This window comes from Caretta caretta, chromosome 13 (genome assembly GCF_965140235.1).
Source record: "Caretta caretta isolate rCarCar2 chromosome 13, rCarCar1.hap1, whole genome shotgun sequence".
NCBI classification, from domain to species: Eukaryota; Metazoa; Chordata; order Testudines; family Cheloniidae; genus Caretta; species Caretta caretta.
The window spans coordinates 16,978,150-17,221,942 of NC_134218.1; the positions used below are offsets into that span (position 1 = coordinate 16,978,150).

General features: G+C 43.4%; 4 protein-coding genes and 1 long non-coding RNA gene across 10 annotated transcripts; 3 read left to right on the top strand and 2 right to left on the bottom strand.

The window, feature by feature from the left end:
- The first annotated feature begins 21,451 nt into the window (after positions 1-21,451).
- Positions 21,452-68,149, top strand: LOC125622396 (opsin-5-like). Of its 3 annotated transcripts, XM_048820444.2 has the most exons (8): positions 21,452-21,875; positions 30,400-30,566; positions 34,097-34,226; positions 45,450-45,537; positions 50,167-50,329; positions 52,442-52,569; positions 62,253-62,581; positions 65,960-68,149. In XM_048820444.2, exons 4-8 carry the CDS (start codon positions 45,450-45,452, stop codon positions 66,536-66,538), a joined length of 1,287 nt encoding a protein of 428 aa, XP_048676401.2. In that variant the 5' UTR covers positions 21,452-21,875; positions 30,400-30,566; positions 34,097-34,226; the 3' UTR covers positions 66,539-68,149. The 3 variants fall into 3 exon arrangements, with proteins under 3 accessions (XP_048676401.2, XP_048676400.2, XP_048676402.2); XM_048820443.2 differs by lacking the exon at positions 34,097-34,226; XM_048820445.2 differs by lacking the exons at positions 30,400-30,566; positions 34,097-34,226.
- Positions 68,150-82,450: 14,301 nt separating this feature from the next.
- LOC125622397 (myb/SANT-like DNA-binding domain-containing protein 7) lies at positions 82,451-85,765 on the top strand. Its single transcript, XM_048820447.2, has 3 exons — positions 82,451-82,492; positions 83,211-84,486; positions 85,076-85,765. The coding sequence occupies exons 2-3, from the start codon at positions 83,903-83,905 to the stop codon at positions 85,131-85,133; spliced, it is 642 nt and encodes a 213-aa protein (XP_048676404.2). The 5' UTR covers positions 82,451-82,492; positions 83,211-83,902; the 3' UTR covers positions 85,134-85,765.
- Positions 85,766-99,707: 13,942 nt separating this feature from the next.
- SLC9A8 (solute carrier family 9 member A8) lies at positions 99,708-143,955 on the bottom strand. Of its 2 annotated transcripts, none has more exons than XM_048819803.2 (16): positions 143,741-143,955; positions 142,308-142,486; positions 138,950-139,030; positions 126,162-126,220; positions 120,928-121,011; positions 118,659-118,760; positions 117,910-117,944; positions 115,688-115,831; positions 114,089-114,227; positions 111,303-111,408; positions 109,192-109,308; positions 107,743-107,825; positions 105,361-105,472; positions 104,662-104,882; positions 102,731-102,877; positions 99,708-101,364 (listed from the first exon to the last, which is right to left on the bottom strand). In XM_048819803.2, exons 1-16 carry the CDS (start codon positions 143,932-143,934, stop codon positions 101,257-101,259), a joined length of 1,911 nt encoding a protein of 636 aa, XP_048675760.2. In that variant the 5' UTR covers positions 143,935-143,955; the 3' UTR covers positions 99,708-101,256. The 2 variants fall into 2 exon arrangements, with proteins under 2 accessions (XP_048675760.2, XP_048675761.1); XM_048819804.2 differs by lacking the exon at positions 143,741-143,955 and adding an exon at positions 143,212-143,615.
- A 958-nt stretch (positions 143,956-144,913) lies between these two features.
- LOC125622148 (uncharacterized) lies at positions 144,914-167,915 on the bottom strand. Its single transcript, XR_007352659.2, has 4 exons — positions 167,742-167,915; positions 164,384-164,590; positions 152,687-152,825; positions 144,914-148,046 (listed from the first exon to the last, which is right to left on the bottom strand). It is a non-coding gene; the product is annotated as an uncharacterized LOC125622148 (long non-coding RNA).
- B4GALT5 (beta-1,4-galactosyltransferase 5) lies at positions 162,264-242,911 on the top strand. Of its 3 annotated transcripts, XM_048819713.2 has the most exons (10): positions 198,230-198,408; positions 198,589-198,672; positions 221,670-221,804; positions 230,605-230,718; positions 231,974-232,098; positions 233,090-233,206; positions 233,802-233,989; positions 234,403-234,525; positions 235,438-235,539; positions 239,766-242,911. In XM_048819713.2, the coding sequence occupies exons 2-10, from the start codon at positions 198,666-198,668 to the stop codon at positions 239,911-239,913; spliced, it is 1,059 nt and encodes a 352-aa protein (XP_048675670.1). In that variant the 5' UTR covers positions 198,230-198,408; positions 198,589-198,665; the 3' UTR covers positions 239,914-242,911. The 3 variants fall into 3 exon arrangements, with proteins under 3 accessions (XP_074974872.1, XP_048675667.1, XP_048675670.1); XM_075118771.1 differs by lacking the exons at positions 198,230-198,408; positions 198,589-198,672 and adding an exon at positions 162,264-162,309; XM_048819710.2 differs by lacking the exons at positions 198,230-198,408; positions 198,589-198,672 and adding an exon at positions 177,262-177,558.
- The last annotated feature ends 882 nt before the right edge of the window (positions 242,912-243,793 follow it).

Genomic DNA, 243,793 nt, shown 5'->3' on the forward strand with positions numbered 1-243,793 from the left:
GGTCCGGGATTCTAGTCCCAGATCCTTCCACCCATGTATTTGTGTATTTTATAAGTACAGCTGGCCAAAAAATTTCCTATAATTTCTTTCCCACAAGAAAATAAAAATGCTGATTTGTTGAAATCAAAACTTTCTGTGCAAACATGTTGATTTTGACAAAAATTTCATTTAGAAAAGAAACCAAGTGTTTCAATAATGTTGAAACATTCCATTTTGACCTTACTACAATGGAAGGTTTTTATTTTTCATATGGAAATGACTGTTTTATGTTAAATTATATTACAATTTTAAAAAAAATCAAAGTTTGAATGTTTTTAATTTACCCAAAATGTTTTTTTTAAATGTCATGTTCTGGGATATTTCTTGGGTTTGCTCTGATTTGGAACTAAAAAATTTGGAGATGTCAAAATTTCCCATGGAATGGAGATTTTGAGTTTTCACCAGCTCTCTTTACACAGTAATGGCGTATTGGGTTGCAACACAACATCCTCCTCCATGTCTGAAAGGAAGTTCCCTGTACGTGTTTCCCCTCCATTAATGTTAATGGGAGTTACGTGTGCCTATTGAGGGGAGAATAGCCCTTAATAAGCAATTACATGAATTGCTTTTTTTTAAAACTGAAGGTTTAGCTGACAGATACAAATAGGGAGCTTCCAATATTTCCAGGACTCTCAATTTTATTCCAAATCTTAGCATATTTGGTGATTTTCTTAAAGCCCCAGCTCCTGGCTTCATGGGGTTGTGGAAAATCTCAGTTTTCATTAAAAAAATTTTTTTTTAGCTCTCATAGTTGTGGAGAAAAGCTTGAAAAAGGGACCCAAGTGAATACTAAAGGCTCAGAAGTCAATTGAAAAAAAAAATGTATGAGCCTTAAGCCAAACTCATGATTTTTGAATGCTTGGGACTGGTAATGTTGGCCAAAGTTTTTAACTGCATCTGAACTGGAACTCGGAAATAGGCCCCTCTCCAGTTTTGGCTCTAACCCATAACCATAACAAAATTCAAAAGGATGGGGTTTGGATTCAAAGAAATGAATCAGAACTCCCTCCCTGTGAAAATTGGAAGGAGGTTCTGATTTTGGTTGTCTCTCATCAGAGTGGAGTTGCTTTAACTCCACAAAGATGTTGCTTCAATACGTGTATACTCAGGAAATTATAGACCAGCGAGTTTGACCTCAATTGTAGGTAGGATCCTAGCGACATTAATAAGGGATGAGATCACAAAACATCAAGAGAAATATGAGTTGATTAAAAACCAGCCAGCTGGGCTTCATCACAGATAAATCTTGTCAAACAAATGTGATGGGGAATTTTTTTTTTAAGGCGATAATGCACTGAGCAGAGGCAAGCGGGAAGTGATGGGCACAGATTTCAGTAAGACATTTGACACAGGGAGGCACAGTAGACTAATAGATAAGATTAGTATGTACGGAATGTGCCTGGGAGATGGAGGGAAAAATATTACTTTGCTGTGCTATAGAACCAATCATGAGAAGATTTCAGAACACTGCCCCAGCAATTAATGTAATCTCATCACTCTCTGTGGTAATTGAATATTATTTCTGTTTACAGATGGGGAAACGGAGGCATGGAGAGCTTATGCAACTTGCCCAAGGCAACACAACAGTGCTATGAATAAAACTGCCTAGATCCTTCCATCCAAAGATCTCACAACACCTAGTAAAAATTATCTAGTTTGTGATGGTAGGTGTCACTTTTATTCCTCGTCTTCCAAGGTGTCTTTCGTAGCATGTGTTCAGACTTGGGAAGACATCCTGTGTACTACTTTTTGGTCATGCAAGAATCTGGGTAAAGGACGATGTGTGAGTAGGAGAGTTTGCTCTCTGCCATGGTAACTGATGGGAGTTTGCTTCTTGGGAACCGGGCATTGTTGTCAGTCAGGCTGATATTCCTGAAAAAAGGGATTGCCTGCATGCTGTTTTTGACCACCTCTGTTCCAAGACTGGAAAATATGTGTAAATAAAAAAAGTTACCCACATTCCTCATCACTGATTTCTCCTCCACTGGAAAATCAACCTGCAAGGCCCTGAATATTTTCTACTGCTTGACAGTGAGGCTACAATATCATAATTTTATAGATGGGGAAACTGGGATGTAAAGCGATCAATAGAGCCAAGAATAAAATGCAGGATAGAGCTATGGCTCATTCCCCCCTGATTTAAAAACTAGACCACGCTGTTCCAGAGCTCTGAATAGAGCACTGGGGGCAGATCCAATGCAATCTTTACTTTGAGTTTGTTAACCCAAATTAAGAAATCAATCTCTCTCTTTTTTCAGTGTAGACATACCCTAAAAGTTGGGTACATTAAGTGCTTGATTGCTGCTGACTTGCTTTCATCAGTATTGTTAAGAAACTGTAACTGCTCTGCAATTCCCTTCTTTAGAAAGGGGTTCAAGCTTCAAAGTGGGAATCCAAATCTAAATGTAAATTTCAAACACCCAGACTCAGAGGTGGTTGAGATTCAAGACTTTGGTTTGGGCCCATCTGTGGAAGTTTAGAAGTTTTCCTAGTTCCTAAGAATCTGACCTCTCAGAGGACTTGGGGCTCAGTCCTTCTCCCGTTGGAGTCAATGTGACAGGTGCAAGCCCTTGGGAAAATATCGTTTACCCCCTTCATAATGTTATGGGTCTGTCTTCTTCTAGGCCTAATATTTTTTCTGCTTTATTTTCTAAATGTAATGGTCTAGTGGGTGCCAGATGTGTCCATGTACCAATCCTGGATTGGCCATTGACCTGTTTAGTGACTTCTGAACCGATCTGTGCCTATCTACCATACAGTGTTCATAGCGCATGTTGATGATGGAAAGTGCTTTAGAAAGGATCTACCGCCTGCCTCAGCCAGCTTGCTAGCCTATCTCCCATCTGTAAAAGTATAAAACAGTCCAAAAGCTGACTCTTCCCTACCCGTGGCGGTCAATTCCACATTATTTTTATTTAATGGATCAATTCTCTATTTTCCATTGTATTTACTGATAATGTATTTGTAGATTTTTTTTTTTTTTTATTTTTAGTGAGGTCTTCCCCAGGTTGGCATCCAGGGGTTCTTTCTCCATCACTACTTATCCTTTTAACACATCACTGCTTATTTTTTTATAGATATTTGCCCATAAAATACTTGATATTTTAAAAAGCTGTCAGCCTATTGCTTACTCTGATCTATAAATCCCTGTGGAACTGTGCTTGTTACTGGAGCTCTTTTCATTGATTAACTTGAATGAATCTCAGCTGGATGCCTGCCAAGTATTTCTTTAATATTTCCCACTTGCCTGTGGCAGATCCTATTGAAAAGTCACAGGGCTGGTAAAGAGGGAGCCGCAGGGAAAGGACAGGAATCCTTATCTGAGCTGATCCAAACATGTAACCTAATGGAGGTTTGGTCTGAGGGATGGATTAGGGTTCTAACAGCTAGTTCTACAGTGACTTATCCAGTCCTGATATGCAGGAGTGACATACTATTCTGGAAATTATCCTGGGGTAACAGAAAGACTCATACTAACAAACTAGGGAATCCGGTAACTGCTAGTCTGTTCCCAGCTCTGTCCCCAACCTTGAGCAAGTCATTTCACTGACCTTTAGCTCATAGTTTCCTGATCTGTAAGTGGGTATAAGGACTGATCTCCTCCTTTGTAAAGCGGTAACAGTTCTCTGGTTGAAGAGTGCTATATATCAGCATTATATGTGTTCTAGCACTAATAGAGAGAGTGAGATTTTTCACTGAAATAAGTCTTCCTCTGAGGGGCTTGAAGGCTTCACAAACATTAATTAAGCCTCAGTCTGAGGTAAAGAAATCGCATGAGCAGTGTTTAATGGTTGGAGAAATGGAGACAGAGAGAGATTGTCACTTGCCAGAAGTCACACAGAAGTTTAGAGGCAGAGCTTGCACTAGAAGTAAGGTGTCCCAGTTCACAACGCCCTTGTTCATGTGTGCAAAGATATCCTGAGCATGCTGCACAATAGGCAGCAAAACACAGGTCTCTTTCAAAGGGCAGGAAGAAATGTCTGTGTCAAATGAAAATGAATTAACAGCACAGGTGGAGGTTCACAAGGAAAAAGGATTTATCAAATAGTTCTACAGAGGTGATAAACATTAGGGGGAGCCTAATGGAGCAGAACTTTTAAGGGAAAAACTATGAAAAAGAGAAACCAATTTCAAGGTAATGCTTTTTATATTTATATAGCTTCTGAAATGAAACCTCGATTTTGGCTTTGGTTGATAGGTAGTTTTGCCCACCTGGCCGATCCTCTGCAGACTTCTGTGCTTGGAAAACTAAGAAGCTGTTTGCTGTTCTTGGAGGCAGCTTGTTTTAATGAAGTAGTGTTGTCTAGAAGTTAGAGAAGGCGACTGAGAGCCAGGAATTGTTGTGAACTAAACTCACCTCTGCCACTGTTTCACAGTATGACTTTGGGTAAATCATTAACCTATCTGCCAGCCAGATTTTCAGTGTATGTGCATACAACTGCATGTTTAATGTGTACAGGCATTTTTTGCACACACTATCCCATTAAACAGCCAGTTGGATATGTAAGTGACTATTTGCATGTGCAGTTGCAATAGTTATGCATGAAAATGTATGGACATTTTTGCATATGTAAAACATTGGCAAAGTGTGTGTGCATCTCTTTCTAATGACTAGTCCACTATAAGTTAACAGGTTACTACTACCACCCCCCAAAGGCTTTAATGCATTAGCTCATATAATAGAGATTTATGCTGCAATGCTGAAGCCTAAATTCAAGCTGTGCTGATGACCCACATAGGCAATACTGAAAGTCCTTATAATGGTGAAAATAGCCCTTAGCTACCTACGTTACAGTGGGGTTCCATTCATTAATGCCTTTATGGTGTGGTGACATGCTATATATGTGCTAAGTGTCGTTACTACTGGCCCTGCAAGTAGGTGCGATTATCTTTTATCACTACTGGGCCTGAACCCCCCCACAACATTATATTATCCCAACAGGTAGTCTAAACATAGGCTTTCTCCAGTATCCCAGCATCTGCCTGCAGGGAGGAGATAGTCGGCTGCATGTGGTACCCAGCCTTTTGCTGCCTAGAGATATTGTCAGTATCAGAGACAGCTGTTTGGCCCACACTCCACATCATTAATCCTGGTTACCCTGGAAATAGTTCCCTCCTGATTGTCTCCGTGCTTCCTTGTATGCCGAATACACCACTGGCTAATTTTTCATTTGCCTGCAGGACAACCCTCCTTTCAGCTCAGACAATACAGACTCAGTCGTGTAGCTCTGGGCACGCAGCGCTGCTGCCGCCTTGTATTGCTCATGACTCCCCCCTCCCCGCACAGCTGTCTGTCTGAGCCTGTCAGGATGCAGTGCTATTTCTAGTCACTTGCACATTCATGACACAACCTTCCCGTTTGTGTAACAGGTCTTGAGTTTCCATCTCCTGCCAAAGGCCCCCCTGGATCTTGTGTTCCCACAAGCATTTGCACCACCTCACCCCACTTCCCAGAGCCTCTAGCATCACAGGTGAGTGACTGTGGGGACTGAGGCCTTGTCTACACTACTGGGAGCTCTAATTCCTCCTCTCCCGCCTCCTCCACACCTGTTGGGAAGCTGCAAGGGGGAAATCATATCTCACACATTGTGAAGGGCAAGACCTACCCCCCCGCCGAGAGTCTCCATCTTCTCCCACTGACACAGACAGATGACTCAGACCCATCTTTAGAGCGAATAGCTTTGCTCTCATGTTCTTTTCAATAAAAAATCCCCAGAGCTCTTTCACTAGAGGAGTCCCGGGTCCCTGTACTTTGTCACATTGTTTTGCCGCTCTCATCTTGATTATTGATGAGAACAGTTTGTAGTACATGATGCTTTATTCAGCAGGAATAAGCTAGGTTTACATGACAGCGTGAGCGGGGAGTAAGCGTCCCTGTCCCCTTAGCATGGGATTGGCAGTATGCTCCCCCTGCTTCGTCCACGCAGCCTGGCACCGATTCATGGTTCTGCAGACAATTCTCTCATTTGCATATAAACAAATTTTGTTCTTTCAGGCTTCACTACCTCATAGGCTTGCAATTTGCTTTTACGCTTATGCCATGGAACATGTTCCCACTCTGTGGCTGTCAATTACTCTCTGTGTAAGCTAAACCTTGTTTCTCCTGCAGGGTCCCCTAATGACCCGTTTTAAACCTCTATCGCTGAGTGAGTTGTGTGCTCTGATAAATAAACTGATGATGATAATAGCTTTCTATCCAGGGTCTTAAAACACATTGCAAGCAATGCATTAAGCCTCCAACACCCACTGTGATGCAGGTTGTCATCAACCCATTTTACTGATGAGGAAATCAAGAGTCTGAGAAAATCATAACTAGAGATGGCAAATCCTAGCCCGTCTCCTGCCGCTGCAGAGTTATTTTCTGCAGGACATTTAGCTGTGCTTTGGGCAGTTGAGTTTTGAGTGGCTATGCCATCTCTTTACAATCCTTGTTATTTCCTTTTTGTCCCATGCCGGGGGCTGCTCTAAGTTACTGCAACCTGTCTGGGCTGCTTATGGACCATGTTGCGGCCCAGAATCTGTTGCATCAAGCGTTATGAATATTCCCTTTCCCATCCCTGGCTCTGCATCAGCCTCAGGAATGCTCCTTACAGTGGGGCTTGCAAGAGGGAGCAATGTAAAGAGACAGTATTGGCCCTATGCTGCTCCTCCTCCAGGGAAGTTCTTCACCCACCTCTTGTGACTCATTTGTTATCCCCCATAAGCCACTAGAGCCAGCATCACCCATTAGTCCCTTTAATCTTTCTTCATAACTTCGCTCCTCCAGACCCATAAGCATGTTCGGCTTAACTTGCTCAATGTCACTTGCCCAATGGAATCAGAAGCAAAGACAGGACTAGAACCCAGGAGTTCAGGCTCCCAGACTAACCATTAAATATCACTTCCTCTAAACATAAAATTACAGCATGCTTGCTTAAAAAAAATCACCCCTCACATTAGTCCTTGTTATATTTTACAGCCAGTTTTATGTATGTACATAAAAAGACAATGAGTGATTTACTGATCCTTCAGTATTTGAACAGGGTATTGTTGTAAATTACTACAAGTTTATCCCAATTATACATTTTATATGAGAGAGCATTCTCACAATCTTTGCAGCAAAGCCAAGTTCTTGTAGCCACAGGAGAGATTTTTATTTATGGATAAGTTCATAATGAGACCAAAAATGTGCCCTGTCTTTGCAAGACATCAAACTGGGATTTTTTTTCTATTGTTTTCACTGGAGTTAAGATTCTTGATCAGCATTCCTGGTCTAGAAGTGTTCTGTGCTGTATGGGGCTGGTACTTGAAGGGAATTATTGTGTAGACTTTTTCCTCTACTCAGGCTTTATAGTATACTGTACCTTCCCTTCCTCACTATTTTCACAGGCAAACGGTTCCCCTTTTCCCTTCTCATTCTCTGGTGTCTGAGAAGTGAGATGGGAAAGAACCCTCAGCACATTTGATTGAAGCTCAATGATTTAAGGGGTAGCCATATTTCCAAATGTGGGAAATTTAAGTTGCAGCTACAAAATGTGCACACCCCTTCAGCAAAAGCACATGTGACTCTGGAGATGCATATTTGTTTTAAAGACTCTTCTGAAAAATTATCCATAAGAGATGTTAAAGTACTAATTTGTGCAATCACAGTCATTGTGGGTACAAATGATGCACATGTGCAGTTACAAAATCTGGACCTCAGTATTCAGGGTATTTAAAAGATGTAGCCTTTGTTTAGAGGTTAAGGGTAGAATGAAGAATTTTCAGCCCTGAGTTTTATTCTGGGGTTAAGTATTTTACCAGTGGCCCTGAGTCAGTGGTATAGACAGGATTAGAACTCAGTAGTACCTAGTTCCCAGCTCTCTATTTAAGCTGCTGCTTTCCTTGGAGAACTAAGGTGTTCCTTAATGTTTCCTTCTGAGCATTTTACTGATTAGACGTTTGAAGACCATGTCCTAATCTTTCACTTGTCCATTAATCTAGAAGGCACCAGGAATGGCAAGAGTTAATTTCAAGCCCTCCCACTCAAAAAATGTGCTGGTATTTTGACAGTTTTCTAATGGAAATAAATGAGTTTCCTTTTTTAAAGTCAAACATCTGATCAGCTGAGTCTCTAGTCATGTGAAGTACTAAGCTGTGTAGACTCAAATTTATTCTTCATGTGGAGGGTTGTACAAGTATCCCTGGATCTCTGAAAAATCCAGCTGTACTTGCAGAATGTAAGACTGAGGGCTGGGTGGTTTTTTTGATTTTTTTTTTTTTTTTTTTTACAAGGAAATCATGTCAGACACACATGGTTTTACTTAAGTTGCAAGTTTGGGGCTTAGAACATGCCTTTCATTCATCCACAGAGTACTGAGGAAAATCTATTGTGCTGTATAATAATTGTCTGAAAGGACCATTGTCTTGGAACAAGACAGGGTTTGATATTCTCGAGCTAATTTTTGCTTTGGGTATTGAGAATTTCAATTGACATTCAAAGATCACAAAGTATGTATACACCTGTGCAAAGTATGTCCATGATTCTAAACCCAGGCCAAGGAAAGCTATTGTCTAATGTTTAGGGCAGGAAATTGCGATTCAAGGCCCTGTTCTGTTCTCTATTCTTCACTGACCTTTTGTTCATTAATTTCGCCATCTGTAGAATGGTAATACTAACTTACTGAGAGAGCTGAAAATTAGTTAATGCTTGTACAGCTCTGTGTAAGCACTAGGTAATACTCATCTTTAAATATATTAGTGGTATAAGTAGGTCAAGCACCCCTATAACATACTTCAGCTACTCTCATATGTAGTATCCTCAGGATGTAGACAGGGAAATAGAGCTTGAGCAAGATTAACTTACTCAAGGTCACAGATTCAGAATTCAGGAGTTTCTGGCTCTGAGTTTTGTGATAAGGCCACTATGCCACATGACCCTTTATCTGGGGAGAATGTCACAGACAGCTATACATTAAGGCAACAAAAGACCTTATGTCCTGCACACATTTGTCCATTACTGCATGAAAAAGCCCATTCAGATAAATAAATGCACAGGCCTATTTACAGAATAAAGTAATAGGAGGCTGCAATTTTTCCACATTGTTTCCCTAAGGTTAACAAAAAAGAAGCTACCATAAAACTTAAAACTGGTAAAATTTAGGAGAAAAACTGTTCTTGAAGGAGACTGAAGACTCAAGACTTTTCATGAACAAAGATGCACTCTGCATTTTCACACTGCAACCAAATACATTCCCACCAGCCAAAAGTACATAAAACTACAGAGACGTGATTACAATGTGCATCCATCCTAGTAGGCCGGGTGCAGGCTACAATAATTCTGCAGGCTATTTGTGTTATGCTGGGAAAGACCAGTTACACTCAAAATTAAAGCCCGGTAGGGGTGAACAAGCCTGTAGCAACCAAAGAGATCATTAGTGATTAATCAAATACTGTTACTCATCACTAATAAACCATTACGTAAATTCCCCACAGACATGGGAAATCTATAGATATCAAGCTAATCTCAGCCAACCTGATCAGCCACAATGTACAACCTTTTCTGACTTGTAGTGAATCAATGCTTTTAACAGTGACTAAAGTGCTTGCAAAGGAGTACCAGATAGCCTCATCTAATTTAAAAATAAAACATGTGTACAACCAAACCCCTGAAATCCAATAAATTCACAAATTACCTCCCAGCCATAACACTATAAAACCCCTTAATGCAATTCTGGGATCCTCACCTCCTCCTGTCTTACACTAAAAATAAAATAAAATAAAAAGAACAAATCCAATAATAAACTGGGAAGAGGGGTCAGTAACACATGGAAGTCGAATAGCATTTTTATACAGCTAAAATGGCTTGCAGATGTGTGCAATACATGCACAGATCTCTCAGTTCAGGAGCTAGAAGCAGGGAACTCTGCCTTGCTCATTTAAGCAGCCCAGGTAGATTGAAGTGACTAATTAATTCACTCTCTGAATGACAAAACCCATAAAGGTATGAGTTAGGGCTACAGTTTATTATAAAATCCTCTGCCAGAAGGCTGCTAACGTGATTTTATAATGAAACTTAGTTTGAGAGAAAGGATCAGCTCCAGAAATGGACTCTGCCCATAAGAATTTTTTTCATCTAGGGGACTGGATGGGTCCAAGGAATTGGTAACAGCCAGTGGAGTATCTGATCTTAAGACCACCAAGACACCTGTAGCCCAGGTCAGTTTATCACCAAAGTGTTACCATCTGGCAACTGTTTGGTGACCTTTATCCACACATCACCAAAAATACCATCATAAGTGATAGTAGGTGGCAGTTTCTAGTTGCAGCAGACAGGCTGAAAATTAAAGTTATAGACAGTTAGCTACCTTCTCCCTAGGAAACCCAGACAGGGAACCTTGCACATCTGCTGTACCTGTTCTGGGAAATGACTAGAGGCCTTTAATCTCTAGGGCTGCATAGTACACTCTATTCACTGCCAACCCGAACCCGCACCCCCACCACTTGCAGCAAAGCAGAGCATAATATAGCCTGAGCTCCCCCTACAGCTGTTCTGGCCCTGCAGTCATTTGCACCTTCTCAACACTCAACTCTCTAGCCAGCTTACTTTTAATCCTAGCCTTCCAGGGTAACAAAGTCCATCAAACAGTACTCCCATCGCCTCAAGCCAAGTCTTTTGCCCAGGTCTGGACTCAGTAGTCCTTTTACCTCTGCTCTCTGGAGTCCTCACTGGAAAAGGTGGTGTGACCGGTGGGGGAACCCCTTCTCCCTCTCTTCTACATTGCATCCCAGAAAGCCTCTATTAAGCTGGTAAGGTCTATCTATTCAGCCCCTCTGTATCCTTCTGGAGCTTTTTCCTACCTCAGCCATCTATAGGTCTCCCTAACAGCTCCTTTCTGGGCTCACCACATAGCAACATTCCTCACCCCCCACCCCAAGGAGTCAAGCTTCACCCTTCCTTCAGGGCTGTAGTTTGCAGGATTCCCCCTGAAGTGCTCCAAAGAATCCAGAACTAAAGATATAGACTTAAACCACTTCTGCCCTCACTGGATTTGAGCTTTAATACTTCCTGAGACCCTGCTTCTGAACTGAACACCAGCTCCCCAGGGCTGCCTCCCTGGAGTCATGCTCCTCTTTCAACACCCCTGCCCCAGAACTAACTAACTAACTCCCTCCCTTTCCATCCTATCCCATCGCTCTTCTTAATTATCCTCTTTCCTGATTTCTACTATTCAGAGTAGCTAGGGAAAAAAGACCAATAGCAGCTTCTCCTCTATCTCCTTTCTCTTGTATCTTTTCACTAACTGAACTTTCTCATGCCTTTAAGGAAAACCTGACACCTTGCCAGGTGGATCTACTTACCACCACTCCTGATGCCCTCAGGTGGGGATTATCAGGCTCCTTTTAACCCTTTTAGTATCAGTGGGGGGTTTGCAGCCCAGCATGGGCTGTCAAAACAGCTTTTTTCAAAGGTGGCTGATTTTGATCTCCAGCACCTTTCTCCAGTATTAAATTCCCTGGGCCAAAGTCAGACCAGGCTTAAGGTGCAACTTCACTTTTGTAATCAAAGAAGATACACCCTCTTATCTCGGGTCTCAATTTGGCCCTAAGAATTTACTGGAAGACTGTAGAGAATTATTTATGGAAATGAATTAATCAAGTAACCAACCTCAACCAGAACACAGGGTGACCAGATCCTCAGCAGGTGTAAATCAGTGTAGCTCCATTGTATTCAGTGGAGTGGTGCCAATTTACACCAGCTAAGGATCTGACCCAGGGTGTCCATGTTCTGACAAGAGAGGAGTGTGACTGGTAAGAATCATTCTCCCACTTTACCATTGTTATTGCTGGATGCTGAGGGTAAAGCATTTGAACCTTTGTTTGATGCTGGACACAAGCTCCCCACACAGGAACTTTCACTCACTGCTTCACTAAAGTATCCAGCAGGGCATCTCTCCCCAACACATATAGTGGGCACTGCAGTGCACTACACTGCAAATTTCTTGTTTTGCATTCTGTTCAGTGGAAATGTTCCATAACTCTAGTTACAGCTGATCTAGATGCAGATCAGATGTTCACACCTGTGACAATTTGACTGCAAAATTGTGAGGAACCAGTTCTACAGCTGTGTCCTAAAGAAAACAACATGAGGTCATATTCTGATTTCCTTATTCATGTTGGGTCACACACTACTCCAGTGATTCCACTGACTTCAAGGGGAGAATTTGTGAAATAAGATTAGAATCTGACCTGTAGGAGCAAGGAAGACAACTGTTCATATCCTTCTCTTAGAGATCATTGCACAAATAGGAGTGTATGGGGATCTCTGAGGACAGAGTTTATCCTTCATGTTATTTCTTACTAAGGAATTCTAACTATTTACATTTTTTTTAAACAAAACAAGCTTAGATTCATTCATAGATTCATAGGCCAGAAGGGACCATTGTGGTCATCTAGTTTGATTTCTTGTATAACACAAGCCAGAGAACTTCCCCAAAATAATTCCTAGAGTAGATCTTTTAGAAATATATTCAATCTGGATTTTAAAATGGTCAGTGATGGAGACTCACCATGACCCTTGGTCAATTGTTCCAATGGTTAAGCACTGTTAAAAATGTATGCCTTATTTCCAGGCTGAACTCATCTAGCTTCAACTTCCAGCCATTGGATTATGGTATACCTTTCTCTGCTAGACTGAAGAGCCCATTATTTAATATTTGTCCCCCATTTAGGTTCTTGTATACAGTAATCGAATCACCCCTTGACCTTCTCTTTTTTAAGTTAAATAGATTGAGCTCCTGGAATCTATCACTATAAGGCATGTTTTCCAATCCTTTAATCAGTCTCATGGCTTTTCAATGAACTCTCTCCAATTTATCAACTTCCTTCTTGAAATGTGGGCACCATAACTGGACACAGTATTCCAGCAGTGGTCACACCAGTGCCAAATACAGAGGTAAAATAACCTCTCTAAACCTACTGGAGCTTCCCTTGTTTATTTATGCCAGGATTGCATTAGCTGTTTTGGCAACAGCATCACATTGGGAACTCATGTTTAGCTGATTACCCACCCTGATTCCAAAATCTTTTCCCAGGATAGAGTCCCCTAACTTGTGAGCATGGCTGACATTCTTTGTTCCCAGATATATATATTTACATTTTGCCATATTAAACCAGATATTGTTCGCTTGTGCCCAGTTTACCAAGCACTCTACATCACTCTGAATCTGTCTTCATTATTTGCCACTCCTGCAATTTGTGTGTCATCTGTAAACTTTATCAGTGATGATTTTATGTTTTCTACCAGTTCATTGATAAAAATGTTAAAATGTGTAGTGCCAAGATCTGATCCCTGTGGGACCCCACTGAAGCAGACCTGCTAGATGATGATTCCCTGTTACAGTTACATTTTGAGACCTATCAGTTAGCCAGTTTGTAATCCATTTAATGTGTGACATGTTAATTTTATATTGTTCTAGTTTTTTAATCAAAACATCATGCAGTACAAGTGAAATGCCTTTCAGAAGTCTAAGTATGCTGCATTAACACTATTACCTTTATTGACCAAACTTGCAATTGCATCAAAAAAAGAACCTCTGTTCCTGTTTCAGTATTTCTATTACTGTGAATGATCTCTTGCTGTCTCAGTGAACCCTGCCTCTGGAAACTTCCCAGAAGATGATCCAGTGTGATAATGCAGAATAGGACTCCAAGTTTGTAGCTGACATTTAAATACCTGGGGCAGGCAAGGAATTTTCAACATTATTGGAAAGTTAATTCTATTTTTAAAACAAACAAGTCCATATGCATTTTTGCTTAAAGGGACACTGTTAATTTAAAAACCATGGTCCAGATCTTCAGCTAGTGTAAATCAGCGTATCTCCAATTAACTTAGTGGAGTGATGCCAATTTATACCAGGGTTTGGTCTCATGTGTTGTACACAAACATATTTCTTGAAATATTACTAATAACACTTTACATTGTTAAACATTCAAGAAGTTTAAAAGTCCAGGGTACCAGTTGCTAATCTGTGCTTTTTGTTTTGTTTTTACATCTCCCTCAGCTTGGACAATGAAAAGCAAAAAAGTCACTTTCACTTTTTTTGTAATCTATTTAACCTTCAGGTCTCAGTGCTGCAGTGTTTGGGTCTCAATTCTCTATGGGCAAGCTTATTCTTAAAAAACCCTGATTTCACTGGAAATTTTTAAAAATGTGAAAATGTTCCTTTTGGTTTTCAGTTTAATAAAATATCATTTTAATTCAAATTTTAATTTTGGATTGAAATTAAGTTGGCACTGTCCCTTTAAATTAATGTTTACCAAATTAATAGGACTTTACAGCAACTTTGAAAGCCCCTCTTTATACACACGCACACACACACAAATAGTCTCTCCTTTGCTGTACACAGCATCACTAATCTATGAAGGTGGATGGTAGCTCTCAGTATGATTGTCAATCATGTGTTTACATTATATTTGACACAATTATTTTCATTGTGATTTACTCATCTTCATAATTAGACGTAAGGATTAGAAGATCTTGTATATTGCATTGGAGTCTTCTTTTAATGAGTCTTTGCAGTTGAATTGTCTCTCAGACACCTGCTTCGCAGTAGGGCTAAAAACTGAATTAACTCTCCGTCACACCAATCAGGTATTTGCTTCTGTCATTTCCACCTGAATCCTCTTAGGCTCCTGCCATTGGGGAGCTCTCTGTGTTTGACAGAGGGCATCCTTCAACTAATCAACGTTCAACAGTTTCTTAACTGTCAGCCCTATGTAGTTACTTCTTTAAGAATCCATGAGACTCAGCAGCAGCCTGCTTCCCACCTCTCAGTGAGTGGGCAGCTGTAGATAGACACCTCCAAGCATCTCAGTGACCATTCCATGTCCTTATAATAACCTGAGCTGTGGTGATCTAATAAATAACACTTCACACTGGCAGGATTTTCTAATGGTTAGAAAAGGGGACTAGGAATACAGAGACTGGGTTTATTTATGACTCTGCTGCTAACTCACTGAGCGACCTTGGGCAAGTCACGTCACTACGCCGTGCCTCAGTTTGCCTATTTCTAGAACAGGGATAATGATACTGGGACTGGGTGTATAAACCCCATACTGACAGAGAAGGGGCTTGGGAGGCTCTGTGTGCTAAAGTATCCATGCCCCTCTGGCCCTGCCTATCATGCATGGTAGGGAGGAGGCTCTAAAAGGAGTAAGCTGCAGAACACATTGGGGGAAGCCCTGAGAAGAGAATGGCTAGAGTAGAACTCCCGGAACATCAACCCTCATGCCAGAAACCTTCCAACTCTGCAAGGTGTCCAGCAAACCCAAGGGTAAGCCTGGCTCAGCTACCCACCCACCTGAAGTAAGGTGGTGCCTCAGACATTTTTGTTATTGGCCCCAGGAGGGGCTTTGTTTGTGTTGACCTGAATTTTTGCTTCCCCCCACCCCACACATCTAGAAGTAAAGTAAGCTAGCTCATGAGAGTGGGGCCAGTACCAGCACTAAGAGACCTGGAGGATTCTGGGATGTCTGTAGAACTCAGCCCTGGCAGCCTCCCCAGTAGCTCTCTGCTAGCATAGCTCCATCAGAACTGTGCTGCCAGGGTCACCTGATGGCCATAGCTTCCCCTAGAATCCTGGGGGTAGGAAAGGATAGTTGGAATAATACATTCTTGGGCTGTATTAATTTTTTCAAATATCTTCCATTGTGATGGAGTCGGGGAGACTATGTGCATTCTCCCAATCCTGCCTTCAGCCAGCTCCCTTCTGCCCCTTCCCACCCTAGCTCCTCTGCCTTTCCCCATGTGGACAATGGACCACATGGAAATCCCTCTGTAGGGTCTGAGGAGAGGGCAGTGAATGGTGCCTAAGGGGCACCTGAACCACCCTGTCATGTGGAAGGGTTGACATCTCCATGTGGAGGAGCCTTCCACACATGAATATCAGGGGATGATGTGGTCCTAGATCACACTGCCTTCCTCATATTAAAGCACGTGCTACTAAGCCCATAGTTCTAAACCTTTTTTTGCCTGCCACATCAAAATGCAATTAATGGGACCCAGGAAGCAAACCTAATTCTCCCATGTAGACCCCTTGCTACAAGTTTACTGGGCCAGCCCTTGATTGGTGTCCTTTAAGGGTCTTCTATAAGTCCAAGGTATTGTCCTCTTATCTGGGATGTTCAGAGCCCATTTGTTCAGGAACTGACTTCCCCACTGCCCTGCCATTCTATTAAAAGGTTAAGCAAAAAGCTGTTATTTCAGCTGGGAGATTTACAAGGTGAGAATAAACAATACACAGTTGTTCTGGGGCTGTGAAAGGTGACAGCATTCAGAATTCTCCTTTTTCCAACCGAACACTTGAAAGAAACATCTGGTAGATGTAAAGATAAGGACAAGGTGAGACAATCTCTCTCCATGCCACTTCTCTTTGTCAGTGTTCTATAGGCCTACAGCCAAGTGTCCCCTTGCCATAATGCCAAGATGGGGCACTGAGATATTATTATCCCATGTGGCATTGGCTCTCAGAAGTGAGAGGAGGGTGACAGGAAGAAGTCATCTTCATCAATGACATCTTTGTGCTGGGGGAAACTGGTTTCTTTGCTATCATGGACAAGATGGTTTCTGGGACCAACTATTTTTTCTGGATCAAGTACACAGACATCTGAGCTCAGAGCAAGAGGAATTCTGACTCTGCAGTCATGATGGGTGAGTCTGCAAAGATTTCGTGTATGGGCTCAATTTGAGTAAACAACCTAAAGTTGCTCTGCACCACTGGGGCTCCCCAATGACCCTGTAAATCTCTCTTCCAGCATAAATCTTTTCTGTATCTAGGGATGCTGACATGGCCCTCTTTACCATGTAATGACCTCAGTGATGAATGGATTTTATCTTCACAATACCCATGAGGTAGGGATGTATTAGCCCCATGAGGAAGTGAGGCACAGGTGTGTGGCAAACCAAGCTGGCACAGGGAAGCAATGAGAGCCAGGAATTGATATCTGATCTCCCAAGTACCAGGCCACTTTCCTACCTGTCCATGCATAAGCGCTGGCTCCACGGGACTTGCTTTTTCTGGTTAAACCTGTTTCCAAATGAGTAGTGTTGGCATTAGCTCCTGGGGTTGGTAGTTGTATTGAAAGAAATGGAGAGTCCTGCCCAGAAATGTCTCCCAACATCTACATAAGTGCCAAGAGGCTGATTAATTCCTGTCAGCCTCATCTTTTTCATTCAGTAACCTCCACCACCCTAGCCTGGATTTTGCTGGCCAGAGGCAATCACCTGTAGCGAAAACTTGTGTTATTTCACAGAAAGTGCCTTTTTTACAATCAGCTTTTGTACTCAATTCAAGCTAAATCAGTTTAGTACACTTCAACCACAGGAGACTTGGAAAACATATAGATAGGCCCAGTATTGTCTGTTGTTGCCACTTGCTGCCTCTGTGAGTGTGACTTACTTGATAATAGCTTCATTATCAAATTTGCCACCCACAGTATCAACCCTGTACAGGCATGAACAGCTATTAATGTTGACAAGGCTGATATCTGTGCAGCTCCTTTCTCTGTGGCTTGCCCAAGTTCCAGCTCTCCAGATTCCAGCACACGCATCTGCCTACTTCTTATACATGTGACCACAGCATCCCCCTCATGAAACAGTTCTGTTGGTTCACCATTCATTTCAGGATCCAGTTCAAAATTGCCCCCCCCCCCATATTTTTGTTTTCAAACTGAGACACAGACTAGTTCATGTCTCAGAGAAATTCAGCAGAAGAATCAAGAATGGATTCCAAGAATCCTCACTTCCAGGCTCTGCTCGAACCTTTTAACTACTTTTTAAAAACATGTAACTAGTCAAGAGCAAAAATACCCTCTCATAAGTAGCTGCTGGACAACTAATTTAGAGCCTGATTTTAAAGCAATATGGAGGCACAAAATGTATGTGCAAAGCCACTTAGCCCATAGTAAAATTGAGCATCTGGCCAAAGTGGGGTATAAAACCATTGGCTTTGCCTGCAAGTGTCTGTAGCATATGAGGAGATATAAAACTTCAGCTACAGAAAGACAGTGAGGAAACAAGCCTAACCTTTTCTCAAAGATCTGAAATCTGATCCCACCTCATATACGTGTTGCCGTTGACTTGAAAGGGAGCAACTTACAACTTTGCCACTAAGTGGCTTAACAATAAGGTTAATGTCTGGATTTGATATGGGAGTGGAGTTCTCCAAATTGTATGTTCCCAGTCTCAAACTGTAACCTGCTTGGTGAGTGCTTTCTTGTTTACACTGTCCCAGTTGGCACCCAAAGATGCTCATACTGGGACAGTTTGCACTGTGGATGTGTGACATGCTGCTGCATCTTAGAATAAATATGGCCTCATCTAGTGTTAGCTTTGTAACATTTCCAACATCCCAGGATACTTTTCCATCAATGGAGGATTGTTCCTCCTGGGACTTGTAGTTAATTGCTCAGCTCATCTTTTGTTTACTTAGAAGCTTAAAAAAGCCTTTGGCACACAAGCCAACAAAGGCTATAGCTGTGTCTCTGACGTACACAGTACTGTATTAATGAGGATGGCTCAAGTCTATTTGGGAGGGTTTGCCTACTTAGGAACTACACAGTTAGTACAATCGCATTTGCTCTAATCCCTCAGACAGAGACAAACACCTACAAGATCTCTATCAAGCATTCTTTAATCTACAATACCCAGCTGCTGAAGTGAAAAAAACAGATTGACAGAGCCAGAAGAGTACCCAGAAGTCACCTACTACAGGACAGGCCCAACAAAGAAAATAACAGAACGCCACTAGCTGTCACCTTCAGCCCCCAACTAAAACCTCTCCAGCACATCAAAGATCTACAACCTATCCTGAAAAATGGTTCCTCACTCTCACAGATCTTGGGAAACAGACCAGTCCTCACTTACAGACAGCCCCCCAACCTGAAGCAAATACTCTCCAGCAACCACATACCACACAACAAAAACACTAACCCAGGAACCTAGCCTTGCAACAAAGCCTGATGCCAACTCTGTCCTCATATTTATTCAAGTGACACATCAGAGGACCTAATCACATTACCCACGCCGTCAGGGGCTCATTCACCTGCACATCTACCGATGTGATATATGCCATCATGTGCCAGCAATGCCCCTCTGCCATGTACATTGGCCAAACCAGACAGTCTCTATGCAAAAGAATAAATGGACACAAATCTGACATCAGGAATCATAGCATTCAAAAACCGGTAGGAGAACACTTCAACCTCTCTGGCCACTCAGTAAAAGACTTAAGGGTGGCAATTTTGCAACAGAAAAGCTTCAAAAACAAACTCCAAAGAGAAACTGCTGAGCTTGAATTAATATGCAAACTAGATACCATTAACTTGGGTTTGAATAGAGACTGGGAATGGCTGTGTCATTACACATATTGAATCTATTTCCCCATGTTAAGTATCCTCACACCTTCTTGTCAACTGTCTAAATGGACCATCTTGATTATCACTGCAAAAGTGTTTTTTCTCCTACTGATAATAGCTCATCTTAATTAATTAGCCTCTTACAGTTTTTATAGAAACTTCCACCTTCTCTGTATATATCTATCTATCGTCTTACTATATGTTCCATTCTATGCATCTGATGAAGTGGGCTGTAGCCCATGAAAGCTTATGCTCAAATAAATTTGTTAGTCTCTAAGGTGCCACAAGTACTCCTGTTTTTTTTCCAGTTAGCTGAATTCCTTAAAAAAAAGGTCCTAATTAAAAGTTCAGTTATTTGCTTTTATGTGGTGGGAAACAGAATGTAAAAAGAATGTAATAGTCTACAATTTAAACACAAAAAGCTAGAAAATACTCAGATAAAGTTGCCTATAACTATTGGCCTAAATCTTCAGGAAAAAATATACATGCAATTACCCACGGGCACACACACAGAGACACACACACAAAGATACCTTAGCAGGTTGTTAACAGATAATTTCTGTAATTCAGACTCCGCATTTTAGGATAGTCTTGTGGGTCAGGCATTGGACTGGGACTCAGATGATCTGTATTCAGTTTCCAGCTCTGCCACAGATTTCCTGAGTGACCTTGGGCAAGTCACTTTATCACTCTGTGCCTCAGTTCCCCATCTGTAAAATAGGGATAATATTTCCTTTCTCACACCTTTTGTCACATTAAATCATAGGCTCTTTGGGTATACAATGGGTATGAAGAAATGCCTAGCACAATGGGGTCCCAAACTTGGCGATGGCCTGTAAGGGTATCATCACGCTGCAATAAAATACCTGCGGTTGGCCTGGGTCAGCTGACTTAGGCTGGGCTACAGGCTATAAAATTGCATCATAGACATTCGGACTCCAGGGCCCTCCCACATGGTGGGGTCTCAGAGCCTGGGCTGCAGCTTGGCTGAAGGTATACACTGCTATTTTATAGCTTTAATCCCACAAGCCAAAGTCTGGTGACCCTGGCCAGCTGCAGATGTTTTACCTAGGGAGGTGGTGGAATCTCCTTCCTTAGATATTTTTAAGGTCAGGCTTGACAAAGCCCTGGCTGGGATGATTTAGTTGGGGATTGGTCCTGCTTTGAGCAGGGGGTTGGACTAGATGACCTCCTGAGGTCCCTTCCAACCCTGATATTCTATGATTCTATGATACTGCATTGTGTTTCTGGAGTACAACTAATAAAATCTATGAGATTATAATAGCCTGTGTTTCTATTTATCATGTTGTTTAGGGCATAAAAATATCTTCTCATAAGAGGACTGTTTCTGAGCTATGTCTAGCATGCTGTGCAGTTAACTGGATTTTGAGTACCTTTGGAAGTGCGTTTAAGAATCCAAATCTCACTTAGCTGGCAACACTGACATTGTCTGGAGCTTTGAAAATGAACAGCAGGATTTTTGAAATGGCTCCCATATCTAATTGGCAAGCAAAGAAAAGATCTTCATGTGGAGAGGAGGCCCAGTAGCGTGCGGGTAAGTGATAGTCGTGCCTAGGGATGTGCCAAGCAGGGATGGGCCAACTGCTTTGAACGAAAACCAGAAACTGGCCCTAATCTCAGCCCGCAGCAGCGAGGGACACTTCATTCACCCTGTTGAAGAGTTTCCCCATTAGGATTCTTTGAAAGTCCCGTGGGAGGCAGAACGGTGGGTTGGAGCGCCCGAGGGAGGGGGGATCCAGTTCCCAATTTGCATCCTTGACTAATGCAGAATCCCAAATAACCTGGAGGGCAGGGGGCTGGAATGGTTAGAGCGGGGGAAGGGGGGCTGGGCGTCAAGACTCCAGGGGTCTATTGCCAGCTCTGCCAAGGCTCACGTCAGCGCTCCGTGCCTCAGTTTCCCCCTCTCCAATAGCACGTTTGCGGTGGGGGCGGAGGGTGGTAAAGTGCTGCGGGAGCCTGGGCGGGAAGGTGCTACCCGAGGCACCACCCCTTCTTCCTGGCTCCGTGCCTGGGGTGCTCAGGCAGAGAGCTGCCTTTCCCGGCGAGAGGAGGGGCCACCCACAAAGCCCCGCTGCCTGCAGAGGGACAGAGTCCAGCCCCTCAGCCCCACGCTGCCCAGCTCCGGGGCCGCTCCGCGCTGCGCCCCCTTCCCCAGCCCCTGCCTGCGGCTCCCCGGGCGGGCGGCGGAGGGACAGCGGCTGGGCTCGCACACCGCGCGGGAGCCGGCGGCGGCTGCGGGCGCTGTCCGCGGGCTGCGGGTGCTGATGGCCCTGGCCGCGGGGAAGGGGCTCAGCGGGGCCCCGTGAGCCCGCGCGGACCCCGCGCCCCAATTCAGCCGCTGCCATGGGCGCCGCCGGAGCGGGCAAAAGTTTGGCGCTGGGGAGGACGGGGCTGCCCGGCGGAGGGGCAGGGCGAGGCGCGGAGTAGCCCACGCGGGAAAGGTAAGGGGGGCCCCAGGCTGGCGCGGCGGCTGTGGGATACACCTTCCCCCCAGCGGGGCTGCGGCGGTGGGGGGGCGCGTCTGAGACACCCCCAAGTCGGGACTGTGCGCATGAGATTCCCCTCCCCCAGCTGGGGCTGTGTGTGTGTGAGGGAGAGACCCCCCCAACTGGGGCTGGGCGGTGTGTGTGTGTCAGAGGAAACCCCCGCCAAGGAGAGACTGTGTGTGTGTCATAGACCCCCCCCTCCCCCGACTGGGGCTGTGCGTGAGACCCCTTTCCCCCAGATGGGGCTGTGTGTGTGAGAGAGAGAGACCCCCCAACTGGGGCTGGGCGGTGTGTGTGTGTCAGAGGAAACCCCCGCCAAGGAGAGACTGTGTGTGTGTCATAGACCCCCCCCTCCCCCGACTGGGGCTGTGCGAGAGACCCCTTTCCCCCGGATGGGGCTGTGTGTGTGAGAGAGAGAGACCCCCCAACTGGGGCTGGGCGGTGTGTGTGTGTCAGAGGAAACCCCCGCCAAGGAGAGACTGTGTGTGTGTGTCATAGACCCCCCCCTCCCCCGACTGGGGCTGTGCGAGAGACCCCTTTCCCCCAGATGGGGCTGTGTGTGTGTGAGAGAGAGAGAGACCCCCCAACTGGGGCTGTGTGTGGTGTGTCAGAGACCCCCCCCCTCCCCGTAGAGGTTCTGTGCGTGTGTCATAGATTCCCCCGTCTGGGACTGTGCGTAAGACCCCTTTCCCCCAGCTGCGGCTGGGTGTGTTTGGGTGTGTCAGGGACACCTCCCCACCCCAAACTGGGGCTGCGTGTGTGAGAGAAAGAAAGCGAGCACCCAACCCCCCCTCCCCCCCGCCAACCTGGGGCTTCCCCTGTGGCCTCATGTTCCCCAGAGCATCTTTTGTTGTGGGAGTGAGCGCGAGCGAGTGCCCGAGCAGGGACATGGGTGGGTGCGTCCCCCCGAGGGCAGGAGCTGCAGGGGTCTTAGAGCTCTGACTGCACCAGATGGAGACAAGACTTGACTTATCCCTAGGGGGTGGGGAAGAGGGGTAACCCCACTTTAGGAGATGTTAAGCTATGTAACAATTGATTTGTTGGTGGGGGGGTGTGTGAAATCCTTTCTCTCCACCACCCCGGTTCCCTGCTCTAAATGTCCAATAACCTTCCAGCCAGGGGGCTATTTTTCCCCATCTGGGTGCAGTTCTGTGGTTTGTTAAGGATGTCGGCGGACTTCCTAGCTGTACAGCCCGGTGCTGTGGCTTGGCTTTCCCCGTTTACTAGGAACCTCGCAAATCAATCCTTCCTGTTCACTACTGAAAGATAAACTGGAGCTCAGTAGGGTCTCACCTGCAGCAGGTCCCCTTACCCCTGCAGGAAAGACTCTGGACTTGTGGCAGATTGGAAGGGCGGGGGAAAGCAGCTGTGAAAGGCTAAGACTAGTGAGGAAGAGATCAGACCCTACAGTATACAACGAAACATAGGGTCTTTCGAAACAGACCAAGGGGTGCAGCAGATCAGCTGTGAATTCCAACTCACGGTCTGTTTCCTACCGGACACCCTGACGCTGGATCTGGGCACGGGGTGCTGCCCTCTCTCTTTATCCCATGTGCCAGCGTTTTGTTCCCTCTGTGAGCGCAAGAAAAGAGTCTGGAGCACGGAACCTCTGGGCTTCCTACGAATGCACCTGCAGCAACGGCTGCTTGGAAAACTCTATCTCTGAAATCTGATTAACTCGAGGGAAAGGAGCTTTCACAGACCTTCTCTTCCCAGAACTGGGCTGAGCAATGGAGCGTAAATCGAATTCAACAGCTGCTTTGCAAGTCCAAAGAGTAGGTGGCTAAGCAGTTTTATTTTAAAAGGAGCAGTTCTGTGGTCAGGTAGGAAGGGGTAAGGGACTCTACTCCCCACTCCCCAAAGGAGGTAAAGAATATTTAGGGTTACTCAACTATAGTTCTGTTCTGTTCAATATCTTCATTAATGATTTGGATAATGGCATAGACTTTGCAGATGATACCAAACTGGGAGGGGGTTGCAAGTGCTTTGGAGGATAGGATTAAATTTAAAATGATCTGGACAAACTGGAGAAATGGTCTGAAGTAAACAGGATCAAATTCAATAAGGACAAATGCAGAGTACGCCACTTAAGAAGGAACAATCAGTTGCACGCATACAAAACAGGAAATGGCTGCCTAGGAAGGAGTACTGCTGAAAGGAATCTGGGGGGGGGGGGTGTCCTAGTGGATCACAAGCTAAATATGAGTCAACAGTGTGAAACTATTGCAAAAAAATCAAACATCATTCTGGGATGTATTAGCAGGAGTGTTGTAAGCAAGACACAAGAAATAATTTTTCTGCTCTACTCTGCACTGATTAGGCCTCAGCTGGAGTATTGTGTCCAGTTCTGGGCACCACATTTCAGGAAAGATGTGGAGAAATTAGAGAAAGTCCAGAGAAGAGCAACAAAAATGATTAAAGGTCTAGAAAACATTACCTATGTGGAAAGATTGGAAAAAATTGGGTTTGTTTAGTCTGGAGAAAAGAAGACTGAGGGGGGACATGATCACAGTTTTCAAGTACATAAAAGGTTGTTACAAGGAGGAGGGAGAAAAATTGTTCTCTTTAACATCTGAGGATAGGACAAGAAGCAATGGGCTTAAATTGCAGCAAGGGTGGTTTAGGTGGACATTAGGGAAAAATTCCTGTCAGAATAGTTAAACACTGGAATAAATTGCCTAGAGAGGTTGTGGGATCTCTATCCTTGGAGATTTTTAAGAGCAGGTTAGACAAATACCTGTCAGGGATGGTCTAAATAGTCCTGCAGCCTGGCTCAAGTGCATGGGACTGGACTAGAAGACCTCTCTAGATCCCTTCCAATCCTGTGATTCTATGAAATGATTTGCCTAGCACTAAATAAAAAGGTGTTTCCAATTATGTTAACGAAGCTACAGAAGGGCTGCATTCTGTGAGCCAGATTCACTGGAGCTGGCTCAGGGAAGTATAAATGCACCTCCCTATTCCAGTGAAGGTTCTTGCTCTTACTCTAAGGGAGGCAGGTGATGTTTCCTACTGTGGGAAGGAGCTTTACTGAGAGCTGCATAGGAGTGCTGCCTGTTGATACCTTGAATCAGTGCACTCCCTGAATATCCTACCCACTCCCCTTTCTACACTGATGCATACCTTCATCCCCATCATAGAAGAAGGGAGAGTGCAGGCATCTGGCACATCTGCAACCTCCTCCCCTACTAGATTCTCTTTCACCTACATCAGATTTCACTGAGGGTGAATTTGGCCCATGTTCCCACAGCATGACCCATGGCTGCACCATTCTGCAGTCTCCTAAGGCAGTGCCTTGGAAATACATTAACAGCACCCCAGTTCTTCTCATGGAACTTCACCGTTAGTCCCCTTATAGCACAATACCAGTCCAATTTGCTTTCCTATAGCAATACACAGCCCAGATCTTATTATTTCCATGGGATTCACCACCAGAAGTTCTTCAAGCAGTTTGGCCTCTCTGCTAGCTGCTGTAAGGTCCATAAAGTTGCTAGGTCCTCAAAGGCTGCTTTTGGCAGGAAGTAACTAGATTGAGCTGTGCTAGTTGAAGGCCACAGACAGGCCCAAATGTTCAGAACTGTGCATGCTTAATTGCACAAACAAAACTGAATGTATATTTGCATACACAAGGGCTGTAACTTAACAAGCAGCCAATTAGACATCAAACTTTCCCATTGTGTGTGCATTTACTTCAGTGCATACACAGGCAAGTCACATATGCAAATACATACATCTAAATATATGACTTTGGGAGGTTCCTTGCATTTTCTATCTGTTATGCTTTTGAGAAAATAGAAGAGTCACTTTCTCATGAAATTCCAAAGAGGAATTTAAAGTTGATTAATAAAACATAGTAGGGGGGAAAATAAACCATTACCTTACGTTTCCAGCATTAGCACAGTCAGACTGTGGATCTTATAACTTGGGGGTCTAATAAGTTTAGCCTTAGCATCAATTAAAATGCTTAGATGCAAAAGGAAGTGAGGGGTGAACTCCTAAGGACATTCATCATACAAAGTACAGTGAGATTGGGTTGTCATTAGCTGTGAAATTAAATACTGTGAAGTAGCTTTTTCATTCTGACAATTCTGAAAACACCTTAAAAAGCAGTGTTTTCATTTCAGTTCTCATGCTCCTTTCTGTGCATTCAAGTCAGAAGGAGAGCCCAGCTGGGTGCCATTGTGCTGTAAGAGAGCTCCTGCAATTTGGAAATTCATTAAAGGTGATGTGAAGAGGTGGGAAAACTTAGGGTATGTCTACACTATGAAATTAGGTCGAATTTATAGAAGTCGTTTTTTTAGAAATCGTTTTTATATATTCGATTGTGTATGTCCCCACAGAAAATGCTCTAAGTGCATTAAGTGCATTAACTCGGCGGAGTGCTTCCACCTTACCGAGGCAAGCGTCGACTTCCAGAGTGTTGCACTGTGGGTAGCTATCCCACAATTCTCGCAGTCTCCACTGCCCATTGGAATTCTGGGTTGAGATCCTAGTGCCTGATGGGGTAAAAAACATTGTCGCAGGTGGTTCTGGGTACATGTAATCAGGCCCTCCCTCCCTCCCGCTGTGAAAGCAACGGCAGACAATCGTTTCGCGCCTTTTTTCCTGAGTTACTTGTGTAGACGCCATACCACGGCAAGCATGGAACCCGCTCAGCTCACGGTCACCGTATGTCTCCTGGGTGCTGGCAGACGCGGTACTGCATTGCTACACAGCAGCAGCAACCCATTGCCTTGTGGCAGCAGACGGTGCAATTGGACTGGTAGCCATCATCGTCATGTCCGAGGTGCTCCTGGTCGCCTCTGTGAGGTCGATCAGGAGTGCCTGGGCAGACATGGGCGCAGGGACTAAATTTGGAGTGACTCAACCAGGTCATTCTCTTTAGTCCTGCAGTCAGTCCTATTGAACCATCTTATGGTGAGCAGGCATGAGATGTGGATGGCTTGCAGTCCTGCGCCCTCTGCTGCCAGCCAAAGATGTAAAAGATAGAGGGAGTGGATCAAAACAAGAAATAGACAAGAAATAGACTAGATTTGTTTTGTACTCATTTGCTTCCCCCCTCCCCCTGTCTAGGGGACTCATTCCTCTAGGTCACACTGCAGTCACTCACAGAGAAGGTGCAGCGAGGTAAATCTAGCCATGTATCAATCAGAGGCCAGACAAACCTGCTTGTTCCAATAAGAACAATTATTTAGGTGCACCATTTCTTATTGGAACCCTCCGTGAAGTCCTGCCTGAAATACTCCTTGATGTAAAGCCACCCCCTTTGTTGATTTGAATTCCCTGTAAGCCAACCCTGTAAGCCATGTTGTCAGTTGCCCCTCCCTCTGTCAGAGCAATGGCAGACAATCGTTCCGCGCCTTTTTTCTGTGCGGACGCCATACCACGGCAAGCATGGAGCCCGCTCGGCTCACTTTGGCAATTAGGAGCACATTAAACACTACACGTATTATCCAGCAGTATATGCAGCACCAGAACCTGGCAAAGCGATGCCGAAAGAGTAGGTGACGTCAGCGCGGTGACGTGAGTGATGAGGACATGGACACAGACTTCTCTGAAAGCATGGGCCCTGCCAATGCAGGCATCATGGTGCTTATGGGGCAGGTTCATGCGGTGGAACGCTGATTCTGGGCTCGGGAAACAAGCACAGACTGTGGGACCGCATAGTATTGCAGGTCTGGGACGATTCCCAGTGGCTGCGAAACTTTCGCATGCGTAAGGGCACTTTCATGGAACTTTGTGACTTGCTTTCCCCTGCCCTGACATGCATGAATACCCAGATGAGAGCAGCCCCCACAGTTGAGAAGCGAGTGGCAATAGCCCTGTGGAAGCTTGCAATGCCAGACAGCTACCGGTCAGTTGGGAATCAATTTGAGTGGGCAAATCTACTGTGGGGGCTGCTGTGATGCAAGTAGCCCACACAATCAAAGATCTGCTGATATCAAGGGTAGTGACCCTGGGAAATATGCAGGTCATAATGGATGGCTTTGCTGCAATGGGATTCCCTAACTGTGGTGGGGCCATAGACGGAACCCATATCCCTATCTTGGCACCAGAGCACCAAGCTGGTGAGTACATAAACTGCAAGGGGTACTTTTCAATAGTGCTGCAAGCTCTGGTGGATCACAAGGGACGTTTCACCAACATCAACGTGGGATGGCCGGGAAAGGTACATAACGCTCGCATCTTCAGGAACTCTGGTCTGTTTCAAAAGCTGCAGGAAGGGACTTTATTCCCAGACCAGAAAATAACCGTTGGGGATGTTGAAATGCCTATAGTTATCCTTGGGGACCCAGCCTACCCCTTAATGCCATGGTTCATGAAGCCATGCACAGGCAGCCTGGACAGTAGTCAGGAGCTGTTCAGCTACAGGCTGAGCAAGTGCAGAATGGTGGTAGAATGTGCATTTGGACGTTTAAAAGCACGCCGGCGCAGTTTATTGACTCGGTTAGACCTCAGCGAAACCAATATTCCCACTGTTATTACTGCTTGCTGTGTGCTCCACAATATCTGTGAGAGTAAGGGGGAGACATTTATGGCGGGGTGGGAGGTTGAGGCAAATCGCCTGGCCACTGGTTATGCGCAGCCAGACACCAGGGCGGTTAGAAGAGCACAGGAGGGCTCTCCTCATACAGCGATCAGATCCCGTACCTCCCGTTCAGTCCATGCTGGAGCTCTTTTGCGATTCTGGGACTCCATCATGCTCACCTCTGCTGATGAGCTCTGCATGGTCACCTGCAGCTTGCCACGCTGGCCAAACAGGAAATTGAAATTCAAAAGTTCGCGGGCCTTTTCCTGTCTACCTGGCCGGTCCATCTGAGTTGAGAGTGCTGTCCAGAGCGGTCACAATGGAGCACTCTGGGATAGCTCCCGGAGGCCAATACCGTCTAATTGTGTCCACAGTATCCCAAATTCGACCCGGCAAGGCCGATTTAAGCGCTAATCCACTTGTCAGGGGTGGAGTAAGGAAATCGATTTTAAGAGCCCTTTAAGTCGAAAAAAAGGGCTTCATGGTGTGGACGGTGCAGGTTTACATCGATTTAATGCTACTAAATTCGACCTAAACTCCTAGTGTAGACCAGGGCTTAGCCTTATGCCCTTCTCTGCTTCTTTGTGATAGAAAAGGTTAATCCCAGAGGTTTTTCCATTTTTTTTTCTGCTTGCTTTTTACATTAAAAAGCACCTGTCTAGGCTGACAGACTATAATGACTCAAGCACTAGTGAACTGGTGACATCACAAGATCCAAGAGAGTAATAGCTGTACTATTAAGTGTCTTTTGAAGAGGCTGCTTAAAGCGGTTTTTTTTAATAACATTTTTAATACTACTTATCATTAATTGATAATTAACATTTTTGGCTAAAGGAAGCCTTTGTTAAAGATCCAGAATCCTCACCCCTTCAATTAAGGTACTAGAGCAATAAACCACTGAGATCTCCCAGTGGTTCTCCAGCAAAACGAAGGAACACCAGACCTGCTAATTTTTTTAAGGCAAGAAAACAAATAGTATTTTAAAAGCCTCTCTTTCTCCATCATAAAGAAATACAAACCCAATTTGTTTCAGTTCTTTGCAGTCATGGCACAGGAGGGAAGGGATTTGAGGGCAGCATATGAGGGCTGCATGGGGCAGATGGAAGAGGCTTGGGAAACATTTCCCTTCCTCATTGGAGAGGATTTTGTGTGTTCATTGCCACAATTCCATTGCAACAAGACTGGCTTCTTCAGTGGAAACTCAGATAAATGAGCCAACTGCACACACTCAATAAAAGGATAAAATTCAGGTGGAGTTGAATCTCTGAGTGAAGAAAACTTGGTGCAAAAACAATTGCTGCATTCGCAGGTAGCTCAGATCTCAAAGTCAATACCTTGTCTATGTCAAAAATGAAATTTCATTTTTAAAAGAGACCCAGAAACCCTGGTTAAATACAATGAGCCAGATTCTCTCCTGTTATGCTGGTGCAGCCCCAATCACCTCCCTGGGGGTTTCATTGGCATAACTCAGATTATTTGTCTCTGTCATCCAACAAGCTTCATTTACTAACACATTTACACGCTCCAGCAAAAGGGGTGGGGGGAAAGCTATGAAGGTTTTTTTGTTTACTCTCCTTAAACAAAACAAAAAACAGACACCGCAAGCCAGGTCCTTGAACGCACTAGGATGTAACTGGCCAAAAGAGCAGCAACTACACAGGAGGGTTGTAGCAGGAAAGGGGTGTGGCTGAGGTTTATGTGGGACCCTTGGGGCAATTGGCAGCCAGAAAAAAAAAATCCTACAGCAGTTTTCAGGCTGCTTTTAGTTATGCGGGAAGCCTGGTACAGCCCAGAACAACCCAGGATTGTGGGTGCATAAATGTGATTTAAAGCCACCTTTGCACTCAATTTCTTGATCTATCCTGGGTGCTCCTTGGCTGGAACTCATGCTGTGGACGTGGATTAAATAGCCCCATCTATTCAAATCTCACTATCACTCACAATTTACAGGAGGAAAAAAGTCTCTCAAGCTGTAAATCTGCAGATCACACCCATCTGACCTGGAAATTAACAAGAGGAAGCTTGCTGGATTTCTAGTTTCCATCAGTCTTACAGAGGACACAGCGAGGGGACTGTCATTCTCACTATAAATCAATGCAGAAAAACCTGTGAGAAAGGTAAGGGGCACTTAGCATGATATACATGTGGAAGGAGTGAGGAGTGGATTGATTCTCTTGGTTATTTAGCACATGCTAAGAACAAGTAGGCAGTTTCATGGAGTTAACATTGGTTGCGTTAATTTCCTGTGCAGATCTCATTCTTCTTTTAATCCGAAAACACAGCACATAGTGACTTTTTGCATTCTGTTCCTTAGGATGTACTCAGTGTATATAGGTAATTATGCTAAGTGAACAATTACCTAAGGAGGGTCAGGGAGTTTCCACTCTGCCCAGAACAACTCTGAAACCTGGTTGGAGGCCTCACAGACTTATAATAACCCTCTCCTGGATGTATTCTGCTGTTGAGGAAACACCTGTGACAGATACATTTTCCACTGCATTACAAGTAGTTAGGAAAGCTTCAGAAGAACAGGGAGGGGGAACAGAATAAATCTAACACTTGCGAATTACAAATGCTTTAAAAACCAACAGTCATGCAAATGAGTATATTCAAACAAAGATGCACTGGATTATCAGTAGGAACTATTATATTCCCAAAATAATAACTGCAGAACAAACAGTAACACTCATTAAACAAGACAATACAAGAGAAGCAGGATGATATTAGCTATTAGTCCATGTAAGGGTAAAGCACATACTAATAAGGCAGTATTTTTCTTTAAGTAGAACTTATGGTATTTGGTGTTGCTTCTTTGACACTAGCTCTATGTTCTTCACAACAGAAGACCTCCAGGATGCAAATTTTAATTGATTTTCTTCTTTCATATTTTTACTGCCAGTTTATTAACACAGAATGAAATTTTAAGCCTCAGTGTCAAAAGTGCACTCTTCTAAGTGCACATCAGAAACCCTTTGTGGTTGCATACCTAATTTGTACATGCAATTGTCCTCACAAATTGGGGTATTTTTTTATGTGCAGAGAGGCAATTATGTGCATGACTGAGCAAATTAACATGACTATACATGCACATGTCTTTTTCCACGCATAACTGTAGTATACATGCACGTGTAAAAGAGAGACTCACCAGCCAGCACACCACCTTGTTGCTGGGCATGGTGTAACATGTTCTCCTTTGGCACACCCCTCTGATAGCCACTCCAGCCCTGCAGTAGTTGGACTTTTCCCCTGACTCAGCCCTCCAAGCAGGTCACTTATAATCCCCCCATTCTGGGATAACACTGTCCAAACTAAAAGGAACAAATAAATTCTTCCATGCTTTCTTTGCCCCATCCTTGGCAAACTCTCCACCATCATCAGGCTCTACAGTTCCCCCTCCTCCTTCAGGAGGTTGCCTCCCTAGGCTGTCTCCCTGGAGGCCTGGCACTTCCTGAGCTGCTGGCCATAAGGACTTCTTCCCTGGAGACTCTTCCCCTAATCGGGATCAACTCCAGTTTGCAGCCCAAAGCATCTGCTTGTAGGTTAGCCTTCTCTCTGTCTTACTTCAGGCATCTCCTACAGCTCTCTCCCAAACCCCAGGAGGATTAGCTTTGTCAATCTTTTGTGCAAATACTCTCACCTTCTCAGCAGGGTCCAACATTACCCAAGGCTACCTGATCAGGATCAGCTGGGAGAATAGTTGATCTTCACAGGTAAGGCTGAACCTGACTCCCCTTAAAGGATCAGTCTGCCTGTGACAATACGGTTTTGAAAATCAACAGCTAAAGTGTAGAAGCTGCATTGGAGGATTTTAGCAGGGGCTTAAATTTTCCCTGTGAAATGCAGAAGATCTTACTATAATTCAGATGATCTGGCCTGGCCTCTTAATTTTTCACACTTTCTTCTGTAAACACAGTTGATTTCACCTACAGAAGTGAGCATGAACCTCTTCTGTGCACACAGGAAGCCATGTGTGCCTTCAAACTGGCCAACCAGCTAAGAGTTTTACTTGATTCACAAACTAATTATTATTTTTATTAGTAGTAGTACAGTAGTGTCTAGGAGCCCCAGTCATGGACCAGAACCTCATTGTGCTAGGTGCCGGATAAACACAGAACAAAAAGATGTAGGGTTTGGGTGCATGAAATCAGAACCCAGCTTGACGCTGGACAAAAATTTGTTCCAATGCGTGACCAGAATGTGTGCACTAGCCACACCATCTCTTTGACTCTCAAGTTAGCCACCATCATTGTACTTAATAGATTTGCTATTCTGTAGGGAGGTGGCTCAGTCCAGCAGATACAGCACAGAGCTGGGAAGCAGAAGGCTAGTGTCTATATTGGGGTCTAGTCTTTTCTTTCCATTACTGCATAAAAACAGCCCCAATCACCTGTAAATATTTCTTTTTCTTTCACAACGAAAGCCTTGTTTCACAGAAGTTTGACATCATTGTCTGAGATGATCAGCTGTAGCTGGAGTTTGGCTGGAATAGAACAATTTGACTGGATAGCTTTTTTGTAGTGCAAAACCTGAACAAATATGCTCAGGTCATCATCCTGCTGTTCACACACGCCCTCACTGTATCTCATAATTGGACACATTATACTGTACAACCTCATTCATGAGGCTGGGACATTTCTAAATAGGATGTTCAGTTCTTATTTCTCATTATCAAACAAAGAGCAGGGAAGAAGACTAAAGGCGAATGAATGTGACAGGTTTTAAGAGGCTCTTCAGACTCAATAGGATGACTAGCAGGGGGTTGTGCTTAATTTAAGATCATATTCACACTTGTGCGGCCTAACCACTAATCAGGACTAAAGGACTCCTGAGGATCTGAGAGTTTGCCAGCAGCACAACAGTTTGGCTATGGCTGTTGTCAAAGGAGCTAATAACTGGCTTGTTGTTCCCTGTGATGAAGATGCCATGTGTTTGTCCTGCAGAACAAGGTGTTATACATAACAAGTGCAGTGGCCAAGTTTGCATGTCTCAGCTGCTGTATTGGTCTCTCTCCTGCTTTGTTCATTAACAGTCATTAGAACCTAAAACAGTATTCTGTGCAGATACAGCAGCTCAGTAGGGGATTTCAGTGGGAAATGCTTTTACTGAAATATGTGTTAACATTTTTTTTGCTTCTTTTATTGAGCTTTACAGTAGAGACCCAAATATCTATATTCAGCAGAGCTGTGCTCAGCACCTGACCTGGTGTGGGGTAGAAAGGCAGCTCCCCTATTCCAGCCTGGTGGGGATGAGGTGAGGGGGAAGGGGACCGGTTGCAGCCTAACTTACAGCAAAATAAAATCGTGCCCTTGTTGTGCCTCTGGGTCACACAGATCCTCTGAACTTGGGGCAGGGAAACAACTGGAAGGAGCTGGTTTTATTAATGTCACCCAGGGGTTCCTGCTGCATCCCTTATCTTTCTAGTTAGGGGAGCTCTTTGTTCCCTTGGCACTGTTGAAGGTGTTTCCAAGGGACAAATCCTGCCCCTTCCTCTCCCTGGATGCAGAGGTTCTCCCAGACACAGTGGAGCTGGTGTGGATCTGCTGCATGAAAGGGAGGAGGATGGAACCTGGAGTGCCCACATAGGGGCAAGGTGGGCTGGAGGAAGGCTAGAGGATTTGTCAGCTCCGTGTGCTCTGGTCTTCCACAGGGGCCCAGGAGCTGCTACCCTGAAGCGTGGGGTCAATGATTGCTTCCTTGGCATCGGAAAAGGGTTTGACCTGAAGCAAGGAGTAGATAAACACCCATTGCAATGGAGTAGTTTTCAGGTGGAAAGAAAGGTACCTTTCCCTATCCTGGCCCTGAGAGCCCTGCTTTCAGTGGGCACTGGGCAGACCTCCCTGTGTTATGGGATATTAGGCAAGCAACCGTCCTTTCCCCAAATATATCCCAGTGGGCACACTCCTCCTTCCACATCTCCTTTTGCCAAATCCTAGCCATCCTTTGGGAGTCAAAGATCCTTCCCAAGATCTCCCCTGCACCTGCTTGCCTTTAATGTTCTTTTCTCGATTTATGTCTGCTAAAGCTTTAATCCAGGGATTAAACATCTGCATCATCCCCAGGGTGCTGAGAGCTCCCAGGCAGACACAGACTATGCAGGTTTATTTGCATTTCCCAATAATGGACAAAGGCACCTTTCTCCATTGCTGACTGAACTGGGGCCCCTATTCCTTAGGTGTCTGTGTGTGTCTTGCCAGACAGCGAGATTCCAGTCTCCTGTGGCAATCTTAGCAGCATTCAAAACAATCTGATGAATATTTAGTGAAAAAAAACACAAAGAAAAGGAGATGAAACCTCCCTTTACCCAGATTTGCTGGTGACCTACCCTCATGTGAAATTTAATCCGTGTTCAAATCCAAATTGTCATCTGGATTGGCTACATTTAATCCTGCCTGAGAGTGGGGGAAGGAGGAGAGGACCTCTTGAAGTCCTTTCCTGTTCTATATTTGTATGGTTCTTTCTCAGTGCAAAATCAGCAAACTGCGGCCACTAGGAGCTGTGAGCAGCCGGAGCTGTAGATGCTCAGGTAAACAAAGTGTCTTGCAGCCTGCCAGGGCTTTACCCTGAACAAGCCACTAACCAAGTTTGAGAACCCCATGTATACAGAGACCTCAGCCTGCTTAGCACCATGGCAGATGCACCATTAAAACTCCTTTTAACCTTTTATTAAAGATACAGAAAAGAAGGAAAAATAGTCAAAGCATTTGAAATGTAAAATATTAAATAAAGTTTTCATTCTAACAACGTTCCTTGTTCCCTTTCCTTCAGTGGGAGAGAGTCCTTAGAAGGGAAACCCCGCTGTGTTTAATAGTCTCTTAGACAGTATCCACGATGGTAATAACTATCCTTCTGGGGAAAAGAGAAGAAGTTAGTTGAGGTGGGCTGGAGATGTTACTGCTGTTGTCATTAATGCCCAATCTTAGAAGGAAAAGCCCCCTTGTGTGACAGTCTCTTAGATGGTATCAGAGATAGCAATAACTGTCATCCCACATGGTGTTTGGGATTCAGCGGTAGCTGGTAGGGATGGTGATGTCATTTGGATCTCGCTGTCTCTGGCCCATTCTGGTCAGAACACCTCTCAGGATCAGGATGAAGACAACCCTTGGTGCTAGGAAATGGTGCGGGTGGCAGCCATAGTTGGTGAAGCCTGCTCCAGTTGCCTCCAGCTCTTCTTCTTTTTGTCCTTTCCCTACAAAACCTCTTTCTTTTATGGAACCAAAAGGGAGCGATGGGTGGAATAGCCCATCCCTTCATTATTTTGTTCACCAATTAGGCCTAATATCCAAGACACCAATTTTGGTTGATTAACTTCTGGCTCCACAGCTCCTGTTTTTAACGAGTATAATGTCAATATAGTCCTTGAATCAAGTCAGCTTGGCCTTTTTGTTTAGACTAATTCAATTATTCTGACTTCTTTTCATACCTTTTCCCATCACCATTTGTTTTTCTCAGATTGAGACTCATGAGTCACAAGTGTCTCTTTAATATGTCTCCTGCAGCTCTTTCCAAAACATGATATTAAAAACACTCTGTGTGATTTAATTATTAACCAATCTAAGTTATTAACCAATCTGGATGCTTTTACTATGTTAACCAATTGTAGTTGATAAAATAATACTTGGTCAGTCATTTTGCTGTGAGCATATATACACTAAATATTTCCTGTCATACTGATTAAATATGACTATATCATACTATAGTAAATGAAACAATGACTTCACACGACTGTGGCTCTTTTGAATAATGTTGATCACTAATTTGGCCCCTGAACCACTGAGGTCTGGTTATTGCTATTCTAGGTTATTGTAATGTTATAAACTTTTACATAATTTTGACAGTTGAGCTTACAATTTGGGTAAATTCGTAGGCCCAGTTGTCACAGCATAACTCACCCTAACTAACATGGCCAGCATTCGATCTAATTTCTCCAGGCAGCTCCCCCATTTTCATAGTACTTGAACATTAATCCAATGGGAGTAATTTGATCATGAAAGCATTTTTATTGGCTGGCTAAAGCATAACCTCCACCCTAATCTCCAGTCCAACCTAAAAAGCCTTTGAAATGTTCCCAGTTGACTCCCCTTTGTGATGACTGGTGGAGAAAGCTACCCGAATTATAAAAACCCTGTGACTTGTGTGCAAAACCAACCCAATGTCTTGAGAAAGTCATGAACCAGGCCAAACTGATTACAGTCCACAGTGAAGTGGTGTACAGGGACCAGTAAATCAGGGAATGACGATCTATTGGCAGGATCTATTGGCAGCTTAACACCAAATTAGTGCCTTAAAATAGATTTACACTCAAAGCCAATTTAGTTGCTACTTGAAGTAGTTAGGTTCATCTGTCTGAGTGCAGTTTTGGATGGGAGTCTGGCTTTTTTACCCATGTATAAATAACAATTTGTGGTTGCTCCATTTGTGCGATCTAATGTCATCAGTAATCCATGAAAAGAAATACTGTACCCCACAGAGCTATTAGCCCAACAGTTATCCTCTAGGTAGTCTTGTGTCTTAAATGAAATGCTGCAGATAAAAGCCTGTTAGCAATTTCATGGCATCCCAGTTAGCAGTGTAGTCTAGTGGACTAAGCACAGGACTGGCAGTCAGGAATTTGTAACCGTGAATTCCAGTCTGATATTGACTGCTTTTGTAGTCTTGGGCAAGTCACGCCACTGCTCTGTGGCTCAGTTTCCCCATCTGTAAAATGGAGGTAATACTACTTATCTTGCTTGCAGAATCGCAGAAGTTGAAGGTGGAATAGATCCAACCCATATCCCTGAGAGCAATGCATGATTGTTCCCTACAGTATATTTATATTTCTTTGTCTAGTCCAGCTTTAAAATTCTAAGCACTGGGGTTTCCACTCCTTCCCCTTGGAGACAATACCATGCTTGACACAACTCACTGTCAAGAAGTTTTTCCTGATATTCAGTTCACATTTCTCCTTTCTCAGTTCCAGCCCATTAGTCCAGGTTATACCCCCATGGGGCCTCCTAAATAATTCAAGATCCAAAAAGAGACAGGGAGCCAAATTTTTATCATTTTCACACCTGCTGTCACCTTACTGAGACATTTAAATCCTGCACGTGGAAACTCAGTTCAGCATTTAAATGTCCTTTCGACCAGAGCATTCAAACCCAGTGTCTGGATATTCTATTGCATCCCACATCTCTGAAAATAGGGCCCAGCTAATCAATGCAATGAAGAGACACAGAAAAGCTGTTGCCAGGTTGAATGAGCTGCAAGGATGAAGCTCTCCAGCACACTCTCACTTTCTCTCTCTTTGGAGATAGCTATTACTGTGTATTCAATATTCTCTCACATCACTGGGGGATGGACTAGTCATGCATCTAGGATAGCACTATCTGTCAAATGGATCTCATAAGTGATTTCTCAGTACACTGCTTAGGACCCGCTCTTCTGAGCTGCTCTGCCTGGGGGGAAAGGGGGGGGGGACACAACGACACCTGGGGGGGGGTGTACGTACACACACTGCTGGCTGTCCAGTTACCTCTAGTATGCACTAGTTCTGGGACAGCCTTTATAGGAGAACTCACCTAATACACCTTCAGCACATATCACCTCTGGCTTCATACTTCATCGCAGGGTGGGAGCTCCTCATTCCACCGACAGTTTGTGCTGGTGTCATTTGGCCTGCCCAGCACATGGGGAGCCCTCTCTTCACATTGTCTTCAGCTGAATTCCTTTTAGAACACCTGTGGTTCTATTATTCATTGGCATGGCTCCTATTTATTAGGGGCTCATATGGTACACATGTGGAGGGCAGAGAGCAAGGAACAGAAATAATGCAGGTATTAAATATCCCAGAAGCAGGCTAGCAGCCATTAAAACATAATTATCTCATTATTTTCTCCCCTTCCTCCCCTGTTTTTTTTTAAATAAGTAAAATATTTTTCCATTTATTTGTTATCAGCAGAGGGAGTGAATATTCTGAAAAGCGTCAAACGTTCCACTTTACTACCCCCTATTAACTTTCTAAGCACCTTGGAACCTTTGGTTCAGCTGCATGAAATAACATAATAATTAAATAAATAATTAGACCAATAAAACATGATGACTTAGGCATCCTAAGAAAGTGAACATAACTTTTTTTTAAAAATACACCCATATCAGCAAGCTTACTGTCTATCCTGCCAGGATTTTAAATGAGGAAGTACTTGGAATAAACAAACAAATTACCAACCAGAAACAGCCATGAAATGTGGGGACAGAAGGTGATTCAACAGTTCCTCAAAAACAGATGTGTCTGCCTCATCTTCTTTCTAGTGCCATTTCAGATATCACATGGCAATGGAAAATTAGAAAAGGTCCCGCTGGTGTGTGAATGGTTTCGGAAGTTTCACACCACATCATCAAATGAAGAACTGCGGCCAGATCCTCAGCAGGTATAAAATTGGTGTCACTCTATTGACTTCAGTAGCGCAATGCTGATTTACACCTGCTAAGGATCAGGCCCCTGGTGTATAGTGCAAGAAACAAGAAGACTTTTTTTAAAAAAAGTGTGGGCTCCAAGGATATAAAATAGACAATTCCTTTAATTAAACTCCTTTTGACTGTAAAATCAAAGTCCTGTTATGGAGCAGGAATCTCCATGAAGCAGTTTGTGCAATCATTTGGGTACAGAAATGGTTTAAAATAAACCCCACAACTAGTATTTGGGTTGTCAGGAGCAAATCCTGTAGCCTTTCATGGCCTGGGAATTTGCTGTTACCCACAGGATAGCAGTTAGTTGAATTGCATGAGAAAGAATAATCATTAAAAAACACCTTAAGCCTGATGTATCAATACTGGCACTTGGTGCACCTTCAAGATGCAGCCATACATCCTTGGCTGCAGAAGGTTTTTTAAATGTATGAAGCATCATCTCTTTCCAAAAAGCATTTATTGGAATCCAGCCTCTTTGCACTTGAGGTGCTGCAACTCATGGAAGGGGTAGCAAATGGCAGAGTGTCCACATACGGTGACCCAACCCTCGGTGGACTGTAAGATAGGAGGCCATATGGAAAATGCCTTTAGCAGCTAGAATCAAGCAGCATGGCTGTGTGTGCGATTATCCTGATGAGGACATATTTTACTGAATGCTCACTGGTTACTTCTTTACAAATCATTACAGGATCTCGGGATTTGAAGGCGTATCACTGTAGTGGGGGTGAGGTGGAGTCGCACCAGCAGAGGGTGGGCACTAAAAAGCACAACACCCCATAAAACTTCTTTGTGAGCATTAGGAATGCACCTACAAGCTACATCTCTTTGTGGTATGCTCAATTATGCCCTCTCCCTCATGCCAGTCATACTTTATGGTCTGGTAAGATGGAGGAAGATGGGACCATGGCCCCTTTGAGGCACCACAGGGTGCTCTCCATGGGAGCAGGGAGGGAGCAGTCCCTGAGCTCCTCAAAGCAACAGAACTTCAATTGTGCCTACTTCTGAGATGCACTCTGTAAGGTGGGACAGACTCCTTGTATCCTTCTCCTGCACCACTGTGCATCTGTGTGAAGGGACAAGCACAATTTAGCCCTGTATATATTAGATATATAGTCTCAGATTTTCTACACTGATGCATGCATGTGTGCTGACGTTTGCAGGTGTAAATCGGGGTACACAAGTATATGCTCCACATATTGTGTGCCTGAAAATCTGGCCCACAGTGATGAGAGCTTCTTGGTGTCTGGGTTTCAGAGGTGATGAGCAATCTCTGCTCCTATTGAAATCCACTGGAACTGTTGGTGCAAAACACTTGTGAAAATCAGGCCCTGATGCTGTTTTCCCAGCTCTGTCATTCCCTCTCTGGGTGGCCTCAGCCAAGTAGGTCTCTTTTTTTCAAAGGTAAAGACAGGAGTGAATCATTTCAGAATAAAATGGCATCATTTGTTTGTTACTGCAGCATGTAATCTGGTGATAGAGATGGGTGAAAGCAAGACAGGTCAGTGCTGGAGGGTACCTTCACCAAGTGAACCTTTAAGAGGGACTTGAAGGAGGCAGCAAGGTTGCAGGCTACGTGGGGTCATGGCAGATGCTGCAGGCACAGGCCAGAAGCGAATAAAGATGGGGAGGTATTGTGTTCTTTATTGGCATCCCATTGTCCTAAATGAAAAATAAAAATTAAGGCCCATTTGTTGCAAGAGAAGAATTATGATAATTTGTTTCCTGTGGGAAAAGTCTTGCTTTTCTAAAACTTGGGGCCACACCCTCAACTGGGTAAATTGGCCTAGCTGTGGATAGCTGTAGAGCTAGACTGATTCACGTCACATTGAGATCTGGCCTTGGATTTCTAGGTAAACTGAGTTAATGAACAAACAGCAGCTTTGATGGGGCAGAACATTCTGTTCTACTTTGTACAGGTTCTTGTACTACACCCATCACAAAAGTGCTTGAAGAGAGTTGTCAAGGTTCCTTCCCCACTCTGAACTCTAGGGTGGAGATGTGGGGACCTGCATGAAAACCCCATAAGCTTATTTTTACCAGCTTAGGTTAAAAACTTCCCCAAGGTACAAACTATGTTCCTTTTTCCCTTGGACTTTATTGCTGCCACCACCAAGCGTCTATCAGATATATAACCAGGAAAGAGCCTGCTTGGAAACGTCTTTCCCCCCAAAATCCTCCCCAACCCTACACCCCCTTTCCTGGGGAAGGCTTGATAACAATCCTCACCAATTTGCATAGGTGAACACAGACCCAAACCCTTGGATCTTAAGAACAATGAAAAAGCAATCAGGTTCTTAAAAGAAGAATTTTAATTGAAGAAAAAAAAGTAAAAGAATCACCTCTGTAAAATCAGGATGGTAAATACCTTACAGGGTAATCAGATTCAAAACAGAGAATCCCTCTAGGCAAAACATTAAGTTACAAAAAGACACAAAACCAGGAATATCCATTCCATTCAGCACAGCTATTTTATCAGCCATTTAAACAAAACAGAATCTAACGCATATCTAGCTAGATTACTTACTAAGTTCTAAGACTCCATTCCTGTTCTGTTCCCGGCAAAAGCATCACACACACAGAGAGAGCCTTTGTTTCTCCCCCCTCCAGCTTTGAAAATATCTTGTCTCCTCATTGGTCATTTTGGTCAGGTGCCAGCGAGGTTATCCTAGCTTCTTACAGGTGAAAGGGTTTTTCCTTTGGCCAGGAGGGATTTTAAAGGTGTTTACCCTTCCCTTTATATTTATGACAAGAGTAATCAAGCAACATCAACAAAATAAGTTTTATACAATGCTTATGGAGACTTAACCAGAGACCACATTATTAAATTGCCTTCAGCGCTTTAGCTGTTTGCCTTTCAATCCAGGACACACTCTTTAACTGAATACAAAGTTGATTGTTTGGCTGGAGGGAGGACGTGGGTGAAACTGGAGGACAAACGTTGTGTAATCCTTGTTGTTCGGGGGAAGTATCTACAGACCCACATAGTCCATGAGGCTAACAACCTTTAATATGCCATCAGCTTAATAGAAACAAACCCCAAACCCCACAGTAAGACAACTGCTCACAGGTAAGGGCCTGATCCAAAGCCCAGTGCAATCAATGGAACGACTCCTACTGGTTTCAGTGGGGTTTGGATCAAACCTTAAACCTACCTCTTCCTCTGGGTCTTCCTGAGCATCTTGGGTGAAATCTTGACTCCTTTGACTTAAATGGAGCAGGAGTTAACCCCTTCTTTTATGCTTAGAGTGTAAACTGCTGAAGGCAGGGCCTGTCTTTGGTTTTGTCCTGCACAGGGCTGAGTACATTATCAGTCCTTAGCAAATAACGTTTACCCAGGGGAGCTCAGACCAGATCAGCAGCTGGCCTTCAACAAGGACCTTCCTCATGCTAACTCCAAGGGTGGCCCACCATCTTTGACAGAACTGGCTAGTATGTACTAGCTGTAAGTGAATCTGAAAAAGGTTTGGTGGTTCAGCTCAGAGGAGCATCCAATAGTCCTGAATGTCTTTGCAGTGGGAATCTCCCAGGAACAGGCTTTCTTGCATGTTTCACAGTGCACCTGGGTTTGTCTGGGTTGTATATAATGAAAACTGTATTTCTGCTCGGTTCTTGGATGAAACCAGGAAGCTCAGGAACAGGAAAGTTTAAAAGAAGGGAATTGGATGATTCTGGGCCTAGGCAATGGGTTGGGGAGCCTTTCGAAACAGAGGAATCAGTTTGAATCCAGCTCAAGTCAATAGTGACAGAAAGTGGTTACTGCCTGATTAGAACGTTAGAATGGCCATACTGGGTCGGACCAATGATCCACCTAGCCCAGCATCCCGTCTTCCAACAGTAGCCAATGCCAGGTGCTTCAGAAAGCATGAACAAAACCGGGCAATTATCACGTTATCCATCCCTTGTCGTCCACTCCCAGCTTCTGGCAATTAGAGGCTCAGGGACACCCAGAGCATGGGATTGTGTCCCTGACCATCTTGGCTAATAGCCATTGATGGATCTATCCTCCACGAACTTAGCTAATTCTTTTTTTGAACCCTGTTAAAGTCTTGGCCTTCACAACGTCTCCTGGCAACAAGTTCCACAGGTTGACTGTGTGTTGTGTGAAGTAGTACTTCCTTTTGTTTGTTTTAAACCAGCAGCCTATTAATTTCATTGGATGAACCCTGGTTCTTGTGTTATGTGAAGGGGGTAAATAACACTTCCTTATTATAGGAAGGGGGTAAATAACACTTCTTATTAACTTTCTCTACACCATTCATAGTTTTATAGACCTTTATCATATCCCCCCTTAGTGGTCTCTTTTCTGAGCTGAAAAGTCCCAGTCTTATTAAGCACTCCTCATATGGAAGCAGTTCCATACCCCTAATTATTTTGTTTCCCTTCTGTGTACTTTTTCCAATTCTAATATATCTTTTTTGAGATGGGGCAACCAGATCTGCACACAGTATTCAAGGTGTGGCTGTATCCATGGATTTATATAGTGGCATTATATTTTCTGTCCTATTATCTATCCCTTTCCTAATGGTTCCTAACGTTTGTTAGCTGTTTTGACTGCCACTGCAAAGTGAGCCTATGTTTTCAGACAACTAACAATGTTGCTCAGTGGCATGTGTGGTTGCAGTCCAGTCTCCAGCGTTGTCCACACGACAAATACCACAACATTGCAGTGGGCACTGATTACCCTGGTATCCCCTAAGTCCCCTGGGAGGCAGCAATCTGGTATGAAGTGGAGTAGGAGGCAGGATAGGGTGATGTGACCAGGAGGTCATACATTCCTACATTTCCATAGGGGCCTTCATACCAAAATACCCCACATTTTATAGAAACAGCTCCAGTGAAATGCAGCCACTTATAGGCCAGGTTATCACAGTGCACAACCGTGAGGGCAGGAAAATTTTGGACAAGGATACGAGAGCAAACCTTTGTTGGTAAGTGCAATAGAATCTGGGGAGTACAGTTCCAGCTGGCTGGCCTCACTTTTGCAGATACGATTTGTGCCAGCAAAAAGTATGGGCTCAAAATTTGCACCCACAATGTTTGAGTCTGCTATTTTGCACCAGCAATTCATAAGTATTGGTGTGTGGGTAACTAATTACCTGCTCCATGCCCACAAGAGCTAATATTTGCACTTGCACCTAACTGTAGATGCACAATTACATTTGCGTGGGTGCAAATATGCCTCCTGGAATTACACTCCCACCCTTTTTTGCAGGTGGTTGTTGTATTCACAGATAAGGCAGGTAGCTCTTAGCCCTTTAGTGGCCATGCACAATAGACAGAACCTTGGGCTTGACATTCTCCCTGAAAGAGTTGTGTATAATAAATTTATTGGCTTCTCATTTCATAGAGATAAGATGGGTGAGGTAATATCTTTTATTGGACCAACTTCTGCTGGTGCAAGAGACAAGCTTTAGAGCTTACACAAAGCTCCTTTTCAGGTCTGGCTTCTCAGTTTATCTCAGATGGACGAACCGCTGAAAATTGGTACTGAAAACTGCACAATGGGCCCCCAATATTATAACTCCTCTGCTTATGGAATTTCAGGAAATAAACAGGGAAGGGAGAGTGAGAAGCAGAAGGTGCCAAAGGAAACAGCAGTTTTCTCTTTCCCAGGGTTTAGGTGCTATATTTCTCCAACTGTGGCAGATAAATCTATCCATCAGAAAGACATTGATTTGTATTTTATGTATACCATAACCAACCTCTTGCCTGTGTGGGCAGAAAGTCATAACCAGCCACTCAGGGCCATGTTTTCAGCACAACCACTTTTGTATGAGCAACTGATTGGCCTAACAAAAGTGATTCTGGGGGTGTTTTGCATGTGCAAATGGCTATCAGTGTGCAGAGACCAGGCAGATAGGTGGAAATTAGGGTTTTGCACATGCAAAGAAGTGGCCATGCATATTTGGAGGCTGCCTTGGGCTTGGCTGAAAACCTAGCCCTTCAATTTTATTTCTACTCGTCACCTTGCATGTATAGTCTATTGCGATCTTCATGAGTTTAACACATGCAACAAATGGATGTCAGGCCCTAATGTATCCCACTGGCAGATGAGAAAGATGCTTGATATAAAACCACTTCGCTAAAATAGGGCAAAACTCCCATTGACTTAAATGGGGCCAGGTTTCACCCAGGGGGAGGAACATGGCAACTGAATCAGCGAGCGGCCTTTTTGTCATGTGAAATATCCAAGTCAGATGCTTTTAAAAAGTATTAACTTGCAGCTAGTCAGTGTAATTTGTAATTAACTATACCATGCTCTGAGTGAGATGACCAGCAGCTATGCAGTCCAGCCTGATCCTATCATCCGCCCACTGCACAGCCAGTTAGCTGAGCACCACACTCTGTATTAACTGCACCACTCCCTTTATTCACAGCATCCATGCAATGTGCATGCAGTTTCCAGCCACTGACTTTTGTCTATCCACAGCCTGAGGAAGACCTCATGCCAAAAATGTGTCTTTCCAACAGCCATGCTCCCCTAGGAAGAGGGAAAACTGAACATTCCTTAATTAACCAAAATTCACCTCCCCTTACATTTGCATTCTGTTTTGCAGATGGGAAATGCCTCTGATTCCTCAGCGTTCACGTCCACCTTATCAGAGAGAGAAGACCTGATTTTCGGCACACTCTATTTGCTCTTTGGTAAGGAAAGACTTCTTCTTATGCAGGTGATCTCACACCCATCTCCATCAAGGATGGCATGGCACAAGCTACTGACATGTCTGTCACAGGGAGATTCAGGCACCTTGCATTCACGTCCACTAATAGTTTATTACTTCCAGAAAAGTGTTCCATATCCCTTGGGTCCATCTGCGCTCACTCCACTCACACTCTCCTCCATCACAGACGAGTGGCATGAGCACAGGACTTTCTGGGTTCTACTCCTGAAACCAATTTCCTCTGGGTCCTTGGGTAAACCACATCAGTGCTCCGGGCCTCAGTTTCTCCATGTGCAAAATGTGGCTAATAATACATATCTCCCTCACAAAGGCTTGTGAGGATGTATTCATGTTTTAAAATGCTTTGAAGTTGAAGAGTGATATATAACGCCCTGATACAACTCTTACTGCAGCCAGCCATTGCGAACAGGATCAGGCCTCAGATACTTAGCATTATTATTAGCTTCAAGCATGCAAAATGCATTAAGCTCAAGGAGTGTGCACACCTCTGAGCTGCTCTTCACTATCAGCAGGAGGCACTGGTGACATCTGAAAGCCAATAAGCGAAACTGAGGTGTAAAGACATGCTTTGACAAGGCCTAATCTTGGCTAAAGTGAGCAATGCCATAGATTCCCATGGGGCTGCTGCTGCTCACATGAGTAAGACAAGCAGTGTTTTGTCTGTAAAAATAACAGTGAGGAAAGTAAGGAGAAAAGCTGGCCAGCAAAATTCCAGTAAAACAATGTTTTGGCAGAATTTGTCAATTCCGCAAAATCAAAATGTTCTGTGGAGATGGTTCGATTTGGCCAAAGTGCCAATGGGATTCAGCTGGGGTTTCTGTAAGAAGCCTGCCTGGTTCCCTGCCAGCTTGTCCTCCTGGTTGTTGGGCAGCTATGTGGTGCACCATTGGAGAGCCTGAATTTCCAGGGCGTGTGGCTCTGGGGCAGGCCGCCCCTGCAGACTGCCTTGGGGATGGGAACTTCAGGGCTTGCAGGGTCTGTGACTGCAGGGCAGCTCACCAGGTGGACCACCCTGAGGCTGGGGCTCCACTCGCTTTTGAAGAGAATGTTGGAATTTTTTATTTAGTTCCTCACTGAAACAAAACCAGATGTCAAAATACTGAAATCCTCTGGGAAAGAAATTAGCTCTCTTCGCCCAGCTCTAGGAATGAGTGTGAGCTGTGAGTGAAGCCCTGTGGTACACACTGTGGTGTGTGGAGAGGTGAATAAATCCTGAAAGAAAATGAAGGATAATCTGCAAACGAATGCTGGGCTTCCCCAGCACTCATAGAGCCAGATCCTGTTCTCAGGGAGGGATAGTTCACTGATTTGAGCATTGGTCTGCTAAACCCAGGGTTGTGAGTTCAATCCTTGAGGGGACCATTTGGGATCTGGGGCAAAAATTGGGGATTGGTCCTACTTTGAGCAGGGGGTTGGACTTGATGACCTCCTGAGGTCCCTGCCAACCCTGATATTCTATGAAAAAGTGGAATAACTCCATTGCAGCCAGTAGAATTACCAGTTTAACTGAAAGCAGGATTTCACACACTGTCCCACACAGCTGCCTTCTCAATGACTTGACCATTTCAGGTTTCAATAGCTAGCAAGGTAAATTAATCAGCGTGTCTTCTGTCTGTGGCTAGGAGATGCTTAATGATGCACCGAACAAAGGATCTCTGCTGTCAGGGAGAGAAGGATTAATGGCTTGGATGCCTCTGGAAAAAAGAGTTTGTGACATAAAGTGATCACCCAGGGTGTCCGATCGGGCACGGGCTCCCGACCTAGACATGGATCACCCAGGCCCTACATCTCAAAGACCACTTGCTAGGTCAGAATTTTGTCCCCTGACCAACAAGCCTGCCTTGTGCCGTTCCTCTGTACCCTTCCCACAGCTTAAACCCAGGCTGGTCAAGTCCTTGTATTTTCATTCTTGTGTGTTTAGATGGCAGTTTATTCTAAAGCCAAAAGATTCCCAACAGCAGCGTTGCCAGCGCTCAAGATTTAATCACAAGTCTTGTGACATCTGGTGTTTCTCACAGAGCCCAGCCATGTGCAGTCATGTGATTACATGCAAATCGCCCCTTTCAACAAAGTCTCTGGCTCTTGTGGTGGACGAAAAGCTTGAAAATGTGACCCAACTGCCCCCGGAAGGCTCAACAGCCATAAGGCAAAAGAAAAACAACCTAGCTTGTTCGGGTTGTTTAAACCTCCTGATTTTTAGGGGCCCAACTCATGAGCGTTGAATGCTTGAGGTTAGCAACACTGCAGTAGCTGATTCCCAGTCAAAGCGAGGGAGGGAAGGACCAGTCTGCCCACACCCCTGCCTGGGATGCTGCATTTCACATCCTAATTTTCCTCCATCCCACTCCACCCAAATGTGGTGATCTTCCACTTTTACTATCAGAGAAAACTCACTTCAGAAACCAGGAACCAATCGCAAAGTAAAGTCATAGGAAATCTTACCTGAACGTATGCTGAAGAAATGGATCCCATGTCATTTTAAACAGCCTGAGCTCATACATTCATGGGAGCCTTTGGCCCACTCTGTGTCCCATGTGTCGACCTCTGTAAGATGAGAGGTGTGCAAGCAATGCACAGTAATGCACACAAAAGAGTGCACGTACAACACACAGGTACACATGCAACCGCACCAGGAGTACACAGAAACACAAACACACGACTACAAAAATGACCATACACACACACAAGGAGACGTGTGCACCCCAGAGCACTCAAACACACACACACGCATATGGAAACAGACACACAAACAAACACACCAGTTTACATAATGAAGTGGCAGACATGGAAAAAACCAGTCTGCTTCATGCCATTCTGAGCTAGCTGGAGGAGGTAAGACTGAGAAAGTTAGCAGCTCTTGCATGCAGCTAAGAAAGATCCTAGAAGATAATAAAGCTAGTAGAATACAGCTAATGAAGAGGCGAGGGAAGGAGTCAAAATAGCTTTGTGGAGGAGTCCTTTAGCAGTGCTGGAAACAAGGATATGCATTTGCAAACTATTTCCCCTTAAGTGACCCATAAAAAGCATTCAAAAACTATGTATCTGAGAGCAAGTCTCCCCTGCAGGAGTCCTACTTATTGAGGAGAACATGTTTATATTAGCCATTATACAGCTTTGGCATGTAATTGTAAGCATAATATTTCATTTACAAGCTAATCCACTGGGAATTAATTCCAGTCCCACATAACCTGCCCCTTGAGTAGCTAGGTTCCCCTTTGCACATACACAGGAAAATTATTTTAGTGTTACTTAACAGACGAAGAAAACCCTGGGTATGAACATTTATTTACCACTGTTGTTTTAAATACATCCCAAGAAAACAAATGGCTTTTTCCTGTTGGTTAGGCTGGATTTACCCTAATCTTCATAATGTCCTTCTTGTTTATGTTGCAAACACAATATTGTACAGCACAGATTCACTAGAGATATTGCCAGGAAGAAATTAAAAGCGGAACATACTCAGCTTCTTGGCATCACCATCATAACAACACTGTCACAAAGCTCACACTCTATCCAACTAGAAGGGGTTGGAGGCACCCTGTCTTCAGCCACAGGAATTCAGCTCTGCCTGGACTCTGTTCCCAGAGTCTGTTTCACTGACATTCTGCCTGCTGCCCCATCCCCAAAAGCATCTAACAATTACAGTCCCATTTAAAGTTGCTCTAAAAGTGCTCAGGCAGCCTCCTGCCTTTGGGTGTCTAACGGTTGTTATTCACTGTGCCAGCTGAAGACACTCTTTTTGCCAAGTACAGCAAGTCCTGGAAGCAGATCATATACCAGGAGGTGACCAGCTTTGAAAAGCCTGAAGACACTTCCGCCTTTTGTATAGAGGGACAATGATATTTCCAGGAGAGCTTGGAGAGTTGCCTGGCTCTTGCCCTATATCTGGTTACCTAGAGCTCCTTAAAGCAAACTGAAAGGGCAGTTACCAAGTTATTAGAATGGCCATGACTATGCAGAAGAGACAAGGTAATGTTAGTGTGGAAGGAGCATGCCCAGTGTGAACTATATCATTCCAAGAGCCAGAACAAACAGATTGGACCGAGTGCTTGAGCAGTCCATATAAAACCCTGCTTCTTGTCTCCAGCCAGCCTACCTGCCAAACGCTTACTACCATTGCACAAGGTGCTGATGTAGCAGAGGTACAAAGCCAGGTACTTTATTGATCATGTCTGTCCTGGCTGAGTATTCCCCACATACTCACTACACTCCATATTCCTGCACCAGCACGCAGTGGACTCTGGGTAAAAGCTGAGAAGCAGTTTTCTCCTTGGATGTTTCAAAGTCCTGGTTGGCAATTAAGAAGGGATGTGACCCACAGCATTATAGGGCCCCACAGATTCTAAAGTGGGAAATGTGTGTGAGAGATCCTTGTCTGTTCTTCCCTTTACACATTCATACATGCAGTGAGTGGCATCTCTGCACATACACGACTGCCAAATAAACACAACCCATCAGTGTTTGAGGATAGTAGGTGACTAGCAAGTGAGACCTGCACACGTGCCCTCCTTGTCCCTATGTCATGCACTGCACTGCTGCTAGTGAGCTTGGGTATCCTATACTGGGTATGTCTCTCTCTGCCTTTTCTCAGGCATAGTCTCTCTCTGTGGAAATTCCCTGCTCTTGCTGGTGGCCTATCGGAAGAGATCCATGTTGAAGCCTGCTGAATTCTTCATTGCGAACCTGGCTATCAGTGACCTGGGCATGACGATGACCCTCTTCCCTTTGGCCACGCCATCCTTCTTTGCACACAGGTAGCTCATTTGCATAGCATTGCATTTAACGGGCACTTCTGCGGGTGTCAGTTTGCAAATCCTGCCTTGACCTGGAGAAGGAATGAAGACTAGGGGCCAAAGTCTGAGCTCAATCACACCGATGTAAATTTGAAATAACCCCATTGAAGGCAAGGGACTTACACCAGTGTAATTGGGAGCAGAGTTGGGCCCCAGATCTCTCCTAATAGAAATTCATACCCTGCACTGGGAACAGGGATCATTCCCAAGGGAGTGAGCCAAATATAATCAGATATGAGCCACCTCAGCAGGAAGAGCCATCCCTCGCCTCCCCTCAGCAACTCCTCCCCACCCAAGACATAGGCTAGTGCTGCTGGCCCTTCTATGGCTACTACATATGCTCCTCTCAGAGATAGTGGCTCCAATTAGTCCCCTGCACTGGCTCATGCTGCTCCCTTGTTCAGCCTCCTCTGGTTTGCCGTACAGTGCACCTTCCTTCCCCACAGCTCAGCAAGAGGTACGAGCCCAGCCATGAATCTGACCAATGCCTGGTGTTGCAGGTTGGAGTCTATCTGAATCCATGTGGCGTTGTGGAAATGTATCCCCATGGGGCAGTAGGGAGAGTCACAAACGTGGTCCAAAGAAACCACATGTGGCTCATCAGCTGTAGGTCCCCTGCTCTAGAGCCTTGCAACCCTGCAGGACCTGACCATAAGTGCCAGGTTCGGTTGAGGTATGAAAACAACCTGACCCTCTCAGCCTCGGGTTGGGTCATCTCTGCTCACTGTTCTGCTGGCCGGGGGGTAGGCGAGGTGGCTGCATGCCCCACTCCTGCTGGGTGTCACCACCTCGCTGCTCTCTGTGTGTGCTGCAGAGCGAGCATGCTGACAAGTGGCAGCCCATCTCTCTGCGGCACACACAGCACAGTGTGGTACCAGCAGCACACACAGCCGCCAGCCCGACCCCACAGCCAGGAGGCAGCCAGAGACAGATCGTGGCCATGGGGCGTAGAGCGCAGGGAGCCCCCACCAGGCCCAGGCCACCCCTCAAGGACCAGGTGGCGGATGCCAACACAGGTTCAGGGCAAAGTGTTGGATTCAGGCGGAATCATTTCCAGAACTGACCTGACATCCTCCCGTTGGGTTGGGGTCGGCTGTGCTCAGGTCAGATTTGGGGCCAGGTCGGGCTTTAAAATTAGCCCCCAGCAGACCTCTACTCTGGCTCCACCCCATGGCCGGGGGCTGGTGGGACTTGTACAGTATGTACCAGTAGGTGCTGCAGCATATTAAAAATGAGCTTTGCTAAGATAAAAGCTTTTAGCCACGTGCAGCATCCTTTCAAAACTGACTTATCACCTTTCTGTTCTGAGGGAGGTAGCATGGACCAGTGGTTAGGACACGGGACTGGGAGTCAAGAGACCTGAGACTATTCCCAGCTCTGCCACTGACCTGCTGTGTGAACTGGGGCAAGTCACTTTGCCTCTCTGGGCATCAATTCCCCCATCTGTAAAATGGGGCTATTGATATTAACCATCCTCTGTAAAGATCTTTGAGGTCTGTGGCTGAAAAGTGCTATGTCAGTGCTAAACATTATTACTACTTCCTTAAAACTGACACTCAGGCAGTAATGTGCAAAGAGTGAAACTGTTTCAGTTAAATATACAGAAGACTCTGGAGCCAGATTTTTAAAAAAGCAATACATGCAGCTTGTGTGTCAACTGCATGCGGGACTAGCTAATCATGGTTATTTGCATTCCCAATGACTCAATTTGTGCTCACAGCCACGGTAATTACGTGTACCGTAGGGGCACACCCACATGCACAACTCCTTTGACAATCAGGCCCTAGGTATTTATTTCCCCATTCTGTTGCATCCACCAGCACAGCCTCCTAGAGCCCAGCTCTACCGCTTAGGTAGTTTTGCTTTCTGTGTCAAACCATGAGCTGGAGTGGTACCAAACTTCTGTAAGAGGGCGTCTGGTTTGACTGGTGTCTGGTCATACCCATGTGACTTCATGAACTGCATAAAGCAACTCAGACAAGTTCCCTCTCAACAGAATCACAAACCTTGCGAGCTCCGCACTTGATGTAAACGTGAAGGTTTCAATTTTACCTGATGACTTTTCCCTTCCAGATGGCTGTTTAACCATGCGATGTGCACATTCTATGCATTCTCTGGCATGTTCTTTGGCCTGTGCAGTCTTACCAGCCTGACAGTGCTAAGCACGGTTTGCTGCCTGAAGGTCTGTTATCCAGCATATGGTAGGTGCTGGGATGTGTAACCCATGTTACTCTCTCCACTTCTGCCCTCCTGGCTATTACTTCCAGTAACCCCACTCCATCTTCCCCATTCTTTCACAACTTAGGTTAGTCATAAATCTCTTGGCAACAGCCCCTGATAAGCTCTCCATTACAGAACATATTCATAAACATTTTAAATTACTCTCATTAACCCAAACAATAATACCATAACTACTTGTTTTTCCTCTTCTAATTTGCATATGTAAATTAATCACCATCCCATTTACTGTTTGGCGCCATACAATCAATACAGCAGGTCCTTGGAAGTGTGGGTGGGCGCAAGTTAAATGTATTATTTCACAGCCCCTAAGCAAATAGGGAGATGTATTAAAGCTCCAGTGTCCTTGCCATGTACCAACTGTACCCACGACGGGGTGTCAGTTGAGTGATCACTGCTTCCAGAGATCTATGGACCAGCAGTTACTTTCCAAAAGCCATTTCCTAGGGGTGCCAGTGTGGTTGTTGCCCCTTTGCCCATACTGTTCTGTGTGGCTTTTGGTTTTAAGGATTTCATGGATCGTCTCAGGGGCTGGCAATTTCACACCAGTCTGAGTGCTGGGCTGCAGATAAAGACAGTTATGCTGCATGTGTGAGCTCCTACCTCAGTGTTAAATACATTTGGCATGACGGACTCTGTTCTTGCACAGTGGAAATGCTGCACATCTGATTTAGGAAGTTCCCTGTTTTATGGCTCTTGGTCTAAGGGTTATTCAGATATAATCACCATCTTTTAGTTGAATGTTAGCCATATGGCTGGTGTTGTGCAAGACAGAAATAAAAAGAAAACCATAGCCCGGCCCCCATAATTGTTCGCAGTCAAGGCAGGGTTTATCCAAACTGATCCTAATGACTAGGGCCCTACCAAATTGACGGCCATGAAAAATGCATCATGGACCATGAAACCTGGTCTTTTATGTGCTTTTACCCTGTACTCTACAGATGTCACAGGGGAGACCAGCATTTCTGAAACTGGGGGTCCTGACCCAAAAGGGGGTTGCAAGGGGGTTGCAAGGTTATTTTAGGGGGGGGAGTCGCAGTATTGCCACCTACTTCTGAGCTGCCTTCAGAGCTGGGTGACCGGAGAGCAGAGGCTTTTGGCCGGGCACTTAGCTTTGAAGGCAGCGCCCTGCCAGCAGCAGTGCAGAAGTAAGGGTGGCGATACCGTACCATGGCACCCTTACTTCTGCGCTGCTGCTTCGGAGCTGGATGGTCAGAGAGCGACGGCCCAGCAGCCGCCGCTCTCCAGCCACCCAGCTCTGAAAGCAGCACCGCTGCCAGCAGCAGCACAGAAGGAAAGGTGGCAGTACTGAACCCCTCCCCCCCCCCCCCGCCCACAACACTCCTTTTTGGGTCAGGACTCCTACAATTACAACACCCTGACATTTCAGATTTCAGCTGAAATCATGACATTTAAGATTTTAAAAGTCCTGTGGCCGTGAAATTGACCAAAATGGACCATGAATTTGGTAGGGCCCTACTTCCGACAGATTACACTGCAGAGATAGCAAAACAAAAATGTATTCTAGGCCCAGATTTTTAGGACTGTACCTGCACAAGTTTGCATGAATTTGCACACCTAATCTGTGCACACAATTATTGTGACTGGACATGTAAATGCTTATTGCCATTTTGGAGGATGATTATTAGCTGTGGACCCAAATTAGGTGCCCAGATGAGCACTCATAATTCTGAACGTCTGGGCCTTCCTTTCCCCCCCCCCAATAGAGTGAACTCATAGACCTTTTGTCTCATGTATTCCAATGTGAAACATGGAGGTTAGCTTTCTTGGAGCTTTCCTACTTTGGAGAGTGCCTCCACTTAAAAGAGAGGGAGTTAGCAACAGAACATTTTCCATGAAGGGCCCTCAGTCTGAAACGGCTCGGGTCAATTGACCTTCAGGGCACAATACAGGGCATATGCATTTATTGAGAGCCCAGTTCCAATGCGTTATTTACATGGAGTAGTACCTGACTGATCTGATGAAGTGAGCTGTAGCTCACGAAAGCTCATGCTCAAATAAATTGGTTAGTCTCTAAGGTGCCACAAGTCCTGATCTGATGAAGTGAGCTGTAGCTCACGAAAGCTCATGCTCAAATAAATTGGTTAGTCTCTAAGGTGCCACAAGTACTCCTTTTCTTTTTGCGAATACAGACTAACACGGCTGTTCCTCTGAAACCTGACTCCAAGTGGTCTCTCAGAAATCAGTGGAAGCACATGCAGTGTCAGAGACTAGCCCATGTGAGTAAGGCTGGCAGAATCAGGCCTCAAAACATGTTAGAAGATAGGGACTTGTTAGGGGCTAAGATGGGTGAGAGGGTGGGAAGTTTGGGGGGCTGCTGGGATCATTAACTGTTCATTTGCAGTTGACTGTTAGAAAGGCTATTTTCCACAGAGGGAAAGATTCATGCTACAGCATCTGCCCAGGAACCAGCACTGCTCCTACATACAGCCAGGGCAACGAGCCCTGGGGCACCAATAAAAAGACAGCCGAATGCTGCAAAAACTACTTGAATCTTTTCTGGCAAAGTGGTGTGCTTTAGCTAATGCCAAGGAAACAGCTTCCATGTCAGGGCCAGGAAACACTAGGGAGTCAGAGCTGTTTTCATAATCACATGAGTGAGAAGCCTGGGAGACTTCCCACCCACAAATTAAGGTTGGATGGGAGATGGAGTCATTGTGGGTAACATCCACCCTCCGCACTACTTAAACCCCACAGTGGGGTCACTTATGGGGGCCTCAGGAAGACCAGTTGCCTATGGGAGCCTTTGAATCCTCTGTGTGCTATGGAGAGGGGCTCCCTGCCTGCTCCAGACAGGCCAGTGCAGTGGGCAGTTGAGGAAGGCTGAAGGATGAGCCACTGGATCCACAACTGCACAAATGCAGGGGCCAGGAACATCCCACCCCCAATGGGAGGGTTTGAGACGGGCTCTAGAACAGCCAACGAGAGTTAGCGGCTGCACAGAGGCTGCAGGTTGGGCTGACTTCCATTCAGCCTTTGGGCAGGGAGGGGTGAGTTTCACAATGTAGGACAATAACTTGCCCAGGCTTCATCCCAGTGGGAACATTACTCCCCGAGGGTTGTATTTTAAGTACATTGCATCATGAAGCATAATCTGAGAAAACTAGAGCCTATATCTTTACACATAGGCACACAGTAGTGAGCGTATGCCAGACTCATGCAGGTGTGGCATGAAACTCTGTCTCTAATCGGTTCTGGAGACAATTAAGACAGGCTGATTAGAACACCTGCAGCCAATCAAGAAGCTGCTAGAATCAATTAAGGCAGACTAATCAGGGCACCTGGGTTTAAAAAGGACCTCACTTCAGTTTGTGGTGCGTGTGAGGAGCTAGGAGCAGGAGGCACTAGGAGCTGAAAGTGAGAACGTGTAGTGTTGGAGGACTGAGGAGTACAAGCATTATCAGACACCAGGAGGAAGGTCCTGTGGTGAGGATAAAGAAGGTGTTGGGGGGAGGCCATGGGGAAGTAGCCCAGGGAGTTGTAGCTGTCACACAGTTGTTCCAGGAGGCACTCTAGACAGCTGCATTCCACAGGGCCCTGGGCTGGAACCCGGAGCCGAGGGCGGGCCCGGGTTCCCCCCAAACCTCCCAACTCCTGGTCAGACACAGGAGGAGTCGACCTGGACTGTGGGTTCACAAAAACGGCCAAACTGAGGGCTGCCATGAAGCTCCGAGGCGAGCAAATCCACCAATAAGTGCAAGACCCACCAAGGTAGAGGAGGAACTTTATCACAATATATAACACTGGGAAACAATTAACACTGTGGGGCCAAATTTGCCATGGGGCAACTCCCTCTTGCAGCACAATTTTCACCTGCATTATTTTTGCCTGGACATTAGTTGTAGATGCTAATCTGAGTACTTGCAACACACCAAATTTGGGTGTGAATCAGGCAGTTAAAGAGACATGTACTTAGACTTGCACCTGCTGTTCATTGTCTGGGTACAAACTGCACCCACAAAAGAAGAGCTGAGGGCCAGACACCTCTCTGTAAATGTACCCCATGTTTTTATATTGTCCTGGAGGGATTACTTGCATTTTCTCATTTAGACTGCTGAACTTGCCAACCAACGTATCTTCACAGAATTTGGATTACAAGCAAATATAAATATAATAGAAACCAACAATATTAACTTGATTTGCAGACAAATTCTCCAAGACAAGTTCTCCAATAAATTCCCCCTGCAGCAGCCCAGGATGGATACTGAGTGGGAAGGACCCAAGTAGCTGGATTTCAGTCACTCGTTGCAGTGGCATCCATCTTCTGGCTGAGTTTGGTAGATTGGTGATTTATACACACACTAACGTCTTTCTGAAGTGGTGTGCCTGGGGAAGGGAAGTCCTGGTGAGCCTACAACGCAGCATCTCAAAGGAGGCCATGATGCTGGGTAATTAGGGCCTGATCTTGCACCATTGTAGTCAATGGGAGTTCTGACATTGACTCCAGTAAGCAGGCTAGAGCCCTTTGGGGAGCTGTATGCTTAGCAGAATGTGCCATGTACCTTGTAGGAATCCAGATAATACAGCTAAGTGACTAAACTGACGTCCTGCTTGGTAACAACTAAGTACCTGAAGAACAGACGGGGGTAGTAAGCTTCTGCAGCCCCTGAGCCTTAAACCACCAGTGGCAGCTGCCTTTGCCCCACTCGGGAGCACATACCTCCAGACAGGTTGGAAATGTGCCTTCTGTTCTAGCAGACATGTTTGGCATTTCACCTCTCAATCTTTTTCTTTTCTACACTCGCTCATCCCAGCCACACAGTGGGAGGAAGCAGCACCAAAAGAAGAGAAGCAAATTTTAAATTCTGCAGGAAAAAAACAAAACAAACAAAAAACCCACAAAACCTCCTATAGAACTTTGCTTGGCAAATGCCACTAGCGGCCACATTCTCTGACTTGAGTGGCACAAGGCACCTGCCAAATTCACACTTTTGCAGACCCCAGTGGTGTGATTGCACATACACAAATACTGACAGGAGGAGTTACCCAATTTCCATGTGCAAAATGCCCATTCACATGCAAGGAAGGTACATCTCATGCTTCTGAAGTCTCACCTTCTGCGATCTCTTTGGAGAACCTAGCCCTTAGTGGTAAGGAAAGTGGTAGCTAGAGCAGGGACGCCTGGGTTCTAGTCCCATTTCTGCCAATGACTCCCTGTGTTACATTGGCAGAAGTTGTTAGAGCTTCTGCCAGCTGTATAATGCAGATAATAAATAGTGACCTACCATTTAGGGATTTGCAATAATTAATTGCTTGTATGTAAAGTACTTTGAAAGAAATGAAGGACACAAGAGAAATGCCACTGTTACTTAGCATATTACTAGATGAAAGTCAGAGCCAAGCTTTCAGCTGATTTCTCATTAATACTTCTGTCAAATTTGTGGTGCCTCCATTCTTCACAATGCAAACTCCTGCTTTGCCGCAGCTGTGTGGGGACACATTGACTTGCTTGCACGCTTTTGCAGATGCATGACTGGCAGCCACAAAGCAGATTGTCCCTACAGGCTAACAGTCCAATTCATAGAGATAGCATTGGAAGGAAGTCACATCAGTTAAAGCAGCCAACTCAAAGCTTATGGGATCACTTTGTATAACTGCAGAAATTATCACAAAAAGTGGGGAAAAAAGATAAAGATTAAATTTGGGCATTAAAAGGCAGCCAGGTACCAGCATCTTTTCCCTCTGTAATTTCTGTTTCTGCTCTCTAGATTATTACTGCACTTGGTTGTGTGGCTTCTCAAACTTATCTTCCTGTAATGCACTTGTGCATTTTCCCCTAGGAAATGTCTAATCTCAGCATATTTTTAATTGCTTAGTTTCAAAGAAAAGTTATTCTAACATATGTCTGAAGATTTAGCTTTTTAAATTAAGCCCTTAGAAGATAAGAGAGTTTAGGATTTAAGGGAGGGGGAGGAAACTCAGAGAAAAACCCAACTCATGTTTCATCAACTGGCTTTTCTGAAGTAAACTCTGATAACACTGATTTAAACTTAAAATAAAAGCTCTGATCTTTCTTCATTTCCAGATGCAAATCCCCCCAGGCGCCTCCCCCGAGCTCTTATTTTCATCAAGGTTTAGGACATCTGTAGCTTACTTAGCATTTCACCTCCAAAATTTTAGGGAATCATAGAAACTGGAGCTGAAAAATTTCCATCAAAGCCATCTTCCCTGGAACCAGTACAGGACAGAACTTGCAGGACTGCCCCTCAGCTTATTCTTCAGCACTCTGGCCCCTATTACTAGCCTTTATATTGTAGGGCACTTGTCATACAGAGATATAGATATATCTAGTGGGCACTATACAGATGGTTAGGTAGTCACAGTTCCTGCGCTAAAGAGCGTACACACTCAATATGCAGTGAACTTACTACACTTTCAAAGCGTAGCATAGAGTATGCTTTAACTGCAGAGCTACTACGCTTGAAGGGTTTGTGTGGTGTGTATGCAGGTCATTTCAATTAACTCAACCCCAAATTAGTGCATAATAAACCCCACTTCCTTCCCCTGTGTAGACAATCCTTAGAAGGCAAGGAGTGAGGGAAAGGGAATATTACAAAGTAGAATTGCCTGGTCCAGTTTTAGCTATTGCCAGTGAAGTAGATCTCACTCTTGCGTATTTCTCCTGTTATTCAGGCGAAACAGGCTTTACCTCAATTTCCCCTGGTTACGTGAATCATTTCACCATGAATTCCATGAGCACCTGCATGGAAGAGGAAGGCCAGGATTTCTAGCTATTACAGTCAGTCAGGGTTTTACCACTCACTGGGGCAAGTCATTCCACCTCCTTCTGGGCCTCGTTTTCCCTGCCTGTCTGATGGGGATAAGAGTACATGTACACTGCTGTGCTTAATTTGTGCCAGGGGTGAGCCACGGCACCTCTGGGCTTGGCTCATCACTTATGAAAGTAAAAAAAAAAAAAATTGTTTGAGCCCCAGCACCTTTTCCATTACAAAGTAAGCCCTGGTGTACTGCCCTGCCCAGTGGCTTGGTGAGGCTTCGTTAGTTACTGTTTGTTAAGTTCTCCAAGGTCCTCAGCTCCATGCAGATTGTTGTTCTCCATTCCAGTGTTTCTCTGCTAAGCCAAGGCTGATTGCTTCAGCTCAGGGGTGCCATGCTGTGCAGTGTTCACAGTGACATCCTCCTGGTTGGACACAGGTCAGACTGGTGAATGGCAGGCTGCATGCCCAGAGTTTGCTACACTGGCAGAGCTCCCTGTAAAAATCATCTCCTCTCACTGAAAGGAACTACAGTGAAGTGGAAAAGGTTCGTTTCCCAGCAACCAACTAATTGACAGCTTATTGTTCTATCGGATATGGAGTTACACCAGGGGTGACTTTAACCCACTGGATATAGGATAATGTGCCTTCATACCGAGAGGACGTCAAGCCTACATTTCCAAAAAGCCACCTGATTTGTACCAGAAGTTGATAGGACTGCTCTGGGATAGCTCTTGTCCTACCTTACAGGATATTCAGAGAGAATGGTGATAGGCAAATCCTTCTCTCCTTCAGACCAAGGACCTGTGGAGTCCCATAAAGCTCAGTCCTCCTTCTCCAACTCTTTCGAGACTTATGGGGAACTATGAAATGCCATGGCCTCAAATGCCAACAGCACAGAGGACAGCATCTATATATCATCACAAATAGCCTCATCTCCCTCTGCCTGGCTGAAGAAGAAACCAAGCACAACACAGTTGATGCTGGGAGAAGACGGAAACACTTTGGAGACCTACCAATTATCACCTTGCCCTGCATCAAAGGTCTCTGCTGAAGATGGTGACATCAGCCCTCCTGGACTCCTTGCTGCTGATGAGCACATGCCACACTGTGACCACAGACATTGTTCTCTTTCGTTTGCGACGAGCCAGAAAATGGCACCTCAGCTTAGCAAAGAGGCTTGCCTGCAGAGATCAAGGCCCTCTTACCCTCCAGGCTGGGCTCCTGCCACTCACTGGATCTAGATATGAAGATTCCAACATCAGGAAAGCATCAGTAACTCCAGAATGCAGCAACCTTCTCCTCAGCAACTCCAACCACCAGGAGCACTTCATTCTCCCCAACTCCTGATGCGCTGCTCACTACCCTGGCTCCCTGTGGAACACGGCATCAAATTCAAGGTCTCAGAGCTAAGCTTTTCAAGGCCTTTGAGGGGATTGTCCTGAGACGTCATAGGGAGAGGCACCCTCTGAATAACACCTCCCTCACAGCTGCTTTTCCTCAGGAAGAAAGAAGCTGCCAGCCTCCAGTGGAGCTTGTGGAAGCAGGGCTTTCCCGGCAACAGTGCCAAGGCTCTGGCACGCCTTACTGGGGAAGACCGTAGGTCTCATGCTTTGAGCCCAGAGAGACAGAATGATGCAATTGTGCATGCAGTGACCATAACTGGGCGCATGTTCATGGTAACTTTATGCCTGTTGAGGCATGTGATTACGGAAAATGCAGGCCTAAGCAACATGAGCCCCAAAGCTCCATATTTTTAGTGTCTACCTTTAACAACTAACTCCGATAGCTAGGACACCCGTCACCTGAGACTCCGACCCAAATTAAAGTCAAGTCAAATGTTAAATACTGTCCTGCGTGCAGTACTGTATGAAAATACCCAATCCAGCCTGTTCTAGGTATATAGACACATGCAAAATCAGCCTTCAGTGCACATGTGTATTGGATTCCCATTCTGATCATTGCCCATGGCAGATACAAGGAAAACACTGCCTTTTGGATTACAGCCAACATTGCTAGAATATTACTTTGGAAGGTGGGGGACATCATCTGCTGCTGATGCATCCATACAGTGACTACTATCAGAACAAATGGAAGTGACTGGTATATACCAAAAGAAGGATATACCCCTTGAGACTGGAGCTGTCCATCAGCACTGACATTAAGGGACACATTCAATTGGCTTCTGAAAGTATTTGCAGGTGCAGCCATGCATGTGTGTAAATACAAAGTTTCATGCGCAGAGATGCAGACTATTTACTGTCCATCAAATAGTGCATTTCCAGAAGCCCTTTGAAAATGCAGTCCTGAGCCCATGTAATGTAAATTGTAAAGCTTTGTCAAAAACCTTGGAGGAGCTGCCAACACTTTCTTACACAATTCCTCTGAAAGTAAAAACTGAGGACAATAGTTATTCAAGTAACACTGCTAACTGAAGCTGAGAAGAGTAGTGGGGTGGGGGAGGGGGAAGATCTCTGCTAAGGGCAGTTGGGTTTGTAAAAAAATCTCATCAGTCCAAAAGAGCATTTGCTACCTGCAGGGAAAGCAGCATGCATCAGGGGACAAGCCCAGAGCTGGGGAGCAGGAGACATGTTCTCTTCTGAGCTCTGCTTCTTGTCTGTGACCTTGGGCAGGTCACTTAGCCTGTCTGTGGTGCCTCAGTTTCACTATCTTTAAATTGGGGGATGAGAACACTGATCTGCCTTTCTAAGTTTGCTCTGCAAAACCAGAACTAAGGAGCGGGGTTTATATGTGGGTCCTATTTCATCTCAATGCCCTACATTTGGGGTTGGCTCAGATAAATAGCTCCAGATTATGGCCCTTTTCTGAAAGCCAACCCCTCAGAACTGAGGGAACTCAGCCCTTTTCTTTGGAAACCTACCAACAGCTGTCATTTCTCTCTTTTGCAGGCAATAAGTTCTCTCCCACACACGCTGGTGTCCTGTTACTGTGTGTCTGGGCATATGCCCTTGTCTTTGCCGTAGCTCCTCTAGCCAACTGGGGCAGTTACGGACCAGAGCCCTACGGGACAGCCTGCTGCCTTAAGTGGAAAGCTTCAACCAGGGAGGCAATGATCTATATTGTGGCCCTCTTCATCTTCTGTTACCTCTTCCCCTGCCTTCTGATCCTCATCTCCTACTCGCTCATCCTTTGGACAGTGAAAGTGTCCCGAAGAGCCGTGAAGCAGCACATGTCACTACAGAGCAAAGCCAACAGCGTACACAGCTTGATTGTAAAGGTAGGGCAATGGGGCTTGTGTGCAGCAGTGAAAGCAAAGGGGCTTTGCTGGGAGATCTCCCACCACACATGGGGAAAGTCTTACTAAGAGGATACAGCATGGACTGGAATGCAGGACCCCTGGGCTCTGCTCCCAGCTCAGCCAGAGATTTCCTCCGTGACCTCAGGCAGGCCAACTCCCCTCTCTGTGCCTCAATTTCCCTGTCTGTAAAATGGGCATAATGATACTCATCCACCTTTGTGGAGCTCCTTAAGATCCTTGCATGCAAAGTGCTAAGTATGATCAATTATTGAAAACAAAAAATAACTGGAAAAAATAATCTGATTTGAGCCCACTAAGCTATTAGGAAAGTTCAGGCTCTGAGCCAGTTTGCTGCAGAATTCAGTAGCTTGAGCCTAGCTTCTAAGACAAGCTAAAACATCATACACTTTGTCTGTATCTCTTCTCAATTCGCCACTTACCAGGGTAGTGCCTGATACATGTCTTGTGGTAGCTGGATGATCTTGCAGGGGAAAGGACTCAATGATCTCTCACTCTTATAGTCTTCTAGTGCAGCTGGAATTCCTGCCCAGCTCATTGGCTGAAGACAGTGTGGCATTACACAGGATTTTCTTTACTGCATCAGGTCACTAGTACTTCAAGTCCAGCATTCCGCCTCTGCCAGTGGCCAGTACCTCATGCTTTAGAGCCGTGGTTCTCAACCTGGCTTATGGCACACAGCTGCAACCCATGTGACATTCACAGGGCCACACAGGTAGTATGCATATTGTGTGGAAGTGGCTCACAATGGTAAATAGGTTGAGCACCACTGCCCTCCTCTCCTCCATGCTGCTGGCCAATTGATCAGATGTGCCTTTCTTTCCTAACACCAGCAGGGATCAGCTGATGCCAGAAGTATGAGCGTTCATTACCCTTTCCTGAGGAATTAATTGCTCTGTCAGCTGAGATGCCCTGAACACTGCCGAGGATATGAAGGCCAGATTCTCAAACAAGCTAGGCATGCACATATATGCCTAATATGCATGCACATGGCTAATTAGTTACATTAGGTCCACAGTTGTCCAGTTTGATTGCACAGCTACAGTAAATGCACACACATTTGAGGCTTGCAGTTGCTGAGTCACTGGAAGATCTGGCCCAAGCATATCTAGGCAAACTCAGTAGAAGACTAAGAATTCTGAAGCCACTTGCTCCTCCCTAGAAATAGGCCCAAACCAAAAGCCAGATGCTATGTCCTCAAATTTTGGGTAAAATTTGGATCTGAACCCTGGCTCCAAATTTTGAAGCTGTGTCCTATTTCTATTCCTCTCCAAAAGGAAAAAAATATGGACACTATTATCCAAATACCCCTTAACACTTTGGCAGTCAAGACGCATAATGGAGGGGTGGGAAAGCGTAGCTAATAAACAACTAACTGAGAACATGAAAATAGGAAGGGAAAAGATGGCTGTTGCCATTTCCCTGCATAGTGACACATGAAAGAAACACACAGGATCATGACTGAAGAAAAAATTCTTATCAGATCAGCAACAAATAATCTTGTCTGAAACTATTCCATCCCTCCCCCACATTCCCCAGGCACAAACCATTAAAACAAAGGGAAGTGCAGGCTGAAAATATGACCCCGCCTCCCTTCCGTATCTCAAAATCTGAGCGTCTCCTGACTATCTAGCAGCAGAATGGACTGTTCCCAGAGCTGCCTTGATTTGTCGGCAAACACATTCTCCTTTTATTACAGAGGAGCTTGGAGCCAGGATGGCAAAGCAACCTTCACCAGTGACAGATGAAGGCAGCTTCCTGGAGGCAATATACAAACATGTTAGGGTCTTGCTCACTCAATTCAACACTGGTTTGTTTGGAATTCTGAGTCAAGCATTTGAACGAGTCCACATGAGTCCATGTTTCTTTGCACCTAAAATAATGAGACTCCTTGAAGGCTTCTGAAAAGTAGAAGTATTTACCAAGCCAGATTAATTCTCCAGGTGTTTATATTTGTGCTGCTAGTAATACATCCCTCCTCCACCTCCTTATTTAAAGCCATCAGATGGATTTGTTTTCATATTAAATTACATTGAAAATAATAAAAAATGCTGCCTTCATGACTCACTGTTCCCCAGTCTACAAGCTAATACTGTAATTTACCAGGGGGTGGGGGAGAAGTCTGTCAGAAGAATTGATACCTTTTTTTAAAGGAAGAAAATTTGATTCTCTAACAGACTCAAATGTGCATGTGGTATTGGAGGAAGGACAGACTTGTGGTGAAACCACTGGACCAACACTCAGCTCCTAGCCCTGCCACTAACTTTTGTTTGTTTACGCCTTTGTTTCTCATCTGTAAAATGCAGGAAATAATGCCCCTTCCTCCTCCCCATTTGTTTGCGGTCTCTCGATAATACATTCTTTGGGATAGGGACCGTCTCTCTGCACAACAGGGCCCTGTTCCAGTTAAGGCTTTTTGGTGCGACTGTAATACAATAATGCTTCTCGATCCCAAAGAGCTTATTATGTTCAGCCTACTTGTGCTTTTTGCTTTCACATCTCATCATGATAAGGAAAGCCTCAGGATTCTTAACCTTTCCCCACCAAGCATCCTATGCAATGATCAGAATGATATGGTTGAAGCAACTAACGTATCTGAGCTGTAACATGCTGACTTGCAATTTAATCATTTACATATGAACCTTCCTGCACGTCCAACCATATCACAGCGTTTTAGATCATGGCTATTTAAATAAACAGAGGAGTAGGGCTCTCAAACTGTGTCCAAAATACCACTCCAACTGACATCCATCCCAACATACAGCTAGGGTTAAGACTTCACAGCAGGAGAAGGCAGACAGGGGATCTCTCACACACACCACCTGGTTTCTTTTCAGCACCACAGTCTCTCTCAGGAGCTATTTCCTTAGGTCTTAGTTAGGTCTCCTGACCACACAAACATATCTAGTGCAGATGGTCTGTTGGCAACTGGGAGGGAATATTGAAAAACAGAGACCCATCTAACTATTGTGCCAGGGGTCCGTGGCATCACTTCTCCCCTGAGACATATTGCTGCTGATGGGATAGCAGCCAAAATGCTCACTGCAAAGCTAGGAGCTGTCTTTATTACTATTCTTCGTACACATGTGTATGCTACAGAGGAGCTGTTGAGGAAAAGTTTGATCTGGAAGGGTTGAGCCAGGTGGCTGACTCTGGCCATTAGGGGCCATCGCTGAACAGTTTGGGGTTAGGTTTAAAGTGTAACCTCCCATCCTCTCAAAGCTTAGGGATGCTTGGCCTTGGGATTTTGGCATAGGCCTGTGTGCACTTCAGGAGGGTTGTGGCGGGGGGGGGGGGACACTATGCTTCATACCATAGTCATTTCCTTTTCTCTTCCAGCTAAGCATTGCTGTGTGCATTGGATTTCTAGCTGCCTGGACCCCATATGCAATTGTTGCCATGTGGGCAGCCTTTGGAGATGCCAACCAGGTGCCAGTTCTGGCCTTTGCACTCTCTGCTGTTTTTGCCAAATCCTCGACGACCTACAACCCTCTGGTCTATCTGCTCTTCAAACCAAACTTCCAGAAGTTCCTCTCCAAAGACCTGTCCCTGCTGCAGGCTATCTGTGCTGTCATCTGCTGCAGCCACCAAAGTGTTGTCACACTCCAGTCTTTCCAGACCAGAGAGGGCAGAACCTCTGCGAGGCTCTCCACAGCCTTCCCTGAGTCCCCTGGGGCTTGCAGGAACTGCAATGACACTTTTGAGTGTTTCAGTAACTATCCCAGGTGCTATAAGCTCACCCAGCAGCCTGACCCTACAGCCAGGCCCAATCCACTGGCAGACGGGCCTGCTTGCCAGCCGGCTCTAAAAAGGACCGTGCAGGTCATGGTGCTTGTTACAAGGAAGAAGTCGGGAATGGGGACTACAAGTGTGGCAGGAAACGTTCTGCCTTCAGATCTTGTGAAAGATCTTATCTGAGCATCCAGAGAGGCCAGGAGCTCCTGAGCAGGGCTAGGTCTCCCCCATCCTAGACAGCAGGGAATATTTTAGCCTCATATAAAAAAAATCTGTTTATATGTCTGGTGGGTCCTAACCTGCAAGACACCCTTTATGCGATACAGAACACTGTACACGAGCCTTCCATTTTTGCTGTTGCAATTTTGGGCCCACAATTTGTCCCTGCAAAAATGGACACTGGTGTCTGAAAATCTGACTATATATTACAGTTATGGATGTTTCCCCTGAAACATGCGCCTCAGGGCCCTTTATCTTTGGTTTTCCATATTCTGGTGCTTCAATGGCCAAGCATGAACTTTATTCTCTTGAGAAGTATTGTCTAGCATGCAGGGCTGGGAGCTAGAAAGTCCTGAGTTCTGATCCCAGCTCGGATACAGATTCCTATAGCCTTTTACAACCAAGTCACTTAATCATGTCAGTATTCCCACTGATCTACCCCACATGGGGGATTGTGAAGATTAAGTAGTTAATGTTTGCAAAGTGCTTTGACTCTAAAGAGACCTCTATAAGCACTAAGTATTATATTAAATCTTGAGACATCACTCTGTGCTTATGTCATATTACCCAATTCTCTCACATTAATGCAAACCACCACCATTAATATAAAATAAAGTCCTGTCCTACAGATAAGGATTTGGGTTGACGATGACCCTATTCAACTAATACAGATTTCGTATGCTGCTCCCCACAATGTGAACAGCGAGACTGCAACTGCATGACATCCGTTTAGGTGGATTTGCAGTGACGCAAGACTGGGCTTTATTGTCCATTTAGCTTTTTAAACAACATGTAGGCAAAACATTCCTAGGGGAGGGGACTGGGGTAGAGGAGAGCAGAGTAGTTATCAAATGGTCTGATCCAAAGCCCATTGAAGTTGATGGAAAAAAATCATGATTACGTGCTGAACTCTGTCACAGGGCAGCTTACAAGGCAGAAAACGATGGAAGCGAGAAGCCCATGCACCAATCTGGTCAGCTCGCATTGTTTCCAGAGCTCCACCCTCTAATGGCAAAACTGAGAGAGTGGGCACAAATATGACACATTTATATATGAACTCCTGCATAAGCACTGCAAGGAATGCAGTTTACTAGAACATTTGGATAAATAAGGGAATCCCAAAACAAGAATATCCTTCTGTGATAGAAAAAAAGACTATGTCCTGGATATATACAAAAGGATCGAACGCCAGAAATGCCATGTCCAAGAGAACCCAGACTGGAGAAAGAGTGGATACATGGAAGACACAAAGAGATGCCCAATATCTTTACTATAGAGTTGGCTATTGGAATTACATATCCCAAACCATAAAACAAACTGGGGAAATGAAAGAAATACAACACCCTCAGGAAAAACATCTTCAGCACATGGAACACTAGCTACCATGTTGTACAATATGCAAAATATATTTCTAAGATCCTGTAGAAACTCTGTGGGTTACCAGGAACACTAATCAAATGAGGAGTGACAGAAAACACACACTGGAAATGGAGCAGACAGCCAGGTAACTCATACACATTCTGGATGCACTGAAACCAATGCATCTTAGAAGAAGTTACTGGCTAAGAAAAATGTCCACCCTAAATACAGGGGGGGGGGGGGGGGGAAGAAAATGCCTGCCCACAGTTGCTCCAGCCTTGCAGTGGTTTGAGTCATCTTGTGACTCAGCCCTCCAGCCAGACCACTTTTCATCCTGCCCCTTCGAGGATAACAAAATCCAACAAAAAATAATTTCATGGCCTCAAGATGAGTCTTTGACCCAAGTCTGGACTCATTAGTATTACCATCACCCCCAGTCTCTGGGGCCTTCAACCAGTTTTTCCAGTGGCTAGTAGGGAAACCCAGGCTTTCCCTCTCTTCTAGGTTCCAAGCCAGGGACCTTGTATTAAGCAGGCAAGGTCTGTCTACTCAGGCCCTCTGCTTCTTTCTACCTCAGCTATCTGCAGGCCCCCCTAATAGCCCCTTCTTAGGCTCATCATGTAGCAACATTGCTCACACCCTACCCCAAGGGCTCAGGCTTCACCTGTCCTTCAGGGCTGTGGTTTGCAGGATTCCCCTTAGAGTTCTCTAAAGGATCCCAAGCCAACCATATAAACTTTTAAACCACCTCTGCCCCCACTGGACTTGAGCTTCATAGAATCATAGAATATCAGGGTTGGAAGGGACCCCAGAAGGTCATCTAGTCCAACCCCCTGCTCAAAGCAGGACCAATTCCCAGTTAAATCCTTCAGTCCTTTAGAAATCCTCCCTGATACTCTGCTTTTCAGCTGAACACCAGCTCCTCAGGGCTGCCTCCCTGGAGTCATATCCCCCTTTTGAAATCCACCATGGGTGCTAACTCCCTCCTATTCCCTCTCCCTTATTTTCTACCAGAGCAATCTCAGAGAGCAAGAGCACACAGGATCCTCTGTGACTGAGCTTTCTATGTCCTTTTAAGGAACACCTGACTCTTCTTCAGGTGGATCTGCTAATTGATCTACTTACCACCCCTACAGGTGCCAGCAGACAGGCTAATTGAGTTCACAGGCTCCTGTTAACCCTCTCAGGACCAGTGTGGGATTTACACTCCATCACAAGGGAAGGTGGGGGAGGGGGAAGATAATACACGTTTTTTAGCAGCAAAGGATCAGATTTTGATGACCCGTAACCCACACTCACATTGAATTGTACCTTACTAACACAATTGGCTATATTGATTTCAGTGGGGCTCATGCAGGGTAAGGATCTACTGAGTGTGAGTATGGGTGGCAAAATTTGGCCCTAAATAAACAGATTCTCCCAGCCACTGGAAAGACAGAGCAGCTCAGACACTAAGAAAATGGCTCACAGTATCTGCACTAATATTCAGCTGGCCAGATGCCGAAAGAACACCCCACTCCCACCCCCAGCCAAAAAAAGTACAGAAACTGCTTCTAGACTAAATTTAACAAACACAATTAAAACAAGACTGCAAAATTCTCCCCCCTCGTTTGACTCTTATTACTTTAATATAGCATTCAGGGCTGGGAGGCATCATTCACAGCATCTATTCCCAAGGTTGCCATTCAGTTCTTGCATCACCTTGGGTAACTCACATCACCGCTCAATGCCTCAGTTTCCCCATTTGTAAGATAGTTTAGCCTCTGTGAAAGCCTGATTATCGCTAAGGTTTCTAAAGTGATTTTAGATCCTCAGATGAAAGGGGCTATTGAAATGCAAAAACATTGTTGATAGGATTCTTATTTTCCAGGATGTTTAAGTATCTACTTCTGTTTCATATTAAGAAATGTAGGATTGTCATAAATCAGAGTAACTCTCAGAGCCAGTGACTGGGTAACAGCTGCTCCAGTCAATTTCACATGGAGGTAGATGGGACACTAACTACTAATAAGAAAATGCAGGAGCAGAATTGCCAGTGCTAACTGTTCAAAAATCCTGAGTCAGGTCCCAGAAATCCAGGAGATTGGCTTAAACATTCTGAGATTTAAATAAAATTTGGGGTACTTTATACTTCCCTCTGGTTGCTGAGCCTCCATGAGGTTTTCAAGCTTTTCTCTGTAACCATAAGTATGAAATAAATAAATAAAATGAAAAGTGAAATGCTGATCTAATCACATGAATCTAGGAGCTGGAGCTTTAAGAAAAACACCAAATATTGTGAAATTGTTGGAAACACTGTGAAGAGTCACCTGGCAGAACAAGGAAAACATTTTGAAAACCCTGAACACCCATTAGACCGCATCATGACAATTGGCCCACGGACAGAGCAGAATTCAAAATGGAAAGAGGTTGTTTTCACAATCTACTTTGAAACCCTCAAGTGAAGGGCATGGTCTCTCTGGGTCTAAGCTGCATTAAGGCCTCTTCACACCTCTCTGGTAGTGCAAATGGGGTTGGAAAGCAACCAGATCTCCTTAGCTGGGGACTCTGCTGGGAGAATCTCTAGCTGGCATAGAACAGATACAGCCAGCTTATACCACCCCATGCCGCCTCCCAGTGTAGGGAGTATGATGGAGGCAGATGGGGGTCTGCTCAGAATGCACTGGGCTCCAGTAATCCCTAGCAGACAGATATGGGCTCCTGGAACCCAGAATAATTTTGAGCAGCTCTGAAATAGTTTGAGGCCAGCATGGAACCGGCCCAAGGTCAGGGAGCTGTGCTGCTCAGAATCCAGCCCTCTATGTTCTCACATAATTTTGTTTACCACTGAAATCATGACGCTCGTCACATAGCTCCTTTCACCACAGGAGCTCACATTACTTTGCAGTCAGCAAGAAATTTAGCCTTCCCACAGTCCTGTGACGTAGGTAAGAATTGTTATACCTATCTGCAAAAGGGTCAGCCAAGAAGTAGAGGTGTCAAGAGACACTGTTAAGGTCACAAAAAGTCAGTAGCGGAGGTGGGAACAAACCCAAGTTCCCTCATGTAGTGATTAGAGCAAGCTGCCTTCCTGGTCACATTTATGAGCTCATCCTAACGGTGATTTTCTACATCAATTTTTCAGTAACATTAGTTAATTAACAAAACTACCCTGCTCCACAATCCATTCAGCAGCACTGCAGGGGAGTGGCATTAGACCATTGATGCATTTAACTGGAATGGTAAATTATTTTCTCTCTAGTGAACTATTGGCAAATACCACCTCACATATACAGTGCTACTGTGATAACGTGTTGCTCTGTATTCTTTCCACAGCACACAATAAATTACTTGTCTTCTATACTCTGTAATCTGATTCTTACCTTTTTCTCATGGATTATTCTCTGCAGATACAGATATTGCTATTCCCTCTGAGCAGTGGAATATTGCTATCTTTTCTTAGCACTAGGTGGACTTCTCAGTAATGCTAATACTTTACGCTTGTGTAGCAGCATCTGTTATTCAGAGAGCACAAACCACTTTACAAAATATTAATTAATTTGAGCATCTTACAAAAGAGAAAAGTATTATCCCCATTTTACATATAGGGAAATTGAGGCATGGGAAGGTTAAGAGACTTGCCCAAGGTCACCCAATCAATCAATGGCAGAGCAGGGAATACAAGTCAGGCATGTGGTCCAAGTACTGTGCCTTCACCAGGACTATAATTCTGGTGCATACTTCTCCTCCCCCAGTTCACAGAGTTTATCCAATAGTGCCTAAAACATCTAGGGCTGAGAATAGCCATAGGATAGAAGAGGAAAGCAAAGCTCAAAATTCCCGGGGAGAGGGAGTTACACTCTGTGCAGGAAACAGGAAGGAGGAAAATCATCCATCAGCTGATAAGATGACACACAGTCCAAAAGGTTCTTCTGTAATTTGATATTGGCTATGGATTGGGGATATAAATTTGTGAGTGTATCATTTCCACTGAGGAAGCTCATCTGCCTCAAGAAAGTGTCTCTCTCCACTGGGCCGATACTGTCCGAACACATGATTTATGAGGAGAGGCTGAGGGAACTGGGATTATTTAGTCTGCAGAAGAGAAGAATGAGGGGGGATTTGATAGCTGCTTTCAACTACCTGAAAGGGGGTTCCAAAGAGGATGGATCTAGACTGTTCTCAATGGTAGCAGATGACAGAACAAGGAGTAATGGTCTCAGGTTGCAGTGGGGGAGATTTAGGTTGGATATTAGGAAAAACTTTTTCACTAGGAGGGTGGTGAAGTACTGGAATGCGTTCACTAGGAGGGTGGTGGAATCTCCTTCCTTTGAGGTTTTTAAGGTCAGGCTTGACAAAGCCCTGGCTGGGATGATTTAGTTGGGGATTGGTCCTGCTTTGAGCAGGGGGTCGGACTAGATGACCTCCTGAGGTCCCTTCCAACCCTGATATTCTATGATTCTATGATCAAATTCCAAATTCTTCCTACTTACATTTTTCCAGCAGTTTCTATTGCACATAGTATCCTCCATGTCCTGTCCTTAGACTATTGCGTAGTGTTGCTATGGATTGTTGAACGGTTGCTGCACTTTAACCCAGAAATGGCTTCACCCCTATGGTGGAGAAAGTGATTGCTGTACATTGACAGTAAATCAGTCAGCAAGGCTTGTAACGGTTCTCTGGGATCCTGCTAGATGAAAGGTGCTTTCTATATGTATGATTATTATCAGCTTCTGCTACATAAATGTAACTAGCATGTGACAGCATGCCAGTCATGTGAATGGTGGCATATGCCTTTGTCCTTCAGTGGTCTCTGCTTAGCCTCTTCTAACTAGTGATTCCCAATGATGTGAGTGGGTTTGTGAACAAGAATGGGGCTCAGCTTTTCAGAACTTAGTGCACATATACTCCTCCCCCTGGTACTGTGATTTCATGTGCATGTGCAAGTGACTGGTTAGACATTAAACTGGCTTTGTACAAATGGAACAGGTCAAGTTCTGAAAATCTGGGCTTTGGTTTCTATTCATGCTCTGCAAAACTTACAATATTTGCAAAAGTTGGGAAAAAAATCAAGGCAGCAAACAAAGACAACAGCCAAAGGGAAACCAAGTTTCAAATGTTTGCTGCTATCTGTGTATCAGTCCAGACAGCGAATCCCACCTGAGCCAGGTCAAGATCAGTCAGTAGTTGCTACCAATGTTCCCTCTAATTTTTGACAGGCCGTGTGCGCAAAAAATTTCTTCTGTGCAAATTTGTGTGCGCACAGTGTTCTGCCATGTGCGCGGGGTTTAGGATCTGTGTGCGCGCGCACACGCACAGCTTACAGGGAATAGTGGTTGCTACAGAAATATGTAGGGCTACTGCTGGGAATGCCTCCCCCACAGTGACAACCCTGCCCATGAGGAAATACCTAACGCTCTCTTTCTCTGTTTAATATTCATTGTCTTGCAAAAATTGTATGTTTTTAAAATAAATTTACTCCTGCAAAACTTGTATTGAAGTCAGTTCAGTTAGCCTGGTATTCACTCTCCTGTATAAAAGACAGCTCTCAACCTTCTGCTGAACTAATGTAACTGCTAATGTAAATCCTCCCGGGCATGAGAATACGGAAATCTCATGGATTACGAGCACTATGTCAAGAAGATGGTTGGGATGGCTCATTCGTTAGTAGTGCTAGCATTGCTGGGAGAGAAATTCTTCTCCAAAATTTCAGCCCTTATCGAAGGGACATATCCTCAGCCAGTTAATTAGCCATTCACCCTGCGCTATTCCCCATAGACACTGAGCCCAGTTCTGACTCACTCACATCCATGTAACTGCAGTGAGACAGTGGGGTGACACCAGAAGAGAATCAAGCCAATTAACATACCATTGAGTATCAAAGGCTCAGACGCTCCAGACAAGGGATCGGCACAATCGGGTCCAAACCACTGGGCAGATCAGTTCAGCATTGTTCCTTCCCATTTATTCTTCTGAGCTTTGTCTAATGCAGTATATGTAATTCCTCAAAAAAGCTGGGAGGCCACCACTTCCCTTGGGAGACCACTCCACAGTCCACTTGATCTCCCCATAAGGAAATATTTCCTCAGGTTCAGGCTAAAATAGTAACATGGAAAGCAAGTCTGGGCCCCTTTCTGGCTGGATGTGAGGAGCTAGCTTGCCTGCGCTAAACGGCCTCACTTAGGCTGCAGCACTATCAGCAAGAGGAGGCCTCTAAAATTGGAGGAGAAGGGCCAATAGGTGGGCAGCACACATTATTATTTATAATTTTTATGAGCTCAGGGCCCCATTGTGCTAGGAGCTGTGCATACACATAGCGAGAGGCAGTCCCTGCCCCCCAGAGTTTACAGTCTAAATGGCAAGACACACAAGAGGTAGGAGGGGAAACAGAGGCACAAAGTGGTGAAGTCCAAGGTTACAGAGCCAGTTAGTGCAGAGCCGGGAACAGAATCCTGCCCTCCCAACTCCCAGTCCAGTGTCCCATGTGCCAGCCTGTGCCACTGGGCTTTAGCATGGTTACATTTTACTGCCAGGTACAGGGCTCCTTTCTCCAGCCTGTCTCTGTTTTAATCAGCTCTCCTAGCAGCCACAAGTCTGGCTCTACAGGACCTTCTGGAGCTGTCAGTGCAATTGCCCTTGCTCAGTGATGCGTGGCCAGTGAAGGGCACCCACTTGGATTTCAGGCAGGGGAACAAACTCCTGAGCTGACAACTTGTTTTTGCTTTTGGGCAAGGCACAAGCATTTCCTGCCGTCTCCAGAACCAACGAGCAGAACAGGCCATCTGGCCTGACAGACCACAACAGGGGATCAGCTGCTCCTGCCAACCCCAGGCCCGCTGCGGTGCCTGTTCAGCTGTGGTTTGCGAGTACTCCCGTGGGCGCCCTGAATCAGGGAACGTTCTGGTTCCCAAACTTTTGGGAGAGAGGAGCACGAATCAGCCGCTACTCCTGCACCTCTGTGCTGTGGGCCCAACCCTGCCAGCCTTACTCACAAAAGCAGTCCCAGTCATGCAATGCCATTCACATACCCACTCAAGCACCTGCCAACATTACCCTCTCAGAAAGGTCACCCGGGGTTATCTAAAAACCAGAGGCTCCTGAAAGCAGCCCCAGAAGGAAGATCTCACCAGGTACCTCTCAGAAGACGCTCTGGCAAACCACACTGAGGAGGGAGAAGGGAGCTGGATTCCTGAGCCTGCATGGACCTTAACAGCTTTGAGTTCCCACAGGCAGGTTCTGATTTACTGTTACCTCTTCTCTTTGAGCAGAAAATTAACTAAACTCTCCATTTGACCTCAAGGTGCAGCTGCTACCGAGGGCCTGTGACCTGGCCTCAGCTTGCTGCTCTTTCCCTAGGGGATGGTGATGAAAGCTACCTGCGAAGACCCAGCTCTGGGAATTGACCTTGAATTGCGTGTCCTGAACAGACTCCCTTTTCCTTCCGAGCACCATGCTGCAGCCTGGGCCCTGGCGTGAGGTCCTCTGCTCCGTGTCCCTCCCAGCTGTGAACTTCACTCTTGCCCCATGCTTAATTTGTAATGAAAGAGGTGCCGGGACTCAACCAATGAGGTGCTAGGGGTCAAGCAACTTTTTTTACTTTCATAGCTGACGGTTCATAGCCCCGGCACAAAGTAAGCACTGCCCTTGCCCCTATTTTCTCAGTCATTCTTCCCAGTGCTAGTTGAATTCAGAGCTCTGTAGCCCCTCCCTCATCTGGTGGGGCAGGCCTTTTGTTCTGGTGAGCTTAGGTTTTATAGGCCCTGGTTCCCAGGGAACGAGGGGTTAACCTCAGCTGAGCTTCCCCCATCTTAGTGCAGAAACACTGTACATATGGTTGCCCAGGCAGGCTGTCCTTGGAGTGGGGTGGGCATTTTGTCCGGCGTTGTAGGACTGGGCTGAAATTCTGGCTGGAATTGCTCTTGGGCTCCTCTGTTTGTTTCTGCACCCTTATTTTCACATTATTCGTTGAGGAACAGACTTTGCTGCCTCTCTCTGAATTCCACCCTGCAGCACTGCCCACTAACTCATTCCACCAGCCTTCGCAAGCCAAGCTTCCTTGGAGCTGTCGGCAATGCTATTTCAGACACCCCCACTTGTTTCTGCAGCACCCCCAGCCCAGGGGGTGAGAGCTGGCTTCAGCACAGGCTCATGGCTGCAGAAGGCTCTGAATGAAGCACCTCAAGGAGAGGGCTCTGAAATGGGGCATGCATGCGATCATGGCCCGCTGCCCTTTGCTGGGTGCAAAGCATCAGCTCACTTGCTTAGCCCTTCCCTTTATCATTATTAGCGTGTGGCAAGATGCAGAATATTCCTCTCTCTGTGACATGGTCCCTGCTCCGAGGCGTTTACAGTCTGTGCCGACATGGGCCGTGTTCCCCCACGTGCTGGGGTCTGCGTGGTCAGAGTGTGCTCCCAGCTCATTACAGTGGTAGGATTCCCTTACAAGAATGCTACACAGGTCCAGGGTGTTCTTTCTCTTCTGGTGCTTTCCCCCTGCTGCCTGATTCCCATCCTGTGCAATCTCCTCTGGCCAGACGGCACACAGCTGCCCTGTCCGTTTGCACTGCATTCATCTACAGAGCAAGCTTTGCACTCCAAAGGAAACAACTGGTCCCAGCTGTCTCGGACCCACGCAGACTAGAAGATGGGAAGTCCTATTTTCCGGCCTGGGGATAGAAAGGGAATAAACAGCCTGAATACGCTAAAGAGACTCATTTCGTGGCAGACAAGGCAATCAGTTAGAACTCCTCAGCAGTGCAGCAGCACGTTCACCCTTCAAGTCAGAAGCACATGAGGGACCATCCGCATCTCATCTCAGGTTTATAGGTCTAGGTTTAGCTCTCCTTTGAAAAGAGACGTGGCCTTGAGTTACTTCTGAAGAACTGCTACTTCTGTTTGTGTGAATAGGACTTTGTCTCACTGGATAGCTATTAGCTGCCCATCGCTGACCTGCAGGGAGGTACCTCAGAGCTTAGCATGTCCAGGGCAGACCAACAGGGGTTTTGTAATAACCCCAAAGAACAAGGCTGTTGAAATAACTGATCAACACAGGCACTGGCTTGTTGTTAGATCCAGCAGGCTGCAACCCTCCCAAACCTGGAGACATAAGTAGCCGCACATGTTGTTTCTCAATAAAAATTATTAAACTTTTCCTCTCAGCCCAGTGAGCCTCTCCATGAAACCTGCTCAGCCTAGAAATAGAGGCACCGCGACGGTGTTTTTCTGAATTACAACTGCACTCATTCATTGCTCGTTGGGCTTGGGGCCCGTTGCAGCTGGTTATGTTTTCTTGCCATGGCTACTACCAGACAGTGTTGCAAAAATCAAGGCAAAATATCTTTGCAGAGGGAGGTCTGAATCCTCTATTGACACCCCCCACAAACATTCCTGCCCCCTATCTTCTGCCATGCTGAAGGATCCCAAAGCACACACAGTGACAAGCCGATCTGCCAGCCCTATTTCCTCCTCTAGGTGAGATTAGCTCTTGGTTATTTGCTTAGTGCATTTAACCCAGCTGCTGTGCATGCCCAATGTAGGAACGACACTCAGCGCACGCAGCTATGTTCAACTTCTCAACGATATTGACAATCTTAATCCATCTGCTGCTGTCTCAAGGGACACGGTGTCATTTATCTTCTGCCACTCAGTGCTAAAAACAGACTGCGATTTCAGAAGGTTGGAATCCCAGAGTGTAGCAGGAGAGAAATCTCATCTTGAAACAAAACTATCCCTTCAACAGTGGCCCATATTTGTCTTTACTGTCTCATATCAACAGTCGCATAAAGGCACAAGAGTGACCTTTATGTCCCAAGAACATTCATTGGGCACACGGACACAGTTACAGAAGAGCACTGGAAGGGGAGGGATTGGCACCACATGGCCATTTGAGGGGCCTGACAGGGTGTTCACCCCCCACACAAGGCAAAGTAGTTTAATTTAGATAAATTAACTTTATATGCTGCACCTGCAGGAGGCCAGCACTCAATAAAGCCTAATGGCAGATGAAGTTCAGCTGGGAAGGAGAAGGCTGGGCCTGTATAAAGAGAGGAAGCTGTGACCAGAAGGGGGTTGCTGGAGAAATAGCCTGTTGTCATTTCCTGAGAGAAGAGAGGTTTGTTTAGGGCTATAGAACCTAGTGAGATGCAAAAGAGAAGAAATAATTTGTAGTTATTGTCTGGGAGGAGGAAGTTTGGGCTGAGAACCCTAAAGGAGATGGGGGGTGGGTAGAAGGGAAGGAAGAGAGAGTCCAGGGTCTGGGAGCAAGCAAACTGTAGTAGTTAGATGTAGAGCCCCTGTCTGGAATTGAGTAGTGGGTAGGCCTGGGTTCCCCTACCAGCTGCTGGACCTGTGGCCCAGGACCTGGCCTTGGAGCGGAAGACTTTGTCTGGAATGGTATGTGGCCAGCTGATCTAGTGGGACTCTGATACTCAGGAAGGAGAAGTGACTTGGTTGGAGAGCTGAGTCATGAAAAAGGAGCATTGTGAGTCCTGGAGAGTGAGAAGAGACACCTTGTGGGCAGCCATTGCAAGGAGGGCATCAGAGCTGAATGGCACTAATCCCCAGGTGCAGCCACAAGGAAGCACTCCAACAGTGAATGAACCCTGTTAAGGGGGATCCACAGACTTTACTGCTGTTTCTGATCCCAGATGCTAATTTTACATTAGTGTTGTAACCTGAAAGGCTACAGATCCAGCCTTGGAGCATTCTCAGCTTTGGGGATTCCCATCCCTCGTTAATCTAAATCTCTGGGTGAAGGATTAGACTCTGGATCAGTGTTCAGTGACTCATTTATAATGTGACATTTACATTCCCTTGTCTGGCTGAAAAGATTCAATGTGATGCATTTACTGGCATATGCTAGATCTGTCAGCAGCTGATCAAGCTATGGTACTGTGTGTACACGTGTGATGATGAGTCACAGAAACTGGAGACTAGTCCATCCACCTGTCAGTGTAGCTCTGTTTCCCTAGAGCACATCTTGCAGGGTTCTGTCCTAGACAATTAAAACGTCCCATGTGATGGCACTTCTGCTGGAAGAGACCATTCATTTAGCTGGCAGATGTTGCTGTCAGGAAGGTTTTCCTTTGCTTATTTTCATCCTCCCCTTAGCCCCAAGTTATTGCTCCTTCCTCTGCTGCATGTAATTCCTCTTCCTTATTGTTTCCAGCCTTCACATATTTATTATGTGTCCTGCTAGTCTAGTCTTAGACTAGCCTGGCATTTTTTTAAAATTCCAAGGGTGTCAATTTCACTTCCCCTTCTAAAGTCTTTGGTAATAATGTTTGGGCACATGGGTAACCTTAGTCACATGAGTTGTCCCATTGAATGGGGTCACCAGAAAGAGTGAAACTATGCGTTTGCAAGATTGGGGCCCTTAGATTGCACATAGGTAGCACGTCTCCTCCAAGGATCTCAAAGAACTTTACAAAGACAGATGAGTATCCTCCCAGAGCGGAAACTGAGGGACTGTGATACACCCATGTAGGGCTGGGCGGTTCTAGTCTTTGGGGTGACAGGTACTATAGAATTACAGGCTATTATAAAGAGGAGGTAATACCTTTTATTGGACCAACTTTTGTTGGCGAGAGAGACAAGCCCTTGAGCTATACTGAGCTAGTATAACACAGTTTAAATGGCTTCAAGTACAAGCATGCTAATGTCCAATATTCACCTATTTTTAGCAAAAGGGGATAAAGAAGAATTCTTCTTCCTCTCTCTAGAGATAAGGGCTGGTGCTTAAGGTACTGAACTGGGACTTAAGAGATCCGAGCTAAATTCCCAGCTCAGTCATGGACAACGTGTGTGACCTTGGGCTAGTCACTTATTTGTTCTGGACCTCCTTTCCCATCAATATAAAAGAAATAATGTTTCCTTTCTCCTGCCCTTTGTCTGTTTAGAGTGCAGGCTCTTGGGAGCGGGACTGTCTCACTATGTTTGTACAGCACCTAGCACGATTGGGTCTCTATCCTGACTGGGATCTCTAAGTGCTACCGTAAACTAACATAACTGCCCATGTGCTGCCTGCCTAGGGCTCAGCACTGCTGTGGTGCTGATTAACACTGGCTTCTGCACATCTTCCCAAAAATCTGCAGGGTGGAAAAGTCTGAGGGAGACTCAGTTCACCGGTTCCCTATTTTACAGCTTCTACCTGCTTATTAAATATCTGCTGACGAGAACAGAAATCCCTTTTGGCTGACAGACTGGCTTTCCTTCTCTTTGCACTGCAAGTAAGCTGCAGCCACCAGCCTGGTCCTCCGATCTGCCTTGCAGATAACGACCTTGGGTCCAGCTCACACACTCACTGACGGGGGAGGGGGAATGTTGCAGCTAATGATTCCTGATCTGGCTTGAAAGGTGTTTAGGGTGATCTGAGATGAGACTTGACACACAGCCGCAGGAGATGCTCCTGCAGCCAGGCATGGGTGTGGATTACAGGCTCTGTGGTATCTCCTGACTGGGACTCTAGTAACAATGCTAATGCAGGAGACCTGGGGAGGGTAAGCGGTGCCCTTGGAAAGCTGGGCCAGTTGGGCTGCAGGCAATGGAGTCTCGCCCACTTACTTTCCTGGCATTGTGCCAGGAAGGAACTTGACGACCCCCTCCCCCCCGTGTGTTGGGCCACAATCCCCACATTAATACATTTTTAAAGAGCTGTAGCCTTAAATAAATGACAGTGAAGGTCAAGGGGGATGTTTCCAGCAGGAGCTGGGGGGAGTGAGAGACTGAGACTTTTTAACCCTGTGGAGCAGACAAGGGGGAGAGAGATGATCCGGCCAACCAGAAGATGCTGCAGCTTCACGTCGAGGCCTGTCTGCAGCCATGTGCAAGACAGCAGGGGGACAGGAAAATGGCCATCAGAGACGAGCATCACAACCCAGTGGGCTCCCTTTGACATGGGCTTCAGAGCCAACATCCTTGCTGTGCCCAGCTCACTCCCTGCATGCCAATTCCTGGGGCAGCAGGAATGGACATGCCCGGGTATTACCAGGTGCACCAGGTATGGGCAGGCAGGCTCAGCCCAGCAGGATCCAAGTATGGAGGGGCTTAGTGTGGGGGGGGATCCAGGTATGGGTTGAGAGTTCTGTGTGGAGCAATCTGGGTGCAGGTTGCTTGGGGGGGGGGAGGATCAGCGTGTAGGGAGGAGTATGGATGCCCAGGGGCTTCTTGGGGGTTATGGGTGCAGCGGTAATGGGACTTCAGGGGTGGGTGGCTCATTGGGGTGGTCCAGGTGCAGGGGGGGTTCTGGGTGTGGGCGGGTGAGGCTCAGTGGGAGGGTCTGGGTATGAGGGGGTCTGGATGCACAGGGGTTGGGCAGATGGGGGAACAGCTTCCTGTTAGTGTTGCCTTCCCCGGCAGCTGAGGAGCAATGGGTGCAGTAAGCGGCAGGGGCAGTGGGGGAGAAGAGACTTTGCAGAGCTTCCTGCAACCTGGGGAGAAATCTGAGGGTGGATCTGACCAGACCCCAGTTGTCATGCATGGGAAGAGGAAGTCCCATCCTTCCTAGCCCAGACATAACTAGCAGCTGAGCCCAGCACAGGGTAGGAGTCTCCAGTCCTGTCCTCTGCCCCACAGTGATTTACCTGTCTGACAGCTGCCCTGGACACCCAAAACATACTGCTGGGGAGGGTTGCATGACTGCTCTTGTGGTTTCCCTTTGCTTCCCTGTAAGAAAGTCATTTTTGTGCGGGAAAGCAAAGAAATCTATGGGGAACATGAATTCTGCACACGTGCAGTGATGCAGAATTCCCCCAGGTATAATAGCCAATGGGTGGTGCTTTGAATCTGAGAGGTCCTCATTTTGCTTGTGACCTGCCCAACCCAACCACCCACAAGGATCAGGCTGGAACAGCCTCAGGCCCTGCAGGGACTGAAAGAGGAGAAACGATAGGGTCTTTTCAAGCCCCTTTCACTGTACTTTCCTCTGATTTTCCAGCAGAAGCAATTAGGGACCTATTGTTACTGCCCTGCAGTTAGTTTAATTATTTTCTTATCACAATTCTTTGATCTACCCTGCATCTTAATTTAAACCTTAATTTTATGTTGTGCAGCAAAATGATCATTATTAATTTTTACTTCCCTGTGCTGAAGTGCTCACTGATTGTGTCAAACCACTGATCTGGACTTCATACATAATAATTGAGGGAGGGGCATTGCTCAGGCCCCAAAGCTGTTTCCAGCTGCATCACTTCTGGATTTTACTGCAATAAAGATGTGAACAATGCAGGCTCTAAACATTCCCCAGCCTTGGTGTGCTCTGCTCTGGTCAAGGCAGAAGACAGGAGGGAATCTGGCCCTACCCATATTAGCCTGGTTGCATTAGCACAGTGCCTACCTGCCACATCCTGGCTGTGCAGTACCAGTGACAGCCCAGGCTTCAGCATGTATACTTTGCTTTCCACCTTCAAAGCAACATGTTCTCCACGCTTCTTCCTAGAGCTCAAAGGTTAATTAGCTCAGTCCACTTACAAGCTAAAGACTAGATGAGCTCTGTGTTACCAGGTTCTGCTAGCTAATAAAAGATCTTTTTTTCATGTTCTAGCCTTCACGTGCTTCCTTTGAAGATAGCTTGCAGAAGAGCAGGTAAAGTTCAGATTGCTCGCTCTTCAGAGGCTTTACTGTACAATGCAGGTTATGCCTTGTTTTTAAGGAAACAATGGGGGCTTTGTAGTCCTCAGAATAAAACAGCTTCAGCTCAACTTTTGCCTGAAGAAAGGTGGCAATGGCTGCCTTCTTGTGGGATACTCTATTGGACCAGTGACTGGGTCTATTAAATTGTGCAGACTATGAACTGGGGCATTCTGAAAGGAGAAACTCCCAGAGCAAAGTTTACTCAGAAGCCCATTTACACTAAGCTAAACTGGTTCCCATGCGGTGGAACAGTTATCTCTTAGAGGTCACATCCTGTCCTAGAAGCCATTTTACAGCTACTCCTGGACCAAGAGGCTCAGAATAAAAGACCCAGTTTAGGATGTCAGTTTTATTCCTCTTGAATTCTGTGAAAACTGCTCTGTGCTGCTGCAAGGAATTCTGTGAGCACAAGCCAGTGATACTGTTTCCATCAAGTGCTGTTAACTGGTACAATTAACACCCCACTTTAAAAGTTTAGCATTGCATGGAACGCTATCCGTAGCTTTTAATTTGTTTAAAATTGTTTAAAAAGCCACCTCCTGAAAATATGCCACTGCAGCAGAGCTGCTGGAATGTTAATTTCTTTGGACTGCCGGAGAACTTCCATCCATGCTGAGATTAAACATCAAAATATTTATTAACCTGCCTCCCCATTTCTATGCTATTTCAGGTTCTTGTGCTGTGCCCATCACCATGGTACACGGACTTGCCTTCTGATAACTTAATGTGCCAGCTCTTGCCAGACTGGCTCACTCTGAGTGACAAGTAACAGTCATCCCAAAAAGGTATCAAGCCTTTCAGAGAGCTGGAGATCTACTAATTCAATGACATTAGATCCTCTGGATTCCAACATTGCCCACCAGCGTTTAGGGAATAAGCAGCTGGCTATCGTCCCATGAAATGGTCATTTCCTGGAGCATCGCTCTTTCTCAAAGCCCCTCACACACTGAGAGTCTAAATGTGCTGCTTCGATGTGGAGCTACTACAGATCTGCAAATGGTTCTTGGCCCTGGTCTACACTAGGACTTTAGGTTGAATTTAGCAGCGTTAAATCGATGTAAACGTGCACCCGTCCACACAATGAAGCCCTTTATTTCGACTTAAAGGGCTCTTAAAATCAATTTCCTTACTCCACCCCTGACAAGTGGATTAGCGCTTAAATCGACCTTGCCGGCTCGAATTTGGGGTACTGTAGACACAATTCGATGGTATTGGCCTCCGGGAGCTATCCCAGAGTGCTCCATTGTGACCGCTCTGGATAGCACTCTCAACTCAGATGCACTGGCCAGGTAGAGAGGAAAAGAACCGCGAACTTTTGAATCTCATTTCCTGTTTGGCCAGCGTGGCAAGCTGCAGGTGACCATGCAGAGCTCATCAGCACAGGTGACCATGATGGAGTCCCAGAATCGCAAAAGAGCTCCAGCATGGACCGAACGGGAGGTACGGGATCTGATCGCTGTTTGGAGAGAGGAATCCGTGCTATCAGAACTCCGTTCCAGTTTTCGAAATGCCAAAACCTTTGTCAAAATCTCCCAGGGCATGAAGGACAGAGGCCATAACAGGGACCCGAAGCAGTGCCGCGTGAAACTGAAGGAGCTGAGGCAAGCCTACCAGAAAACCAGAGAGGCAAACGGCCGCTCCGGGTCAGAGTCCCAAACATGCCGCTTCTATGATGAGCTGCATGCCATTTTAGGGGGTTCAGCCACCACTACCCCAGCCGTGTTGTTTGACTCCTTCAATGGAGATGGAGGCAATACGGAAGCAGGTTTTGGGGACGAAGAAGATGATGACGATGATGAGGTTGTAGATAGCTCACAGCAAGCAAGCGGAGAAACCGGTTTTCCCCAACAGCAAGGAACTGTTTCTCACCCTGGACCTGGAGCCAGTACCCCCCGAACCCACCCAAGGCTGCCTCCTGGACCCAGCAGGCGGAGAAGGGACCTCTGGTGAGTGTACCTTTTTAAAATACTATACATGGTTTAAAAGCAAGCATGTGAAAGGATTACTTTGCCCTGGCATTCGCAGTTCTCCTAGATGTACTCCTAAAGCCTTTGCAAAAGGTTTCTGGGGAGGGCAGCCTTATTGCGTCCTTCATGGTAGGACAATTTACCACTCCAGGCCAGTAACACGTACTCGGGAATCATTGTAGAACAAAGCATTGCAGTGTATGTTTGCTGGCATTCAAACAACATCCGTTCTTTATCTCTCTGTGTTATCCTCAGGAGAGTGAGATATAATTCATGGTCACCTGGTTGAAATAGAGTGCTTTTCTTCAGGGGACACTCAAAGGAGCCCATTCCTGCTGGGCTGTTTGCCTGTGGCTAAACAGAAATGTTCCCCGCTGTTAGCCACAGGGAGGGGGGAAGGTTGAGGGGGTAGCCACGCAGTGGGGGGAGGCAAAATGCGACCTTGTAATGAAAGCACATATGCTATGTATGTAATGTTAACAGCAAGGATTACCCTGAAAGAGTGTAGCCACTGTTTTATAAAATGTGTCTCTTTAAATACCGCTGTCCCTTTTTTTTCCTCCACCAGCTGCATGTGTTTCAATGATCACAGGATCTTCTCCTTCCCAGAGGCTAGTGAAGCTTAGAAAGAAAAAAAAAAAAACGCACTCGCGATGAAATGTTCTCCGAGCTCATGCTGTCCTCCCACACTGACAGAGCACAGACGAATGCGTGGAGGCAAATAATGTCAGAGTGCAGGAAAGCACAAAATGACCGGGAGGAGAGGTGGCGGGCTGAAGAGAGTAAGTGGCGGGCTGAAGAGAGTAAGTGGCGGGCTGAAGACAGGGCTGAAGCTGAAAGGTGGCGGCAGAGTGATGAGAGGAGGCAGGATTCAATGCTGAGGCTGCTGGAGGACCAAACCAGTATGGTCCAGTGTATGGTTGAGCTGCAGCAAAGGCAGCTGGAGCACAGACTGCCACTGCAGCCCCTCTGTAACCAACCACCCTCCTCCCCAAGTTCCATAGCCTCCACACCCAGACGCCCAAGAACGCGGTGGGGGGGCCTCCGGCCAACCAGCCACTCCACCACAGAGGATTGCCCCCAAAAAAGAAGGCTGGCATTCAATAAATTTTAAAGTTGTAAACTTTTAAAGTGCTGTGCTTAAAGTGCTGTGTGGCATTTTCCTTCCCTCCTCCACCACCCCTCCTGGGCTACCTTGGTAGTCATTCCCCTATTTGCGTGATGAATGAATAAAGAATGCATGAATGTGAAGCAACAATTACTTTATTGCCTCTGCAAGCGGTGATTGAAGGGAGGAGGGGCAGGTGGTTAGCTTGCAGGGAAGTAGAGTGAACCAAGGGACGGGGGGTTTCATCAAGGAGAAACAAACAGAACTTTCACACCGTAGCCTGGCCAGTCATGAAACTGGTTTTCAAAGCTTCTCTGATGCGTACTGTGCCCTCCTGTGCTCTTCTAACCGCCCTGGTGTCTGGCTGCGCGTAACCAGCAGCCAGGCGATTTGCCTCAACCTCCCCCCCCCGCCATAAACGTTTCCCCCTTACTCTCACAGATATTGTGGAGCACACAGCAAGCAGTAATAACAGTGGGAATATTGGTTTCGCTGACATCTAAGCGAGTCAGTAAACTGCGCCAGCGCGCCTTTAAACGTCCAAATGCACATTCTACCACCATTCTGCACTTGCTCAGCCTGTAGTTGAACAGCTCCTGACTACTGTCCAGGCTGCCTGTGTACAGCTTCATGAGCCATGGCATTAAGGGGTAGGCTGGGTCCCCAAGGATACATATTGGCATTTCAACATCCCCAACAGTTATTTTCTGGTCTGGGAATAAAGTCCCTTCCTGCAGCTTTTGAAACAGACCAGAGTTCCTGAAGATGCGAGCGTCATGTACCTTTCCCAGCCATCCCACGTTGATGTTGGTGAAACGTCCCTTGTGATCCACCAGAGCTTGCAGCACTATCGAAAAGTACCCCTTGCGGTTTATGTACTCGGCGGCTTGGTGCTGCGGTGCCAAGATAGGGATATGGGTTCCGTCTATGGCCCCACCACAGTTAGGGAATCCCATTGCAGCAAAGCCATCCACTATGACCTGCACATTTCCCAGGGTCACTACCCTTGATATCAGCAGATCTTTGATTGCGTGGGCTACTTGCATCACAGCAGCCCCCACAGTAGATTTGCTCACTCCAAATTGATTCCCACCTGACCGGTAGCTGTCTGGCGTTGCAAGTTTCCACAGGGCTATAGCCACTCGCTTCTCAACTGTGAGGGCTGCTCTCATCTTGGTATTCATGCGCCTCAGGGCAGGGGAAAGCAAGTCACAAAGTTCCATGAAAATGCCCTTACGCATGCAAAAGTTTCGCAGCCACTGGGAATTGTCCCAGACCTGCAACACTATGTGGTCCCACCAGTCTGTGCTTGTTTCTCGAGCCCAGAATTGGCGTTCCACAGCATGAACCTGCCCCATTAGCACCATGATGCATGCATTGGCAGGGCCCATGCTTTCAGAGAAATCTGTGTCCATGTCCTGATCACTCACGTGACCGCGCTGACGTCGCCTCCTCACCCGGTATCGCTTTGCCAGGTTCCGGTGCTGCATATACTGCTAGATAATGCGTGTGGTGTTTAATGTGCCCCTAATTGCCAAAGTGAGCTGAGCGGCCTCCATGCTTGCCTTGGTATGGCATCCGCACAGAAAAAAGGCATGGAACGATTGTCTGCCGTTGCTCTGACGGAGGGAGGGGCGACTGACGACATGGCTTACAGGGATGGCTTCAGAGAGCTAAAATCAACAAAGGGGGTGTCTTTACATCAAGGAGTATTTCAGGCAGGACTTCACGGAGGGTTCCAATAAGAAATGGTGCACCTAAGTTATTGTTCTTATTGGAACAAGGAGGTTAGCCTGGCCTCTGATTGATACATGGCTAGATTTACCTCGCTGCACCTTCTCTGTGAGTGACTGCAGTGTGACCTAAAGGAATGAGTCCCCTAGACAGGGGAGGAGGCAAATGAGTACAAAACAAATCTGGTCTATATCTTGTTTTGATCCACTCCATCTATCTTTTACATCTTTGGCTGGCAGCAGACGGTGCAGAAGGACTGCATGCCATCCTCATCTCTTGCCTGCCTGGCAGAAGATGGTACAATACGACTGCTAGCAATCCTCATCTCTTGCCTGCCCGGCAGAAGATGGTACAGTACGACTGCTAGCAATCCGTATCGCCTGCCTGCTCACCATAAGACGGTTCAATAGGACTGACTGCAGGACTAAAGAGAATGACCTGGTCTAAATTAAGTCTAAATTAAGTCCCTGCGCCCATGTCTGTCCAGGCGCTCCCAGCCGACGTGGCCAGGAGCACCTCAGACATGACGATGACAGCTACCAGTCGTATTGCACCGTCTGCTGCCACAAGGCAAGGGGTTGCAGCTACTGTGTAGCAAAGCCGTACCGCGTCTGCCAGCACCCAGGAGACATAGGGTGACGGTTACCTGAGCGGGCTCCATGCTTGCCGTGGTATGGCGTCTGCACAGGTAACTCAGGAAAAAAGGCGCGAAACGATTGTCTGCCCTTGCTTTCACGGAGGGAGGGAGGGAACAGGGGCCTGACGATATGTACCCAGAACCACCCGCGACAATGTTTTAGCCCCATCAGGCATTGGGATCTCAACCCAGAATTCCAATGGGCAGCGGAGACTGCGGGAACTGTGGGATAGCTACCCACAGTGCAACGCTCCGGAAGTCGACTCTAGCCTCGGTACTGTGGAAGCACTCCGCCGAGTTAATGCACTTAATGCACTTAGAGCATTTTCTGTGGGGACACACACACTCGAATATATAAAACCAATTTCTAAAAGACCGACTTCTATAAATTCGACCTTATTCCGTAGTGCAGACATACCCTTGGTCATGTCCCTGCTCTAACATCTGTTCTCTTTCCATGCACCAGTACAGCCTGACAGAATTGGAACCATGAAGAAAGTCTAAAGATAACCGCTGTGCAGCTGCAGGAGAATTCAGTGACACAACAACTTCATGTGCCTCAAATTAGGTGTCCTTTCTTCTGTTGTAATAGTGTGGAAAACAATGCCAAAGAGGGCCAACAGGGATGCATGTAAAGATGTTGCTGGTTGTTTTCTCATCTTCGCTGAAGAACCACTTGCTTCCTTTGCTTGGGCAGTTTTGCTAAATCCTGCTGCAAACCCAAGATAAAACTTTCTACAAATGCGCTTTGCCACTGAGGGGGGGATTTTGCATGTGGGATTCCCCTACTGTGTTGTCACTGACCTGAGCCACATGCTCAGTGGCACAGTTGACAGCTGCCAGGAAAACCAGCAGACCTTTGCTATGGCTAAAACACTTTACAAATCCTGAATTTTCTATCTGGGTATTCAGCAACAATGTTATTACTGTAGTGGCCTCTGGACAGGGGCCTGTACAGACTATACACATAGTGCAGCTGTACAAACACATAGTAAGAGATGGGCCCTGCCTGATGTGCTGGCAATCTAAAAAGGAAGGATGATCTCCACTGTCCAGATCGGGGACAGAGGCAAAAGTCAGAGGTGTGTGGCACAGGTAGGAATTGAATTGTGAGGAATTCTTCCAGTGACCTAGCTCCTGCCTCTTGGAGGGGTGGATTAACTACAGCGTTGGAAAAACCCCCTTCCATCACTGTAGCAAGTGTCTACAGTGCTATAGGGGCAGCTGCCCCATAATGTGCCGCTATAACATCTGTCATGTAGACAAGCCCCATCTTCTGTACTCAGACCTCTCTGTTATAGAGTACTAACTCCCAGGCTGCCTTCCTTGGAATCCCTCTTGTAGTTTACCTCTCACTGAAATATAAATATAAGTAAAATATAAACCTGCTTTTTGCCCCTATTCCTAGGCCCTACGTGGTTCTTCTTTGCCCTTTAACTGAGCACTGTCTCCTACAGCTTTCTGACCTGAATCTCTTTCCTAGCAGGTTCCCACTGCCTCCTCTCCCAGGGGACTCAGCAGCTTCTTGCATCCCCTACTTCATGGCCTCCCACAGGGGCCCAACCTGCTTCCTGTATTTCCTTACTTCCTGAGTTCTCTCTGGCCTTTTATGAGGCCTGTGTGTAACCCCATTCGTCCCATCCTCTCAGGCTGGGAGGCAGCAAATTATGAGAACAAGTGGAGCTGGCCCCATTTCTCCTTTAAAGGGGCCAGTCACCCTGTGACAGTATGGGATGAAGAAATCTGAAAGAGGCTGGCACTGTTCCATCACCTACCTTTAACAGCTTTCAGTTTGAAAAGAAGTCAAGGAGACTGTTACAAGTCAAGTGTAATAGGATCTCCACTGTAGCAGCTCACCAGTAATACTAAGGCAATTGATGGGGTTTTTTTTCTGCTTTGAAAAAATTCAGACACCGTTACAGACAGCTGTGATCAAGTGGACAGAGACCTGGGAACAGATCCTCCGCTGGTGTAAATTTGTTAGAGCACTATCATGACAGGGGAATCCACTGAGAGAGCTCTGAGGGCAACCTGCAGCAGCTGAGGATCTGGCCGTTGGCGTCTTTTTTTGACATTGCAATTGTTAGCGTGTGGCTTGTATTACTTGATGATAGGAACAGTCAGGTCATTAAGCATCTACATTCTATTGATGGGAGGAGCAGAACTGGAGTCTTTAGAAATTTGGCTAACAGTGTTTTTTGTTTACAAACAATGTGTTGCCTGATATATTGATTGTATATGCAGTGGCATAGCCCTGTCGGTCCCAGGATATTAGTTAGACAAGGTGGGTGAGGTCATATCTTTTATTGGACTAACTTCTATTGGTAAGACAGACAAGCTTTCAAGCTTCCACAGACCTGTTCTTCAGATCTAGGAAAGGAACGTATCTGTGACACTGAACACCTTTCCTACACCTGAAGTACATGTCTGTGGAAGCTCAAAAGCTTGTCTCTCACCTACAGAAGTTGGTCCGATATTACCTCATCCACCTTGTCTTTCATTTGATTACTTATATTTATGGACTGATTGATTAGAAATACCACTTACACTCTAGTTTTGCAGGGGTCTGCCTTGTGACCAGACCCTGAAGTTTTAGAATTATTACACGGGCTCTGCTGGGCATGAGAGGCAATTATGTTTAGGAAATGTGTTCTGCCCTTGTAATATTCTTGTTAGCACAGTTAACAAAAGCACAAACACTCCAATCCAGCAAAGTAGACAGAGATAATACAGAATGGTCAAGCATCTGAGCATCCGTATACTTACCCACCACTTGCAGAAAAACCTGAAGTGTTGGTTATTATCCTGATCATCCTCACCACCATCGTCATCAGTCTGGTCATTGTCCTGGTGTCTCCCAAGTCACGCAGGCTGGGATACAGCTTCTGAAATGTTATGCTGACTCCCACTATGCCTAATGCATATTCAGTAGCAATTTCCGTCCCTTTTCCATATTTTGTATTTCCTCTCCTAACAATGTTGGTGCCCTTTTCCTTTAGGTGACAAGGCCTTTTACCTCCATGCTTATACATCAATTACCCTGGCATCTGGTCATCGAATGTCTGCTGATTCCCCCCCCAGCTCCCAACTTAAAGTACCTAAAGATGATATAAGCTGGCATCATGTCCCTGTTTGTTAGAGCATTCTGACTAAACTGCTGACAAGTATAATTGGTGCTCTATGATTATTCCTGGTTAGCTGCTTATGCTAAAGCTTCTTGGGCTTTATGACTTGATTAGATAAGCTTATTGCCTTGCCAGCCTTGACGCTTGTAGGCTCATTGTGTTACTGCCTGATGCCTTTCCTAGCAAGCACCTAGATCCATAGGCCACAAATGGAATGTAAATATGAATAACTGCTGTCCTCTAGTGGTGATGGTTTGTCTTCTAAACCCGTGTTTAAACTATACAAAGGCTGTCACTGGTGCAGCCTTGGTTTTGAAAGGGGCTTGGTAGACAGGGAGGCAGAACACCTAGAGGGTTGAATTTTAGGTCAGGGCAACTCGGAAGAAGGTTAATGGGGCTATGATCTTGCCTTGACATACGAAAGCTGGCTTTTTAAAAATGTGGTACAAGATATATCCGTGGAAAACCCCTGCTTCCACCGCAGTGTTTTTCTCAATGTTTTATTGAAGTAGTAGCAGATCAACAGGCCCTGCACTCACTAGTTCAGCATGTTTTGCAATGGGTGCTATGGGGTCCTGGGCCATGACTGAGGGTCCTAGGTGCCACTGCAGAATAAATAAATAATTGCACTATATCCTGGCTGCCTTAAAAGGCCACATCACCAGCTACCTTCTCCTGTGACTGGGCTCAGTAAAAAGGACTCTGGCCCTAAACCAGTACAGAAAATAGGGAAAGCCCCCTCCTTGTTACAGGAAAAGCTGCAAATGACTTTTCTCCTGGATGCTCAAGTTGTTTTCAGAAATGACTTGGGCCTTTGTCAAAGTTTAAATCAATCAGTGTGCCTTACATCAATGGTACTTAAGCCAGTTCCTTACCAACTTAAGTTAAATTAATATAAGGTACTCTTAAATCAGTTTGTGTCCACACAATGGGGTCGCATTGTGTGTGTGTGTGTGTGTGTTTAAACTAAACCAATTTTGAGTTAGACTGATGCGACTTGTGTGTATTGACTTAGTTGCTAGCTAAGAGGGCCAAATGCCAGTTCTGGAACTATTTAGCTTTGGAATAGAGAGCAGTAATGCAAGTTTCCTCACCCAGAGACCTCTAGGCTCTAGAGCAAGGGCTGTCAATAAGCAAACAGTGGGCCAAATCTGGACCACCAGATGCTTTTGAATGGACCCCAAAATCTTTTTACTTTTATTATTATTTTATTAAATCATTGTATTTATTTATTTTTAATTATTTTCTCTGGAGTCTGGACCTTGACTATACCTTGACCAAGAAATTTGGAACTTGACAAAAAACGAGAGTCTACCCTCTAGAGCAGGGGTAGTCACAGTGCTAATTCAGTCACGGTCTACTGCTGGAAAGGGTGTGTATCAGCCCACTAAGAATTGTCTGGAGCTCACCAGCTCATGTCACATGAAATATCAAACCACTGTGAGATGAGGAGTCTAAAAGACAAAAAGCTTTATTTCTAACTAAGCCCCCACCTGGGCCACCTCAGTTTTTCTATATCTTTTCCCAACAACACTTATTCTCAACTTGATGTACAGTTCCAGGACTTAACTAATACAACAAGACTGGATTTCAAGATATTTTAAAGTAGACAAGGAAGGAAGGGAGAATTGTAGAATACATGATACTGACACACACCCCCGCCAACCCCAGGTAAAACTAGGCACAACTTTTGGGCTCAGAGCTAGCAGGGCCATACACCACAGCAGCCCAAATCCAATACACCACATATTTCAAATCTGCCTGGGGAGATGGGCTGCACATGGGGTGAGGACCACCATGCACGTCTGGAAAGCATTGATAGAACAATCCGGCCTGGCAGAGAGATGGACTATTTGGTCTTTTCTATCTCTGATTTCTACCAGCACGGCACAAACTGCAGCTATGCCACACTACTTCAGTTGTATTTAGCACTCGGACACTAGAAGAGTGAACCCTACAGAAGCAGTAATAAATCAAAATAAATCATGAATATTATGAAGCAGAATTACATCACAGTACACATCCTACAGTATTTGAATAAGATACATTACTGCAGTTTTCTGGTTATAACTTTTATTTCAAAATAAATAAATGTCCTATTCAGTTTACAACTCCATGTAGTTTGTATTGCTCAGGCAAACATGTCTGTCTGGATTCTGTACACCCCTTACAAATAACACACATTTACTAAAAAATTCATTGCAATAAGAACCATTTCTCAAAGGCAGGAATCTGATAAAGACTGAAACAGAGACCCCAGTTACAATCATAAGGCAATTTTCAAAAGATATCTGTGCCCAGATTCTCAGAATTGTGGGTTTAATTTGCACATAAGTAGTCCATGATTATGCATGCAAATAAAGTAATTTAAAATCACTTTGGTACAAACTTCTATACAGTGTTAACAAGTCCCTGACTGTCAGCTTCCTTCACCATTTCTGCATTTCTCCACTATCAACTTGAGCAGAAATTGAAATGTATGTTTTCATACATGTCATTTGAGTAAAAGGCCTGAATAATCTGCTGGGAATACAATTGTCACGGCTGGATTTTAAAACTGTGTTTTAGCTATGGAATGTATTTACTGTGACATTAACTGAAATTCAGGATTTGGAGACAATGACCATTGATATAACTTTTGCTTGGATGCAACACCGATGACTTAAAGCTGCGTTAAAAAGTGCTGGAGAAACTTGTTTGCAAAGCCCAGATTCCATTTATCCTTCGACGTATATACAACATTGGAGGTGTTCACATTTCACTGCAAAGTCCGGGGCGGGAGAGAGCTTGGCAGAAAAACTCGTGGCATTTTATAGAGTGTTGCTCAAGAGCTGAAAGATCAATTTTTACATGTTGCACAGCAGAGCTGGCTATTGTTGCAAAAATATGATCAAAAGCAAAGCTTCTGGGTCATGCAACAAAATTACATGAGGGGAAGGCGTAGTTATTTCCTCTGTTGCATTAGTGTCAAAGTTTAAATACAGTAATTAGGGTGTGAACCTTGCTCCATCTCAACTCCTCTGGATCTCTCAAGAGAGTTATAGAGCCAAATAATTAAAATCTGTGTATTTAGATTTGTGTAGATCCTCAGCCACATGGACATGGGTTTAAACACGAGTTCCCATTTATTCTAAAGGGCTTCAAAACTTCTTGTCAGGGTGGTTAAGCACTGGAATAAATTACATAGGGAGGTTGTGGAATCTCTGTCATACAAGATTTTAAAGAGCAGGTTAGACAAACACTTGTCAGGGATGGTCCAGATAATAATTGGTCCTGCATTGAGTACAGGGCACTGGACTAGAAGACCTCTTGAGGTCCTGTGATTCTATGTGGACTCCAATAGAAGAATGTATCTCTCAATTTCCATTAAACTACGAAGTAAATTCTTAAATGTGATAAGCTACTCATTTCAAAGTCAGGGCTGTATAGTTATAGCCTCATTCATGTGGTTACACACTGCAGCATGAACCCTGATACAGCACTGCTATTCCACATATACTATCTTAAATCATGGTAGCCTTTCAAGATCAATTTTTTTTAAAACAGCGTGGATATGTTTTGTGGGCTATTTAATACCCAGGTGTGCACAAGTGTATGGAAACATGGTGTAGTGGAACCCCTAGAATCTGTACAGGACATCTCTAGAAACAGTTTCAAATGATACATAACAGAATGAAACCTAATGCCACCTTGGATTTATTGGTAATACATTACAAAATGGGTGAAAAGACTGTAGGACCATGCTTCAGTTTTGAGCATCTCTTGGTGAGCATATAACTATACGTTTTTCATATACACTAGCTGCTAAGCATAGATAAAACAGGCAGCCTCTGATTCCAACCCAGTAAAAGTTATTTATCTGTAGACTTCATTCAGCTCAATCTAGTATATTGCTTTATCAAGCACTACAGAGGCTAGGGTTGGCAGGGACTGCAAAATAATTTGTAAGACCAGATTTCCTTCTGTGCTTATACTTTACAGCAAAACTCTGACTCTACAAAATCTCATAGTAGTGCAAATAACCTTCCTTTGCCATCTCCCTCCCCACTCTCATTTGAGTTTCAAGACAAAACCCACTGTTTCCTCAGTTGTCCCAACCACCCTGTCCATCAGTGATCTCTGTGAAAAATATTAACCCTTGAAAACTTAAGTAGAGCTTAACTTCTACTAAAAGTTGCTAAACACAAGCAACAAGGGCAACTTCACCTCCAAGAAAGCTGACTAGCAGTGTGCTTTGCTCACCTGCAAAGAAACCCTATGGCTAAAATAGTGCAACTCACGCTAGCCATTTCCTTTAGCAGTTCGAGTGGAAGCTCTGAGCAATGGAAAATGTTTGACACTGAAATACAGTCAAGCCAAAATGTTCATCATGCCTCTTTAAATAAAATGCATGGCAGTGATACAAAGTAAATTCTTGTTCACTCGAGTTGGAACTGTGACAATCCGTTCATCTCCAAGGTAACTGAGACTCCAAATCTATCCAGAAATTTTATATTAATTCACAAGCTTTTGCACTGATATTTCCCATTCTGCACAGCCACCCTAGTCCTTTCCAACTATAATTCAAGATGTTGCTATTGATCTTCCCAGCCTGATTGGTCCTGTCTCCTTCAGACACTGACCTACTACGATGACAGGAGCTGTAGAATTGCTGAGAGATATTATAAAAGTTGATACCTTCTGGTGGTCTCTTGCTAATGCTGCCTGGATCAGAACGTCTAGGGCCTGGTGGCAGGGTGCTGCCAGTGGACAGTTGTTTTGCTCTGGAATCTGCTTTCTACAGTGGTCAAATTCAATGGAGTTATGCCACTGTAATTGACAGGAAAATCTGGCCATAGGTTGACGTGGGATTTTGCAGGGGGAGGTGGACAGGTGATATCACTGTCAACACTTTAGGATTTTTGGTAAAAGCTGTAAGTTTTTGTGTCTTCAGTATGGTGGAGAGGGGGCTTTTTACAGCAGTGGCAGTCTCAATGTCTTCATGTTGCTAGAACGTAATTTCTGGTGGTACATGGAGGAGCAGCAAATCCTAGCTTTTGGCTCAAACTTTTCTGCTGGTACTACAGAATCCTTTATCTACGGATCACGAAACAGGCTTTTCAGAGACACATGCCCAGTTGTAAAGAAGAGCTGTCAGCTGAAAATTGTTAGCCTGCTTGTGTCAAGTTGACAAGAAAGATACTCCCTACATTCAGACACCTGCCCTCATGTACCACCCTTTTAGCAAACACGTTTATAACCCTGACATTATTCCAAGACCTATTGCTCATATTTGTGATAGGAGGACTCAGACTAAATTGGATTGAGCACTAGAAGTAGTCAGGAATAAGGTCAGCAAGTGGCACAAGAACTGACTAGACAACTCACATGTGGATGCTTGGAGAAAGTGAGCGAACACTGGATTTGAGGCAGATCTTAACAGTGCTCTCAAAAGGCAAGAGGACATTCTCTTCATCATTGCACCTTGACAGTCTCCATTTAAACATGATTTCCGCTCCCTTTTCAAATGAAAGATACTCAAAGTTGAGATCCCAGCAGAAGGATGGGGTTGCAGTTGTGGTATCAGACTGGGACTTGGATTCAATTCACTACTCTACCACAGCCACTGTACGGCACTCTGTGCAAGCCACTGATTTCTCTGTATTTTGGTTCCCCTCTGTGAAAAGGGAGCAATAATACAGGCCTTCCTCACATAAGTGTTGTAAAGATAAATCCATTCATGTTTGAGCTGCCCATAGTAGAGTGATCAATGCCACAGAAAAGCCAACACATTTATAAATGAACTTACAAATCAATCATCACCATACAATATCAGAACTGAGTGGTTCTTTCCCTGAATACAAGACAAGACAGGGAAAACCCGGTTACTGCAAAAAGCAAGACTAATGCGTAATGTTCTGAATGGTGCACACAAAGCCTGCTTCAGTGTCTCTGAAGCTCTCAAATATTACCTGAAGTGGCACCTCAGTTCTAGTCCTGCAAAAGTACAAAGAGCTGGGTAGTGGTAGGTCATGGCTGACAAACAGGTCTCTGAAATGATTACAATCCTAAAGGCACAAATGAAGAAAAACCAGAATAAGCTAATGAAACTGAGGCACACAAAGGCTAACTGGCTTGCCTGAGAGTCACACAGTGAGTCTGCAGCAAAGCTAGACTAGAACCCAGGAGTCCTGACTCCCAGTGATGTGCCTTAACCACAAACCCATCCTTTCCTCTCATAGGCAAAAAGAAAAGGAGTACTTGTGACACTTTAGAGACTAACAAATTTATTTGAGTGTGAGCTACAGCTCACTTCATCGGATGCATCCACTGAAGTGAGCTGTAGCTCAAGAAAGCTTATGCGCAAATAAATTTGTTAGTGTCTAAGGTGCCACAAATACTCCTTTTCTTTTTGCAGATACAGACTAACACGGCTGCTACTCTGAAACCTCTCATAGGCAAGTCTTTGATAAATCCATTAAATAAGATCTCATTGTTAAAGCTTTTGCACAGTTGCTTTTTACATTTAAATAAAGTAAATATGCCTTGAAATTAGGAGTTTCAGGCTGCTTTCATTAATTCAGAAATGATCAATTAATTGCATCCATTTAATGTGTATTAAATTATTCTCAGCAAATGTTTCCTAACTTAGATCTAACTGTATTTTCAAAAATTACCAGCAGGGGGCAGGAAATGATCAATTTATCATGATGAAATCTTAACTTCCACAGAAGACTGATATATTAGCATAGAACCTTCATTCAATTTATAGATTGCCTCATCTTTCAGTGAAATAACTAGCTAACTGAGAACAGTGGCTCTAATCTTCAGCTGTTTTATGTTGCATCCACATTACAAAGTGGCTCTAAACCCATCCTAATGACCATAGGGCTTTCAGGGGACTCTCCAGTGGTGCAAGAGGCAACATAGCAGCTCATGTGCCACCCCTTCTCTCCACAGCTAACCTGTGGAGTGTCTACAGAACAAGAGGTATGGCCAAGACTTCCCTGCACCTTGGCAGTCCCTGGGTGCCATAACCGTCCCTTCGGGCTCTTGGCAGGCAACGCATCTTACAGCTGCCTTCAGTGTGCTCTGAGCTATGTCTGGCATAAAGGGAGCACAGAGTGACTTAAAACTACCTTTGCAGCTCTCCTGCCCCATCTGGAGATGCACAGTGCACTACCCAGCTGTAGCCAAGGATTGGTACCATTGTGTTCTCCACCACACAATTCTTAGGAACAGGTACATCAGGACAATAGCTGCTATTTATTACTAGAAAGCGGAAATGATTGACATCTCAATGACACAAAAATATCTCCAAGAACTGACAATTCACCTCAATTACTTAGTTACCATAGTGCATCAAAACAACAGAAACTGCTGTCTACTGCGCAGCAGCACATTGTTTGAATGTGGAAACCTGTCTTTTTTTTTTTTTAAACACAACTTCTACCATTCTCCTGTAAACCAAGAGCATATGAATCTGGCAAAGCGATCCTCATAAACTCAGAACCTCAAAAGGTTCCTAGCCCGGACAGCTTAAACTACTCTTTGTGGGCAAGTGTGACCTCCCGCAAAAAAATATACAAACGGGTGCTCACTCTGGATGGGCACCCGAGGAAATAGCTGTATATAAAGTGGAACTGACATTTTTCTCGCTCTCTTTCACACACACCTAACTAACAGTACTGCAGCTAGGGTTTTCACATCCTAAAAAATGTTTTCAAGCATATACCCCTAACTTTGGACTAGTAACAAAACATCTAATATTAGAGTTTCCTTCAGCCTGGTTAGTATGATTCTTTACAAATCTGTTCTCCTCCGAAACAACAAGCAAGACAACAAGCATGATTCTGCAGTACTCAACACTGGAAACAATCTGAGTTCATTCCCCTTCATGCTCACATTACGCAGCATGTTCCAGTTCTATAAAGTAAGAAGCCAAATTCTGTTCACATACAAGGGTAGGAAATAAAGTGCATTTCATGGTTGATTAGCAGAGACAGGTTCCTTGAGTTGTTACCCCCCAAAAAGTGTTCTTTCCTAGTGAGATTAATTAGTTTGCAAGTGAAAATGCAGAAGTGAGCCTGAAATTAAAATGAGGCGGGCTGGACTATACAAACAACCTTTTAATGGCAGCATCATGCAGATCACACATTGTGCTCTCACCAATGAGGGAGACATTCTCTAACAGTTCTGCTTCAGCATGGGGCATAGCTTGAGGAGGCCCACATATTTAGTAATCCTCTGCTTCAAAGCTAAATTAATCAGATATCAATGCCTAACCCTTAGCATGTCTAATCCACTGTTGTTGGAAAGCTGCCAGCATCGAGTGCCACCACTAGACTTGTTTCAAAGTTGATATGTAGAAAAGGGAACCAAAACAGTCCACTTCCCTATTTGCCTTAATCTGTATTGATTTAAGGGCTGCAGTTATCACTAACAGCGCTCCAAAGTACAGAATTCAGAGGAACAGCCGTGTTAGTCTGTATTCGCAAAAAGAAAAGGAGGACTTGTGGCACCTTAGAGACTAACCAATTTATTTGAGCATGAGCTTTCGTGAGCTACAGCTCACTATGAAGTGAGCTGTAGCTCACGAAAGCTCATGCTCAAATAAATTGGTTAGTCTCTAAGGTGCCACAAGTCCTCCTTTTCTTTTTGAAAGTACAGAATGTTCACCAGAGAGATTAGCCAGAAGCTGCTGCACTTTTTTTCCTTAAACATCAGGACTAGCTTCCAACACACACACACACGAAAAACTAGTAAGTCAATCCATATTTAGGACTGTGAGCATTTATGCTTTTTGAATACATTCCTGAAGTGTCCTTTATTTGTCCAGAAAAAATACAATAGATCCATGATTGAAAACACTCAGTAAAGGTGTTTTTTTTAAAAAAAGCACGTGCAAATGACCAACGAGGCACGAAAAATTTGTATTTACTGTAGCTGAAACACAGTACGTGTGCACCATGAAAAGGTGCACACTTGCGTGTGTGCAGTTCTGAACAAATGGTCCATTGCATGTGGAAAAGCAAAACAGTGCTGATCATTTTTACTATGACCATGAAAAAATTAAAGTAGCAGGACAACTTAATGGAATGCTAAGTGTCTGGCATTCCCCAACAGAGGATGCTGCAGCAATGCATAATATTAAAGTCTTCCACCGCTGGGTTAGGTTTTTGGGGGACTTTTTTTGTGTTTCCAAAAAAATTTAAAAACCTCCCTACATTCCTCATGAACCCTCAGGCATGTTAGGGACATTTCAGCAATTTAGGCAAAGCAAAAACGGCTGCTTCCTGAGAATCAAAGTCTGTAGTGCCAGCTAGGAGCAACCTTTATTATAATTTTTGTTAAAAAAGTGTAACCATTTATAAGTTACAGGAGTGTGTGTGTGGGGGGGGGGTGTGGGAGGGAGGGAGTGGAATAAATAATAAAAAAAAATCTATGGATTTCAAATCCAGTTCTATGCTTTCTCATTTAAAAACACACTTTAGGGAATGGCAAGTACTGTGGATTAAGACATTTCAACATTAAAAAAAACACAACAACAATGGCAGACACAGTGAGTATTTAAAAGGTTCTGGTGCTTCTGTCCATGCACAACATCTGCTTCTTGTCTGGGGGCTCACTATGCATTCTGGATCCATAATATGCCAATTACAGTTTTCTTCCAGACAAAGAGTCAATTATTCTTATTGGCACAAATTCACAGTATAAACCATCATGACTCCCCAAGATATGAATGAATATTAAAGTATACAATAAAGTGCAACTCATTCTGTTTTGTGGAGCCGTATTATGGAACCTGTACTGTAACATGCATTTACAGCTTACATCAGAATGTAAGGTTATTTCAATGCAGTTTTGAATGGGCTGAGTGCAACTTACAAGTTGCTGTGATATTCAGAATTAAAAGGTATAGTTCTAGCCTCAACCCACATACTGCTTTTGTATGATTGTAAGGGGTGTCCAGCAGCAACTGGTCTTATGAAGTACAGTGTATCTGGTTCTGTGAAACCTAAGTACAACAGCACATGGTGGGACCTGCAGCGGGAAGTCTTAATTCTTAAAACCGTGGGCTTTTGTACAGTCAGAATCTTTTGTTACTTAAATCTAGTTTTTGGTGCTCTATGATAAACTCCTTATAGTCCTCCTCCTCTAGCCTGCTATAGCAGCTCTTGTTCATCGTCTTCAGACCCTGAGGGTCCTTGTCGCACCTCTTCATACCATTTGTTGGTGAGGCTTTTCATCTGTATGCGTCCATGATGTAGGTCCTAAGGCAAAAGGAAATCACAATTGCTGTTTAGATACAGCACTGTGTGAGTGAGAGCGACAATTTACTGTATCTTCATTGAATACCCTTCATTCCCGTCACTGCTGTCCCTAAGTGTACACACAGTTATGCTCTCAGTGGAAAATACACATCAATGTACAATCCGTCAGTGGTTATTTTCAGCAATGATTATTTCTGATGACAGATTTTTCCCCCCTGTGTTCTCCAGAGGCCCACAGAGCTGAGCTGTCAGCAGTTATGTTTTCTGGGTGGCCTGGCTCCGAATCTCCTTTCTTTGTATGTGCGTCAGGTTGAAGCAGGAAGCTTTTAATCAGCTTCAGTGGCTCATCCTATCTTCCTAGGCCTTGGATGCTGCTCTGGTCCCCCAGCAGCCTATATTCTGGCTCCCTGGCACAAGGTGGACTGTAGCTGTGGTTTCCCAACCCTCCCCAGCTGCCTGGTTCTATGGAACAGTTCAGGGAGCACGCACTGGAATCTAATTAATTTTCTCTTGCAGGGAAAGGCGCAGAGCAAGAATTAGCTTGAAAGCAGGTTTTACCAGGGCCCAGCGACAAAACAAAACATGTCTGGTGCAGCAAAATGGTGAATTCTGCAACAAAAAATGCTGAATTCCACAGCATATTGGGGAAAATGCCCAATCTGTGGCCACAGAATCCCAGAGCCTACGGGGCTCTGAGTGAGAAGAGTAGAGCAGTTCACACCACTCAGTCATAATTTGTAGAGAGCCTGAAGCAGAGGCATCAGGTTGCTTTCGAGTCACAGTTTCAAAGTTCTCTTCACAAGGAGAAGGTGTAGGAACTTTTTAAGTGAGAGCTGCAATTCCAGTGCACAATTCTGTAACAAGGGGTGAATTCTACAGCAAATTCCACAGCTGCAATATACATGAGGCCCTGTGTATAACAGTACTGCACCTGCTTGTGCCACAGGGTTTTTAAAAAGCCTGCATGTGTGTGGGCAACATTTTACACTAACATTTTAGCTTTGCCAGGTCTGATGCTTCCATTTTTAGGCACAAATGTCTACTAAGCCTAGGTTTAGTAACCAAACTGTTGATATAAGTATCTTAGTCTGTAAAATTAAAGAAGAGTTTAATAAAAGCTCACACTTCTGTAAATTTATTACAAACTTTGGAAGCCATTAAAAGTGTTAACTTAAATCAAATTATCATTTTACAAGGTAGTCTTAGATTATGACAACTCTCTATAAACAAGTAAGACTGGTCACCTCACTATGCCCAGCTCAAAAGTTGCAAGCCTTTATCACAAACCCTTGATTGCCTTTGAGTGGAATTCCACAAAATGCTATGCCAACATGTACCACAGAACAACAAAACAAGCAGAACCCACCTCCTGTGTGAGCCGCCTTGTGAAGAACGGATTCAAATACCTGGCATCAAGCCACATAAAGCCTTTGAGATCCTGGCGCTTTATGTAGTGGGCTTCATACTCTTCCTCTGTGAGTTCTGATAAATGTTCAGATTCAATGGTATTACCCTAAAAAGATCAGACATATTGGAATAACCGTATAAATCTCATCACTGCACCTTTTGCTTTTGTTTTGAACTTGTTCTTTTAAACAACTGTCACCTGCCTCTCATGATTGAGGTGCCAGTGACTCACGATGTACTAGCTATTATCAATTTGTATATGACTTAGTCCATCCTGAATCTTGCCTGTGTTTCCATGGGGGTTACTTTATTTTATGCTGATCTATTTGTAATTAGATTGGGTTATAGCCATTACTTTAGATCCCTACACTGTCAATAGAGTTACTCACATAAATGTTGGTTTACTAATGCTTTTACAATATTTTAAAATGACAAGGTGTTATCCCTTCGGATATTTTCAGAAGAACGGCCACGCTGGGTCAGACCAATGGTCCATCGAGCTCAGTATCCTGTCTTCTAACAGTGGCAAGTGCTAGACACTTCACAGGGAATGACCAGAAGAGGGCAATCGTTGAGTGATTCATCCCCTGTCGTCCAGTCCCAGCTTCTGGCAGTCTGAGGTTTAGGGACACAGAGTACAGGGTTGCATCCCTTGCCATCTTGGCTAATAGCCATTGATGGACCAATCCTCCATGAACTTATCTAATTCTTTTTTTAATCCAATTATATTTTGGCCTTCACAACATCCCCTGACAACAAGTTTCACAGGTTTACTGTGCATTGTGTGAAGAAGTTCATCCTTAAGTTTTGGTTTTTTTTAAACCGTCTGCCTATTAATGTAATTGGGTGATCCCTGGCTCCTGTGTTATGTGAAGGGGTAAATAACACTTCCTTATTTACTTTCTCCACACCACTCATGATCTTATAGACCTCGATTGTATCTTCCCTTAGTAGTCTCTTTTCCAAGTTAAATAGTCCCAGACTTTTTAATCTCTCCTCATACAGAAGGAGTTTCATATCCCTAAGCATTTTTACTGCCCCTCTGCGTACCTTTCCCAATTCTAATATATCTTTTTTGAGATGGCTGACCAGAACTGCACGCAGTATTCAAAGTGTTCATGGATTTATATAGTGACATTATGATATTTTCTATCTTATATATCCCTTTCCTAATGTTCTGTTAGCTTTTTTGACTGCCACTACACATTGAGCAGATGTTTTCAGAGACCTATCCACAATGACTCCAAGATCTCTTTCTTGAGTAGTAACAGCTAATGTAGACACCATTATTTGGTGTGTACAGTTGGGATTATGTTTTCCGATGTGCACTGTTTTGCTCTTACCAACATGGAATTTCATCTGGACCAACTTCTGTTGGTGAGAGAGACAAGCTTTCGAGCCACACAGAGCTTTTCCTCAGATTTTTTTAATATATATATATAGTGGCATTATGGTCACTATAATAGTGACCTAAAGAGCTCTGTGTGGCTCGAAAGCTTGTCTCTCTCACCAACAGATGTTGGTCCAATAAAAGATATTATCTCACCCGCCTGCTCTCTAATATATTGGGACTGACACGGCTAGAATTACTAGAACCCTTCGTAGCTTTTCACAGTCAGCTTTGGACTTAACTATCTTGACCACAAGTTGAAAACCAATGATAAAGAGAATCCCCTAAACAAATCCTCCCCTAAAGGATGTCTCTGTCTGAACTGTGTGCTCCTCTGCACTGTCTTAGCCCTTAATTTAAAATCTCTTTTCTTTGCTTTCATCTCGTTTTCCAACAGAGAGTACCACTGTATATTTACTATGCATTGATCTTTTATGAAAATTAAAGAAAAGTATCAATGATCATTCATTTAAAAAAAAAACAGAATAAAAGGAACAAACCATCTTTTCAGTTTTGCTGAGGTTTATATTCTTCTTGTTCCTTCTTCGCGCTTTAGAATCCTCAATATCAATCAGTCTGATAAGGGGCATGGTTCCTCCACCCAAAAATAAAATTGTGAACAACACAATAATGATAGTTGTGGTCCCAATGAGCTGCCGCTTTTCTATTGGCTCCAAGCCCAAATGGAGGCTCAGGGCATATGGAATTGCCCCACGTAAACCTGATCAGAGAGGAATATACACCAAGAATAAGTAACTACATCAACAGCAAGATTTGCCCTCTGCATCCTTATAAATGAACATGGTGTTCAACCTGTTGGAATTCTCTTCTTCTAAACCTATTTTATATTTTAAAGCTATCTAGGTTCTTATGCTGTACCCATCACATTAGCATTTGATTGCCTCTCTGAATTTCTAAACAAATCAGAGCTCTACAGCTTTTGAATGCAAATCTGTCAAGCTGTTAGGTCCCTAAAACCAGGCTATTTTAAAGGCAGTCTTTGTACACTTTCCCAGGCTGGGCTCTTTACTGCCTGGCTCGCCAGCATAGGGAAAACATAACATAGCCGCTGCATGTGGATTTGAGAAGGACACAAATGCCCATTTAGCGTTTGCTCCATAGACAGAGGCGCGATATCATGCAGAGCAGGACCTACTAGGTATGATACACTACTCGGTACACTCCGAGCTTAGACTTACCACTAAACCACATGATGAACATCATTTTGGGGGTGATTTTATGATCACGAAAGAAGTTGAGCAGATAAGAGAGTGGAAAAATATTCACTGCTCTGCCAAACAGAACAAGCACCTGTTAACAGCAACAAATTAGATAATGAGTTAAAGGCTATTTAATACATTACATCCATTCCTTATAGAGCAGTATAAATTGTGACCGGTTTGTGAATAGTCAAGGGAATGTATTACTCTCAACACACATGCCTCATAACTAGCTATACTGATAATCCAACTTAAAGCAATTGCTCAGCATAGGTCAATGTGGAGCTCATATTTTCAAACAACGTGTCACTGGAACTAAAACTCGTTACAGAGAGCCTATAGAAATAATTGAAAAAGTTACCAGATGCTGTTTTACAAATGACAAGTGAATTCAAAGCCAAGAAGGCATTCCAAAAAACCCAGAGATTCATTTGAGTGCAGGCTGAGCGCCTCTGATAGCTGCCCAAAAGCAGTCCAGCTCCTTTAATAATTTGTGGAGCAGCTGAAAGGCAAGCAGAAATTTCTGCTGCCTCCCCATAGGCCAGTGCCTCAGGGAAAAGGGCGGAAAGCCAAACAGCTGGTATAATTCAGTCCCTCAGCACTTCCCCAGGTGTCATTGTAAAAGAACATACCCAATACATGCAAATAGCATTATGGGAACTGAGGATCATTTTCTTCTACACAATGAATGTCAACAAACATAAAGGAAAATTCTGCTTAATAAGGTGGAGTTCCTTGTAATGCTGGTCATGAAAGAACACCACAGTAAATAGGCCTTCACAAAAGTCAACAGTGTGCCCTTGTTGCCAAGAAGGCCAATGGCATTTTGGGATGCATAAGTAGGGGCACTGCCAGCAGATCGAGGGACGTGATCGTTCCCCTCTATTCGACATTGGTGAGGCCTCATCTGGAGTACTGTGTCCAGTTTTGGGCCCCATACTACAAGAAGGATGTGGAAAAATTGGAAAGAGTCCAGCGGAGGGCAACAAAAATGATTAGGGGACTGGAACACATGACTTATGAGAGGCGGAGGGAACTAGGATTGTTTAGTCTGCAGAAGAGAAGAATGAGGGGGGATTTGATCGCTGCTTTCAACTACCTGAAAGGAGGTTCCAAAGAGGATGCCTCTAGACTGTTCTCAGTGGTAGCAGATGACAGAACAAGGAGTAATGGTCTCAAGTTGCAGTGGGGGAGATTTAGGTTGGATATTAGGAAAAACTTTTTCACTAGGAGAGTGGTGAAACACTGGAATGCGTTACCTAGGGAGGTGGTGGAATCTCCTTCCCTAGAAGTTTTTAAGGTCAGGCTTGACAAAGCCCTGGCTGGGATGATTTAATCGGGGATCGGTCCTGCTTTGAGCAGAGGGTTGGACTAGATGACCTCCTGAGGTCCCTTCTAACCCTGATATTCTATGATTCTATGATTCAATGATAAGATAAATATCCTAGAGCTAGAACGTGTGGGAGTTCCTAGGGCTGTGCCCTTTTTCTGTACGGTAATCAGCGAAAATTACTGCCTTTACCTTTGGGCTGTGAAGGCAGTCTCCAACAAGAATGAAATGCCACTCTGCTTGTGAGAATAGGTAGTTAAATGTAATGCATTGAGAGCAGCCTCTCAGCTCCCACAGAGGAGACCAACACCTCAATGTCTCTCATGGCAGAACAAGGGTGCTTCTGAAGTATATACTCAAATGTGGCAGCATCTGGTGCTATCCTCTAGGCCAGCCCCACTGGGGATTAATATTTTGTTCTTTTCCCTCTGTGAAAGGGGAGCATGTTATGCATTTGTAAACTGATATTATGATAATGGTAATAGGCATGTTAGCCTCGTGTGAGGCATAATCTAAAGTATAATTTATACCAAATCCTTCTTTTACCTTGTAATTAAAATCTGTAAAAAATTCAGGAACTTAAAATGTTATGTAGAGAAGAAGTGCTCCCCTCATAATCTTTACATCCTTTGGGACTTCTGAAAAGGAGCTATTTTAATAAATCTGATTGAAAGTCAGACTCAAGCAGGGATTCTCCCAGTCTTTTCAAATAATCTCATGCACAAAAGCTGCACTAGCTACACTAGAATTCCTTAAAATATGCTCTTAGATATCCATACCAATGTCGTGTAGGCAATCAGAAGAAATAGTTAATTTCATTTCACTGCTGCGGATTTGGGATGAATGATGTACAATATATAAAGAGCCTGAGAATATTTTATGAAAAGATAAACATAGGAGGTTTCTTAAAAACATAACTCTTGAGTCCTATAGACCATGAAAAATACTGTAATGTGTTTTTTTGTTTGGTTGTTTTTTTTACAAATACTGTAAAAGGTTTTAAAAACTTTCAGAGGAAAGTAAATACTTACTATGCACCAGATGACAAAGGACATTTCAAACTTGTGAGGAAAACTAAAAATTGACAGACCAAGGAATGCAAAAACACAGGTTTCTGAAAAAGAGAGATCAAACTTAGTTATTCAAATAAAACTATGCTGGTCAGTAAAAGATGGTATCTAAGACCTTTCCTACTCCTGTAATAGGCTATTACATACATTATATATATGCACACACACACCCCCTGCTTCTTTGACTCAGGCCAGATTCAAAATAGACATATCTAACATAATGCAGGGCCAGATTCTGCCACCCTTACTCTCACTGAGCAGCACCTTACTCCATGAGTAGTCTGATTTCATGAGTAAATATTACTCAGCATGAAGAAGGCTAGCAGAATTTTACCCTAAATTACTGAAAAATGTCTTCACTGGTATGCTTACCTGTTTCAAAGTCCTTTGAAGCTAATGAAAAGACGCCCACTGACCCTAGTAGACTTTTTTAGATCAGGCCCTATATAAAAATGAATATCTCACAGAACTTTCAAACATTTTATTATAAAGTTACATGCATAAATATTTAAATCTTACTAAATTACTGCACTTCATAAGGCTTTGCACGATAAATTAAAATTCTGCATTGTACAAGCAAATATATTGTTCTAACAACACCTGGACGTTATCTTTACAAATGTCTCCGATAGTGCCATTAACAATTACTAAGGCATTTTCATAATGCCACTTTATTTCTGAAGCACAAAGTCAATATGCTATTGAGAACATTCAATGTGTTTTAACATTATTAGACTTTGCATGTATATGATTACTGCATTTTCAGCTGATCTAGTCCTAGCAAAGTGGGCTCTTTGTTAGGAAGAGAGACAGGGACACTAAGTGCTATTCCTCTTGCACAAGGTATGGCATCATGCAGGAGCCCTTAAACATAAGGTTATATTTGTGATGCAGAATCCTCTCCCTTTCTTCCTTACAAGTTTGGCCTACAGGAAGAAAAGGAAAGGCTACCAATTGCGTTGCTCCGGGTGGTTTGAATGGAGATACCTAAAAATCTTTGCCAATGTCTGGAACACTATTATTTTTTCAAATAGTTTCTTTATTTCCAAAACTATTTAAAAATAGGGACATGTTCAAGTCTCCTTCAACTGAAACTAGGCCAGAGGAGGAAAGGAGGCAAGAAGATCTATTTGATTCTCAATTCTGTGTCAAGTCGTAGCTAGAGCTTGGACTGAAGGATGTGGAAGGGAGAAGATTTACTGTATAGCTTACCCAGTATGTCAGTAAAGGTGATTTTAGACTACCTTGCAACCTTCATAGTAGTAAGTGTTGGTAGAGACATGTAGTACTGATATACCACTGGCTAGAGGATCACTCAGCCTTCCCTCCTCACCCTAACAGAATCTTCCTTTCATACAAAACAAATATTAATCTAATGGATATTAGGCTCAAGCTAAAGGCAGTACCTACCACACATGAAAGCAACGGCTCTCAATGTCTGTTGCATTAGGATCTGTGTAACTGGAGAAAGGTTATGGTGTGTGTAGTGAGACATCACAATGCCAGAGAACAGGATTGCCATGATACCTGTGGATACAGTGCAACTGTCAAACAGCAGAATAATACTTAGCATTTATATGGAACTTTACAAACATTGCCTACTTAATCCTCACAATACCATCACAAGGTAGGATTATCCCATTTTACAGTTGGGAAAGCTGAGGAAGAGTTAAGGGGGTGTCTACTCTAGGGGAAATTTTCCCATCATTGCTAACACTGGTTCAGCTCCATAGTCATAGGAACATTGGGAGCCCTAGTGTAGATGGATTGCTGGCTGCTGTTGGAATGTAATCCACCAAATCAAGCTTGCACAGGTGTATTCAAGGGCAGGATCTGGAACTCCATGTCTAGTTTAAAGAATAAAGCCTTGTTCTTTCAGGTGTTCCTACTAGGATGCATCATTTAATTCTCCAAGCAAAGTATGTCTCCCCACTCTACACACTGCTCACTATCAATCTGAGACTGCGGGGAATTTTATCATTGGTAGGGAGAGATGCACCATCCTTAAGGCCCATGATGGAGTCAGGACAAAGCTGCTGTGCAAGGTGGGCCTATGCACTCCCAGCACGATGCAGAGGGGGCCCCTAAGCCAGCCATTTTAGGTTAGCATGGAAGGTAGCAGTGGCAGAGAGCTAAGAGAGGGGACATTGGGCTTACAATTATAAAGATCCAGTGGCCCTTACACCATATGCAAGTGGCAGGGTGAGCCAGCAGTTGATATTCCACCCCATGGGCTGGAGCAGCAGCCTTAGAAAGTGAGGTAGTATGCTGCAATCCTGCACCCTTGCTTTAAGTTGAGGGAGGATTATTTTACTCCATTTTCCATCCAGTTCTTGGGCTATATGTGAATGGTGTGAACTTCACCCTATATGTTTTACTTTCTCTGAGCACTCAAGAAGCAATAAGAAAGCATTATGTGCAGTGTTCAGTTGTTCATGGAGAGCTGAACATTTTAAAAAAGGCTTTAAAAGTTTTAAAAGCAACCCCAGGGTCTTGTTCCTGTGAAACAGTGAATCCAAGATGGTGGGTGTGATTTTTGCAGTTCTGGAAACATATTACATTACTCACTTGTGAAGTTACTATGCTGTCACCTGTAAGGAATGTGTGGAATAAGTAAGCACAAGGCCACAGCATGTCCCACAAGAGGAAATCAACTGTAGTGAAGATTATGGAAAGGACTAAATAACATTTGGAGACAATGATAAATTTAATTGAGGGTTATAACACAATGCCCTGTTTAGTCAAAAACAAAGAAACTTTGAAAAGCTAACAATATTTGACTACAGCTACATTCCCAAACAGGAGTGGCCCTGATGAACTGGAAAGGAAGGAAAAGAAGTATCTGACGTGTACTCAAAAGAATCCTTTGTTTGGAATGCAGAGATGACCTTTGTAGTTACAGAATGTGACCAAGGTTATTCAGAGTTTATACTCTTCTGATAAATCATTTTTGAAGGAGTTTGAACAAATTAGGGAGTTTGTTGTAACATGTTATGTAATTAAAAAAGAAGTATGGTACTTTCTAATGTCAGCAATTAAGAAGTCATACTTGTAAACATTCTCTGCCATATACAATAATTAATGACTAATTTACAGTATTTTACTATGATTTTTATATACTGTGCAATACATACCAGGAATAAAAAGGTTTCATGTTTTGAAATGTTTATGTAATATGCTCAGTATTTTAGCATAGCTTGTTTACAGGGCAAAACCTATTTTCACAGCAACACCAAATACTTTAACACATTAAACCACTAGGTCAGGTTTCAAACATTTTACATTTCCATTTGCATGGCTACATAACATGACAGTATGCACAGAGTAATTGTGCATGCAAATATGCAGAATGTGTCATTTGAAACTACAGTATTAATATTAGTGTCAAATGGGTATCTCACACACATCGGAACATTGGGGGAAGAGAACAGAGTACCAGCAACTGAAAATCCTGTACATTCAGATTGCTAACTTTTTACAATTCAATAACTAATTTTGCACCTATTCATTTTGGTGCCTACCTGAGAGCGAGATACCTTCTGCAAGTCCGTAAGGAAGATAAGCAAAGATAATCATCATCCCAAACTCCAGGGAGGGTGTTTTCCTTAAATCAATGTGCTTTAGTACGTACATATCAAACCATTAAGGAAAAAGTAAGAAAAGAAATCCACAGAAAAATTCTAATCTATACCATACAGGTTTACCACTCACCACATGTCATATATTTGTTTAGTGAATAGCTAGTATTAAGCCTGTGAAACATCCTGTGGATTGATTATCATTTCTGGGATGGAGGGTTTGAAGTGAAATTAAAGTTGGTGAAAGAGGCAGCCCTAGAGACTGAAGGCCACTGGTTTTTGACAGAGTACATAAAATATGGACAGCAGCATACCAACATGTCTAAACCTGAATCTGGAAGCACCACTTTTGTATGCGCCTTCACTTGTTGACCCCTCCACTCAGACTACCAGACATTTCCAATCATGATGTGTATTCCTGTTCCTTCAGAACTGAACAGAGACCACCAAATTTATTGCAGAGAAGTCACAGAACCGTCTTCAAACAATAATGGCTTTCTATTAATATGGGATGGGTTAGAAGCTGGGACTCAGAACTGAAATGGTCCACACATTTTCTGTCATTTCTACTTCTGACAGAAATAAAATCCTCTTTTGCCCTTGCTTAGACATTTATGAAAACGTGAGCTAACCTCTGATTGCATCTATATTTGTTCTAGAAAGATTTACCAGGAGTGAAATCCTGGCTCCATTCAAATCAATGACATAGCTTCCACTGACTTCAGTGAAAGCAGGATTTCACCCTGGCCTAGATCGTCCGTCTTCCCCCCCCCCCCCCCCCCACCCACTCTCCTGCTGGTAATAGCTCACCTTAAGTGTTCACTCCGGGTTACAGTGTGTATGGTAACACCCATTGTTTCATGTTTTCTATGTATATAAATCTCCCCACTGTATTTTCCACTGAATGCATCCGATGAAGTAAGCTGTAGCTCATGAAAGCTTATGCTCAAATAAATTTGTTAGTCTCTAAGGTGCCACAAGTACTCCTTTTCTTTTTGCGAATACAGACTAACACGGCTGCTACTCTGAAACCTGTAATACAGTTATTTCCCATTTAGCATCAAAGATTGGAAAAAGTGTTGGAAAAAATTAAAAGCAAAATAATTATTTACTGTGAAAGTGCAAAGAGTTTAATTTAGTTAGAACCAAACCTGGACCCCCACCCCCACATCCCAGCTGGCCAGGCTGTGAGCTTGGCTTCTCTCAGGAAGAAGGAAGCAGAGCAGAAGCAGAGCTGTTCCATAGCTGGTGTTACAGCCTCAGGGCTGCAGCAGCACCCAAAGAAAGTGCATTCCCCACTCAGGAGGAGATTTAACCAGTGGCTCAGCATACACTACCTGTGAATCAGTGTAATCTACCAATTCAGATTCACTGTAGCAGACCTCTACTATCCGTAGGAGTCCTTCCCCCTCTCTATTTCATGCAGTGGAAATGCAACATGGTTGCAGAGGAGGGGAGCAAGATTTCACCTTATATGTTTAGTAGGGCAAACATGCTCTACATGTCATCAGTTGTATATTCAGCTAGACTTTGAGTTAGTTCCAAATGGATATGACTGATCAGCGATAACATCTACATCAACATGTTCATGCACTTGACGAATCATGCTCTTGTCTCACTTTCAAAATATTCCACATTCATCTTTGTTAAAATTCAGAAGACATCTATGACATGGAAGTTCAGGTTCCTCCAGCCTAATGAACAGGCAAGTTTCAATCATATCTATCTGTCGGCGACTATTATAAATTGTCTTTGCTTCACAGAAATATTTTGCTCTAGCTAATATTTTCAGGCTCAAATAACAATAAAATATCAGAGCAGTTAAACTGCTTTTCTGTTTTGCCTTTTTCAGTTAGATATTATTGAATGAAAAATAGCTGCATCAGGAGAATGTCAGTCTCTCTCTTTTGCTGAGATGTTTTGAATGAATCAAAAGTGTATGGAACAATTCTAATGAACAAAATAGTAAATGTGCCCATGTTTAAGCAAACACTCTGGTCCTCTCATTTCCAAAACAAAGTGCTTGACAATATGGCCAGGTTAAACAAATAACTGTAGCATAAGGCTAGCACAAAAAATATGAAACAGATTTCTATATTAAACGTTGAAGCAAGCTTCCAAAAGCAACAAAGGTGTCTGGTTTAAACAAACATCCTTCCTTCTCTTAGAGGAGAAGCTCTCGGGTTGTTTAGCAACCAATTCAAGCTGGTGCAGAAAGCCACAGATATAATTCAACATATAAACCCAAAATGAGCTTGGTCCATATTCAGTTAGCTAAATATGACATGTAAGGCTGGAAGATTTCACGGTCTGATTTTAAAATTTCTTGGGGAAAAATATTTTTCTTATTTTTTAAAAATGTGAAAACTAGGACGTATGCTATTAAAATGGATCAGTGTTGAAAACAGAATTAATACTCTGAATTTAGAAAACAGCCAGCAAATTTATAACACTCTATTTGCATATAATCTAAAATAATATACAATAATTTAGAACTTAATTACATTCATCTAAACATACAAAGCTTTTATGTAAGTTTTAATAATAGGCCCATTAGCACTAATATTACAAACAAAATAAGCAAGAGAAAATATCATGCCCACAAAAAGACCTTATATAAAAATTATCCCTCTAAGGAACATTACAGAATGACTGGATGAAAATCATTGTTAGAATGGTAGACTTCACCAATTTATGCATGTGCATCACATTACCCCAAAAAAGGATATTAATGCAGAAATAAGGCCGGTAAGAGTGCCAAGTGCTGCAGAGCCAAAGAACATCTTAAGAAAGTAACCCAGTGCCTGGAGAAAGGTTTGCCATTCACTTACTTCTGACATATTTTCTCTTGTCAAACCCTCAGCTGTGCTGGGAATGATTTTAAAAAAGAAAAAAAAAATTAGCAACAAACAGTTATGACGTCTTGATCTGAAAAAGCCAAATGTCTTTAGAAAAAAATTCAAGCAACCTACATTTCTCTGTTGCTACTGCTTTTAAAAGGCTTTTACTGTGATATAAACAAGAGCAATGTCAGAAGATATTAAATCAAGTGTTAGTATAATCCCTAAAGGGAAACCTAATGCCACTAAAAATCTGGAAATCTAACATTGCTCTTGTGAAATCTTCTCACAACGGCATAAATAGGCTACAATGATGCCCAGCACAGCAACACAGGTTCCATACTTTTAGCAGGGAAAAGAAAATGCATTTTTCAATGGTAAAAACTCAAGGCTGGAGGAGGAATAAAAAGACAAATCACATGATCCTTACGTGGGAGAGTAAACAAACAAACAAAAAGAAAGCCCCATCCCCAGGTGGATGAGAGAGGCTGCAGGGTTACCGAAGAAGGGCAAAAGAAGTGATTTAGGTGAGAGGTTGGGAGGAAAGAGGAGAGAGGATCTTTGGATCCTATGGAATATGAAGCTGCTACAGCATGAGGCAATATAGGAAAAAAGAGCCCAAAAGAGAATGTGTTAGAGCTCAAAGAGAATACTTAGGCTCCATGGCCTTACTGAACAGTACCTATGATAGATAGTGCTTAAAGTGCATGTCTTCCCTGAAAATGGCTATGTAAATATAGCACCTTTTTACTCAGGAGATCTGCTGCCCCTATGTATTCTTAGTTACATCTACTGACTTCAATGAAAACAGTAAAATTGGGGAACATTTTACTCCTGTCAGCCCTGCAGAACCAACACAGCTGAGAGAGAGTGAACTGGATCCTCTCCTGGCTCATGTACTGTCAATAGAATTCTTAACTTAATTCCCTTTGCAGGACCACCAGTGCAACCCCACTGGCTTGCAGTCAGGATTCCATAAGCCAATGACCAGGGAGTCAAAGAGGAGCAATGACAGAAGGATTTGGCTAGCAAAATTTTTCTAAATAAGCCAGAAAGAACAAAGCTTGGTTTTCAGATTCCAGGACTGGGGTGAGGAGGAAAAAAATTTTAACATGTAAACTGAGCAAATCTGATCTGGAATCAATGAGATACAACTGAAATGGAGCTCAACAAAGTCATCTTATAAGGTAATTTTTCAGAGCAGAATTGCACTTTAAGGATAAGAGATAGACAAGCTAACGTGATTGCTATTATAATATTAGAATAGAAGCAGAATGACAAGACTTAGTTTCCTTGTTATAACTTCTGGATACATAGGCAAGCAATACAACAATATGAGATGAAAAACATGTATTTTCTGCCTATACAGTTTTTGTTAAGAATCAGGAGTTTTGTAAGTCTAAAAGGAAATCTGTAACAAAATTCATTAGAATGAATGGCCATCTACAAGGGAGTGCTACAGTATAGTACAAATTCAAATGCACTTACTTTGTCAGGACAATAGAGACTGCATCATTGAGAATACTTTCTCCAAAAACCAACATATTAAGCACAGGATCTACGTTAAGGGCATTGAAGATGGCAATAGTAGCCACTGGGTCCACAGCAGATATTAAGGAGCCAAACGCAAAACTGTGAGAATAAATAAAATCCAAAAAAGAAAACATGCCAGTATAAATGTACAGCATATTTGATAATACTGACCAGTGAAAAAGCATGGAAAATACCAGTGGATTTTCTAGGCAACAATATAGGTATATTTTGAAGACAGTTGTATTTTCCTGTTGACTGGAAATATTTAAAACAAAAAGTAAGAGAATTTTTTTGTCTCTTTTTGGAAAAAAGGATCATCTATTAAATACAGCAAAACTTGTTAATAGACCATGAATTCATGGGGATCTTGTGTACTCTGAGTTTTCCACCAACCCTGATAAGTCAGGCTGACTTATGGATGTCCAAGTTGCGAAGAAGTAGGAGCAATATGCCTCCCCAGACTTTCAGAAATACATAAAAATGTCCCACTAAAAGCAAGAAAGGGAAACTGTATACCTTTGTGGAAACAGATTTTCAGTATGTGTCAATCCAAACCACCAAATCAGATACGTACAATGATACAGAGTAAACAAACTGTATAGAATCCCATTAACAATGTAAAACCTGCCCTAGACAGTTACTTGAAAAATTAAGTGTAGTCACACTTGTATCTACTGTCATGCCATTAAAGTTACTGAAATTGAAAGAGGCTTTATCACTGAGGTGATGCCTAATCTTCTTTCACAGTTAGAATATTTTACATTTCAGATTTCACGTACACTGTCAAACTTTTTTTTACTGTAGGTTCCTTACATCACTATGTTGGGTTTTAGCTGTGCATACATAGTGGGGAAATTAATAATTTTGTCAGAAAATATAAAAACCCTGACATAGGAACTGTTTCTTAAATATTTATTCATAGACTAGGCAACTAATAGAAAAGACTGAGTCAGACCAAAACAAGGAGCTGGTTTAGCCATGCTATCAGTTGCTACTTACAATACTCCTGCTTTGTAGCACAAAAGGGCAACATTTAAAAAAAGATGCTAAAGCTTCCTTAGATCTTAAACCAAAAGGTAGAGACCACAAAATCAAAAGCTCTCAGCTGTGCAAAACCAGATGCTGGAGCCAGTAAGGAAGACATTTCCAGTTCATGCATACTTTCTCTTGTCACGTTTTCTGGTTCTGACCAAGGGTATGTCTTCACTACTCGCCGGTTTGGCGGGCAGCGATCGATCCAGTGGGGATCGATTTATCGCGTCTAGTCTAGACGCGATAAATCGACCCCCGAGCGCTCTCCTGTAGACTCCTGTACTCCAGCACCACGAAAGGTGCAGGCAGAGTCGACGGGGGAGTGGCAGCAGTCGACCATGATTCTATGATTCTATGACTCACCATGGTGAAGACACCCTGGTAAGTCGATCTAAGTACATCTAAGTACATCGAATAACTTAGCTGAAGCTGCATAACTTAGATCGATCCGCCCCACTAGTGTAGACCAGGGCCAAGCCAACAGATTTGTGGACTTTAATACAAATCTTCTGTGCTTGTGTACACGGTAAAAGACAAACCAAAACCAAAAACCAAAAAAGTAAATGCAAGTTCTTCACTCAGTTACACTGGGTTTATACTAGTGTAACAAAGAGCAGAAATCTGACCTCTTGTGCAGTTTGGGGAGTTTCTAGAAAACTATGTTGAGCCTTTGCCAGCCAAGTACTATGAAAAGTCTGTGGCATTAATTCTCACAAGTTCACTCCTTTTTTAAGGAGAAGCTCTGGGTAAGGAAGCCATACCTGCATAATATATTTTAATTATGTCAGGTTATCAAACGCACATCACAATTTACACATTTTAATTTTGACGTCTGGAAAAAAAGAATTTGCAAGGAAAAATACTATGAAAATACTTTTGTGCCAAGCTGTTCATTATTGTGTTTCCACTGCTCCAGTCACTTTGATCAGATAATGCTCTCTATTAGTAAGTCTTAATATACTTCATTACAAAAAAGGCATTACAAGAATTAAAAATGTTAATTCTGATTAATGATTTTACAAGTGATATTAAATCTAAGTGATCCAGACACAATCAGAACATCTGGGCAAGTATCTGTCACATCTATTACAGTATTTTGGAGAATGCCTCTTGGAACATATTAGGCAATTTTACCAAGAACTTACCTGTCTGTCATGTTCAGTTTATAAATTACCTCGGCCTAAAAGGACAGGCAAAAAAAAAGTTACAATCAGCTGTGTAAAGATTTCATTTCATTATTTTTACTATGTATACATTTAGTATAATTTCATAAGAAGGTTTGTTTCAAACTTCACTTTAATCCTGATGTACAGGTGTACATCATACACCAAAATTATGATGAAAAATGTCATAATAAATTAATAATTAATATCTGAGAAGTGTTTTACAGACTGTAAATTCTAACTAGAACTCACAGGACATCAGTGAGGTAGGAAATTATTGTTAGCCCCATTGTGGAGATGAGGAAATAAGAGATAGGAGAAAGATTAAATGAATTTGCCCAAGCTATACAGTGAGTCAGTGACAGAGCTAAGATTAGAACTTAGAGGTGCCTTACTCCTGGTCCTATGATCACTTCTTTAGTTTAGCCCACACTGCATTTCTGAAAAAGCAATTAATTCTGATTCTACTGTTTAATGCACTTTTCCACCTTGATTCACCTTTTGCACACCTCAGTTGCCTGACTTCAGGAGCTAACTGGGAAATTACATAAACTGATAGATGTTCCCCCGCTTTTTGTAATGTAATGTGTGGGATACATGGTAATGTAAAGCTTATAAACAGTTTATGTTTTATATAATCTTTTCCATTGACTATTGACCCTTCTTTGAAAGAATGGGCTTTCGAAGGACCATCCCATTACATGCAGGAGTTTCAAAAAGATTTTTCTTACCTGACCCAGAAAATAAATTCCTCCACCTACAATGAAAGCTGAAATTGCTGTGCCAAACACAGAAAACAGAATGATGGAACCTATGTTCTGAAAGAAGTTACCCTGAAAACACAAAAGCAAGACACAATGAGGTAGTGAAAATGAACTGTAAAACTAAAAAACCCCAAAACAACCTAATAAGGTAAAAGCATATATTTGTCTTCCAATTGCTGGGTTATCTGTGCTCAGCATTTGGTTGGACTGGGCTCAATGTACCAATATTCCAGGAGTTCTCAAACTGGGGGTTGGGACCCCTCCAGGGGTTGCGAGGTTATTATATGCGGGGTCGCGAGCTGCCAGCCTCCACCCCAAACCCCATTTCGCCTACAGTATTTATAATGGTGTTAAATATATAAAGAAGTGTTTTTAATTTATAAGGGGGGTTGCACTCAGAGACTTGCTATGTGAAAGGGGTCACCAGTACACAAGTTTGAGAACCACTGCCATATTCCCATATCTATACTAAGCAGGCAGAGGAAAGACGTTTACAAGACTTGCTTTGACAGTGTGCATACACATGTACCAAAGCACAGCTGGGAGGCCTAAGTTTATTTCTATCAGTCTTGACCTTTATGAACAGTGTTTCACCCTTAACTCAGAATCTCCTTGCTTGTTTTGTTATTTTGTTCTGCATCCTTCAAATTAAATACATATTCTCCTACTATAAATCTGGAAATCCTTTATGTGCAATACTTTTTTAAACTAATACATTTTGATGTTTGTACTTTACAAGTATGATTACAGTGAAATTCTATTTCATTGCAAATATGTACTTTACTCCTAATAATTAAAATAGATTACACTAATCTCTTTCCTGGTCTTCTTTACGCAGGATCTAATTCTCATTTAGCTCAGTATGGTTATTAAGATTCTCCACACAGTGATACTAGAAGCCCTGGCTGATATTAATCATGGGATTAAAAGTTCACTCCGATTTAAGCTGTTATTAAAGAGCTGAGCAGCGAAAAGTAGCTTCCAATATGCTGTAACAAGAAAACCCATCTGTTTTTTTAATAACACGAAGAATATATTTTAATACATTTACTTCCTATTTGGGGCCAACAGCTTTGATTTTAAACTCTTTGGGGCAAGGAATGTGTCTTCCAGCTTGTCCCTAAAATACAGCAGGGCCTTCTTGACTTCAGCCAAGTCCAAAGCAAAGGCTTAAAGCGTGGACACTACAGCCAAGCTCTAAAAGGGAAGAGAAAACTGTCTAAGGCTATGTCTACACTGCACAGCTTTTAGCCACACAGCTGTGTCACTACAGCCATGCGGCTAAAAGTCGTGCAGTGTAGCCGCTGCTTGCTGGCTCTCCTGCTGACAATGCGCTGTTCACACTGGCACTTGTCGCAGCAAAACTTTTGTCTTTCAGAGGGTGCAGGGGGATTAACACCTCTGAAAGACAAAAGTTTTGTCGTTCAATTGCCAGTGTAGACATAGCCTAAGTTTCTTCTTAGATCCTTCTTCCTTGATTTGTCTGCATCAGATAAGAAACTTTTTGGAGACTGGAACATGACTCCTTATGTTTTTATAGTACTTAGTACATTGCCAATTCTCATTTAATATTAACAGAAACTACATGCCATAGATTCTGGGTCCAAGAGGCCAAGTTCCACTCTCAATTCCATGAGTTTCAGAGTAACAGCCGTGTTAGTCTGTATTCGCAAAAAGAAAAGGAGTACTTGTGGCACCTTAGAGACTAACCAATTTATCTGAGCATAAGCTTTCGTGAGCTACAGCTCACTTCATCGGATGCATACTGTGGAAAGTATAGAAGATCTTTTTATACACACAAAGCATGAAAAAATGGGTGTTTACAATGCGTATGATAATCAAGTTGGGCCATTTCCAACTTGATTATCATACATATTGTAAGGAGAGTGATCACTTTAGATAAGCTATTACCAGCAGGAGAGTGGGGCGGGGGGAGAGAAAACCTTTTGTAGTGGTAAACACCCATTTTTTCATGCTTTGCGTGTATAAAAACATCTTCTATACTTTCCACAGTATGCATCCGATGAAGTGAGCTGTAGCTCATGAAAGCTTATACTCAAATAAATTGGTTAGTCTCTAAGGTGCCACAAGTACTCCTTTTCTTTTTGCGAATTCCATGAGTGTATGTATGGTGGAATTCAGTGCAATTATTCCTGAGTTGCATCACAGTAACTGAGGCAGAATTTGGTCCAAAGGAGAGATCAAGTTGTAAAATGATTATCTGGCAGTATCTCACCTTGTGTAATGAATATCCAGATTCAAATATAATAGGTGGAAGCAAGAGAAGAAAAAACATATTTGGACGAAACATTTCTTCCTCCTAAAAACAAAAAATGTAAAGGGATTTCAAGGACTGCACAATAACTGAAATAATACCATATATAAAAAGCAAATCTAGTCCCTTCAAGTTTCTACATAAATGGGAACATTTTTAAGAAGTAAAAATACTTGGAAATACAAATTATATTTAACCTGTCTCATTTCCCACCACTAAATAAAAGATTACAGGATGGTAAACAACTTTAGGATTACCTTTTAAATTACTTTTTTACCTGATGATTGAGACAGGATGTGTTATTTACCATGAACCACTGTTCCCAAATATGCTGTATGAAAAACAGACTGCTTGCAAAAAAGAAAAATGTTTCTATATTACAAAAGTATTACCATTTTTATTGCAGTCTTTCAAAGCTTGAAAGAAAATTGGTGGAAAATACTAAAAGGATACACTTTTCACCTTTAGGTCACTGATCTGAATCTAGTCCAGGACAATAATTGCCAAATACTGTTGCCATTAGATAGCTGATCAGGGGACCATGTGAAATCAGTTCATTGTCTCAGTACAGTTCCTGGTGGCAGATGTGCATTTAATAATACGTTGCATTTCTAAACTGAAGACCTCATAGTGCTTTACGCAAGGTGGGTAAACTTTATTTTCCCTTTCTTTACAGACAGACAAAGAGGTCAAGGTCACATAGGACCTGATCCAAGTCCACTGCAGTCAATGAAAAGACTCATTTTATTTCCATGAGCTTTAAATCAGGCTCACAGGATGCCAATGAAAAAAATTAAAGGGCTCGATTCTCATTTGCAAATGTAATTTATGTCCAGGTTAATGCCCTTTTACACTGTCACAGTGATGTAAATGAGCCTTAGGCTATTTCTACACTGCATGCTAGGGGTGTGATTCCCCTGCTCATGTATACATGCTATCATTGCGCTAAACAGCAGTGTATCCACAGTACCATTGGTAGCAGTAGCTAGCATAGGCGTGGCTGAGACACGCCAAGTACATATTCATCACAGGTAAGTACGTAGCACAGCTCAACGATGCCTCCACTGCTGCTACCAGTGCAACTGCAGCGCCACAGCTATTCACACTCACACTAGCTTGATGAGCACTAACACGAGTACGTGTACACGAGCAAGACAATCAGATCCCTAGCTTGCTGTGTAGACATAGCTTTAACGTAAATGAGAATCAGGCTCTTAAGTCTCCTGACTCCTTGTCCTCTACTCTAAGCACTTGGGCCCCACTGCGTTGCAAAAAGCCACCCTCAGAAATGGCTCTCTTTTTTTGCTGGCACTCTGAGCAAAGAAGCTGAATCACTCATGCACAGTCTTTGGCCCAGTGTGGTTCTCTTTACATCCTCTGGTTCCCTCAAGATTTCAGGGGCACTGACTAAGAAGCCTGCTGCCTTGGTAAACAACAACAAGGATTCTTTAAACTCAGGTTGAAAAATATTAAGTCCTGACACTGTAACTCCTACGCTGTATCCATGCAAGGAAAGACTGCAACTTTGTTCATATATCACTTATCTATTCAAAACCTCATTCACATTTGAACATGTAATGAATTTACCTTCTTAACACAGAGGATTTATGTGGACTCATCAGCATACGAAACTCATCTCTTACACTGAAGTTTATTTCATGGAAATATCACTTATTAGATTTTTCCTTTATATGCAATTCAATTTAGTAATATGTCTAATAATACCTGGTTTTCACTGTGATTCAATAACTGTACACTAGGCTACCCACTAAACACATTCTTTTTTTAGTGTTACAATTTTTTAAAGCTAGGTAAAAGTGAGACCATAGGAAAAGAAGACGAAGAATTTAAGCACAGGACAGGCAAGTGATTATGGTGTCTGTTTTAGCCACCAAGAATCATATGGAAGTACATATAAGCTTCGCTGATCTCTAACTCAGACTTGGCTGCAAGAAATCTAGGTTGTAAAATTCTTAGGGCAAGAACATGCCTCCTTATGTCTGTACTGAACGCAGTCCAAGCTCAATAAATAATAAAAGTTGCCAGATTCAGTGCTGTCCAAAACCTTGTTTGCTTCCTAGCCAGTGTCACCTTGACCTGCACCTCAACATGCTGCTGTTCCACACCGGAAATACTACTTTTAATGGACTGTTACAGCCTTTGAAACAAGTTAAGAACATAAGAATGGCTATAGTGGGCCTGAAGTCCATCTAGCACAGTGTCCTGTCTTCCAACTGTGGCCAATGCCAGATGCTTCAGAGGGCAATCAACGAGTGAGTCATCTTGACCTGACCATCTTGGCTAATAACCATTTATGGACGCAACGTCCATGAACTTATCTAATTCTTTTTTGCACCCATTATATTTTTGGCCTTCACAACATCCCCTGGTTCCACAGGTTGACTGTGCTTTGTGTGTAGAACTACTTCCCTTTGTTTGTTTTAAACACAGTGCCCAATGTCATTGGGTGACCCCTGGTTCTTGTGTGAAGTAGTAACATTTCTTTATTCACTTTTCTGCACACCATTCATGATTTTATAGACCTTTATCGTATCTCCCCGTAGTCATCTCTTTTGCAAACTGAATAGTCCCTATATTTTAATCTCTCCTCATATGGAAACTGTTCCATACCCCTAATAATTTTTGTTGACCTTTTCTGTACTTTTTTCCATTTCTAATATATCTTTTTTAAGGTGGGGCAACCAGAACTGTATGCAGTATTCAAGGTGTGGGCATAGAACTATGACATTATGATATTTTGAGATTACATAACCCAGTCAATACAGGGATAGTTAAGATTCCCTGTTATTACTGAGTTTGCAATTTTTATAGCCTTTCTGATCTCCCTGAGTACTTCACATTCACCATCACCATCCTGGTCAGGTGGTCAGTAGCATATTTCTTCTGCTATACTCTTATAATTCAAGCCTGGAACTTCTATCCATAGAGATTCTATGGTATACAGTTTGAGTCCTTTAAGATTTTGACTATATTTGACTCCATGCTTTCTTTCAACATTTAGTGCCGTTCCCCCAATAGCATGATCTATTCTGTCATTTCCTATATATTTTGTACCCCAACGTTACCATGCCCCATTGATTATCATCATTCTACCAAGTTTCTCTGATGCCTATCCTTCTTTAATACCAGGCACTTGAGTTCATGATATCTTATTATTGAGACTTCAAGCATCTGTAAGCAAGCACTTATAAAATTTGTCAATATTTACTTGTCTGCCTTCATGTGATGTAACTGAATGGGATTCTTGCGCATCTGACTGTTTCTATTCAGTTCCTACCTGTACTTTATCAACTTCTATCCTCTCCTCTTTACTAGGATATAGAGGTAACAGATCTTCCCCTAAGGGATGTCTCTGTCTGAACCAGGTGCTCTTCTGTACCTGACAGCTTTCCCAAGCCCTTAGTTTAAAACTCCACTATGACCTTTTTAATTTTACATGCCAACAATCTGGTTCTGTTTTGGTTTAGGTGTAGCCCATCCTTCCTATATAAATCTATATATATAGTTCCTAATAAATCTAAACCCCTTCTCCCTACACCTCCAGCTCATCCATGCATTGAGACCCGGCAATTCAGCCTGTCCAACAGGCCCTGCGTGTGGAACTGGAAGTATTTCAGAGAATGATACCATGGAACTCCTGGACTTTAATCCCTTACCTAGCAGCCTAAATTTGGCCTCTAGGACCTCTCTCCTACCTTTGTTTATGTAACTCCTACCTACATGTACCACGACCACCAGCTCTTCCCCACACTGCACATAAAGTCTGTCTAGATGTCTTAAGAGATCTGCAAGAGATTTGCACCCAGGCAGGCAATTCACCGTGCGGTTCTCCCAGTGATCATAAACTCAACCATCTATATTTCTAATGACCAAATCCCCCATTACTATTACCTGTCTCTTCCTAATAACTAGAGTTTCCTCTCCTGGAGGAGCATCCTCAGTGTGAGAGGCTACCATGATGTCACCTGGAATGAGGGTCCTAACTCTGGGATCGTTTCCCTCCGCTCCAGTTTGATGTTCTCCCACCCCAACACTTTCATCCTCCTCAACAGCACAGAGGCTGTTAAGGAGGACAAACATTTAAAGATTAAATTATCTTACAATAAACCAGCAGTAAAACATCAAATAATCAAGAGCGAAATGCTTTCTTGATGCAGGTTAGCCTGCGGGGGATAAAATCCTCCTATAACTGTAGGATTCACCTCATGAAGTCACTGCTCTACCATTCTCCCCTCATGGGGAGGGCTTTACAGTTATGCAGAGGCACAGACTAGAAACCTTATGGAGGCTGTGGGTCCTGGGACATCTGCACAGAGCCAGCCCCTCTGCACAGCTACTTCACCTCTGTCAAGACTCATGTGCATGCCCTGCTTTGCCCTGTGACCTTTCCAACATGCCTCCCAGAGTATGGAAAATGCTGCTGCTCCAACCACCTATGGCTTTTGTAGCATTTATCAGCAAACAATTCTAGGGGTTCCCAAGAAACATGCAGTGCAAAATGCAAGTGTTTTAAGGAAGGGTTTTATTTGTTACTCATTGGTGGTAAACACAGTCAATTGCTAAATTTTCAAAACATAAAGCCCATTTTAAAAATATAAAATCAGTAAATGCAGCTTCTTTTGATTTGTAGCAAAATAGTTTTGATGAAGGGCTTCTGCTCTTCTCAGCCAAGGCTGGCTCAACAGTCACAGGCAAAACATATGCATTTGTATGAGTGTAGGAATGGTATTTTATAAGAAGAGCCCCTACGCTCCTGACCAACCACAGTGACAGTAACAAGCACATTGATTCAACCAAGAGGGGAGTTAACAAAAAACAAAGGAACTTTGTTCCTTACTTAAATTGTTCCAATCCTGCAAGATACTGAGCACCTTCTATTGCCATTTAATTCAATGGGAATAGAAGAGACAAGACACCGTGGAGAAGGTACCTACTATCCAGCAGGATCAGGCCCTTAACAGGGAAACACAAGTATCTGGTCGTGGTTATTCAAAAACAACTATGGTATGCAGCAAAAAAACCCGATCACCACCCAAAAACACACACACACACAAAACAAAAAAACCCATCCTTTGGAACTAAGCCTAAAATAATTAATATTGCAAACAATAATCAATATTTAAAAAATCCCAGAGAATGGGACTACAATTAAAAATGAATTGCTTCAAATATACCTTCCAGTTAGCCAGTTTTTGAGACTCTATAATTTTTATAAATGCTCCCATGAGGATACCTGGAGGGGGAGAGAGAGAGAGAGATACAATATTCTTAATTCACTAATCATGAAACACATAACTCTTCAGGTTACTGTCATTGACTCTCCGTCGAGAGGATCTTAAATTGTTATTTGCAACTCCATTGACCTATTTTCTGCATACCAAACAACATTATTAAAAGCAAAAGCCAAGGCAAGATATAAATAAAGCAACACATTTTTCTATTCCTAGAACAGCATATTAGAGAACTGTTTCTGTCTTACTAAAGTTTCTGTAATACATTTCAAAATAAAACATGCTCCTACTGCATACAAAATTACCAGATAGGATATTTAAATGCTGTACACAGGTTTTTAGGGAGTTTTGTTCACAACTAATAAGGAAAATAGATTTTGGAGAACACTTTTGTAACTTTGAAATTTTTTTGTTTGTTTGTTTTTCATTTCTTTCATCATTAACTGTGAACAGCAGGTTTACTTACTCAAAAAGGCTCTTCAACCTGTATGCAAATGAGAAACCCTACTTCTCTTCCTACTGAGTCAATTATTCAAATAGGGACTGATGGTGAAATCCAACCTTGTGTCAGCAGTAGGTCTGCACAACACTTAAGGTCATTTAAACCATCAGAGTGGAAAATGAGAGTGCACAGACCCTCTGCACAGAGATGAATTTCACCCTGATGCGAGCAAGAAGCTATAAGCTGCCAACTAGGAACCCACTTCTGATCAGTGTGGGGAAACTGACAGAACCACTCCTCAAATGGGTGGACATACTGTAAAAGTCACCAACAGGTATTAAATATATTGCCCATTTCAGCATGAGGTCATTTTATAGAATAATTACTAACCTAACCAAATATGTTAAAGGCTGAATTGCTAAAGCTCATGATGCTCTCCCACCTAATGCATCTCCAGAGAGATCTGAATGAAGACTTCAGACTAGAAGGACAATTTTTAGTGTGAGTCGGAGGCATAATTTGCAGCATGCCCCAAATGGACTACAGAAAGGGATGAGGCGTCTTCTTGTTACTCAGACTCTGTTTTTGTGTTTTTCTGTTTGTTTACAGAGTGTGGGTGTAATATTAAACGATAGCAGTTGGGAAAGGTGAAATACACTGCATGAAAAGTACAAGATGACTAAGTAACTAAGAAGTTTTAAAGTATGTTTTCAAAACTGATATAATTTTTACTCTGTCACACTGTAGTTATCAAAAGAATTTCACAATAGCATCACATGGACCACTCCTGATAGATGCATCATACACATGATGTTCCATGAGGACTAAGCCTTCTTTCATACAAATATATTTCAAGGGGCTTGTCCAAGCAGATACAAATAATTGCTCAGTGAGATGGTTTGAAAGGAGACCAAGAACCAAATGTTAATACAGGAACATCAAAGATCTGCTGTTCTTTGATGCAGGATGGAATCAGACACGGTAATTCATAGAATCATAGAATATCAGGGTTGGAAGGGACCTCAGGAGGTCATCTAGTCCAACCCCCTGCTCAAAGCAGGACCGATCCCCAATTAAATCATCCCAGCCAGGGCTTTGTCAAGCCTGACCTTAAAAACTTCTAAGGAAGAAGATTCCACCACCTCCCTAGATAACGCATTCCATTGTTTCACCACCTACCTAGTGAAAAAGTTTTTCCTCATATCCAACCTAAATCTCCCCCACTGCAACTTGAGAGCATTACTTCTTGTTCTGTCATCTGCTACCACTGAGAACAGTCTAGAGCCATCCTCTTTGGAACCCCCTTTCAGGTGGTTGAAAGCAGCTATCAAATCCCCTCTCATTCTTCTCTTCTGTAGACTAAACATCCCCAGTTCCCTCAGCCTCTCCTCATAAGTTATGTGTTCCAGTCCCCTAATCATTTTTGTTGCCCTCCACTGGACTCTTTTCCAATTTTTCCACATCCTTCTTGTAGTGTGGGACCCAAAACTGGACACAGTACTTCAGATGAGGCCTCACCAATGTCGAATAGAGGGGAACGATCACGTCCCTCGATCTGCTGGCAATGCCCTGACTTATACAGCCCAAAATGCCATTGGCCTTCTTGGCAACAAGGGCACACTGTTGACTCATATCCAGCTTCTCGTCCACTGTAACCCCTAGGTCCTTTTCTGCAGAACTGCTGCCTAGCCATTCGGTCCCTAGTCTGTAGCGGTGCATGGGATTCTTCTATCCTAAGTGCAGGACTCTGCACTTGTCCTTGTTGAACCTCATCAGATTTCTTTTGGCCCAAACCTCCAATTTGTCTAGGTCCCGCTGTATCCTATCCCTACCCTCCAGCGTATCTACCTCTCCCCCCATTTAGTGTCATCTGCAAACTTGCTGAGGGTGCAATCCACGCCATCCTCCAGATCATTTATGAAGATATTGAACAAAACCGGCCCCAGGACCGACCCTAGGGGCACTCCACTTGATACCGGCTGCCAACTAGACATGGAGCCATTGATCCCTACCCGTTGAGTCCGACAATCTAGCCAGCTTTCTATCCACCTTATAGTCCATTCATCCAGCCCATACTTCTTTAACTTGCTGGCAAGAATACTGTGGGAGACAGTGCCAAAAGCTTTGCTAAAGTCAAGGAACAACACGTCCACTGCTTTCCCTTCATCCACAGAGCCAGTTATCTCGTCATAGAAGGCAATTAGATTAGTCAGGCATGACTTGCCCTTGGTGAATCCATGCTGACTGTTCCTGATCACTTTCCTCTCCTCTAAGTGCTTCAGAACTGATTCCTTGAGGACCTGCTCCATGATTTTTCCAGGGACTGAGGTGAGGCTGACTGGCCTGTAGTTCCCAGGATCCTCCTTCTTCCCTTTTTTAAAGATGGGCACTACATTAGCCGTTTTCCAGTCGTCCCATTACCAATATGTAGCCCTGCCACTCTGGGATGGGAGCTACGTTGGAAGCCAATGACTGGGACATTGATTATTATTTGCTGAGCACCAACAGTAGACTTGACTCTGTTAGAAACAGTACTGGTGACAGAATTTACAATCCAAATGAGAAAAACAGTATAATCCACATATATGAAGCAAAAATCAGCAGCTGAGACTTCAAGAAGCGTATTTTTCAAACACACTTTCTATGTTTGATAGATTTTCATTGAGGGGCCCTCCCGCTGCCCCCAGAATAAGTGTTTTAAGGGGGGTACTTCACTGACAAAAAGGAAGTGATTTAGTGAACAATTATTGGGAGGAAATTACAGGTGTGGAGCAGAAGCAATCACAAAAGCATGAAGAGACGAATGGAAGGTGGATACAAATGAGACACTCAGGAGGGAGAAGCAGTGGAAACTTGAAGAGGAAGAGGAAATGATTGTATAGATATGGCCAGGGGAAGGACTCTTTCTCCCTCTGCTGCTCTGTAACTAATTTAGATATTGTAACATATAATTTTGTAGTAACATTATTAATCCCGGAAGTGGAAGTGGATAACATTTATCATCAAACACTGAGGGCAAATATATGACTACATGGCACCTTCAAATTGCTCCAGACAAGAGAGTTGAGCTATAGCCTGGGTTTACACCCTAATCTGTCATTGACTGAGGTGTGGCTAACAATCTAGGTCAATTCAATCTGCTCTCCACCACACCACCACTACACAGTTAGGTACACATGAGTAATGGACCAAAGGAGCACTGCAGAAGGGGAACAGGTAACCCAACATGTGTCCAAACCTTCAAGGTGCTTGCTGGGCATCCTTTACTCTTACTGATGTCAAGAGGGGTTGAGGGTGCTCAGCAGCCAACAGAAGTTGTTCAGAACCTCATATGAATTGAGGCCCTCTATCGATTTTAGCTTTATACATCCACAGGTATCGAGTTGTGTGTTCAGGATGCATGAATAGGTTTGCCCCATCTGGGAGAACTTCTTTTTCTGGGAAGGTGGAAGAGGTAAATCACAAGCTGCACCACACAATAGTTGCATGGACACTGGAAGGCCTTTCACCAGGCCTTTTGTTCCCTCTTAAAAAAATATTATGGTCCCTGTTCTGATCAGGACACCAGAAAAATTACTGTCTGTTGTACCAGTTCCTGAAATTTGTTCAGAGAACTTTCCACTTTAGCTTTGTTTGACTATGGGAAACGGTAGCAACTTAGCTTATTACTTGAAACCTCTGCAGTCAACATTTCTCCTGCATCTATTTTAATGACTGCCTTCATTCCCTGTTTATTTCTTACTCCTGACACTTCTGGGTAGCGATTTGTCAAAGAATGCAATCTGTTACATTCTAATCTAACACTTCAACTACCTCTCAAAGCTGTAGTCACACTAGCAATCATGATATAACATCTGCATGTTTGCTAATAATCTTTTTATAATGCTTGCGTAGATTTCTTTGGTGGCTTATTCTCAAAGAATAGATATATCATCTGTAGCTCTAGAACATAAGGACGGCCATACTGTGTCAGACCAAAAGTCCATCTAGCCCGGTATCCTGTCTTCTGACAGTGGCCAATGCCAGGTGCTTCAGAGGGAATGAACAGAACAGGTAATCATCAAGTGATCTATTCCCTGTTGCCCATTCCCAGCATCTGGCAAACAGAGGCTAGGGACACCATCCCTGCCCATCCTGGCTAATAGCCATTGATGAACCTGTCCTCCATGAATTTATCTAGCTCCTTTTCGAACCCTGTTATAGTCTTGGCCTTCACAACATCCTCTGGCAAACAGTTCCACAGCTTGACTGTGTGTTGTGTGAAGAAATACTTCCTTTTATTTGTTTTATATGTAACCACATTAAAATGGTGGATTCTTTATCAACATAATAAACTACAATCTTTAGTCTTCTGCAGTGTTGCAAAGTTCATTTATTACATGACTTTATTACTAACTGCTTTTAGGAATTCATCAAGTAGTTAAGACAATGTGATAAAAACAGTTGTATAAGTGTACAGTGAATGGAGAATGCACTATCTGTATTTTGATCAGAAGTGCTTGCCTCTAAATCAGTTTTGCAAAACTGTCATGAAAATTTACCAGTTTATGCACAAATTATTTATTATTAATCACATTTACTACAGTAATGCCTAAAGATGAAGGTACTGAGGCCCCATTGTGCCATGCACTGCACAAACATGGAGTAACAGACAGTCCCTACTTGGAGAGCTACAATCTAAATAAATCAAAATCTGTCCATATATCTTTTCCATGATGATAAAAATATATATATTTTACCTTGCCTGGGAAAAAATAATCTCTTGCCCTGGGAAAGCAGAAGTTTGCAACTCTGCTCTAATTCTAACACTGAAGTTTGCATTTGTTTTTTTTAAACAGATATTGCAGGTAACAGATATGATCAAATGGACTTGAATTACAACAGACATCAGGATTTCTAGATTTAATTACTTCGAGGGGACGTTGTGACAGACATGGCAATTTCCTGCAAAATCATTGGGAGATCTTACTGTATTAAGTTTATGTATCACTGTATATAATTCCATAGGGAAGCATGATCATACCTCCTCCAAGATTTAAAAACAGTGTAGGGTGATTAGGCAAATGCACTCAGACTGCAATGTCTCCAAAGATGTATCACCATCTGGAGAGGCTCACATATACTAGCTCAAACTGGATTCTCTAGAGACCAACAGGCAGAGAAAGGACTTTTGGATAAATGGCCTGAGTTTATAAACTGACTCAGGGACTGCTTTCTGACCAAGCAAACATACAAGTTGGTCTGTCCAAGGAGGGCCCCAATCCTTTCTAGGAAGGGTTGGAAGGACTTTGGCTTACTGAGGCCACATAAGACTGATGGGTGATCTCTGGTAAGCTTTTAGCATGTGTATAGGAATTTTTATTGGTTCTTATATGTTTTCTCTGTAATGCTTTCACCTTAAGAATAAATGTGCTTGCTTATAAAGAACTGTGTGGTAACTTCTAAGTATGGGCAATAACAATTATTCATAGCCTCTGAGGAGAAAGCAAATTGCAGATGTTGGTCTCCCTAGGCAATCTGGCTTGCTGCAAATAACACAGTGTAGGCAGGGAACTGTGCAGCCTGGAAAAACCCAGTCAGGAGGGAGAGAGATGCAGGTCTCTGGCAATGAGAAGCGATGGCTGAGGAGCTTAGAGTGGGTGTCTTTGCTGGACCACAGAGGGGGAGACACAGGGTGCAATTGCCCTGAACTGTGAGAGAGGACAGAACCAGCAGTTTGTCTCAGCTATTATAGGAGGTACCCAAAATGTGTGCAGTGTATCTTGGAGAAACTCACTTCAAGCAGAGTACCAGCACAGGGCTTATGCGCGCCACCCATGGGAGGCAGCACAAGCTATACCAAGCCCAAGCCACTTCCCGCAGCCCCCATTGGCCGAGAACGGCAAACCGCGGCCGTCTCAGTGGGAGTGGGTGCCGCCAGTGGGAGCTGCGATCGGCTGAACCTGCGGATGCGGCAGGTAAACAAACCAGCCCGGCCCGCCAGGGGCTTCCCCTGAACAAGTGGCACCCCTTGTTTGGGAACCATTGTTTTAATGGGTACAAGCTAGTTCTAGCTACATAACATACAAGACCCCACTATGATTACCATAAAAAAGGAGGGACAGCTGTCCATATAGAATTCATCAGTATATTAGTTTGGAGGAATACAGAATAAAAAAAACCTCCTGTGTTGGTTTTGGATAATGGAGGTAACCCACCTTGTTTTGTAGCAGACACAAAACTGCTCTTGCTAGAGGTTAGTTTAATGGCTGCACTTTTATCAGAGCAGATTTCTTACTATGTTATTGCTCAACACTTTTGTCAAAGTGCAAACTGGAAAGTTAATGTCTCAAAGGCCAAAAGTCATTCCTCTGATAACTTTATATCCAGCCCCTTGTTGAAAATAACCTTTATTGCCTCAGAAAATGAGTTACTGTTCAATGATAAACAAAGGGCCTGACTCTGATCTCCCAAGGCTGTTGCACCAGTGTAACTCCATTAACTTCTATGGAGTTACATCTGAGTAAGGGAGATCAGAATCTGGTCCAGTGACTGCACTCATCCCCTCCCTTCATAAGAAAAGCGTGGCTAGAAATTGCTAAAAGCAAAAGGAACTAACAATTAAAAAGATGATCATTGGCAGAAAAGTGATTATAAAAACAATTGTTCTGCCGTGCTATTAATTCTCCCTCAGTGATGGCCACAGCACATTTGCTTATATCTAACTTCTGGCACACAGGCAGAACTGGATACTTGAAAATGTAGCTGTGCTCTTTCAGCTGCATATATCATCACCCAGTAATAAGGATTCTTTATTATGGCAATTAGCTGACAATTTTGTGAATGAAGCAGAAGCTGTACCCCCTCTACAGAGCTGACAAGAGCAAAAATGTGATTCTGTCGGTAACTAAACAGATATGACTCAAAAGATCAAGGCCAAACGCAGCCCTGATGTAAGTGGCCACAACCCCTATTTACTTCAGTGCAACTGAACCTGCTTACACCAGGTCTAGATTTGGAAAGGCAGCAGCTATGTAATAGTTTACATTCAAAACAGCATTGAATGTATTATCCTTGTGACAAAGTGGGAAATATTCTTAATGGTTTGTATGAATACTGTGTGTGTGTCTGTTTCCCTGATGTACTGCATATTTAATGAGGTGATGAGAGAGGGTGTTTTTTTGTTGCAGAGGATCTGCTGTGACCTCTTCTAGCAGCCAGGACCCTGGACAACAGCCTGGAGATTGGGTACCCTAGCAACTGGTGACTGGGATGCACACCCCATCTTGGAAGTCAGCCAGTTCTGGCCAGGGGGAGGACAAAGGGCTGAGGAGAGAGGACCCCGGTGACCTGATTTCAGTCAGTAGGGGGAACAAAGGATGGAAGAAAGAGGCCCAGGTGACCTGTTTGCCTGGGACCACAGACAAAGAAGGGGCTGTTGGGGAAGGTGATATAGGATGATCAGCTTGAAGGAGGAGGCTTCTGGACTGGGGACATAGAGCAGCCTGAGCCCATTGGAAATGAGACAGAGCCAGCTGGACTATACTGAGACTTGCCAGGCTCGAGGGTCCTGAGAACTTCCTGTGCTGGGTTCAGACATTAAATAAACCCTTCTGTTTTATGCTGGCTGAGAGTCACTGCAGTCTATAGATTGGGGTTGCATTGTTTCCTCTGGGTGTGGAGGCCCATAGGTCCAGAGAGTGGACTTCCTGAGGGGGCCCACGGTGAGAGACAGGGATGCTGAAGGCTCAGAGAGGTGCAGTTCTGGAAGATGATGGAGCCCAGGGCTTAACCCCCGAGAGTGAGTGTGACCCCTAAGAAGGCTGTCACACTCATGGGGGTTCCTCCCAGGAATCATAGAGACCCGAGAGAGCATGAGGCCTGCAAGCCCATGACAATCTTATACACTATCCAATCTGGAAACATCTTTAGATGCCTTTGCTGCGACCACCACTACCTATTACAAATCCTGAGCTGCAGTAGCAGCCTTACTTAGTTAGGGATCTTAGAAAGTTTCACTGCTGTCTCTATTCGGGTTGTGCTATGAGCAGGAGTATGGACCACAATGGCTTAGCCACAATCCTCCACTGCTGCTGGGAATGCTCTGCAGAAGGGAGAGAGAGAGCCTCTGCTGTTCCTCCGCAGCGTTCCCCAGAAGGAGTAGTAAAACAATGCTGACTTAGTTTCTCGTATAGTAAACTCTGCTGTTTGCGAAGCCCTTGGGGCAGAATCTTCAAATGATCCAAGAGTCAGAGTCGAAAACCAAACCGGAAGGAGCAACCAGTGAATAGCTACATTTCAGGATGGAGATTGTATCTGAGTTTACCTAAAAGAAATGCATACCCTTTGTGTGTGCGGTGCAGGAAAGAGGGATGGTGATATCCCCTTCTGTCCCTCCAACAGACTAACACTACACTGAAGCGCTGATATGGAAAGCACAAAGGAGATATTTTGGCAGTGTCCCTTTCTAACAATGACTTCTATTCATATATTTGCCTTAATGATAAAGTCACTCAGTTTCTGAGGGAGCATTGCACATGCTGGGCCAAATTCTACTGTCAGTAATTCCGCTACTTCAATGGACTGGAGTAAAGTAAATGAAAGCAGAATTTGGCCCCATATATATGTGCCTCTTCAAATAACACGGATACTGTAAAATATTCAGGAAATAGAGATTAGGCAAATGTACTTATTAACAAGCACTGAATATCAACAATTTAATCTCATTCCATAATTTCATAATGAAGCATTAATAAGACTCATGTTGATGCAAAAGGAAAATTGCCCTAAGAGGTCACAGTCAATGTTTGATGTATCCCTGTTTCCTGTCAGCTGCTTTTCTAACCCCATCATATATCATATTTTCTTTTGGTTTTACTGAAGTTGAAGCAAAATATCACATTCACACTAAAGTGTGTGTACATTATTGCTCTAAACTACTTCACCAAGTACTGCACTGGAAAAAGAAATAGATTTTCTAAAATATGTAAGGCATTTTACAGAACATGAAAAGATACTACCCTACCCTAAAGATCTTACAGTCTAAATTAGATAAACACAGATAATCTGCCTCTTGCTGGAATAAATCTAGATATAGCAGGAAATGTCGGGTCTTCTAGAACAGTGTCTTTCAATCTTTTTGATACCAGGGACTGGCTTGCTGCCTTCCTAAACTGTGTCAGGGAGATCTCAGAGACCGGCACCAGACCACTGACCAGTCACAGAGAAACCCTGCCCTAGGACAGGGGTTCTCAACCTTTTTCTTTCTGAGCCCCCCCCCCCCCCCCCCCCCCCCCCCAACATGCTATAAAAATTCCACAGTCCACCTGTGCTACAACTGTTTTTCTGCATACCCAGTAAATTAAAAGCCAGGGCCAGCATTAAGGGTCAGCAAGTAGGGTAATTATCCAGGGCCCAGCACCACAGGGGGCCCTGCGAAGCTAAGTTGCTCGGACTTCAGATTTTAGCCATGGGCGGCAGTACTTGGGCTTTGGCTTTCTGCCCTGGGACCCAGCGAGTCTAATGCAGCCCTGCTCTTGGGTTTATCTTGGTGGACCCCCTGAAACCTGCTTGCACGCCCCCAAGGGGCCGTGGACCCCTCGTTGAGAACCGCTGTTCCAGAAATGTATCTAGGTCAGACTCGATGATCACAGTGGTCCCTTCTGGCCTCAGAGTCTATGAACTGTTTGCTTTTCAATTTGAAACTAATCTGTGCCCAAATATGATTTTTCAGGTAAGTGTCCCTTTAAGCTAAAGAATTTCCTAATATAGATCTTGCTGTGGGCAATGTAATGTGCCATGAATCAAGTACTGTGAACTAAAAAGCAACTGCAATAAGTCTTATGCTTGGGGAGGAGAGAATCTGATTTCCTTTCCACTTAGAAACAACTTTGAATTCAGGATCCTTTTGGCACAACACCCAGAAGGTTGCAACATTCTTATTTCTGTGAAAGCCCTAACGTTTGGCAAGCACAGGAGGGCTTTGTTTTCTCCAGCACAGTAATCTGATGGGGAGAGCTTTGAGAATTTGTACGAAAACACAGTTAACCTACCAGAAAATGAAGCAGGCAGAAGTCCAGAGAAAGATGAGAACTACTTGCTCAGTATGTATGACACTACTACACTCCTAGTTTAGTATTATAGCTAAGCATCGTTTCCTTTGTGGTGTATTTTTAGACTGACAGCGTGAGTGCCACTAGTGACTGAAGTAAAAATATCACCACAGCACACAAATTACGGTAAGCAGGTACAGAGACAGCTGAAAAGCTGCTGCCTGAGGTTACTTACACCAGTAAAAGACTCTATTTCAGTGATAGGGACCTCTAGACAATATAATATCTACTTGAGTCCTGATTCTCTTCTCATTTACAGATTTGTAAATCAGGAGTAACTGCACAGAAATCAATAGTTATACCAATGTACAACCACTGAGAGAGCAGAATCAGGCTCGTGAACTTTTCAGACTTACTAAGAAGTGGCTAAGAGCTTGATGTGAATTAAGGGTGGCATTCTCTTGCCTCAAGTCATAGAAAGAGCCCATGTATACAATAGGGACAGTTCAGTATCAAGTAATTCAGGCAAGTTTTCAGGCTACTAGTTAAATTTATATTCTCAGGGTAGGTTAAATCACATGTATCACACATAAAGTTCTTCTGCAATTAAAATAAACTGACCTCCTAAATAGAGATGATAAGATTCGTGGTAGCAGGTGCCACCATTGTATCTTACCCCAGGCTAATGAGGATGCATGAGTGAGAGGAAGTTGGTAAAGTATTCCCCTCCTCCTAGATGCATCCCAGTTTTGCATAGAATTACACCTCACTCAGGTCTACCTTTGAAGTCAATGGGACTTAAGCACATCCTTAAGTGCTCTCCTGAATCAGGGTCTCAAAATCTAGAGGCAGTACGATAAAGCACTCTGTAAGGAAATATGGCATACTAGCAACATCCTGCCATTTCACCTTACTGGCCAGTTTATCTTTTTAATCTTGGCTTGTTCACTGAGCCTTGAGATTTCCTCCCCTCTTCCGATTTTAACTTCTGAAAGGCAGAGTAGCAATCTTCGTGTTTCCAATCGGCTGACTCTGATAAGTCAGCTAGGAATAATAAAAAAGGAAAACGGAACCATCACCCAGCACTAGTGTTAAAATTACAGAATCCCAGGGCCACATTTCAGAAGCACTCATTCTCCAGCAGTTCCGTTTGAGCTCTGAGGGCAGGGCTCAGCACTTCTGAAAATCTGACCTTAAGATTCTACAATGTTAGCACTGGCACTGGGTAATGATTCCTTTTTCTTTTTGATTACTGGCTGATTTATCACACTCATCAGCTGATGAAGAACGATGGGAGCTGCTGGGTGCTGAGCACTTCTGAAAATCAAGTCATTTCATTTAGATGCCTAAATGGAAACAGGGGTCTTTTGAAAATCTGGCCCTTAGATGTTAGAAATGACAAAGCACTATTAGAGAGACAAGGTGGGTGAGCTAATATTTTTAATTGGACCAACTTCTGTTGGTGAAAGAGACAAGTTTTGAGCTACACAGAGCTCCTCTTCAGGATGAGCTCACCCATCTGGTATCGCTAATATCCTGGGTCCAACACAGCTACAACACTGCAAAGCACTATTAGGTCATTCTGTCCATCCCCCAACTGGCGTAGGATTGTTCCCTGAAGTAACACATTTTGCTTTGTCCAGTCTAGTTTTCAAATCATTCCAAAGATGGGGCTTCCACTTCCTCCTACAGGAAACTATTCCAAAGTAATGGATCTCACTATCAGAAAGATTCTCATGATATTTAGCACTCCAGTTTCCTTTTATTAGTTTAATGCTAGTTATACCCTCTTTACCATGTGAGATATTTCATCTCCCAACTTAGTGCTTGCACCTTTCAGATATTTAGAGTGTTATCATGGTTCCCCACTAAACACATCAAGCAAGTGCCCCAGTCCTGCAAAGTGGTCCATGTAAACGTGCTCTCATGGAGTCCAATTGATTTCAGTAGGATTCCACACAGCCATAAGGGTCTGCCCACATGTATCACTTTGCAGAGTCACAACACATATTTAGCTCTTTAACGCTTTCATAAATTAGTCCCTCAGTCCCTAGAATTCCTGTTGCTCTTCTCTGAACTATGTCCAGTGTGCCTACATCTTTCTAGTAACAGTCAGAAGTGAACACAGTATTTCAGGCATTGTCACAGAAGCTAAAGAGGGCACCAGAGTCTGTAAATCCTATCTTTATCTAAAAATATTATAACATAAATCAAGTTTTCTTCAAAAATATTAAAAGTGTGGTCACAGAAATACTCACCTAATGAAACAACAGCCACACTCTCTGGCAAGAAATGTAGTCTGTATTTTATCAGTAAATGCACCAATATGATGCAGATAGCTGTGGGGAAGAAATAAAACAGTATTAAAATATGTATCTGGTAGGACAGAAAAAGACATTCTTCTAAACAATGTTCCATGAATACAAACTGTGAAATTTTTCTAGTAATTTAAAATAAATCTGAAATAATCAGATTATAGACTGTTGTTCAAATATTTCAATGATTCCTAGAAATGGGTTAAAATAATTAAAAGATGAATTAGTCTGAGGGGAAGGGGAATGTACACACACACAAATTAACAGGGGATGGACCAATTTATGGACCTGTCAATCCCAAGAGTGTGTCTTTAAACTCTGTTTGATATTTGATAAAGCTAATTGTGATAAAGCAGAAAAGTAATGACTAAGGCTATCTTCATTCCCTTACCTCACTGCGCCAAATAATCATTTGGGGGTCTTTTGCTAATTCGCTTTCCAGCCTCCACAAGGCTCCTGCAGCTAGACTGCAACAAAACCTCTTTCTGACTCAAGAACAAAAAAGCTTCTCTGAACTGCTCTTACTAATGGTAAGCTTTAGAAGCTTCCCCTACTACCATGGAAAAGTCTTTGTTCAAGGAGTCAATCTGATGTGCTGATGTGCTTCTGACCAAAAGCTGATTGTGGCTTTCAATCAGTTTATTTTATGGTTTATTTTATATATACTATTCCTTTGGAATATGGCCTCACTGAAAATAATGATTTTCAAGTACAAACAGCATGAGTGAACTTGTCACTTTTTGTCCTTTGTCCCACTGAAAAGGACTTTCCCTATTGACTGTTCAGAAATGGAAGTCATGCCACTGTGTTCAGAATTCTGCACATTGTTATACTCGTATTGCTAGGCATCTCACATACAGCATGCTTTGCATTTAGTAAATTTACAAGTGACAGGCCCCGTGGACTAGAGAACTGCGCAAAAACTCCTGATATATACGGTAATACTAGCGGTACTGCTGACAAGTGTTGGCCCTGGGCAAATCACTTACCTTCTGCCTCTCGGTTTTCATATCTATAAAATGGGGATAATATCCACCTTATGAGGGAATCGTAGCACATACGTATAAATCGTTCATATAGCACTTTGTAAATGTAAAGCTCTTACTACTGCCTTATTAATAATACAATTTCTGTTTAGCAGATCCAAATGCCAGCACCTTCCTACTTCTATTCTATCTCTTTGAACAATAAAGAAATCCTGTGGTGCAACTGTAGACTCCTACCAGTACAGATATTACAATGAGTGGCAGGTTGGTTGCCCATCTAATTCCATAGCTATTTGGTACCTATTCTCTTGGCAACTGTCTGTCCAGTTGATAATTGACACTATTTAATCCGCTCTGGCCACACCCTCTTCTATGGGTATGACAAGAAGCAGTCAAGAGATTGACAAGAAAATGCTTCAACTGTTTTTGTGGAAGGTTTGAGCATCACACAAGGAAGGCAAAGCAGATTAAGGGCCCATAACACAGGTCAGGGGAGCTTGCAGGCCAAGTTTATCTACTAGGAAGCTGTATAAAGTGGAGAGAAGTGTTACAAAGATAGGCCCTTTTGGCCAAACAAGGTACTGAAGTTAAACTGGGGTCTGTCTTAATAGATAAGCAGGCTGCAGAAAACTGGGGCCAGAAACTAAGCAGTGTCACTTCTGGGCCTGCCAAATTTTGGGCTTAGATGGGGACCTACCCAGACCTAGAGTAAGTAAAGCAGCTACTTGGGCTACTCTAATGTAGGGCAGCTTCCCATAGCTACCTAGGGCCACTTTACAGTCCAAAAGAGTCAAAGCCCAGAGCACTCTGGCCACACCCTCCTTCATCCCCACCACTTTCTATGTCAGATGCTATGAATGGGGCAGCACAGAGCTCTTGTACTGGCTATCCACTGCTCTGGAAACACTCCTTTGCTGGGGGGAGAAGGGGGAGGAAAGGGAAATGCAGCTGCTTCCAAGATCCATTATGCTGCTGGAGTGGTGTAACGGGGCTGGAATGTAGCCAAGAATTGTGGCCCTACTCTTTAGCCCTAGGAAAAGATGCAGAAACTTTACCATGAATAAACCTTTTAAATTCCATTTGACACACACAAACATTCAGAATTTTTCTTTTAAACTTCATGTTTTTTCTGATCTATTGCATTTTGTTTTGATTTGTCTTTAATACCTACTCAAATATCACTTTGGTATTGGTCACAGGGAGAGCATCAGAGGGAGATGTGCATATATCTAAAGGACTGGGTTTTCTTTTTGTTGCATTTAATAAAAAATACTTCAAAGAGGGTGACACAGGTAGGATTTTATCCAAGTGGACTTATAAAATATGCGGTTATGACAAACATACACATGCTTTCCTACTTAGTTTGCCAGATTGTGACACAAGCCACATATCAACACTGCAAACAGTGACCATCTAGAAGATATTGAAGAACCAAGCAAGTAATATTACATACTTCTTCAGAAAGGATCTCTTATTGCGGTTTGTTTATAGGTCCCCACTTTGCTTGTATTTCATATAGCAAGAGGTAGGACAAAACCCTTAAACATGCTACTGAAACTGTGCTGTTACAGCTTTGACTACCGTATAGTTTACACTAGATAGATATCAATTAACACTGTTTATCAAAAAGTTTTATAATGTAAACAGACAAACTTACTGATGGCTCAGATTTTCAGAAAAGTTGGATGTGCAACTGGTTGTGCAAAATATCTGTGCAATTATCACAAATTAGTGTTCAAGTTGGGTAAGTGTACATGCCTATGGATAACTGTGGCAATTTGCACTACAGTTACCTGATTTATGTATAATTATGGTAACTGTGCATGAAATTCTATACAGGTTCTTACACCGCACTCTTCACCATAGTTGAGCGCCTTCCCGCAGTGCTTTAAGCGACGTGACTAATGTCTCTCGTGTTCTCTCATCCTTTCCTCAAGGAAAAAACTGTGCATTTGTTATGGTAGGACACACACACTGCTGTGTGTTTATACTAAAGACAAGGTCAAAGAAACATGCCTTGCACTTGGTGCAGAAGGTGATGAGGTCTGTGAGGGTCCTTAGTTCCTTTAGGAGTTTATTATACAGTCACTCAGTTCCACAAGCTCACCTTTTTGAACGTATAATTGCATATCCAACTTTTCTAAAAATCTGGGTCTATATGACAAACTTTCATGGTTCATGGCTTCATGGTTTGCAGGAGAAATACAGCACCATACTAAAAAAGTTTTATATCCCCAGGGCTCATCTTACAAATGTTTCAGACATAACACAAACTCAACAGCGAACAATAAGAGATTTTTCAGTTCAGCATTCACCTAATACAAGGAGACTAAAGAATATAGTCATGCCACTAGATTGCTCCTCTTGCTGAGCTTGGACTCCAGTCTGTACTGGAAGGATAGGTTTGGCAGGTGTAGGAGCCACCAGTTTAGTAGTAACGGACAGCGTGGTGTGAAGGGTGACATTGAGGACTTCATGGGTAGCATTTGAGAACCTGTCAGGGCAATACAGAACATGATTAGACTTAGCAAAAGCTCGACATTGTGGGGGAGGTCAGTCAAGGGAAAGCACAAAACTACTGAAAGATTAAAAACATCACCAACAAGTTACCTTGGAAACAAAATTAATGATAATAACGTGCAGCTGTCTTAAAGAAGTGGTCCCTAATAATGGGCGCATGTGCAAGTATTAGAATTTCAGGCTCATGGAATAATTTATTGTTGAATTCTTTCACTCACTGTGTGCAAAGAATACTTTGCATTGGAGCTGGGATTTAGCACACAGATGAATGGAAGGTGTGCAGTGTTGACAGGGACATATTTTGTTTAGTTTGTCCAGTGGTACAAATCTACTGTAATACAAATAAGACATCTCCATGGAGGTGCCATGGCTTTGCATTTGCACGCTACTGTACCAGGCAAAGTGGCAATATTTTGATGGAACCTCCCCCTATACTTTAAATACTGCATCAGGACATTTGATGACCATTCTTTGCCTTGTTACCATGTTAAAATTGGGATGCTCCTTAAATGCCCACAATCCACACCAGTACTGGTATCTTACGATTCCCTTAATGGCACTTAAGCCTTCCCGCCTTTAAAGATAAACCCCTCTGCTACACCCCAATGCACCAGTTCTGCCTGACCATCATTTGACCATGCATGTCCTATCCACGGGGCTTGCACCGGGCCAAATCTCAACTGTAAGACAAACACACACCTACCGGGGCGGTCTGGTTCACTCACAACCCACGGGAAGGGAAGGGGCAGGCCCCAGCCCGTTCAGATGAGCCTCGCAGAGTTGCCCCTGGGTTAATTTGTGCATCAGTGCATGTGTGCTGGGCAGGGGCCCGTTGGGCCTGTACAAACGTGGCAGCGGGACCAGACAGCCCCGTTCCACGGGGGGCCCGCAGCGGCTGCGCTGGGCAGACCCATTTCACGGGGAGAGGGCCTTGCGATTCCTGCACCGGGTGGCACCGTTTCACAAGGGGCCCAGCCGGGCCCATGGGGGGCGGGGCGGCACAGCCAGCTATGCACTCACTGGATAAGCCAGGGCATGAAGCTGGGGGGAGGGGTGGCTACCCCTGTCCTTGCCCCTCCCTCACAGCGAGAGCCCCCGGCCTGAAATGAGGGGCTCGGCCTCCCGCCCCCTCTAGAGGGTGGCCCCGCTGGGGAGAGGACCAGGTCCCCCACCCCCGCCCTGCAAACTCTCCCTTCGTCCCGCAGCGCCCTAAAGAGAATCAACTCACTCCACTTCCGCCATCGTGCCGCTCGCCCCGCCCCGGCCCGCGCCGCCCCGCGCCGCCCCGCCCCTTCCTCCGGAGGCCTCCACAGCGCTCAGGGCCGGGAGCGGCTGCGCAGGCCGCCTCCTGCTTCCGGGTTCTGCCGGCGGCGGCGCTCTAGGCAACCCTGTGGTGAGAGAGAGGGCGGGGCGAGGGGACATGCGTAGGCGATGAGGTGAGCTTTAACGGAGGCGGAAAAGGTACAGGAACAGCTCACGTCACCCGGGGGTGGTGTCACGTGACGAGTGGGAACTGGCCGTCCCAGCGCGGTGTGTCCTCACGCGGTTGCCATGGCATCGCGCTGTGTCATCGCATCGCTAGTGTCACACCCTCCCCCCCCGCCCGGGAATCCCGAGCTTTCACAACAGCCCCTGCGGTGACTGTTATTGCCGCCCAGTGCGTGGCGCGTGAGTGCAGCCGCGCCGCGGTTTCGAGCCATGCTCCACAGCCGCCGAGGGGGGAGGGGGACGGACCTGACTGTTGCCGGCACTCAGTGCCAGAGGCGAACAGCAGCAGGGGTTTGTTACTGGGTGTGCGTTACTTAGTAATTACAACGGGGTGGAGAAGCAGAAAAGTTTATTTGCCGCTGCAAACAAGGTACAGGGAGAATAGAATTTTAAATTTTGCACACTAGGGCAGGTCATTATGTACATTTTTATATTTTTTAATGCTACTGCACTATATATTAGCTAATTAAAACTTTATATAAATACTTTGGTTTTTTTATATGGGTTATAATAATATTTATTTTTTGCAATTTTTAACAAGCATTTTTAGCAACTTAAACAACTAGCACATTTTGTTTGGCCTTGTAGCTGGTTTTTTTGTTATTTTTAACTTGGCGTTAGCAAACTTTATACTATAAAGCATTATTTATAACTGCAACATTGTTTTAAGAGCGAAAGAGCTTACTCAAACCAGCCAGGCCTGAATTCTATTAAGGGGGGTTGAGAAGAAGCCCTTAGGTCTTCAGCAGGGAGACCTCCTCGACCCTTATGGCCTTCCATCCCCTCAACTTAACTAGTGGCCATTCCCTGGGGTCTCTAACGTCACCCTTCTACATGGGAGTCGAGCTCGTGGTGTAACCGCACAGCTGGGGCTGGAAGAACGCATTCAGTCTCTTCAGCCTCACCCTACAATTGCAAGTGCTGGCAAGCAGCGCCGCGTCAGCTGACGGTGTGGTGGTGCAGCCGGGCCAGCGTGCTGTGCCCTCACACCACATCTACAGGTAGTGCTGCTGCCTAAAAAGACATTTCTGCCTTGGCAGGTCTTCTTATGCTGTGACCCGATTCAACGATTCCGAAACGCCATGTGGCTAGAAGCGTGGCCATGTCTCATTTTTGACTGATCATGGTGACATTTTGATGTAGTGATTGGTTCGGAAGCACCACTGAAATTATCTCGATGTTATCTGGGCTTGACAAAGCCCTGGCTGGGATGATTTAGTTGGGGTTGCCCCTGCTTTGAGCAGGGGGTTGGACTAGATGACCTCCTGAGGTCTCTTCCAACCCTCATCTTCTATGATTCGGTCACTGACGTGTGATAATCCATTATTTCAAAATGTCTTCATGTTGTGTCAGAATGGTTCTTTCATCCTGATGCTAAACCAAAATGCAATTGTCTCCAAATAGAATCATAGAATATCAGGGTTGGAAGGGACCCCAGAAGGTCATCTAGTCCAACCCCCTGCTTGAAGCAGGACCAATTCCCAGTTAAATCATCCCAGCCAGGGCTTTGTCAAGCCTGACCTTAAAAACCTCTAAGGAAGGAGATTCTGCCACCAAATAGTATTGTATAAAACTACCCTCAAGCTGAATCAGAATGCTGTGTCTCAAAATCAGTGTCAAAACATACTTGGATGAAAATGTCTTTAACTCATAAAAATATCACCAAATTGTGCCCCAAGAAAGGGGAAGGACAACTGAATGGGAAGGGCATAAGCCTGGGACTTGGGAAATGCAGTTTCAGTTCTCTGCTCTCCCACACACTTCCTGTGTGACCTGGGTCATTTAGCTTCTCTGTGCCACAGTTCTACATCTGTAAAACAGAGATGATAGTGCTTTGGTGTTGTGAGGATAAATACATTAAAGATTGTAAGGAGGTGAGATACTACAGTGTAAGTACTAAAATAGATAGCCATGTTATTCCATTGTAAGGCTTTTTTTCAGCCCCTGCAAGGAATCTAAGAACCTGTCACTTTCCAATATGAGTGCCTCAAGAAAATGAGTGGATTTGTGCATACAGGCATATGTGCCTGCATATTCTGGGTGCATTTTTGGAGGCCCTTTTGAACTTGTAACACAAGTTTAATAATTGGGATTATTATTCATTATGCACATAGTAATGTGTTAGGGTTTTTGCAGACACTTACATACTCACTTTGTATATGTGTTTGTGAATGTTATGCTAACTTGCATCAAAATGTAGGTGTGTTTAAAAAAAAACGTTAAAACTGGAGGAGCTGCTATTCCTCCCTCCCCCATATTAGGACCATGCTTGCAATTTATAGAAGGGTCATGTTTGTGATATGTCAAGCTTCCTGTCTTTTTCTGGTCAGATAAACAGCCACAACTCTTCCTGTAGATTCAACTTTGGGTGGCTATGTGGTAATATACTTCTCTAAAGCTGACGGATACGATCAGTGGAAGAGTTAGAGACACCATAAGGGTTCATATGCTACCCACCCCAGAACCTTGTGCAGTAAGCATACCCAGAGAAAAGGGGACATGGGTAGGGCTGTTGTGTGCCCTGGTGATGTGCCTTAGCTGCTGGAATGGTCCTTGGGAGCCATGGGCAGCTGGCCCAGCATAAAGCATCTTTCAGTCATCCAGTGGCCCTAGGATTGGTGTGGAACAAAGGTATCTTATAGCCACTTGTGCCCCTTCCCCCTCCCTGCCACCTGAGCTGTGCCTGGCACAAAAGGACAGAGTCTTGGGCCTAACCATGGTAGTCTGAAGATTTAGCTGGAATTTACTTTTTTATGATGCTTTTTTTAGGGTTATTATATTTCCTGACTGGTGTGATCTAGTCCAGTAGCTCTGAACCTTTCCAGACTACTATACCCCTTTCAGGAGTCTGATTTGTCTTGCATACCCCAAAGTTTTACCTCACTTAAAAACTACTTGCTTAAAATATCAGACATAAAAATACAAATGTGTCATAGCCACTATTACCGAAAAATTGCTTACTTTCTCATTTTTACCATATCATTATAAAATACATAAATTGGAATATAAATATTGTACTTACATTTCAGTCTATAGTATATAGAGCAGTATAAACAAGTCATTGTCGGTATGAAATGTTAGTTTGTACTGACTTCGCTAGTGTTTTTTTATATAGCCTGTTGTAAAACTAGGCAAATATCTAGATGAGTTGATGTACCCCCGCCCACTCGTAAGACCTCTGCATACTCCCAGGGGATACATGTACCCCTGGTTGAGAACCACTGATCTAGAAGCTCCACATTTATTTGTTGGCTTTGCTGAAGAGATGAGCCTTTAATAAAAAGGGGATTGTAATGTGTCTAAAGTTCAAGGCCAGTAATAGAACGGTTTATAATATAGAAGGTCAGTTTAACTCTAGCTGCTTGACTCAGCTGGGGCAGAAGTGGGGAACGGATTGTGGGGCAAGGAACCAGAGGAAATGTATTGGTTCAAGAATTTGGGAAGGGGAATAAAGGGGAGGGAAGTTGGGGGACCTGGACTGAGAATAGAGAATCGGAGACACATAGAAGGGTGGCATGGAGCCATGCTCCCAGCCTTGGTATGGGTGGACTCTGAAGGAAGCTGAAGGAGGCGATGCATTGGAGGAGGGCAGGGTGTTGATGTGGAATGAAAAGAGGGTTACAATGTGGGCAGGGGACCCCAGGAGCATAGGAAAGAAGGGCAAGGAATGTGGGCAAGGGAGATGGACCTGGAAGGGGGTACAAAGAACCAGGGGAGGCATATAGGTGTTTGTGTATGGGAACTGAGGAGACATAGATGGAGATAGGGAAATACAGAGAGTTTATAGTTTCCAGGGCAGAACTTGAGCAGTGTAAATTATTATAGCTCCGTTGAAATCAAGTCTCAGCCTTCAAATCTATAGCCTGCTAGCATAGTTATCTCAGGTGATTTCATTGGTACATCTCTCAGACAGCCAGGACTCAAACCATATAGGGTTACAAACTATATAACGCTCCATGACGATGGTGGGAACAATCCTCATTTCCTGTCCTCGATTCATAGACGGAACATACCACAGTGCTTGACATTTTGACCTAGAGACATCACTGAAGGAAACAAAAAACAAACTTACTGTCAGTGACACTCAGTAACTGAACCAAATACTAGGCTGGCATAATTGCACAGATGGGCTCTTCATGGTCTGAGAGCACTAGCACAACACAAACTGATCATTTTTTGCAGGAAGACTTTCTGCAGACTTTTCGTTTGTGGTTTTTTGATGTGTGTCTAATGAGCATCTGCTGGCAAATGTGTGTTGAAATGTTTCTTTTAAAAGATTCCAGGAATTTCATAATTGTTTAAAATTCATCCAAAATGTTGTGGCTGTAGGTATCATTGTATATAATCTTATTTCTTAAATAATACAGAGTAGCCTAAATAAATAATTATGATTATAATTAAGAGCAGACACACATGAGTAACTGACTGTATGTTACCCGTGTATGGGAAACTTGGGAGAAATAATTAATCTTCAGGTCTATAGCAAATTCTCTTCTCAGTTATACAAGTGTAAATGTGTAGGTAACTAGCTGCAGTCAGTAGTTACTTTAGATTTACTCTTGAAGAAAGAAAGGATGGTCCAGTGGTTAGGGTAGCAGCCTTGGGCTTAGAAAACCTGGGGTCAAGTTCCTGCTGTGCCACAAACTTCCTAGGTCACCTTGGCCAAATCACTTGGTCTTTCATGGCTCAATTCTCCATCTGTAGAATGGAGAAAATAGTACTTCTCTACCTCACAGGGTGTTGTGTAGATAAATACATTAAAGATTGTGGTAATTGGGGGCTATAGAAGAACCTGAAATACGCTTACATCAGTGAAACTAATAACTGAAGTTGGGCCTTTTTATCTAATATGTTTATAAGATGTTCTTTACCATGGTATCTTGGCTCTGCAATGGGAAAAAATAAGTGAAAGGAATTACTTTCTTTGAGTGAAGATAAGACAGGGATCAAATTTTTAGCTGACCTCAAGTCAGCTTCTGATTTTGGGTGCCCACTTTTGCACATGCAGGACAATGGCTGGCTGTTGAAGCTGCATGTGAAAAATGGGATGCAGGCCCACTTCGCAGGCAAATTCAGTTGTGTGCTCTAAAGAGGATATGTAATATCAGAACCTAAATGCACCTAAGATGGTCCACGTCCCTTGCTTGCATGTTTGTGAGTTTACAGAAGGATTATACCAGCAGTGCTCTAGCATCCATCCTGTTGATATAACGCCTTCATCTCAGAGGTGCTCAGTGCCCCAAGATGTGTTCAACATTTCTCAGGATCAGGCTCACAGCAGCTCCTCAAATGCTGTCAGATCCATGCCAGACACAGTGGATGCCAATAAACTGTTGTGAAATTACCTATTTGTCAGAAGATCATCTGCTTGCGGTCCCTTATTTTATTTACCCTCTACACTTCAGAATGGAGTTGAGGAGAGAGAACTCATTGTACACTGAGTGGACTGATGATGAATGACCTTTGCTGTCAAACTCAGGATATGTATTAATTATAGAGAGGAAGGCTAAGCATGCCACTGAAAGGGAGAGGAAGAGACAGCCATGTAAAATACTTGCTTTAGGGCAGATGGGGAGGATTCTCTCAGGCTGACTGATAAAATACTGAAAATTATTTCAACCCCTTCACATAACAGATTTGTTTTTAGATCTTCTTAATATGTCTTAATCTTAATAAAATATATTTGGAAAGATCTGAGTGTGAGCCATCAGCAGATAGCACCCCTCCTGCCCCCTTTTTATTAGTTACTTGGAAATTTTTAGGTACCTTGGAATCCAGTGGTGTATTTGCTTTTCATTTAATATTTGTATATTTTAAAGTGATAAATTCTGAGTTTATACAGGACAGTTGTAGATGTAAATAAATCACACCTTATGGGTTGTGGGCAGTGCTGGGCAGAGTCAACACTTTGACTGTTATCAGTCATAAAAAAATAAAGAAACTGACACAGACCCAGCCCAAAAGGGAGGGGACATTGTTCAGGGATACTGTCATATCACTCCCTTGCTGGCAGGCTCAGCAGAATGGCCAAGGACAGTGGGCCATGCAGTGTGAACTTCCCTCTGACCATGGTCAGGGTTGAGGCACATTAATTAAAAAGGGGATAGTATAGGGAAGAGTTTATTGGTAGTTGGCTGATGGAATGCTGCATAATCCATGTCTTCAGCAGCTTTTCCCATCTTCAGTTGGAGTGCAGGTCTAATTGACCCACTAAGGGATTTCACAGGCTCATTTCCTCAGTCTCCATTGTAAATACCAACTATTAATAATAATAAAGTATATACTTATAATGCAGTAGAACCTAGGAGCCCCACTCAATGGTGAAAGCTCCATTGTGCCAGATACTCTACAGCCAGTGTATAGAACCCAGGTTTTCTGCCTCCCAGGCCAGCGCCACATCCACTGGACCACACTGCCTCTGCTAGTTGAGCATTGTTACTAATGGATAAAATGGGGTTAGGTCACTTATGTCACGGTGACACAGCAAGTCAGTGGCAGAGCTAGGAATAAGAACCTCAGTGTGTTGACTCTTGCTCTAACTACTAAACCACACACTCTCTCCCAATTCCTTTTTTATTAGAGGACTTTTTTCCCCAAGGGCACATCTCTGAAGCTTTCACCAGTAGAATGTCCTGCTTCTTAGGCATACAAATCACTTCTAATACGCTACACACAGGTCCTATTTTACATTTAGAGACATCACTTCCCAACACTGTGTGGCCTTTCTTGCCCTAAATAAAGGTCTAGAATAGGGTTCTTGCTTTCTGGAGCTGAGATAGAGGGAAACATGCAGATTTAAGGGACACACAGATTGAAATCCAGAGTGATAAAGGCTTAGCACTAGCAATAGGCAGAGGCCACTCATGACAATCTGCCATCCTAGGCAAAATTTCAGTATGCTACCCCCTCCAGCTCTCTAGAACAGAGATTTGCAGAGGTTGGACTTACCAGGGGCTCGGGATGGGGAGGAGGGGTGCAGTGAGCCTTCTGATGGTTCAGTGCTTGTGGTAGGGATGCAAGGGGGGAGGGGGGTCAAGTTGCAGGTTGTAGCACCACTTACTCAGGGTTGGTCAAGCTCCCCCTCTGTCATGACAGTGGGCAACCAGGCAAAAATTGAGTGAGTGGCATTCTGACCTGGCAAATGGGGTTGCAGCACCACTCAGGTTTGGCCCAGCTGCCCGTGTCACCCTATGCAGAATCTGCCACCCTAGCTAGCTGCGTAGTTTGCCTATAGGTAGAGCAGCCCTGATCATAGGTCACAGTTGATTTAATGAAACAAATAAACATGATGAATTAAAATGGAATAGAAACTATGTAGCTAGGCATTCCAAAGCTGAGATATTGTGTAGAGGTGATACATTCATGGGGGACTTTTAAGAAAGAGGAAGGGTTGAGGTTATCCAGTTATAGGACTATTTCCTTGGCCAGATGAGGGGATCCTCCTTGAATTCCTTTCTTCTGAGGGAGAAGTGGTGTCAACTAGTCTCATTTGTTTTCACCTCTGTAGTGTAAAAAATGAGCCCTCAGTTGGGATCTTCCTGAGTTCCAAAGCCTGAGTTCCTGCCTCAGGGCCTGATTCTGATCTCACCCCTCATCTCTGAAGTAACTAGTTAGGAGTCAATGGAATTCTGTCTATGGGAAGCTAGTGTAAGTGACTGCAGAATCAGGCCCTGGGTCTTTACTGAGGCAGCCTTCCATTGACTTCAATGGGAGTTTGTCAGAGAAAGGACTGAGCAAAATCCGAGTCAGTCTCAGGATTTGGCCTGGTGTTAGAAGTTTCATTCCCGTCTGCTTCACAGGATTACTATTAGTTTTAAGTTACTGCAAACCTAAGAAATCTGCAGTGTCACCAAGACATAGACTTAAATGTGTTTGGTCAGCTTAAAATGTCCTTGTAAACTTGATAGTTTAAGCACAGATCATGTACTATAAAAGTAACATTCAGAGTTTATTCCTGTAATTGCACATTGGAAAGGAAAATCTAGTTTACATTGTAACAAGGCACTGTATTTAGTGAACTCTAGCCTTTAGCAACATTCAGCAGCTGTTAAGACTATAAAAATCCATGCACCTTGGTATGCAAGCTGTGGTGCTCATGCTCTTCCTTTTGAATTGTTACTGAACCAATGGCTCACCATGACCTTTGGAGGTGACCACTTATAGATTCATAGATGTTAAGGCCAGAAGGGACCATTATATTAGGGTTATCATATTTCAGCAAGGGACACTGCTGGAGGGAAGAGAAGCTGGAGAGGAGGTACATTTGGGCAGTGATGGAGGGGTGTGTGTACTGGGAGAGGGCATTTAGGGGATGCTGGAGGGATGTGTGTTAAGAGGAGGTATTTGGGGGGTGCTGGAGGGGTGTGTGTGTACTGGTAGGGGGTATTTGGGGGGTGCTGGAGGGGTGAGTGTACTGAAAGGGGGTATTTAGGCGGTGCTGGAGGGGATACCTGTGGCATCACACTTGAGGTGGGGGACAGTGTCACAGACCCTGTCACGGTGGTAGGGCAGCTGGCGCAGGCCCAGGACGCAGCGCCAACCCACTAGTTAATGCCTCCCTGTGGGCTTCTCCCCCTCCCCAGGGTGGGGAGCCGGGGCCTGGCTTTGTCGCCCCTCCAGGCCAGACTCTGAGGCCCCGCAGTGGGGCAGACAGCCTGGCCAAGAGGCATTTGGCAGCTCCGCTTACCTGGTGGGCTGGGCGGGGTTGGCACGGGTGCAATCCGGCAGCTGTGGATGCAGGATCAATCAGGGCATGAAGATGGCTCTTTCTGAGCTGCAATGTCTGGAGCAGAAAAATTCCAAACATTTCCATTCTTTTCAAATACCTGCTCAGATGGAGGGAGGAGGAGGACGAAAAAAAATAAAATAAAATCATGTTTGGCAAAACCCAGATGTTTGATAACTACATTATATCATCTAGTCTGACCTCTGGTATGTCATGTTAACTCTCATCCAGTTATCTTTTTATTGAGCTTAATACCTTGGATCCAGGGGTGAAAGTAACTTAAGGGACTTATCGGTCCACAGGGTGGCTGGGGTCCTGAGCAAGGTGGAGGGCTCAACCAGAAGGGGCAGGCAGAAGGGGCGAGGCTTTGGCCAGACTCCCCCAGCCAGCCCTTCACCATGGCCCGGCAGCGATTTAAAGGTCCCAGGGCTCCCTGCCACCAACCCAGCGGTACGCTGGGGCTCCGGCAGCGATTTACAGGGCTGGAGCCCTGGGCCCTTTAAATCACCTCCGGAGCCCCATGGTAACAGTAGGGGCAGCCAGGAGCCCTGGGGCTCTGGCGGCGATTTAAAGAGCCGGGGCTCCGGCTGCTGCCGGGAGCCGCAGGCCCTTTTAAATTGTCAGGCCCCGGGGAACCTGCCCCTTTTGGCCCCCCTCATCAGTGGCCCTGCCGGTACATACTGGCTTACTTTCACTTCTGCTTGGATCGGACTAAAATATAATTTGTGATTGGTTAAAGCATATCTTCCCGAAAGGCATTCTGTCTTAATCTGAAAACGTCAAGAGATGTAGAATCCACCACTTCCCTTGGTAGTTTGTGCCAGTGGTTAATCATCATCACTGTTAACAATGTGTGCATAAATTTAATTTGAATTTGTCTGGCTTCAGCTTCCAGCTGTTGGTTCTTGCTGTGCCTTGTGTCCATTCAAGATCACATGGCACTTGTGATAACTGTCAGAATGTTAGGTATGGTGTCTTGACCAAATTCCAATATGGATGATCACACTCTGCCTCTCTAAAACTCCCAATGAGTTTTTAATTGGCAAATGATATTCCACATATCCTGTCCCATCTTTTGTACTATTGCTGTGTGTTCTTCTGAGTACAGGGTGTCAAATACAATGGTGACAAGAGCAACATAATGGATAAGATGGGTAGGTGGATAGATAGGCTAAACATCCACAACCCCTATTGACTTCATTTGGAATTGAGGGTACTTAGCCTTTCACAGGAAGTGCTTTACATCTTGCAAGTTCCTGAAGAGCTGACTGTATTTCAGTAACAAATCAGTTTTAAGGTGCCTTGAGCTCCTTGCACAGGAAGATGTTATATAAATGTAAGATCATTATCATACCAGATTAGACCACATGGTAGGTTCATGTGGTCCAGACTCCTGTCTCTATCAATACCTGATGCTTCTAAGCATTAGGTTTTCTGTTTTTGTAAAACTTAGCAATTTGGCAGGGAGATTCTTAGTGTTTCAATAAAAAGTATTAGGCCAGAATACAGTGGCCGGTGCTGTATAAATATCCAAGACAACTGGAAAGATATGCTGGCCTTGGGCCAGTGATGAGCTGCTAAAAGCTAAAGAACCGGTTCCTTCACTCGCTCTGGGTCTTCGGCAGCACGTCCTTCACTTGCTCTGGGTCTTCAGCGGTACTGAAGGACCTGCCGCCGAAGACCCGGAACGAGTGAAGGACACACCGCCGAAGCGCTGCCGGGTGAGTAAAAATTGCCTAAAGTTAACCAGTTAACCATGTGCTTAAGTGTTTTCTTGTTACAGCATTCGAAAGCTTTCTAGTTGCCTCACAGCACACTGTCTGGTTCCTTGTATTCAACAACCGGTTCTAAACCGGCTTCAAAATTTAACAATCGGTTCATGCGAACCGGCTCCAGTTCACCACTGCCTTGGGCCACATATAAAAGTTCTATTAAAGGAAAAGGGAGTTGTTTGCATGGATCAGACAACACAGAACTAAAAATCTCCTTGTAGTAAAATCTGCATACTAATAAACATGGGGAGTATATTCAACAATAAACATCAAGAAAGATGGGATCTATGTAGTAGCTTGATTGTAAAGCATTGCAATGAACTGGAATGTGAGAGTGTATATGCTCTCTCTCTCTCTCTGCTGGAAAGAATCAGAACTGATTAGCTGTGTGTCACAGGCCCTATATTGATATACTAACTAATAAAGTTTCTCGGACTCAAGTGCGTGAATCCTATGTTTTTGAAATAAGAGGACCTGGGTTCTATTTCCATTGTTATAAAATTCAGAATGGTGGTTATGAAGCCCTAAGTCGCTAATGGTTTGTTACAATATCATATATATTGTTTATGGCTTGGTAGTCTGAGTAAGTATTTTATTTGTTACATGTAACCCTACATCCAAACTGAATGGGTCTGGTTTTAGTTATGTTTCATGCTGGGAAATTTCTGGTGGTTATTTTTTCTGATGGATATGTGAAGCTGACTAATCCATTAGAACAATCTTAGTCTGCCTGAGCATGCAGCCTTGGATGGAGTTACACATTTTATGTTCTAGAAAATGTATGCAAATAGCTTTTTGAAAACATTCTCATCACCATCCACATTAAAAGCAATTAACTTCCCTCATAGTGACACTTCCATGCAAAAAATATTACACAGTATGTCAGCAAAACCTGAGTGCAGCCAAGTAAATCATTAGCGACAATAACTCTGGGTTTTGAACCATAGTTCTCCAGATGAGGTAAAAATCATTTCAAATACAAGCAACCGTAGCAGCTGTGTTCAGAGCAGGGCAAAGACCTCTCTAGCTTAACATCACCTTTTCCACTCTGTTATGCTTTCTCCTGCAAAGATTTTGGAATTTGATATTTATAGAACAGCAAAAAAAAAAAAAAAAAAACCCTCCTCTGCCCCTGCTAATATGAACAATACTGAGCAAAGGAGGAAAATAAGCAGGATTCACTTGTAATAAACTAAATATAGAAAGAGGAGGTAAAATCTCCCTTTTGGAAAAAAGTAAAAATGCAAATGGTACTTGATGCTGGGAATAGATAGGAATTAAAGGTAGAAGAGAGAACCAAAAAATTACCCTTACGGCTTTTCTACGCCAGAAATGCTGTCGGGCAGGGGTGGCCAACCTGTGTCTCCGGAGCCACATGCGACTCTTCAGAAGTTAATATGCGGCTCCTTGTATAGGCACCGACTCCGGGGCTGGAGCTACAGGCCCCACTTTCCAATGCACCGAGGGATGCTCACTGCTCTGCCCCAGGCCCTGCCCCCACTCCACCCCTTCCTGTGCCCTCCCCTGAGCCTGCCAAGCCCTTACTCCTCCTTCTCCCCACCCCACCCCCCAGAGCCTCCTTCATGCCCGGAAACAGCTGATTGGGAGGTGTGGGGAGGGCTGCTGGTGGGTGGGAAGCACTGGGAGCAGGGTTGGGGGAGCTGATGGGGGTGCTGCCGACATATTACTGTGGCTCTTTGGCTATGCACATTGGTAAATTCTGGCTCCTTCTCAGCACTGCAGCTGTGCCCCAGTGGTACTTCAGTGTAGATACTACCTACATCGATGGGAGGGGTTCTCCCATCAGCATAGGTAATACACCTTCCTGAGACACAGTGGCTAGGTTGACAGAATTCTTCCACTGACTTAGTGCTGTCTAGACCAGGAGTTAGGTTGGCTTAAGTATGTCATTCAGGGGTATGGATTTTTCACCTAGATTTTAGTGTAGACCAGACTTTAGGTTTGCAGTAGTCCACATTGGGGATAATCAGCACTCTTAATTGCTAATTCATCAAAGCAAAGCATTTAAATCCCACTAAAGTCAATGGGTATGTCTACACAGCCCACAGCAGCGATGCTTGGCTTGTGTCAGCATCAGATTATAGCTGTGTGTAGACAGTGCTATGCTTCCACTAAAGCCCCAATTCAACAAAGCTCTTAAACCCATGTTTAGGACCCATTGTGTATATCTTCACAGTCCATGGCAGTGAGCCTCCTAGCCCAGTCGAAAGACTCTGGCTTGTGGGGCTCACGCTAATGCTCTAAAAATAGCTGTGTAGACAACACTTTGAAGTTGTGTCCCCAGGCTGGAGCTTCAGTTCTCAACTTAAGAGCATAAGAACGGCCATACTGGGTCAGTCCAATGTTCCATCTAGCCCAGTATCCTGTCTTTTAACAGTGGCTGGTGCCAGATGCTTCAGAAGTAACGAACAGGCCAAGACAATCATTGAGTGATCCATCCCCTGTTGTCCAGTCCAAGCATCTGGCAGTCAGAGGATTAGAATGCCCAGAACATGGGGTTGCATCCCTGACCATCTTAGCTAATAGCCACTGATGAAACTATTCTCCATGAACTTATCTAAATTATTTTTTGAACGCAATTATACTTTTGGTCTTTACAACATCCTCTGGCAATGAGTTAAACGGGATGACTGTGCATTGTGTGAAGAAATACTTCCTTTTGTTTCAGAGTAGCAGCCGTTTTAGTCTGTATTCGCAAAAAGAAAAGGAGTAATTGTGGCACCTTAGAGACTAACAAATTTATTTGAGCATAAACTTTCGTGAGCTACAGCTCACTTCATCGGATTTGTTAGTCTCTAAGGTGCCACAAGTACTCCTTTTCCTTTTGTTTGTTTTCAACCTGCTGTCTTTTAATTTCATTGGTGAGCCCTGGTTTGTGTGTCATGTGAAGGAGTAAATAACACTTCCTTATTCACTTTCTCTCCACCATTCATGATTTTATAGACATCTATCATATCCCCCTTAGTCATATATTTTCCAAGCAGAACAGTCCTAGTTTTTTTAATCTCTCCTCATACAGAATTAGTTCTATACCCCTAATCATTTTGTTGCTCTTCTGTGTACCTTTTCCAATTCTAATATATCTTTTTTGAGACAGGGCAACCGGAACTGCACAAAGTATTGAAGGTTTGGGCATACCATGGCTTTAAATAGTTGCATTATGATATTTACTGTCGTATTATCTATCCCTTTCCTTTTGGTTCTAACATTCATAGAATATCAGGGTTGGAAGGGACCTCAGGAGGTCATCTAGTCCAACCCCCTGCTCAAAAGCAGGACCAATCCCCAACTAAATCATCCCTGCCAGGGCTTTGTCAAGCCGGGCCTTAAAAACTTCTAAGGAAGGAGATTCCACCACCTCCTTAGGCAACGCATTCCAGTGTTTCCACCACCTACCTAGTGAAAAAGTTTTTCCTAATATCCACCTAAACCTCCCCCACTGCAACTTGAGACCGTTGCTCCTTGTTCTATCATCTGCTACCACTGAGAACAGTCTAGATCCATCCTCTTTGGAACCCCCTTTCAGGTAGTTGAAAGCAGCAATCAAATCCCCCCTCATTCTTCTCTTCTGCAGACTAAACAATCCCAGTTCCCTCAGCCTCTTCTCATAAGTCATGTGTTCCAGACCCCTAATAATTTTTGTTGCCCTCCGTTGGACATTTTCCAATTTTTCCACATCCTTCTTGTAATGTGGGACCCAAAACTGGACACAGTACTCCAGATGAGGCCTCACCAATGGCGAATAGAGGGGAACGATCACGTCCTTCGATCTGCTGGCAATGCTCCTACTTATACAGCCCAAAATGCCGTTGGCCTTCTTGGCAACAAGGCCACACTGTTGACTCATATCCAGCTTCTCGTCCACCGTAACTCCTAGGTCCTTTTCTGCAGAACTGCTACCTAGCCATTCGGTCCCTAGACTGCAGCAGTGCATGGGATTCTTCCCTCCTAATGAAGGACATAAATCCACACCGTGTAGAGGTCAAGAACAGGAGTTTATTACGTACAGCGCTGATGGTGTGTCACCTCGCTTATTAGGCTCAGAGACACTGTCAATCAATTGATTACAATGGAATACATGGATTTTCCATGGGCAGGGGAAAGTGAAGGGGTAGGCAGTCCCACATCCCCGGATTGGTTTAGCTGCAATGCATGATAGCACAGTAGCCAATGGTCAAAAGGTTACGTAATGTCTCCGCCCATGATCTCAAGTTAATAAATTAACATTTAGCATTTAAAATTAGTACTTTAATAAAATGTATTAGTATAAAATATGTTGAATTCTGATTTGGGGTCCATAGGAATGATGTAGCTCCTTTGATTGTCCAACAGATAGTCACCCAGTTTTGTGTTCTTATGAGAGGTTCTGGTGACCTTAGTGAGAGAGTGTAAGAGACCCCGTCAGCTATAGACTATTGTTCCTTTCTTTTGCATGTTAGCACCATCTCCTTCCCCGTGCTTAAAGATGCAGGAACTCACCTACAGTCCAGTGTGGGAGGAAGGCAGCTGCCAAATGTGGGAGACTTACCAGCAGAGATGGGCTCAGGCTCAAACCAAACTCCAGATCATACTCCAAAACTTTAATGGTTCCCTATATTGCACCAGTTTTCCACAGGTGTAACTACATTGACTTCAGGGCTAACTGAGCATCCCAAATCCAAACCCACCAGATTAGAGTTTTGCAGCTAAATCCATCTCTGTAGGTCAACATCAGAACGCCTGGAAAATGAAATATCTAATGCATATGCTAATGCATATTTATTAACCCCCCAAGTATAAAAAAAGTGGGGGTTCATCTGAATAATTTGAAATCTTCTCTGCCCAAAGTGCTTTTGAAAGTCTTATAGTTACTTAATTGAACTACTTAATTAAATTAATTGTGATCTGTTAAGAGCTGATATTGTGCTTCTTGTACAAGACATGTTAAGAAAATATCCCAGGACAGTGTTACACCCAAATATGCAAATGTATTTGTAGATCTAACTTGTAAACACAAATGACCAACGAGCAAAACTGTATGAAGTGTTCATTAGAAATAATTAATTTGGCAGATTTAGACCTTCTTAATGGTTTGTTTGTTATTTAATTAATAGAGTTTAGGAACCATGTTTGAGCCTGTTGGCTTTTTGCTAACTATTCTTACTGAGTATTCAGAGTTTACTGTTCGAGCTAGGTGGCTGGCCTGCAAAGTTACATGATATGGTTTCTGCCTTCTGACTGGGTGACCCCAGGTGAACAGAGAATACTCTTGATTATTAACAGCTACCTGTATTCGCACAAATAACACCCCCCCCCCCCCCGCTATAAGTGTTTATGCAGACACAACACAGCTGCGTAATGTTAGTAGAAAAGCAGACAAAAAATGGTCTGATTGTAGCTGGATCAAACTGAGCTCTGGATTTAGTGAGCATACTAATAAATATTTCTGCCTATTGTTCTTAAACTCTGGTTCTGTGTAGAACACAGTTCTCTGTGCTAATATGGTTAATGCTGTAAGCAACAGCTTATCAGATGCAGTTAAGCTCTTTATTTTTTGTACTTGATTCTTGAAATCTATTATGCACATTCTTCTGCTTAAAGCCTGACAAGGTGGTTGCTGTATAAATGACACCTATATATTTGGAAGACTTCAGATTTCTTATGACAAATTCATTTAATCCTTTTAATATTCTGGCCCATTTGGGGAGTTAATTAACAGGATGAATGTAAAAAAAAAAAAAAAGTACTTGTGGCACCTTAGAAACTAACCAATTTATTTGAGCATGAGCTTTCGTGAGCTACAGCCCACTTCATCGGATGAATGTGGACTCAATTTTTCTATTTCATGTGTATCCAAACAGGAACTTTCTTTTATTATAAGAGTGCCCACTAGCACTGCTGTATTTTAAGGTTTTTTTTTTTTTTTACCAGTTCTGTGATAGAAACCTCATATTTCAGCATTTGTTGCTAGCCCATAAAAAACACTCAAGATTTAAAACTTGATGTGAAAAAATAATAATAATCCAAGTCTTTGTTTTCAAGTCACAGGAGAGCAAAAGCAATGAGTTGCCGAGTTCAGGTGTTTCTTTTATGCCACTATTACTCAAAAATGATTTTGTCATTTAAGCTGATATGGCAGAGTCCTGTCACTTATAATGCACGAGTCCCTGGGGCTATTTTTTGCAGGAGGGGAAAGTGGCAGAGTTTATTTTGTCTAGAAGGGTGGGTCATTACCTGGCCCAAATCCTGCTTGATTTATTTGCATAAATAAATGTGTGCTATTGGGCCTAATCCTGCTCTGTTTGAAACCCATAGGGTTGGGTTATAATTGTGTACTACAATTCATAGCAAATGCAGTACTAGCCCATACAGAGATAGCATGGCCTGTTGGAGTGAGCCCAGCACTGAGAACAAGAAACACCTGTTCTCTAATCCCAGTGCTGACAGTGACCCCCTCTGTGGCTACGGGCAAGTCACTTAACATCTCTGTGCCTCATGAAGAAAAGGAGTACCTGTGGCACCTTAGAGACTAGCCACAAATATTTCCCCCACTAGCCTGTATTTAACGCCTTACTTCAGAGGTGAATGATCTCACAGGGACAAGACATGAGTGTCCACAGAGTCTAGTTATTTGCCTTTCCAATTAAATAAAACCACTTTCCTATAATCATAGCCAAGGAAGGAAATGTCTATACTTTGCTCCTGAGAAGTAGGAGTATATTAATAGAATAAATCAGAGTTCAACTGTGGACGGGAGTGAAAAACTTATTGAAATATAGGAATTACCATATCAGATCAGACCAGTGGTACATTTAGTCTAAACCTCTCTCTATCACTAGCCAAAACCAGGTGCTTCAGAGAAAGATGTTAAGAGCCTCTTAATAGACAGCTATAGAAGTTAGTGTGTAATCTGTGCCATGAAGGACTTATATCCCATATTTTTTAAAAAAAATCTTGTCTAATGTAACAGTGAATATTCTCATTATCCATACAAATGTCTAATCTTCTTTTAAATCCTACGAAGCTCTTTGAAACTAAGAGCTCCACAAATTAACTTATTCCCCCGGAATAGCCTCTTGGTCGTCATATATTATGAGAAGGTAAATAGGAGTGCCTGATTTATTAGGTCTATTCAATTCATTATATTGTTTACCTCTATCGTGTCCCCTCTTATTCATCTCCTCTTTAAACTAAAGAGTTCCAATCTTTTCATGTCTCTGACAGTTTCTATTGCCTATCTTTGGACCATTTCTATTTTTTGCTATATATGTGCATATATATTTAGCTAGGTTGACAGGAATGGAACATTCTAGGTGAGGGCATATAATTGATTTATATAATGGCATTTTAATATTGACACGATTATTTTTCAATCACATTTTTTATACACTCCAACACTTTGCTAGTTTTGACTTCCACTGCTTACCAAGCAGAGGTTTCCATTAAGCTAGTCATACTTACAGGGTATGGTGAAATCCTGAAATTACCAGTAAATGGGAGTTTTGCCATTGAGTTCAATGGCGCCAGAATTTCACCTCTGGTCTTATTCCAAGTTGTTAATTTAAAATCCAGCAGCAATCTGAGTTGTCCAAATTTTTTCCTTCCAGTGTACATTGACTTACATGATTCAACACTGAGGGATTGTCTACACTTACCTCCGAAGCGATCAATCCAGCGGAGGGTCAATTTATCACGTCTAGTGAAGATGCGATAAATCAACTGTCGAGTGCTCGCCTGTCAACTCTGGTATGCCACTGGAGCGAGAGGCACAGGCAGAGTCGATGGAGGAGCATCAGCTGTCGACCTACTGCAGTAAGTGGATCTAAGTATGTGGACTTCAGCTATGTTATTCATGGAGCTGAAGTTGCATAACTTAAGTCGATCCCCCTCACCCCCACCAGTGCAGACCAGGCCTGAATGTTGTCTACCACTGTGTTGCCTATTCACCTAGCTGTGTGAGGTCCCTCTGAAGTTCCTCACAATCTTTCATAGGCTTCACTATCCTAAGGAATTTTGTGTCACTTGTAGTTTTTGCCACCTTACTGTTCACCCCCTGTAAAGGTTCAGATTTACCCAGCAGCACCTCCTGCTGGTAGTCATCGGGAATTAACTTGCCCAGCCACTGGAGCGCCCTCTGCAGGCCACCTTACCGCCAGCCCCCATGTCCCTCTCAGGACCCAGAGCTCCTTTCCCTGGGGTGCCACCCCCCCCCAGCAGTACCCCCAAACTCTCAAGTTCTGGGTCTCCCCACCCAGGGGAGACCCCACCCTCTAACCCCACCTCACCTCAGTCTGGGCTACTGCCACTCCCCACTTAGCCCCTTATATCAGGGGCTGACTGCAGTGTATACGCCACTCATCACAGGCAAGGGGGTTTTGGACCTGCTGCCTCTGCATACCCATGGGCTGTCCCCCTGCACCTATTCAGCCTACAGCCTGAGGCTTTCCAGGCTGGAGCTCTCAGCTCCTCTGGCCCTTCCCCAGCCCTGCTCCAATCTAGGTGTCCTGCTCAGTACCTTACAGCTAGGCCCTTCTCCCTCACAGCCTCTTATATGGGCTAGCTGGGCCTGACTGAACTGGCCACAGCTGCAGCTGCTCCCTTAATCAGCCTGGACTTTTCCCCACAGCCCCAGCTCTCTCCCAGGGCTGGAGTGGGTAATCACCCCGCTACACCCCCTTTCAGAGATCATTAATAAATATATTAAACAATACTACTCCTAGTACAGAAACATCTAGCACTCCACTGTTAAGCTTTTGCCATGTTGAAAATTGACCATTTTTCCTAATCTTTCTTTTTCTATTAGCCAATTTCAAATCCATGACAGTACATTACTTCTCATGCCATGACCACTTCGTTATTTAATAGCTTCTTGTGAGGGACTTTGTCAAATGCTTTTTGAAAATCCAAATAAACTATAACCACTGGATTTCCTTTATCCACTATCTAGGAGAGCCTGGAGTGTTTTCCCTTGGAAAATGTTTGAAAATACCTGCCATCTGGTACAATCTGATGCAGTCCACAGACAAGAGATTTTGCTCCTCTGAGGCATTTTTATGAGCTTCAGGGTAAGTCATCTCTTGTAGGGATAAATTAGCAGTATCCAGAGAGGGGCTAACACCATCAGAGACAGGCAGTACTGATATGTTTTCACAGCAAAAAAAAACCCTGCCTCAGTGAGTCTTAGAGTCCAGGTCTGCAGATGCCAAAAAATAGCCGTGTAGACATTCGAGCTCAGGCTCTGAAGCCCAAGAAGGTAGGTGGATTTCAGAGCCCAAGCCTGAATGTCTACACAGCTCTTTTAGTGCCATAGTTTGAGCCCAAGTCTGTAGACTCGCTGCCTCAGGTTTTTTGTTTTTGTTTTTGTTTTTATTTTGTTTTTTGCTGTGTAGACATAATCAGAGAAAGCACCTCAACCTTTTGAAAAGGTCAGCAACAAACTCTTAATATTTTGACCTATCATTCCACAGCTATCAGAGGAACAGCCGTGTTAGTCTGTATTCGCAAAAAGAAAAGGAGTACTTGTGGCACCTTAGAGACTAACCAATTTATTTGAGCATGAGCTTTCGTGAGCCACAGCTCACTTCATCAGATGTGATGATGATCACTTCATCACCACAGCTAATTACTTCAAGGTGAAAATGTGTCTCTTTCAAAACATTTTGACTAGTATTGTCGTCTGGGGGGGGGGGGAGGGGGTGGAATGTGACACCCGTGGCAACTCAGAAAAAGCCAGCTCTCCGACACTCCTTGGGAAGTACATGGTATAAGAGTCATCAATTAACCAATGCCCATTTCTGCCAGACCTGAAGAAGAGTTCTGCATAGCTTGAAAGCTTGTCTCTTTCACCTACACAAGTTGGTACAGTAAAAGATATTACCTCACCCACCTTGTCTCTCTTCTGTTGATGTCAGTCCTGATCTTTCAAAGGCACCTTAAATTTATACATGTGACTAATCCCATTGACTTCAGTGGGATGGCTCACATTCCTGAAATTAAGCACGTGCATAAATTCCATCAGGATCAGGGCCTTAATAGTCTCGGTAGAAAGCTTAGCAGGTGGAGTAGTCAGAAAACAGGTCTGAACCAGTTCCTCCTGCAAAGAGAACATTTCAACTCTGATGTTCTTGCTGTTGAATTATTAAAACATCTTAATAAATACTTATGTGCTTCCAGTGTCTTAACTATTACTCCAGACACAACAACATTAAATAAATTAGCAGTACACCTAAGTGCTAGTCCATACCCAGCCTTTAGTCTCATGCTACCTAGGTGTGATCTTAGTATGAAATTAAGCACACACCCTGTTGTGTCTTTTATAAAACTTGTAAAGTTAGATTCATGGCTGCATCAATAATTATTTTTCAATGGTCCTGCATGAAGAGCCATATGCTATATATTTATGCTGTGCACTGTGTGTATATGTGGCTGTGTTGGTTTAAAATGTATACATTGCTACCACACACATATCCTTATGAGCCAATCCTGCTGCTACTGAAGCCAATTATAATACTTCCACTGACTTTAAATGGAGCATGATCAGACCTATATGTTGCAAAACTGAGTATTTGAAAAATGGGAAAAAATCATTAAGTTTTTTTGACTGAGGTTGCAAAATAAAGTGATCAGCTGTAACTCTCAGTCACTCCCTGCATGGCACAGCTATTATCACCTACCATATCTCTTAAATACAATGTTTGAGAGCGAACATAGGAAGAACTGCAGGGAAAATGAAAGTGCAAACTAACTAGTACTGAATAACAAAGGGTCTGATGCTGAGAGATACTGACCAACACCAGCCTTACAGGGGAAGTGCTCTCTACACGCACAGGATTGGACCACTAGTTAGTCTCCTCTTTGACACCTGAATTGAAAGTGCCAGGCTCTACAAAGATACTGGTAAAACTCATAAAATGATAGCTGGACTTTTAATGTCCTGGCACCATTCTGTAATTTGTAGAAGCTGGCAGAACAAATATCATCCCCCTAATCTGGGTACCAGTTCCATGCTAGGGGTCTGTAGAAACAGTCAGAGGCAGACTTTGATAAATTTCCAGCTGATCAGAGATTGGACTGTCATTTAATGAGTACTTCCAAAAAGTGCTGTTAATTTTTTTACAGGGGCGAAGGAGTGCTCTGAGAATTCTACCTTTTTTCTTCTATTTCTTTATGGCCACACTATACTATCCTTACTCATGTTTGGTAGCATCTTACTTTGCAAATAGTCCCAACTGACTTTTATAAAACTTCACATGGTGTCAGATTCTCCTCAATGTCCTTGTCTTTATTAGGAAAAAAAGGTGTGTTCTTAACTTAATGTTGCTTACTTGAGGTAACTTACTTGAGGTCAAATTCTAGTGAAGCTAAAGCAGTTTGTAGTTTTCACATGAGTTAGCAGAGTTACTGTATCGCAATTTGGCTTTCAAATTTTTAGCTCCAAATTCTAAGAATTACCCATGAAAAAATATGCTTGCACAATTGCATGACTAATCTGCATTGGCAGTTGTTGCAGTTGTGTGCATATAGTGATGGTTACTGTGCAGGTAAACATCCAGTGAGAAATCTAAACTGTCATTTGCCTGCATTTAGCACAACAGAGTAAAAAACTGCAGAAGTCCCATGTTTGGTCACGCTCACACTTTTTCATGAGCAATTGTGTAGGTGCAGTTTTGAAAATTGTGCCCCTAACTCTTGTCTATGTTGTCTACAAACTTTATTTTTGTTCCTTATCTTTTCTATCCCTGTACATGCAGTCTACAGCCTCAATTATACACCCTTCAGATCGGACTGTAACAAGTCAATATATTTGTATGCAGTTTGTGGAACTGACTGACAAAGTCAAAAGGCAAATTTGTTATCCCTTTCATTGCATTGTCTTTTATTCATAAATGATTGCACTTTCTTACACATTTTACGGGAGGCAACATGTGGGAATATTGTGCCGAGTTCACCTCTGTATAGTTCTATGCTGCTAGCTGCTTCCTCATGCTCCAAAATGTCAATCTGTTCTGGATTTGCACTCTACATTCACCAGTTTATCATTAAACCTGTGTGTTTACTGACACAATAGAGTACATTAAGGGCTGTTTGTTCAGGGCTGTTACCACCAAACTAGCTGGTACCCCATCCACTGTGGGCTAGGTGCACACAATCAGACAAGTTTCAGAGTGGTAGCCGTGTTAGTCTGTATCAGCAAAAACAACGAAAAGTCCTTGTGGCATGTTGTTTTTACAATCAAACAAGGCTATTAAGCAGGGATGCTATTTATTTTGATAAGGACAGACAGCATCTGTTTCGGCAGGCAGTGATCCAATTGAAAAAAGACATCAGGACTTCCTGCAGAAGATGAGGCTACCCAGGGCTACCTGCAGAATCTGCACCTACCTGGCAGACATAAGATTGCTAAGCTGGCCTGGAACAGACACAGGTGCAAGATGAGAGACAAGCGTAGCAGCTCCCCGTAAAGTAGGGTTTCTCAAACTTCATTGCACCATGACTTCCTTCGGACAACAAAAATTACTATATGACCCCAGAAGGGGGACCGAAGCTTGAGCCCACCTGAGCCCCACTGCCCTGGGTGGGTGGGGCGGAAGCTGAAGCCCTCGTGATTCGGATTCAGCCCAGGCGGTGGGGCTCGGGCTTCATGCCCGGGCCCCATCAAGTCTAAGCCAGCCTTGACAACCCCATTAAAATGGGGTCACAACCCACTTTGGGGTCACAACCCACAGTTGGAGAACCACTGCAGAGGTATCTGAGGAAGAGAAAAGAAACAAAGGGCCCTTCTCCTTGGACCCTGAAGTCCTAGCCTTTCCCCATTTCCTCCAGCATTCACCACCTCTGAGATGTCAGCTCTTTCTAGCTGACAATTCTCCAAGCTCTGCTAAATAGCAGGAAATGTCCTACTATTGCCCCAAAAGATGCAGAGCTGAAGAAGGGGAAATCACAGTGCAAGAGGAATTGAGTGGGAGCAGCAGAGCGTAGGAGAGGGAGGCAGGGCTGCCAGCAGGATGTCTTGCTCACTGGACATTAAAATTCGTATCCTCTCTGCTTCACCTAGGTGAAACTCCCTCATCTCTCTGCCTTCCTCCTTCTCCATTCCTCCAAACCCCTTTTCTGTCCCCCTCTCTGCACTTGCTCTTCACCTTTCCTTCTCATTTCCGTATCACCAGAACACTCCTGCTTTCTGCCTTCCCCTTTCCATCCATCAAGCAACAAAATAAAAGGAACAGATTAAGGGCACTGTGTACCTTGTAATGTGCTTCTCCCCCTCTTCATGGAGTGCTGCCCCCTCTCCTTAGAGTATTTTGAGTGTGCTGCTGGTGGCTGTCCTTCATAAGCACTTGCTGAACAGCCTTGCACCACTGCTCCTCCTATTATGTGCAGTGTAAGAGCAGAGAAAGACAGAGCAAAGTGGAGGAACAGCAGCACTGCAGGACAGGCCTATATCACTGATGGGGTCTTAGCAGCACTGAGTCATAAACATTGAGAGGGGCAAGAGACATAATTACAATCAGTAAATACTTTCAATTTATATTATACCTTCCAACCAAGTTTCTCAAAGGAATGGTAAAGATTATTATTGTCAATTTACAGATTAGTTTGTGACTCATAGGGTTATTCTTAGTGTGGAAGTCTCCAGACTAAATATAATTATTTTTATTTATTTTTTATTTATTTGTATTCCTGTCACCCCAGGAACTCCACCTGAGATCAGGACTGAATAAAGGCTTGCCTACACTTAAACGTTTTGCTATTCTTACAATACTGATATAGTTAAAGTGCCAGATTCCACCCCCTAGTGTGGATGCAGTTATGTGTTATGAAAGTGCTTATACTAGTATAGTTTACTCTGGCTCAGGAAGGCCATCTCTGCACTAGAAACAAATGACTGGTATAGGAATACCAGGGTACTATATTGACAAAGCATTCCTGCCTACAGCTGCAAAACTGCATGTAGTAAATCTACCCCTCATGAGCAAAACAAGCTATACCAGGCATAAAAGCACAGCTTTGCTGATGTAACTACATCTACATTAGGGGCTTCTGCCAGCACAGCTATGTCAGTCAGAGATCACACCTCTTCATACCCCAGAACAACACTGCTATGCCAGCAGAAGTCTGTAGTGTAGGCATAGCCTAAATGAGAAAAGCTATACCAATATAAGGCACTTTTATACTTGTATAAATATATTTACACTAGGGCTTTTACCAGCATCGCTATCCTGGCAAAAAAAATTACACCCTTACCCAACGTAGTGGTTCTGGTAAAACTTTTTAAGTGTAGACAAGCCCTGAGAGATTGTCACTGCCCCAAAGAGGTTACAGTCTAATTAGACAGTGTGTAACATACCAGCCGGGTAATCAGGGTGACAGTTTGCAAACATCATGTTTGTGTCATCATGTTTTTGTTGGTTGGCTTCATTCTTTTTCGAATTATTTGGATGGAGTTTTGTTGGGGGGAGGTAGGATTAGCTAACCACACAGGCAAAGGGCAGGAGAAGGGACATTGAAGAAGGCCTAAAGAAATGGAGGGCAGGGTTGACTGAATAGACTGGGAAGTGAATAGACTGGAAAGGCTAGGGCAAGAGGGAGCTCAAGGAAATAGCCAATCAGCAAAAAGGAAAGAATGTCCAGAGTGAAATCTGTAATAAGCAGCTGGGCTTTGGTGACAACATCAGTGTCTGACCAACCCTACTACAGCTGTTGTTTCTTCTCCTACTGGCTGTTTCTTTCCCAATTAAACATATATGCAGGCTAGAAAATTGGTGGCAACAGTGTATCACTTTTGACCTTTCCCCAGGCTCATCTGGACCTGGCAAGAAAGTAAGGAAATACAGTAACAGGAAAGAGGTCCCAGATTTGTTCTCAGGCTGTGGCACATGATTCACCTGGTTGGCAGGGCTCACTCTGTTCTGCTCCAGGAATTAGACATAGGATGTCTTGAAAGTGCTGACTAGATGAGAGTTTATATAGTTTTTTTTCTAAGCTCAGCTGGAGTGAATTGTCTAATACCTTGCTGTTTCAGACTTTTAAATTGGGGTGGGATTTGGGCCTCTGGGTTGATATTTTTTTTTAGGGAATTTAGTGCTTGATTGATAGCCCTGGTGACTAAAGGCCCCTGTTGATCCTCACAACAAGTGTAGCATGGGCAGTAGTAATGCCAGCTTCCTTACACTGACTTACCCATGTGCCCCAGCCCTGACCTGAAGGCCCCTCTGGGGTCTGGTCTACACTAGGAAAATGAGTTCAATTTTCCATTCTGTTTTGATTAGAAACTTCCATTTTTCTATGAAATTATTTTTACCTTATCCTCCCACACTCCCTTGCCTGTTTGTCTTTTTCATCCACCTATCGCATCCTGTCTGACACCTAGATCGTTAGCATTCTGGGACAGGGACTGTTTTCTCTGGTATTTGTCTGTACAGCACCTAGCATAAGGGGACCCTGATCCTTGAGTGGGCTTCCTAGGAGCTGCTGTCATACAAACTAAATAAATAATAACTTTATTACCGTGCCTGCTCAAGACAACAATGGCATGCAACCTGCTGTGACCACTGCCTCCGTTCTTGGTTTAGCTCCTGTGCAGCTCCACTATGGCTGTAATACAGGCACTATAGGCTAGATAACGCATTAATAAGAGCACCAATGCTTCATGTACTATGGAACTCCTTCCATTGCTACCAGTAGAGAACCTCCATTGGTGCTACTACAGTGAAAGGAGAACCTTAATAAACAGCCTAACAGACACCACCTGATGAACGCATCCAGCACATTTTTCCAGAAGACTCACATCAACTGCCTGTCTATTTTATGTTTGTTATGGGTACCCTAATCTGTTCCCTTTTTCAGATGTGCTGTTGGCCTGTTAACCCAGCCTTGCAGAAAAACATCTCCACACAAACTAAAGATATGACTTGTCCCTTCCATTCACTCTCTGAGCTGAGAATACTGCTCCCCTCATCCCCATTTTTCTCAATGAAGTATGAATTGCACAGAGCACACACACGTAAACTAATCAAGGAATCCATTTGCAACCTGAACAGTTTTATGATTTAGGTCCAATCCACTCTGCAACTTAGTGGATATCTGTGTTGTAACCTAGTCCCCTAGCCCAGCTTTATGTAGTGTAGAAGGGGTCTTTTCTCTTTTTCTCATGTAGTGCCCTTTCCCCCCACCCCCAAATCTGGATGCTCCCTGGATGCCATGAAGTGCTTGTTTACATGGGGATTTATAATAGTTATTCCTGATTAGTGTGGATGCTTTTATATGGTGACATGCCACCAAGCACCCTTGCTTTCAGACCCTGCAAACTATTGTAATAATATTTGACAGAATATGCCTTGTGAGGTATCATTTGAAAACTAACTCACTGATAATTAATGTTCTTTTGTGATGTATATACCTTATGTGTATTAAGAATTATGAATATATGCTGGAATTTTGACTAAAGTATGGTATGTCAGTGGACAAGGGGTATCAGAGGGTTAGCCATGTTAGTCTGTATCCACAAAAACAATGAGGAGTCTGGTGGCATCTCAAAGACTAACAGATTTATTTGGGCATAAGCTTTCGTGGGTAAAAACCACTTCTTCAGATGCATGGAGTGAAAATTACAAATACAAGCATAAATATACTGGCACATGAAGAGAAGGAAGTTACCTTACAAGTGGAGAACCAGTGATGACAAGCCCAATTCAATCAGGGTGGATGTGATCCACTCCCAATAATTGATGAGGAGGTGTCAATACCAAGGGAAGAATTCCACCTGGATTTCAACAATTTCTACCCCACCATCAACCTCAGCCTGGACCAGTCCACACAAGAGATCCACTTCCTGGACACTACAGTGCAAATAAGTGATGGTCACATAAACACCACCCTATACCGGAAACCTACGGACTGCTATTCTTACCTACATGCCTCCAGCTTCCATCCAGGACACATCACACAATCTATCGTCTACAGCCAAGTTCTAAGATACAACCATATTTGCTCCAATCCCTCAGACAGAGACAAACACCTACAAGATCTTTATCAACCATTCTTAAAACTACAGTACCACCTGGAGAAGTGAGGAAACAGGTAGACAGAGCAAGACAGGTACCTAGAAGTCACCTACTACAGGACAGACCCAACAAGGAAAATAACAGAACACCACTGGCCATCAGGTATAACCCCCAGCTAAAATCTCTCCAGTACATCATCAACGATCTACAACCTATCCTGGAAAATGATCCCTCATTCTCACAGACCTTGGGAGACAGGCCAGTCCTCGCTTGCAGACAGCCCTCCAACCTGAAGCAAATACTCAGCACTGTAGGGGCAGAATTTTAGAATTACACTATAGGAATTGATGTATAATTTTATTTCATCCTGCTAGTCACCCCATTTGAATAGCAGAAAGGAATGACCCTCTGGGACTATGAGATTCTGTTTTCCCATATGCATTACAAATTGGCCCCTCTTTAGTTCTTTGTTTTAAGGTTTAGTTAGTAAGAGACAGGATTCTGTATTGTGTCTATGTTAAGTAGATTAGAGGAACACTGAAGGCCTGGGTCTCAATGTAAATTGTCTTGGTTATTGATTGTAAAACTTAGCAAGGTTTAATTTGCAATGCCTTTTTGCGCGATATAAAATACTACTGTTTGTATTCTCAAAGTCTCTGTAAAAGACTGTTTGGTCTCTGTAAGAGACTGCTTGTGTGAATGACGAATGCATGCATCAGGAAAAGATAAGGTGTGAAGGCCATCGTTAACCAGATGGTCAAGAAAGGAGGAGCGAAGACAGTTATCGAGATTTGTTGACGCCAAAGAACCATCAACACGTATCCATGATTGAGGAAGGGCAAATTGACAACCCTGAGGTGAAAGCTGGCACCTCTAAAGACAATTCAATTGAAACCAGGACAGGATGACCCTCTCAGAGGTGTTTTGGAATGCTAACACCAATCAAGGAGTAACCGGTCAGAAACTGACACAGCAAAATCTATAGACTTCAACAGAGAAAAAGGACTATAAGAACAAGATGCTTTGGCATGGGACTTTGGGTTCATCTTGCCACACTCCAGGAGCACCGGATCGCGACTGACAAAGCCCTGCTCCCCTCTGCAACTGATCTGGCTGGCCACTAGATTGATCCAGACTCTGGACTGGTAACTATAAACATCAACTGGCAGGACCCTGTGTGTGTGTGTGTGAGATTGAAAAGCATATGCTAACTGCTGTATTCTCAATAAATGCGGCGTGCTACCTTCTTCCCTATAAAGATCCCGTGTGCTTCTTATAAGTATAAGATTTTTGGTGGAAAATTGCTAAAGGGGGAAGAGTATATGTGCTGTAATTATTGACAATACTGCTAAGTGATTGATCATTCAGGTGTGCACACCCCTGGTCATAGAGATACCGGGCAGTGAAAAGGGAACCAGGTGTGGTTAATATTGTATTCACTGTTGGTATTTTATGAACTGAGAATTTGTATGATTAAGATGTATACACACCCTCGGTCATAGAAGGGCTGAGAGACAGGAGAGAGGTTTAGCATCCCTCCCTCCACCCCGACTGCTGGGGGGAAATAATTGGAGGTGGGTATACCCCCGGTCGTAGAAGTGCCGGACAATAGGGGGAGGATTAGAGTCCTTGCTCCGGCCCATCTGTCAGGGAAAACTATAAAAACCATAGGTGCATACACCCTCGGCCGTAGCAAGACTGAGCATAAGAGGAGAACTTAGGGTTTCTTGCTCTGCCCCTGGGAGGGATTTTTATATTTGGTGTATGAACTCTCGGTGGTAGAAGGCCAAGCAATACAGAGGGGGACTTAGCGTTTCTCCCTCTGGCCCAGAGTGGGTTAAGATAATAAGCCCCGGCACTGGCATGGGCAACAGGGTGAAGAAAGGAATTTGTAAGCCCCGGCACTGGCACAGGCAAACATAAGATCTTAATTAAGGTAATTAGAAATAACAACCAAACACCTTAGATCCAAAATGTTCAGATGAAAAGAGTCCCGTAAGGAGAATACTCAGGCAGAACTAAAAAAGCTGCCGGGTGTGCAAGAGATCATTCCTTTTAAACAAATCTTGCAGAAATTTGGCCACAGCCCATGGACAGAACAAGCAATAGCCAATTTCCACACAATAGCCGACTTAGAAGATAAACTGGCAAATATTTGTTGATTTATAAACCTTTAAATCCAGCAAAATTAAAAACCCTTTTTTATATACTTAACACCATTATAAATGCTGGAGGCAAAGCGGGGTTTGGGGTGGAGGCTGACAGCTCATGACCCCCCATGTAATAACCTCGCGACCCCCTGAGGGGTCCCAACCCCCAGTTTGAGAACCCCTGTACTAATGTGATATATGCCATCATATGCCAGCAATGCCCCTCTGCCAAGTACATTGGCCAAACCGGACAGTCTCTATGTAAAAGAAAAAATAGACACAAATCAGACATCAGGAATGGTAACATATGAAAGCCAGTAGGAGAATACTTCAATCTCTCTGGATATTCAATAACAGATTTAAAAGTAAAGGAGTACTTGTGGCACCTTAGAGACTAACCAATTTATTTGAGCATGAGCTTTCGTGAGCTACAGCTCACTTCATCAGATGCATACCGTGGAAACTGCAGCAGACTTTATATATACACAGAGAATATGAAACAATACCTCCTCCCACCCCACTGTCCTGCTGGTAATAGCTTATCTAAAGTGATCAACAGGTGGGCCATTTCCAGCACAAATCCAGGTTTTCTCAAAAGTAGCCATCCTGCAACAAAAAAACCCTTCAAAAACAGACTTCAAAGAGAAACTGCAGAAATGCAATTCATTTGCAAACTTAACACCATTAATTTGGACTTGAATAGGGACTGGGAGTGGCTGGCTCACTACAAAAGCTATTTTCCCTCCCTTGGTATTGACATCTCCTCATCAATTATTGGGAGTGGACTACATCCACCCTGATTGAATTGGCCTTGTCATCATTGATTCTCCACTTGTAAGGTAACTCCCTTCTCTTCATGTGCCAGTATATTTATGCTTGTATCTGTAATTTTCACTTCATGCATCTGAAGAAGTGGTTTTTTACCCATGAAAGCTTATGCCCAAATAAATCTGGTCGTCTTTAAGGTGCCACCATAATCCTTGTTGTTTATATCAGGGGAATTGTTAAACAGGTCTATCAAAGGAATATGTATTTGATTTTCTGACAAGCCCAATATTCAGACGAAGATAATGAAGGTCCATTTTAACACATAAGCAGTAGACAGACCATCAAGACAGCAGGGGGAGAAGATGGCAGGAAACAGAACAATTTGCATTTCAGCAAACACAAGGAGGGGAAAAAAGAGCATGGAACTTCCTTCACCGCCAGACTCCATGTTGTCTTCCTCACTGCTTGAATAAACTTTACTTTGAGGGGTAACTCTCAGAAGAATCCATTTCAAAGGTTCACTGGTCTAAAAAGATATGGGATCTGAATCTCAAGTGATAAGCAACTGAATCAACTGATTGTATACAATGTTATCGTATTATAAGAGTGAGGTCTCTTCTGAAAGCTAATGACACATTGGTGATTAATATAATTGTGAAATGTATGTAATAACACTATGTAAGGAGTTATGTATAGCAATGGATATTAGGCTGTACAATCTGCCCAGACAGGTGGGAATGTCAAAGCTATCTACCTGTCTCTTATGTAAATTAAGCATGGTGGAATGAGAAACAATGGAAGCCCCATTTACACAGAAATCATACAGCAGGATGGGAAGCTCACAGAAAGGGAAGAACAGCATGAGTTCATCCTGCCACTTGAAAGAACTGAACTTTGGAAGATATAAGCCAGGAGAGAAGCCATCTTGGGCATCCATCACTAGACAGACAGAAGAGGCCAGAGCTCTTGCAAGCTGAGAAAGATGGATCCTTCAAAGAAGGGGGAAGGAGAGAAGCTGAACTCTCTGGAACTGAATATAGGTGAGAAATTGGCTTAGGGAAAGATCTTTCGTCTGCAAAGACCAGGGAAACCAAACCCATTTGCTTTGTGGAAGGTCCTGACTGACGGAAAGTCAGCCATGGCTGAGAAGAAGAATGACTAGTGAGAGAAACCATCTTGAACAAAGCCTTTATCTTGCTAGATTAAGTATTAGACTTTTAGATGTGTGTTTTCATTTTTATCTGCTTGTAACTATTTCTAACTTTAATCCTTTTATGTAACATCACTGTCTCCACCTATGTCTTATTGTTAATAAATTTGTTTTATTTTACTATAATCCAACTCAGTGCTGTGTTTAAAGGGAAGGGTGTATTTACCCATTTAAGTTAATAAGCTTAGATGTGATTTTATCTCTTTACAGGAGAAATGAATCTTATTATTTCTTTGAGCTGTTCAGGAGACGGCTGGATACTTCAGAACACATGGTTTGGGGGAAATTTGGGACTCAGAGCGTGTTGGGGCCATCTTGCTAGTTGTTACCAAGGCTGGTAGAAGGCAGAATGAGGCTGTGGGGCTGTAGACAGGCTGCTGAAGTCAGAGTTACTGGACCAGGCTGTTGAGCCCACAGAAACTCAGGGTGTGACCTGCATTCTTGTAGACTGATTGTGAGTGGCTGAGGATGGGAGCTCCACTTCAGCAGCAAAGCACTGTTAGGCATGCAGGGTTTCAGGACAAGTGGTGACACAGAATCACAGAATATCAGGGTTGAAAGGGACCTCAGGAGATCATCTAGTCCAACCCCCTGCTCAAAGCAGGACCAATCCCCATTTTCTGTTCCAGATCAACTTCACAGCCCCCTCAAGGATTGAACTCACAACCCTGGCACAACCCCTCACTGCTCTAGATTGCATCCCTGGACTCTGACCGGACAGTGAAAGGAGGTAATCGGGAATAGCTAATAGTTAATCTGCTTTAAATTCACATCCTACTTTATTCTGGATTAATTTTCATGTTTACGCAAACCAATGTAATACGAAGGCAAAGAGCGCACTTCTATAGTGTGAGTAGAATTGAAGTGTAATTTGAAGATGCTGCAGTGCGAGAGGGTAATTTTCAGCCACTGTAGTGTGAGTGGGAGAGAAGGGTAGTTTGTATATGTTTGTAGACATACCATGGGCGTAACAGTGTAAAAGCCAAGAGGAGCGGACACGTGCATGCAGAAATGTGAGGGGAAGAAGAGAAGGATACTTTTCAGAGGCTCCCTGGGTGCTCTATTGTGAGTGGGAACAGAAGAGAAATGACAGAGGGTACCTCGGTACTGCAGTAGGACTGGGAGGGGTGGGTAAATTGCAGGTAATTCCAGAGTGCTGTAGTGTGAGCATAGGATAATGTGTAGACTCTCTCTAGGAGCTGCAGCACAAGTGGGGGGAACTGTATAGGGGCTCGCTGGATGCTGGAGTGAGAGTGGAGGACACTTAGCAGATGCCTCTGTAGCTCAGTGATAAGTGCTGCAAAGTGATTCCCCCCCACCCCCGTTTTCAAACTATAGTACTCCCAGAGTGCTACAGAGTGAGTAGAAGGGTGTTTTCAGGGAGTCCCTGAGTTCTGCAGTGTAAACTGAGACTAGTTTGTGGACACCAGCTGGGTGTTTCAGTATGAAACAAGGGGTGTTTGCAAGTGGTTCCCAGTACTGCAGTGTAGTTAGAAAGGACTTTGCAGATGGTCCCTCTTCCTTCTGCAGAGTGGGTGGAGGGGCGCTTGCGGCGGGTCCCTGTTCTGCAGTGTCGCCGGAGCGGAGTTTGCAGACGGTCCCTGCTCCGCCTCCTCCCCTCGGGCCCCGCCCGCCCCGCGCGCTGGCCGTTCCGCGGGGGGAGCGCAGCCGGCTCCTCATTCATGCGGCGGGGCTGGGAGCTGGCCGCGGCGGATCGCCCGTAGAGCGCGGAGCCCCCCCCCTCCCCGCCTGTGAGCGGCCCCGGCGGCGCTGGCCTCGGGCGGGCGGATCGGATCGGGGGCCATGCGGTGGCTCCGGGGGGCCCGCGGGGCCTGGCGGCTGCTGCCGCGGCGCTCGCTGGTGGCCCTGCTCTTCCTCTTCTCGCTCTCCTCCTCCTTCCTCTACTTCGTCTATGTGGCGCCCGGCATCGGTGAGAGGCCGCGGGGGGCTCCGGCTCCCTCAGCCGCGGGGCGCGCGGGCGGGCGCGGCCCCTCGACGCGCCGGGCCAGGCTGGGCTGGGTGGGGGTTCGCGTATGGCCCTGCCCCTCCCCCGCTCTTGGGGGCGGGAGCGGCGGGCGGAACCGGTGCCAGGCCCGCGGGATCCGCGCCAGCCAGAAACTTCCAGAGAGCCCGGCCCGTGCCGCTGGCCAGCGAGGCTCGTTCCCCCTCGGAGGCCGTGAACCCTCCTCCTCCTCGTCCGGCCAGGTTCCGAGGCCGCCCGGCGCTGGGCTGGCCGGCACCTGGCGCCGCCGGGGGTGGGGGCGCGTAGGGGACACGGCTAAACAGGCGGCTTCAGGAGCGGGGTTTGCCCCCGTAGTCTCCAGACGTCGTAGGGAAAGACCGCAGAAGCGGGTGGTTTCTGCTCGTACAGTTTTAGCCAGGGTTAGCTAATGGGGTGACAACGCCGGGAGAGCAGGAAATGCTCCGTAATACGCCCGAGAGCTTGGGGTGGGTGTTTTTTTTTTTTTCCCCCCAAAAATAGAAAAATGACACAATCTCTATGTCCGGTGTAGTCCCTCGTGCCAGGGGGCAGGGGAGAGCATTGGAAGAGGAAGCAAGTTTGTAAAGCTGATGAGCAATGACACCATTTTCCCTTTCAAACTGCGGTCAACCAAATAGCTATTCGCTTTAGAGGCACCTAGGCTATGCAGTTAGACTATTACTAATTCAGTCTGGTGACTGAGGGTCTTACTGCTAACTACTGAGTTATGAAAATGGTAACTGTTTTTAAAAAATCAAGAATGCTGTATTATCAAATGTTCTCCAGTTGATTAGTTGGACAAGTTTAGTTTCTAATCCAGTACATGGTATACTAGGTATATTTTGTGGAAGAGTTAACTTGTTTTTTCAGAGACTGCACCACATCCTGATAAGCCTTTTCTGAGAAAAGGAATTTGGGCAGTTTTCTTGGGTTAGAGCAGGGGACCCCTCAGGCGAGATTATTGTATGGGGGATCGTGAGCTGTCAGCCTCCACCCCAAACTCTGCTTTGTCTCCAGCATTTATAATGGTGTTAAATATATAAAAAACTGTTTTTAATTTATTGGGGGTGGGGGGTCCACACTCAGAGGCTTGCTTTGTGAAAGGGGTCAGCCGTACAAAAGTTTGTGAACCACTGGGTTGGAGTTATCCTGTTTGTGCATAAGCTAGTTCCACTGTCTAGTGCAAACTGTTGATTTGAAACTGAAAATTCATGGTGTGGGTTGCACCTTCTAATGTGAACAGCTTTCAATCATGTTAGAAATGAAATGCAACCAGTGTGCTTAACTAGCAGTTCTGAGAGTGTCCTGGGTTGATGGTCAAGCTTGCTATAGAGATTAGTTATATAATGTTAGTATTTTCATCACCTTCAGCATACTTTAGAACACCCACTATTTCTAACACGCAGAACTGATCCGTTTAGGTTCTGTTGGTATAATATGAAAACTGGAAGGAGGGAGATATGTTCCCTATGTGTGTTACATTTAGTAGCTGTAAATTAAGTCTTGGAGACTTCAGGTGCCTAATACAGCATAGATTCACATGAACATAAATTTGTATAATCCATTATTTTCTTTTTTGGTTAAAATGCAGTTTGGTTTCAGCGATTAAAAATATTTCTTGAATTGGTTTATGAGTAGATCATTAACTTTTTGGTAACAGAATATGGAAATCAAAAAAAGCCCATGTATATATAAAAACCTGTAATGCGAAGTATGTGTCATGCATTATTCCAGCCTTGCAAAATTCTACTTTTTCCTCTGATCTAGGACAAATATTTCTGAATTCAGAAAATGTTCAGAAAAAATTTAGAATATGTTCACTTACCATCAATCCACCTTACTAAAGGATGGGCTGGTAAATACACAATTTTCCAAGACTGCATTACTTCTGTTCCAGTTTCTGAACTCTAGTTGAGTCTGGGCCCTCATTTATGGCCTGCTATGTATTCAATTCTGAAGCCACTAATTTCCTGATTATTGGAGAGTTCATTGTAAATGAGTTAAGGTTTATCAAAAAAGTGTTAATGATTTAAACTCCTTCCAACAGAAACCTTCTCCTCATTCTTAGAATGTCTCAGTGTGAAGTTTCAGAGCTACAGCTCACGAAAGCTTATGCTCAAATAAATTTGTTAGTCTCTAAGACTAACACAAGTACTCCTTTTCTTTCAGTGTGAAGTGTATACTGTCCTTTAAGGAGCTAAAACTTCCCTCTTGCTAGTCAACCATAGTGCACCACATGCATGCATGGTGGAATGGGCAGCCACACGCCAAAATGCAATGGCGAGTAAAGTACACCCAAAATGTTGTCTGAGTTCCGTCAGAATCCTTTAATCTCCTGCCTTTTTCTACAACCTTATTCTTATCCAGGGGTTGGGTAGTAATGGTGGCCTATCTCTGTATTGTATCCACTGTAGACATCTGCAGTGCTATCTGAAAGTTTGGTATGCACATTTACCAGCATGACTTTATTGACTTGGCAGCTAGAGCTAATGCTCTGAGGGAGGGGAGTTCTGCAATCCTTGACAAATTATAACATTCCAAAATGACAATGTGGAAGCAATAGAGAAGTACTGTCTAGTTCTTATTTGGGGAGAGTCTGAAGTGATGAGGAAGGGCTTGGGGAAAGTTAAGATTGGTGTGTCTCTAGTTCTTAAGTAACTGTGCTGTAGTTCTTAATAGCTCTGCTGAATGGGGAGTGAGGTGGAACTGTAGTAAACATTTTTATTCTGAATGCATCCGATGAAGTGAGCTGTAGCTCACGAAAGCTTATGCTCAAATAAATATGTTAGTCTCTAAGGTGCCACAAGTCCTCCTTTTCTTTTTGTGAATACAGACTAACACGGCTGCTACTCTGAAACCTGTCATTTTTATTCTGTAACTCTAGCAATGTTTGAACTATCTGAGGCTTTCTTTAGCAAAGCAATGAGCTCGGTCTGTTTTTTCTTACTCTGTGAAGAACCTGGAGAAGTCTCTGTCCTAGTTCTAGCCCCTGTTGGATGCCTCAGTCAGGAGAGGTTGAAAGAGATCTTTCAGCCAGTCAGCTATAGAATATAAAAGGTGGGGCTGATCTGCTGAACGTTTAATCCAATACACCTTTGTATCATTTTGTATTATTGTAGTCTGTATTTGAATAAAAATATAGGAGTAGAGTAACCTGCAGTCTTGACCACAAATTCTAGATGGCTGGTGAATGCAGATCCTTTTAGGGAAGGAAGCGTTCTGTTTCTCTTGTTCTTGCTGTCTTTTCTGAAATGAATCAACGTTTTCTGCAGATGTTTCCAGGTTGTTTATTATGAGTGTTCAGGCTTGGATTCCCAGTTTTCAGCTAGGGAAAAAGAGAGCAACCCTGCTCTTTGGACAGAACTCCAGGTTCATTTTTATTATCTTTTCTTCAGAGGAAGTGGAGAAACTCCCACTTCTAGGGGGTGACTTCTGGGTTCTACTCAGAGTGTACATTCACTATCTGCATCTATAAACAGGATTTTAAGCGTACAATGTTGCACATACAGTACTTGTGCTTTCTAAACTCCTTTGTTTGAAGTGCCAGCCATCTGTTTTCATTGGACCATAGTTTTCTTCTAATGAGACCTATTATTGCAACATAGCCTTAAAACCCCAAATCTTCAGCCCAATCCAACTTCCCTTGCAATTCTGAAGACTCTGTCCTTAGAGTTGATTTGATTTGTGGAGGGAAGCATATTCAGTGGTTCCAGTCTAAACACTGCAAGAAATGTTCAGATCTAGCATCCACTATAGCTATCTCCCAACTGGCAATTTGTAATTCAACAATACTAACTATATGCCAGTGGCTGTAGACAGAACTTGAGCTTCTTTACCTGCTCAGAGTGACAGTAGTAAAAATACCAGCATCCAGTCTACACTGGTGCTTTCACTGTTAAACACCAAAGGAAATTTTTTGAAAATTGTGAGGTGTACAAGGCCTTACAGGATTAGGTCCAAATAGCCCACTTCTCTGCTGCTGAGAACCAGTAATTCCCCTTGACCTCAAAGAGAGTCATGGGTTCTTAACTCCTCACAAACTAAGTCGTCTTGTCTGTGCAGATTTAGTACTGATCTATTTCAGTTGGGCAGGGTGTGATTTTTGTAACTGAAATAATTAAATCTGTACAATTCTATGTGTCGATAAATTTATACCTGTGCAGTTATCTTATGCTACTTTAGCTTATTTCCCTAAATTTACAGGAATAAGCTACATTAGTATAAGGGTACTTATAACTGCATCTTTCCTGGGGAAAGGGATGTGGTTGTGTGTTTACCCTGGTTTTAAGCCAGTATAGGTAAACAGTACAAAAACTATGTAAACTCATGATCTGATCCTGCATCATCGTTGTTGACTGGACCTGCTGGCCTCAACTGATCAAAACTGCAAACCTCTTACACTTCTTGAACCTGAGAGTTAAGTTTTAAAAACAAGAATTAACTGTACAGGAACTGCTCACTTAAAGTCGTCCCAGTTAACGTTGTTTCATTTTTACTTTGCTGATCAATTAGGGAACATGCTCATTTAAAGTTGTGCAGTGCTCCCTTCTAATGTCGTTTGGCAGCCGCCTGCTTTGTCCACTGCTTGCAGGAAGAGCAGCCCCTTGCAGCTAGCTGGTGGGTGGTTGGAACCAAGGTGGACCGGCAGCCCCCCCATCAGCTCCCCGCTCCCCTAAGTTCCCAAGGGGGTCACTAAAGGCAATTGAGGGTGTCACAAGGCATTAAAAATTGTATTGTAATCTAAAGCAAAGAAAATTTTATTTCCCCTCTCCCTCATGCACTGACCCTTCAAGATCAAGTATTTCTGTCAACCTTTTGAAACATGCACACAGATTAATTGTACAGGCTTATTATTTATACATTTTTGACTTGTACAGTAAATGTGAGGGGTCCACACAAATATTGGACTTTGTATAAAGGGCTGCCAACCTAGAAAGTGTGAAAAACACTGTTCTAGATTAATTCCAAAATCTTGAGACAAAAAGAATAATTCATTGGCACTAATGAGGCTAATAACCGATAAGCATCCTCAGCTACTGGACCAAGTTTTGTAGAAAACAACAAAATTCTGCAATTTGCCTACATTAAAGCAACACTTAACAGTTGATCACATTTTAAAACCACGGGTAAGGATATGCCTAATTCTATAGGAGATGTAAGCCCATGTGAGGGGAGGGGGGCAGTATTGTCAATGCCAGGGTCAAAAACCAGAAAGCAGTCTTTTGGGTAGGAGAGGTTTTTTGCCCATAAGCTGAGTGCTCCCCCCCCATATTTTAAGATTTTATTCTGTCACCTATCACCATAGTATCTAATAACATTCAAGGTAATATCAGCAGAAATAGTGAAGTTCCTGAGGTGTCTTCTCTTCCCCTTTCTCCCTTTTTGGAGTGACAATGGGGGAGTCCACTTATTTGTTGTCATCAACATCATATGTGTGCAGGGAAGAGTTTTGAGACTTTCTTCTCCAGTTAGTCTGGGTGGGGAGTCCTGCCTGGCAGCAAGATAAAACTGTTAATGTAGTCTCTTGCTGTTTTGCTGTAGCATGAGCTGAGGACCCCACCTCTGACAATGTGTGACCTCCCTCCCCCACCTCCGAAACATCTCAGTATTTGTGGGATCACCCTCATGCATCTGGGATACTAGGTGAATGGGTGCTTTAGAAATAAAGGTAAACCCATCCTGTCTCCCCTGCAACTAAATAGTCACTGTCTGAGATGCAAGAATTACTTGAGAGAATTTGGTAGGATTTGAACCCTTCTCACCCTCAGTGCAAGGAGACACGATCCAGGAGGTGCACTTCTCTGCTTTCTCCAACGCTTCATCTCTTCCATCCCCAACCATATTCTTTTCTTGCATGTTACTTGGCTTCCTATAACTCGCTCTCCTGGTTGTCCCTCTGGGTGTTGCTGCCCTCAGTGCCCATTCTTCAGGCCTCCGCCTTTTCCAATTGCCAGAGAATCTTAAGATCTCAGTGTTGTAACCCCCATCTGTTAAACAGGTATCAACCAACATTCTGTTTATGCTATGGCTAGCAGGAGGGCAGGATTAAACTGTAAATCCTCCAGCTAGCACCAGTATACATGCAAATTAGGTGCACAGCTGTGCATATGTTAATGCAGGAAAGTTGTTGAAAATTTCACCATTTAGCCTTAACTGCTCTAAAGAATTCTAATGAAAAATGTCCACTATTGTCGCTAGTACAGCTGCACTGGTGTGAGCCACACTGTGGGACTTGGTGTAGATGGGCTGCTAGTACAATGTCAGTTAGATTTGCTCTGATTAGATTTAATTGAGACAATGGTGAAAAAACTAGGGCTGTCCAACTATTAAAAAAGATAATCACAATTAATCATGAGATTAAAGAAATAGTTGCTATTAATCACAGTTTTAATCACACAGTTAAACAATAATAGAATACCAATTTAAATTTATTATAAATGTTTTTGAATATTTTTGAAACTTTCAAATATTGATTTCAATTACAACAGAATACAAAGTGTACAGTGTTCACTTCATATTTTTATTACAAATATTTGCACTGTAAAAAAAGTGCAAGCTATAAGTCAAAGCATGAAGGGGCATACGAATGTTTAACATATCTGGCATGCAAATACCTTGCAACTGTGCTGCGTGAACATCTGTTCTCCCTTTCAAGTGACATTGTAAATAAGAAGGTACAGGAGTGTCTCCTGTAAATGTAAACAAACTTGTTTCTCTGAGTGATAGGCTGAACAAGAAGTAGGACTGAGTGGACTTGTAGGCTGTAAAGTTTTACATTGTTTTGTTTTTGAGTGCAGTTATGTAACAAAAATTCTACATTTGTAAGTTGCACTTTCACAATAAAGAGATTTCACTACAGTACTTGTATGAGGTGAATTTAAAAACACTAATTTTGTTTTTTAAAGTGCAAATATTTGTAATAAAAAGCATATTAAGGAAGCACTGTACACTTTGTATTCTGTGTTGTAATTGAAATCAAAATATTTGAAAATGTAGAAAATATATATAATTTAAATTGGTATTCTATATTGTTTAACAGTGCAATTAAAACTGTGATTAACTAGATTTTAAAAAGTCACGATTAATTTGTTTTGTATTAATTGCTTGAGTTAACTGCAGTTAATTGACAGCCCTAGAATAAACTATTGCTTGTAAAATTTCCCTGGGCCTAGAGCAGACAAGGCTTCAGTTGGCATGTCCTGAATTGATAGGACAAGTCACACTTCTTTGGTGCTATTTAAGCTTGTTGGTGTGTTTGCACATTGACAGTTTCCATCACAACCAGAAGAGCTAGATAACTGTCTTTAGCATTGTCCTTTCCTTAAGCTATTTTGGAAATATCTCACTGGTACTGCTCAACCAATGGGAGTAACTGTGGGAGTGAATTTCAAGTGACTGCCACCATTTTAGGCAGTGTCTAACCCCTCTCTGAACAGATCTACACAACCATGGTTGTCTATAGTGATAGACTCAAGGAACTCAATCTGTTTAGCTTAACAAAGAGAAGGTTAAAGGGTGACTTGATTACAGCCTGATGACATGGGGGAACAAATATTTGATACTGGGCTCTTCAGTCTAGCACAGGGGCAGGCAAACTTTTTGCCCTGAGGGCCACATCTGGTTTCTGAAATTGAATGGAGAGCTGGTTAGGGGTGGCTGTGCCTCCCCAAACAGCCAGTCATGACCCAGCCACTGCCCCGTATCCGACCCCCCACCCACTTCTTGCCCCCGATGGCCCGCCCGGGGACCCCTGCCCCATCCACACACACCCCTGCTCTTGGTCTCCTGACTGCCCCCGGACTCCCCACCCCTAACTACCCCCCGTTGCCCCATCCAACCCCCACTCCTTCCTGACTGCCCTGGACCCCTCGCCCCTAACTGCGTCCTGCCCCTAACTGCCCTCCCCCCAGGGTGACTGCCCCCCCCCCCCGTTCACTGTCCCCTGACCACCCTAACCCCTATCCATGCCCCTGACCGCCCTAACCCCTATCCATGCCCCTGACCACCCCCCAAACTCCCCTGCCCTCTATCCAACTCCCCTTGCCACGTTACCGTGCTGCCTGGAGCACCGGTGGCTGGCAGCGCGGCTGCACCAGGACATGCAGCCGCGCAGCACAGAGCCCAGCCTGACCCGGTGCTCTGCAGCCCCGCCGCCAAGCGCTGTGGGGAAGAGGGGTCAGGAGCGCAGGGACTGGGCAGGACAGTCCTGCGGGCTGTAGTTTGCCCACCTCTGGTCTAGCAGATAAATGTATAATGTGATCCAGTGGCAAGAAGTTGAAGCCAGGCAAATTCAGACTGGAAGTAAGGTGTAAATTTGTAACAGCAAGTGTAATTAACCATTGCAGCAATTGATGAAGGGTCGTGGTGGATTTCTCTATCAGTGAATTTTTTAAATCAGGGTTGGATGTTTTTCTAAAAGGGATGATCTAGAAATTATTTTGGGGAAGATCTATGACCTGTGTTATACAGGAGGTCATACTAGATTATCACAATGGTCCTTTCTGGCCTTGGAATCTATGAATGTGATTTAAATGCTGACAGCTTGGCTAGCACATACAGTTTTGCTGTAATAGTGGGAAATCCTTAAAAGAACTTCAAGCTGATATTGTAGGCAAAGCCTAGGGAAATTAAAGGTCAAATCCTGTAGGAAACAGCTAAACTTGTCAGGTATCCATGGGGAACCTGAAGTTCTTGGGATTTGGTTTGACCCCATTTTTCTTCTCTGAACCATAGGTAGCCCCACCCTTTCCTGTTTTTGACAAAACATCCTTGCTCGTGAAACTATCTACTCTCCTTAGCATCCTGCAAGCTAGAGCCTGCACAGAGTGAAAGAATGAATGTAAACACACCCAACCTCTAATTCTCCTTGGTACTTGAACAAAATACTCCTCTGTGCGTGAGCACACGTGTTGAAATAAAATCTGCCTTCCCGGCCCACGTAAGAACTATTTACTTCTGCTGATTGCATAAATGCAGTGGGTTTCCCTCCGACCCCAACAAGCCTGTGAATTTTTATGTTGTTCAGTGCTTCCTGATTTCACTGTCTTGTTTCTGGTTTGGAAAGGGTTATTAGAGAGAATATCACACAACCATTAATTGCCATTGTGCATTATGCCTCATGGTAAACTGAGTGGCACTCTTAACATGGATTGGTTGTTAAAGACAGAGTTTCAAAGGCCCAAAGAGCTGCCATTTCATATCTGGGCTCCTTACTGAAACAGCAGTCTGTTTTTATTGACTTATGGTAAAACTACTTAGGACAACAAATAGGTTAAAGCAGTGGTCCCGAACCTTTCTGTTGTGATAGCATATTCATGTTCCCAGAAGAGTGTGGCAGGCACTGGACGACCAGCCTCCGAAATGCCCCCGAGAAGCATCATCATCAAGAAGCGCCGCCGCCGAGAAGCAGCGGCATTTCAGTGGCAACACTTCTTGGTGGCGTTTTGGCGGCGGGTTGTCTGGTGACCATGCTCCCTTGTCAGTAGGCAGGCGCACATAAATGCCCCGGTGGGCGCCATGGCACCCGCGGGCACCGCGTTGGGGACCACTGGGTTAAAGGGATGCTATTGAGAATCATAGGACGTTTTTGGTTACTTTCTTAGAACATGTCTTATTTCAGTGTCTTGCTGATAACTTCAGTAAGGGCCATAAAGCAAACGTGGTTTAAATCACAAAATGCAACTGCACTGGCTTTAACTGTGCAATAAACAAAAGAACACTCATCCATGTCCTTCAGTCTGTTCCCAAAGTTCTGAAAATAGGGTTTTCCAGCTTTGTTTCCAAGTCTATGCTTGCGTCCTCCAATTAAGAATAGTGTACAGTTTCACAAGGACACATGCCCAGAAGTGAATTTGCATAAATTGCATACATACACAGAAGCCAACACTGAAGCAGGGAGTTGTAAATCTACACAGAAACAACTCAGAAGCACATAGCTTTAGTTTGAGCTAAACAGTTTCATTTTAAGTTTTAATCTATATTGCCCTGGGCGTTCCTTAACTATCACATTTTTGGTAGCTTGTTGAGCCATTGCTGTAGAAATCTGTGTGGTTTTTATGCTATAGTCATAGTGGCTAGTTTAGCTCTCCTAAAAATGTAGTCCTCTCTTGCAAATGCAATTTTGAAACAGGAATTAGGGAGTAACATCCAACTTTTTATCTCAGTTCAAAATAACAGCTGTGCTTTCGCAAATTGATTGTGGAGTCAGTTACTGTTCATTTTGACCATTTTCACTTAGGAATCTCCAGCAACTTGTTTTTGGTTCTCTTTCAGGATTGTTGCTACATTGACTTTAATACTTAGGAAATGGAGGCCTTCACACCGGAATTGTGGAGTGCCTTCTGTATTCCAGAAGTGTTTTTCTTCAGATTTTACCTTTGACAGGAGGTTTTTTCTTTAAACCTGGGCTTGCATTGGGAGTCTCATTTGGCTGAACCTGGAAATGCAGAGAAGCTAAATCATTGGGTAAAAAAAGCCCTTTTGTCTAGTAGAGTTGTAATTCACTTTGGTTTTACTTCCCCAAATTGTTAGTGGATAATGGATGCCTGTTCTCAACTCATCAGTGGGGACTCTGGTTATGGTAAAATAACAAGAAACTTGGTTTTGGCATGGTAGCAAAATTCTTGAATGCATCTTCTCTTCTCTCCCCAGTGCTTAGACATTTTCTCTCAATAAACAGCAGTGCAATAAAAGGGAATCTAAAATGACACAACTGCTACTAATGTGTCATTCTACATATTGCTCTTAACCTGTTGTCCTTCCCTGTAAAATGTCTCACTTATTGTTGTCAAATGTGATTGATACAGTTTAATTGTATAATGTATCATTTTGACAAATCTCAAATGCTTAGCAGTTAGTGGTGGAAATGTTACCATAAGGTGGTGAGGGAAGCTGGGCATAGCTGAGAAGACTTGGAGGGTTGTGATGGTAAGCATTGACATTGGAAACAGCTCAAGAGCTATTAGCAGTGGGCAGTGTGGAAAAGGTGGATTGTAATTTGAGCTCTGTTTCACAATGGAAGACAGTAAGGTGGGCGGAGTCCTACAGAGAGGTGGTCAGGTTCAGCCCCTTCAGAGATAAGTGAAGGTGTGAAAGAAGAATACCAGAATTACTGCAGCAGAGAGAGGGATTGCAGAGGGAAGGGCCTCAGACATCAGTGATTTTTTTCCCTCCAAGTGAGAAACAATCTCCAGGAAATATATAAGAGGCAAAATAAGTAATGAAGGCACAAGCAACGCTTGAGCATCCTTTGCCCCATGGGCATCTGCCACTCAGTCAGTAATTTTGTGTTAGTTTATTCTTCTGATTTGCCATGGTCACAAATGTAGATCCTGATTAGCTGACTCCCAGCAGGTATCTTTGATCACTACCTGCCTCTCTGAAAAGAGTTAAAATAAATAAGACCCCGAGCAAATCAAACAAAAAGCAGTGTACCCCAAACAGTTTTTATAACCTGATAAAGGAACAGAGCTAGATTTCCATGAACTCCACTGGGGATCTTACTATTGCCAGATGTTACTGTAATGGGCAACAGTATAAAACTCTTAGAATGCTTGAGTAGTTTTAAATGTTTGGTTTACCTAAGCGCGCTGCTCAGTGGTAGAATTAGATCTACTGTGTTAAGCATGGCATAAGACTGATAATAAACATGATGAATAATCCTGTTAGCTTTTTGTCTGAGATTAATTTTAGGACTACAGATTCTCTGCTCTTAAAGGAACATGCAACTAAGGAGACCCACTTCAGCCATCTCTTACTGTGTGGTCCGAGAATTGTCTACACTACAGCCATATTTACACACAGTTATTATAAGCATTACTTCTGCAGTCAGTGTCTAATACCCAAGTGACAGAGGATGTCAGGGCTACAGCTCGCTCTCTCTCTTTCTTAACATGCATTAGTTGAGAGCATTCTTTTTGGCAAGGCTAAAGACTTGCATGTTTGGATACCATTCTCAGTAAAAATGTAAGTTACTGTTTTTTATATGCCTGTTAGGTATCAGTTATGTTGAACAGTTATCTGACTGGGATTGCTGGTTTTAGTTATTTCTGTTGGGTGCTCAGTATTGTAGGTTTAAACAGTTTAAAAATAGATATTCATTATAGACAACTAAATATTGACAGATTTTATAAGTGCTTGTATACAAATGCTAGAAGTCTAAATACTAAGGTGGGTGAACTTGAGAGCGTGGTATTAAATGAAGATATTGCTATAATAGGCATCACAGAAACTGGATGGAATGATAACAGTGAACAGTATGATACCAATGTACAGAATATATGGGAATGACAGAGTAGGTCACGCTGGTATGGGAGTGGCACAATATGTGTAGGAAAGAAGAGTCAAATATAATAAAAATCGAAATGAATCAAACTGTACCATAGAATCTCTATGGATAGAAATCCCATTCTTGAATAATAAGTGTATAGCAGTAAGAATATAGTACCGATGACTTGATCAGGATGGTAACTGATTGTGCAATGCTCAGGGAGATTAGAGGGGCTACAAAAACAGAAAACCCTATAATAATGGGGTCTAAATTAGCTATTATCACTCAGGAAAGAGATCTTGGAGTCATTGTGGATAGTTCATTTCAATGTGCAGTGACAGTCAAAAAAAACTAACAGTGTTATGAACCGTTAGGAAAGGGATAGATGATAAAGCAGAAAATATAATGCCACTATATAATTCCATGGTACACCCATGCCTTGAATACTGTGTGTAGTTCTGATTGCCCCATCTCAAAAAAAAAAAAAAAAAATTAGAAAAGGTACACAGAAGGGCAAAAAAATGATTAGGGGTATGGAACTGCTTCCATATGAGGAGAGATTAGAAATGCAGGGACAGTTCATTTTGGAAAAAGAGATACAAAAGGGGGATATGATAAAGGACTATACAACCATGAATGGTGGAGAGAAAATGAGTAAGGAAGTGTTATTTACCCCATACACAAAACACAAGAGCCATGAGTCCCCCAGTGAAGACAGTAGAATTAAAACAAACATAAGGAAGTACTACTTCACACAATGCACAGTCACACTCTGGAACTCATTGCCAGGGGATGTTGTGAAGGCCAAAAGTATATCTGGGTTCAAAACAGAATTAGGTAAGTTCATAGAGGATAGATCCATCATTGACTTTTAACCTAGATGGTCAGAGGTGCAGCCACATACTCTGGGTGTTCCTAAACCTCTGACTTGAAGAAGCTGGGACTGGAGGACAGAGGATGGATAATTCGATAAATTGCTCTGTTCTCTTCATTCCCTCTGAAGCATCTGGCACTGGCCACTGTTGGAAGATGGAATACTGGGCTAGATGAACCATGCTCTGAGTCAGTATGGCCATTCTTATGTTGTTCTTTGCTGTATTCTCTCCATGAGGTGGAATTTGTGCAGGCTAATAGAGAAAGCCACAATAACTTCCTGTTTGGTGGTTTTTCTTGTAAATCAGTTAAGTGGATCAAAGCCTTATCACAACAATATGCAGTGGGCAAAGCCTTATATGACACAAACATTGCTACGATCCAACCAGTTGTAGGGTTGTGCTTGGCTCTCTGGTAGTTGCAAAATGAATGAATAATCCAGTAGAAAATGTCATGATGTCAAAACAGTGGTTGAATCCATCATACCATCCAGGGATACATGCCGAAATCAAATTAGCAACATGCCAAATCACTCTCCAACCAAACTAAACAAACATGGATTACTTTTCTTCTTGAATGCTGCCAGTTTTTGTCTCTAGTGGATTGAGAAATCAACTTTCTGTATCCTCCATGAACAGCCTACCACAAGTAGTTCAACTCTGGAGATTGATCATAGGCACTAACTCCATGGGTGCTACAGGGCTTGAGCTCCCATGGGGAAAAAAAATAGTGGGTGCTCAGCACCCACCAGCCACAGCTGATTGGAGGTGTTGTTAAACAGCTGATTGGAGGGTCCCAGACAACTCAGGTGGCTACAGTTGTGGAGACAAAGGGTCTGGCAGCTGCTGACTTGTTTCCTGAGCCCGTTGTCTGTCTTTTTCAGGTGGACTAATTATTATTAACTCAGACAGCATCTGAAGCAAACACTGCCTAGAGACTAGGTCAGAAGGGAAAGGGAGATGAAAATATATAGGGATCTGTATGTGTGTTGCAACTTTTCCCATATCAGTGCTGTAATGTAGGCAAAGTTTAACTTCCAAACACAGCATGAATCTTTAAGAGCTAAGCAGTCTGAAATTGCTGAGGGTGTCAGTTGCTGAATATGGAAGTGAGTGGGTGCGATTTTTGAGGTGGGAAGGCCACACATGCCCACATGTCAATAGTAATACATTTACATGCATTTTGATCCAGCGGATGTTTTATGGAATCTCTTATGGATTATTCCTCCAAGCACAGTGCTTACACAGGTATTCTGATAGAGGAATAGGGTTGCTAAGGGCAAGATAAAAATAATTGTCACGGAACAGTTTTACTCATAAAAGGCCACTGTGTGTAGAACTAACTTCCTGATTAGACTGAGCTCCTTGGAAATAGAGATGTTTCTGTACCAGGTTTTCCATCTGGCTAGTATATTTTGAACAGTGAAGCATTTGTGTGGTGATAATACTTGAACATCTTCCATATAAAGAGCTCAAAGTATTTTATGAATGGTAAATTTCAGAGTAACAGCCGTGTTAGTCTGTATTCTCAAAAAGAAAAGGAGTACTTGTGGCACCTTAGAGACTAACCAATTTATTTGAGCATAAGCTTTCGTGAGCTATAGCTCACTTCATCGGATGCATGAATGGTAAAGTAATTCCTTCCTTAGAGACATCCTGAAACTTATCTTTATTTTTACAGTAGGCTATTGAAACACAAAAAGATAAATTGAGTTTACCAAGAGCACATATGGTAGAGTGGAGAATAAACTCCACAAGTTCTGACTGGGGTCAAGATGGTGATGTTGTCTATATGGTTCCTTTTTTGGACCTGTTGAACTAGCACACTTTACATGAAAGCTATAGTTCCAAGAAATTATAGGATTCCTGGATCTTTCTCGAATTGTTTTATTTTGTAGGTAAAAACAGTCTGCCCCTGCTAGCTTTTGGGTCTGTCTTTTTGGTCTGTTTTCTAGTGCCTAGCATAATGGGATTCTGGTTATTTACATGGGCTCTTAGACACTATGATGATGCAAATAATAATTTAAGTGTGATGTAACTTCCCAACCAAGGTATCCCTGGAGATACACATATGCATCATAATCTGTTACTGGAATAGTCCCAGAAGCAATGAAAGGATTGTACATGTAATCAGTCCCCATAGGAAATGCCTCTGGAGTGTGTAGTTACTGCATAGCATTCAAAAGGCAGAGAGACTGTGGCCTAACTTCAGTTGTAGTGGAGAATTTCCAGTTTTTTCTTTTTGTGGTCATTTAAATTTAAGCTGAAAACACATGTTCCAATCCCCTGGTGGGATGTGTCTTAGAGGTCTAAGTCTGTCTAAAAACACCTACAATCTGTGTGAAATAAGAGTCAAATCTTGCCATGATTATCTTTAGTGTTTCATCTTTCTGAGGTAGATAAGCTGCCTGGAACTGATGTGCCCTTTTTCCAATGGCACTTTAAGCTGAGGATGTGTGGATGTTAAAGATCTGTCCTCAGCTGCAGCCTGTCAGGATTATGTTATTTCCTTGAGTTAATTTGTGTAGTGTTGGATCTCTGAGCATTGTGGAAGTGGTAATCAGGTTCATGAGGGTCTTGCTGCGCTTTAAAACCTTCCATTAGGCAGCCTACAGTTGGGGAAGTTTAACATGATCCTTTCAAAGCTGAGAGAGCCACCTTTAGAATCACTCTGGAATGCTGTTCTCTAGATTTTTGCTTCATGGCAGCAGCTTCAGTATGCATGGTGCACATACTTTAGGTTTCAGGGTTTGGGTGATGCTGCAGTACACATCATAAGCCTAAGGTGTTGCTATGGACTCCTGCAGGCCTTCCAAAGGTGGTGTCAGAATTCCACCTTAATAAATCATCCTGCTAAGCTTTTGCTGCACCTGCATGCCCATCCACAAACACAGCTTCTAAAAAAACCTTAACTTTTTTTCATCTGGAGAGGATTAAAGATCTGAGAACATCCATCCAGCTCTTGAGTAATTTGATAATAGTGCAGTAGGTCAAGCAATCTCCAAGAAAACCATGTTTAAATAGCTATCTGCTTGCATCTTCTTGGTAGGTCTACAACTCCAAGCTCATGTTAAAGCTTATTGAGTCAGAGGAATGTCAGCTTCCCCAGCTAGCCTTTTGGAAGGGAACAAGTTGGAGGCCAGCAGGGCATCTGCGTAACTTTCAAAACACTATATTGCTTGGACTGACCAAATCTACATTTTGCTCATTGCAATCTGTGTCAAGTTCCAAGTTCCCCAACATTCCCAGGTCTGTGAAATCAGTGGGTTCCAATTGTGGTGATGGGGAGTTTGAGATATTTTGTATGTTGTGCTAAACTGTTCTCACTTTTCACCCCTTTTTTGACTTGCTTATTGAAGTTTGTGGAGGTCACTTTTGTTCCCTACTTGCTTGCACAGAGTGGTTTTCTCTGGATTTTTGTTAGCTACTAGCTGTGTAAATCTGTTAATTTCTGAGCTGAAAACAGTGCTGGGGAATGATTAAATTGATCTATTTTGATTGAAATTTTAAAAAATACAAATTATAGGAATTTGTAAACATCCTCTCAAAACAAAGGCCTAAATTACCAAACAATACAATGGAATGAAAGCTACGGGACAATTTTAGGATGACTGAAAATTTTATACTGAATTCCTCTCTGGAGATTGTGATACCAAACTACATAATAAATGCCTCTTCTGGGAGGACTGTTCTTCCTTCTTCAGGTGCAGATTGTGTATGTACAAAGGTCTTGAAGTGTGGCTCTTTCTTTATGTGGGTGGGGAACTTCCTGGCAAGTGGTTGAGGAGTTGTGATTTGGATTACGGAGCCCCTAGTATACAACTATAATTTATCATGTGCTACCGAAACAGATTTTTGGGGGATACTGGTATTGCATTACACCCCCATCTGTTTGCTGTTGCCAGTGTCATGGCTTTGTAGCTTAGGATATGTCTACACTACAAATAAAAAACTGGCTGGCCCATGCCAACTGAGTTTGGGGACTCTGTGTGGGGGGAGGGTTAAGAGAGCCTGAGCCCAAACGTCAACACCACGATTAAACAGCTCTTTACTCCAAACCCCATGAGCCCGAGTCAGCTGGCACAGACCATCCGCAAGTGTCTAATTACAGTATAGCCATCCGCACAGTATGTTCTTGACCCTTCTGTTGAATGTTTAAATCTGTCAATAGGCAGCTGAATTTCTTTCCTTACAAGAAGAGATTTTTGGGCCCCTATGAAAATTAGGAAGACTCAGTGGCTTACATAGACATTGCAATGACAACTTTGTATCCGCATTGAATTAGTTGTCTTCATTGCTTCTTGTGCTAACCTGCTGTAGTGTTGCTGTGTGTCAGTACCTGTCATGCTAAATGTCTAGGTGTAGGGTGAAGCAAGAAAAGTGTGTGTGTTAACACACAGCACTTAGGAAAAAGGTACAAGACCTACAGAAGAACAAAAACAATAAAAACCCTAACTGCAGTCACTGGGTAGTCAAGTGGTTATTGTGTCCTGCTTGTGCATCCTGTGTGTGAGGGGAGCACCTGTATGTATTTCAGCACCTGCTATTTCATTAGGGTCTTTTGGCTGAGATTATCATCCTCTTGCATGTGAATAATGTACAGATGATGTATTTTGCTCATCTCTTTGGTAATGTTGATAATCTGCCATCTATTGTGACGACATGCCTGTGGATTTTTAGGATCTAGAGAGAACTGAAAGCAAAATCAAGATTGGTGGTTTTTTGTTTGATATTTTTTCTTCCACAGCTGAGGGTATTGAACTGGCCAATAACAAACCAACTTTCTGGTATTTTTGTCTAATATTTTATTGCCAATTCTAAACTTGGGGCTGACCTGCATTATTTCTTCCACAAGTTCCTGTAGTTTTCAGTGGCAGTCTTGCATATGTTGCATAGCATCCGGTGAAGTGAGCTGTAGCTCACAAAAGCTTATGCTCAAATAAATTTGTTAGTCTCTAAGGTGCCACAAGTACTCCTTTTCTTTTTACGGATACAGACTAAACAGCTGCTACTCTGAAATGTGTGACCTTGAAGAAGAAAATGTGATTTTCTTCTATAAACTGTCTACTACTCCATATATAAAACTAGTCAGTGTTCAAAACAGAGCTGTCTGCAGTGTGGCTAAAGCAGTGCTTCAAGCTCATGACATAATGGGCTTCTTGGGCAGGATTGGGAGGGAGAGCTGGGGGTCATGAGCCTGGAATGGGATTTAGTAGTGGAATAGAAGGCAAATTAAGGAAAATAACTGTATGGTGCCCCAGGCTGACACATAATGCAGTTAAAAATAGTCAAAACAGACATAAATCAAAATGGGAAAAGCCCAAATCAAAGCAGCATGACTCCATATGTAAGGAGTGGGCCATACCCAGTGCCAACTCCTGTGTTTTCAGTTTCGAGGCTGAGCCAGATAATCTAGGGGAAATAAAGTACTACGGTCCCTCGCAGCAAAGGTGCAGTCACCTGCTGATCAGAGGCACTGTGACAGAAACTCTAAAAGCTGGGTGATATAAGTATGTGTTCCTTTCCCCTGGGGGTGTGACTCCAGACTGAAGTATCTAATATATAGCCACATTCCGAATGGGAAATATAAACAGGATGGTGTGAAATGCTTAAATGGATGTAGCTTTGTCATCTTGTTCTGCAGTCATATGTTTTCTTCAGTGTTTTTCCAACTCACGCCTTGCTGCCAGAGTCAGTATTAATAATGCATGACTTTTTTTTTTTTTGGTGCTTCCTTCCCAGCGTCCCTTTCAGCTACTGAGTCAGAGAAGTCTGTTATAGCAGCAGTCTCCAAAGCAGTGAAATCCCTCTGCAGTGCTGAAGTGCAGTCATTTATCATGCAGGGTTAGTCTGCAGGAAGCCCTTCCCTAGATACTCCAGCTGGAGATACAAATGCCGAAGGTACATTGCTGTCTCTCCAGCGGATGGTTAGAGAGCCCTGCATACTGTGTAGGCGAGTGTATTCAAGAAGAACCGCTATGGTGTATCTGATTAAAAGATACAAGTTGTCTCCTTCTTTGTTTTAAAATTGTCCTTTGAAGTTTTTCTTTACGCCTATCTGTAGGATTGTTCGTCAGTTTCTGGGCTCTTCAAGGTCATTGAGATAACAAAACCCACATAATATACTAAGTTTGTTAAATAAATTTAAATCCTTTCAGTAGCTGTCAATGTCTGGCTGACAGCATTAACCAGCATCAGTACTGATAATGCTGCATAGAAGCTTGGATTTATTTCCATTTCCCAGCTCACATGATTAGACTCAGGTTAACTGGGTGTGGTTACTGCAACGTGGGAGCAGTATTTATGTAGCTGCAATATTTACACTTGGAAAACTGTTTGAGAAGCAGGGAGGAGTATGACTCTTCAGGACCTCAGATTTCAAAGTACCTCAGACTTTAAAGTGTGTCTTCCATTCAAAACACTTCACTGCAAAAATACCTAGCATGCAGTTACATTCCTGAGGGCAAGTCTACACTACAAAATTAAGTCGACCTAAGTAACTTTGACTTACAGCTACCACAGTAATTAAACTTGCTTTGCATGTCCACGCTACGCTCCATGTGTCAACTGTTCATGTCCTCACCAGGAGTGCTTGCATCTATTTAACTATCAGTTTGGGGCATTGTGGGATGGCTTCTGAAAGGCAACAACAGTCAATGTAAGCAATGCAGTATCTACACTGACATTGCGTTGACCTAACTACGTTGACTTAAGCACTATGCCTCTCGCGGAGGGGAGTTAAGTAAGTGTAGTGGGTGAGTTACATCGATGAGAGCTGCATTTTAGTGTAGACACTTAGGGTATGTCTATACTACCCACCCACCGGATTGGCAGGCAGCAATTGACCCCCGAGCGCTCTCCCATCGACTCTGGCTCTCCATCTCGGTGAGAGGCGCAGGCGGAGTTGACAGGGGAGCGGCAGCCGTCGACTCGCTGCGGTGAAGACACCATGGTGAGTAAATCTAAGTACATCGACTTCAGCTACGTTATTCATGTAGCTGAAGTTACGTATCTTAGATCGATTTGTCGTGTCCCCGTCCCTCCCTCCCTCCCCCAGTGTTGACCAGGCCTTAGAGTTAGGTTGACATAAGGCAGCTTGCAAACTCTGTAGTGGAGACTGAAGGCTGAGAACAGATGCCTTATATACAACATTTTGGTGCAAAAGCGATTTCCTTTTAAATAGGCCTATTCTGAGAATAGAGCCTTCTTTTGGATGGGAAACTTACACTTCATTTATCTGAGGCCTCAAAAAATATACTGTGCTTATTTTGAAAGTATTTAATTCTCTATGTGCCTGTTTAGCTACTTTCAGACTTTAATTTATAAACAAATTTGTACCTTTGTCAACAGATCTGTTAGGTACTGATGCATGCGTCAATACATTATCTGCTGACTTAGTGCAACATTGTTGTGAGTCATTATCTTTTTATTATTTCTGCTAGTTCTTCTGAGCCAACTGTCACAACTGTCAGTGAACTGGATTTTGCCCCTTCTTCTGCATGATCAATAGAGTTGGTTGTTAATTTCCACTCAATTATAGCTTGTGCAGCCCCAATGAAGATATTAGCTTTACGTGACAGATAGAGAGGACATAATTTGGCCTGCAGAACCTTTGCTGGTGAAGAGTGAGAAGAAAAGACCCCAGCTTGGTTCTTGAAGGTAAACTGAGTTCATTGTTGCAGAAATTACTGAAGCATGGAGCTCTCTTCAGAATAGAATTGTACTGTAAGGACAGAGATGCTAAAAACATGTTAAGTGACCTGCAGGGGGGAAAAAGAGGGGTTGTGCCTTATTTCTTTAGAAGTTTAAAAAGAGAGAATTTGTGATTATTTTTACCAGTAGAAACCCATCTTGTCCAGTTTGGAAGACCCTAACTGGTGCACTGTTGAAAGGATGACCTCACAAGAGCCAAAGAAATGAAGGGTAAGCAACTGAGAGGGCGAGGGATTTTAGTCAGATTGCTTAAAACAGACTTTTATGAGTTTGTGTTCTATCATTTATTTAATGTCCGTGACTGACATTGGAATCCCCAGAGTGGACTGTCTCCCTGCTCCTCAGCCTGTATGCACCTCACAACATGGAAGAGGAGCTAAAAGTCAGCTAACTCTGCTTGCACACCAGCATCCCTGGGGTTTCTGGAAATGCGGTAGAAGAGAAAGACTTAGGCATTGTCCACACTAGAAAGCTGAACTGCTTTAACTGTACCAAGACAGCCGTACGCTTCTCCTAGTGTGAACACAGTCCTTGGGATGAAGGTGTTTTACACATCATAGCTATTTATGTACAGGAAGGGGAATGTTGCACTGGTATAAAGCATCTTTATACTGGTTCAACTGTGTCCATACCAGGGCTTTTAGTGATATGACCATTTTGATTAAAAAAAATCATGCCCCTAACCAACATAGTTTTTACCAGTACAGCTTTTACGTGGAGAACAGGCCTTACTGATGATATCTTAAAAATGCATAATTTTTGCTTTCAGTTTTCCCCTCTATTAAATACCAGCTGCTTTCTGTATTGATTAGTTTATACTTGGAAAGAGAACAGTATCAGGCTGAAAGTTACATGCCCATAAAAATCCCACTCTTTATCAATAAAATTGTGGTCCCCCTTTGCCCCTCATTGTATTCAGTGAATCGGTTGGAAATCCTAACTAAGAGGTAAACAGTGGAATCCCTAATGTTGACCAAGCTAAGAGACACCAAAGAGCCATTGAGACCCCAGTCACTGAAGGAAGTAGTCTATAGGCAATCTATGTTGCCTGTGCTGAGATGAATCTGAATCTTTTCATTGACTGCTGTCTCTTGCAGACATAGATCACATTTTTGTAGGATTATAAAAGAAATCCACAATCTAAACCTCCTTGGAGCAGATGCACTGAATTGTGGTGTTTTAGTAAACGTTGAAACCTCTGCTCAGAATTGTTTGCTCAGCACTTCCTCCTTTGCAGTAATATGCAGGTGACTTTCTCAGGTGTAGTTTCAAGTAGTAAGATGGCTTCCGTGCTTTCCTGGCAGCAAAATAAAACACCACCTATGACTAGCAAGACGATTGACTTGCTTCTCAGCTAACAAGATTTTGGTGGATTATGCTATGTATTTAATCAAGGGATAAGCTCATTGCCTTATTTGAAATGGATCAAATCCCTGAAAATGCCAGCTCTGAGACTAGCTATCAAGCTAAAGTATTTGACTGCATTTTAGCAAAGGGAGTAACTGGGGACAGCCTTCCTTTATTTTTAAGTATAGTATTAGAGCATCAAGGTTGCATCTTTCTCCTGTTATAGCAGTTGCAGCAGTTTTGTTAGAGTTGCAGTCTTTAATAATGTCAGACAATAAGAATTCCTCTGAAATCTTATGCAGCATCTGGGTACTTTGTATGATTTTTGTAACTGCATTGGGACACAATCATTTGATTTTAAATCTAGAAGTAACTTAGTCTGTTAACCTCAATACATTGTTAAATGCGTTTTTTGTTTTGAAGCCAAACTTTTTTTTTAAACTTTCCATAAGTATAGTGGACCTTGCTTACAGGAAAATCTGCTGTAGTGAAGTAGACCAGAAGTTTGAAATTGTTTTGGGTCATAGGTTTACTCTGCAGTTTTAGTTCTGATGTTCTGTAGGGAATGTCTTCCCAACAGGAAGTTTCTATTAGATTGTGAAAAATAAGTGACCCATTTTTTTGACAAGGGGCACCAAGCTGTTGGCACAATCATCCATGTGATTTAAAAAATAAAATAAATCCTTCAAAAAATTAGAAGTGGTGTGAATCCAACAGTGAAACTTTTTAACAAATTTCAAGCTGGAGGACTGAAAAGGTTTAGAAAAAAAATGCATATTGAAATGTCACTTTTATTTTTCACCGTGACAGGTTTCAGAGTAGCAGCCGTGTTAGTCTGTATCCGTAAAAAGAAAAGGAGTACTTGTTGCACCTTAGAGACTAACAAATTTATTAGAGCATAAGCTTTCGTGAGCTACAGCTCACTTTACTGCATCTAATGAAGTGAGCTGTAGCTCACCAAAGCTTATGCTCTAATAAATTTGTTAGTCTCTAAGGTACCACAAGTACTCCTTTTCATTTTTCACCATGTTTCACAATGACTAAAGTAAATAAGGGGAGGATGAGTCATTAGGTGCAGTTAAGATAAACAAAGTTAAAGTTCCATTACCATAAAGGAGCCTTGAAGCTATACTAAGGTTTACTAGGTTAATTGCCTCTGCCTTGAAATCAGAATCTTATATGAAATTTTGAGCTCCATGCCACAGTTGGGTCTCAACTCTTTAGCCCCAGTATGAGGGTTTGACACTTTGGAAGGAGATTTTTTTTGTTTAGATTTTTATATTGCTTTTAGGGAATAAACATGTTTCTGTGAAATAGGAATAGTGTTGTTACTGCATATGAACCACAACATAAGAATATAAGAACAGCCATACTGGGTCAGACCAGAGGTCCATCTAGCCAAGTATCCTGTCTTCTGACAGTGGCCAATGCCAGGTGTCCCAGAGGGAATGAACAGAAGGAGTAATCAAGTGATTCATCCCCTGTTGCCCTTTCCCAGCTTCTGGCAAATAGAGGCTAGGGACACCATCCCTGCCCATCCTGGCTAATAGCCATTGATGGACCTATTCTCCATGAATTTATCTAGTTCGTTGTTGAACCGTTATAGTCGTGGACTTCACAACATCCTCTGGCAAGGAGTTCCACAGGTGGACTGCGTGTTGTGTGTTTAAAAAATACTTCCTTTTTTTGTTTTAAACCTGCTGCCTATTAATTTTGTTTGGTGGCCTCTAGTTCTTGTGTTATGAGAGAGTAAATAACACTTCCTTATTTACTTTCTCCACACCAGTCATGATTTTATAGACCTCTATCATATCCCCCCTTAGTCTCTAAGATGCCACAAGTACTCCTGATCTTTTTGCAGATACACACTAACACGGCTGCTACTCTGAAACCTTAGTCATCTGTTTTACAAGCAGAAAAGTCCCAGTCTTATTTATCTCTCCTCATACAGCAGCTGTTCCATACTCCTAAGGATTTTTGTTGCCCTTTTCTGAACCTTTTCCAAATCCAATATACCATTTTTGAGATGGAGCGACCACATCTGCGCACAGTTTTCAAGATGTGGGCGTACCATGGATTTATATACGGGCAATATGCTATTTTCTGTCGTCTTATCTATCCTTTTCTTAATGATTTCCAACCTTCTGTTTGCTTTTTTGACTGCTGCTGCACTTTGAGTGGATGTTGAAGTTAGAGGCTGAATCTCAAATTTTCTTCAATTTTGCCACACTGAAGGCAAACAATGCAACCCTCCAAGCTGTGTGCACTGTCTCACAATCCCTTTTGGCTTTGGCACAGAATTTTTCAACCCAAGTTTTGGAGATGGAAAGAATATTCAAATATTTTTACGGCCTGGTTCTACTCTTAAAAATGTCATTGTGAGGTCCCATGTGTGTTTCAGTGACTGTAGAGCAAATATGTTCAATTTCCATGTTTTTAAAAAAAAAATAACTGCAAGACTTGAACTGGAGAATTTAGGGTGTGTGCTTTCCTTTTGCATTATTAACTTTAACATTCTTGCATGAGACTTGAATGTTAATCAGTTAAGTCTATACTTTTCTCATTAGGTAAAGGAACTTAATCAGAATTTGAATTAAACGTAGACCCCTGATAGGGGCAAGACACCTATTATCTAACTACAGACCAGAAACACAAATATTTGGCCTCCATAAGAATAGTTCAGTTGCAGCCACAGCTCCTACTTTGTTGTGCTAACATCTTAGATTCATTTAATCTTCACAAGTAGTGAATTGAAACTGCACTGCTGAGAAGTATATCAAGTATCTTACTCCTGTCTGAGAAATGTGGAATGTCCCAAATTAGTGCATGCCATACACTGTTTAATTCTTATGGTTGGTGTGCTAAAACGTGGTTAGAAAGCTAGGATTGGATTGTATGGTAGGGCTTTATTTAATCCACCAAACCAGATAAACCCATTAGTCTGCTAAAATCTTCCAGGCTAAAAATAATTTGTAATCTCTCCTGGGCATAGATAATCTTTTTCTAATTTAAAGGACTAACAAGTCCAAATGCTATTTTTCTTTAAATTGAATGTGATATAGATAGTGGCTTAATTTTTTTTAAAAATGATTTCTGTTGTCTATTCTTCCCTGAATGTAGCAGCCTGCTCCAGAGTGTCTGAATTTTGGGCCTGCAAAGGTCAACACAGCTAGAAACACCATGTGAATAAATGTAGTGGTTTTATTTTGAAGAAGTGCAGAAAATAGCTCAAATTTAGCTTCCCCTCCTGTATGATTTTCTTGGTATCTGGAACTTGAAGGTGAAACTGAAAGACTGTCTAAAAACATGGTGCTTGCTTGTTTGGGGGAGGGGAATGAATGATGATCTACATACACCCTCCCCTGGTCCAGGAGTTCAGGAGACCCCTTCTTAGATCTATTGAGGCTGACTGGATTGACCTGAGCATTCCTTTAGTGGCATTTGGTGCTCTCTTAAAAGGTTTTTGCCTCAGTGGCACTCTTGCCACCACCTGGCCTGAGGAATGGGGTGGTAGTTGGAACTAACTAGATGGACCTCTTGCATTTAATGGAGAACATGGATCCCTCCTTTTCTCCCCAGAACTTGTTTACTGTGATTGTTTGGCTCACAGAAACCCCCTTGGGACTGCCACCTGGTGTGCCAAGACTACTTCTGCCCTTGCTTTCCCTACCAGCTTAGGACTCCAGCACCCTGTCTTGCTGAGCCAGACATGCCAGTCTGCTCCAACACTGACCCAGGGTCTGAACCACGTGCCCCAAAAGCTGCAGACTTAGCTGAAAGCAAGTTAAGAAGTGTTCCTGTCTTTAACACTCAGAAGCCCAACTCCCAATGGGGTCCAAACCCTAAATATATCAGTTTTACCCTGTATAAAGCTTATACGGGGTAAACTCCTAAATTGTTCACCCTCTATAACACTGATAGAGATGCACAGCTGTTCTCCCCCCCCCCCCCCCCCCCCGGTATTAATACATACTCTGGGTTAGTTAATAACTAAAAAGTGATTTTATTAATTACAGAAAGTAGGGTTTAAGTGGTTCCAGGTAGTAACAGACCGAACAAAGTGAATTACTAAGCAAAATAAAATAAAACACACAAGTCTGTCTAATACAGTAATAAAACTAAATACAGGTAAAAACTCACCCTTAGAGATGTTTCAATAAGTTTCTTTCACAGACTGGACACCTTCCTAGTCTGGGCACAATCCTTTCCCCTGGTACAGCCCTTATTCCAGCTCAGATGGTAGCTAGGGGATTCCTCATGATGTCCGCGCTCTTTTTTTTTTCTGATCTACCCACTTATATATCTTTTGCATAAGGCGGGATTCCTTTGACCCTCTAGGTTCCAACCCTCCTTCTCAATGGAAAAGCACTAGGTTAAAGATGGATTCCAGTTCAGGTGACATGATCACATGTCACTGTAAGACTTCCATTACCCACTTGCCAGCACACATGTATACAGGAAGACTTACAAGTAAAACAGAAAAGAAGTACTTGTGGCACCTTAGACTAACAAATTTATTAGAGCATAAGCTTTCGTGAGCTACAGCTCACTTCATTGGATGCCATCTACAGTCAGTAATCCTGGTTAATGGGAGCCATCAAGATTCCAAACCACCATTAGTGGCCCACACTTTGCATAACTACAGTAGACCCTCAGAGTTATATTTCATATGTCTAGTTTCAGGTACAAGAATGATACAGTCATACAAATAGGATGGGTTTCAGAGTAACAGCCATGTTAGTCTGTATTCGCAAAAAGAAAAGGAGTACTTGTGGCACCTTAGAGACTAACCAATTTATTTGAGCATAAGCTTTCGTAAGCTACAGCTCACTTCATCGGATGGATACTGTAGTGAGCTGTAGCTCACGAAAGCTTATGCTCAAATAAACTGGTTAGTCTCTAAGGTGCCACAAGTTCTCCTTTTCTTTTTACAAATAGGATGACCACACTCAGTAGATTATAAGCTTTGTAATGATACCTTACAAGAGACCTTTTGCATGAAGCACATTCCAGTTACATTATATTCACACTCATTAGCATATTTTTATAAAATCACATAGACTGCAACATCACAGGAACTAACTAGCTGGATCTCCTGCATTTAATGAAGAGCATGGATCCCTCCTTTTCTCCCCAGAAACTTGTTTATTGAAAGCAGATGGCTCTGTAAATTAAGTAAAGATCCCACTTTGCCTAAGGATAGTGAGGAATCGGTGCTCAGTGAATGACCGGGATTTATAAAGGTCTTAAAAAGTAAAAGCAGTTCTGAGGTGGTGGTTGGGACTCTGACATGGCTCTTGCTGTTGTTTCCTGCATGCTGAACTGTAAGCATTTGCTAGGGTTCAGGTTCTCAACAAGTCTGTAGGTGATGCCCCGTTAAGAAGAGATAAGGTGTTGGTTACTGATATTGGTACTCGGCTCATTGAAGAGAAAGTCTGTAGCATTATAGACTTAACTGTGTAATGCCCATAAGTCCTAATCCGCAGCTAATGTATTCCTTCCTCTTAGAGACAGTGTTACTGGCCCTGGGGAAAGAGAGTTCCTAGCAAGAAGTTAGTCTGGTTTCTTAACTCTCTCCTTGATTGATTACCGTAAATGGAGAGACAATGACATCTGCATAGTTGTGAAGCGGGAGGGAAGGAATGTAAACAAGAGACAGGCTAATGTGGAATTGCATCTCTTCATGAGCTCTAATTACTTTAAAATAAGAGAATCAGAATCTTGCTAGGAAGGGTAATCATTAATTTAGGCAAATGTTTGATGTGCTCCATATTATTTTTCTCCCAGGCGTGTCACTTTTTGTGAGAAGGTTTAGTAATTACAGCAGGAGACTGGGAATCAGGACTGGATTTTATTTCTGACTGGCTTGGTAGTGACAGTAGACAAGTTGTTTAAATTATGTGCCTGTTTGTCTTTCAGAAAATGACAGTATTCACTTCGCTACTAATATGTTAAACACAGCAACCTTACACCTTCATAGCACTGTATGATCATACTAATTTATGGCAAGGAGCTGTTATTCCTTCATCTTGTAGATGGAAGATCCAGGACATAGTTTACCCTTGGGGGGATTACTTACCTGGGGTCACACATCAAGTATGTACCAGAGCTAGGATTAGAATTCTGGCTCCCAGTTTATATGTTTAATCATAAAACAACTCAGCTACATCAGAGAGGTTGAGATTTAGTGTATGCAACTTTGAGGTCCATGGATGAAAGGTACACTCAAATGAACAGTATGTATTTTAGAAGCTAGTTCTCTTGAAGTTAAATCATCCCGGTTAACCACTGGAATAATTTACTGTGGGTTGTAGTACATTCTTCATCGCCTGAAGATTGTAAACCAAGAATGGAAGTCTTTGGTTTAAAAACAAAAACAAAAGGCTGTAACTCAACCAGAAGGTATAGGCTGGATGCAGGAATTCCTGTGTGACATTCTATGGTCTCAGGTTTCAGAGTGGCAGTCCTGTTAGTTTGAATCTGCAAAAACAACAAGGAGTCCTTGTGGCACCTTAGAGACTAATTTGTTAGTCTCTAAGGTGCCACAAGGATGCCTAGTTTTTATTCTATGGCCTGTGTTTTGCAGGACATCAGTCTACATGATCATAATGGTCCCTTCTAGTCTTAAAATCTACAAATCCTCCTCTTTTGAAGCCTCAAAATAATTTCACATTTCTGAGATAGTATATAGAGAGAAACACTCAATACTCAATTTCTGGTTAAGCGATACTTTATAATGTCTAATCTTTCTCCAGTCAATCCAGGCATGTGCAGTTGGAAAACTTGCCAGTTCTGGGTAAATGTTTTGTAATTGTGTGTGGTGCCTCTGCACTGTTAATTTTTAGCCTAGCTAGTGCTACAAATAGTTCAGCAAGGAATAACTTATTAATAAATGGTAGATAAAGGGCTAATACCAATGTTACCACATTTAAGAATAAGCATTTGTTCTCGAATATAAATTCAAGATCCATAAAACTGCATGTTTTTGCAGTCTGCATAGTTGGGGAATACTTTTTTCTTACCTAAATTAGGTAGAGGGCCAGTAGAATTGCTGGTGTATCTTTGCATGTACAATATGGGGAGGGAAAATGTAAAAAAAAAAAAAAAAAAAAAATCCAGCCTCCTAATTGCTCAGTGCCCACTTTGTGCTCTTGGTAGCCTAACAGTCATAGGAATTTCAGAGTTATTTAAGGCTTTGTCTGTGCTGAGCTTTGGTAAAAGCTCTCACCACAGCAACCCCCAGTGGAGCTGCACTGGGGGTAGAATATTGCTGGAAGAGTTTAACAAAAGATTCGCTGTAGAGAAGGCTCTGGTTATTACATCCGTTTGTCTCTCTTAAGCCACATTGCAAGGTCTTTGCAGCAGGGAACATGTCTATCTGTACTAGTCAGCGTACAAAAACAACGGTGTCCTGATCATGATTGGAGCTTCTATGCTACTGTAATACACATTAGTATTAATAAAACTAATTATTTAAGAGATTTGTTTTTCACATTCTTTAGCATATTGCATGTGTACTGCTGAGTGCAATATTTGCTGTAATATTTTCAGCTATGCATTATTTCCAAAAGCTGTGTTCAATCTTTGTACTGCGGTAGTGCCAAGGAGCCACAGTGATGGATCAGGGTCCTGTTGTGCTAGAAGCTTAACAAACATGTAAGAAAAAGATGGCCCTTGCCCTGAAGAGCATATACTCTTAGGGTCAATAATTTCTGGAGCTTGCTCTCAGACTTGTCCCTAGATGACAGTTGGGATTGGTCACCAATTACATTCTGGAAGGCAGGTGAATAGCATTCCATAAACCCTAGTTTTCCTGAAAAAGTTAACATAGCTTGATTAGAATATTTTTTGTTAATTCAGAAGTGGTCCATATGCATAAACAAGGCTTTCAGGCCTACTTACAAATCAGAAAGAATGTCAGATACTGTAGAAACAGAGGTTGGTATGAGAGCCCCTAAACCATACTGCATGCTTTTATGTTGGTGGTGGTTTGGGGATTTTTTAATAATAGTCTAGGAAGATTGTCTTATCAGGAAACATCGGGCCCCAGTGCTCCAAGCTGATAACTGTTTCTGTAGTGTGTGAACCTACCTCTTTGATTCTCTCAGGTTGCTGTCTGTTAACTTGAATTCCCCAGCCCCTCCTGGCTGTTGTCTAGCAGTTCCTGCTGTATCTTTATCTTCATACCGTCTGCTGCTGAGTGCATTAATAAAACAGACTAGATGTTCTTGCTGTTTCCTCCAACAATGATACACTAAAGGAGGCATTTCTTTCGTCTTCCTATTTCAGGAACATGCTAACAGACAGTGACTGTCACTGGACTCTTATCCCTTCTTGCATAGACTGGTTAGCAGGAATAGTTGTTCAGGACCTCTTCCTAATAAGCCTCTGAACTGGAAAGTTACCTGCTGTTGGCATATCATTACAGTGAAGTTAAATTCATTTCCCATGAGAAGTTATTCTATTTCTTTGTTAGAAGGGCTACTAAAATGACAACTGAAAAGTTATTAAAGGCAGCCTGCAGCATTGACTATGTAATTGGGCTTTGACTCACAGTTAAAGCTATTCCTATCCATCTTTAGTTTCGTAGCAAAAACTTGTGTCTGTAGTTCTGAGGCCATAGCCATTCTTTCCTTTTGTTATAAGCTTTTAAGGCTGTCTCTCTCTGAGATCTACCATACTGTCACATCTCAAGAGTGGTTTCAGAGTAGCAGCCGTGTTAGTCTGTATTCGCAAAAAGAAAAGGAGTACTGGTGGCATCTTAGAGACTAACCAATTTATTTGAGCATAAGCTTTCGTGAGCTACAGCTCACTTCATCGGAGTGGGAATTTCTAACTGCAGTTGGATACCTTAAATGGTGTCAAGACTAAAGTTTGATAAATCTGGATCCATATTTATAAATCCCAGACAAGTTGGCCCTTCAGCCTAGTAACTTGGTAAACTGAGATCCATGGACAGCAAAAGATCCCCTAGCAATAGTTATAAAAGTGGGGGCTGCTGACCTTAGCTAGCATCTCTCTCCCTCCATTGTCATGCAACATGTTGTATGTCAGTTGTTTGCCACCTTTGGTATAAGTATAGCTTGTAAATTACTTAGTGCTGCTATGAGATGAAAAGCACTCTGCAAACATAATTTAATAGTAATAATCCTGCATAATCCATTAGATCAGGGATAGTCAGTAATTTTTTGTCAAGGTCTAAATTTCTAGGACGGGTATAGTCAATGTCCAGACTTGAGAAAATAATAAAACAACCACAATTATAATAAGTAAATAAGATTTCAGAGTCCATTCAGAAGCATCTAGTGATCTCGATTTGGCCCATGGGGGTCTGCCTATTTTAGACTACCGCTGCATTAGATCAACAAGATCTCGTTCCAAGAAGAATTACTGCACAGCTGAAGCATAGTTCAACCTGAACAAGCGCACTGCAACTGCATGTGTACATATGTGCATTCTTTTGTAGACAAAACAGCAACAGGATATTTGGTATCTTGGGTTCTTCTGCTGATCATAGCTGTGACAGTTTTGCATGGAGAGAAACAGTCTAAGTAGAAAAGTCCCAAATTACTCAGCATTTTATAGGTCAAAACCAATAACTTTGAAACTCTACTTGGAAGCTAATAACTTCTATTGGGGGAAGTTTGAGTGCAGTTCAAGAATTCCTTATTGAAGACTTAAACATGGCTACCTTTGGGCTTGCTCACGACATGCAGAGCAACCATGACTCCCATTGAAGTTGTTTAAGAGCTTTATATGTATAAAGACTGCAGTGCTTAATATGGCTTCCTGTAATCTGACTCCATGATTAGCTGAACAGATCGCATGTCCCGGTTTTGGATAATTTTAAGGTCCCTAATAATGGCAGCATTTTGAATGGTGATGAGTCATTTCCAGTATTGGCATTCAGATGCTGAAAAGTGGCTGTCTTCCCATAAGATCAGGTTGTGGTAACCATTGTGGCTTCTCTTTGCATTTAGCATGTTGGCATTACAGCCTGTTCTCTGGGCAGGTATCTTCTCGCTAATCATTTTACCAAAGGGGTTAATATCTGAAATGACAATCAGCCATCTCAGATTTAAACAAACTTGTTTTTCTTACTTCAGTTTTCCATGAGATGGTAGCTGCTGGGACAGTCTTAAGGATTCTTGCTGCAATCTCATGAAAGTCAACAGTGTCTTATCTTGCAGCTTCTACTAGGTTATGCATCATCTAACCCAGGGGTCAGCAACATTTCAGAAGTGGTGTGCCGAGTCTTCATTTATTCACTTTAAGGTTTCGCGTGCCAGTAATACATTTTAACGTTTTTTAGAAGGTCTCTCTATAAGTCTATATATTATATAACTAAACTATTGTTGTACATAAAGTAAACAAGGTTTTCAAAATGTTTAAGAAGCTTCATTTAAAATTAAATTAAAATGCTGATCTTATGCCGCCGGCCCGCTCAGCTCAGTGCCGGCCTGAGGTGCCATTCACCTAGGCTGGCAGCAAGCTGAGCAGGGCCTGCAGCCAGTGCCCTGGCTGGCAAGGAGCTGGCAGCCAGAACCCCAGACCGGCAGCAGCGGGCTGAGCGGGCCGGCAGCAGCGGGCTGAGCGGGCCGGCGGCAGCGGGCTGAGCGGGCCGGCGGCAGCGGGCTGAGCGGGCCGGCGGCAGCGGGCTGAGCGGGCCGGCGGCAGCGGGCTGAGCGGGCCGGCGGCAGCGGGCTGAGCGGGCCGGCGGCAGCGGGCTGAGCGGGCCGGCGGCAGCGGGCTGAGCGGGCCGGCGGCAGCGGGCTGAGCGGGCCGGCGGCAGCGGGCTGAGCGGGCCGGCGGCAGCGGGCTGAGCGGGCCGGCGGCAGCGGGCTGAGCGGGCCGGCCCACTGCTGGTCTGGGATCCTGGCCCTGCCTGCATAGAGTGGGTACCTACCTTCTCCCTGGTTCTAGCCCATTCTCTTCCTCTCTCTGCACTGAGCTGAGGGTGGGAGTGCACTGAGCACAGGGCTGGAGGTGAAGGATCAGGCTGGGGGCTGGGGTGTAGGAGGTTTGGGTGTGGAGTGCTTACCAGGGCAGCTCCCATTTGGTGTGAGGAGTGTGGGGGGAGGGGGGCAGGAGCTCCCATTTGGTGCGAGGGGTGGGAATGTGGGGGGGTGCAAGAGTCAGGGCATGGGGTGTGAGGGACCTGGGTATGTGAGAGGGGTGCAGGCGTCTGGGAAGGGGGCTGCAGATGTATGAGGGTGCAGGAGTTAGGGCATGGGGGGCTGGGTATGTGGGGGGAGTGCAGGAGTCAGGGCTGGGGGGGTGTGAGGCGGGTGCAGGGGTCAGAGCAGAGGGCTGGGGGGGGTGGGCTAAGGTCATGGGGGTGCTCCCAGCGCTGTGCCCAGAGCGACTTACGGCAGGGGGCTGGAGGGGATATGCCCTGATTCCACACACACACACACACCCCCTGTCCCCACAGCCCTGTCCCCACAGCCCCGTCCCCACCTCTTCTCTGCTTCCTCCCCAAAGCAGCGAGTGGGTTGCAGCTCCGCTCCTCCCCCTCCCCCGCAAGGGCCATCAGCTGATGGGTGGCAGGGAGGGAGAGGAGGTGGGGCAGGAACCCCGCATGCTGGGGGAAGAGGCGAGGGAGGGTGAGCTCTCCTGCCCTGCAATAGCAGCTGGCAGGACCAAGCTTCTTCACCCTGCCCCCGCAGGAGGGGCGGGGGTGCGGAGAAGAGCAGGCTGGGGCGGGCAGGATTTTTAATGGCATGCTGCTGCCTGCCGGGGTCCCGGCCTGGGTTCGGCAGCTGGCTGGGACCCGGCAGGCAGCAGCGTGTCATTAAAAATCGGCTCGTGTGCTGTCTTTGGCACGCGTGCCATAGGTTGCCGACCCCTCATCTAACCTATTAAATGGAACAGGGAAAAAACAGAATACTCAGTAAACTGGACAAGCCTCTGTGTTTTAAGCAGGAAGTAGACATTGGGTCCTATGCTTATTTGTTCTTACTACTCACGAAACCTGATGGAACTATTTCCAGTGAGTATGGCATACTGAAATAAAGGCTCTCTTAATCATTTGTTCAGAATCGGCAAATAGCATGGTGCTGTACAAGTCACAGAACTGTTCCTATCTCCTAATGCTTCTAAACTAAAAACTGCACAAAAAGAGGTATATCTAAAACCCACCTTCTACGACTTTGAGCATGATGCGGATAAGTATCTTAAACGGAGTAAAAAGAAAAAGAGTACTTGTGGCACCTTAGAGACTAATTGGTTAGTCTCTAAGGTGCCACAAGTACTCCTTTTCTTTTTGCGAATACAGACTAACACGGCTGTTACTCTGAAACTGAGTAGTTAGCATGCTGCCTGTTGTGTGCTTCCTATGAAAGGGAAGAGAAGGAACCGCAGTACTTCACTTCCCTAATGTTCAGTCTGCTTTGATGTTTTGCACCTGAAAGTGGAACTGTCACTAATGTCCACCACCTACCATTTTGCCACCAAAATCAGAGTTGAAGGGTTGCAGCTTTACCGTACTGAACAGAGCCCCCAGGTCACAGATCTGTAAAGGGAAATCAGTTGCACATCCTTTTGTATGATGCACCTCTAAGGCCTGGGAAACTCTTTTAGTCTCTTGTCAGTGATTTTCAATGCACAACAAATTTTCCCTAACAAAAGGAATTAGAAGCACCTACAAATCCCTGAATACCAGAGGCATTCGGACCTATGACTCAAAAAGTATGTGGGCCAGACGGTAGGGGGAGTGAGTATGATCTGATTTTAAAGATGCTCTGGAGTTGGCACATCGGCCTTCTAATCCCAGCTCTGCTTTGCTGTGTGACTTTGGAGAAATTACTTATTCTCTGTGTACGTCATCTTCACCCTGTATAAATCAGAGATAATGTCATCTCCCAGTGCTCAGCAAATGTTTTTAAATGTATCCTTTGACAGGTGGGCAAAGTATTATTACAAATGCTTCCTTAAAAACAGCAAGCCCCAAATATCCTTAATTTTAAACAATACATTAGAATGTAAATAGCTAAATTTTAAAGTTTCACAATTGCAGACTAATGTTCAGGGAAATCAGTTCTGCTTGACTTTTTTTTAATACAAATTGTATTGCAACCAAATGTAGACCTAGTCTTCCTATATTTAATTTTTCTTGCATGTTAAGACCAAGCCTATGGAAGCCATTCTTTAGTTGTTGTAGTACTACCTATCCTTCCTTATAGCCTCAATGATAGTCCTGTTGCACTGCTTGCTCCTCTTGTTCACCAGACTTGTGAGCTGTAGCTCATGAAAGCTTATGCTCAAATAAATTTGTTAGTCTCTAAGGTGCCACAAGTACTCCTTTTCTTTTTGTGGATACAGACTAACACGGCTGCTACTCTGAAACCAGACTTTTAAGGCTTACCGTACCTGTATAACAAAGCTTTTTATGGACTCTAGAATCTATTTGTAGCAAGAGAGAATAAAATCTTAGTTAAGAGCTATTGAAATCATACTGAATAGTTATGATAGGTCCATCAATGGTTATTAGCCAGGTTGGACAGGGATGCAAATCGTGCTCTGAAGTGTCCCTAGCCTCTGTTTGCCAGAAGCTGGGAATGTGCGACAGGGAATGGATGACTTGATGATTACCTGTTCTGTTCATTCTCCCTGGGGCACCTGGCATTAGCCACTATATTGGCTGCAGGATTGGCGCCCTGGCCCCAGCAGGGTGGCTGAGGAGGCAGTCCCAGAATCTGCATGCAGCATAATAAAGCAAAATCTTTGTTGCCAAACCCTGCAACCAGGGTTCCGGCGGCAGCGCTGGGGAGGCAGATTCTCTCCTGGCCTATTATGCCTGCTGCCCATGGTTTTAGTCATGCGTATTTTTAATAAGTCATGGACAGGTCACAGGCAGTAAACAAAAATTCACAGCCTCTGACCTGTCCATGATTTGTACTAATTACCCCTGACTAAATCTTGGGGGGGCGGGGGGAGCAGCCTGGGGGGCACCGCAGGTGCTCGTGGGGTGTGTGTGTCGTGGTCTGGGGACGGACGGACGGACACCCACCTCCCCGGTAGCGGTGACATCCCTCTCTCTCAGCTCCTTGGCAGAGGTGTGGCTGGGCAGCATTGGCTCCACAGCTCCCCTTGGCCAGGAACTGCGGCCAATAGGAGCTGCAGGAGTGGTGGCTGCAGGCGGAGGCAGTGTTCAGAGCTGCCTGGCCATGCCTCCGCCTAGGAGCTGAGGAGTGGGATGTCACTGCTTCTGAGGAGCCCCCCCAAGGTAAGCGCCACCCAGAGCCCTCACCCCCTCCTGTGCCCCAGCCCTGAGCCCCCTCCCACACCCAAACTCCTGCTGCTGGAGGCAGGGGGGGCGGGCACAGTGGCCTGAGACTTTGTGGCCAATGCGACTGGCTCGGTCTGCTTGAGCTACTCAGGCAGCCCCCACGCCAGGCACACCGGCTGCTGCAGAAGTCATGGAAAGTCAGGGAATCCATGATCTCCGTGACAAACTCAGCCTTACCGACGTGACCATTATTAGGTCGACCTAACCCCCACTGTAGACGCAGCTAGGTTGATGGAAGAATTGTGCCATCAACTAACTACCATCTCTTGAGGGGTACAGTGGTGTAGTTTCAGTGCTGTAGCTGGGCCATTGTAGTGCTTGCAGTGTAGATATATCCTCAATTTAGAACTTTGTATTAGGGAATGTGGGTGCAGTTCCCTAGTGCCTGGAAGTACACTGAGGTCTTCTGAGGGTATGTCAACTCCTCTAGATGTTTACCTGTTTTTATGGCAGGCTACATAAAAAGCACTAGTGACGTCTGTACAAACTAAAATGTTATACAATGACTTGTTAATGCTGCTCTGAATTGTATGTACAGTATTTATATGCCAATCAAGTATTTTATAATTATATGGTAAAATTGAAAAAGTAAGCATTTTTTCCATAATAACTGAACGCTGTGACACTTTTGTATTTTTGTCTGATTTTGTAAGCTAGTAGTTTAAGTGAGGTGAAACTTGGGGGTATGCAGGACAAATCAGACTCAGAAAGGGGCACGGTAGAACCACTGCCCTAGAGTAACCTTTCTAACCTGAGCTCTCAGTGACTGAGTGCGTGCATAATAAGCTTTGGAGCTTCCTGGTATGAGACAACCTTTGTTTTCCAAGTTAAGCCTTTGTGCTGTATGTTGCTATTAGAAAGCCAGTTGCTTGTTACAAAAATGTATGGTCTTCAATCCTTGTCCTTTGGTTCAGAGGTATTTTGTTGGTTTACTGCTCACCCTTGTGCTGAGGGCCTCCTTTTTAATGAATGATGCTATGACACTGCACCTGTCAAAGTTTGACTCAGACTCTCAATTTATCAGACCACTCTGCTTTATTAGCAAAGCTGCTCTGCTAATACATTTAGAAGTGAGCCCCCCGAGTGGGGCTTGTCTTTTAATTTATACAGTTTTTTGGAGAACAAGTTACAGAGAAGTTACAGACAAAAGAAGAAAAAGATTTTAGTCACCACCCTTCGAGATCCCTGAGACCAGTCACGTATCTTCAATTACCTGCCACCCTTAACAATTTGCTTTAACAGCTTTCAGTTAACTTAACTAATTGCCCTTCACACCTTCCATTCTGATGCCTGCTTCTTAGACGTGCTGTCTCTATCTTAATTGCTTCTCCATTCAAAAGCTAACTGTCCCTACATGTGCTCCCTCAGATACTTTGTAACGTGTTTTGGCATGCCCTCTCATATACAATGTATCCAGCATGTCCCCTTATACAACGTTATACTTATACAATGTTATACTTCCACACACCCCATAAGGCTTTATGGAAATATGCTTATGAATGTATATATGACATAACTGGAATATGTTTTATGCTACATATGCCATGTGACGCATCTCTGTAAAGGTTATGATCTACTGAATCTATTAATCCCATTTGTATGCATGTATCATTTTTGTATTCGAAGTTATGAATATTGGCTGTGTACTGGCTTGATTTTTAAATAGCCTTTGTAAAGCATTTGGTCAGCTTCTTGAGAAAGGAATGTGCAAATTAAGTGCCCAGTCAAGAAACACTTAACGAACAATGGATCTTGGAATGCTCAAATCCACATAGGAAGTCTACTTGTGGATGTTCAAGGTAGCATGTGACCCATGGCTGCTACCTGTAAGTTCTGAGTCATGCATGGACATGTGACTGGCCCATGTGACTCCAAAACTCCATATTGTAGCTGGGATCTACACAGGGGGAGTGAGGGGTGTGCACCCACCAGAGAAAGTCTATTTAAACCCTGAGGAGACCCCTCTATTTTGTCTTCAGCTGGCTAAAGAGAGAGCCTCTCCACCTCCAAAGATTACCTGAAAGAAACTGGAACAAAGGACAGTAACTACAGGGGGTGTGAGTGACTGCTGGACCCAGACTAGAAGGAGACTAGTCTGTAAAAGGAAGTTTACTAGAATTCCTCTAAGGATGAAGTTTTTAATCTGTATTCAGTTTCTTACCACATTAGACATAGACTTGCGAATTCTATTTTATTTTACTTGATAATTCACTTTGTTCTGTCTGTTACTACTTGGAACCCCTTAAATTCTAGTTTCTGTATTTAATAAAATCACTTTTTACTTTTTACTAATTAACCCAGAGTATGTATTAATACCTGAGTGGGGGGGTGGGGAGGGAACAACTGTGCATACCTCTCTATCAGTGTTATAGAGGGCAAACAATTTATGAGTTTACCCTGTTTAAGCTTTGTACAGGGTAAAACGGATTTATTTGGGGTTTGGACCCCATCGGGAGTTGGGCATCTGAGTGTTAAAGACAGGAATTCAGTTAAGTCAGCAGCTTTGGGGCATGTGGTTCAGACTTTGGGTCAGTGTTGGAGCAGACTGGCATGTCTGGCTCAGCGAGATAAGGTGCTGGAGTCCCAAGCTGGCAGAGAAAGCAAGGGCAGAAGTAGTCTTGGCACATCAGTTGCCAGCCCCAAGTGGGTTTCTGTGATCCAACCCATCACAGATGCCATCTTGCTTAACTTGTTAGTATTTTCATCTGTCCTTATAGCTTTTCCATTTCACTGCCTCAGGGAGCCTTGTATCACTTTTAAATACTCTTGTTTAAATCATTTACCTGTGTTGGGTTAATTTGACCTGCATTTTTCCTCTACTTTCAAACAGTCTAAGTTTTTTTTCCTCTATTCAAGCTCCAAAAATGAATACAAACATTTTAAATCTCATTAGAATTGTGATGCAAACTGGCAAAAGGGAACTGAAGATCTGACAATGAAAAGACTAATGAAAATGAATTTTTCTTGTAGCCCGCAAGAAACCTGATTAAAGGGTTGGGGGATATAATGACAAATACATAGTATTTGCATAATGCTTCACCCTCAAAATACTATACAACATCTTACCTGAGGTGAAAAGGGGTGATTGTCCTCTGGGGCAGAGGTAAAGTAGAGTAATGATCTTAGACATCGGGAACATTCCAGTCACAGAGGAAGTCACTTATCACTCAGGGCTCCTAGGCTATAAGGAAAAAAGCCTCTTGAAATAAGGGTGTGAGCATCCTCAGAAGTGCTGAGAAATAGAATTCTGCTCAAGGCAAAGCTTGGGACTGCATGGTTTAGAGCAGTGATACTCAGGGTTTGTCTACACTGGCAATTTACAGCACTGCAACTTTCTCACTCGGGGGTGTGAAAAAACACCCCCCTGAGCGTAGAAAGTTTCAGTGCTGTAAAGCACCAGTGTAAACAGTGCACCAACGCTGGGAGCTACGCCCCTCCCAGCACTCAAGCTCTCCCAGCGCTCTGCCATGACGCCATAAGACATGTTGAAGTGCTGCCGCTGCAGTGGCGCTTGTGTAGATTAGCCCTCAGACCTCAGTGGTTCAGGAGCTAAATTAATGATCAACATTACCCAAAAGAGCCACAGTAGTGCGAATTCATTGTTTCATTTATCCGTAGTGTTATGGATTTTTATATTATATTCTCACAGCAAATAAGTTAATAACTTATTGCAAGTTGATAACTTAATTGGTTAGTATAGTAAAAGATTAGTTAATATTTAAATTAGTGTTTTAATTAGGGCTGTCAAGCAATTTAAAAAACTAATTGCGATTAAACAATAATATACCATTTATTTAAATATTTTTGGATGTTTTCTGCATTTTCAAATATATTGTTCCAATTACAACACAGAATACCAAGTGTACAGTGCTCACTTTATATTTATTTTTGATTACAAGTATTTGTACTGTAAAAAACAGAAGTATTTTTCAATTCACCTAATACAAGTATTGTAGTTCAATCTCTTTATCATGAAAGTTGAACTTACAAATGTAGAATTATGTACAAAAAACCTGCATTCAAAAATAAAAGTGTAAAATTTTAGAGCCTGCAAGACCACTCAGTTCTACTTGTTGTTCAGCCAATCACTCAGACAAACAAGTTTGTTTACATTTGCAGGAGATAATGCAGCCCAGTTCTTCGTTACAATGTCACCTGAAAGTGAGAACAGGTGTTCTCATGGCACTGTTGTAGCTGACGTCGCAAGGTAACTACGTGCCAGATGTGCTAAAGGTTCATATGTGCCTTCATGCTTCAACCACAATTCCAGGGGACGTGCGTCCATGCTAATGATGGGTTCTGCTCGATAGCAATCCAAAGCAGTGCGGACTCATGGATGCTCATTTTCATTATCTGAGTCAGATGCCACCAGCAGAAGATTGATTTTCTTTTTTGGTGGTTTGGGTTCTGTAGTTTTCGCATCGGAGTGTTGCTCTTTTAAGACTTCTGAAAGCATGCTCCACGCTTTGTCCCTCTTAGATTTTGGAAGGCACTTCAGATGCTTAAACTTTGGGTCGAATGCTGTAGCTATCTTTAGAAATCTCACATTTGTTCCTTCTTTGCGTTTTGTCCAGTCTTGAGTGAGTGAGCTTAAAATGAACATCATGTGCTGGGTCATCATCTGAGACTGCTAGAACAGGAAATATAGGGCAGAGGGCGGGTAAAACAGAGCAGGGGACATACAATTTTCCCCCAAGGAGATCAGTCCCAAATTTAATTCACGCACTATTTTTTTTTAACAAACGTCATCAACATGGAAGCATGTCCTCTGGAATGGTGGCTGAAGCAAGAAGGGGCGCACAAATGTTTGGCATATCTGGCATGTAAATAGCTTTCAATGCTGGCAACAAAAGTGCCATGCCAAATGCCTGTTCTCACTTTGTTGACATCGTAAATAAGAAGAGGGCAGCGTTATCTCGTGTAAATGTAAACCACCATGTTTGTCTTAACGATTTGGCTGAACAAGAAGTAGGGCTGAGTGGATTTGTAGCCTCTGAAATTTTACATTGTTTTGTTTTTAAGTGCAGTTATGTAACCAAAAAAAAAAAAATCTACATTTGTAAGTTGCGCTTTCATGACAGAGTTTGCACTACAGTACTTGTATACCTTTTTTACAGTGAAAATATTTGTAATAAAAATATACACTTCGATTTCAATTACAACACAATACAATATGTATGAAAATGTAGAAAAACATCCAAAATATTTAATAAATTTCAATTGGTATTCTATTTAACAGTGCAATTAAAACTGCGATAAACTCAAAAAAATTAATCATGTGAGTTAACTGCAATTAATCGACAGCCCTAGTTTTAATGCATGCTGCAAAGAGCCATAGGAGGCACGTTAAAGAGCCACTTGCGGCTCGTGAGCCTAGTCTGAGTACCACTGGTTTAGAGACTCTTCCCCCAACCTCGCTACTCTCATGTACACTGAGGAAAGCTTTTATGTGCCAAGGCTGACACTTGAGTCATTGTACCCTCTTCTCTGAGTTGTCCAAAAGAGTTTTTACAACGTGCAGAAAGTAAAAAGGCGTCTCCCTCCATAAACTGTCATTATCCAAATGGCAGAAACCCCTGCTTCTCCTAGGACAGGGGAAGGCAACCTATGACACACACATGCCAAAGGGGGCACGTGAGCTGATTTTTCAGTGGCACTCACACTGCCCAGGTCCTGGCCACCAGTCTGGGGGGCTCTGCATTTTAATTTTAAATAAAGCTGCTTAAACATTTTTAAAACCTTATTTACTTTACATACAATAGTTTAGTTATATATTAGACGTCTAGAAAGAGACTTTCTAAAAACATTAAAATGTATTACTGGCATGTGAAACCTTAAATTAGAGTGAATAAATGCACACCACTTCTGAAAGGTTGCCGACCCCCATCCTAGAAACTTGCCAAAAATCATGCCTCATCAGCTGAGCCATCAGAAGGTATTCTTTAATACATTACCTTTTGCAGAATTGTATGTCAGAATATTAAATCACATCACATTTGCCTGAGCCAACCCACAGTCTTTTGTGGAATTATTCGTTGCAGCATATTAAAATGTAAATGAAAGATAAAACCAGAAGGAGCATGTATGTAGACTTTTTACAGAACCTATGTAAATTTGTCAGTGAGCCTTATTTATCTTTTAATTTTGGACCAGGTATAAAATTTCCTCTTTCTACACAATTCTTTTAGCAATTTTCTTTAAAAATAGTTAGAAATCCCCTTACAGAATATTACATTCCTATCCTTTATTCCATTTTCCCTTATTCCATTCCACATGGCTAACCCCCTCCTTGTGGTAGGGATTTCTGCCATCAGGCTAGTGGCAGTCTATGGGGTGAGATGCTCTGCTCTTTTCTGTGTTTTTAAAAAACTCTCTTGGACAACTTTGAAAGGTGGCCGTAGAACAACTCGGCCGTATACAATGTAACTCGCTTCTAGGATACATCTTCTTTATCGTTAATAATCTGTGGCCTTGGTGCAGTTCAGATAGACTTTTTATAATTATAAATTGACGAAGGCTGTGTATACACTAGCACTTTTGTTGGTATAACTTCTGTTGCTCCGGGGTTTGAAAAAACACCGTGCTGAGAGACCTAAGTTACACTGACAGAAGCACCAATGTGGACAGCGCTATGTCGGCATGAGAGCCTCTCCTGCCATCATACCTACCACTGCTTGTTGGGGATGGTTTAATTTTGTCGATGGGAGAGCTCTCCCATTGGGATAGAGTGGCTAGATGGGAGATCTTACAGCCGCGCAGCTGCATCAGTACAGCTGTGCTGCTGTAAGCTCTCCCTGTATGTTCCTCTTAAAACCAGGAAAGGCATGCCGTCTATGTTTATTAGTAATGCTACCAGTAAGGGTAAATATATTTTTAAAAGATCCTTTTTTGTCCAAAATCGCTGGTGGCACAAAAATGCGTATGTCCAAACATGAAACATAGGGGCTTTGGAAAAGGCATAAGGGGACCAGACAAAAGGCAACAGGGACTTAGCAACATGTAAAAAGATACAAGATGAGTAAAGGTAGAGTTATTACTTACTAATCTAGTTCTAAGCACCCCAACAGACAGGCTTTCTTAATATACTGACTAAAGGTGAGCTTCAAGGCTAATGAAAATGGAATAAATTCCATATTTATGTGCCGATTTCTGTTACTAAGCAGGCTGTAGTGCACCATCAGCACCAAAACCCTTAATTCACTCTTATTAAAGTCCCCCACTTACAAAATCCTGTATTTCCTGGTTTACTAAAAACATGTCTTAGTGGTATCAGGGTTTAGTAGGAATGTAGCCTCTAAGTATAAAATACAGTCCTGGATTTTAGGACTAAATAGTTTAAATTCCTTTTATTGTTCCAGATATATTTTGAAATATGCCTTAGATGTAGTCTTGCGAAATTGTATGATCTTTCCATCCCACATCAGGTAACTTGGGCCTGTGTCCCCCAAAGAGCTTCCTGACACAAGGAAACTGAGGTGAAGCAGAATGGTTCCAAAAAGGGTTAAATATTTGAGTTTCTCCTACCTATAAAATTTGCTGCTAATTTAATCTCTCTGGTTATTTCTTGCAGTGAACACCTACCTCTTCATGATGCAAGCCCAAGGCATCATGATTCGTGAGAACATGAGAACAATAGGAGCTCAGGTTTATGAGCAGGTGGTCCGCAGTGCCTATGCCAAGAGGAACAGCAGCATGAATGACTCAGGTATATTTTTAGTAATTAAGTCAATTTGATTAGAATTCCTGTTACCACTGGAAAGTGACTCAGTCTAAACAGTTATTCTTGAAGAGAATAAATGCATGGGTAGACACAGGAGAGGAGTGTTTGCTTTTAGATCACCCTCTATAATACAATATAGAGCAGGGGTCGGCAACCTTTTAGAAGTGGGGTGCCAAGTCTTCATTTATTCACTGCAATTTAAGGTTTTGCGTGCCAGTAATACATTTTAACGTTTTTAGAAGGTCTCTTTCTATAAGTCTATAATATATAACTAAACTATTGTTGTATGTAAAGTAAATAAGGTTTTTAAAATATTTAAGAAGTTTCATTCAAAATTAAATTAAAATGCAGAGCCCCCCCCCGGACCGGTGGCTAGGACCTGGGCAGTGTGAGTGCCACTGAAAATCAGCTCTTGTGCCGCAGGTCGCCTACCCTGATATAGAGGGTGATCTAAATATAATAGAGTCTGTATGGCCCTCTCCTCAGATGCCTTTAGTAACTTTGAGGTATTTACAAAACAAGACAAGAATGGGTTCAGGGCTGCATCCTTTTGCTTCCATCTGCTTTCTAGAGATGCAGTGAGTGACATCTGTGAAATCACATTTTGTTTTCTTGAAGGGGTAACACATTAACACACATCCTTATGAGCCTCACTCTTCACATGCAAGAAAGGACCTGAAGTTTCCCTAAATTGTCTGTCTGTTTCAGAAGTGGGAGTAGATACAGGGGTTCCGACTACAGGCCCCACAACTATTTTTTTTTTAAACTGCTTACGCTGTATTCCCTCGAATGTAATACTGGTTTGACAGCTTTGGACATACCATCTTTGTGTATTAGTGATCCATCTGAACCAAATTGCTCTTCACACATGCCCATCTTCCGCCTCCAAAAGTGGTCTACCATGTAAATCTCCCACAAGAAATTTCCCTGCCACTTCTCTTAATCTGGTCTTCATCTTCTTATTTTTTTTTCTTTAGACAAGTAGTGCAATTTTATGTCATGCTCCTAGGACACGCACAACAAAACTTGCAGCCCAGAAGAGGGAATTTAGGTGCCTGTCACCTCTTGCACCATCCCAGTTGTGTTTTAATTTAGGTAGTTCAAGCCAAACTGATAACAGTGCCATTTAAAATTGCTGTAGTTGTGTCTGCTGTGCAGAAGTGGATTGCCCCTCACCACAGGGCCCCCTGCACCTCCCCTACCCCTCCCCCCCCAAGGCCCTGTCCCTGGCCAGGCCAGAAGCCGGAGCCAGGCCGTGCTAGGAGCTGCCCAGGGATCCTGTGCCATTTTGAGGAGCCCCAGACCCTCCACCTGCTCTGGGCGGCGCACCCCAGGGGGCAGGGACCTGGGCTGGGGTTGCTCTTGGGCACCTGGCACCCTGCACAGGGCAGGTGGAGGATCTGGAGCTCACCATAGCTGCCCGGGCTCTCTGGGAAGCTCTTACCACAGCCGAGGGTGATCATATGGCCCATTTTGGCTGGGACAGTCCCCTTTTTAAGCCCTGCCCCAGATATGCCAACTTTTTTTGGCAAAACGGCATTTGTCCTGTTTGCTCTTGCCAACTGATGATCAGTTGGCAAGAGCAAATGGGACATATGCCCAGTTTTGCTAAAAAGGGGCTCGGGGGGATGAGCAACGGAGCTATGGGAGTTGAGAGGGGCTCGGTCCAGCTCCACATGGTGTGGGAGGAAAGGAAGGTTTGGGCAAGCCCCACATGGTGTTCGATTTTCCTTTTAGGAAGTGTGCTCATCCTACCACAGTGACTACAGACACAAAGAAAGGGGGTGCAATCAAATAAGTTTGAGAACCACTGTTCTAGGTCAGTGGTTCTCAATCAGGGGTACACAGAGGTGTTCCACGGGGTACATCAACTCGTCTAGATATTTGCCTAGCTTTACAACAGTCTACATAAAAAGCACTAGCAAAGTCAGTACAAACTAAAATTTCATACAGACAGACTTGTTTATACTGTTCTGTATACATACACTGAAATGTAAATACCATATTTATATTCCAATTGATTTATTTTGTAATTATATGGTAAAAATGAGAAAGTAAGCAATTTGTCAGTAATCGTGTACTGTGACACTTTTGTATTTTTGTCTGATTTTGTAAACAAGTAGTTTGTAAGTGAGGAGAAACTTGGGGTATGCAAGATAAATCAGACTCCTGAAAGGAGCACAGTAGCCTGGAAAGATTGAGAGCCACTGGTCTAGGTAATACATAGTGTGTCTTTCTCTTCTAGCTACATAAATAATTCAAACTTAGGACTTTTACGAGCATAGCTAATTTGGAGACAGACAGACACCATGCTTAACCAACCTAGTTGTGCCAGCAAAATCCCAACTAGAAATACAGTTATACCGGCAAACCCCCCCTCCCCCCGTTGTTTCTATAGCTTATTTTGTTTGGGGGAAATGGTATAAGCTATACCAGCAAACCCTTTCTAAACGTAAGTGGTTACTTACAGTGTTCTCACAGAACAAGCGAGTCACTGTTGCAAAAGTCTCAACCTACCTTCATGCAGTATCAGGCTGGAATGATGTCAGTGAGTTTCAGACAAGCACGACACCTAGTGAGGGCGAATCCCTGCTGTGTCACTAGGTTTCAATAGTGAGAACAAATGGGAGAGGAGTGTTACAAGATAACTGTTACTTTTATGAATAAAATCCAGGATCCTCACCTTTGTAAATATGGAATGGGAGTTGCTGTGGTGTTTGATAGGTCACACCCTTTCTTAAGCTTTTCTACCATAAAGTTAGATTGTTGACCATTTGATATTAATGCATTCTCAAATTACCCAAGCAACGGGTAGCTCACCACATACTTAGTCTTCACTACCTGATTAAAAAACTAGAATTTCCACTGGATTTGGCAACTCAGTTCAGTCTATTTTAATATGTGAAAATAGATTAAAACGGATTTTTTCCAAACTTCTGAAAGCTAAGCCCACACATTAAGGAAAAAGAAACCAATTGAATCCCTGCCTTCCTCTACTGCTCCATGTGGTGGTAAGTCTTTTATACATCTTTTATACATCCGTTGTGCCCCTCCCCAGCTAGTTCTTTGGGCCCCTCCTGGTTTGTGAGATCTGCAGTTTGTGAAAGTCTGGTTTGCCACCCACTGAAATGAATGGGATTGTTCACACCTCAGAGCTCTAGTGTCAAGGCTAGTCTACACTGGCAACGTTAAAGTGATGCAACGTGGCTTATGTGGTCGCGGCGCAGCCCTGGGAGAGAGCTCTCCCAGAGCTCTTAAAAAAAAAAAAAAACCCATCCACAAGGGGCGTAACTACCAGCGCTGGGAGCACTGTCTACACTGGTGCTTTACAGCACTGAAACTTGCTGCGCTCAGAGGGGGTGTTTTTTCACATCCCTGAGTCCAAAAGTTGCAGCACTGTAAATGGCCAGTGTAGACAAGCCCTCAGGCTCTCTGCAAACTCAGGTAGATCTCTCTCTGTGACACTTGTTTCATGCTTTGAAGGTTTTCTTCACAACCATAACAATGAGAAACTATTTTTAAATGAATGTGGAGATTCTGGAGAACAATGGAGCTCCATCTGTACCCCTCACCTAATTCTTTGCACTCCCCAGAATGGGGCATGCCTACCACCTTTTGTTCCAAGGCACATCTCTTTTTGATCTTGCCTTTGGTAGTGTAAACATACATCATTAATGTACATATAATGAAAAGAAGAAAAATGTGATTGTCCCCTGAGAAGAGGAAGGGAGAAAGAGGGCCGTATATGACAGATGCTAGTCACATCCATACACATCTGGAAGGCAAGTGAATACTATGGTGATGAACGCTGTGTGTAGGAACTTGAATAGCATAGGGAGTAGGATCCTAACAATTCTGTAGAACATAGCTTCATTTTTTAGAATATTAAAGAAAATGGATCTCTCTAGGATAGACTTCAAACCAGACATCTGGGTTTTTTTGAGTTGCTACAAATCCACTATATTAACAGTCTGTCTTTGCTAACATAATTGTTTGCATTGTTTTGTAGACATCTTGGTCCCAGGATGTTAGAGAGACAAGGAAAGGGTGGTAATATCTTTTATTGGACTATCTTCTGTTGGTGAAAGGCAAGCTTTTGCACTACACAACAGAAGTTGGTCAAATCAATTCAGCGCCTTGTTTCCCTAACACAACACTTTTAGTGGTGCAATTGTAGAACAAAGTTGTTATGAAACAACCTGGCATGGTAACAGGTTCCTGTATAACAGTGGTCTCCAACCTTTTTACTCACAAGATCACTTTTTGAATTTAAGTGCAACCCAGGATCTACTCCACCCTGCTCACTACTCCCTCCCTCCCTCCCTCCTTCGCTTGCTCTCCCCCACCCTCACTCACTTTAACCAGGCTGGGGCAGGGGGTAGGGGTTCGGGATGGGGTGTGGGCTCAGGGCTTGGGCTGTAGGAGGAGGTATGGGGTGCTGGCTCCAGGAGGGAGCTCAGGGTTGGGGTGTGGGCTCCCATCGAGTGGCACTTACCTCAGGCTGCTCCCGGTCAGCGGTGCACCTGGGCTAAGGCAGTCTCCTTGCCTGCCCCAGCCCCACGCCACTCCCAGAATGGGCCAATGTGGACCCTTGAGGGGCATGGGGGCATGTGGCGCTGCACGCTGCCCCCTCTGCAGGCACCACCCCTGCAGCTCCCACTGGCCACAGTTCCCCTTTCCCAGCCAATGGGGGCAGTGCTTGTAGGCAGGAGCAGCGCGCAGAGACCCCTGGCGCCCCCCTCCTCCTCCCGGGCCGCAGGGAGTGCTGGCCGCTTCTGGGAGCAGCGTGGGGCCAGGGCAGGCAGGGAGCCTGCCTTAGTGGCAATGCCGCTGGACTTTTAGTGGCTGGAGATCGCGATCTACTGGGAGAGTCTCCAGGATTGACCAGTCAATCACGATCTACGGGTTAGTGACCACTACTGTAGAATGCAAACAGTTTTTAGCTATTAAACAGGAGACCTTGGTTGGCTTTGTGTTCAGTGGTGTATACCAGTGGTTTTCAGTCTCTGGTCCGCAGACCCCTGGAGGTCTGCAGACTATGTCTAAGGAGTGTGCGAAAGGTGTCTATGAAAATAAAATTTCAGATCCCTGAAAAAGATTTCTGTTTTTCTGATCAATCAAAAGTATGTAAATATCCCCCCCCCAGATCAAAACCCAGAAGTGTTGTCACCATAGAAGCCCACCATTTAGCGCCTTTTTTCAAAATGCGTCAAATGCCATGCTGAGTACATGCAGCAGGATTTATAGTTGAATTCTGTTCAGTCATATTTCAATCTAAGGCTCCTATAATAGGGGTCCACAGACCACAGGTTGAATTTCTAAAGGGGTCCACACCTCTATTCAAAATTTTTTAGGGGTCCACAAATTAAAAAAGGTTGAAAACCATTGGCATATACTGGATATCATTACTCTTGAGAGCATTCTGCACAAAAATAAATATATATTTATTTTCTGTGCATAATATTTTAAAATTAAGCAAATTTTATTTGTCAAATAAATGTGGAGGCTCTAGCATGGCATTGGGGAGCACAGGCCACTGGCTGCACGGAAGTGGGAGATCACTATGCAGCTCCCCCCCAGGACATGGACTCAGCAGTGAGGCTGCATCCAACCCTGACACAAAGCAAGGACAGGGCCTGCCCCAGAAACACCCCAGGGCCCTGCCCCTCTGTGCAGGCAGGCAGGCTGACTCAACAAGGCAGGATCCAAGTGTGGGGGGATCCAGGTGTGGGTTGAGAGGATTCTGTGTGGGGCAGTCTGGGTGCAGGAGGCTCAGTGGGGGGTTCTGGGTGCACAAGAGCTTGTTGAGGGGTTCTGGGTACAATAGTAATGGGACTCTGCAAGGGGGTCCAGGTGAAGGTGGTTGAGGCTCAGCATGGGAGGTCTGGATATGTGGGGGACAGAGCTCGGTAGGGGGGTCTGGGTGTGAAGAGCTCAGTGTGGGGTTCAGATGCTGGGAGAGTGGGGCTCAGTGGGGTGGGGATCCAGGTGAGGTGAGGATCCGAGTGGCTCGTTGGAGTGGTCCAGGTTCAGGGGGAGTGGGGCTCATTCGGGTGGGGGGTTCTGAGTGTGGGGTGGGATGAGGCTCGGTGAGAGGTTCTGGGTATGAGGGGCTCTGGATCCACGGGGCGAGGGAGGTGGGGGTGGGTCCATGGGGGAGCAGCTACCTGTACAGGGATCCCTCCCCCTGCAACTGAGGAGTGGGGAGTAGAGGGAGTTTGCAGAGCTTCCTCCAGCTGGGGGAGAAATCTGGGAGTGATCCGGCCCTGGATGCTGTGCAGGGGAAGAGGAAGTCCCGTCCTCCCCAGCCCAGCTGGGACTAGCAGCTGAACCCGGTGCAGGGGCGGAGCCACCAGCCAGGTCTTCCCCATTCCCACCTCCTGCCCCACAGTGATTTACTTCTCTGCCAGCTGCCTTAGTCACCCAAAACATACTGCTAAAGAGGGTAGTATGGCCGCTCTTGTGGTTTCCCTTTGCTTTCCCATTAGAAAATCATTTTTCTGTGGGGAAGCAAAGAAATGTGCGGGGGAGATAAATTCCACATATGTGCAATGGCGCAGAATTCCTCCAGGAGTAATTCATTCTCACTGCCTTTTGGAATGGGCTGGCATATTTTGCCCTTCATTCAGCTATGTACCTTTATTGACACTGCTTAAGCAAGCTACAATTTGAGTAACTGTTGGTAATAAACAATCTTTAACAAGTGCCTATTTAATGAACTTGAACTTTTAAGATGTTTCCCTCTTGCATTTTGGCAAACACCAAAGGCAATACCTACGCATTCCAGGTATAAAGAAAAGGAGTTGAGTCTCTTCATGCATCAGTACAAGATACTGTCTATAGAGACCTGATCAAAAGGTTGCAAGATATAGAGCAGGGGTTGCCAAGCTTAGCGGGCCCTTAGTGGCCCAGTTGGTTTTTCAACTTTAAATGAAATAGTCCAAATGAAGAAAATAGTCTCTCTACACCTGCTAGCTTGACTGAACCAAGTGTAATTAAGGCAAAAGCTTTTTACACAACAAACTGAAAGCACTTGCTTTGGAAAAATGTAAATACCAGCATTTGCTCCATTATAATGACTGAAAAGAATATAGGTACTTAATATAGTGCATGGCACTGAGATGTTATTTAAGGCTTGAGTTGACATAAAAAAATGGTTTCCCCTTGATTGTTGTATATAATATTTTTTTAAAAGCCGCTCTCTTTAATTAAAATTTGAGGGTTCATTGACTCAGCATGATGATCATTTATTTAAATTATTTTAATAGATTATAATTTAGGTATTAACACCGGTTAATTTCAAATGGGATTTATTTTAAAAAACAAATTAAATTAAAAAATCCCTGATTTATAAAATAGTTATCTAGACTGATTTAGTGTCCAGCAAGAATATCAGTTCTGGCCACGAGATGTTAATAAGTCATACAATGTACTTGTATGTGCAATGTATTTGTATGGCCTCCGTTTAAACTGTAAACTCTTTGGGAGCAGGAACTGTCTTTTTGTTCTGTTTGCACTTAACACAATTTGGGAACTGTTGCCTCCCGAGTTAGGCAAAGAGGTGTTAAATGACTTGTCCATAACTCTTAAGTGGGGAAAGGAGGCATAAAACCAGTCCCCTTGCTTTTTCCCTTTTGTAAAGTGAGATGACATTTGACTCAAAAGTAGGACCAGACAGCAAATGTGAAAAATCGGGATGGGATGGGGTAATAGGAGCCTATATAAGAAAAAGACCTTAAAATTGGGACATCTGGTCACCCCACTCAAAAGGCAGATTCTGCAGAGAATGTCTTGACCCTCAGATCCTTAACTTATGAGAGGTACAGTATCATGATTTCTAAATTATCTGTATCAAACAAGAAACCTAAGTTTCTCCTAATGTTTGAAAGCAATTGTAACTTCCCCTTTGATCTCAGGAGTTGCCTAAAGTGGCTATTTGTGATGCTTACTTTGGAAAAGAATGGAGCATGCATTGTCCGTAGAAAACAGAAATACACTTCTTGGAGGCCCAGAACCTTTTAAAAATAAATGTATTTACGCTTAATTGAGAAATAAGTGTAAACGTTCTCTTCAGATACTGTCATGGCCTGCTGAAGTGTCAGCCTCACTTGTCTTTTATTTTTAGTTTAACTGAAAAAAGGCTGCACCTAAAGCTGGATTTTTATTTTCTTTTATTTGTGGTACATTAAGAGAATGAAAAGTAGAATTATGCAAGATATGCAATCTTTTATTCATGAGAGAAGTTGCCAGGCTTGGAGGATAGGTCTGGAGATGGAGTTGGCATGTGTGCCCTTAGGAAAGGAGTGACCCAAGCAGTGCTTGCTTCTCTTCACCCAACCTATTGCTTTAGTCTGATTTTTTTCTAATAAGAGAAGTTGCAACTCAAATAATTCATAGGTTGCAAAACCAGAAGGGATCGTTATGATAGTCTAATCTAACCTTCTGCATAACTTGGCCCATATGCTTGTCTTGTGGTCCTTTCAGCCTCAGCTGCTCTGCCTAGCAGAAATGTTGGGAAGGTTTTTAAATGTCCACCTGTTGCCATGTACACACTGTCTGTTGAAATGGCCAGGCCAAGATACTCTAGACTGATGATCATGACATATCAAGGAATAAAGCTGTGTGGAAATGCCTGCAGTTCAGGATGCATCAGTACATTGTAGTTAAAGTTCCATCAATACACTGTAGTTGTGAAATAAGTCCGCTAAATGGCTTTGTTAGTAATAGAATATTGGAGAATGGAAAAACCTGTAGCTCAAGTAGTTTTTTCTTTTCCCCTCCCTAGATTATCCTCTTGATTTGAACCACAGTGAAACCTTTCTGCAAACCACAACTTTTCTTCCTGAAGATTTTACCTACTTTCCAAACCATACCTGTCCCGAGAGACTCCCTTCTATGAGTGAGTAGTGCTGTGACTCGTTATCTTCCTCTCCTCTCCCTATGCTCCATCTCCATGCTGCCCCCTCCTTCCAGATTACAACCTATAAAACATATTTCCTGTGGGAATGGGAGGAGGTAGGAAGAGCTTACTGTTTTATTAGAGGTTCTGCACCATCCCAGGGTTGTGTACACTGCAGTCTTTGGGAGATCAGCAGCTATGCTGGTAACCGCTAGAATATCCTCAAACCCTCACATGTGGGTTTCTGGGAGATCTTCACCGTTTTACCTAACTGCTCCAGAGTCCTTGTCTGTTCCTGCATGTTTTTGGATGGTGTGTTCTAGTACCATTTGTCTCCCTCCTGACTTATGTACTGCACCTCCTTTTATGTAGCCATGTTACGTGGGTGGGGAATGAATAGAAATGCTGTTCTGCAAGCACAAATGCTGTAAATCATTGTTTACCAGACTCCCAGAACTAATCAATCTCTTTGTTTGAGACTCATCTTTTTTTTTTTTAGGGAATGATAGAAGTGCTTGCTCCTTACCTCTTCACGGGGCTTACTGCAATATTTGCCAACCTGGACTAGTTCTAGAAACAGAGCAATGGAATACAATGAATTGGACCATCAAACTATCCTCTAAAAAATCCTATTTTGAATTTCACTGGGCAAGTCTCTCTTCCTTGACCTATGGTCAGAAAATAGTGACTAAGCGGTGTGTTGGGAAGCCAAATGCTAGTGAGGAAAGAAGACACTAAAAAAATTTTGTGAACTGTTTTAAATTGAAAATTGGCTTTTGACAAAACAAAACTTTTCTGCTGAAGATTGATTTTTTTCATTGAATCTCATTATTTTGATTTGGAAATGCTACCACAGTGCCTTATCCTCCCATTCGCTTCTAAAGGCTGGGCTCCCTGGGCAGACAACAACTCCTATTATGCATCACAACCAGAGTCTCCCATGATGCACTGCCTCTCCAAGAGGGAAGACCATGATGCGTCATGGGAGATGTAGTCTGACCAGGGAGCCCAAGCTATAAAGGAGAATGAGATCATGAGGTTCTGTGGCAGCATTGTCTAATCAGTTTTTTGATACTTGACAGGAAAAGACCCATTTTGCAATCAGCTCTAATAATAAGTGTATGAAAAGTGAAGTGGGCAGAAGCATGCACACTGATGAGGTAGGACCATGAGACTGAAGTGTGTGAGAAGCCTGAGATGCACCTTCTCTTGCTGGGACTGGAATATTGACCTCTTCTTTCCATTGTGTACACAGAGGGCCCAATTGATGTAAATATGAGTGAAATCAGAATGGAGGATATCCATCAATTATTCTCTAAAGACCTGTCTATCAAGCTAGGAGGCCATTGGAAACCTGATGACTGCCTGCCTCGCTGGAAGGTAAACTGTAGCCTCAAAACAGCCACAAGCTACATTAAAATGTGATGCCATTGTTCAGTACAAAGGAGTGCAAACAATGGCATTGGCAAGAACTGGGCTATGGTTACATTTTGCCATTCTAAAGAAAAATATCTTGTGTTACATCACAGATAATGTAGGGATGCCTGTAACATAGGTGTTTCTTGTCTGGCTTTATACCTGTAGCTTCAGGAGCCTCTTACCTAGTGACAGATGGGTCAGCACTTCATTTCTTTTATAAGAAAGTTTTGGAGAGGGGTGTGTGTTGCTAATGGGATGTGGAGCCTGTCAGCTCAGTAACCGTTCAAATCCAGCTCAGCTGATAGTGTCTGAAATGTGTTGCATGCAGATGGCCGTTTACTGGTTTGTGTAATGAATTAGTTCCTAGCTGACAGGTATCCAGATCACCAAAATTACCTCTCTTTTTGAGCAAGAATTAGCCCAGAAAGACCAAGGGTAACATGGACCTTGGAGACAATGACTTTATCTTTGCTACAGAGGTTCCCTGCTTGTAAGGGTGGAGACACATTAACAGCATGGTGTAGGAGAATCATGCTCTACCTTTTCAGTTGGTAGAAGATTTAAGTCTCCAGCGCAGTCTCTCTCCCCTGACCGAGCATGAAATTGTTAATGTTTGAAAGAAACGTCGTCTCTCCCAAGTAGTAGTATATTTTAAAAAGCTAGAGTACCGAAATGCACAAAATAAAGGAGGCATGAGAGTGAATGGCCAACACACGATTGTGTGCTCCATGTTATATGTTGCATGAAGGAAAAAATCCATCATGGCAGCCCCAGGAAATGGGTTAGATCTGTTAGTCCTTTTCCATCAACATTGTCTATGGTCCTGTGATTGTAAACACATACACATGGCTTCAGGCATACCCGATGCTCTGAGCTGAAGGTTTGTGGGCTGCCAAAGTGAAAGCTGGTTTCCAAATATAGTAATAACTACCTGATGTCTTCCATCTCTTAGGTGGCAATCCTGATACCATTCCGCAATCGTTATGAGCATCTTCCAGTTCTCTTTAGGCACCTTATTCCAATGCTGCAGCGCCAACGTTTACAGTTCGCATTTTATGTTATTGAGCAAGTGAGTCACTTTCCACGTATATGCAATGTATTTTTCTGAGCTAATCCATCACCAGTGGGAGTAACCACTGGAACATGAAATGCTATTGTGTGACTGATTGCTGCCCGATGCATCCCACATATGAAAGGCTATTTACTGCCTTCTGCCCCCCGTTATTGCACAATAATGGCAAATCTCCAAGTGTGTCCTGTGTGTTTTTATCAGCCAGAGTACATATCATAGGCTTTCAAAGGTTACTGCTTAGCGTTGATGTGTGTACAATACCTAGCTTCTCATAATATGCCTTTCACCTGAATGTTATGTTGGACACAGGCACTTTCTGAAAGCTTCTGGGAAATTAAGTCTCTTAGAATAAATTAGGTTTGTTTAGCACATATATCTATTGTTAAACCAGGGCAAGAGGGTTACAAAAACAGGAATTTAAGGGGTTTTTTTTCCCCCTTGAGTTTGTGTAGGAGGCCATGAGAAGAGTGACTGACTTCCAAACTTGTACTTGGTGTACATAGAGTTTGTGTGTGTGTGTGTGTGTGTGTATGTATGTATATAATATGAATTGTATATTGAGCTTCTTCTGAGAAATAGCTCTACTTCCTAGGCTGGTAACCAACCATTTAACCGTGCCATGCTCTTCAATATTGGCTTTCGGGAAGCAATGAAGGACTTGGACTGGGATTGTCTGATCTTTCATGATGTGGACCATATACCAGAAAATGACCATAACTATTATGGATGTGGACAGATGCCAAGACACTTTGCAGCCAAGCTGGATAAATATATGTATCTGTAAGCACCTATATTCCCCCTTCATGGATAAAAAGTCAATAGCTAGATTTTAAAAAGATTAATTTCAGTTTGGTTTCCAGGTTTTGTGCAAGTAAATATAGCAGAAATAAAAGCAAACCTCCCAATAGCTCAAGGCTTAATTCAGCTGCATCCAGGAGAATGGCTGCTCTGACGGGGGAGGGATAGCTCAGTGGTTTGAGCATTGGCCTGCTCAACCCAGGGTTGTGAGTTCAATCCTTGAGGGGGCCATTTGGGGATTGGTCCTGCTTTGAGCAGGGGCTTGGACTAGATGACCTCCTGAGGTTCCTTCCATCCCTGATATTCTGTGACAGGCTGTGAACAGGCAATTGCATCAGCCCTGACCTGCGACACTGTTCACAACAGGTGTGACTAATGCGCTCTTTTTTATTTAGGCTTCCTTATAATGAGTTCTTTGGTGGAGTGAGTGGCTTAACGGTGGAACAGTTTCGGAAGATCAATGGCTTTCCTAATGCGTTCTGGGGCTGGGGCGGAGAGGATGATGATCTTTGGAACAGGTACTGATGTGTGTCTTGACTTGAGTCTACTTCCCAAAGATAGGGGGATGGACAGGCTTCCATGCAGACTTTCCTATGGTGTGACTCTTCTGCTCATTGATGAGTTCTTGTAACAGCATCTAACTCGTGACACCTGATGTATGTTGTACAAACTGTCATCATTGATGATACAGTAGTGGCTGGCCTGGTAAAAGAATGTGCTGCCACAGGGGTTGGGGATATATTTCCTCAGGCATACAGTGCACGCACCCAGCTTCTTGGCAGTGGACGCTCCTCAGGGCTCTGAGTGAAATAAAGCCTGGGTATTTTACCTGCTGCTGTGAACTGGTTCTAAGCCTGCCCCCTGAAAGCCTTAATTTGGTTGAGCAGCTTTCAGACATCTCCATCCTTGCCATTGCATGGAAAGGGGCTTTATACAACATGTGGAGGGAAGCTGCCCCTCCCCACCCAGGCAGTGTGGATTGGCTCTGGAGCTATTCCATGCCCTCTTCACATGGGTGGAGGAGTGGGGAGACTATCACGCCCTTTAGGGTATCCTGATAAATGGAAAGATTGGGCTTTGATTCCGTTCTACTAAAGCAAATTGGATTGGAAGCTCATAACTAACAGAGAATGAGGAAATATAGTTCTTGCCATAGGGAACTTTATGAAATTGTTGGCCTTGGGCATTATTTCTCATGTTGATGTTCATCTGAGGATCAGTTTGACTACTCAATTAAAACGTAATGTACTGAAAGCAGCTTAGTTTGCCCAAAGCCTGAACTGGTTGAAATCTTCTCACTTCATTTAGCTAGCTAATGGAAACTTGTACTTACTACAGACGACAAGTCTGTTGTGGCTTATGATTGTTCAGCCTTGGCAAGTATTGAATTGGGAGCAAATGCAACAGTCAGTCCTATCTTTGTAATACAGGGTTCAGTATGCAGGCTACTCAGTGACTCGGCCACGAGGAGTCACCGGGAAATACAAGTCAATTCCACACCATCATCGAGGTGAAGTGCAGTTCCTGGGAAGGCAAGTGAGATTTTTATTATTGAAGATTTATGTTTCATTCTGAAGGATTCCAAAATCATCATGCCACTATATAAATCCATGATGCGCCCACACTTTGAATACTGAGTCCAGTTCTGGTTACCACATCTCAAAAAGGGTATAGTGAAACTGGTAGAATTTCAGAAAAAGGTGGCAAAATTGATCAAGGGTATGGAACAGCTTCCATACGAGACGAGAGTAAGACAACTGGGGCTGTTCATCTTAAAAAAGAGATGACTAAGGGGGGATATTACAGAGATCTATAACAGTGGTTCTCAAACTTTTGTACTGGTGACTCCTTTCACATAACAAGCCTCTGAGTGCTACCCCCCCCCTAAATTAAAAACACTTTTTAATATATTTAACACCATTATAAATGCTGGAGGCAAAGCAGGGTTTGGGGTCGAGGCTGACAGCTTGCGACCCCCCATGTAATAACCTCGCGACCCCCTGAGGGGCCCTAACCCCCAGTTTGAGAACCCCGATCTATAAAATCATAACTGATGTGAAGAAAGTGAATTGAGAGGTGTTATTTACCTTGTCACACAATAGAAAAATCAGGGGTCACCCGATTAAATTAATAAGTTGCAGGTTTAATACAAACAAGAGGAAGTACTTTTTCACACAATGCACAACTAACCTGTGGAACTCATTGCCGTGGGATGTTGTGAGGGCCAAAAGTATAACTGGGTTCAAAAAAGAACTGGGTAGTAAGTTTATGGAGGATAGATCCATCAATAATTGTTAGCCAAGATGGTCCGGGACACAACCATATGCTTGGGGTGACCCTAAGCTTCTACCAGAAGCTGGGAGTAGTAGACAGGGGTACTTCACTCCAAAATTTCCCTGTTCAGTACATTCCCTGTGAAGCTTTGGTATGGGCCACTGTCAGAGACAGGATACTGGGCAAGATGGACCATGGTCTGACCCCTTGTGGCAGCTTGTATGTTCTAACGTTATGTACTAAAGCACTTCACAAATTAGCATTCATACTGTATAAGAGGGTAATATGTGGCAGCAGTCAAGCAATGCAGAGTTTCTTCACAACAGTGATAGGACAGGAAGGGAATAATCAGAAGTGCAGGGAGACAAGATGTAATAACCCAAACTGGCGTGGTTAATACCCTGGACCCTTTATTCTAAGGTCCTGTTTAGTGGTTGTTGCTTTTCCAAAAGAGTGGATTTTAGCAGCATAGAACCTTTTGGCAACAAGCTGCGGCCCTGGCTCTGTACTCTGAAGAAAGTGAGCCTCTTGTGGAGTAGTCAGCACCACATGCTGAAGCAACGTTTGTTTCCTTGAAGGTTCTCATCTGAACATTGAACCAGGCCAGCCCTGCTTAACCTGTAAGAGGGATTGTAGCAGGATCCACAGCCTTGGGTGTTATAGTTTCTAGAACAGCCTCTGTCCCTGTTTCTATTAGACCTTGTTTATGAGGAAGTTCAAACTCTCCTGTATTTGCATCGTGCAGGTAGCTTCAATTGCAAAAGTAATATGTCAGTCATGTGCTTCATAGCAGTTTTGCTCCATTTTTGTTTGAGGTGAAATAACACCTCAATCGGCTTCCTTTTCATTTTTTCTAGTGTAAAACACAGCTGCAATAGGAGAAAATATATTTTGCCATAATTTTAAAGTGAGCAAGATTGTGCATTCAGCTAACTCTGACTTTTATTTTTATTTTACAATAGTGCCTTGGAATGCCAACCAAAGATCAGGGCTCCATTATGCTAAGAATGTAAGGATAAGTAACAAAACAGTGCCTTGCTCCACAAAGCTTATAGTCTAGGTGAAACAGTATGCTGAGTCACCAGGAAAAGCTCCACATCATTAGGTTTTGTTCCTGTTTGAGAGAATGTAAAGAGTTAGATTGTGTATCAGGATTGGCATTCCAACAGGACCCAGAGAGCTGTTTCCGGAAGCATAAATGCACACATGCTGTCCCCTATTTTCCAGGGGGAACCCCAGGAAGAGTATGAGTGAGCAGTATGCAATGGTGCGAAAGAGCTTGTTTAACAGAACCAGTGGGAATGATTTATTTGTGAACAATTACATGACTTAGCACCTCACAAGCTACAACTGTTTGTTTAGAATGGCAATTAGATGTAAATTGTATTATCCACTACTAATACCAGAACAGGAACTGCTAGGAGAGCTCTAGAAGAGAAACTCGCAAAGCTCACCCTGCTAATACTTTTTGAATTAACTGCAAATTCAAGCAGGGAATGAACCTGTAGTTCATTAAGCTCTGGGCCTCTTTCTGGCATCAACTTTCCTGTTCTCCGAGCTTCTGTTTGATAGAGATAAAAATCTTTTTCCTCTCTATATCTGGATTTCATTTTGCTACCAAACAGATTATGGTGAGGAAAAGAAGTTTCTACCATTTCAATTCTCTGTAGCTGAACCAAGGAAGTCAATTTCAGGGGAAAAATGTCACACTTGTTCCGTTTCTCTGAAGTATCAAAGGGCTACAATGCAGTGGAAATGAGAGCTTTAGATTTGCCTCCTTTATTTCATCAGATCTGGAATTTTGTAGGCTGATGGTCAGGGTGCATCCAGTGAACTGCTGTCACTTATTTGGCAAGAGTCACTTGAGGTGCGTTGCTACCTGAAGGTATGTTTCAGAGGGTTCTGAAGTGGTCTGTTTATCTTTTAAGCCATTCAGCTTGCTAGCTGGAGGTATTACAAATCAGAGCATAACATCGTAGCCCGCCACTGACTGTAAAGCTTGCAGTGACTAAGGACTACCTGACTTAGTTCAAAGCCTTTGAACTAACGCTTTCTTTATTACCCTTTTTTCTGTAACTAGGGCTTTGTCTAGTATGGGGTCTGGTTAGAGCCACCAGTGTATTTACTCAAGAGTGCTCCCTAGTGTAGATGGGCCAAAGCTGGTATTTGCTCCGGTGCATCTTAGCCCTGCTTTATATTGATGTCATTGGTGTAAACAGCTTTGCCTGACTGCTCCTGTAATGTCAGAGCCCTGTGCTGATGAACCTCCAGCCTCCTCACATCTCCTCCTGGATCCCACTGTTTCTCACTTTAATTGATCAAATGGAACTTCACTTCCCTGTATACTATCCTTACTGACACACTCATAGTCTGTTCACTCAAACCTTGAGCTGATTGTCAATTTCCCCACACCCAATCTCTTGCCAGATCTGCGCTGCTACTTCTCCCTCTGCTGTGTCCTTTCCACCCCACTGCTAAAACTGTATCATATGCCACTGTTTTTCTCTTGCTTGGGCTACTGTAATCTCCTCCATTCTGGACTCACTCCTTCCCCCTCCTCAATCTATCCAGCACGCTGCAGATAAATCTTTTCCTGCTGCTCCTGTAACATTAACTACTTCACCTCTGTGTTCCTTTACTGATTTAATATTTCACTGGACCAAGTTCAAAGGCTTCATGCTCTACTTTAACACCCCCTCTGGAAAAGCACTAAAGATTGTGAAACATGTAGATACTACAGTATTGAGGGCTGTGCAAGTACCAAAGAACCTTACCCTGCCTGTATGTATCCACCTGTTCCCTCTCACACCTTGTGCTGTCTCTTGTACCTCTGTGACTCTTTTCCATGGGCCCCCAACCCTGAAATGAGGTGCCAAGAATCTTTGCTCTCCCCCTCCTCAAAGTCAGTTCTTCTGGTTTCTGTTCACCCCCAGCCTCTAGTCCAATGCCATTTGCTCCTGCTCTTTTGAGTGATTTTATTTTGTCATCATCCTTCCCCTCATTTACTCTGTCTCACTTAGATGGTAAATTCTGTGGGATGGAGGCCATGTCTTATTTTTGTATGGGGTACACAGAAAACGCCTGGAGTCATTCAGCTTCTTTGTGTCAGCATGATCTACATTTTTGGGGAAGGAAGTTATCAATTCTTATTTCTGTGCATATTGACAGTTTGACAAAACTGTGCCAGCTGGACACACAGAAAACATACTAGTCTAAAAAAATAACACTGATCTGATTCTGGTCTGTGTTATGCAACGTTCCAGAGAGTGGATCAAAATTTTATTTCTGCAAAGTATTAAATATTTGTGTCTAAATTCTGGAGTTGTCTCTTATACATACATCTTAAGGGGTCTGTGTTCAGGAGGATTTTCTCATGTTAGCTTTTTCTTGTTGGGACTGTGTGTAGTAGCTCTCAGCCTAAATTTCTGCAGCCTTGAGCAGTGTTGGGAGTGGATACATCCATCTTTTGTTCTCTTTTAAACAGGTATGCGTTGCTGAGGAAGTCAAAAGAGAGGCAAGTCCTGGACGGCCTCAGTAACTTGAACTACTTTCCAAACGTTACGTATGACGCCTTGTATAAAAACATAACTGTTAACCTGACACCAGAGCTGGCTCTGGTAAATGAATACTGAGAGGAGAAAATAAGTTTGCTTTGCCCTTCAGCAAGAAAGCAACACGTTAGACATACTTTTATAGGGTTACCAAGGACAAGAAACACATTGTCTAATGAAGGATCACAGTATTTCGAAGAATAAAATTGAAAATGCACGCACAAATCGTCTGGCCCAATCCGATTGTTTGTGCAGCAAGCTCGGGGAATTCACTCGCTTTCTGGTTTTATGAACAATGGTGTGACCTGCTGCTCTCATCTCTGCATTCCGTCTCCTCCAACAATCTCAGATATCACAACAGTGATCTGACGTGCTTTCTTCTCACGGAACCAGTTTGGCTGAATGACTCTGTTGGCTTCTTGAGTTTGGATGCCAGAAGCAATCCAGTAGGCAACTGCCCTAATAGGAGATCAAATGAAACTTAAGATGATACCATTCTTCTACATTTATGTGTTGTTTTTTTTAATGACCTGCTTAAACTATATACAACAGAATCGCTTCTTAAAGAAGTGTAAGTGTAAATAAGCTGTGTAAAATGCCTTTTTTATTTTCTTTTACAATTAAAACTCAAGCGAAAGGTTTACATATTAAGGTCACTCATTTAGACCCTATCCTGCAAACATGTACATAATGTTGCTCCTAAGCAAGTCCCTGTACTCATGTGAGTAGTCCCAGTGATGTAAAGTTAAGCTTAAGTGTTTACAGGATAGGGGCCTTAGTTGGTAGGATGCTGGGGTTCAGAAATATGGAGCCACATCATTGCTTATTACGGAAGTGGCGTGGGCTTTTTGGGAGAAGGGAGGGAGAAGGGAAACTTCATGAAAGAACAAATATCCAGCTCATATCATTGTGCAGTAGATAATGTGTAAATTATAGTTCATATGGAGTTTTTCCATTTTATTTCTCTTGGGTTTTCATTGTCCATTACCCTCTATTCCACAGTGGTGGCAAGTGCAAGCTTAGATTCTAGACTTATTCAAACACATCCCTCCTCTTCTTCTCTCTCTCGCCCCCTTACAAAATTCACCAGTAGGCCTGTGTGGTTTCCATGCACAAATCCCAAAAATCTTACCTTCCCTCCTCAGTCACTGTCTTTAGGTTTGGGCAGTCAGCTGCAGTTTATTAAATCTGCCTCTAAATTAACAACGTTCTACAGTGATTCCTCTAATGTAACATTTTTGTTTCATAAATGGTATTTTGATATATTTATTGTGTAAATTGAACAGAACACTGAACTAATTACATTCTAACTGTAGGTAGAATCCTTGGTTATGATCCTTAGCCAGGGAATGCATTCCACAAGTTCAAATAGTGAGCTAGATTTATCCACCGATGTAAAATCATAATGAGAAAAAATGAAGGGCATTCTAATTAGTTCAGGAAAACATAAGTATCCAGAACTGAAGTGCTTGGTTGATATCCCCATACAGTTTTACAGGTTTAGGTTTTTTTTCTGAACTGTTCTCCTTGGGTTGTGCCTGTTTTGGGATTGTTTTTTTCTGGTTTAAAACCAATCCATCACTTACACAGTATGTACAAACTCACTTTTACTCGACTTCTCTATGGTAAAAGTGCTTTGGGTTGCTTTTTTATATATCTATATATAGAGATTGTGAGTATTTAAGCTCAGAAGTACTTTAACTTTCTTTTATTGCATTGTTTGCCTTCTGTTTCCTTAACTCTTATGGTTTACATTGTTTTCTCGGTTCCATGGACATATGATCCCCATACACATCTGCTGTGGGTGTGATTGACCAGGGCTCTTTTTGGTCTCTCGAGAATAACTTAGGTTTAGAAAATATGGAGTTCTTGTTGTGTAGACCTTATTAGCATGCATGAAAGGACAGTGCATCTGGCCTTGAAAGTGCTGGTAAGTTTGTAATTTAGGTTTAAAGTCTTGGAATACGTGTGCTTTAAAATTGTTTCTTGAAGGTTATTTATAGTTTGGTTTTTATGGCACATATAGCAATAAAGACTCTCTTGCTTCTGATCCTTGATCCCTGTAATTCTTGTGGACCCTTTTCAAATGCTGAACCTTTACTCTCCCCCTCATTTCTTTAATCTTGAAATGTTGCTAGCAACTGATGTCTTTAATGGTGCTTCAAACAAGGAATGTATTTCAAATGGTCTAAATTCACCACTAAGTGAATTGTGCATGCATGTGTGAGTAGATGTTAGGCTGTATTTTAGTTTGAATCCTCAGTCTTTAATGTATATTTTACCATCTCTTACACCCTATGTTTTGAACAAAAAAGGCATTCCCTCTACTCAGAAATGTACTCATTTAAGGTTGGCCTGAAAGTGCCCGTTTCACACCTAATCAGTGTCACTCTTTGCAATTTTTTTGTCAATCAGGTTGAGTTTTTCCCTCTCTCTAAAATGTGGAATATCTTAAAATGTGCACTGTTAATCTTATCGGCTAAGTCAAATATTGTGTAGGAATGTAACTGTTAAAACATTTTGTCAAGCGCATGTGCTGTTATGGTGTAAAAATTCTCATAGTAAAAAGAACTGTACATATTCTGGCAGCTGAAATTCAACAAGGCCACTTGTGCACCCCTTGTATGTCAACATTGTCTACTAACCTTGCTGGGAGTCAGGGCGTGTTCAGTGCTGATTTTTTTTTAACAAGCCATGTGGGGTTTTATTTGCTAAAATATTTATTTAAAGTTCATTATTTTTTTAAAGATCCTCTTCTATAAGGAATTTACCAACTGAGCAAGAGTCACACACTTCTAGTCACCCACTGTCTGAGGTGGAGTTAAACCATAGGTCGTATCCGTCCATCATCATGGCTTTTGAACTTACTCTTACATTTTTAAGAGGTGCCAGGGTACATGTTTGCACTGAAATGTAGTGTTTTAAGAGAGAGAGACACACACACACACACACACACACACACTTTTTTCAGCAGAGCAATCCTTTGTATCATTACATTTATTTACCCATGTGTTTGTACATTTTTGTATTTAATTTATGAATGATTTTTCAGTAAAATACATATTCAAGAACCAAGAAATTGCAGTGGAGTCTCTTATGTTGTGTGTTCTTTTGGGGAGGAAGGGGAGGCTTGTGGCTTGTATCTGTTGAGGAAGGGAAGAGGAGGTCTCTGTACCTTAAATGGTAAGTCTTTAGAACAGAGCAAAATGTCAACAAACAGAAAAGAAAAGAGTGCTTGAGGGTCCACCCAGTCTTCTGCTCTTGGGTATGGAGTCGAACATTGTTTTTATTGCAGCAGCATGGAGAGACATCATTCTGAGATCAGGGTCCAATTGTGCTAGGCACTGTGCAAAAACAATCAAGATGGTCATTGCCCTGGAGAACTTAAATATAAGTGACGGATCAGACAGCAGGTGGATGCAACAAACATGGGAGAAGCACAGGTAGCAGTGAAATAACTAATAGTCCAGCACATCAGCTGCTTAGCATTCCCACAGGCATTCACTCCTTTGCTAAGCCGCTATAGACCTTCTCTTGAGCAACTGTGCAAAGGGAAGGGAAAACTACGCTGCTCAGGCTCCAAAGAAGAATAGGAGATTCTTTGCCTTTTTGCTATTCAAATGCAGCAATTGCATGTGGGAAAGACTCGTGCATGCCAGGTTGCCAGTCAGAAGGTTAGCAGTCTGGATTAGATTTGGTCGATGTTGCCACCACCAATCTCATGGTTGGCTGATGACCTAGTGAAATGAGTATTTAGTGATTTGTGGGCAGGTGGCTACGTCAACTGCCTACCACCACCCAAATTGCACTGGCACAAGGCAACTGTCTGAAGTCCCCGCCTCCTTCGGAGAGGTAGCTGTGATAGAATAGGACTGACTTGGTGGGGGACGCTATGGGGCAGCTTCTCATGTAGTCTATGTATGGAAGAGATCCTTCAAAACTCTCATGAGCATCCAGTTTT

Coding starts and splice junctions, on each gene's coding strand:
- LOC125622396 (XM_048820444.2), top strand. CDS start 45,450: ATGGGAAATGCCTCTGATTCCTCAGCGTTCACGTCCACCTTATCAGAG. Junction 50,330..52,441: donor CCATCCTTCTTTGCACACAG/GTAGCTCATTTG, acceptor TTTCCCTTCCAG/ATGGCTGTTTAACCATGCGA. Junction 52,570..62,252: donor GGTCTGTTATCCAGCATATG/GTAGGTGCTGGG, acceptor TCTCTTTTGCAG/GCAATAAGTTCTCTCCCACA.
- LOC125622397 (XM_048820447.2), top strand. CDS start 83,903: ATGCAGAGCTCATCAGCACAGGTGACCATGATGGAGTCCCAGAATCGC. Junction 84,487..85,075: donor AGGCGGAGAAGGGACCTCTG/GTGAGTGTACCT, acceptor TTCCTCCACCAG/CTGCATGTGTTTCAATGATC.
- SLC9A8 (XM_048819803.2), bottom strand. CDS start 143,934: ATGTCCCCTCGCCCCGCCCTCTCTCTCACCACAGGGTTGCCTAGAGCG. Junction 126,221..138,949: donor TGTGGCTGTTGTTTCATTAG/GTGAGTATTTCT, acceptor CTCCCCCTCCAG/GTATCCTCATGGGAGCATTT. Junction 107,826..109,191: donor AGCCGTTGCTTTCATGTGTG/GTAGGTACTGCC, acceptor TCTCTTTTTCAG/AAACCTGTGTTTTTGCATTC.
- B4GALT5 (XM_048819710.2), top strand. CDS start 177,432: ATGCGGTGGCTCCGGGGGGCCCGCGGGGCCTGGCGGCTGCTGCCGCGG. Junction 234,526..235,437: donor GATGATGATCTTTGGAACAG/GTACTGATGTGT, acceptor TTTGTAATACAG/GGTTCAGTATGCAGGCTACT. Junction 235,540..239,765: donor GAAGTGCAGTTCCTGGGAAG/GCAAGTGAGATT, acceptor TCTTTTAAACAG/GTATGCGTTGCTGAGGAAGT.